This window comes from Peromyscus eremicus, chromosome 5 (assembly GCF_949786415.1).
Source record: "Peromyscus eremicus chromosome 5, PerEre_H2_v1, whole genome shotgun sequence".
Taxonomy (NCBI): domain Eukaryota; kingdom Metazoa; phylum Chordata; class Mammalia; order Rodentia; family Cricetidae; genus Peromyscus; species Peromyscus eremicus.
The window spans coordinates 63347661-63612132 of record NC_081420.1 but is presented as its reverse complement, the minus strand read 5'-3'; the positions used below and the strand labels follow the sequence as shown (position 1 = coordinate 63612132).

Sequence of the window (264472 nt, the reverse complement as noted above, 5' to 3'; positions counted from 1 at the left end):
TGGATGAGGACACAGAGGCTTCCAGTTTGAAGAAATAAGATCAGCTGAGAAGTTGGCAAGGTGAGGTTAGCTGTGGCTTGTTCTGTCTTTCTGATCTTTCAGCGTTCACCCCAATATCTGGCTCCCAAGTTTGTTTTTTATTAAGAAGACCTTTTAAGATTCTTGTTACACACATATGCCCACACACATGCTAATGAGCATATACACACATGCACAACACACACACATGAAAATGAAAAAAAAAATAAACATGGTAGTTGACAATGGCAGACCATTCGTTGTTAGTGAAAGGTATCTACCTAAGACATGTGCTCTAAATGTGGACTTTTTAAATTGTCTGCTATGTACTAGAGGCACCTAGAGATAATTTAATAATCCGCAGGCTGTACCCTGGAGCAGTTCCTTTCAGTCTTTGGATGAAGAGAGAATCTTAAGTGTCAAGAGTTGGTAAAGCCTCCCAGGTGTTTTCATGTGAAGCTAAGCTGGGGGGGAATCGTTGTCCTTAGCACTTTGCCTAGAACTGTGGCAGCTGCTTCGGAGGGAGGAGACCTGGTGTGTGAAGCCCCTCTGGATGGCTTTCAAGGTTTGATGGTTGACCTTGAAAGCTGACAAATATGGGGTGCATTTTCTGTGGACAATCACCCGCTCATTGAGAGACTTGGTTTAGTTGTCTATACTGAGAGCATCAGCTTCTCATCTCATAGCTGTGCCAAGATACCTGGCAAAGACAACTTAAGGAAGATTCATTTGGCTGCGGCTGAGGGTGCAGTCCATCGTGAAGGGGAAGGCATGGCGGAAGGAACAGGGGGCGACTGGTCACATTGCATCCGCTGTCTGGGAGCAGAGAGAGATGGAAGGTGGTGCTCAGCTTGCTTGTTCCTTCTTCTTCTTCTTCCATCTGAGACCCTAGCCCACAGGATGGTTCTACTCAAGTTCAAGGTGGGTCTCTGTTCTATAAGCCTTTCTGGAAAGTCCCTCATAGACACACCTAGAGGTGTCTTTCCATGGTGGTACCAAGTCAAGGCGACAATGAAAGATTAATGATTGCTCTGGATAATAGAAATATAAACCCCCACTGAGACCCAGGATGAGAAAGCACACATAGTCAACACACAGTCCCACAGCCCATTACCAAACTCTGCAGAAACATGTTCTAGGAACTCAAAAATATTTTTTTTTAAGTTTAGAAAGGATATGTTTCACATAAGTAGTGATAATATTTTTCCACTCCTAGAGATGGAATTCAGAGGCTAGGTAAACACTGCAGCCCTGGCACATGTACTAATTGATAATTTCCCCACCCTTAGGGGCCTTAAGCAGCACTCTGTGACACCTTCCTTAAATCTAGGCCAGATAGCGTCACTAGAAGAATTCAGATCAGCTCAGGCTCACTGTCAAATGACAGCCACAAAGAACCTTACCATTATCAGAACTGTTTGGACTAGGGGACTTGGATGAAAGATTGTGGGTGACAGAGAGCATTTTTATGGTCACTCTGACCTGGGTGGGTCTCAATCATTAAGTATCATACCGGGCACTCGTCTCTAAAACCTCCAATTCTCATTTCCCATAGGCTTCTAGGAGTTGAAAAGTACTTGGGACCATCAGAAAACCAGGGATTAGGGTGCCTGGCCTGTTCTTTTGGCTACTGATTTTCATGGCACTCTGAGAAGTTTAAGCATCGATAGTTACGGAGGAAACACACTCACTGAGTCACTTTCCCTTCCCCAACCTCTATATCAGCTATGGCTTTTTGTGTAGGTCACGAGACCCAAGAAGCCTGAGGGAGCAGCCACTTCCCCTTCTTGCTGACCCCACCCTTAGAATATCACTGTCATGTAAGTAGGTGTCTCTGGTCTGTCTGTTATTCTTTCGGGCTGCACTGTGTACAACCAGCTACAGAAGACCTTGTTCATCAGGCTCCTGCTCTTTTTCCTTTTGAATTTTTAAAAACCCATTTTGGAAAGAACAGATCAAATGTTGGCTTCTTAGTCACGGGGCAGCTATAAATACATTGCAAAGGATTGTGGCTGTGAAATTTCTTCTAGGCAATAAGCTTGCCCTGCTGCTGGATATTATCTCAGAATTGTGTGTACATCTGGGGAATTCAAGTGTTCCCTCACTTCTAGAAGTCTTTCCTGATAGTAAAATTTTTATTTACATCTATTCAGTCCTTGTGTGTGTGTTTAAAGTGTATGAAATATGTGCATGTGTGTGCTTGGATGTGTCATCTCAGATGACCTGCTCTATCACTCTCCACCTCATTCCCTTGAGACAGAGTCTCTCACTGAACCTAGAGCTAGGCTGGCAGCCAGCAAGCTCAAGATACCCTCCTATTTCCTCCTCCACAGTGCTGCAGTTACAGGCACACACAGCCATGTTTGGCTTTTATGTGGTTGCTGGGGATTTGAATTCAGGTCCTCATGCTTACTCAGCAAATTCTCTTACCCAGGAACCATCTCCCCAGCCTGGAGCCATCTCCCCAGCCCTAGAGTCATCTCCCCCAGCCCTAGAGCCATCTCCCCAGCCTGGAGCCATCTCCCCAGCCTGGAGCCATCTCCCCAGCCTGGAGCCATCCACCCAGTCCTGGAGCCATCCCCCCAGTCCTGGAGCCATTCCCCCCTGTCCTGGAGCCACCTCCCCAGTCCTGAAGCCATTCCCCCAGCCCTGGAGCCATCTCTCCAATCATGAAGACATATCCCCAGCCCCTCCAGTCTTCTTTGATCTTGAGTTAACACAAGGTTCTTTACTTCTTTTAGAAAGAAACCCAGGGTTTTCTCCTTCATAGGTTATATCTGCCTCCCCAGAAAGTTCACGGTGCTGTTGCACCTTGACCTTGGGCAGAAGGCACTCCATGACGGGCTCAGACTCAAACAGTCGGTTTTCTGATTGTTAGTGATTTCTAGACTTTTCGTTCTGTGGGGAAACCTTCCAATGATCACAGCCTCCTGAACATACAAAGATGTAAATGAAAACAAGAAGTTGAAAAGAAAGGTGAATTAGAATTTAAATTCTAGGTTTGCCTATGTTTGGTTGTACCAGCTGAGGAGAAAAGTTAATAAACTTTGCTGGTCCTTGGTGTTGTATCTTAAGAATGCATCTAGTAATTATGTGCAATATGGGGTTATCATGAAGATTAAATGAAAGATATAAGCAAAATACGTAAGCGTGTACATAGCATCAAGCAGATCTTTCAGTAGATATTATTTGAATCTGAGTGGTACCCTCTTTTCTCCCTCCCTTCCTCCTTTCCATCTTTTCTCCCTTCTTTTCTTCCTTGTGGTTTTATTATGTAGTTCAGGCTGGGCTCTAACTCCTGACCCTCCCGTCCCAGCCTCCCAAGTGCTGAGATTATAAGTGTGCACCACCACACCTGAGTCTGCATGTATTTTTCTTTTGCTTATCCTTAGAGAATTTTATCTGAAAGCATGGTGAGTACTGGCCATTTATTTTATAGATGAGGACGATGGACAGAGACATTCAGAGATGTGCTAATAGACATCCAGCAATGAATTCAGTTCAGCTAATGTCTGAACTGGACCTAATCTTTAGACTGAGAAATTCAAGGTTGGTAGTTTGATGGCTTTGAAATTAACTTTTAAAAGGTGTCCTTGGGAAGCAAGTACGCTCATCTCTTGTGCCTTTGGATTTTTAACCATACTACAATACTACAATAGTCAAGTAGTCAAATAAATATGACCTAACAAGGCTGGAATTCAAAAAATAGCCAGTACAATGTGTTCTGGATGGCAGCTATGAACTGTTATGAATCTCTCTCTCTCTCTCTCTCTCTCTCTCTCTCTCTCTCTCTCTGAAGGGATAACTCAATGTTTCTGGAACATTCTTTAGTTCTACTCTACACCCCTCTGTGACGCTATTGCATCAGGTAAGCTGGGATAATTTAGGTCAACTGTTGGCTCAACAACACAGAGAATGATGAAATATATTTATGGATCGCTTTATTGCAGCCACACAGACCAGTTCTCTAGCAACACCTGAGAAATGGGCTCATTGGCACATGTCTTTAGTACTCTTGAAATTCAATCATCTAAAAATGAGGTTCTTTGTGGACTTTATTGGAACTAGTTCTTTCAGTAGTTTTTCTATCTTTTTTCTTTCTTTACATATTTATATTCATTTAAAATTATGCATGTATGTGAGTGGTTATGAGCGTATGAGTGCACTTCCATTGGAGGCTAGAAAAGGGCATTAGGTCCTCTGGAGCTGGAGCTGCAGGTGGTTGTGGGCAATGCATTATGCTGGGAACTGAACTCGGGTCTTCTCCCAGAGCAGCAAATGCTCTTAAACACTGAGCTACTTCTCCATTCCTCTCTCTTCATTTTTTATATGAGGCAGCAAATATAATAAGTAATAAGGCAGGTGTGGTAGCACATGCCTATAATTCCAGCATGTAGGAAACTGAGGCAGGAGGAACATGTGTTGAAGGTCAGTCTGAGCTGCAAAGCATGGCTCCATTAAAAAAAAGTCAGTTGTTTCAACTTTAAGAGTTTTCCCCCCTACTTATTTACATTGCTGGAAAATGTAGGGGCTGCTTTCTTTCTTTCTTTTTTCTTTTCTTTTCTTTTTTTTCTTTTTTTTTTTTTTTTTAGTAGTACCAACTATTTCTATCTAACATATACTTACTGGTGCCCACCTGAAATTTTGTCTCTTCTACAGGGAAGAAAAATGCTCAATGCTCAATATAATGTTTGGATCAAACAGCAAGTACCTGTGGTATGATTTGGTCAAATGGCCTTTCGATATCTTGGTTTAAAGTCTAAGCCTTGTGAGTGACTTTAAGCTTTGCCTGGTCAGGGCAGTTAACTCACACAGAATACTTTCCCCCAGCTGTAAGAATGAGGATGGCTGGATAATTTCACTTTTAAATAATATTTTATCAATTCTTTGAGAATTTTATGCAAGACAATTTGATCATATTCACTCCCAACTCCTCCCATATCTGCCCTCTCCACCCTCATCTTCCTATACACCCAACTTTGAATTTTCTTCTTTTTCTCACAGTCCAGTTTGTGTTGTCCAACTACTCTGGGAAGTAAGGAATAACTTCATATTTTCAATATGATTATCTTGTATGGCTTTAGTGGAACCAGGGTTGTGGCTGTGACAATTATAGACATCTAACTCCAATGCTCTTGACTCTTTGATGATGGCGTCACTCTCTTGGAAATGGAGTGTTCAGGAATGACCCTAGGGCACCTCTTCATGTGGAGGACTCATAAAAACACGCAACCTTATTTTCTGTTTGCGTCTGTAAATTGTACCTTGTATTTCTGGAGAGTCTCAGATGAGGTCAGTTTTGCAATGAGGCGTCCAAGCTCTTTGTGGGCGCTTACTTCCACATTTACTCCTGCTGTGGTCCAGGGATGTGAAGACCTGTGAGCAGGGTGACAGAGCCCCTTCCAACCCTGTCTCAGTCCCACCTTGTTTGGAATGTTTAAATTCTTTGATGGATGACCTCTTCCGGTCCCAGAAGAATTGGGGAATAATGTGGAACATTGCTGTGCCTGCAGAAACTTTGCTGTTCCCAATAAGTCAACCACGCTGGATTACATACTTAAATATCCTGTCCTGTGGAGGTGCCAAAGGACAACTGCTCTTTAGCAACAAGCACAACAAATTTGTTTCTCTGGATTTTAGTTCTGCTGATTATGAATATGGTTGAATAATTTTGCACATGTTTGTCTTCTGTAAAAGATGCCCAAACAGCCCCAGGTTTGTAAAGGGGACAGGTGCCAATGCCCATTCCTTGGTAGCTAACAAAAACTTCTCACTCTAAGTCAGATAGAGTCTTGATGGGGCTGGAGAGATGGCTAAACAGTTGAGAACACATACTGACAGCTCTTATGTGCACCCAAGGTCAGTTCCCAGTACCCACACCAGGCAGCTCACAAGCCCCTAGAATCCCAGCTCCAGGGGGATCCTGTGCCTCTGGACTCGGCAGGTAATTGAACTTGTATGCAAATATCCACCCAGGCCCATAATTCAAAAGCAAACACAAAACTTTGAAAAAAATAGACTCTTGAACTTGAGTAGATTTCTAGAAAGAAATAAGGCGAAATTTGAAACACGTTGAAATTTTTTAGTTTCAGAGCTAGAGAGAGGGTGCGTGGGGGTTGTAGGCTCTGCTGAAAGGTCCTGATGACCTAGTCCCCTGGCACACGCTGGCCTTAGGTTTCTCATTACTTTTGAATACTTTAGTAATTCAAGTGTGAAAATCTTTTCCTTCTCTGGCATGTGGTAGTTTTCATTCTGATTTTGAGTTCATTTTATGTTATAACAGCACAAATTTTAAGAGATAACAAGTGTTCTAGAGGATATTGAATAGCAGGGAGGGGCATGAGGACCTGAGATGGGCTGCCTAAAACCCACGTAAAAGCCAGGCACAGGATCACGTTTGTAACTTCAGCTCTGGGCATGGGTTGGAATCGGGAAGTGGAGACTGGGGGAGTTCCTGGAGTTCATTGCCCAACCAAATTGATGAGCTTCAGGTTCAGAGGGAGAGAGAGAGAGAGAGAGAGAGAGAGAGAGAGAGAGAGAGAGAGAAAGCTTATCTCAAAAATGAGATGGAGAACAACTGAGGAAGACACTTGACTCCAGCCCCTGTCCTACTCATACACACACAGACACACACACAAGAACATATACATACACACTGCAACACACACACACAAGAACATATGCATATACACTGCACACACACAAGAATATATACATACACACTGTACACACACACAAGAACATATATATACACACTGAACACACACACAAGAACATATGCATACACACTGTACACATACACACACACACAAGAACATATATATACACACTGCACACACACAAGGACATATACATACACACTGCACATACACACACAAGGATATATATATATATATATATATATATATATATATACACACTGTACACACACAGAAGAATATGAAATAGTAACTTAAATATCTTCTGGTAGGTAATTGGCTTAAAAGTGATAGAATATCAGTTGATGGCTATTTTATACAACAATTAAAAATGGTGTAGATTTATCAATACCAATGTGGAAAAAGATCTCTATGATATATTTATAAGTTAAAAAGAAAGCCACATTGACTGAGTGTGGTAGTGCATGTCTTAAATCCCACCACCGGGTGAGCAGAAGCAGGAGAAAAGGTGCATCTCTGTGAGTTTGAGGCCAGCCTGGTTTATATAGTGAGTTCCATGCCAGCCAGGGCTACTTAGTGAGACTCATCTTTAAAACAAAACAAACAAAAATAAAAGCAAACAAAGAGAAAAACCAGAAAGAAAAAGCAAGATACACAGAATAGTTTGATTTAATTTTCATTTTTATTTAAGTTTTTGTGTGTGTATTTGTGTGTGTCTGTGTATATGTCATGTATATGCAGGTGCCCACAGAGGCCAGAAGGGGGTATTGGAAACCCTGGGGTTGGAGTTTTAGGTGTTTGTGAATCATCTAACATGAGTGATGGGAACCAACCTTGGATTCCCCGCAAGAGCAGCAAGTGCTCTTAACCAGCCCCTGATCCATTTTCGTTTTTAAAGAAAAGCAACAAAGCCCTTGTATTTCTATATAACCTTAGAAAAGTGTCTCAATAATGCTCTTTTCTGTTCGTTGTTTTTCATAATATACATTATTTACTTTGCTAGAAGTTGGTGTTGCTTTTAATATATTCTTCTGAATAATTTATCTTAAAATAACTAGGCTGGTTTTCAATTGTGTAATTTTCGTTTCAATAATGTAATTTTAAATTTCACATTTGCAATTTCATGACACAGAAGTCTTGTACACCCTTCTCCAGATTTACTGATCACTGGCTGTTCAGCATCTATCCCTTGGCTCTCTCTCTACCTTTACAGTTTTTCTCTAACCGCTTGAGAAGCTGCTAAAGGCACAACGCTTCATTTCCTTTACGCAAGGAACCATCCTGCACCACTCTTGGCTAGCCACAAAATCAGGACATTAACGCCGATATCACACTACCTTTTTAGCCACATTGTCTCCACTCGGATTTCTCTCATGATCTCAATAATGATGCTGTGGTCTGGAGCCCCCAAACGGTTCCTGTGTTAAGAGATTGGTCCTGATGGTGGAGGTACTATTTGGAAGTGGTGAAACCTTTAGAGAGAGGGGCTTAGAGGAGAGGCCCTTAGGTCATTAAGGGTGTGTCACTGGGGGGTATCTGGGGATTGTAGACAACGCACTCACTTCCTGGCTGTGACGAGAGCAGTTTGCTTCACTGTGTCACTCCCACTCACCCCAACACACTCCATTGTCATCCTTTACCCACACCAGAGGCCTAAAGCATCTAATCCAACTGATGGTAAAACTGAAGCTCCTAAACTAGACCATGGACCAAAATAAAGCTTTGCTCGATGTGAGTTAATTATTTCAACTGTCTTGTTATAGGAGTGCAAAGCTGACTAATGCCATTGGTCTTTATAGGATCAAGGTCCAATTTCGAACCACACATTGCACTTAGTTAGAAAATCTCTTTAGTCATCTTCAATTTGGAACAGGAATTTTGTCTTTATTATCTTTCATGGTTTTGGTGTTCTTGAAGTTCAGCCTACTTAGCTGGAAGGTTATATCTCAATTCAAGGCTGTCTGATGTTTTGTCATGAGTTCATATGTGTTTCATGTATGTTATAGGAATATCACAGAAATGATGATGTGTTTGTCTCTGTACACAGTATTAAAGGCATATGATGTTGATTTAACCCATTTCTGGTCATATAAACTTTTTTCATGTGGTTAAAATGGTGGCTGTCCAGTTTTTCCACAGAGAGGCTCATTAAATACTCTGTGAAGGCATTTTAATAAGCATTTAATAAGCACTGGTTGGTAACTATCCACTGGGATGTTATTAGTGTTTTGTGGGGAAGACTGGGAGACTGTATAGACATCTATTGTCCCAGGGAACCATCACCCATTAATTCTGCATCTTCCTAAGCCAATTATTAATATTATTGATGAAAAATTATATAATGCAATCTACTCCTTCTAAAATTATCACTTAGCAGTCTTACTCTAAGGTACAGTTTTTATTTATCTAAGCCAGTGTTGATGGATGGGTTCTTATTTTGTTGGATGGACTATTGTCGGTTTTGAACATTATTTCCTTTACTTCTCAAATTGGCTCAGATTTGGCCAGCAAGAGCCCCTTGAAGGACCCCATCAGAAAAAGAAACCAGGAAAAAGTCCTAGTTTCCTGTTACTAGAAATTCTAGACTTACCTTGTTATGTTTCCTGCCTTGGCTGCTAGAATCTGTTATTTCTCCACAAGGTTATAGTAATTTTTTTCTTTTAGAGAGAGTTTCATGCAGGCCAGGCTGACCTCAAATTCACTATATAGCCAAGACTAGTCCTGAAGTCCTTAATTCTCCAGCCCCCATCTCCCAAGTGCTGGGACAACAGAACTATGACATCATGCCTGGTTTTATGTGGTACTGGAGGTTGAACTCAGGGCTTCTTGTATGACAGGCAACTGGGTTGCATCTTCAGCTATGTTTAGTAATTTTTAGTTGAAAATCATATTGAGGAACTGAGGTTCAGGCAGGGTCAACAGTGCTCTGTCCAGGGTGTCATTGATCCCAGCCTCTCTCAGGAGGGAGCGCTACACACCCACATATACAGGCCACATTTACACTTCATCAGTTTCTGTATCCAAATCTTTTAATGTCACTACATCCATGGTAATGCCCCTAATTACATAAATCATTAAAGAATATTGTGCTTTTCCTCATCAACAGAGAAAGCTGGCCCCCATTGTCAATGCTTTTGATTAGTTCTTTTATACACAGTCAATCTTACATTCATTGAAGCTTCTTCTCAATGCCAGTGTTTCTAATGCACATTAGCCAGTATAGACCAAAGAGGTTCACCCCAGATCTGTGGTCTCAGAGCTGAGAGCTCCACATCCATACCATCTCCAGTGAATCCTGACTATTTCACTGAGGTGGCTTTTATTCATGGTTAAGTGTGAGGATTCTACAATCACAAGGTCTGGCTTATAACAGCCCTGTCACTTGCTGGCTGTGTAGTTTTAAGCAAATCATTTAATGTCTTCCAGTATCTAAAATATCTCTGTTCAAAGAAAGGCCATAACAGGGACAGTGCGGGTTATCTGACATTTTTTCCTGATTTGAGTATGGCTCTTGGTCTCAGAAGAAAGGATTCTGCCTTCTCCAATCAAAAAGCCGTTGGCTGGATCCTGAGTGATAGCTTTCAGCTGGAGGTGGTGAAAGAACTTCAGGGCAGACATCTCCTCCAAGTGGGAGAGAAGCATCCAGCATGAGAATACGACCCACCATAGAGTCATGGAAATCTGGGGCCCCACTCTCTCTACTTTCAACCTGATGGTGACGTGGGCTTGCCAGTTACAGAGAACTAAGTGAGTACCAAGTGAGCTAATGTTCCCCAGTACATGAAGCAAGAGATAATTTAATGAACACCCTGCACTCCGCTTTCACACGCCTCTTCAAATGCAGTACTTATTCACTGAAGAAAGTGTATAAAACCCAGTTAAGCAAAGCTAACACCCATTACTGGCAGCCCCATTAGGCAAGAATAAATTCTGTTTACATTTTGAAATAGCTCTTTCCAGACTGATTTCTTTGCACATCAAGTATAAACATTGTGTGATGGAGTTTCTACTCCCTTCTCTCTGTGCAAAGAAAGAACCAGATTCCCTGTGGGGCTTCTTCCCTGTCTCTCCTGGGCCTTTGGCTGGCTAGCCTCACTACTACAATATCACCTGAAAACATCTGGTGACAGCAGAGCTTGTGTGGGCATTGTGTGCTGTGTACACATGCACCCTCCTGGTGGGTTTGTCTGTCTGTGGCACCTTCTTCCCATGGGACCTGTCATCTGGGTGGAGAAGGAGAATGCCAGGGAGCTTGCTTTCTCACTCAGTGGAGTTTCCTGTGGAAGCTGGCTGGAGTCCAGATCCCAGAGGAAATGGCAGCACAAGCCTTTCTATTCAAGGGCACCATTCATTGAAGTTTCTTTGTCAAACATGGCTCTTAAATAGACGGAGAGGGTGTGTGTACATGTGCATGCATCTCTCTGTGTGTTTCTCTGTCTCTCTGTCTCTGTCTGTCTGTCTGTCTCTGTGTACTCTAGGCAGGAGACTACTGTACTAGGAGCTGTAGTGTGTATGTATGTATGAGTGTGTGTGTGTATGTGTGTGTGTATGTATGTGTGTGTGTGTGTGTGTGTGTGTGTGTATGTGTACTCTAGGCAGGAGACCACTGTACTAGGAGCTGTAGATACACCAATTCATGAGCTTCCCAAGTCTCTTGACTTTTCTTTGCTTCCTTTGACACTGGACCACAGGTCAGCTGGTGATTTGGGAGAATAAAGTAGCTGCCTTGTCTTAGAATTTTCACTATACCATCTATGAAAAGATACTAATCCAAGGTCAAGTTTACCTAGAATCTCCTAGAAGACTTACTCTAAAGATCTGTGTCTGTTACTATCATGTATATCTATCAAAACTCATTGAATCAGCCAGACAGACATGATGACATGTGATTATAACGGTAGCACTTGGGAGCAGGAGGCAGGAGATTCATGAATTTGAGATCAGCTTGGCCTTATAGTAAGATACAATCTCAAAAAGGGATATAAAAAATTACTTCATCAGGAGTAGAATTCTGTTCTGGCACTGTCTAAATTTTCATCCATTCAGAAATCATATTAGTGAGTGGTAAATATGCTGTCCAATTTTTGGTATTTGCTTTTTGCTAGCGATTCAAAATTTCACCTTGAAATATTTGAGACCCCTATCCAGAAAGTTTAGTCCACCAAGAAACTCAGAAAACATTGTGGAGAAAGGGTCAGAAAGAATACAAGAAGTGGAGCGAGAGGGGGTGTGGTGTGGAATGCCAGCAGCAAGGACTAATGTGGCCACTGCACTCTTCAAAAAAGTGTCCAGTAAAAACAGAACCCTTGGGAATTTTCTGTGACTATGTTGCTGTGTATCAGTTGATACCAGCTCAGTGTTAATACTTGGATGGCAGCAAGGACAAGAGGAGAACACAAGGGAGACTGTGGAAGTGACCCAGGAAGTGACACCAAGCATTATCTCAGCAACTTTGTGAAGCATGTGATCTCATCATTTAGCTAGCATTTGAGGTGGGTAACTAGTACTTTATAACCCACCAACCCATCCATTCCATAGCCTCACTTCCATTCTCACTATTGTTAGCAATATTAAAGTCTTTGCACGTTCCCCGCCCCCCCTCCCCCAGGCTTTGGTCTAATATTCTCCTACCAAATTATTGTAGAATCTACCTTTGTTCTATTTTTCTCTGGCATCTGAGCAGTTGACATGGCTGGAGAAAAGCTCACAACCATGAAAACTGTCCCACACAAACTTGGTGGCTGTCAACTCAGGGAGCCTTCAGTGAGTCTGGTAGTCCTTCCATGGTTTCTGAGTTAATTAACTCTTCTGCACTCAGAGAAGACCATGCCCTGTCTTCTGCTCTTTCCTGGAAGTTCAATAGCTTCTAATTGGTCCTTCTTATTGATGGGGGTTAGCTGATGACCTTGACTCCAATTAAAAACAACAACAACAACAACAACAGAAATCATCACAAGAGGACGCTGTTGGCTCCCCACATCCCAACTCTGCCAATGTCGGACAAGTGTGTGCTCTTTCCCTTCTGTTACCAGAGACAATAAGGCTGCGACCATTGCTTTTTGTTTTCTCTAAAACCTGACTCAATCCTTCCCTCTCCTACAACCTGGGTATCCTTCGTTCTTTTGAATTCTTCTCATAAACATTTGAATATGCTGTATTTCTCCTTACCTATAAGTAAAAAGAAAACCAAAATCTAAGACAGACTCCCCAGTTCACCATGGCCCCATGTTTCTACTTCACAGCAAAATATCCTGAGTTCTTTCTATACTTCCAGCTTCCCACACTTTGAGGTAATGCTGCCTTATCTAAATATATGTGCCTACACATGATATATAATATATATGCTAACTAGGCATCTTAAAGTCTTAATAAGAATCCATCTAACATATATATTTGGAAGCTTCAGATTGATTCCCACTTATGGCCTGACAATTCCTCAACACAGATGGAAGTTTTTTAAGAATAACTGTCATGCTAATTATAGAAATTTTGGAGTGTTTTTCTTGTTGAAGTTAGAGATTTGGTGAATCCTACATAAATGACCGGAGAGCACTGGGAGAACCTAGCACCTCAGAGAGAAGCACTCATATTTACCCAACTCTAAGCTGCTACGTCCATGGGAACCGTGGTGAATCCTGTATAAATGACTGGAGTACATCTGGAGAACCCAGCACCCCAGAGAGAAGCACTCGGGGATTTACCCAGTTCTAAGCTACAGTGTCCATGGGACTGGCCACTCTCTATTCACACGATGTTGGGCTTGGCCTTCACAACATCTTCTAGTCTTTATTCCTCCAGTTCTTCCCAAGAGCCTTCAGGATGAAGCTCACCTGTTTTAGCATAGCAGAGAAGGACCACTTTCACCCTCCCTGTGGCTTACATCCTCCTGCCTCTCTACCTTTTAGCCATATGAAGGACTGGTCTCTCTCAAGTGGACTTTGCTTTCTTTGGCTTCTAGATCTCATTGTGTACTTCCACTTCTAGCCAGAACGTTCCTTCCCCCATCCCCTCGTGTCCCTCTGTTTCTGTATAATTCATCCCTACTTACATTTTAGGACTCAGTATAAATGTCACCTACTTTAGGAAGCTAAATGCTTAAGGGGCTGTAGAAGAAGTTTATTCTGTGTGTTCAGTGACACTGTTCATGCTCCTAAATATCCAGACATCTGAGCCCCCATGCATTACTTAGCTAAAAGCCATTGCTGCATTCCCTAAGTAATCTAACAGATTCCTTCTTTGGCCAGAACTGTTTTATCTTGCACTGACTCCTTTGCTACCATAGCCTACATAAATGCTGTTATTAAGTTCGCACAATAACCTTCCCAATGCACAGAAGGGAACACCTACTTTTAGGAAGATGGTGAAGAAGGGGTTTGGAAGACAGTGAAGGGGAACCAAGAGAAATCTGATAGGTACAGACAGCATCCTCTTGCGGCCTGTTAGCTTCTGGCTACTTGAGTCCTGAAGATCCCAGAGTATGCTCTGGTTATAACTAATTCAGATAAAAGAATGGAAACACACACACACACACACACACACACACACACACACACACACACAGAGAGAGAGAGAGAGAGAGAGAGAGAGAGAGAGAGAGAGAGAGAGAGAAAGAGACAGGCAGAAAAAGAGACAGACAGAGAGAGAAAGAGACAGACAAAGAGACAGAGACAGATAGACGAGAGATAGAGAGATAGAAAGACAGAGAGACGAGACAGACAGACAGACACATGCACGCACACATACACACACACAAATGGAGGTCTCTGTCGCTGTTCTTAGCTCAGCTGTTGAAGGTGATAAGAATGTGGTACCAGTGAGACTGATTGATTGGTTGTAATGTGTTCAAGGGGGAATTGGAAATCCCCCAAGGTCTTCACAGAGGAGAAGCTCATGGAATCACTAAGAACTGTCCCTTATGAGTCATCCTTCAATGATCTGGCACACAGAGCATGAACTGTTGACGGTACTGAATCATTTGTTAAACAACTGATAATTGATATATACATTGGCATTCCACAACTTACACCCCCCTCCCCATGTACCAACAATTGAGAGATGTGTGATTGAAATGAATTCATTTCATTAAGAGTTAATAAAATAGTATAACTCGCTGACACCAGAAAAGCTTTTAGACTTGTCCAATAGTAGATATAGCTTTAGACTTCTGCTTTCCTTTAGGAGAAATAGAAGCCAAGAGAGCAACGTGGTTTGCTCAAGGACATTTTGCCATTTGGTGACAGAGCTGACACTAGAACCCAGAACCTCTGACTCTGAGCCCACTGCATGTTTGAACACATCGCCACCGCACCAAACACAAGGAACAGCGCCCATGTGCACAGCCAGCCAGCAGATGGCAATCTGTGGAGCAGTCTGTCTGCTCTCCCAGGCTTACAGTTTCTTACTCTGAGTAGCAGGTAAAGTCTCCAGTTGCGGTTGGTGTTTCTGCAAGTTGTCCTATCTCGTCAAATAAAGGGTAAGGAGAGCTGATATAACAAAGAAATATTTAAAAATTTTCATTTTCTAATTCACTGTGAATAAACATAGAAAATTGTTCTAGTTTAGTTACTGAAACATTTTTTGCTTTTTTTTTTTTTTTCACTGCCACCACTGGGAACTAAACTGAGGACCTCATGCTTTCTGGTCAAGCACTCTATCACTGTGCCACATCCCCAGGTGTTGATGCTGAATCTCTTTAATATGTTACCAGGCAGTTTCTTGCATCAGCAAATGAAAAACATGGAGTCTAACTTGCTCTTAGAAGCAAAGGTTTCGGTAAGGGTCACATCAATATCCGTTCTCTCTGTGCATATGGCACATGCAGAACCTTAAGAGAGTATATAGTTTCAGCTTCTTTCTTTTTTTTTTTTTTTTTGAGACAGCGTTTCTCTGTGTAGCCCTGGCTGTCCTGGATCTTGCTCTGTAGCCCAGGCTGGCCTTGAACTCACAGAGATCCGCCTGGCTCTGCCTCCCGAGTGCTGGGATTAAAGGCGTGCGCCACCTCTGCCCGTAGTTTCAACTTCTTAAGATTGTATAGCTTTAAAATGCTGCTGTCTAAAGTGAAATATAAAGACCATGAGGCAGTTATTAGTTTCATTAGTACATGTTTTTTTCTATGTCACAGAAATTTAAACTTGCCATTTTGCCGTAATTCTGGTAGTCACACCCGCTGTTTGCCCCTCTGGAGCAGTTCTCCAGGCTTCTTGTCCTCCTGTGCATCCCAGGGAGCTGACCTTTGTGGGCTGTACCTACTGGACTTTCTCCATCTGGCTTCTTGTTTGGGCTTGAGCGGTGAGGGGCAGCAGCAGTTCTGTCAGCAGCCTGCTTCCAGAATCCTAGCTTTGTCTGTCTGTCTGTCTTTCTGTCTGTCTCTCTGTGTGTGTATTTGTGCACGTGTGCATAGGTGTGTGCCGTGGCATGTGCCCGGAGGTCAGAAGACGACTTCCAGTGTCAACTTCTTCTTCTTGTTTGAGACAGGGTGTCTTCTTCAGCGCTGGCACACCAGGTTAGGTGGCCTGAGAGCTTCGGGGGCTTCTCCTGTTTCCACCTCCCATCTTGCTGTAGGAACTTTAGGCTTACAGATGCACACCCCTGCATCTAGATTTCCTGGGTTCTGGAGGTCTAAGCTCAGGTCCTCACACTTGTGTAGCAAACATTTCACACGCTGAGCCACCTTCCTCGCCCCGAGTTCCAGCTTTGTTTGCTCACACTACCCTCCTGAGCTCTTTCAGACCCAGGGATAGGAATGCTTTGCCTGCTGGTTTTGATTCCCTTAGTCTGCCTATGTTTCTGCATACACTACTTCACTATGCTTTCTGTAGTTCATTTTAAATTATATACATGTGTATGTGGCCTGTATATGGGTATATGTGTGTGAGTACATGTGCCCACAGAGGCCAGAAGAGGGTATTGGATCCCCTGAAGCTGGAGTTACAGCTAGGCATGAGATATGGGGGCTGGGATCTGAACTTAGGTTGGATGCAAAAGCAAAATTACTCTTAACCACCAAGTCATCTCTCCAACCCCATTATGATCTTTAATATAAACTTGTAGTGTATCATCCATTGCCCGATGCCAAAATACATGGTCTTGGAAAAATATCAGTATTATAGCGGATGATCTGTCCCTCAGGAGAATTAAAACCCATTATTTTGAAGTAATTCTCAGATCATATGGTCATCTAATATTGTTAATTTCCATATCAATCTCCATTTTTCTGTAAAAATATTTGTTTCCCTTCCCCATGTATTTATTTACATTACATATGTTCTATTATTATTGTTTGGATTGCAATTCAATTTTATTGTTATTATTCTATTTTCTTATTTTGTTCTGAAATGGCCATGGTAGACTCTTTCACATTGGCTCTTAGCAAGCCACGACTCCCCTGTGTTCACATTCTCCTGTGCATCATTTTCTGTCATGGTAAAATGATTCTGAGTTCATCTTGGAACTTTCCCCCTTTTTTGCCCTTTTGAAATTGCTTTCATCTCATTGGAGGAAAGTGTTTAGAAGCAAGATATGAAAGCTAGGTGTGCTTATTGTTGCCAGATGTTACTGCTTCTAGGTTTTCTCAGTGGTGTAAATAAGAAGTATACGGATGGAACTGAAGAGATGGCTCAGTGGTTAAGAGCACTGGCTGTTCTTCCAGAGGACCTGGGTTCAATTCTCAATACCCACATGGCAGCTCACAACTGTCTGTAATTTAGCTCAAAGTGGTTTGACACCCTCATACAGACATAAAAAGCAGACAAAACACCAATGCACATAAAATAAATACATGACTAAAATAAGTATATGGACACATGCATACATTCACACATATACACATCTGTTTATGTATATGTGTATCTATATACATGTAAATTACATAAATGTGTGTTTGCGCATGTTTGAAGGTAGCCAAAGCCCTCATACTTTTGGAAACAATGTTAATATCTATTAAAACATTAAAGATAAAAGTATCTTAAGGAACAAATAAAATGGTTATATAGAGATAAATGGAGCAAATACAGAAAGAAAACGTAAGTATCCAGAACATATATGCTGTGCCTAACAACATACACTCAAGGTATACAAAGCAGTAGAAAGTATAAGTAGATAAGTATATGTCAAAAGTATAATTGGAGGGTTAAATATGATTATTTTAGAAATAGATTCACAGATTAAAAGTAAGCAAAAGTATAGACCAGAGTTGTGCAATTAGAAAACTCAAGCTTTTAGATGCTGTAGTAATTTTTTTCTTGTTGCTATAACAAATTACTACAAATCTGGTGATTGAAATCAACATAGATTTATTTTCTCACAGTTCTAGAAAACAAAAATCCAAATGAATTTTGTGAAGGTATAGCCAGGCATTGAGAAAATTATTTATTTTAAAAAATTTAGGAGTGTTTTTCTACTTGGCTATATATGTTCACCATGTCCATGGCTGATGGCTCCAGAGGCCAGAAGAGGGTATCAGATCCCTTGAAGCTGGAGTTAGAGATGGCTGCAAGCTGGGAACTGAACCCGGGTTCTCTCAAGAGCGACACGTATTCTTGACTGCTGAGGCATCTTCCCAGCCCCTGTGGCCAAGCTCTTGAATTTGTTCCTTTTGGAGATGTGAAGGGAGGACTGTTTTCTTCACCAGTGAGAGCTTAGGGATGCTCCCTAGCTTGCTGCGTCCCTACTCAACCTTCATGCTGGCGTCAGCCTTTTTGAGCTCACATCTTGCTTACCTCCCTCTAAGAAGGATGCTTGTGTTTCATCTGAGGTTCATCCAGGATGACCCCTCCCCTTTAAGATTCTTGATCATGTCTACTAAGAGCTTTTCATTGTATAAAGCACTCATAGATTACAGGAATTAGAGCACGGACATCTGTGGGGAGGACCGCTTGAGCTATTGAGATACTAATTTTAATTTTATTAACAACACACGATTTTCTCAAACACACACAAAACATAGACAAAAACAGAACACAAACTAGGCTAGATGAGAAACTCCAACAGATTCCAAATGTTCTGATTTGGTCATTGTGAAAAATGATTGTAAATTAGCAACAAAAGGATATGTGAAGTAAACATACCCCACGTATTAGGTGTTTGTCTCACGATAGTGAGAAAATGCTTGATAAAAGAAATCGAAAGGACAAAGGACTTACTTTGGCTTATAGTTCCAAGAGATACAGTCTCTCATGTCAGGGAAGGGATGATGGCTAATCACATTGTTTCCACTCACAGTAATGAATATAGGAGCTAAGATCACTTCCTCTTTTTAATTCCTGTCAGGACCCCAGATGAGCCCATGGATGTTGCTCCCACAGTTAAGGTGGATCTTCCCACCTCAAGTGGGAAATCCGGAAACTCTCTAATAGACACATCCATAGGTTACTCTAAATTCTAAATCCCATCGAGTTGACAATCAAGATTAACCATTATAACTCCAACCCTTGTCAACTTGACACTTAAATATATCATTTTTGGTTTTTTTTTTTTTTTTTTTTTGAGACAGGGTTTCTCTGTGTAACAGCCAGGCTAGCCTGGAACTCGCTTTGTAGATCAGGCTGGCCTCAAACTCAGAGATCCACCTACCTCCACTGCCCATTTTTTGGGGGATAGGGTACCAAATATATCACTTTTAAACCATAACCTTACACCTCTTGCCCCATAGGTTCATGGGCATCTTACAATGCAGAATGCATTCATTTCATTTTTTTTTTTAAATCCCCAAAGTGCAAATCTTTTATCTTAAAGGAACAAAAATCAAAATCAATTAACTAAAGAACAAAAATGATAAAGAAGATGAATCCAATCAAAGGTGAGTTATTGGACTAGAGTGATGAAATGGAAAAAAGATGGATCAAACCAAGAGTAAAACAGGATATGGGACACGGGAGATGGTTTCGTGCTTAAAGCCCTGGCTGCACAAGCTTAAAAAAATCGCAGTATTCCCAGAATGCAGGCAAAAGCTGGGGTGTGTGTGTGTGGTGGCCAGCCTGTAATTCCAGCTTTGGAATGTGGAACAAATCCACAGAGAAAGCATGTGAATGAGACTGACTGTATCAGTGAATTCTGGGTTTGATTGAGAGATCCTGATCCAATGAAAAAGGTAGAATAGAAATTAAAGATGATTTGTTACTCCACATGCATGCATGTACACAAATGCATACTCACCCCCACCCCATGCATGTACCCACACATGTACAAACATGCACACAGATATGCACTAATCATAGATGTGAAAATAGGGAAAAAAGGATGAAAATAAGCAACATACAGAACTATGGTGATAAAGGGCCATGAGGCCAGGGGAGGCTGGATGCTTGTTAATGGTATGAACTAATGGGTTGTTCCTCAGGATGGCCATGGTAGAGTCTCCATGGGGGGACTGATGACATTTTAATGTTATTTCTAACAGCACAATCTGAAAATCCGATTTTCTGGCTTTCTTACAGACTCCATGAGTTTCTAATACTTTTTAGTTTAAGCCAGATTTATGAAAGTATAACTTATATACATAAAATGCACCATATATATGTATATATATTTTTTCTGTGAGTTTTTGCAAATGAATATATAACATTTGCATCAGCCTTTAAAATTTCCTTGTGTTTTTCTGTAAGTTGAGTCTTCTACATCCCTTCCTCAGTTCTGGGCAACAATTGATATTAAATTTGGTTCTTTAGGACCCAGGACTAAAAATTTTACAACATTTTTTGGGGGTGTTTTGAGACAGGGTTTCTTGGTGTAGCTTTGGTGCCTGTCCTGGATCTCGCTCTGTAGACCAGGCTGGCCTCAAACTCACAGAGATCCACCTGGCTCTGCCTCCTGAGTGCTAGGATTAAAGGCGTGCGCCACCACTGCCCGGCAAATTTTACAATTTTTAACAAACTCACTTTGTTTCTTATAGTATAGTCAATGCTATGTGTCCCAGCCCATTTTATTTTCTTGGGTGCACAGGCAGACATTTTCCCAGACTCCTCTGTAGTAGTTTTGGGGGATGTGTATTTACGTTCTACACAATCCTGAGTAGAAGTGATGTAAGGCACACGGAAACTTAGTCTTTGATGACTAAGTTAGTCTTTGATGACCCTCCAGCCCTGTGTTCTGCTTTGGGCACTATGTTAGGCCAGTATTAGACAGTACTCTTAAAAGATGTTGCAAACCTGTGTCATTGCATCCTTCCTGGGAACAGATGTATTTGGAACAATCACAGTGAACTGGGGCATAAAAAACAAGCAAGGCTTTGAGAGAGAAAGAGAGAGAGAGAGAGAGAGAGAGAGAGAGAGAGAGAGAGAGAGAGAGAGAGAGAGAATGTCGTATGTATGTTTGCATGTATACATACATGTGCATGGGCACATTTACCTGTGTATGTGCATGTACAAGAGACAGAGACCAACTCCAAATATCTTCCTCTATCTTATTTTTGGGGACAGAGGCTCTCATTGAACCTGGAGCTTAATGTTATGGCTGGCTTGGCTGATTATTAAGCTCCCTGAGATTTGCCTGTGTCCATCCCCTCTGTGCTGAGGTGACAGGTACACACTACTACATTCTGCTTTTATGAGGTGCTTGGGGATCCAAACTCAGGTCCTCATGCCTATGCATCCAGCACATTACTCAATAAGCACTGAGCCCTCTCTCCAGCCCCAAGAAACCTTTTGAGTGAAGCTATTGAGCTTTATCGGTGTGTGTGTGTGTGTGTGTGTGTGTGTGTGTGTGTGTGTGTGAGAGAGAGAGAGAGAGAGAGAGAGAGACAGAGACAGAGACAGAGACAGACAGACAGACAGACAGACAGACAGACAGACAGACACAGAGATCTTGATATAGAAACTTGGGGTATACAAACACTGACTATCATAGGGGCTAACTGCTCTTTTAGCAAAATGGCAAATAATTCTCCACCTTCCTGACCCCCAGACTGCTTGGCGACCTTGATTTTTAAACCTTCTGGAGGGCTTTGGGAGGAGTCTTTGGGATTCAAGGACAGGCCTCTCATCTTGTTTTTGTCTTGTTGTTGTTTTGTTTGTTTTCTATCTGCAGTGAACTATCAACCAGCTAAATTAGTTTCCTTTTAGGTTGATTCTTTCATTGTCTTTTCTTCTAATCTTTTTATCCTTAAGGAGTTAAATGCTGTAAAATATTCTCCTGTAATTTCAGTGAAAGTCTTTAACTGTTATCAGTTCCTTTACTCATTTAGAACTTGTTCCAGAAATCACCTTCTATTTTTCTTTAAAACTTGTTTTTTAAATTATTTAACAATGAGATCATAAGTAAGGCTTTATTATAATTGCTTTTAAAAATTAAAATACTCTTGAGGGATTTTCATGTGGGTTAGACTTGACTAAGATTCTTCATTCCCTTATCCACACCCACCCAGCGTGGTTGGCATACCTGCCCATGGGAGGGTGAAGACTACAGGCACTGTGGGTCCTAAATAAAGGAAGATGGAAGTGTGGGGCAAACCATTGCCCCAGTGCAGCTGGAGAGAAATATCCAAGACCCATGTCTCAGGGCAGTACCTTTTGAGTCTGAGACTATCAGAGCAAAATTTCATCCATAGGTAGCTGGATGCTATCAACAGACCAGCCAGCAAAATGACTGCACAGAGACGGCTCGGCAACCATCATAAGGACAGAATTCAACCGTCCTTTGTTAACTGACTGACACTACCAGGACTTCCATGATGTTCTTGTGACCACCTCAGGGGACTGATGACACCCTTGAATGGTGGCTTGTGGGCCAGGAAGCATGGTGAAAGGGTCTGGAGAAGGGACACATGTGGGGATCTCAGAATCTACCCAAGGTCAAAGATTTATTAAAGGAAGTTTAATTAGGAACATCAAACGGAAAAGGTCTGGATTTTCCTGGGCAACCCAGTTTATTAGCTTTGAGTAGAAAGCTGAAAAGCTTTTTTATTCCCACCCCTCTAGAGGGAAGATAACATTGGGATCATCTGGGATTCTTATATGAGAAAAGGAAAGAGAGGTAACTAGAATTATGGTGTATGTTTGTGTGTACATGCCTGCACATATGTTTGTGTTAAGGCCAGAGATCAATGTTGACTTCTTCCTCAATTGCTCTCTACCTTATGTTTTGAGACAGGATCTCTCACTGCTTGGAGCTTGTTCACTGACTGGACTGAATGGCCATTAAGCCCTAGGGAACCTCTCGTCTCTGCCTTCCTGTGCTCTGTGTGGGATTACAGGCATATTCCACTGCATCCAGCTTTTTACATGGGTACTGGGGATCCATATTCAAATCCTCATGCTTGCAAGGCAAGCACCTTACAGAGTAAGCTACATCCTAGCCCTGGTTAAGAGAATTCTAGCATGTAAAGGTAGGGCAGTTTTATTTGAGAAAAAAATTGTGTGCTTTTCAAATACAATTTTAGAACAAATTAAAATGTTTTCAAATCTTCTCACAAACGTTTGAGAAATTGTTGCGGAAGCATTTTTAATAAAAAAGTATAATCCTATTTTTAATTCACTTTGATTTATAAATACATACAAGGAGAGGGAGGAGATAAAACCAAATGGTGACAGAGCTTTACTTACAACTATATGTTTGTGGTTCTGATTCTTGAGTCTCCTGTTCCTTGAGCCTGTCCTCCTGTCCCGGGTGACCTTACTTCTTCCACACTTAGAAGGAAATGTCCTTTCCTGCAACTATCAGTGGTTTATGTTGGGCTCCTAAATATAATTATGCATGTTGTCTTATGGGACAAGGTCTAAGACCTGGTGGCGAGGAGGTGTCTTCCTCGGGGGAGAGGATATCCCAGCATTCATCACCCTGGAGCAGGAAATGACTAGAAAGGAGAAGGAGGGAGAGTTAAGAGTCTTGTCTCTGGACTCTCTGTGATCAGCAGTCCAAATGGGCCTCAGAAGGCAGATAGTCAGTTCTTGGCAATGGCACAGGAAGTAGACAGGGAGGAGGAGGAAGTAGCATTCCCCTTTCTAGTCAATGATGTCTGCTCAAACATCGTAGGTAATTTATGACCAGCTAAAGTGTGGAGAAGGACCAGATATACATGTATTTGGGCTGGACTGATGAAGTATAGGGTAGGCAGCTGAAGGCTGCTGTGACAAGACAGTGATGGGTACCCAAGGAGAGAGTGGGCCCAGGTATGCCAGATGTGAGGTCCGCCAGCTTTCACTTCCGGGATTCACCTGGTTTCCCTCACAGCGCACTCCTTCCTAAGTCTGGCTGAGGCACTGAGGTGGGAGCCTGCTTGACCCATCGTGGCTTCTCAATAAGCTGTTTGCAGAAATGAGGCGAATGTCAGTGCTTCATTTCTGAGTGCTCTGTGGAAGATGACCAATTTGAAGACATTCTGATGATGGCTTGAAGTGATGTCACTCATCTTAGGTTGCTATGGCCGTCCCTAGCCCACCTTAGTGGGCTTGTGTTGATCGGGATTCTTAGTAGGAAGTCTCGAAAACCTCTGCTCAAAGCACATGGAGAAGTAAAGAAAAAGGACTTGCTCTCCTGGTGAATAGGGAAGGGCGGCAGTGGATGCAGTTTCAGCACAGTGGTGGGTGCAGTTGTACGTAATGCTTGATCTGGAAGCACGTCAGGGCCCTTCTCTTTACAACTCTTTATGTTCTGCTATGTGTTAGTTCAACTGGGTGAGCTCTCCCCTCAAGGAGGCAAGATGCAGCTATTCCACCTCTTTTAGATTTCAGCCTTGGATTTTCAATGTGCTGGTTTAAAAGCAGCAAATGCAGTTTGGGGATTCATTCTGACTGGAGGTGTATGTTGTTTTCAGGTAGACAAATCCAAGCAACTTTGACTTTCCTACCAGAACTTCCGTCAATTTTGTTCTTAGACCTACTCTTCAGTTCTGCTGCTTAGGTCCAAATCAACGGCTCCCATGGTGTCCTGAAAGACTTCTTTTTCAATCATTAGTAAGGTTACATATGGTTTTGTTTTGTGGGATGTTGTTGAGTTTTCTGGTATATTAATGATCATGTTCTCATGCTTTTTAGTGTTGTGCATTTAAAGCCATGAGAGAATTCCATTACCGTTGTTGTATTGACTTCTTACAGAGCCTCTATATACACATGCTTAATTAGTATACTACATTATACTTGAAATTTCCTCATCCTTCTCTTTTTTTTGGGGGGGAGGGTGTTTCGAGGCAGGGTTTCTCTTTGTAGCTTTGCACCTTTCCTAGAACTTGCTGGCCTCGAACTCACAGAGATCCTCCTCGCTCTGCCTCCCGAGTGCTGGGATTAAAGGCGTGCACCACCACTGCCTGGCCTTCATCCTTCTTTTTGATAGCTGTGTAATGGTTTTTGTACAGATGGCTTCTTATATATTAGCTTGTCTTCTGCTGATTAACATCGGATTCCATGATTTTTAAATTCAGTTGTTAGGAATACTTCCCTTTGCACACATATATCTGTGAAATAAAGTCTTAGAGGTAGGATTGAAGAACATTGGAAAGTTCCCCTTTGACGTGTGTGTGTGTGGTGTGTGTGTGTGTGTGTGTGTGTGTGTGTGTGTGTAGCATTAAAAGTGTGAACTCTGGGACCAGGCTACCTGGGCTTATGATTTGGCTTTCTTCCTTATCAGTTTAGTGGCCTTGGGTAAGTTACTTAAATTTCTATCTTGTTTTGCTAATGGGTAAGATGGGAATAATATCATCTTTCTGCTAGGGTTGTAAGGATTAAATGAACTAATTTGCTGAGATTCTTGATACTCAATACTCATTATCTGTTAACAGTGTTCTAGTTCAGACTCCGTAGCTACCCTAGTGAAATGTTCATATTCTGCGTGGGCCGTGATTGGGATGCTGGTTTATTTGGATATGTTCCTGCTGGGATGTCGCGTCAGCCTCGACCAGCAAGGAAGACGTGACACCAGGCTCTTCTCTAAGCAGTTTATTCAGGAACCTTGAACAATCTTCTGACCCTGGGGAAAGTCATTTTCTTCTTCTCTCTCACTCATACTCACTCTCCCATTCTCTCTCTCATTCTCACTCACAGTCACTCTCACAATCACTTTCACAATCACCCTCACGGGAAAGCCAGCCCACGCCCTTTATAGCCACTGGGCAATCAACCCCGTGGTGCCACGTGGACAATGCCGCTAGGGTCAGACATATGCAAGCAAGCCAGATTAGGTCCAGGTGTGCAGAAGCAAGCCAGATCCTAGCCTTAGCCAAATAAGGAGCATCTGCCATCGGGAAGGCAGAAACCAGACGCCGCGCCATCTTTGAGGCATGGCCGTGCACGGCTCTCTACACTGGGACACTCAGCACTCTGGAGGTGGAAGCAGGATGGTCAAGAGTTTGAGATCAGACTGGTGTATCTGAGAGACTCCTTCTCAAAATGAAAGAGAGAAGATGCCATTGTTAACCCTGGATCTGCTCCTTTAGACAGTGTTTTCACTTGTACTTGAATGAACAGATGAATAAGACTAGATTTAAGAATTGCCTTTCATTTCTTTCTGTTATTTCCAAGCCTCAAAAGCCTTGTTAAGTATCACAGCCGCCCTTACCTGCAAGTACTTTTGAAGGCAGCATGTAGTGATTGCTCTCAAACTGACTGTAGCAGAGGGGCGGGTAAGAGATGAAGCAGTTTGCAGGCCCCCCAGGAATGAGGAGGCCAGCTGAAAGCATGGACTTCCTGCTCCCTCCTGGGAGGAAGGGTTGGACTGTGCACTTCTGTTTTAAAAGAAGAATGAGATTTACACCCTGGGAAGTCTGATGCAGGACTTGTCATGTGATGACCTTTCAGTAAGTGGCATCTTTCCATGTTCCATGTCAAACTTTTTATTGGGGGAGATGTCTTTTGGAGACAGGGTTTCTCTGTGTAGCCCTGTAGACCAGGCTGGCCTTGAACTCAGAGATCCACCTGCCTCTGTCTCCCAAGTACTGGGATTAAGGTTGTGCGCCACCCTGCATACTGTCCAACTTTTGGCAAACACTAACATAAAGTCTGTATTTGATGCTGTGTCCAGTAGGTACTTTGAACTTCCATCCAGACGCTCCTGGTGGCATCATTTTCCTTTTGTCAGTTGAGGTTTCAAAGACTCAGTTTCTGAGTCTGCAAATTAGGCATTATTATTATTATAACTTCCTGTCTCAGGTGGGGAATATAGCTTGACATTAAATAATAAAAGAACAAACAAATGAATTAGATAGGTAATATGTCCTGAAACCTTGATCATAGCAAAATTATTATAATATTACAGTTCTAGAACATTCCTAGCAGAAGTTTGGCTAGGGGAAAATCCTGCTTTTTGAATTGTTTTAGAATGTGTTTAGAATTTACTATTATTATTACTATTTACTTATTTTTGAGATAAATTGTCATTGTGTATCTTTAGTTGGCCTAGATTTGCTATGTAGCACAATTTGAACTTGAACTTGGGGTGATCCTCCTGCCTCTGTCTCCTGAGTTCTGGGCTTAGAGGCATGTGCCACCACACTCAGCTCCATTCACATATAAATTGTTTGAAAAATGAAAGGGTCTACATGAACTGAAATTTATTTATTTATTTTTTAATTAGGCAACACATATACCCAATGGAATAGCACTTCAGACATGCGTAGTACCATCAGGAGCAAAGCATACTACATAATTTTAATTGTTAGTGTGCTCTTTTTTTTAGTGTTTAAAAAATAATCATAACAAAAAAATCAGGAACTTGATGGTAATAAAACAGAGTAATAAACACTCACTTATAGTTACTAGATCCAGCATGGGCCCTGAAGCTAGGACACTGTTATTATAGGAAGATTCAGGAAAGATCCAGAAAAGTCTTCATGACATTAAGTACGAACATGGATCTCTCTGGATGAAAGATCCAGTGTACCGTCTGTTTTAATAATGAAGCAGGTGCCAGGGTTGTGGCCTCTCACAGGGGTCTTCATTTGCCACAGGTAACTGGGTGGTTTCTGTTTTGTTTGGGTGAATAAATATTTGAAGGGGGAAACTGTAGAAGGTTTTGTGGCTGTTATGATGATATTGATACACGGGCTGACGCTGTTATGGCGGATGCTAACAGGCTACATTATCTTTATGCCTCCAAGGTAACCTGAAGCAGCTGTCCATTGCCTTGGCACTGGCTTACCCCTGAAGCGTCTGCCCTGCTGGGGACTGTAACCCGAGCCAACTGCCTGCCTCACAGACGCTGCTTTAGCTACAGACAGCAAGAAAGGAAGGAAGAGCATGAAATCCCTCAGATGAATACTTCCAAGAGGGACTAGATGCCGAGAGCCTCTCTCGGAGAGGATGGGCCGGCCATCTCCACTTCTACGTAGGGGCAACAGTCACTGGTGCGTCCTCTTCAGGCACGGGAACGGTTACTCGAAGGCAGCCCCCGGAAGACTTCCTTTTCTCCTTTGAGCTCTGCCATGCATCGCCGCAGGCCATGTCCACGTGGAAGGCGAGGCTCACCAAAAGCCTGACATTCCCATCTCGAAGGATGCACTCCTTTCCCTGCTCAGCTCTGCTGGCTTGTTTTGGTAACACCAGGGAGAATGCCGCCTTTGATCAGTCCAGCTCAGCTGATCCTCACTCCACCATCTATGTCCAGCCCACGGCCAAAGCAGGCAGGCATCCAAGTCGCCCCAAGGCAGAAGACGAAAGAGTTCCGGAGAGAAGGCGAGGTTCTGATATGCGCTCAGAGAGAAATGGCAGCGCCAATGGCGATAACAGCAAACACACCGTTGTCCAGCCTGCAGAGACCCCTGAGAATGTGCCCAGGTCCCTAAATGACGAACCAGACTGTGAAGCGGTAACTTTCCAGACATCCATCCCCAGACCGTCAATCATCGACATGCCGAAGGTGAGTGAGTTTTCCCAATGCTGTCACAGATGGGGAGGCGTGGGGGGGGGGAGCACTCTGCCGTGATTCTCAACCTTCCTACTGTTTCAACCTTTTAATACAGTTTCCTCATGTTGTGATAACCCCCAACTCTAAAATTATTTTTGTTGCTACTTCATAACTGTAAATTTCCTACTGTTATGAATTGTAATGTAAATGTCTGTGTTTTCTGATGGTCTTAGGTGACCCTTGTGAAAGGGTCATTGGACCCCACAAATGGGTCACAACCCACAGGTTAGAACCATTGGTCTACAGCATTATATTAAGTGAGTGAACAGAGATCTGGGGGTGTAGCTCAGTGGTAGAGAGCTTGCTTAGCATGCACCAGGCCATGGGCTCCATTTCCAGAACTGCCATAGAACAAAACATAAACAATTAAGTTTAACTCCATCGTTTGAACTCTTCTATTCTGAAATTGGGCAGATTTCACCAAACCCTGTCTTACAGCAATAATTTTTTTTTGCTAGCACCATTAAATCAATCCCCTAAAAAACTCAACAAAACCCAACATACTTGTTGAGTTTTCTGTGCATACCCATGTATAGATTAAGATATTTGTAGTAGATCTGAGTACACATCATGACCAAGTTCACATTAGCTACATGTTGAAGGGATGAAAGTTGCACTGCCTTGCTGAACTGGAAGCATGCATTCTGTTGAGTTAGTGTCAAGGACAAGGGTTGGTCTGATTTTCTGTTTGAGTGGTTTCTGTGCCACAGGGGATTGACAAACATTTCACAAGAGCCAACGAAACACAGTGGGAGTCAGTTCTCTACTTTTTCATGGGGGTCCAGGGATCAAACTCAGGTCATCAGGGTTGGTGGCAAGTGCCTTTTCTCACTGAGCCATGTTGCCTGTAAATTTCATGCTCCCTTAGAAATTTCAAAGGCAGCAGTAAGGGAAGCACATTGTGATAAAGGAGTCATGTGACCAAGATTATCCACTTATAGGAATTGAAAGCAACATAGGAGTAAGGTATATCAGAGTGATTCAAAATGAGGCTACAAGTTGGAGAAATGCCTGGAAAAGCCCACAAGGCCCAAAGAGAGGTCACTGGGATGCTACAGTCAGAGAAGTGAGGAGCAGTGGAAGCTTTGGGAATTTTGTGAAGAGCTGTGTCATGTACAGGATTTCATCCTGGGGTGGACTAGAGTTGAGAAGGCTAAAGTTAAGAAACCATTACAATAACGCAGTCCTGGGAATAGTCATAAAGAATCAGTAGGGGACACTATAGGCAGAAGAGGATGCAGAGGTTGATCATGGGATGGGAAAGTGATGAAAGGAAAACACCATGAAATTGAGGGCCAGAGTATGTGATAAGAGGGCATTCCATGGACAAGGCAATTGGGCATCTGTTGTGGAATATTATTTTAAGATGTGTGTTATATTCACATTTATGCTGAATTATGGAATATTTGTTTAATGATGCAAAGATATATTGCATTCTTTTATGTTGCATTTGTTTAACTCTGTAAAACTGTATTACTTTGCCGTCTAAAACACCTTATTGGTCTAATAAATAGCTGAACAGCTAATAGCTAGGCAGGAGAGAGAAATAGGTGGGACTGGTGGGTAGAGAGAATAAATAGGAGGAAAAAAGGAGGAGGGCTAGGAGTGAGAACAGGGGAAGGAGAGGAGGACCCAGGGGCCAACCACCCAGCTACACAACCAGCAATGGAGTCAGAAGGGAAGAAAGACATCTAGAATAAAGAAATGTAGAAAGCCCAGAGGCAAAACATAGAAGAGAAACAGGTTAAGTTAAGATAGAAAAGCTGGCTAGAAATAAGCCAAGCTATGGCCGGGTGTTTATAAGTAAGAATAAGTCGCTATGTATTTATTTGGGAGCTGGATGGCAGGCCCCCAAAGAGTAAACAAAACAAAACAAAACCCAACTCTATATGTGGTTCCAATGCTGAGAGCTTCCTGGTACAGACTTCTATAGTCTGCCGGTCTCTGCCGGTCTTTCTTCTCAACACATTACACAGAGGCTCTCATCTAACCCTTCGTGAGGTGTCACAGTCTCATGGGGCTCATTTTTCAGAGGAAGACATTGGCACTTGGCCAAGGCCACAGAGGGAGGAAGTGGCAGGCTCAGGAGTAGAGTCTCCTTCTCTCTGACTCCAAAGTCCACCCTTGAAATAGCATGTGCTTCCATTACTAATTATGCAGTGCTTGAGGACTTAGATCCAAATAGTCCTATATGAGCCCACTTCCTTTCCAGTTAAATTTGAAGTCCACCTGCGTGTAGATGGTGTGTATTTATGGAAATATACAGTTATATAAATGTATCAGCTGGGCTATGGCCTTCGGTTCAATCCCTAGCACTGTAATATGTACTTATAAATGCATACATGTGTCTGATTATAATGATTAGATTTAAAAATTTATTTGCGTAACATTTTCTGCCATGGTGTCAGGTGTGTAACACTGTGGAAAGGGACATTTTTCGTTTTCTGTCAGTGACAAAGCTTTGCTGATGGCTGTGGGGAACTTCTGATTGGAAGTGCCAGCGGCCTCTTTGTCACCTGGCGAATCTTCAGTGACTCGATTCCCCGAGGTGGATGATGAATGGGCTAGCTTTATTACAGTCGTGCCTGGTGGCAGACATATTTCCCCTTCAGGTGAACCGATTCTCCTCATCGTGGACGCTGCTTTGATAGCTTCGCATATAACAATATGAAATGGGGACAAACACCCCCCCCCCCTGCAGGCAGTGTGTGACCAGAGGGGAAGGAGGGTCATTTAAATCTGGATCGGCATCTAGTGTGAGAGGAAACGCTGGGAATCGTGAAATAAGAAACTAAGTAGAAATGAAGGGTTTTGTTTGGGGTAAAGACAGGCGTATGTGTCTATCCTGAGAAGTGACGTCAGGCCGGAAAGGTGGCTGGGCAGTAAAGGCCCTGGTTGCGCAGGGCTAACAACCTGCATTCATCCCCTGCATCACACACACACATGAGCACACAGACAGAAATCTTTGCTTTTAATTTAAAAAGTTATCTTTACCTTCTTTTCTTCTTTCTCACCTCTGTTGTTGGTGGTGTTTGATGGAGTCTCGCTATGTAGCCGCAGCTGGCCTAGAACTCGATAGGTAGGCCAGAATGGCTTCGAACTCTCTGCCTCTCAAGTGCTGGAATTAAAGGCATGCAGCCCCAAGCTTGATTTCAACATTGTGTGTGTGTGTGTGTGTGTGTGTGTGTGTGTGTGTGCGTGTGTGTGCTCCTTTTTTTCCTGTTTTATGCTTTGAATCAAGGGAAAAGCTTAGACTTGGAATATGTCTTATAGTTTGGGGTACCTTTGAATCACAATTTTTCTCCTGGTAGTGGTCTGTCTTACAGGAGAAGTATCTCCTAACTGATAGACTCACGCAGATCACAGAGTACAGAAATGCTTCTGTTTATTGCTTTAGCTGGAAGTTGCTGTGGTGGTCCTGTGTGAAGACAGCACTGGCCCCGGGGGCCATGGTGAATGCATAGCCCCTTAAGTTGTTTGCATTTCAGTGGGAGAGACAGGATGCAGAAGCGGGCAGTATCAGCAGACTGTGAGAACGCTCAAGCTCTGATGCCTTCCAGCTCAGGGGGCAGGATGGAAGGACAGGCCTTGAGAAGGTGGGGGTGTGTGCAGCTGGTAGGAGATTGAGAGAAGGCTTTCTCTCTACGCTGCACCCTTCCTAGGTGGTGCTTTATTCGGCTGCATCTCAGTACTATAGATAGAGTAAGAGAAGTAAGGGCTGGGTGTGGACTAAGGGCTTTAGAATACTTTCCAGGTTGGGGAAAGTCTTTTTATAGCCATCTTTTTATCTAGTTCTTGCTCTACGTGGGGGTACCAGCCTGACACAGGAAGAGAGAGTAATTGTGGTGAGGGAAATCATGCCTGGGTGTATTGTAACTAGAAAAAGTCAATTATGAGAAAATGAAGGGCAACAGGGTCCACCTTAGAATGACAATTGCATTTTGGAACAAGCTGGTTTGCAGTCAGACGCAACACAGCAACCAAGCCATCCTGCAACCTCACTGTTTTTCAGAGTATAGACCTTGGCTTTGCTGTCTTTGAGACAGCTATCTTCCTTTATCATCTTTATCAAAAACAGTCTTGGTACAGGTTTTTAAGAGCCAAGTATATAAATTAGAATGTCATAGACTTTGAGAATTAACTGTTATAGTTGGAGAGACCAAGCCATATGTCCTCTCTATTATGAAATTACAAGTAGGGACTGAGGAGATCCCTTGGTAAAGTGTTGGCTGCGTAAGTATGAGGAGCTGAGTTTAATCCCCAGGACCCACATAAAGAAGCCAGGCATGGTGGTGCACACCTAGAATCCCAGTGATGGGGAGGGAGAGACAGGTGGGTCCCTGGGGCTTATTGGTCAGCCAGCTAGTATAATAATCAAGTTCTAAGTTAGTTAGAGACCCTCTCTCAAAAAGAAGAGTAGATGCCTTGGCGTTATACCTCTGTCTTCCACATATGTTCTCACATACACATATACATCTGCATGCACACATGCATCCACATGTGCAGCAACATACAAACTTACAAGCAAAGATCAGATTGGCATGTGGGCATGTCTGTAGGGTATTTTCTTTTTGCTAATTGAAGTAGGAGGGCTCAGCCCACTTTGGGCAGTGCAGTCCCTGAGCAGGTGGGCCTGGGCTGTGTAAGAAAGGCAGCTGGATGTGAGCCAGGAAGAAAGCCAGGAAGTAGGGTTTTTCCATGGTATCTACTTCAGTTCCTGCCTTGAGTTCTTGCCCTGACTTCTCTCCGGGATGGACTGTTACATGGAAGTGTAAGTTGAAACACACACTTTCTCCCTCAGTTGCTTTTAGTTAGAGTCTTTTATCCCAGTAACACAACCTAACAAAGGCAGCATCATTGGGAGAAACTCTGTAAGGCTACATACTCATTTTTTTTTGATACAGATTAATTTCCTCTGATCCTTTTTAGAATGAGAGCGCCATCCTTTTCTAATGGGCCTGAAGTTCGAATACAACAGAACTTCAAGCTAGCTGTAAAAACAAATGCCCTATCGGAGACATTTCCCGCTGAACAGAAGATTTGACATGACCTTTAAGAAGCTTTGAGTTTGCATACTGAGTCACAGGCTTTGTGTGGCATTCTGGGTACACATAGATGTCATGATGCTTTCTTCTTATTCACACTTCTCGCCAAGCTCTCTTCTGTTACTGTTCCTGGTCCCTTTCTTCTCCCGAATCATGGCTTCTTCTGCTCTCCTGTTACATGTATTTCACTGCTCTATTTTTGTTTCTTCCCTCCCCCTTCCTTCTTCTTTTACTTAAATATTTTATTAATTCTTTTAGAATTTCATATAATATACTTTGATTATATTCATACTCAAATCTTCCCCCGACTCCAACCATTTCCTCCCAACTTCATGTACTCTTTTTTTTTTTTTTAGTTTATGTTGTTCATGTACTTCTAGGTGAGGGGATGGGGCATGGTGGGCCTCCCAGGAGCCACACTGTTAGAAACCTGACTCACCTTTCTTCACAAACTATGACTTGTCCATAGCTCCTCAGTTAGGGGTGAGGCTTACAAACTCCTTCCTACTCCGTACTAGAATGGTGCCTGGCTTGATCTTGTGTGAGTCTTGGGCAGGCAACCACAGGTGCTGTGAGTTCATGAGTGCAGTGGTCCTTCCTTCTTCTTTTCTTCTCTCCTCCTTCCTCTAAGATCTCATCCTCTCCTCTCACACTCCCCTTTCCACTTTCATATCACACCCATGCACACCCACACCCACACCCACACCCACACGTACACACAAACTTAAATCTAAAGTCTGCACATGAAAGAAAACATACGATACTTGTCTTTGTGGACTTACTTACTTTGCTTAATACAATGACCTCCAGTTCCGTCCACTCTGCCATACGTGTCATGACTTTGTTCTTCTTCACGACTGATAAAATTCCATTGTGTTCATGTACACCATGCTTTCCTATCCACTCCCTCGTTGATGGACACTTCAGCTGGTTCCTTTTATTAGCTATTGTATATATGCTGTGCAGCAATAAACATGGGTATGCAGATGTCTGTGTGCTGTGTTGACTTAGTGTTGTTCAGACTTTATATGCAGGGGTAGTATAGCTGGATTGTACGGTAGTCTTGTTTATAGTTTTCTGAGGAACCTGCACAGTGATTTAATAGTGCATAAGCTAACATTCCCACCAACAGCATAGAAGGCTTCCTCTTTCTTCCACATCCTGGCCAGCATTGTCACTTGTTTTCCTGGTGACAGCCATTCTGACTGGGGTGAGAGGGGAGCTCACAGTGATTTTAATGTGCCTTTCTGTGGTGGTTAAGGATGTTGAACACTTTTCCAAGCACGTATTTTTCACTTATATTTCTTCTTTTGAAAACTGTCTCTTCAGCTCACTAGCCAATTTAATGATTGGATGATTTAGATTTGAGGGCTTAATTTTTATGATTATTTATATATTCTAGGTATTAATCCTCTTGACATAATTTTTTTTAAATCAAAAGCAAATTACAGACTCACGCAATCATTGTAAGTGGTCTAGTTCCATTTTATGCTCCTGAGCAAAACAGCCATCTTTACTTCCTCAAACAAAGAGGATGCTTGAATGATGTAGAACAAATCTCATCCCATTTCATTTAAGCACTTGGTAATTTTTTATGCCAGGTTTCTACTTTCAAAAGATGTCAGGCATAGCGCAGGATTGTGTATGACATGCCTGTACACTCAGTCAGGAGTTTTCCTAGTCAGATATTCAGTTACATTCCAACTGGAAAACAAGAGAAACAGCTTCTTGGCTCCTCTGAGGCTGAAGTAAAATGAACGGTCCTCATAAAACCATGAAATTTACGTTGTACAGCTTTGGTTCTTGGAAAGCTTCCAGAAAAGACTCCAGAGGACAGCAAATATGTAGAACTCTCAGACATGTTAGAGCAGAAGGGAGGAGAGATTCCAAACTAAGAAATAACAGACAAGTGTGTAATTTAGTAAAAATTGAAAGTGCTGCTTTCAAGTGGGGCTACCACTGCTTTGAAATTCAGTTAAAAATGACACCCATTTACGCACAGATTGGCATGTCAGAGGAGAGGGGTACAGAGGAAGAGGTCAGCCCATGTTTGAGCAGTACCTATTTCCAGTTATACAGGGAGAATCTAATGATCCTTTTGTGACTAATTTGTACTCTTCCTTAATTTTTTTCCTCATGCTGGTCCTGAACTCATTACATAGCCAAGAATGACCTTGAACTCCTGATTCTCCTGCCTCTACCTGTAGAGAACTGAGATTCCAGATCTGTGCTGCCATACCAGTTTTATGAGGCACAGGGATTGAACACAGGCCTCCATGTATGCTGGGCAAGCACACTACCAACTGAGACACAACCTTGACATCCCCAACTCCAAATTTACAGAATGAATAAAAGGCAGCACTGTACTTTTTTTTTTTTTAAATAGGCAACACTCTTGACCATCTCACCAAAGAGCTACCAAGAAGATTCTAATTGACAAGACCCATCTCCCCAAGATTATCTGCATGTGTTTAGTTGGAATTTCTGTCTTCTAGAGTCTATAACCCGGAGTTATGCTTTAGCTGAAACTTTTCATTCCACCATTCCACTTGCTGAATCTGCTGGAAACTTGAACATGTCTTATGTTCCAGGAACCCCAGGGGCTAGCCGAATGAATGTGCTGTATCAATTATGGGAAACTGGAGAGGATTTTTTCCAGCTAAGGACTCCGTTAACCTGATCTGAACTCTCGTTCATTTTCCACTGTGTTCTTCCTTTCCAAAGAAAATACAACTCATTGACTTAACACTTTTTCCAACGTGCGCCTGACACACTTGGTTTTGTAATTCCGCACTGGGGGAAGTGAAAGGTTGGAAAATGGAGGCAATCAGAGGAAGGTGAAGCCTCCGCTGGAGCCATTGAGCTTGAGAGAGGAGGTGGGGATAGTCTCATTCTGGAAAGGCAGTGTGTGTCTACCGTGCTTAGTTAAATGGAAAATGACAGCTCAGAAGGAACCTAAGGCACAGGTGTGATGTGATGGTCTGTTATAAGGAGAAATTCCTCCTCAAGATGCTGCCTGCCTGGGAAAAATCAGACCATGTAACTTAAAATGTCAAATCTTGGGCTAAGGACATAGGCCATTTGGTAAAGCGATCACCTTCCAAGCTTGAGGACCTGAGTTCAATCCCTAGGACCCACTTAAAAATGCAGAGTGTGGTCATGCACTTGAAATCATGCAATTGAAATCAGGCTTGGGAGGTGGAGACAGGAGAATTCCTATGGCTTGCTGGCCAGCCAGTCTAGACTACTTGGTGAGCTCCAGGTTCAGTGAGAGATCCTGACTCAAAAGAGGTAGGCTGTGTTCCTAAGGATGAACACATACATATACTTGTATACATACACAAATACATGGATACATGGGAAACACATAAAATCCTCTAAAAATGTTAAGAATCTGGGTCTCCTTTAGTTTTTGTTACTTGAGATTAATGCACTCTTAGTTACTTCTCTGTTTCTGTGAAGAGACACTATAACCACGGCAGTTTATGAAGGAAAGCATTTAATTGGGAGCTTGCTTACAGTTTCAGAGAGTGAGTCCCTGACCATTGTGGGGAGCAAGGCGTCAAGCAGGAACGGTGATGGAGCAGTAGCTGAGAGCTTACATCTGATCCACAACCACAAGGCAGAGAGAGGGAGAGAAGGAGGGAGGGAGAGAGAGAGAGAGAGAGAGAGAGAGAGAGAGAGAGAGAGAGAGAGCGAGAGAGCGAGAGCGCACGAGAGAGCGAGCTAACTAGAAATGATGTGGGCTTTTGAAACCTCAAAGCCAAACCCCAGTGACACACCTCCTCCAACAAGGCCACACCTTCTAATCCTTCTCAAGCAGTTCCACCAACTGTGGACCAAGCATTCAAATACATGAACCTATGGGGACAATTCTCATTTCAACTAGCACAAACTTGTTTGCAAATAACAAACAAGAAGATTCTATTTTTGACATAAAACAATGCATATCTTTATGAATATTCTTTACTTATGTTTCATGTGTATACACATGTGATATGCATATATATATATGTGCACTCATATGTGTCATCACATATGTATGCATAAGCATTTGGTTGACATCAGTAATCTTTCTTGATTGTTTCTCACTTTATGCCTTGAGACAGGGTCTCTTAGTTAAACCCCAAGCTCACCTGTACAGGCTAGTCCAACTAGACAATTTGTTTTGTGGGTCTCCAGACTCTATTTCATGAGTGTTATAACTGAGCTGTCATGCTCACCCAACATTTTCATGGGTTCTGGGTATGTGAACTCCAATCTTATGGTTCTGGGGATCAAACTCATGCCTTAAACATGCTAGACAAATACTCTATCTACCACTGAGTGACACCTCCAATACCCTTAATAATATATATTTTTCAAATTTATCTTTATTTTATATGTGTGAGTATGAATCTTTTACCTGCATGTATGTCTATACACCATGCATATACATTTCCCTCAGAGGCAGAAGAGGGAGTTTGATTCCCCTGGAACTGGAGTTACAGACAGTTGTTAGCTGCCATGTTGGTGCTGTGAATCAATTAACTTTGAAAGAATAGTTAATGCTCTTAACTACTGAGCCATCTCTCTAGCCCTTTAATAATCTTTTTGAATATATGAAAAGACCAATCAGCCAATAAACCCAAAATCAAAGGACAGGCTTATGATAGAACGTCGTATATTCTTACCATTTAGCCTTTGTTTAGTATTGCCAGTATCTTTGTGAGCTACCCGTTTTTCTAGGAATTCATGAAAATAATTTAAGACAATATAGAAGGGGTAGAACTTAAGATCATTTTTCTTTGGAAGAATAAATCGTGTATCAACCAGACTTAAGACAAAAGATGAAGAAAATTTCATTTTCAAATGAACTCAGCCAGAGGAAATTGTGCCTTTCAACTCCCTAGTTAACTTCCTGTCTGCTTCATTGAAATTTGTTGCCTGAAACAAACTAAACTCTCTATGCTTTCGTTTTTCTATGAGTATAGTAGCTTTTATGATCCTAATACTGTGTCCAAAAGAGCAACTATTTGCACAGGATTTCAAGCATTCTAGGAGAAATACACAACATTAATAATACCGAGTGATATTTGCAACAGAAACAGAGGACAACAAGGGCTGTGTTCTCCTCATGATTTTAACAGCAAGTCAAGAAGCACACACCAATGCTGATCACACTAGCCAGGCACCGAGCTGTTTGAAGGACATGAGGACAATGGCAGGAGTGCTTTTACCATTTTCTCTCATAATTCTGGACTTTTGACATTTTGATTTTTTTTTTGATTTGCAGAGAACTTAATGTCCATAAAATACTTTATAGCCAATATTATTGAAGTATGAAATATATAATCTTGTACTTACATGGGCTACCTTCTAAAGTTGAAGGCCTAGTCAAGGACTTCTGTATCATGGCTAAGATAGGGTGTACTGGAAGGAGATATTCAGAACTCACAAGTTCTGAACTATTATTCAGCCCACCAAGGATCATTAAGTGTGTAGTGAGGGCCAGAATATTTGCATCTGCCCTGAAAACGTATAAAGGTTTGTTCTTGTCAGTATCCCCTAAAGAGTAAAATATTATATATATATAAAAAAAAATATATATATATGTGTGTGTGTGTGTGTGTGTGTGTGTGTATCAACCAGACTTTATATATACATATATATATGTATATATATATGTTTATTTCCCTTTCCTTTTCTTTCCATTATTTTTCTCTTGCTTTCTTTCTTTTTCTTTATCTCTTTGCTTATTTTTTCTCTTTCCCTGCTTTCTTTCCCTGTTTTCATTCTCCTCTTCTGCTATTTTTATCTCCTCTCCCCCAATTTCATCTCTCTTTTTTTTGAGACAGAGTCTGGCTATGTAATCCAGGCTGGCTTCAAACTTGTTATCCTCCTGTCTTAACCTCCAAAGTGCTGAGATTACAGGTATATGCCTCCACAATGGACTTACATAACAGTTACAGTGTGTTCAATAATAAGTAACCAAAGATGATTTGAAATCATCTTTATGGGCCAATTGGGTAGATTTTTGTGCAAATATTATGTACATTATATAAAGCACGTAAGCATGTTTGGATTATGGTGTCTATAGGTCATAGAATTCATTCTCTGTGGATATCAAAGGATGCCTGTAATAAGGAAAAAGTAGTTTGATTAAGCAAAAAACAAATAATTTCAAATAAAACAATCAACATGCTATTTCTTCCGTGCTTTCAGTAATCGGTGTCAAGTCTAACTTTGAAGTTTTAAAAGCCTGTGTTTGTTCCCAGGTCCGCAGACTGAGGGGGGCAGCACTTTCTGGTTGGCACTAGCAGGCTATGAAGAACAAAGCACTGCCTTTGCCTTTAGTTGCTGTTGTTAAGACAGCAGCCAGACAAACAACAGCCTCAATAACACTGTAATCAAGTGGCATTGAGTACTTGTCTCTACAGCTTGGGGTAAAAGGCGTTTATATGGTTATAGGCACTTGTTTTTTCTTCCCACCCAGTAAACTTTCCATGAACTTAAGTTTGATTATATGCCAGTGTCTTATCACAACCTCATATTTATTATTCTTGTCTCTTTCTTTTTCCTACTTCTTATTTTGGTTAGTATCAAAATCCATGTTTTCTTGAAATATTCAGAAGCCAGTTGCTACAACTAATTCTCCACTCTAAAAAGACTTTCTGCCTTAATCTACATTCAGTCACCACACATGACCGTGTACGCTGAGTAATTTATTTTCAAGTACATCTGTTTCTTACAGTTCTGGAGACTGGAAAGTCAATGGTCAGAGGAATGCATAGGTGACACCATGTTTGCTGGTGGGGACTTTTGCTTCTGAGGTGCTGTTGTGCATCACATGGTGAGCAGAGCACACATGTGTGCCCAATTGGCTTTTATAACAGCCCCTCTCTGAAAATAACCCATGAATATACTCACCCACAGATGACTTAATCACTTCAAAAAGATCTTACCTGGTTCTATTTCTCTTTCTGTTGTGCATGTGTGGTATGAATGCATGTGTGTATGTATGTTCACTTGTGTGTGATATCAGGTATCCTTGTCAATCACTTTCCACCTTATATGTTGATGCAGGGTTTCTCACATGAATCCAGATCACTGATTCAGCTAGTCTAGAGCTAGCCACTTTGCTCCAAGGATCCCCATTGCTCCTGGGTGCTGGAGATGCAAACTCTAGTCCTCATGCTTACGAAGCCAGAACTTTGTCTATTGAGCCATTTCCCTGGGTCCTGACCTTGTCTCTTAATACTTCAATTTAATATGGATTTTGGTGGCAACAGTCAAATCCTAGCAAGTCCTTTTGTTCTTCACTGTTGCATGTCTGGATTGACCTGCTTATACATGTACCTCCATAGGTCCCAGGTAAATCCCCTTTGGCAAGTTCTAAAGACTCTCTGTGGAATGACCCACTAAGGGAGCTTTGAACTCCCAGCTTATTCTCAGGAACACATGACTGACAAGTCTCTGGGCATTTCTCACCAGCGTTTTATTAGCACTGACACTGATATGCTCCTAGGAGCCATCTCTATCCAACTAATTGCTGAGTTTCCCCAACTAATTACTTGGGTAGGACTCAAACAGAAAACAATTTTCACCCAATCATTATTTTATCCAACAAATACTTACAAGAATACACTGCAAGTTCTCTTGAATGATCACATAGTCTCATTGGCTTCTTTAATAGTTTATCATTTGTTTTGTTTTTTTCCAGACAGAGTTTCTCTGTGTAGCTTTTGGAGCCTGTCCTGGAACTCACTCTGTAGACCAGGCTGGCCTCGAACTCACAGAGATTCACCTGCCTCTGCCTCCTGAGTGCTGGGATTAAAGGTGTGCACCACCAACACCTGGTCTAGTTTATCATTTGTAACTCAGGAGTCTCCCAAGAAACAGAACCAGTAGAATATATGCGGGGTAGGTGTGTGTGTGTGTGTGTGTGTGTGTGTGTGTGTGTGTGTGTGTGTGTATCACAAGAGAAGGAGGTAGAGGTGTTTTAAAAGCTTGACTCATATATTCATTTGGATTGACAAAGTCAAAAATCTACAGTGGGGTTCTGTTCCCTAGAAACTGCCCAGCCCCTGCTGTCTGGATACAGAGTGCTTTCTTCTTTTTTCAGACCTGCACTGATTGCTCTGAAGACCTTTAATTGATTGGATGACATCCACTGACTTTATTGATTGCAATCTTTCTTCCAGTCAACTGATGGTAGATGTTACCCTCCCCTACAAATTACCTTCCTAACAATCCTAGGTTACTGTTTGATCAAATACCTTGGTAGTATAGCCTGGCTAAGTTGACACCCAAGACTACTACTATAAAGCACTTGATAAAGGGAAAAGACTCTTGGATTTTGGATCCAGAAAACCTGAACTCCAGTCTCAAATTGCTAAATGGTTCTTAAGACCATTTCTTAAACATTCAGAGCCTAGTATTACTCTTTTGAAAATTCTTGGTAGAAGGGGCAATAGACAGGAAGTTTCCAAGGTAGTAATGTCCCATTTGGTTCTACAATTCTGAATCTTTTAAAATCATTCAGTATCCTCAATGTTTTTTCTTCCCATCTTAAAAAATGTGTGCCTCCTGTTGTAGACAAGGTGCTGGGCAATTGCAACCGTGTGAACAAGTGTCCACTGGGGAGGAGCAGATGAAAAATGAGCTTATAGGGTAACTGCTAGAGGCAGCAATCTTGAGGGAATTGATGTGGAAGGCTGAAGCTGAGGATGGCGCTGTAGCATTGTCGTCATAGAGCATCTGCTTGGAGGATCTGCCAGTCACTCCTGATTCTGTTACTGATAGCTCTTCTCTCTGACCCCAACCCTGAGCTGTCGCCACCGTGATGAGTGAATTTCTTCTCAAGGATTTCTCTAGTACCACCGAATCGTGTTAAGCTTAGCTTAGAGGTAAGCTGGTGTTAAGTACAACTTAGAGAAGGTCAAGGCACAAAGCCTATACATTTGCTGACTTGGTTCAGATGGCTGATTTCCTCTGAAGTATGCGGTTTCCTTCCCTTGGCAGTGAGAATATTGTCAGATATATTAAACTGTCACCACACTGGCTCTGAATCCATGCCTGGCCTCTGAGAGCAGAATCTATCTGAAATCTGTAGCTAGGAACCAAATCCAAGCCTTTGTGTTAAGAAACGTTTTTCATGCTCCCCAGGCCTGTGTATTATCTTTGATTGAGTAATTTTAAAGGAGGGGAAGCTGGTGAATTTTTCAGGCTATGATGGATTGCTGTAAGAAAAACAAATTACCCATCTGGTTACAGACACACAACAGTTGTGACGTCAGGCAAAACTCGCTTGTGTCTCAGATGCTCCAACTCAGATGAAGTATGATTGTTATTTAATTATAAAAAAATTAAATTATACAACAATTACTTGGTTGTTAAAAAGCCCAGTGTTAGAGTGGGGTTTACAGTGGTTTCTCACAGTGGCCCCAAGATGGCATCCAAGGTTCTTTCTGTTTTGTGACAGGTTCAACTGCTTTTTGAGGCTGGCTCCCTTCAACATGTGTGTGCATGGAGAGCTCAGCCTGTGCATATATGTGCATGTGTGTGCTCATGTATTTGTGTATGCACATGTTGATGTGTCTCTATGTAAATAGATTGGCATCTGTCATTACTTTTTTTTAACCATCTTTATGATGTCACACCTAGCTATTGAATTAGATAATTTACAGTATTATTAGCTTTATGCTTCTGGGGTACTTATGCTCTTAAAATTATAAAAGTTTCCCACCCATAACATTTTTTGGTATATAATATTCTGTTTGCATGGCTACGTTTTCTCTCATATGTGAAATACATATGTGTGTGTGTGTGTGTGTGTGTGTGTGTGTGTGTGTGTATAGAACACTGAAGTAGAAAGGGGGCTCTGAGAAAGGATAAAGAGATCTAAAGAGAAAAAATGAGGAGAAAAAAAGAGTAATGGAATATATATGTCCTGAAAACAGAAAGGGGGGCTACGTGGAGAAAAAGGACCAGCAAGGGGTGTGTGTGTGGAGTGCATGAGGGAGGGCAAATAAGAGGAAATACATATAACATATGTATGGAACTGTCACAATTAAATCCATTTGTTTGTGTGCTAATCAAAATAATGAACGTAATGCCAGAGTGAGACCGGAAGGACAGTTCAGTGGATGAAGTGCTTGTTGCAACAACCATGAGGACCTGAGTTCAACTCCCTAGAATCCACATGAAAGCTGGGCATGGCAATGTGTGTCTGTAGTCCCAGCTCTGGGGGAAGGGGCTGGAGATAGGTGGATTCCTGGAGCTTGATGGCCAGCCATTCTAGCAGGTAAGCTCCATATTCAGTGAGAGACCTTGTCTGAGAAGGTAAGATAGAGAGCAATTGAGGAAGATGCCCAACATCAACCTCTGATCTTCATTTACATGCCCACATGTGTGAGCACACCTGTGTACACATATACACATATGCATATACTACATACCCCTGTGTACATAAACATACATGCCAGATATTGCTAAACACATTGGTCAGATCATACATGGTAACGTAGATCACAGCATAAATTTCCTTCTATTGGTACTGGTTATTCGTATCTTATACCAAAACCCTTCTTATTCACAGGCGATAGTTACTAAAAAATGGTATGGTTCCATTGGTTCAAAGTCTTTGAGAAGCATTAACACTTTAGTCTGCATTTGTTTTTGGTTATTTTGCTTTATTTTTATTTAGACAGGGTCTTGTTCTATCCCCATGCTGGCATGAAACTCACAATCCTCCTGCCTCAGCCTCCTACGTGGTAGAATTATAGGTATGTATCAGCATTCTGGGCTCTGGTTTATACTTTCTGGTGGATAAGATCACCATAGCAACTTTTGAACATAAAGGATACAAATCTGGATCCTCCCAGGGACCCCTTTCCTTCTTCTCCCAGCTGAGTGAATTTGAGGGCCGCCTTTAAACAGCTGAGTAAGCACAGCGGATAAGGCTCTGAAGCCAGGTGGATGAGACAGGAAGAAGGTCATAACTCTTTGTTGGGTTTTTTCTTAGGTTGCCACAAAAACAGGAAAGATGGATGTCCAGCTGTTCAGAGCTGAGCTATGGTCAGTTTCTCTGCAAAAGTCCCATGCCCATGTAATGGGATGGCGGGAAAGCTGCAGGATGGGAGTCATATCAATCTGCCCTCACCTAGCAAGGCTTACAGAAGGAACAAGTTTCAAAAACATTGGGAATCCAGAGTGAGAGACTCTGTGGCCAACCTTCTGCCTGATGGCCTTCATCTTTCTGCAAGCCCCTTGCATCCCAGCAACTGGGGAACTCCCCAGCTCTGGGAACCACCTTTGACTTTGACCGTCTTTGGAAGCAGATGTGGGGTTCAGGGCAGGCTTAGAATTCAGTCTGGGTGACTTACAGCCTTCTCTCAAGAACTTCTCATCTTTGTTCTCTTGTCCTTCCAGCTCTAACAGCCGTAGGCCAGGGCATAAGATACCCAGGACCAAGTCTGTAGGCAGCTGGTCATGGTCTAGAGGACTGGGGATACATTAGGATTTCTTACACTTTCCCAAAGAACCTCATATACAAGTTCACTTCCTTACCCTGCTCTCTGGAGCTCTGTCCAATGCTGGGCATTTCTCATCGATTGCACTTCCCAGCCTTGGCTGCTCAGCTCCCAAAGGGGTGGAAAGGACCAGCTACGATGTCAGAGTGTGCTCAGTCAACTCCTCAATGTAGCCCTGTGTGGAAGAAATTATACAAACACTGAAGGGTTTCCTAAGAACATCCCCTAGTTTTCAGAGCTGAAGGAATTGCTTTAGAAAATCACATCTCAGGGCTTGTTTTGGAGCATCCTATTTTGGGGAAGGCTGGAGTGAGGTCTCTGTGTTTGGATTCCATCTCTCTCCAAGAACATTAGTACAGAAGGGAGGGAGCAGATATGCAAGGCCCTTGCGGACAGCTGGTGCCAGTGTCCTCTTCCTCCCTCTCATTATCTAGTGGATGCCAGCAGCACATGGGGCCAGGCCCTTCACAGATGTGCTGACATAGGGATCATGCTGGAGGCAAGCCTACAATGAATATTTGCAGAACTCGGGTAGGAATGATGACAAAGCTGAGTGTCAGCCACTTTCCCGTGCCATCCCTGGTTGCACATCACCCTGTGGGGTCTCTAATACACACTCAGCTACTCTTCCACTGCAGGTCCTACCTCCAGCGATCACATGCCTCTCCAGGGAGCCATTCTTTGGGTGCCCTTCCTGACAAGTGTACATACCGCTGTGTGTGGTCTACCAGGAGCACAGTGCTGAGGAAGAATGCACAACTCTGGTGGTTTGGCCACAGAACTTCTGGGTCCCAAGTACTAGGATTGTGATCTGGCAGGGGTAGGGGATGTTGAGTGGGTACTGCCATGAGGACGCCCGAAGTGGGGTTCTCTCCAGCAAAGTGTTGCAGAGACCTTGATGGTCTGGGTCCTAGGGCTGGATTCCAGATCTTGCAATTGCACAATCTCTGTGGGGCCACATGAGTGAGAGCGGCGTGCTGCTCTTTTGTAGGCTTGCATTTTGCACAGACCCAGATGTTCTTATGTTTGGTATGTTTGTGCTCCTCTAAAGTAGTCAAGGGAATTCTATTTTCATGTCTTTCCATTCTGATGAAGTTTCTACCGATTTCCCAAGTCTTGAGAATTGGCTTTGTCTACAGTGAGTACTTGTCTGGAAAGGAAGTATTCAGAAGGCTTCTGTGAAGGAGAGAAGTTCCACTTTGACAAGAAAGGCCTTAGGGAGACTACCAGTGGCTTTTCCTTCTGGTGTTGCCCCTCCGTAGCTTTTCTCTCCATTTTCTCTTTATCAGGGCAGTTCACAGCTATGTTTTGGAGTGGTCTATGTCCCTTGCCTTGACTATTCAAGGAGGTAAGGTGTGAGTCTTGTCCATGACTATTTGATCCCGTCCCCGACACATTTACAGTGTCACAAAGGCAGCTTTGGAATCATGTCCTGTCTCAAAAAGAGTGACTAGGTCTGGAGAGTTAGCTCAGTCTGGAAAGCGCTTGCTTTGGGAGCATGAGGATTTGAGTTCGATTCCTCAGAACCCACATTAGAAAGCTGGGCATGGTGCCATGTGCTTGTGATCCTAGCACTGGAAAGGCAGAAACAAGCAGATCCTGGGGCTTGCTGGGCTGCCAGCCAAGCCTGCCAGGAGCATTCTAGGCCAGCGGGAGACCCGTATCTCCTATTCCACAGACTTGACCATCCCTGGAGCATATTACGGAGTAGGAAGTGGACTTTGATTGTGTCTTAGTTTTCATAAAGCCATTCTGTCACTCACTTGACCAGGGAAATAACTGCATGCTGAAGTATGTGGCTTTACTAAATAGATGATTTCACAGTCTCACTGTCATCTGCAGAGTAGAGTCGAAGCAGGTCGAGGGATGAGGTACCAGGCGCTCAGATGCCAGGTAGTTTGAGAAGAGCATGGGGGTGACAGCGAAATGCTGGGGCTGTCAGAGGAAACAGTGCATTTGGTCACGTGGGCAGGAAATGACCTTCACATCAGCCACTACCCCTCAGTGTCACTCAAGTTCAGCCTCTTCTGATAAGCTAGCTTTTAAGAGACTGGCAGACAACAAGGTCTGGGTTTTTGTTTCTTCCTAGTGGCATTGTTCCATGGCTTACAAACCCAGCCATTTCACCTCAGTGATTCCTCCTTTCCAGAAGGCTGGCTGGACCCAAGCTCCCTCTGTTTGTCTCATCTGGTGCTAAACTCAGAGTGTACCAGATAACACGTGGGTCTTGACTATGGCACACACTTGGGATCCTTTTCTTATTTTAAGCAAGTCACACTTGATCCCCAAGGCATAGTCGGATCTATTCTTATGTCCTGCTTTGAAAAAGGACAGGGGTAAAATCCAGGCCAGATGGCACTTGAGCAAGCAGGCCACATGATCCCACTTGGGACTATTCAGGTTTTGAGGGCCCTGGAAATTTACCTAGTTTGCTTTGTGCTATATCTTGGTTAAAAGCTGTTCTTTGGCATTCTGAGTATCAGGGACAGAATGATCAGGATGCTGAGGAAATGGGCTAATATCTGGGAGCACCACCTCAAACCATGCTGCAGAACCAGCCCGGGAAGACAGCTGCATTGACACTGCAAGTGTATACACTGCAGCTGAATCCTTGGACTCTGGGGCCTTTTAGACAAGTATCTCTGTGGTTGCTAGCATGAGAATACAAACATGCTTAGTGGGCCGTTCCCAGTTCTATCTACCTTAAACTGCAAGCTTCTCATTCAGTCTTGGGGATGGGCCACGCATCTTAGCTATGAGGTCCAAGGATGTAGAGATGGGAAAGAATGGGATGTTGAGCTATTTCTTCAGCATCCTTGACCTCAGTAGGCTCTGTTGCCTCCTGAAACTTTAAAGAGAAATCCTCTAGACATAAGAGGAAGGAACAAATAATGGTTGTTCAAAAGAATGACCGATACCCATCATTCTCCAATAGATCTATCCTTGACCTCCATGTACTGATTCCCAGCTTAAGGACTTCTACTCATTCAATGTATACCTATAAGCACCTTAGAGTCAGTCACTATGATTTTTTCTGAGAATCACCACTTTCTCATGAATCCAGTAATCTAGTTGGGAAGTTGTGCAAAATAAAATGGGACAGTGAGTTTATGGCAGGACTATACCCTGAGATATGTCATCAGAGGATGTGACATGTAAATGGAGTCTAGATGGGTAAGTGGGAATTAATTGTCATGGTATTGGAGTGGGTAGGGGCTCAAGAGGAAGAACTGTGGCTAAATATGGTTGTAAAATGAGACCTTGGAATGGAGGGACAAGGCAGAGACACACCATAAGAGCTTTCCATGCCCTACTGAGGAGTTTGGATTTTATGTCTAAGATTATGGAAAAATCACTGCTAAAAATTTAAGACAAATCATGTTATAGATAATGCTTTGTCATGGGAAATAAACTGCATAGGACCCACCACACTACAGGTGAGCAGATAAGTCAGCAGGTAATTGCAGAGATTTGGGAAAGAAAGATTCAAGAATGATATGATTTCACATGGTAACTGGCTAATTGTGGGATGTAAATGAGGGAAAGTCACATGTAAGATGAATTGCTAAATGGTCTTATTAATAAAAAACTCAGAGCCAGATATTGGGGTTAAAACTGAGAGATCAGAGGAATAGGACAAGCCACAGCCAACCTCACCTCACCAACTCCTCAGCCTCCAGAGAGACCTACTTCCTGTATACCCACATCTATATGCCTTTCTGTCCCTGCCCTCTTACTTCTTCACTCTGCCCAGCTATATCACTTTTCTCTTTCCATCCAGCTCTATCACTTCCTGTCTGTCTGTACAGACCTCCAGACCTCTATGGTTAACTCTTTAATCCCAGACCTGTACTACTGGGATTAAAGGTGTGTGCCACTGTGCCTGGCTCTGTTCCCAGTCACAGATGACAGCTAACTCATTGCTTGGGCACCTATGTGGAGAGTGACATTAAACTTAGGGAAGAGAAGATATATTTAATTTTGGAAGTATTGGTTTTGAGATGCCTATGAGGATAAATTGGAGTAGGGATAAATTACAGGCAGAGGGAGCTATGGACCAGAACTTCAAGGGAGTAGACTAAGTTGGGGTTGGAGGCTGGAGTTTGTGGGGTTAACCTTAAAGATTAACTTGAGCGGATTGAGAGAATGGGTAAAGCACACCTCTGGGTGTGTCTGTGAGGGCATTTCCAGAAATGATTGGCATGGAAACTTACAAGGAAAGACCCACTCTGAAGTGGGTAGCATTGTCCAATAGACTTGAAGGCCTGGGCGGAACAGAAAAAGGAAGAAGGAAGAGAAACAACTTATCTAACATTTAACAAATATTTAGTGAGCAGCCTCCATATTCTAGGTACTGTTTTTGGGTCCATCAGTGAGTGAACTAGACAATGATGACTAATCTCATGAAACCCAGAATCTCTGGGTGAGCATAATAGCTAGACAGATAGACAGATAAAATATTTATAAAATTCCCAGGGAAAAAAAAGTCAAGATAAAAGAAATCTCTATTGCATGGGAATCCCTATTACATGACATGTGATTGACATGTTAAATGGAGTGTGTGTGTGTGTGTGTGTGTGTGTGTGTGTGTGTGTGTGTGTGTAGGGAGGCTTCAAACTAACTCTCTAAATGTTACCACCAGCTTATTAAATTAAAGTCATTAATGAGAAAGAAAGGCATGTTATGTTGCTTAGAGAGAGTTTTAACAACAAACAGGATCCATAACACACACTGTTAAGCTGTCTGATGTCAGAACAATTACAGTGTCTTGTGCTGATTTTCAGCTTCTGTTCACTGCCTCTGCATCACTATAGCAACAGTTACAATATGGCTTCTGGATGGTTCTGCAGCACTTAATTCCTGGGCAATATTTATTTAGAAAGGTGAGGAATTATGTGGGGAAGACAAAAAAAGGTAAATACTGTCTTGTTAAATGCAACCTCCAAACTAAACAAAATATGGGGTGAAGGCCAGTAATTCCAGCTACTCAGGAGGCTGAGGCAAATTGCAGACTTCTTGATCAACTTAGTGAGATCCTATCTCCCCACACAAAAAAATTCTGGGGCTGTATCTCAGTGGTGGAGTGCTAGTCTCACATACAGGACGCTTTAGGTGTAATTCTCAGTATCAAAAATTGATAAAAGTCAGTTCTGGGACCAGGGGTTGATAGGTTCATAGGGATTATATTTAAATTGGTTTTTCTGGGATCCCAGACCTGGAATTTGTATTTTAAGTGGAAAAAGTTTCCCTTGGTCCCTCCTGGAGATATTGAGACCTGTGCTATCTCTACTTGGTGTTTCTTTTCCTCAGACTTCCTTGAGGGCTATTCTGATAGATGCTATCCAGCCTAAAGCATGGGCTTCTGCCTGCCTCATTTCTTACTTCCTGGTATGGCAGACAATCTCTCTCTCTCTCTCTCTCTCTCTCTCTCTCTCTCTCTCTCTCTCTCTCTCTCTCTCTCTCTCCTTCTCTCTCTCTGTCTCTCTCTCTCTGTCTCTCTCTCTCTCTCCTCTTTGAGATGATAGCTTTCAGTTATTGTTAGTTCATGACACCAGGACATATCCATTTCTTGGTATCTTGCATTTGCCTTGTTCCCTGAACCAGGCTACTCCAGCAATGTGCTCAGGGCCTCGGCTGCTGCCCTGGTCTTCTCTTCCCTCTTTTCCTATCTCACTGTTATCATCTCAAGCCCTCAGCGAACACCTCATTTTAACCACCACATTGCCCACTACATTTCAGACTGCCGCTGCCATGGAGATCTCCTTGCTTGTGCTGTTTGCTCGTTGGGAATCCCTAATATCTCTTGCTTGATTATTCTCAGGACTTAATCGATGCTCTTAAGAGTTTCATCTATCGTTTCTCAGGCACTATCGTGGTTTGAATGAAAATGGCCCTCATAGGCTCAGAGGGAGTGGTACTATTAGGTGTGGCATTGGTGGAGTAGGTGTGTCACTAGGGGCAAGCTTTAAGGTTTTAGATGATCAAGCCAGGACTGTAGCAGGAATCTTAGAGGGTCTTGTTAATAAAACAAACCTGAGCCAGGTATTGGGGTGAACTGGAAGATCAGAGAACCAGAACAAGCCACAGCTAACCTCACCTCGCCGGATCCTCAGCTGGTCTTGTTTCCTCAGACTGGAAGCCTCTGTGTCCTCATATCTGAATGGCTCTCAGCTGAACTGTGTTGCTAGAAGCATGAAAGCTTAACCAGCCAAATGCTTCTAGTTTCTGGTCCTCACGCCTTATATATCTTTCTGCCTTCTACCATCACTCCCTGAGGCCTGGGATTAAAGGCTCACTTCTTGGGATTAAAGGTGTGTGTCACCATGCCTGGCTGTTTCCAATGTGGCCTTGAACTCAGAGATCCAGAGGGATTTCTACCTCTGGAACGCTAGGATTAAAGGTGTGAGTGCCACCATTTTCTAGCCTTTGTATCTAGTGGCTGCCTGTTCTCTGACCCCAGATAAATTTATTAGGGTGCACAATATTTTGGGGAACACAATACCACCACACAGGACCAGTGTCATTTTCTTCCTGCTGCACTTGGATCCAGATTTAGAACTCTCAGCTACTTCTCCAGCACCATGTCTGCCTGTGTCCCACCATGCTTCCTTCCGCGATGATATGGATTAAACCTCTGAACTGTAAGCCAGCCCCCAATTAAATGTTTTCTTTTATAAGAGTTGCTGTGGTCATGGTGTCTCTTCACAGCAATAGAACCCCTAACTAAGACAGCCACCACACTGAATTTTCTCTTAATACCTATTAAAAGTTTTTCCTCTCTTTCTAAAAAAAATGAACTTAAGATTGCTTAAGCTAAAAGGTTAAACGTTATGAAATTGTCCTGACTTATTAACAAATCATCCTGGAGACAGACTAACTCTGGCATGTGAGAAATACTATCATCAGGGTCCCATTAATCATTTTTAAATAGATGTTATCATTTATAGTAGTGTTAAGTTTATAGAAGATTGGTTGAAAACTATAGCAAGTTTTCATTTTTTCATCATATCAGTTCTCTCCCTTCCTTCAGTTTCCCCTATTATTAGTATTGGCATGGTACATTTATTATGATTAAACTGATCATATGATTACTGACTGAAGTCGATAATCATGTCAGGGTTAAGGCTCCATGTTGTGTGATTCTGAGGGTTTGGGCAAATGTGTAAATGTCATGTATCTCCTGTGACAGTACTGTGTACAACACTCACACTGCCCTAAGTCTGCCAAGTTCCTCACATCCTTCCCTGACCTCCGTTTTCTTTGTGTAGCTCAGTGTTTTCCAGAATGTCGTATAGTGGTAACTGTGCCGTGTGAATCTTTTACTTAGCCTTCTTCTTTTACTTTGCTTGTCTACTTTCTTTCTCCCCGTCTCCTCCTCCTCTTCCTCTCCCTCCCACCTTCCCTCCTGCTCTTCTTCCTAGGGCCTTGTACCTAATAGGCAAGCACTCTAGCATTGGGCTACATTCCAGTCCTTTTTGTTTCTTCATTGTATAACAAGGCCTGCCTTGAACTCGCTGTGATGATTCTCTTCAGCCTCCTAAGTGCTAGGATCTCAGGTGCTCACCACCACACAAGGCAGCCATTTTTTTTAATACCTGAATAATAGTCCATGGATCCACTCAGCTGTTGGAGGATAGCTTGATTGCTTCCAAATTCTGAACAAAGCTGCCACCAGGATCCGAAGGCAGGGTTTTGTGTGGGTCTCAGTTTATGGTTCATTTGGGTAAACATCAAGAGACGCTGTTGCTGGCTTGAATGGAAAGCCTGTGCTAGCTCTGTAAGAGACTCCTAAGCTGTGCTGAAAATGATTCTGCCACTTTCCACTCCTGACAGTAATGAACGAGATGTCACTTGCTCCACATCCCCACCAGCATTTGGTGTCATCCGTGTTCCACATCTCGGCCTTTTGGCTGAGTCGGTCCTGGACCAGACAAACTTTGGGCCAGTTGGACATCTAGTGATGTTACCAGGACCCTCTCTTACTCAGTTGTCCTTTTCTTCCTGCCTTAGCTGCAGGATTGTGTTACGGATATTTACCTCAGTGTATCTCTAAGTGGCTCTAGGAGTCTTTCCAAATTCCTGATCCACGAGACTGTGAATGAAATAGTTGCTTTGAGCCACAGTTTGGGGCTGCTTGTTAGGATGCAACTAGTGTAATGATACCACCCATGGGAACTTAGCACACGGGCCCAATGGGCGTAATGCATCCACTCACTTGGCCATGCAGACTCCTTGACACTGGTCCTGCAGGTGGTCCTAGAGGTGCTGTTGACCTGGTTTTGCATTTCCTCATCTAATCTCACTCCTCAGGTGATGCGTGATGTGCTTCGTGCTTCGGCCATGCAGAAACAGGCTTCTGCTGAGACTCCCCAGGGAATCTTTGGGAACCGAAAAGGCCCTGTGTAGCTGGAGTTTTCCTGCCTGGCCCACAGTCAGGACAAATCTCTTTCACCTGCCAGTCCCACAGCCGTGTGCTCAGACCCGACCAAGTAAACACAGAGACTTATATTGCTTACAAACTGTATGGCCGTGGCAGGCTTCTTGCTAACTGTTCTTACAGCTTAAATTAATCCATTTCTATTAATCTATACCTTGCCACATGGCTCGTGGCTTACCGGCATCTTCACATGCTGTTTGTCATCATGGCGGCAGCTGGCAGTGTCTCTCTAACTCAGCCTTCCACTTCCCAGCTTTATTCTCCTCCTTGTCCCATCTATACTTCCTGCCTGGCCACTGGCCAATCAGTGATTTATTTATTGACCAATCAGTAACACACTTGACATACAGACTATCCCACAGCATCCCTGAGACACCATCTCATTGTATAGCTAAGATTTAAAAAAGACCTAAGGAGGTCAGGGGACTTGGCTGTGCTCAGGAGGAAAAGCCCAGCTGGAACCCAAGATGGCTATCGCTTTCCAGCCAACAGTGACTTCTTGGTATAAATGGGGGTGGACACACTGGTGGCGTGGATAAATTCACGTGTTTTGTTTTCTGAGCTATACTTTATCTCTCATTTTAGTTCCCGTCTACAACTGATTTACCATTCCTTTTTATCTCATCTAATTTAGGGCAATCTGAAGACAGCCTTGCTCTGTGGTTCAATGTGTTTTCAGGTATAAGTTCAGGCACTTAACTACTTCCGTGACTTTGAGCAAGTTACTCAAATTTGCTGAGTTTATGTTTTCTTAGCTGTAGACTTAGGGAGCCCTTCTCCCTGGTTGCTACACATCTGAATGTATAAATACTGTTAAATTCAAGGAGCTCATGCGTGTGAACCATTCTTACAGAGTTGGCACACATTGAGTGTTCCACAGGGGTGGCATTTCTGATGTCAGACATTGGAATGCGTAAGGAGAGATCTTTGTCCAGGAGAAAGGTTTGTTCCAAGATGTTCAGCATGTTTTATAATATTGCCACTAGCCAGGGGGTAAATTTATATGTTTCAAGCAGAGGAAGGAAAAAATAAAATGAGTCACCAAACTGGCGAGATTAGCCTATAAAGGTAGAATTTTATTTAACTGTAAAGAAAATTGAAATCAGGAAATGTGAAGGAAAATGGATGGATTTGGAAAGTATAATATTAAGCATACACACACACACACATACACACACACACACACACACACATACACACACACATACATACACACTGTGTAAGTGTGGGTAAAACCTGGTAAAGTAGAAAGGAAACCAAGAGAGGGTAATAATAGGTGATGAGAAAAGATGAAGAGTGGGGCAAAGGCATATGGGACATGGAAAAGGGAAAGAGACTTGGGGGAGGGGAACTGCCACCAGTAGTTAGCAGCCAGGGAGATGTTGGGGCGGGGGACTCACAAAAACACTGTTCGACACTGTCTTAGGTATCTAACATCTTCTACACTAATTTTAAAACTGGGGGGCTGGAGAGATGGCTCAGTGATTAAGAGCACTCGTTGTTCTTCCAGAGGACCAGAGTGTGGTTCCCAGCACCCAGGTCCAGCTGCTTACAAATGCTTATAACCAGGGGATCTGATGGTACCTACACTCATATGTGCACATGCATACAGAGACATACAGAGACAGATAAATATAAATATTTTTAATGGAGAAAGAGAGACAGAGACAGGGAAGAGAGAGAGAGACCTTACGGAATTTACCTGTGGGAAGAAAGTACTTTTTTTGTTGGCAGGAAAGGACATCTCCCTTCCTCCCTCCCTCCCTCCCTTCCTCTCCCTTCTCTCTTTCTCTTTTCTCTTCTCATTATCCCTCTATAATTCCATGATATACCAATAACAGAAACCATATGAGTGAGACAAAAGGGCCCACTGTGAGGCGGTATGAATGGAGGCTCTTCGGTTTTTCCTGCAGCCCTCACAGGATCTCCAGCTCCATTCAGCTCTAGGAATTTCTCTTGGCTCACTTACATTCATGCCTCCTTCATTTCTCCTTCCTCTTCCCTCTGTGGTTTCACAAACAAACTCTCCCCTTTCCTCAGGCAGTGAGGTCTGGTGTGTGATCATGAGTAGGCCATCTGGTCTTGACTTCCGATTGGAGCGTCGTGCACGGCATTATCAAGGCTCTTGTCTGTTCCTTTGCCATTCTCAGCCACAACCTTGGGCTCTATTGGTAATATTTAACATTGCACCATCTAGAATCTATTTTTAAATGACCTTTTCAAAATTCTAACATTGGCAATTCAGAAATAATATTGCAGGCTTGTAAGTGAAAATAAATCCTAGTAATACTTACCCCTGTCCAGAGTTAAGATAAACTTTTGGAAATGACCAATTAATGATTCATGATGTTTGTACTTAGTAAAGGATTTTAGTGTATCTTGGACTTAGAAAACAGCATTGATTGATAGAGACAGGGGAGGCGAATTGAGTTATAATATACATTATAGCTGAAGCTGAAGAGAATAGGAATGATGAACAGCTGGAGGGATAGTCATGAGTCTACAGGAAGGCTAGCCCAAGGGGTGACTTTTTCCTTAGCTTGGGGCAAGCTTTCAAAACAATCCAAACTCCACCTGTGGTTTTCTTCAGCTTGACCTCAAACTCTCCCCCCCCCCCGCGCCCCCCGCCCCCCCGCCCCCCCCCGCGGCCCCCCCCGCCCCCCCCCCCCCCCCCCGCTGTCTTCACGCTCTCTATATTGCTGAGGATGACCTTGAATTTCTGATTCTCCTGACTACCACATCCTGTTTGGATTGAACTCAGGGCCTCATGCATGCGTGTTAGGCAAGCACTCTGCTAACAGCGGCATCCTCCAGCCCTCAGCCTCTCTTTTGGTGTGTGAGAACGTGATCTCCTCATGTCCAATCAGTGGGCTGGATTTCTTCACCCAGGTACTAGTGACTGAGTTTGGTTGATCTCTGCAGACCTCATTGAGCAAGCCCATTTTAAGGCTGCTGGTCACAGAGTGTTCTAGAAGCACATACTACTGTAGAGGCTTGGCCACATAGAGAAACTTTCTTTGAGGACAATTGTCTGAACTACCTGCTCCCAACTTGTCCCTTAGCTCTCCCTTCCCCAGGCACCCTAAACAAACCTCTTGAATAATTCAATGCCCAGAGCCTAAAGTCATGTTCCACCTTCTTCATGGGTTTCTTGTAATGCTGAAATAGGATTTGTGATATCTAGAATATGTGTAAATTAAGTAATGTATACTGTGATGGACTAGCATTTCTAGGACATTTTAGAACAATACTCAAATATTAGGGTTTCACATGGCTACATTTCTTAGGGAGGAATTCTCCATCTACTTGGTAAGGCAAGAACAAGCTCCCAACTATGGAAGTGGATTTAGAAGGCCCTTGAATCCTTGCTCCACAAGCCCTGCACTTGAAGTGCTTTGGAAGGGAGTGGGTCCTGAGTCTCCAGTGAACACCCCAGTGCCTTGTCCTCTAGCTGGGGAACTTTCCCGAGGACGGATCTAAAGCCTTCTATCTTGTTGCCCTAAACTGTCCTGCTGATGATTTAACAGTGTGTCACAACAAAATAGTTCTGGATTTAGGCCCCTTCTATCCTGGGAAGACAGACGTTCTGGATGCCTAACAGCCACCCCGCTTTCAGCCAAGACTACCCTGAAATGCCTCCAACTGATGAGTATCTGACCTATTACAAAGGACCACCACCCCTTGGGTGCTGAGTCTGCTTATTTTTCCTGCTGGGATACAGAGGACTTAGAGTGATGGAACACTGAAATACAATCCAATTTTGCAATAGAAGCCCACTTCAAGAGAGCAGGTGGGTGACATCTTGCTGGACACCAGCAGGTGTAGGGGCTGACAAGGGCTGGCTTGAGACTCTGCTAACTTGGCAGATTAATCTGGAACAGATGGGCTTCTGTGTGCTGCCGGAGGAGATTACGTGCCTTAATTTGTTTTCTTCGACAGATTTATAAAACCATACTCTCCTCATTTTACTGCCAAGGTCCTTGACAAAAGAACTGTTCAAAAGTGCAGAGCTATAAGGAAATGCCAGCAATGTTGAGTTTATAGACCTGAATTGTCACGTACCTTGAGCTATGGGGACATGACCTAAGGTTTGGAGCACAAATCCTGCTAATTCTTAATAGTCACACTTACAGCTGTCCTATAGGTCTGGACGGGCCAGTATAAAGGCAGCATTACAGGGGCACAGCTTCCATGGAAAGATGTTAGTATTGGTGAGCAGGCCATTCATTCATTCCCACAGAGACTTCAGCCTGCCCTTTGACTCAGCCTGACCCCTGATCTCGGATTCTCGTGTGGAAGGGCATTTATTCTCCTTGCTAACCCAGCGTTTTCATCTTATTTCAAGTCATTAGTGTTGTTTCAACAAAGAGTCCGCCACCGAAGGACACCCAAGTGTTTACACAAATCTCCTACGTTCACATGGTCCTGGTCAGCAGTCCGTTTCTTCATTTCAGGGGCTTGGCTATGAAACATTGGTCTGGCACTAGCTGCTCTCACAGAGTCTTCTCTCAACACAGGTGACCAGACAGACACTCTGGTCACACAGTGAACATCAAGAGTATTCATTGAAATTATACCCGAAGGATCTATACTGTTAACAACACCAAGCTGGAAGTCTGTTGAAGCATGAGCAGAGCTCCTGTGAACTCACAGGACTGAGGCCACATGCACAGAGCCTGCACGAGTCTGCACCAGGTCCTCTGCATAAATATAATGACCTCCAGTTTTTATAGGACTCCTGAGTGTGCTAACAAACGGTCCTTTTATTGTTGTGCCTTCTCTTGGGCTCTTTTCCTTCTGTTGGTTTGTCCTGTCTGACTGTCATGTGATAGTGTTTGTTTTATCTTATTATATTTTATTTTGTTATATTTTAATATTATCTCTTAGAAGCTTTTTTTTTTTTTTTCTAATGAGAGGCAGAAAGGGAGTGGATGTGGATAGGAGGGGAGATGGAAAGGAACTTGGAGGATTAGAAGGAAAAGAAACTAATCAGGGTATATTATGTGAGAAAAGAATTTGTTTTGTTTTGTTTTGTTTTGTTTTTCGAGACAGGGTTTCTCTGTGTAGCTTTGCGCCTTTCCTGGAACTCGCTCTGTAGACCAGGCTGGCCTCGAACTCACAGAGATCCACCTGCCTCTCTTTCCTGCATGCTAGGATTAAAGGCATGCACCACCACCGCCCCGGCAATAAAAGAATCTATTTTCAGCCAGGCAGTGGTGATGGCACATGCCTTTAATTCCAGCACTCGGGAGGCAGAGCCAGGCTGATCTCTGTGAGTTCAAGGCCAGCCTGGTCTACAGAGTGAGATCTAGGACAGCCACCAAAACTATACAGAGAAACCCTGTCTCGAAAACAAAAAGAAAAAAAAAACAGACAAAAAGAGAATCTATTTTCAATAAAAGGAAAAATAATAAATTAATAATAGTAAAGGAAATCTGTGAAGAAAATGTTGACAAGCAGAATAACTGTCTTCAAAAAAGAACAGGAGTTCTGGAGGGAGACAGACTTGAAGTTAAACCTGAGTCTCAGCTGCCAGCTTTTTGTTCTTGGGAAAGTTGTATAGGTTCTTTGAGATACTGATGGTGTGTGTGCATGTGCATGTGTGTTCATGCATGAGCAGGTGTACACACATGTGGAAGCCCAAGGCTCATGCTGGGTGTCTTCTTCATTGGCTCTCCACTTTCTATATTGAGGCAGGGTCTCTTGTTGAACCCTGAGCTAGCCATTTTAGCTAGTCTGGTGAGCTAGCTTGCGCTGTGGATTCCTTGTTTCCGCCTCCTGAGCGGAGATCCCAGGCAGGCCATCGGACCCACCTTCCCTTTACATGGTTCTCGAGACCCGAGCTCTGGTTGTCGTGCTTGTGCTTGTACTTTATCCACTGAACCGTCTCCCCAGCTCCAGATTTCGCATTGCTAAGTGGAAATCATGAAACCTGACCCACTGGCTTGTGTTGTAGACAGGCTAGGTGATAGAAGCCTATCATTATTACTGATAACTAATCTTATTACTATTCTGGATATTTCTCTAGTGGTCTGTATATCTAGTCTAAGATTTCCAGAGCCTGCTGATAACTATACTATTTCCTAGTATAATTTCCTAGGTATGAGACACACCATTGTCTCTCTACTCTGCTTTTAGAGACTAGTTTGTGGTCATGGGTAAAATAATACTACTGTTCTAAATATTATTTCTTCTTTAAGTAACTTTAATCAGGCTTATATGAAACACAAGGAGATTTTGTTACCAAAATACAGGGTGCTCTTTTCATCCATTGCTGATAAACTTGAAATAAAACACAGTGTCTGTTGATTAAACTGAGTTAGATACTTTACATTGCCTCTGGGGCTGTCTGCTGTTGAAAAGGTGGGAGGGGTTGGCTGATGGACCACAGCTCGTAGTCTTTTCTATGAGCGCAGTCAAGAGTGATGGCAGAGACTAGTTCAAATGCTGTGGATGATTTGAATAACCTATTTATTTCTTAATATTATAATGTTTTTACATGTAATGATCCATTATATATTATTCCATACAACATTTATAAAATAGTCTCCAATGTCATATTTAACATCACCAACTAATGCTGATAAAACAATACTATATATGACTTCTAAACTCTTGTGCTTTGAGGTTCATGTGTGTACATGTTTGTGTGTGAGGATGTGTGTCTGTATGTGTGCACATACACACTGAGGCCAGAGATTGACAGTGAATATTAAATTGCACTAATCATCTAGATTGGCTGTTCAGCGAGTCCCAGGGATCCTTCTGTTTCTGCCTCCCCAGCACTGGGACCACAGGTACATGCTGTCACACTGGACTTTTCATAAGGGCAATGGGGATCTGAACTCAGGGCCTCATGCTTGCACGGCAAGCACTTTGCTGACTGAGTCATATCCTTGGCCTTCAATTTTTGTACTTTACAAGAAAATGATATATTTCCATCAACGAGAGTCACATTTTGCACTTACCAGGTCAATTCTATATAAATTCTCAAGTGTATTAAATTTTAACATGAGTATTCTATTTATTATTATTGATGCATTGATGCTGTGGTACACACAGGCCACAACATGCATGGAGAAGTCAGAGGAGAGCTTGGGGCTGGTTCTCCCATTCCACTGGGGCTGAAATTCAGGTGGCCAGGCTTGAATAGCAAGCACTTTTACCCACTGAGCCGTCCCACTAGTCTGCATATAGGTTTTTATTTTTTTTTTCTGTTTTTTGTTTTTTCGAGACAGAGTTTCTCTGAGTTTTCTCTTGGCGCCTGTCCTGGATCTTGCTCTGTATACCAGGCTGGACTTGAACTCACAGAGATCCACCTGGCTCTGCCTCCTGAGTGCTGGGATTAAAGGCGCGCACCACCGCCACCAGGCCAGGTTTTTATTTTTATGTGTAGAATTCCCCTTCAATATTCAGTACTGAAAGAAAAAGAATTTATCACATGTAGATGAACAATCTTATTAAATAAGAAACACAGAGCCAATGCAGAGATGAAAGCCCAAGAGGTCAGAGTAATAGCTAAGTGCTAAAAACCTTACCCTTCACTGCCGCTGCTGTCCTCCTCAGCAAGTGCTGAGTGTATCTGTCTTTATATAGACTTTCTGTTCTGCCTTCTCATTGGTTGTAAACCCAACCACATGACCTCCTTGTCACTGCCCATCTATACAGACCTCCAGATCTTCTATGGTTGGTATTGAGATTAAAGGCGTGTGTCTCCGTGCTGGTGGTATCCTTGAACACACAGAGATCTGCCTGTCATGTGACTGGGATTAAAGGCGTGTGCTACCACTGTCAGACTTCTGCTATGGCTATTAGCTCTGGCCCCCAGGCAACTTTATTTATTAACATACGAATAAAATCACATTTCAGTACAAATAAAATATCATCATAATCATATTTGTATCCCACTTTATAATTTGAAAATACATTCATACATTTGCCTTTCAAAGTATTCTAAATTAGTCCAGGCAGATATTATTATTCCCATCTAGCAACTAAAGCCACTTATTGAGGCCCAATTAAGTGAAATGATGTCTACTCACTGGCAAGACCACATTGGCATGGCTTTGTATCCTGCCAATGAGTCTCTTTCCACCGCACAGAACCAGCTCCCTGGCAGGTTGATTCATTGTCAGTCTCTGGGTGAGAATGGTTGGCAGACTGGAGAGAGAGAGATTTGCTTCACTCACTGCCTCAGTCTTGCCTGTGGGCTATTCAGAGCGTAGTCAATACTTGCTGAACAATGGTGTCTGTGAGGAGAGAGAGGTGTTCTAAGAAAACGAACACAGGAAATCAATAGCGCACTTGAGCTGGTAGAGAGAGGCCAGTGATTGTTAGGTCCTTTCACATTTTACCATAGAAACGGGGACTCCCCAGAGGGAGAAGGGTTGTTACTTAAAATTACATTGAGGCAGTAAGTGTGAATCAGTACCATCCCAGGGAAAGCAGGTGTTTGGTCATCCTACATACAGTGGTATTAGGACAGGAAAAAAAAAAGAAAGAAAGAAAACCCCCCAGCAAGAACAAAGATGAATGTCTACCGTGGGAAATTAAAAATAAAACATGGTAGAATCATTGACTTCTTCCCTCTCCCACTGGACTTCATGCTCACTGAGGCAAACACCCTTTGTGCCTCATTTTTTCACTTTCTGGTGCCTGGCAGGTGCTCAGTAAGTGAATCAATGCACTCATTGATATTTAGGTAGCATGAGTCAGTTATATTGTTGATTACAAAGTGAGCGGATTTAAAACAAAGGCTAAAATACCACCTGGACCGACTAAACCTCCTCCCTCACCCAGTGTCCCCACCATGGTGAGAAACCATCCCTCAGTGGCCATGCTAAGAACTGGGGAGTCAGCATTACTGCTGGGGCTGCCACTGCTTTTCACATCCTCCCCCTTCTCCTCTTTCCTCTCCTTTCTCCTTACTCTCTTTCTTCAAGCCAAATCAACTTTACACATCTCTAAACTCTATCTGTGAAACCTTGACTCATTTCTGCTGCTACTGCCATGGTCTTCATGGGATCATTAACTGTCTTGGTTTGCCTGAGATTGAAGAGTTAACCAGAATTTTCCATGCAAAAGTCAGAGCATTTCCAGGCAAACTATAGAAGTTGCTTACCTTAGGTCAATGCCATGTAATTTCTTGCCTGGTCCATGGCAATAGTGTCTTCACCTTTTATTTTGTTCCCTGAAATTCATTCCAATGCTGCAGCCAGAGCACACTTCGTGCGAAAACCAGATCCTGTCTCGGAGAAAATCCTTCACCACACTGATCTGGCTCTCACCCATCAGCCTTATTCTTGCCTGCTCTCCCTGTTTCTTCATGTCCCCCAAACACAGTGTATTTTCTACTCTCTGGGCCGTCTGTCATACATATAAGGTTATTGCTTATGAATTGTGTTGAGTTCTTTTGTAGCTATTATGGTGGTGGGGATCAAACTCAGGGCCTCAGGCATGTTATGCAAACATTCTACCCTTTAGCTAGATCCTCACTCTATTACTTTACCCTTCAAGATCCTGCCCAAGACTATTATGTGTGATACAAGTCAGAGTCTAGGTGACTTTACTATAGATCAGTGGCTCTTGACATTCATTTTGTGTTAGAATCATCTGGGGAAACTTTAAAGATCCTTATGCCCATGCCATGTCAGTTCATTTCCTGTCTGCCTGTGGAACTAAGCATTATAGTTTATGTGAGTATGTGTGTGATATATGTGTGTGTGGTATGTGCATGTGTATCTAGATATATTTGTATGTAATCCAGAGAAGGATGTCAGATGTCCTGCTGTAGCACTTTTTGTCTTCGTACTTTGAGGCAAGGTCTCTCACTGAGCCTAGAGCAGTCAGTAAGCCCCAGCAATCCTCCTGTCTCAGTCCTCCTCCACCCCCAGTTCTGGGGTTATAGATGCTCATATGGTCGTGCCCAGTCTCTTAAATGTGGGTGCAGGGATTTGAACTCAGGTTCAACATGCAACAAGCATGTTTATCCATCACTAAAGTCTCAAGGCATTGTAGTTATTAAAGATGATAACGTTAGATGATTACCATGCAGCCAAGATTAAGAAGCACTGGTGTAGAGTGAAAGTCCTGATCCTGTGACTGTTCATATTCCCTGTGCCCCTGTTTTGATGCCCCCACCACAGGCTTCATCTGTTAGATAGATGAAGTGAAAAACTAGCATATCATGTGCCTGGCTTGCACTTCTCTTGTTAATTTGGTGACAGATGAACAAGAGAGGACATTCCTGACATTTCTCCATTGTGTTAGTTTTCTCTTCACTACTATAATGGAATGCCTGAAGCAGGTTCCTTTACAAAGACAGGAAGTTTGCTTTGGTTCATAGTTCTGGAAGCACCAAGTCAAACAATATTATGTGGGCTCTTGCAAAGTGCCTGTGAGCTGTATCATGGTGGGAGCATGTGCACATTCTATTTTCCCCTCCTAAAGCCACCAGGATGTGGGGGGCTCCAGCCAATGCCTTTAATCACTTTTCAAAGTGCACTTTACACACAACAAATTGAGTTTAATCTTAACACGATTAAATTTTAGTCTTACTTTTTTTGATTTTGTGTGAGTGAGGAGGGGACATTGCTGCCACCGTATGTGGAGTCAGAGGAAAATAAACTCAGGGTGTGAAGTTTGGTGGAAGGGCCCTTACTCCCTGAGCCATTTTGTACAACCTTAACCTAATACTATTGACATAAGATTTTAGGGTTTAAATTCCTGCATGCATTTGGGGAATCAAGCCATATCCAAATATTCATTGTGCCCAAATGTTTCCTCTTATCAAAAATAAGAGGGGCCGGGTGGTGGTGGCACACGCCTTTAATCCCAGCACTCAGGAGGCAGAGGCAGGTGGATCTCTGTGAGTTCGAGGCCAGCCTGGGCTACAGAGTGAGTTCCAGGACAGGCAACAAAAATACACAGAGAAACCTTGTCTTCAAAAACAAACAAACAAAAAAAAAAAAAAATGAGGGAAACTTTTTTCTCACTCTTCCCCCTCCTTCTGTGTCCTCCAATTAATTACCCCTTTCAAGAATTCATGACCTCTTCTCTATTTTTGAGACTCTCTCTCTCTATCTCTCTCTATATGCATATATACACACACATATATATTAATTAAACTATATATATACACATACATACATGTGCACACACACATACATACACACATAGTTTAATTAGTGTTGCCCTTATTTAAATGTGTTTAGGGATGAGTAGGGTCTCATTCTTGAAACAAAATGAAAAATTTTGTTCTCAAGAGGAAGAATTTCCTAGAACTCATTTGCTCTTCTAACATGTGGGCAGACTAGACGAAAGCTCGCGGCTTGCCAGTGCTCAGGGGTAGGTGAGTTCCACAGTGTTTGTTAGTGGCTGGGCTCGGAGCACAGTGCTCGTCCCAGATGGCTTTGCAAGCCTAGCTGTGACTAAGAGTTTTGCAAATAAATCAACAGGCGGTACATACAACCTCCTGACCTCTCACTCTGGTCTGTAAGGAAATATGGGCCAGGGAAACAAGGGACAAAGAGAGGAAGGAATGGGGCCCTGACTGGTGCACAACTCACATAAATTACTCCTGCTGGTTCAGGAATCCATACCCACCCAAGCCCCACCCGGGCAGTTCTTATTAGCTTTCCCTTTAGTTTGGGGTGTTCTGTCTTTTGGCTTCTTTACTAAAAATTATGACTTTTATCACAACATACAACACATACACACACACACACACACACCATACTGCCAGAGAAATAAATAATAGAAATGGGAAAAGGATAACTTTTTACTGTTTTTTTTTTCCCTAGAAACTTTTTTTTACTGTTTTTTCTAGGAAGTTGATGTCTTAAAGCAAGTTTTGATCGATGGAAAATTTTAGTTAAAGAAAATGACTCAAAGGCAATAGATCTTAAAAATGTAAATATGACCTGAGCCATGGCTTTAAGCCCAGACCTCAGACCACCCACTAGTTCACATTGTGCTGGCTGGACATTCCATTTTACATTTTGACTTGCTCAGTAGGCTTCTCCCATAGATATATGAGAGACAGAGACAGAGACAGAGATAGAGACAGAGGCAGAGGGGTGGGCTGGGGCAGCAGTCTCTGAAGATGACCATAGCTATTGCACTTAGTCCGATCCACGTTCTTTTGTTTAGGATTTAAGAACTTGCTGCTAGGGTGTATTTCATCCTTTTTTTGGATGTGTTTAGAACTTTTAAAATTTACCCCAAACTTCCTAAAAGGGGGCTTTTATGTCTTCTTAACCAAAATTATTAGGAAGAGAGGTGGGCTGTTCAATTAAATGAAAAGTTAGCTTAACATTTGAGTATTGTTTTTAAATGTAGTTACTTATTTGGGGGGAGGGGGCAGTATGTATGTGAAAGTCAGAAGGCGACTTGTGTGAGTGGGTTCTGTCCTTCCACCACGTGGGGCCAGGGATCAAGCTCAGGCTGAGCTCTTAGGCATTACCTGCTGGACCATCTTACTGACCCTGGGTATCTGTTTCATTGTCTAAAAGGCTCAGTAGGAGAAGGGCAGTGACCCACGGGTGGAAGCCTGGATTGACTCATTTCTCACAGTGGGTGTGGTGTTAGTCAATCTCCATTGACAACTTGAGTCTGGGGAGGCATACCTCAGGGGGGTGGCATCATCCTGCAGGCTGGGCCCCCAGATAGAACGGATGAGAATAAAGGAAGCATCCCCTTTTTCTCTCCGTCAGCATGAACTGCTCAGCTCCACCTCACCTTCCTTACTATGATGGTCCGACACCTCCAAAACTATATCCAAAGTAACTCACTTCTCCCTTTCAGTTGTTCTCAGATATTTTGGTCACAGGACTGTGCAAGTAACTGGTACAGTGGCTAACTGGTGTACTACACCATGGGGGAAAATCTGGGAAGTACCCAGCTAGGGAGAGGGATGGGCTTGTGTATATCAGATCCTAAGAGTCATGGTGTGGGGGCTACTGGCTGTGAGGTGGTAATAGTCTGACTCATCTAGCCTGCTGAGTGCCAGGCAGACATCTTTCTCGACTTAGAAACCCAATGATAAATGGATCCACTGACGGCTGCAAGGCCGTACTGGAATACTTCCTAACAGTCAAGATACTAGAGTCACTGCTTGGGCAGTGTTAAAGAGGTATGCGTAGCACCACCACACTGTTTCTAGAACTACACATACCTGTTAGAACATCAGAGAAAGTTAGACTATAAAGGACTCCTTTATAGAGGAAAACGTAAGACCGAAACTGAAATTTGGGAGGAGCGAAAGGATTCTTCATTGGCCCTGGTCCTCTGGGGGCAGTATTTCTCTTATCAGTCATCCTACTTATAGAAAATTGGAAGTGCAGATCTCTAGCTGCCATATGGCTAGGCATGACTTCTAGGAGGAAGTGTGACGCTCTCACCCTTAATCTTAGAATGTTACCCATCCACTGTCATCTCCAAAGGACCCTGACTGTATTTTGTGGTCTTGTGGTACAGCTTCAACCCTTTGCCTCCCCAGGTCTAGCGTGGCTGCAATCCTTGTGCATTGGCCTTGCTCACAAACTAAACCATTGTACCGTACATAACAGAAGCTTCCTCTTAGCACCATTGGGCATTCCTCACATATGAATGTTTATGTTCCCCCTAAACCCACATGTAATATGATGGTAGTAGGCATTAGGGCCTTTTGGAGGTGATTAGGGTCACCTGAGGTCATGGTGGTAGACTCCTCCTGAAGAGATGTGTCCTCATAAGTGACACTAGAAAGCCTGCTCCCTCTCTGTCTTTGCTCTGTGAGGTCCAGTGAGGAGAAATCCATATACAAAGCAGGAAGAGGATTCCTCAACCTCAAGCACTCTAAGAAATACTGGTGTTTAAGCTACTTACTCTCAGCCCAATGTGTATTTGATATAGCACTCCAAACTGACTAAGATGGAAGCTTCAGTTGAACATGTTCAGAGTTCATAACCCTTACCTTGGAGGAGAAAACCCAACTTCGTATTGCATCTCCTCTCCCCTTCCCCCTTCCCCTCCCTCCCTCCCTCTTCCCTCATTTTTACTCCTCCTTTTCTCTCCTCTCTTTTCCACCCCTTCCCTTCCCCCTCATATCCTCTCATTCCCTTCTCCCTCTCTTCTTGCCTCCTTTCTCCTGCCTCTCCCCTGCTTTTCCCCCTTCCCCCTTTCCTTCCCATTCTCTTTCCCTCCCCATCCTCTTCCATCCCCCTCCCATATGCATTCTCTCTCTCCCCTCCCCTCTCTCTGACTCCTAAGTGTCTCTAATTGCAAGTAGAGTCTAGTGTCTACAAAACCCAGCCAAGCTTCCCACAGCGAGTCAACCTGGCTCTGTTGGGAGATAGACTGAGAGAGGGAGAGAGCATCAGCAGTTCCTGTAGGCTCGCGGGTTTATAAACATATCACCCCCACCCAACGGCATCTGGCCCTCAGGTGCCGCTTCTCTTTCCCCCCATAGAGTTGTGTTTATTTTCCAGAAATCTGAATCATGTGTGTCTGTTTCTTTTCCACAGAATTCAAAGGAGGGGCTGTTCCCTTGCAGTCTTTTGAAGTTAAGGGAGCTTTATGGATGACTCTGCAAATGTTTATTTTCTTGCTTCATCCCAAATGAGATTTAGAGAGGCCCCTGTTCTGTCTTCTCACAACCAGTGACGATGGAATGGAAGTCAGCGGAGTCTCTAGGACCCATGTGTTTGTGGCCTGGGCACATCACTTTTCATGTGGGAGTGTGTTCCTACGCCCCCGCCCCCAGCCTTCTTCCTGCTCCATGTTCCTGGGTTCCTGAGGACTTCTATAATGTTTGTTTGGGGCTGGCTTTTAACCTTTTTGAAAGATTCTGATTAAAAGTTCTCATGCTGGGGCTGGAGAGATGGCTCAGAGGTTAAGAGTACTGACTGCTCTTCCAGAGGTCCTGAGTTCAATTCCCAGCAACCACATGGTGGCTCACAACCATCTGTAATGAGATCTGGTGCCCTCTTCTGGCATGTAGGCATACATGCAGACAGAACACTGTATACATAATAAATAAATAAAAATTAAAAAAAAAAGAAAGTTCTCATGCTAAGATGTTCTACACAGTTGATGGCGTCTGGTGGGGGGGGGTTGGGAGGGGGAGGGTGAGGGTGGGGGTGACCATGTGACAACTCAATTTTCTTTAAGAGTCTGGCCGTGGGAGTTTGATCATGCTCCAGTGAGTGTATGAGCGACACAAATTAGACTTGTTGTTGTTGTTGTTGTTTGATGGGTGGCGAAGTAAGAATGGGAGTGTGATCAGGGTGCATTGTATGAAATTCCAAAATAATTAATAAATATATATATTAAAAAAAGTTCTCATGCTAGAAAATACTCTCATCTTAAAAGCAAAACTTTGGGCACATGCTTTAGACAGCTCATTAGGAGTCGCAGTAGAGATTTTTTTTTTTTTATGTCACACTAGTAAATAAACCATTTGAACATATGGGAAGTCTGTGTAACCAGACCACTAGTTCTTTGTTTCCTCCACAGGGCTAAGGACTGTTTTGTCTTTACATTGTGCTGTGCCCGGTGTGTGGCATGTGAGCAGTGTATAATTAAAGACTAGATGAGTGACTATTCTGTAGGCGAGGGAGATTCATATATACAAACGGCAGGAGTGGTAACTTCTTACATTAACATGAAACTCATAAGCAAGGTTATAAAGCATTTTTGTGGGCTGTCAATTTGTTTTTCATTACTTAAAAAAGACTCTGGGATGTTTAATGTAGAGCAGTTCTAATTATTCAAGTATTTAAAGTTTGTCAAAGTTAGAGAAGTGGAGCGAGGGAAATGATAGATGCTAAGACAAATAGATGCTGAACTCTCAGGAGTCTGACACAATTTTATTTCTTACAGAGCTGTAGCCACAGGTGAGAAGATCAGTAGGGGTCTCCTACACACAGTGTTCATGGACCCAGCAGTAATTATAGCACCCATTTTATAAAACCCAGGTAGACTGTAAATAAGAGATGCATTCTTTGCTTCTTGCAGTAGGGTATCATGATGTGCTTATCAGACCAACCTCAAATTCTTCCTTCTGGAGGCCCGCCTCCCAGATGTGGGATTGCAGGTGAGCCACCATACCCAAGGAGATGCATGTTTTATATGGCACCTGCTTCTCCCTGGATGCTGGTACTGCTCATGAAGTCTCAAATGGGGATGGAGGATGCCACTTCTTAGCACTCACTAACTCAGGCTGTCTTTGACTCTGCCGTGAAGCTGGACATTCTAATGTATTTGTTCTCCTGGGTTTAGGCAAAGGCTTCCAAAAAAAACTAGAAATCAAAACAGCCTTTTCTCAGCTCTCCATTTCCTCTAAGCCATAAAATTTGCGTTCCAGATTTCTCTGGACTGTAAGCAAACACTAATTCGTCATTCGAACAAGACAGAGCTTTGTGTTCCAATTCCTTCTCTGTCTGCTCCTGTGACTGTTAAGGGGATCTTGCTGAGTTCTGGTTTAAACCTTAGACAGAGCTGCAGGATAAAGCACATACTCTACCAAAAGCCTTTTTTGATATTAATGACAACTGTGACTTACTGGCGTCTCCATGAACAGTCACTTTAAATGATTTGCTTTCGAAAGCGTTGTGCTCAGTGACAGGCACACCACACTCTCCAGAGAGGGAAACCAAGGAAGGGAGGAGCCAAGACTCAATCCTCAGCCCCTTGATTGACCCCAGCCCTTATCTTCTTCCTACCTCACCACTGTGGGCTATCTCCCTCCAGTGAACTCTTTCTAGGCCCTTCTCCTTGGGCCAGACCTGATGCCTTACATGTAACAGACTATGGCAGAAGGCACAGTGATTTTCTCTTTGCCTCTGCTCAGATTGCTTTCTCTGAGAGAGGCCAGCTGCCACCCACAGGCAGTTCTTGCAGAGACCTACACACTGGAGGGCAGAGATCTCCTTCTGTCAGTTAGCCAGGAACTGCCTGGGGAGGGAAGCTTCATTATCATTCTAAACAGTCTCCAGTGGAGTCATCTAGTAAAGGGTGAGATGACCTGCAAACCTACAGAGGATCATTAGCATTATCGTTATTTTAAGCCAGTCTATTAATTAGCTAAGGTGTATGTGTTTTTCTTGCCTCTTTCTCCTCTCTTCCCCTCTTCCCCATCTCCTCTCTCTCTCTCTCTCTCTCTCTCTCTCTCTCTCTCTCTCTCTCTCTCTCTCTCATTTCTTAGGAGATTTTCCCCCCTATTTAACCTGCCTGCTTATTTAACTTCAATCATCATATTTTAAATCTCTGTAGGTGCTCCTGAGTTGGTTGTTTACTGGAGGGTCACCTGTCCTTGTTTTGAGACTTCTCTCTGAAGACATTACTGAGTCGTTGATATTTCCCCACACTAGAATCCTTGGATCATTTGGTTCTTTCGAGTCCCACACTTCTCTTTTCTCTTGTGTCCAAAGTCCTCCTCAGGTGTCTGCTGGTCCTGTCTTATCCTTTCATTCCTAAGAGGGGAAACAAAGTGGCTGGAAAGTCTAGGGTGCGTCTATTTATGATGTCACAATGGATGATGGGACACTGAGGACTTCTTACTGTAACCACCCATCAGCAATGGTTGCTGGTCTTTCCTCTGATTTGGATCTGTGAAAGGGTCCTCTATTCACTCTTGAGGATAAACTGTGAGCATTACAGTTCGGATGGAAAGGTATCCTGGCAGTTGGAAGTGATGGAATTCCACAGAGTCACACCACACAACAAACTTGACGTCAACAGGAGTTTACTGGGAGAGAGAAAAGCAGGAGAATGGGATACAGCAGAGAACTGAACAGGACACAGGGGTTATAGAGAGTTTCTTGGGAAGGGGGAGCTTTCTCAGGGCGGGGCTTTCCATGGTGGAGATTGGTGGGATTTCATGTCCAGAGATTGGGCTTTATACTCTGTAGGGTGGGGGGCTGGGCCCGGCAGTTAGGGCAGGTAGAGTGTTCTGTGGGTGGAGCCTGGCAGTAGGAGGTCCTGGGGGAGGGGCCTGGCCACTCACGTGGCTTGAGGGGCTTACACGAACCTGGCCATATGTGTGCAGTTTGCTCACTATGGAAATGTAACACAGCACCACTCAGCTGAAAAAGAAATGGAGAGGATTTTGTGGCTATTTCCTCCAAATTGAAGCATTCCTTCGTGGAGGGAGGGTGAGGGCTCATAAGACTCAGGAAGCTAAAGAGACCCCTTTCAGGAAGCTTTATGAAGTTTATGAGGCTCAGGAACTTTAGGAAAGTACCAGGGTTCACAAGGGCCTTCCCCCAAGTTTATAAAAGTAGTACCCGGTTGTTCAAGAGAGGAAGCTAATCTCGAGAGGAGCTCCCTCAGGACAGAGAGAGCTCCAGGAAGGTGGCTTTTGTGAGTCTGCTAGGTAGGCCTTGAGGTGCTACAGTTGCCTTTGAGTCATCCTTGTTTTTGTAAGTAACCTTTTCCTCATTTTCCTAGAAATCACTCCAACAAACTCACTGCTTCACTGTGCTGGACTTGGGGAGAATCAGTTCTTTGTTCTGTTGTGAACAGGTCAATGTTCACACCCAACAAGGAAAAGTCATGCAACCGAGTTTATTTTCACGGACTGGTATCATTTTGTTCTTCTGACCTTTAAAACTATTTTGAGAAGGAAAGGAAAAATTTCCCAGGTTTTTGCAGTCAAGGAAGTCTTTTTAAGTCAGTTTCTTTGGATAAATGTTCAGGTTTTCAAGTTTGCCTTACCTCTCCCAGGCTGAGATTCAAGTCTGATGTCATCATGGGGTTTGGGGGCTGGTTCAAGGCTTTGGGTTCCCTGGGACATCATCTGAGCTTTCATTGCTTTCCAACAAAGACAGGCAGGCTGGATGGCCCAGGCCACTGTCTGCTGGGTGTGACAATAGGGATTTTAGAGCCATCCTACTCTGGATTTTATGGGTCTAGCCATTTGTATCTTGCTGTATTTTACACACACACACACACACACACACACACACACACACACACTTGTTATATAAACAAAGACAGCCTTGAACATCTGATCCTGCTTGCTTGCTCCTCTGGGGTGAATGCTGGGATTCTGGGCATGTACCGCCATATTCAGTTTATGTGGTGCTGGACATTGAAACCAGGACTTTAAGACTGTGAGGAGAGCAGTCCACCAACGGAACTGTACTCCCCAGCCCCTCTTTCCTTTGCTTAACTCTTAACATCCTGTGTTCTAAAAGTTTGATGTGGAACAGGGGAAGCAGTGTTAGGCTCTGACTGTCCCTGCTCCCACACCCCTTCTCACTGCAGAAACAGTGAGGGACCAGCACTAGTCTTTTTGTGTGCCAAGAATGCCCTGCCCACTGTATTTCAGTGGTTACCCCTCACCAGTCACCTTGGAGCCACAATGGTGGATAAGTCCTATTTTTAACATGTTTTCTGTGTAACACTGTCCATATCACAAAGCAAACGTGCTTATAGATGAAGCTTGCCGACTTCTGTGGAACCGTGGGGGCTGTGGACAGGAACAATGTGCAGAGAGATGTTTGATGCCTCTTGTCCATTGCTGAGAAGGGTAACACAATAATCCACTGTCTTCCATTACAGTAATGTGGTTTGGTTAATCCAATTAGCCAGCAGAGAACGTGGATTGGAATGAAACTCTAAACCTGTACAGTGGGGCAAATCACGGCAGGGGATTGATGTGGGGGGATGGGACATGGAGAAAGAAGACCATCCTGAAACTCCACATCCAAGGACTGGGCTGTAGCAGAAATCCAGAATACAGGAAGGAAAGTCCAAGAAAGAGATAAGAAGCCCTAAGGCAGTGGTTCTCAACCTTCCTGCCTCTGTGACCCTTTAATACAGTTCCTCATGCTGTGGTGACCCCCTACCATAAAATTATTTTGTTACTACTTCATAACTGTAATTTTGCTACTTTTAGGAATCATAGTAAATACCTGTGTTTTCTGAAGGGCCCAGGGGTCACGACCCACAGATTGAGAAACACCTCCCTAAGCTGAAACCTGAGCATACTTTTTAGTCTTCATGACTCTTAAGGAAATTGCTTAAAACAAGATCTTCAAACAAATCCTCACTTTGGGCTCATGTTCTAAAAAAAAGTTCTTCATGATCACTCTCAATAAAAGGAACTTCAAGGAACACACAAACACACACACACACACACACACACACACACACACACACAGGCACGCCTCAGAATCTCTGATAGTTTTGAACCTTAAGCCCTTTCCAGCAATGTGGCAACAGTTTAGGTAACTCATTAAGCCTTGATTCTGTGCCAATGGTCTTCGCTTCTGTTCATCTGTGCTTCTGTGACGGCATATTCATGTCTATGGGAGTTTTTGCACAAGTATGTATGTATGTGCCTATGTGTGTTCTTATGCGAGTGTACACTCACTTGCAGAGGTCAGAGGTTGTAGTTGGGTGTCTTCTGAGGTAACACTTGGAACCTCCTTGACAAAGGCTCGCTTTTGCTGAACCCAGAGCTCACTGACCTTGTTAGTCAGCTAGGCAGTTTGCCTCAGGGGTCCTCTGACTTATCTTCCAAATGCTGATCTTACAGGTGGACCATCGTGCCTGACTGGCATTTAAATGAGTGCTGGGGATTCAAACTCCAGGCCTGGAACTTGCATGGTCAGTGCTGTAGCCACTGAGCCATCTCCTCAGCCCAACTCTTTCTGCTCAAGTGATGCTGACCAGCTAGGGTTCAAAGTCCTGTTTCTTAACTTGGTAAACATAGAGGTGGGGTGTGGGTGGGGATTTCATACTCTTTAGCAATAATTTAGGTATTTAAACATTAGACTTTCCACAGGAGAGCCCAGGTATGCCACTGGGAACTAATCAACTCTGAGGTAGGGCTCGGCATCACTACTTTTAAGTATCCCCCCTATCTGTTTTTTTAAATGTATAGACTTTTAGTGAAAAATTGGATGAAAAGTGGATCAATTTCCCGTAGTGATTGGTGAGTAACACAGGTCACATCAGGACTAGCTAAAGTCCAGAGTTTTCTACAATTCACTTGGAGGATATTCTCTGTGTGTAGTCTTCAAAAAGATTTTTTAATCTCTTTTCATTGCTTGAGAATTCCATACATATATTTAAAGTGTTTTGATCAAATCTATCCCTATTATCTCCTTTCTGACTCCTTCCCTATTTATCCCCTGCATCACTTTCACCTACCGATTTCATGAACTCTTAAATAAGACACAACAAACCAAAGCACAGGCCACTGAGTCCACTCAGTGCTGCCTGTGAGCACTTGTAGTTACAGGACCACCTACTAGAGCATGAGCAGTCTCTCAGAGCCCACATCCCTGAAGAAGACTGGCTCTACCTCCCCTAGTAACCATCAACTGTCAATAGCTCCTCAGGGTGGGATTTTTAATTGTCTGTGTGTCTGTGTGTCTGTGTGTGGGTTTGTGCACAGAGTATAGTGCCCTCAGAAGACAGAAGAGGGAGCCGGATCCTCTAGAGCTGGAATTACAGGCAGTTGGGTTTTAGGAGCTAAACTCAGGTCCTCTACAAGAGCAGTATGTATTCTTAACAGCTGGGCCATTTCTCATGCCCTCTTCTATGTGATTTTTGATAGCCATGTGATGTAAATTCATTGATACGGTATTATATGGGATAATTTAGCTGCTCTGAACATCTCCTGTTCTCATCTATCTGATTCTTCACACCTACCTCCAGACCTCTTGTAGCTCTTATTTTTTTTCCTTTCCATAGTTTTTCCTTTCCCAAATTTTTATATGGTCATGTGAAGCATAGTATTTCAGTCAATAAGGAAGTAAATTGAAGAAGGAAGCTGAAGAACTCATACTACCCAGTGACACCGTAGCTGTTAGGATGTCTTTGGGAGATCCATTACTCACATGCTGGTGAACACAGCTATCATCATGTGAGGATAGTAAGAAAGGCACAGCATACACAGATATGTAGAATGCAGGATGCTTGATCATGATACGAACTATGTGTCTGGCCATGCATTTGCTGTGCTATCTGTTTGCACGCTCACTCTTGGGTGCACTTCCATTTAACAAATGTTTAGTACAGAACACTATGCTGTACTATTCTGGCAACATCTTCATGTGTCTCGTGTTGACTGAGTATCATGATTGCTTCATTTTTCTCTTGGGGTTGGTTTAACCGAATGCTGTTTTGTTCATCATGACCTGTAAGTATAAAATCTCTACTGTTAATGTTGCCACGAAGAGCTGGTGTTGATTCACCCAGAAATGAAGTTTAATGGATTCAAAATGAAATTAAAAATTCCCACCACGAAAGTGGAAGAGCCGCTGTGGCTGCTGTCCAGTGCAGGGTGTCCCATTCCACCTGGGATAAGAACAAAGGGATGGAAGCTATTAAAGGATCTGCTTCCCTGAAAGTCATGAGATTGGTGGAGAGTCAAGCAACTTCTAGTGACTTGCACTTAGGACTAAACAACTCCTTCTCAACGTGGCGGTGAGCACAGCCAAAGCAAATGCTGTTTGCAATGTTTAAGGAAGCGGCTGACCCAGCTGTGATGCTGAATTTCCTACTAACTCTGGATGGTTCAAGTGATCCAGGGATGGTCTTCAGTGTGTAAAGTGAGAGTGATGCAGTGAGGGTGAGTGTTGAGTGTGCAAGTGCTGATGTGAAGGCAGCTGAAGGGAACCTGGAGACTCTAGAGGAGCTGATGGTGGAGATGACGGCTTGCCAGCAACAATCTTCATCGGAGTGAAGCCTCCCTCAACTAGGAGGAGATGCCTGAGGGGACTGTCATCCACAAGGCGGGACAGCCAATGGTGTTTCAAAGACTTTAAAGACTAAGTCTTGCTGTATGAGTCAGTGTTTTCACTGCTGTGACGAATACTGGAAGGAAGATCCCAGAAGGAAGATCCCAGAAGGAAAGGTGGCCTTTGGCTCATGGTTTGAGTTGTTTCGGTCCCCAGTGACAAATGCTGCATCCCACCACTGTGGGACCATGATGAAACTAAAGCTCACAGAGTAAGAGGAAGTGGCTGAGCAACGCTGCTCCCCTCGCCAAGTCCAGGAAGCAGGAAGAGTGGCTGGAAGCAGAGACAAGCTGTGTCTCTCTAGGGCATGTGCCCAGTGACACACTTCCTCTAACTGGTCCCCCCTTCTACACTTCTACCAATTCCCCAAGTCTACTCAGTTCTTGAATCTACTTTATGGGCTAACAATTTAAGGAAAAGAGGTCATGATTTCAAGAGGGAGTATGAGGAAAGGTAACTGGGAGAGTTGGAGGGAGGAAAAGAAAGGGGGAACAGTGATGTAATTGTATTATAATTAAAAAGGAAAAGGAAAGAACTGTAAGAAAAATAAGATGGTAGACTGAAAACAAAATACAGATGTATAATGTGTGTGTGTCTGAAGTGGTTACTACAAAAGGGTAAAAATGAGAAATTGAAAGTACGTAAATGGAGGAGTTAGAGATGGGGGGGAAGAGTAGAAACACAGTACTATGTATTCTCAAAAAACTAAACATTTGAAATGTAAAAGTATTCAACATAAAAATTATAATTAGTTCAGGTTCATTTATTACTGAAGAAAGAATAATTTTTATGAATTTAGTATTTCAAGTATATATATATAGTGCCTACAAAGTCTACAGAACATACAGTAGTGATGCAGGGTTTCCCCACTCCCTATTTACTCATCAATTCACCACAAAAACTATTTTCGTGTATGTGTCTGTCTGTGTGAGTATATATAGTGAATGTGCAGGGACATATTCACTCACCAATTTAAGCACTAGTTGTGGTAAGGATCTTATATAAGTTTACCATTTAAAAAATCTTTCATGCTGTATTTTTTAAATTATTTTATTAAAAATGTTATTTAAATAAAATTTAAAAAACTATGTTATTTATGAGTGTTTTGTCTGCATGTATGTCTGTGTACCACATGTGTGCCTAATGTAGGCAGAGTCCATACAAGGGCATCAGATCTTCCTGGGACTGGAGTTATACATAGTGTGAGCCACCACATAGGTGCTGTAAATCAAACCTGGGTTCTCTGACAAAGTATCCAACACTCTTAACCACTGAGTTTTCCAGCCCTTATCCTATATTCTTACTATATCTTTCCTATGCTTAGATACAAAACACCATTGTACTTCAATAGCCATACACTGCCATTATAGCCTAGGAGCAAAAGGCTGTCCCTATAGCCTACATGTATAATAGGTGGCACCACCTAGCTTTGTGTAAGTATACACTATGACAGTCCTCCAATGACAAAATCACCTAATGAAAATTTTCTCAACATACATCCTATCATTAAGAGATTCATGACTGTGGTTAGGATATACAACATGTAGCTTTTTACATACTGATCTTCAGCTGGGGTTTCTCCACTGTCTTTTCATGACTTTAAATTCTCAAGTGATAATTCATTGTGTGACTAAACCACAAGTTATCCACTCATCCTCTGAAGGGCATCTTGGTAGCTTCAGTGTTTAGCAGTTATGAGTAAAGCTTCCTCCCTAGGCATATTTTTGTGCGGTCATGGTACCACTTGTTTTTGGTACATACTGAAGAGAGTTGATGGGTCACATGAAAAGTGTGTAGATTTGTAACAAATGGCCAAACTGTCTTCTGAAGTGGTTGTTCCTTTTTGCATTCCCCATGGTGCTCAGAGTTCTCATTGTTCATATCCTTGCTAATATTTGGTGTTATCAGTGTGTGGGATTATAGCCTTTCTAACAGTTTTAAAGTGGTATGTTAAAAAAAAATTATTTTTGTGTAGATGTCTGTCTGTGTGAGTGTATGCCATGAGTGTTCAGTGCCCACAGAGGCCAGAGAGGGCATCAGATTCCCTGAAGCTACAGGCTGTTGTGAGCTGCCTAATATGGGTGCAGGGAACTGAACTTGGGTCCTCTGGAGGATGAGCAGGGCTCTTCATTGATGAGCTATCCCTTAGCCCCAGTAGTATCTTATTGTTGTTTTAATTTGCAGTTCCCCAGTGATCTTTCATATGTTGTCACCTGGATATTCTATTTGACGTAGTGTCTGTTCAGGTCTTTTACTCATTTTCCCTGTACAGGAAGATCCTCTGTTTATTTGATTAAACAAACAAACAAAGCTACATAGGAACAAGTTTAAAGTCCAAACTGACACTAGCTTTGTTTTAAGGCTGCAGTAACTGATATGTCTCCTGGCTACTTCTCCAGCCTCCTCTGTGGAGCACAGAGATACATTCAGAAGCCTGTTAGCTCACAAAAGGTTTGCAAGGCTTCTCCACTGGCTCCTCACCTGCTCATTGCCTGTCAGGCCTGTGGCTGACAATAACAACATTTAAGGTTTTAAAAGTAAAAGTCAAAAAAAGCAGGGAAAGGGATTTGCTCAAGAAAAATAAAAAAAAAATAAAAAATACTCTTTCGCTTTGAGGTTGGGGGGAAATTCTCCTAACCACCCACTGCCTTGATGATCTCTGAAATGCCACAGCAAAGTTCCAAAAGTGGCAGAGGCCCTAGAATCCCAGGAGGGCTGGCAGTGGGGGATCTGCTGCCAGAGGAGGCATGCTGGCAGTGTGTTCCTGCAATCAGCTTGTCGTGAGAATAACAAGAGACTTCACTTAGTCACTCTAATATCAGGTAACACGCCTCTGTCAATTCCACCCAGATCTGTATTCACTTCTTGAAGGAAAAAAAAAAATGGAAAACAAAAAAAAAGAGACCCAATTGAGTAAATTAAAGTTTCTTTCTTCTTCTTTTTTTTTTTTTGGCTGACTAGGCATGAGAGCTAATGGATAGTATTAAACAAGATCCATTAAAACAAAAACCGAACAACCCTCCCACCCACAACTACATGTAACATACTAGTTTAATATCGCTAAACTGCCTACCCTCACTAGCACTGATGTTAAGGGAAAAGACATTTTAGCACCCTAAAAACAAGCAAGCCCTATACATATGAACAGTCTCCATCTGAAGGAGGACAGTACACAGACTGCTAGAAACACAAGAACTATTGCAAAGCTGGTTACAAAGAAAGTAAACATGCCAACATTCAGCCAGTGTGCTCTGAGATAGCCTTAAGATACGGCCTGAGCCCATAACTTAAAACAATCATTAAAAGTAGGTCTAAGACCAGGCGGATATACAAAAACATTCAAAACCATTGCTGGTTAAATGATGATGGAAAACAGCCCACCAGGCTGGATCTGTTAACCTCTAAGGCCAGTTTTAAAAACAGACATTATTGAGGTATTTCTTCATGGTGACATTTATTCATAAACCCCAACCCCAGTTGCTCCGGTGGGCTTCAGGATACCCTCATCCAGGTAGAGCAGAAGGTTACCAGGATTTACAGTAGTAGAAGATTAACAGTACAGCATTTCCTGATAATGTGTGTAGCATGAATTCTAATTGGTCTTAAAAGATTAGAGTCAGATATCAGGGTAAATGCTGAAAGATCAGAGAGACAAAGGAGCAAACCACAGTCACTTCTTATCTCGCCAACTCCTCAGCCTGAAAGGGGGTGAGCTCCTGTTTCCGCCTGCCTTATATTCCTCTCTCTGCCCAGCCATATCACTTCCTGTTTCCTCCTCCCTGGTGCTGGGATTAAAGGTGTGTGCCACCACTGCCTGCCTCTGTGGTTAACTAGTAGCTAGCTCTGTACTCTGATCTCTAGGCAAGCTTTATTTGTTTAGAGCACAAACAAAATATCACCACAAATACGCGCCTCAAATTTATCAAGTATTTAACATACAAGAAAAAAGGGGGTGAGGGGCACAACAAATGTCGAAGTGTTGCCTTTGGCGGGAAGAACAAATCAAAACAAAGAGTAATGTACCCGTCACCAGTCACCGTAGAGGGCTGCGGCACGGCGACAGACATCCTGCTGGGTGCAGACAGCTACAGATAAAATCATGAAGTCAGAGATTCTCACTCCCTTCAATACCTGATGCTCCCCACTAGACCTTTAGGGTTCCCACTAAAAGCGGCATGTGTGCAGACACTCCTAACGGACAAAACAGCTCTCTCTTGAGGAGAAGAGAGATCTAAAGGCCTTTATTCTAATAAAGTTCTCCACTAGGTCAGAAGCAGTCCCTAATACTGTACTCAGACTTGGGTTTGTGGGAGGGGAAAGCAAGATTGGTTGAGAACTACTTGGATGAGTGACTTCACCACCTAACATCTCTTGTTCAAGGTCAACTCTTCCTCTATCGGAAGTCAATTCTGGATTCCTAAATGGTATCTTCGAGGCAGCCTCCCATACCTGCCCACCCTGAATTAATACTATCTCAAGACCCATCAGGTGCTGACATGAGGTAGATGACTTTGCCAAAAGTGAGGTAGAAAATCTAATAAAGCAAGCAGTGTGGTGAGGGGCACTGTGTCCGGTGACCCTGGCCCACAGGAAGCCAGAGAGCCCTTGAGTGTCAGGAGGCCCCAACCCTACCTAATGTGCACAGGTGATGATGTCCACCTTCATTACAGCCCCGGACGGTCAGAACCTCAGTGGGAGAGATGTTCGAAATAAATACGCGTTGGCACCACTGTGTGTGTGTACACGTATTTCTTAAACAACAGGAAAAACAAGCCTAAAAACTTTGGCGTATCTAAAATCTTCCAAACCCAGAAGACAACACACAGACGAACAGTATTGTGCTGCTTCAAGCCTAAAAGACTTCCCAACTCAAACAACTAAGCTTTGGTTTAACTACAGTGAAACAGACTGAGCCATTCACCTCAAAGTGCCTTCATTCTGGTGACTTCTTTGGCCCAACACTAAGTCCAATTCTGTTTAGGGTACCCTTGTATGTCTCCCCAGCTAAGTCAGACTTAGAAAGGGTATTGATTGAGGAGTTTAGTGCACTTGAGGGACGGGCCAGACAACTGGGCTGCAAGCCAACTTTAGGAGTCACCTGCCAATCAGGGTAGAGCACAGGTTTGGAGACAGACAGGGTAGCTTCATGAACAAATGTAGAGATTAGCGATTACTTTCAGATTATACTGTTGGAATGTTAAGCAGGTGGCAGCCTGGTTTAATACTCAAACTCAGACATATTCACTTCCAATAGGGACCTCCCGATGTCCACCCTCTGCAGCTCCTGCCTCCTGACCAGGGTAGATCTACATGGGGACCACTGCCTGTCTGTCTGTCATTGCTGACCAAGTTTCCTTTCACTCACACCACTCAGGAGCTGGTCTCTTTCCTGCCCTACCCGTGCATCGCCTCAGAATGGGTAGCAGGTGTGCATGTGAATGCATGTGGGGACCTCATAGTAGGGTGCACCAAACATGGCTTGTATCGTGATATGGAGCAGTCCACATTGTCGTCACACACTCCAAAGCACTTAGCACCAATTCCCTCACAGGCCAGGAGTCAATCTCAGGTGGCCACAAATGGCCACTTGTTTTAAAAACAAAAGTTCTCCAAGTGTGACCATATTCCTTAGATGCTAGCCATACACCATTCTGGATACGCAGAAGTAAAGAGCCACATACCTCTAAGGACACACCCCCTTTGCTCTAAGCCTGCACTGGCCTATCCATTTATTCTTTTAGAACTGACCATTTCAACCACGAGGTGGAAACCTGTCTATTGCCCATTTTTGAATACTGTTTTTTTAATTAATTTTAAATTTTAAGAATTCTTTGTGTATATTGAATACCAGGCCTATTTGTTCATTCATTTATTTATTTGTTTGTTTGTTTATTTATTGAGACACAGCTTCTTTGTGTAGCCTTGGCTATCCTAGAATTAGCTCTGTAGACCAGGATAGCCTGGAATTCACAGAGATCCACCTCCCTTTGCCTCTCAAGTGCTGAATACCAGAATTTTTTTTTTTTTTCGAGACAGGGTTTCTCTGTAGTTTTGGTGCCTGTCCTGGATCTTGCTCTGTAGACCAGGCTGGCCTCGAACTCACAGAGATCCGCCTGCCTCTGCCTCCCGAGTGCTGGGATTAAAGGCATGAGCCACCACTGCCCAGCTTGAATACCAGAATTTTATCTGCTATGTGTTTTGCAAATTCTCTCCCAATCTGTGGCTTGTAATCTTCTTAACTATGTCTTTTGCAGATTAGAAATTTTTAATTTTAGGGCATGGGAGGTGCCTCAGGTGGCAAAGAGTTTACCGTGCAAGCAAGAGGAACTGAGTTCTATTCCTAGCACCTGCATAAAACCTCCAGGTGAGCCAGCATTTGCCTGGAATCCCAGTACTGGGAAAGTAGAGACAGGAAGATCTCCTGGGCTCACTGGCCAGACAGTCCTACTGAATCATCTCGTTCCAGTTTCAGTGAGAAATCCTGTCTCAGAAAATGGGGTGGAAGAGTGATTGAGGAAGACACCTGATACAGATCTCTGGCGTAGACATACATGAATACATACACATATGTAGACAGACAATAAGAAAAATTTACTAGAATCCAGTTTATCTATTTTTCATCAAATATACTATTACAGCTAATAGCCAATGTTTAAACGGGGCTGTACATTTCCTTTCCCATTGGTCTCAAAAGCTGTTTCCCAGGGCATGTTGGCTTCACAGATTATAAATGGGAAACACCTTGTGATGTCCTCATGGCAGTGTGTGTCTGAAATGCACAAGGAGTCATGAGAAAGGGAAATGGTCAAGTTGATCTGGGGCTCACACTTCCTAAAGGGAAGAGACTGGGCAGACAGTCAAAGCAACTGCAAGCCTGAAGTGAAGAAAGAGTGTAGGGACAGTGCATGGGAGGTGCTGGTTTGTCAGCAACTGAGAGTGAAAGGCTGTGCCCCTTGTCACCATTAACATGGGCTGTGCCTTCCACAGCCGGGTCTGAATTTGCATGGTTTTGTTCATGAGCTTGAGTTTGCCCCTAGAAGCTGGGACCCATTTGGGAGAGTCATTACTTCTTTTTAAAAAGTACTTGAAGATAAAATTTCACAATGTCTGCATATTTCACCAATGTGACCGTGTGAGAGGAGGGAGCTGTGCTTATGGCCAAAACACCAATGAGATTTTTAACAGATGAAGAATGAGAAAGAGATGGAGAATACGTACTGGGGCTGCCGGTTAAGGTGCTAATGTGGCCCATTAATCTCTCCCAGCTGCCACAGCCCTCTGATGGGATTGGAGTGTTTGCCCCATGAGACCAGCATCTTTGAATGGAAATAGATGCCTGGAGCTCAGCCCACAGCTGTGGGAGCAGTCTCGTTCTCTGCAGGAAGGGCTTCCCCTCTCCAGTCTCCTGACATCCTGCAAGAGGGGGATAATTATTCCTTTGATCCTGGTGACACAGGATCTGGAGCTCCTTGGCAGGTATTTGGAGACTCATAGGCTCTGAGTGCTGCTGCTGAGGAGTGGAGGTAGTCCTTCTCTGTCTGTGTCCTGATGGAACAGTTGGTGGGAAGTAGGTCAAAGGTAGATACTGCAGCCTATGACATCACTGGAGAGGGGGACTGTGAGTAAATATGAGCCAGACCCTTTGTGTGCACAGAAGCACACAAGCCATGTGTGTAAACATACACAATATAAAATATTTCATGCTTGCTATTTTTAATGATGTAGGTCAGTAACCCCGATCATAGCTACCATCCATCTCAGAACTTCTCATCGTTCAAACTGAAGTTATTCCTGTTAAACACTAACTCCCCACTCTAGCCCTGGCTTAACATCTCTCTACTTTCTGTCTATCTGCATGACTAAAATTGTACAGTATTTTTCTTCGTTGTGATTGATTTCCCTTAGTATAATATCTTTAGGGTTCATTCACATTATGGCCTTCCTTTGTGTATTTTTTTTGTGTGTGTGTGTGTGTGTGTGCTCCTCCACATGAATGTGCACACGCACCTACATAACCATGTATGTACACCACACACACATACAAATACATACACACAAAACTTACAATAGTTTTTGTACATAAGTAAATCCTGTGTTTCTCTTTGTTTTTTTAGGAGGACTTCATGAAATGTGTTTGTGAGATGATTTTAATGATTATAATTCCTGCATATTCTTGTCAATGTACTTGACCTTCTACATCTGAGAATCAGAAATAAAACAAACAGAAGGGTTTTTATTTATACTATTTTTTTTCTTTTTTTAGTGGGTAGCTATTGCCACCAGCTGGGGTCCCAAACTCTTGAGAGTTTGTTTTTAAACACTGCTGACATGCTGATCCAAGACTAAGTCTGAGCAGGCCCAGCTACTTCTTCATCTCTGCAGCTCCCCTTTAGATGTTAGGGCCTCCCGTGTTCAGCGAAAATTCCCACAGAGATTCAGGTCTTACAAGGGTCTAGTATCTCCAGAAGTTGCCAGTATGATAGCGCACACTTCCTCTTCATCATTCACCCTTTCTGTGGGAAAACAAAACCAGGAAACCTTTGTGCCGGCCACCACGCTATCTTTCCAGTCTGTGTCCTGTGTGTGACCTGTGATGGTCCATGTAAGGGGTCTCTGCTTTCTTTGGTGTTCTCACTGATTCTGTGATTCAGTAAATATTATTGTGTGATTTACAGCAAATGGGATGATTTGTCGGACACTAAGATTTTCAAAAGTTAATTTGTTGCAAGGACTTGGATGCTAGATGCTGTAGCTGGAGAATTTCTCTCCAGCTCCCGCCAAGTCCCACCAGTCCCAGCAGTCCCAGAGCCCACTTATAAAATAAACACACAGACTCTTACATTATTTAAACTGCTTGGCCATTAGCTCAGGCCTATCATTGTCTAGCTCTTACTCTTATATTTAGCCCATTTCTATTAATCTGTACTTTGCCACGTGGCTCGTGGCTTATCGGTACCTTACATCTTCCTTGTCCTGGCAGCGGCTCCAGGCAATCTCTCCCTTCCCTTCCTGTTTCCTCAAATCTCCTCTCTGTTAGTCCTGCCTATACTTCCTGTCTGGCTATTGGCCAATCAGTGTTTATTTATACAGAGCGATATCCACAGCAAGATGCTGTCAGGGAGCTTCAGGTAAGATTAGAACGTCAAGGAACTTCCAGGGCTGGTGAGACAGTTCAGCTGGTAAAGTGCTTGGCACAGGGGCTTGGCGATCTGAGATCAATCCCCCAAGCCCATTAAAAGACCCAGAAGCAGTGGTGTTCACCTGCGATCCCAGCTCGGGGGAAGTGGAAACATGATGAGGGGTTTGCTGCCAGACAGTCTAGTCAGATCAGTGAACTCTGGGTTCAACAGAGACCTGTCACCCCAAATCAAGTGGAGGGTGGTTAAAGAAGACATTAATGACAGACTCTGGCCTTCATATGCACGCTCACTCACAAACATGTATGTGTACCCACCCTCCCACACATAAACATGCACACACACACACACACACACACACACATACACACACACAAACATACACACACACAGTGGGAGGGGGAAGGAGAGAGAGAACATTTATTCCAAGAGACTTGAAACTGGATAAAGTCAGTGCTTTCATTAAAAGACAGCAGTACAGAGAATATTTTTCAAGGAAAAACATGACTGCATCTCCCTCTGGTCCTGGTGTCAGGATGACGCTCTTGCTGATGCACTGTGCCCCAGGAGCCAGCTCCTGGCTGATGGGAGATGCATGTGCACCCCACATGTTGGCTGTTGTCCTGTGCCTTCCAGGAAGCCGGATTAAGTTTGTATTTACCATGTCATCATTTTCTCTCTGCAGTCAGCCTCCAAATGGCCAGCTGGACCCATAGTGCACCCCAGGCCTGTGCCATTCATGTGACTTTGGCTGCTGGAGTTGCCAGTGGAAAGTGGTTATTCAGTCTGTTTCAGCATCTGGGAAGGAGTATGTCCTTGTTGCTCACGGTAGAAGATTGATGCTCTGGGCACTACTGTAGTATATCTACACATGATGCTTCAGCGTGGGATACACACAGACACAGGCTGCTTTTTCATTCCCACCCACCGGCATGCCACTTCTGCCATTTCTGTGTCAGTGCCTCTGTTGTTCTTTCATTTTTTCCATTTTCGTGTGTGTGTGTGTATGTGTGTGTGTGTGTGTGTGTGTGTGTGTGTGTGTGTGTGTGTTGAATATATGTGGCCCAGATGTGGGGGTACTTGTGTACATGTATGCCTATGGAGGCCTGAGGTTGATGTCAGAATCATCCTCTATTATTCTTCTACCTTATTTATTGAGGCAGGGTCTCTCAGTCAAACCCAGAACTCTCCCATGTGCCTAGTCTTGCTAGCCAGGTTGCTCTGGGAATCCCATCTCCCCCTTCCCAGGCTAGACTGACAGGCAGGCTCTTAAGCCCAGCTGGCTTTTATATGGGTCCTGGGCATCTGAACATTGGTCCTCATGCTTTGACCCATGAGACATTGCCTCAGCCCACATTCAGTTGAATACCCTGATGTTATCACTGGTTGCTATGTGTACAATTTGACGTGGACATCCAGCTGCCCTCAAGGTTTCTATCTGGAAATGAGTCTCCATTCCTTTTTTTTTTTTTTTTTTTTGAGTTCTGAAAGTTAGAGGAAGAGAGCTAGGTGATCTTTCAACCCCCAAAGTGCCCTAGACAATGCCAAGTATAATGCATATTCATTGCAACAACATAATTCTCTTCTTTTTTTTTTTTTTTTTTTTTTTTCTTTTCGAGACAGGGTTTCTCTGTGTAGCTTTGCGCCTTTTCCTGGAACTCACTTGGTAGCCCAGGCTGGCCTCGAACTCACAGAGATCCGCCTGGCTCTGCCTCCTGAGTGCTGGGATTAAAGGCGTGCGCCACCACCGCCCGGCAACAACATAATTCTCAAGTTCCACAAATTGCCCCCAAATATAATAATACTATTACATTAATGGTTTAGTTTCAAAGACTGGTCTTTCTACTGCGATTATTCCTCAATTGCGGAGTTTTCTCCTTGGTGTGTTGGACCTCAGTCAGCTTCTCCCCTTGCACCACAGTTATCTTTACTCATATTTATTATTGTTATTTTTAAATTAGTAGGCAGCATGGCAAGGTGATACAAGCCTTTCCTCCCAGCGCATGGGAGGCAGCAGTAGGACAGCCAGGACTACATCTTAAAGAAGACCTTGTCTTAAAGAACAACAAAACAGCATGCAAAATAATGGGTTTAATTATAATTATATAATTATAATTATTTTCATAATACAGCTTTCCTTTGTGTGTGCACATGTATGTAGAGATGTGTACATGTATGTGTACATGCACGTGGTAGCCAGAGGTTGGTATTGGGTCTTCCTCCATCACTGTCCACCTTATTTTTTGAGGCAGGGTCTCTTGCTGAGTTTAGAGCTCACAGCCTGGGCTAGACTGGGTGGCCAGGCAGCCAGAGGGCTTCTCTTGTCTCCGCTCCCCAGTGCTGCGGCACAGGTGTGCAGCAGCGCCTTCCCTTTGCACGTGTCTCCTGGGGATCGAACTCGAGTCCTCAGGCTTGAGTGGTCAGCACTTCAGTGACTGAGCCGCCATCTCTCCAGCCCCAGACTCTGTCTTTGTTGATTCGTACCCACACTGGTCTCCTTCTCCTCAGAACCCCCATTCTGCTTCATACATCACCCCTGTACCCTCTCCTTCACCCCCTCCACTCCCTTAAGACCTCTTTTTCTTCTCTCATAGTTCACTTTATAGTTTCATGACCTATTCCCACCTCTAAACACACACACACACACACACACACACACACACACACACACACACACACACACAGAGTCTCGGGTCCTCATAGGAAAGAAAACATGTGGTTTTTGTTTTCCTGGCTTTGAATTACTTGATAGAATGGTTTTCATTCTGAGGACTGCTTTTTGTAAGGTGTTTCCATGGTCCCTCCTACTCACAGGCACAAGTACCTAATCCAGACCACATACTGTTGCCAGACTAATCTTCAGGATGGGGAGTTTTGGTTCCTCTGGGGGCTTACCGCAGCTTGGAAAGTTAAGTGGTTGGCAGCTTGGCTATCAGATACTGTACAATGTACACGAGGGTTAATTTTATGTGTCTCCTTGTCAGGACTAAGGAATGCCAGGGTTGATGGTAAAACTATGTCTCTGGGTGAGCCCCAAGGGTGTTTCTACCGTCTGTCAATCCATCACAGTAAAGCTCTGTCTCCATCTAATCTACGAATATATTAACTGGTTTGTTTCTCTGGACAACACAAAAGCAGTATGGGTCAGTCTGTTTCTCCATCCCTCCTCTATTACCAGAGCCTGTCTGTCACTCAGCGTTTGCCTTGTGCACCACACATTCCTGGCTTTTTCTCGTACTACCTTTTAGTTTTCAGTGTACCTGCGCCTCCTGTTTCTGCCTGCTCACGGTGGACCCGGTTTCCATGGTTTAACTAAAGCTTATTTCTGCCATTAAGATTTTTCTCGTCTCCCAGGCAGCTAGCTATATCCTTCCCTGACCTTCCACAGCCTGTGAAATGAGCTAATGCTCCTTTATGGTGACCACACACATGCTCCGTAGCTCACATTGTATGTGGCTCTGTCTTGGCCTCAAAGAAACCAGGGCAGCACTGGAAAAAAAATCGAATTTCCTGAGAGCTGACACTCTGCATGAGGTAGGCACAGCGAGCCATTATGGATGCAGCAGAGTGAGCCCCAAGCTGAAGGCCTGGGGTTGGTATTAGCATCCAGTCTTGGTCAATCATGCTTCTTCGAGGCCTCTATAGTTAGGATTTAGAATATCACCCACAGGCCTGTGTGTTCAAGGCTTGGTTTTACCTCCAGCTTGGTACTAGTGGAATGTGTTAGAAATGTTGAGAGGTAGGGCCTGGTAGGAGGCCTTCAGCTATTGGAGACATGCCCTTGGAGGAGAGAGTGGGACCACAGCCCCTTCAGTTCTCTTTCAGTTTTGCTTCCGGTCACGAGGTAAATAGAACTATGGGCCTCTACCACGATGAGGTAGAAATGAGGTGAATCAGAGACTGAAATCTCCCAAACTGTGGACCAAATGAAACCTTTCCTCTTTGCAAGCGGATTATCCCAGGCGTTTGTTATAGTCACAGAACACTGACTAACAGAGGTTCCCTAACACATGCAACTATAAAATGAACATGACAGCATTTTCCTCAAAGTGCTGCTCCACGGCTCAGTTTAGCTCATCTGAAACAGCAAAACACAGCACATGTACGCATGTAAACATATGGCATGATTCTCATAAAACAAAACAAACAAGAAAAATATATCTATCTTGAAAAAGACACAGTGATCTACTCTCAGTGGATTTCTACCCACCTCTAATAAATCTACCATGGTTTTAACACCCACAAAATCAAATTACTTATGTAAAGCAACTTACATCATGGTAGATTTATTAGAGGCGGGTAGAAATCTACTGAGAGTAGATCATTGTGTCTTTTTCAAGATAGATATATTTTTCTTGTTTGTTTTGTTTTATGAGAATCATGCCATGATGTAAGTTGCTTTACATAAGTAATTTGATTTTGTGGGTGTTAAAGTTACTGTGAACTCAAATTATTTTTGATATTGATGTTTGTGTTTTAAGAGCAAATGTTGAATTGGATCGAGTCAATGTTTGGCAAGAAATCTATCCTCAATGATAGTACATCACAGAATTATCTAGGTTGAAGCAACTATATAAACAAGCCAGGAGACATATGCTACTGCGTGTGCGCACACACACATACACACACACACACACACACACACACACACATGCCTCTTCCCCAAAAAAATCTCTACATGATACTAGCATAAATAAAGCAGAGATGTAGCAGAAAAGAACAAAATAGAAATCTAAAATCTATGGTCAACCACTTCTTGGCAGGGATATCCAAGAATGCACCATGCAGGAACATGATTTAGCCAGAAAGAGATGCAGGAACGCTATATTTTCACATGTAAAAGAATGAAATCTGACCCCAAATTAATAAAAGGCCAGAGCATAAGATATGAAACCATAAACTCTTTGGAAGAAAACATTTTTTTGGCAAATTTCTTTGACATTGTCCTTGGCTTTTGTATATCACACACAAAACTCCATGAAAGGAAGACTAAATGATCTGAAATTGTGAGCTAAATCAAGCCCTGTCTCCCCTAAGTGCCCCCCCCCATCCCAGCTGAATCAATGGGAATGAAACTAGGCCAATGCTCAACTCTACTAATCATTAGAGACAGGCAAGTCAAAGTCACTGTGAGATATCACATCACACCTTTTAGGATAGCTGTTATCAAAATATCAATATATAACAAATGCTGACAAGGATGTCCAGAAAGGGGAAACCTTATACACTGTCTGAGGGCTGTAGATTAGTGTAGTCATTACTGAAATAAGTGTGGAGGCTCCTGAGCAATTGCATGGTGGTAAGACACAGCACTCTCTATTCTGGGCATATACCCAAAGGAAGTGCAATCATGACCTTGTGTAGATATGTGTGCTTCCATATTCATTGCAGCATTATGCACAATAGCCAAAGTATGGAAGCAATCTGTTGTGTCTGCTGATGGAAGAATGAATGTATCATGAAATATAATTCAGCTTTAGAAATGGATCCTGCCATTTGCTCCTACAAGGATGAACCAGGAGGACACAGAGCTAAATGAAATTAAACCAGAATGAGAAACAGTGCACAATCTCACATGTAAAATCCATCAAACATAGAGATCAAGTGTAGCAGGCTTTCTTTTGGGCCACCAACCAGCTCCCACATCATGACACAGGGACTTATTATTAATTATGAATGCCCAGCCTTATCTTACGCTTATTCCACTAGCTCTTATAACTTAACTTGTTTCTCTTCATCTACGTTTTGCTGCAGGGCTTTTTAGCCTTTCTTTCTTTCCTTCTGTATATCTTACATTTGCTACTTCTCATGTCTGTCTGTGTGGCAGCTGCCTGGCTTCTGGCCCCTGGCACGTCCCTCTCTTTCTCCCTCCTTCTCTCGAGCCTAGATTCCTCCTCCTCCTTATTCTCTCTGCCTGCCAGCCCCGCCTATCCCTCTTCTGCCTAGCTATGGACCGTTCAGCTTTTTATTAGACCAATCAGGTGCCTTAGGCAGGCAAGGTGAAACAGCAACACATCTTTAAATAATTAAACAAATGCTCATAAACAAATGTAACACATCTTTGCCTAGTTAAAGTAATATTCCGCAGCATAAGCAAAGGTAACACCTCTTTACATAGTTAAAGTAATATTCTACAACAATCAAGAGCAAAAACAGCAGCCACTGGAATGGGTGGGAAGTGCAGGTCAGCAGGGACAAAGCAGCTATGCAGGATGGACAAGGACAGAGCTCACACACACACACACACACACACACACACACACACACACACACACACACACACTGCTGTGACTACCGTAGTCCACAAAATTGGACTGTTGTAGAGATTCCTAGGAAGTGAGTCATTTTTAAAAAAATGCTCTTACCATTTAAAAAAAAATTCAGTCACCTATGAAATGGTGGGTATGCTGATTTTCTTCCCTGCCATAACCATTACCATCTATCTGTATGTCATAGCACCAAACTGTATGACTTAAATATATACAAGAGCATTTATTTATTTAAATTTTATTATTTTAGTTAAATGTGTGTGTGTGCGCACACACATGTACACTCGCGCATGCGCACATTTGGGGTAGGGGCTACACAAAGAAGCATGTGGAGGCCAGAGGTCAATCTTGGCTGTTATTAGCACCAGCCATAGGTTTTTTTTTTTATTTTGTTTGATTTCTTTTTTTTTTTTTTTTAGATAAATTTTCTCACTGGTCTGGGATGGAACTCACTAAGCAGCTTTAGTTGGCTGGACACTGTACCCCAGAGACCCTCCTGTTTCAGTTTCCCTAGCACTGGGATTATAAGGGTACACTTCACCCAACTTTTTTCCAAACTCAGTTCCTCATGCTTACAAGGCAAGCCCATTGAGGTCTCCAGTCCTAAAATTTAAACAAAATGTAAGGTTTGCTTAAATGTATGCAACAAAATGTATACGTGACACAGACTGGTAGTTAGAATTCCACTTGCTAAGAGGCTTAGTCATCAAGACACAACTGGATCTCTGTGCTGTAGTTTACCAGGGGTATAGATTTCTCTAGAACTGCAGAGGGCCATGGTGACAACTGACTGCATCACTCTGGTTTTCGTGTTGCTCTCTGGAGCCCTGTGCATTGAATGATCTCTTGAGGTCATTTCTAGCTCTAAAGTCTTTAGCTCTGTGAACGACCTCTATTTGCTATCACTCATAAAAGTCACTGGCTACACATTCTTCTCTCCTTTGGCATATAAAGTATCTGAGAGGTTAATGCAGCAAGATAGTCATTCTGAAACCAGAGGTGGGCTGCCAGATGCCCAGGGTCTCACCTTCCAGTGTGACAGCTGCACACAGTCTACACAGGTAGACTGATTACTTCTCTCCCAAATTGATACCTCTGGGGCCTTGGAAGGGAACAGGAGGCATAAACCAAAACAGGGGAGTGCTTTAGGCATAAGGGAAACAAGGTAGTAATTTTTAAATAGTTTATTATTTTTTAAAGTCAATAGCTCTTAAATTTGAATTTTATAGATTTATGGGGTACTTTGAATTGACTAGCACCTGTATTGTTTGTCACCCACGAAACCCCTCCTGTGTGGGTGGTAGGCTACCCATGTATTCAAAAGAATCATGTGATGAAGTTGCCCCTCTCCCAGCCTTTGTGTGACTAATCACAAGTAGAATAGCCATGGTTTTTTTTTGTTTTTTGTTTTGTTTTTCAAGACAGGATTTCTCTGTGTAGTCCTGTCTATCCTGGAACTAGCTCTGTAGACCAGGCTGGCCTCAAAGTCACAGAGATCCGCCTGCCTCTGCCTCCCAAGTGCTAGGATTAAAGGCATGTGCTACCACTAATTTATGGCCCAGCTATTAGCCATAAATTTACAATCTGAATGTGAGGACCCTTCTTGCCAGTCATCAATCTCCAATACCACCTCAAACCAACAATTAACAGTCAGCTCAAAGGGAGCAGAGCCCTTGCAAAAGCAAATATCTGGTGCGTCCCTAGGGTGCTCCTTGCTTGGCCTGTCATCATTCTTCATTTCTAATTCCAAGGCCGAGTGTTAGCTGGTGTCTGATCTACCTTGTAGAATGGGGATTCCCAAAAGTTGCTTCCTTACGCTACTGTGTGCACATAATGGTAGAAATCTAACCCAAATGGCAGAATAGCCCTTACCACCAAACCTGTAATTGAGTCTCGTTCAACAACTAGTTTTTGGTCTTGGCCATGCATTGTCTATACCTGCTGCTCGCTGGTTGAAGCTGAAGGCCTCCATTGCTTCATCTGCATAGTGAAGAAGACAATATCTACTTCTTGGAGAGTGTCAATAAAGAATGAGTGTGGTACTTTGTAGAAAGAGTCCAGCTCACCGCCAGTCTTCTGAGCCTTTGACCCCGAAACAACAGATCCAACAAGTTTCACCCACACTGCACCTGCAGAATGCACAGCCTTGCTTGCTCATGCCTTGGGCTTTACCTGCTCTGTTCCTTTACATACATGGGACTTTGGAGCACAAGGCTGGAGGATGTTCTCTGTGAGTAGAGCATTTGCCTTGTTCATTTTCCCATTACTAAGAGCTATTTTGTAAAAAATCTCTTTTGATTTATCTTTTGAGAATTTTGTACATGCATAATACATTTCATTCACATTCACCCTACTCCCCCCTCTAACTCCTCCTGGGTCCCTCCCCACATCCCTCTTCCAACATCGTGTCCTTTCTTTTCTTTCTTTTTTCTTTAAAAATAACACACCGAGTCAAGTTAGTGTTACCCCTCCTGGGGCACTCACCGGGACACGTTCAAACAAGGGCCACACCCCCCGAAGAAAACTGACTCTCCCTCCCTTAGCAGCCGTCCGCCAACAATGGCTCCACAGCTAAGGCTTGTGCAATCCTCCTTCATTCGTGATGGAATGTTGTCTGGCTTGATACTGTACAGGTCTTGCGCAGCAACCACATCTGCTATGAATTCGTGGATGAAACAATCTTGTCGTGTCCCAGAGCACTGTTTGACTCAACTCCTCTCACATTTTTGTTTTGTTTGTTTTTGTTTTTCGAGACAGGGTTTCTCTGTGTAGCTTTGCGCCTTTCCTGGGACTCACTTTGTAGCCCAGGCTGTCCTCGAACTCACAGAGATACGCCTACCTCTGCCTCCCGAGTGCTGGGATTAAAGGCGTGTGCCACCACTGCCCTGCTCCTCCCCACATTCTAAAATCCAGAAACTCTGCTTTCCTTACCCATTGTGGTTTATTTCTTTCTTTCTTTTTTTATAGTTGGCCATTGATAAACGCCTGTAGGTTGATTGAGCAGACTTATCAGTTATCATTGGTTCCATCACTAGCATCCATGTATAGTTTTGAATCCTGCTCACCATTGACATGTTTGCTATTTGCTGTACCCGTAGTGGTACCAGTGTGGGTCTCAATAGAAAATGGCTCTCACCAAGAATGCTAGTAATGATGCTAGGACTATGACCACCCTTAAGCCCCCAGAGAAGAAGAGAGGAAGCAGAAATAGGAACCTGGAGAAAAAGTTTTTCCTAGGGAAGATTGCCTTGACACAGCCTTGATCTTCAGGAACCCACAGGTGAGCATGGAGAAATAAGAACCTGGCCTCACTCTCCTCCCTTTCATAGCTAGTGGTTCTCATTGGTTGACCCCAGTAGGAAGCCAGAGGCCAAGGGAATCCATTGATGTAGCGTATCGACACAAGGAGAAAGATACTGAGGATATGTTCTTCCTCTGAGATAGAAGGACTTAAATGTGAAAATATTGTCTAAGACTATGTTCCCTAAGCACTACCCTACTTCCACCTCCCTGGCATGTACCATCACCATGAGAAGACTTTCTTGTAATTAGCTCTCATGACCTTCAGATGAAGAGGTGTCCCTCAATATCCCTAAGTGCCTTGCTCTTAACTCGTAACTCTGCACTAGCTCTTCTTATGGTGTAATGATTGTTTTCCTTCTGAAGGACCTCTTGGAAGACAAGGACCATGTACTGTGTCCCCATAGTCATGCTCATACTAGCCCAGTGGCATGCGTAATGTTGGTGTTACATCGTTTGTTGAACGAGTGATATTTTCCAGGAAATGAAAGGAAGGTTGACATTAGACTATAATAAAATCTTCTCTTGATTAAAGTTCAGAATTGGTTCAAGGTCACTGATAGGTTTGAACATCTGGACCATATTAGCAGTGGCTGTGGGAAGCATCAAACCAGCAGGAAGCTGTGGGTGGAGAGGGTGATCAGACGAGGGGAGATGTCTTCAGACAGGAAGCTCCATTTGTAGATTCATTGTAAAGGAACCTTGGACACTCACTCAAGTTCTCTGTAAATAACCTTTCCCTTCCTGGAAGTTCTGAAAGAAGAACTAAAGGGTTGTGTCCTGTTAGGAGATCAGAAGCATTGCAGAATGGGCTGAACTATCAAAATCTCCTTCCCAGGCTTATTGCCGTGTGTGTGTGTGTGTGTGTGTGTGTGTGTGTGTGTGTGTGTGTGTGAGAGAGAGAGAGAGAGAGAGAGAGAGAGAGAGAGAGAGAGAGAATCTTAAACTTCATGGTCTGGAAATGGCTCTGTCAGGAATAAGAATTGGGCACAGGAACTGTGGTGGCCCACAGAGGCTCTCTAGTGAGACCTGATTCAGGGTCAGAGAATCTGAGCTTGCTTTACTCAGGAGGGCTTTGTAATGGGATTATTTGGCCACAAACATGTTTACCAGGCATTTGGAAGGGGCTACACTTGACTGTATGGTGTGCTTTAATTTTGCAAGGGGGAGGTCTTTTGCCTCTCCCTTCAGCATATTATAAAAAGTCCTTTTAAATAAAGCTCTTGGTGGTGGCTGGGTATTGACCCAGGCCCTCCCGAAGCTATCCTGTGTCTCTGTCTTTCTCCTCATTGTCTAGGTCTATCTTTCTACCTAATATTTCTTCATTCCTCTCTCTTTTACCAAAGAACCCTTTGTAAGGTGGGAGCAGGTTGGAGCTGGACTCCCACAGACTCCCACAGGAATGGTTACAGATGGGAAGAGAGTGGAAACAGAAGACAAGGACTCTTGGGCACACTTTTCACTCGCGCTTTCTCCTCCCCTCTCCTCTCATAACACCACCACCTGTTTTGTGCTGAGCTTCTCTGGGTCCTCCATGCTCTTGGTATTGTCTGAATGATTTTTTTTTTTTTTTTTGTATTTGCTGAATGATCGTTGTATGTGAAGCCACAGAAATTCTATTTGTTGTGTTGACTTTGTTTTTGCCCAGGAGTGACTGAGTTCTCCTGAAGCTATCAGATAGATACTGACCTTTATGATCTTTCCAATATGAAGGAGGTTGAAGCCTCTGTTCTAAAGATCTCAGCATGTGTTTCATGCTTCTTTCATTTAATTGATCTGGAGATATCCCATGAGGTTTCAGAGCCATGGTTACCTTCGTTTTCATTACTGAGAAATGAAGCTGAAGAAAGAACAGATTTGGTCAGGTTCACCCAGTCATTTCAGAGGGCAATGTGGGCTTTCTGTCTCTCATTTTTCCACTGTATGATATTGCCTTTCTGTAATGAGGTTATCAAGCTTGTACTCTCAGCACTTAGGAGGCTGAGGCAGGAGGATTGTGAGTTTCAGGTCAACCTGAGTTATGTAGAGGTTCCATCGCAAAAGCTCAATAAAATATGATACAACGAAACCAAATGTTAATAAAGGCTATCGAGAAGTACATTGTTTATTTTGTTGATGCTAATCTCAAAGATGGAGCTGTGTGCTGACTCTGGGAAACCCTTAAAACTATGACGCTTTGCCAGGTATTCTGAGCACAAAGCTTCTCTCAATTCCTGAAATTATTGAGTTATATGACATGGCTGTTATTTGATTAAAAGAACCATCACAGCCGGGCAGTGGTAGTGCAGGCCTTTAATCCCAGCACTCGGGAGGCAGAGGCAGGCGGATCTCTGTGAGTTTGAGGCCAGCCTGGTCTCTAAAGCGAGTTCCAGGAAAGGCGCAAAGCTACACAGAGAAACCCTGTCTCGAAAAAACCAAAAAAAAAAAAAAAAAAAAGAACCATCACAATTACGTTAAAGATACTATTGTTGGGGCTAGAAAGAGGGCTCAGCAGTAGAGAGCACTTGTTGCTTTTTCAGAGGACTTGGGTTAGATTCCCAGCACTCAATGGTGCCTCATGACCGTCTATAATTCTGGTCTCAGGGGATCTGATGTCCTCTTCTGACCTCTGTAGGCACCAGGCATGCACCTGGTACATGAACATACATGTAGGCAAAAACACACATAAAATAAGTCTTTATAAGAAAAAGATTTTAAATTAAAAAAAAAAACATTGTCTTTAGATATATGCTTAACAAGGACCCTGTGTGTTAGGGTGCCCAGGAGACAATAGTCTCTGGCCCCTTGCCCAGTCTTTCTAATTATTTAGTTGGCACCGGAGAGCCTTAATTAAGCATTTCTTCCCCGTATGAATCCACATCATACTTTAAATTCATGTAGACAATTTATAAATTGTCCTTTCTGTCAACTGAAAGTTCAGGACAGGGTTTTGGGTGCCAGACTCTAGTCTACACTTCACCACAACTTCAGTGAGAGCAGGAACAAGTCAGGTTTAAAGAAAACTATCACCACCAAGTTCCCATCCATTCTGGAAGAGTTTGCAGGAAACCAAGGGGGCTGTTGGGTGTCACTGCTCACGGCTGTGACTCCTGCTCACAGATATAATTCCGGCTTCTGTAAATGACAGGGTTTAGAGTGAGTGCCGGGTGGGAGTCTGGGCAGGGTGTGGAACGCAGAGCTCTGTGATCATCTTCAAGAATCTTAGGAAAGCTTCGAGGGAATGCTCACCCTGGGGGAGTTTGAGGCAGCTGGCCATACCTCCTCTTTCTCTCAAGTCTCTGTGTTAACTCTGAGGAAGCAGTGGGAGCCATTAGCTCCCTTCAATGTCAGTCCCTTCATTGCTGTGTCAAATGCTGAGAGAAGAGGTTTATAGGACTGGCTGAGGGTTTGCCTTGGCTGCTGGTGTGCTAGCTCTGTGGCTGCTGGGCTCTGCTAAGACCGAACATCATGCTGGCCAGAGGATGTAATGGGAGAGTTCACCTCATGGTGGCCAGGAAGAGGGGCATGGGCAGGATACACCTCAGTGTTCTTTACCCTCTGATCTAAGTTTCCACACTTCCCGATAATGCCACCTAATTATGAACCCACCAGTGAGTGGATCAGCACCCACACAATCCCATCACCTCTTAATGACTAGATCTACCAGACAGGGATCGAATCTCAATACATGATCCTTTCAGGGAGCACTTTATACCCAAACCACAGCAGAAACAATCTCACCATGCTCCTTTTTTCCTGTTAAAATTTTATTACATTCATTTATTTAGGTGTGTGGCCACGGGTTCAGACATGTCACCCCACACTTGTGAAGATCAAGAAGTAGTTTGTGGGAATCACTTTTTTCTTTCTACCGTACGGATTCACTCCAGTTATCAAGCCTGGTGGTGAGCCCCTCTACCTGCTGAGTCTTCTCACTGGCCCCTTGCCAAACTCCTTCAATGGAGAGTGAGGAGAGGGCTTGGCCTGGCCTTTCTTTGGGGTTATGTGGCTGTGGGGTTCACATCTCTGATGATCAAACGGGGGGGGGAGGGAATCACCACTCTACCTACATATACAGTTATTAAAGGAATCAAATAAAATATTGATTATATAAATTGTATACATGGAGAAGTGTCAGATAAATATGTGGTATTAGTAATTTCTTGAGTCAGTATGGAGATAGAATAAAAATGGTGTCCCAATTTCTTCATTCTTTTATTCACAATATATTTATGAAATATTTGACATAATTCTTTGTCTGAATAATTTTGCTTTCCAAAATACATATGTTAAAATGATAATCCACAGGGTGAATGTATTTAAGGAAGGCTAGAATTTAGATGGTGGTTAAGTTAGAGGGTGGGGCATTCGTAAATGGGATTAGTGCCTTCATGAAAGTGGCCTGAAGGAACTCATTCATCAAATCTCTCACGTGAAGATGGAGCTGAGCAGAAGCCATCTACCAACTAGAAGTGGGTCTTTGCCAGACAAAAAATTCACCATTACCTTCGTCTTGAGATGTCCAGGATCTTGAACTATGAGGATACATTTCTGTTGTTTAAGAACTACCCAATCCATAGCATTTTGTTATAGCAACTTGAGTGGACTGAGCCATGCTTCACCTCTTACACTGTGTGTTGTCTTCCAGGACAAGTATCTCTGTGTCTAACTCCTGACTCCAGTCAGTGTGCCCACATAGCTTCCTGGCTTTTCACTTTTAGGCAAGAAGATTTCTGGCAGGGAGAGGTTTTTTTTTTTTTTTTCTTTTTCCTTGAAACAAGATTCATTCACATTTTTATTTATTCAAGTGTTTATAGATGGACAGTGGATAGATTATAGGCCATGATAAGTAGCTGAAAAGCTGTGATTCTCTCTTGTCCCTCACTCATAATCCAGAGTGCAAGGTACATATAGAGGCCGTAGATTCATCCATACAGGTGACCAGTCAGCAATAGAAGTAGTTAGTCTTACCTCCTCCATTCCCAAGTAGTTTGACAAAAGTTTAGTTTAATTCAAACATGTTTTGCCATCATTATTTGACTTTGAACTTAGGACTAAGGGCTGTAAGGATGTCTCAAACTTTCCTATGCAATTGGGCCTGAATGTCCTACCATGTGATAAAGTCTGTTCATTTCTGTCATGTTCTTGGCCCGGGCTCTGTAAAACTCAAGATAACACAGTTATCTTTCTTTGCAGAAGCCTTCAAAACTGAGGAACAATAGCTCATTTTACTGCAGAGCTATCTCTTCCATAGTCCTTTGCTTCATATCTCCTTAGTCAGGTATTTTTTTTTAACTAAGCATAACCTTTCAGTACAGTGCATGTGCAGGTATGCATGCACTGTGGCATATGACTGGAAGTCAGAGGACAAAGAAGGAGGTTAGAGGTCAACCACTGACAACTGATTGATTAGGCCATACTCACTGCAGTCAATGTGCATTCAAAGAGAAACTTAAAAATATGGAGTACCACAGTGAATACGGCATAATCCTAGATCTCCATCATATTGTCCTATCATGTCCTGCCTTCCACAGACCTAGAAATCATGGAGCCAGTGACCATTAAAAGCTCTGAAACTGTGAACAAAACTAATCATTCCCCCTTAGGCTGTTCCTCTTAGGTACTCCTTACTGTGGCAGCAAGCTAAGTAACGCATTGCATGTGGATAGAGAGTAGCAGGTGCAGATTGGTAAGACTGCCCTCGGAGTGAATGCTTGTGGAAGGGAAGGAAGTGGAATTTTTATGACCAGTTGCTAGACAGAAACAACTTAATAGAATTCATTCTGACCCGCAGTTTCAGAGGACTCAGTCTGTGGCTGCTTGAACAATGATCTTGGGGACAATATCACGGTGGTGGGAACGTGTAGTGGAAGAGCTTCCTCACCTCATAGTGGACCGGAAGCCCTGGCAAAGACGAGGACTGGGGCCAGGGACATCTTTCATAGTCACACCCCAAAGAACCCCAAAGGTAGGAGAAAGGGCCCTTTCTCCTGTCTGTTCCACAACCTCCGAAAAGAACAAGACAGGGCGAGGAGACAAGTGCTCAAAACACCAGATTACAGAGGGCGTTTTCCATTCAAGCTGCGACACTGACTTAGCCCTGCTTCAGATATGGTGGAACTGGGGGTTCAGCAGATGCCAGCAGGTGTCCCCTCTCTTGGCTCAGTCTCAGCTACATGGCTTTTTGGGGGAGGGGGTCGGTTTTCTTTAAGAATGTGGTCCCTGGTAAATGGTTCATGCTCCAGCAGATTGTCCAATGCCCACACACAGATGGGCAACACTATTTGGACTCAATGCATTATTAACAAAGGATGTGAAATTGGGAAGGTGAGCTCTGTGGTAGGGATCTAGAAGGAACTGGACGGTGGATAGATGGTGGATAGGAGGTGGATAGAATCAAAGTACATTGTATACATGTAGCTGAAAGTTTTCCTATGTCTCTCCCACTCGCATGCCCCAAGTAAACACACAGAGGCTTATATTACTATAACTGCATGGCCATGGCTCAAGCCTTTTGCTAGCTACCTCTTATATCTTAAATTAGCTCGTAACTATTAATCTATGTATTGCCACATGTTCTGTGGCTTTTCCTGAGTCCCATTACATGGTGCTCCTTCGGTGGCTCACTGGTGTCTCCCCCCTGCCTTCTTCCTGTCTCTCTCTTTGAATTTCCTGTCTGCCTCTAAGCTGCTTTGCCATAGGCCAAATGGTTTTATTTATCAACCATTCAGAGCAACTCATATTCACAGTGTACAGAAAGACATTCCCCCATCATATACACATATGAAATTCTCAAAGAATAAATGTTTTTTTTTTTTTTTAAGATAGTAACTACAAATAACAGCTCCAACCTGGACAGTAGCCTTAGGTTTCAGGGCCAGTGGGTAAGTCTGACACATTGTCCCAGAAGTTAAGAGAAAAGTTTGGCTCTTTTAACATTAAAAAAAATTATTTATTTGTGTGCATTTATCATGTGTTCATGTGTGTAGTCAAATATGTATCACAGTGTATGTGTGGAGGTTGAAGGACAAACTTGGGTGTTGGTCCTTGTCCTCCACATTGTTTGAGGCAGGGTCTCCTATTTTTCACCCCAGCATTCATCAGCCTTGCTGGTTGGTACTGGGGATCCTTCTGTGTCAACCTCCCATCTCAGTGTAGGAGCACTGGAGACACACACACACACACACACACACACACACACACACACACACACAACTTTGCTTTTACACGGGTTCTGGGGATTCAAACTCAGGCCCTTGCACAGTAGACACTTTGCCCTTGAAGCGATCTCTCCTGCCCTTGTTACTTTTCATTAGCCCTGACTGGATCACATGACTACTCTACCAATGATAGCAAAGTGCAATAGATTGATGGACATTGTCCCGAGTCATACAGGCAGCCACAGGAGCCAGAGGCTCTTCAGAGCGGGACAGGATGTCTTAAGGAGGAAATTGGGACACTGAACTCCAGGCAACAAAATTAGCAGATGTTTCTCTGGTTGGGTTGTTGTCATTTTCTGGTATCATTGCTGGGAAAACCAGCTAAGAACATATTCAGTAACTCTCATACTCAAGAGAAGAGACACATGAATTTTCAGCCTTCTTTCTCTAAATAGAACATGGTTTATACTACCAAACACATGCTTATTTAGTCTGCACTGACTACTCTCTGGCCAAAAGGATTGCAGATGCCCCGCCCTCCCTGTGATTCTTGTGGACTTAGCAATTTTCATTAAAGGGAAAGCTGAGGTGGCGGCATTTAAGATGGAGTAATGAGCATGTTTGGAAGGAAACATGTTTCTTCCTTTTCCCTGAAAATCAAAGAGATAAAAAGTGAGCAATCTAGCCAGGTGGTGGTGGCACGAACCTTTAATCCCAGCACATGGGAAGCAGAGGCAGGTGGATCTCTGAGTTCAAGGCCAGCCTGGTTCCAGAGTGAGTTCCAGGACAGCCAGGGATACACAGAGAAACCCTGTCCTGAAAAACAAAACAAAAGAAAAGAAGTAAGCAGTCTCGTTGGCACTAAGGGAGAATTGTTTCATTTATAAAACGACTTTGTTTGGGTAACTTCGGCATCTCAAGAGATTTTTTTTTTCTCTGTGACTATATTATAAGATAACTCTGTTTTTATTATGTATAAATTCTGTTGAGCTTTGGGAAACAAGAATTCATGTGCTGTGTTGAGTTGCTGTGCACTGGTGGGATTATTTTGTGTAATTTGCATATCATTGCTGTATTGTGAATTCACACCCTTTATAGAAAGGGAAAAGCAAGTTGTTTCATTCAAATTTCTTGTAACACATAAATCTGAGATAATTGGATAGGGGTCTTGTATACTCAAATTACCCATTCAATGCTATTCTATGGGCTTTTAAAGTAGGGTGAACTAGGGGATCTGGTCTCCAGTGAGGAACTTTGGAGATGGTGTTGGATCCTTGGGGAAACACTTGTCCTTGACACAGGTGACATCATTCCCATTTTGAGGCAATACTGATGGTAATTTGATGACACTAGTTTTGTGAACTAGAAGGCACATTTGTCTTACTAACTGAGCCTGAGAGTCTGGTGGGGTGCTGATCCAAGTGAGATACTACTGAGGGACTAGCCAACTCAGAAGATGTTTTGGGAGTGTTTTTTTATAATGGGTGGAAACAGATTTTGAGTTCCGTGGCTCCACTGCAGTTGTAGAGTAGACCTGATTATCATATATAGAACTTCATATTCACATGCTTCATCTATTGGGCTAAATCCTCAGAAAGAGCAATGAATGAACGGGAAGAATGCCAAGCAAGGAAGGAAGCTGGGGAGGCAGCTTACTCTCCAAGAGGGATGCAGATAGAGGAGTGACTCATCACAAATTCATCTTGCTGACAAATCTAGAGTGTACTAGGCTTTTTCTTTTGGGCCATCAACCAGCTCCCAAGTTATGACACAGAGACTTCTTATTAGTTATGAATGCTTAGCCTTAGCTTAGGCTCATTTCTTACTAACTCTTATAACTTAACCTGTTTCTCTTCATCTATGTTTTGCCTCGAGGCTTTTTACCTTTCTTTCTTTCTATATATCTTACTTTCACTGTTTCTCATGTCTGGCTGGCTGGCAGCTGCCTGGCTTCTGGCCTTAGGAGTGTTCTTTTCTTTCTCCCTCTTTTCTTCTCCTTCTTTTCTCTTGAGTTTAGATCTCTCCTCCTCCTTATTCTCTCTGCATGCCAGCCCCACCCACCCCTCTCTTGCCTAGCTATTGGCCATTCAGCTTTTTTTTGGACCAATCAGGTGCCTTAGGCAGACAAGGTGAAACACATGTTTACATAATTAAGTAATTATATTTATTTAAAGATAATAATTATATATTATTTTTACATAAATGCAGCATAAACAAATGTAACACATTTTTGCCTGGTTAAAATAATATTCCACAACAATAGAGGAACACTATCGATGTTCCTGATTCATCTTCCTTATTTGTAGCAGGTTCTGGTGTTAGTGATGTAATAGGAGTAGCTATTGTCATTAAAAAAAACTTTAGTTCTTGGGCCAGGAAGATGGCTCAATGGAGAAAGCATGAAGGCCAGAGTACAGATCTGCAGCAGACAGATAAAAAGAGCTAAGCCCAACAATACATGCCTGTCATCTCCACACTGGGAAGGCAGAGGCAGGAGGATTTCTGGGACTTGTTGATTGGTTAGTCTCTCTGAAGTCGTGAGCTCCAGGTTCAGTGAGAAACTCTGCTTCCAAAAATGAAGTAGAGAGTGATAAAAGAAGACATCCCTTGTCAACCTCTGCCTCCACATGTGCTCACACACGTGCATCCTCCACACACAAACACACACATACCACACAGCACATGCATATAATGTCTTAAAAATCAGGTATCAGGATACTTCTGCAGTGAGATACCATCTCACCTCGGTGTGGCTGCTACATATTTTCAAAACGTGGGGAAAGAGAACCTCCCCCACCAGCGGTGGAGGTGCAAGCTAGTTCAGCTGCTAGGGAGAACAGTATGGACGCTCCTCAGAAAAAGACACTAAAAAACAGAATTGTCATCGTGATTCATGATTCAACTGCTGGTTCCATGGCCCAAAGAAGTGAAATTAGCATGTGAAAAACATAACATGCACAGCTGTGCTCATGTGGCACTATCCTCAGTAGCTATAGAACCAGCCTAGGGGCCTATCCATGGGTGAACGGTAAGGAACATGTGGTATTCATAAACAACAAAATGCCATTCATCCCTACGTATAATGTCCTGCCATCTGCTACGAGATAGATAGAAAATGGACGATAATATGCCACACATTCCTTCTCAGATCTGGAAGCTAAAATGTTGACTTCATGTAGAACATTGAATATGAGAAGTATGGAATGATTAGGAAGTGTGGATAAAGAGAGACTAGATTTGATAAGAACACATTGATCAGCATTGAAACACATTAATCAAAATAAAGCATAATCAGTAAAGAACATTATACCAGTATTCAGAGAGGGATTTGTACACCCATTTCCCAGATGAAAGGTAATTGTTAGAACTTGCAAAAGTATGTAGGATCAGCTCCAAGCCTTAGGAAGGATAGAGTCTATTTTTCTTTGTCTCACTGTACTACCAGAATTGTTATCCATGGAGAAACCTATAACTCTTTCATTTAGGTGTTTGGTACCTTCAATGTGCTAGTCAGAGGGACCCATGACTTATACTGCTCTAAGGATGCTATTCAAAGGCACCCAGAGCTGTATAACCTAGCACCCTCAAATTTATCCTACTTATCATCTGTAGTTCATCTGAAACCTCAGTTCCCAGAACTGGGGAGATGGCTCAATTGTTACACGGCTTGCTGCAAGCATGAAAAACTAAGTTTGAGCCACAGAACCTACATAAAACAGCCAGTGTGGTAGTGTGTGCTTGTCATGTGATGGAGAGGTAGAGATATGCAGACCCCTGGGGCTTGTTGGCCAGCAGCCTAGCGCAATCAGCAAGCTCCAGGTCAGTGAGAGATTCTTTTTCAAAGAAACAAGTTTAGCTCCCAAAGAATAACATCCAAGGTTGACCTCTGACCTCCACGCATACTCACTCATACAAGCACATATATATCTGGATGCTGAGGACAATTTTAAGAGCCATGCCATATTGCCTGCCTGAGTTAAGTTTCTGTTGTCCGGTATTGAGTCACTAACCAGAAACTTTTGACATACCTGGACAAGTCCTGAGTTATTAGAAAATAACTTAACATTTCCTTATCTTTCTGCTACACTGACCATTAGTAACAATGTTTTGTGGTTGGGTTGCTTGGTTGGGTTGCTTGGCAACTCAACAGTCCCCTGATCTTTTCCCAAAGAAAGTTTCCTGGTCTGCTTACTATAGCACCTACCTGAGAAAAATAAAATTTTGTAGCTTGATCAGAATACTGTCTTGCTGTCAATTCTTTGTGTCTCTTGTCCCTTTCATTCGCCATTCCCCCTTCTAGGGTCTCTGCTGAAGATCCCATTGGCCAGGACACATCTGCATTCACATGTATAAATACACATATGTGCACAGAGGTACACAGACACACAGGAACATACACATCTCAAACTTCAGTTCTCCCCTCCACCCCTTTTGGTTTTTCAAGACAAAGTCTCTCTATGTAGCCTTGGCTGCCCTAGAACTCACTATGTAGAGCAGGTTGGCCTTGAACTCACAGATCCACCTGCATCTTCCTGCTCAGTGCTGGAATTAAAGGCATGTGCCACCATGCCTGGCCCAAACCTCTATAATTTAGGGCTTGGTTTAAATGTCTCTGCTTTTAATCTCATATATGAATTCAGATTTACAAACATATGTGACTGTAAGTTAATGCTTATTTTCACATTCTCTCTGCTTTTCTTGTTTCTGGGGCTGGAATTTAGGAAGAAGAATTCCAACCAGAGCGCCAGTGTCCTGAGCTGGAACAGACGGAGCTGTCAGGTAGAGGATGCCAGCGTGGCTCTTGTTTTTCTGGTTGCTGTTACTCACAGCTGGGCGTAGCTCTGTCGTAAGATTTGCAGAGACGTGGCACTGGCCGTGGTGTCCAGACAGCACACCTGGACAGTCCCTTTGTGCTGCAAAAATGGTGTGTTCCCTTCCTTGTCCTCTCTCGTGCCCTGATGACAATTACGGATGAGGTAACACTTGCACAGGAGATGGTGGTGCTGATGCTGACAGTGTTGGTGACGATGAAGCATTTCAGATTCAGTAATAAAGAGAAGGAATGTTGGCAAGAGCCAGAGGGGATGGAGGCCACCAGGAGAACAGGCCCTCTAAATCAATGTGAGCAACTCATGAACTCGCAGAGACTGAAGCCGCAAGCACAGGGCCTGCACGGGTCTGCACCAGGTCCTCTGCGTGTACATTGTAACTTTCGGTTCAGTGTTTTTATGGGATTCCTGAGTGTGCCAGCAAGTGGGCCTCTGACTCTTGGGCTCTTTTCCTTCTCTTTGTTTGTCTTGTCCAACTTCAATGTGATAGTTTTTGTCTTATCTTATTATATTTTATTTCATTATATCTTATTATTGTTCCTTAGAATCTTGGTTTTTTTTTTGTTTTTTTGTTTTTTCTAATGAGAGACAGAAAGGGAGTGGATCCGGATGGGAGGCACAGAGGGAGGGAAAAACAATCAGGATAAATTATGTGATTTAAAAAAAAAAATCTATTTTCAATAAAAAGAAAAGACACGAAGTATAGTTGTTTACTGAAATACTTATAATTACCTTGGGAGATGTCATTTAGATATGTTTGCTGTTCTTTTAAATGTTAGTGTGGAGTCAAGTGTACAGTTTTGCTGAAGTTATTTACTTCATAACAGAACGGGCTTGTGTGGAGAGAAACAGGCGGCGGGGAAGCTTAGAACTTCAGACTGTAATCAACGTCGATTGTGAGAAGCAACGGTCAGAAAAATAAACATCAGTGGGGAGGACTTCCACATAGCACGAGCCGAAACTTGAGAGTCCCCGCCTTTGTTTCCTAACAACTGTTGTGTTTTGCATGACTCAGAACTAAAAGATGGCTCCAGATGTGATGGTTGCTAGAAGCGGCTTATCACTTAGTAGAAATCAGGCATTATGGTTACAGAGTTGAAAGCGATAATGGAAAGATGACGCAAAGTGAGAACAAAGTGGTCCGGCTCTGGCGTGATGGCGGAGGGGACTAGCTGCTAACTGGTCATGGCATCGTCTTCTAGTACATGCATCTGTTTATGGGCGTGTGTGCTCGTGTCATTGGGCATGTGGGGTGGTCAGAGGACAACTTGCAGGACTTGGTTCTCAGTGTCCACCATGCAGGTCTCAGGGGTAGAGCTCAGGCTTGGTAGGTAGCGAGTGCCTTTACCCCTGGGGCTATCTCGCCAGCACACCCTTTCCCTCACTTCTGTACCCATACCGCATCAAATACGACCATTGCTTTGGTTTAGTGCCTCTTCCTAGGACACTCTCCCTTGCAGATTGCTGTATTCCTGGCTCACTGGTTGGTGTTTGCTCTAAAGTTCTGTCCTACAGAAAACTTACCTGACCGCTTCCCATTCCTCTGAGTCACTTCACTCCCAGCCTTGCTTGTTGAGCACCGGGAACAGCTCTGTGTATAGTAGTTGTTGGTAGGTCTTCCTCTGCCTCTGCTCTTTTCAGACAGGCTCTGATGTAACCCTGAACTTGCTAGGCAGCTGAGGGTGATCTTGATCCTCCTGCCTCTACCTCCATTGCTGGGTTACAGATGTATACCACTATCCTCACTTTATGTAATGCTGGCAATCACATCCAGGACCTAATACGTGGACAAGCACTCTCCCAACTAAGCTAGAACCCCAGCCCTTAGGAGTTTCTTGTTAGTGAGTCCGTTGTGTCCATTTGTATAAGCATTGTTTTTCTTCTGTGAGATGAAGGTGGTTTGGTGAGGGCCAACTCTATGCCTGGTTTGGGTTTCTGAATTAAATGAAAAGGATCAGACATGGTATTTGTACTCAAGACAACAGATTGTGTCTAAGAGACAGATGTGTTTATAACACAAGAAATACTGTGAAATGTCTGTGTTATCAAATGCAGCTGGGAACTGTGAAGAGGAGGCAATCAAGTTTGCACTGGCAGACTGTGGCCAGGAAGACTGTGACAACCTTGGAGGTGAGGACACTTGTAATGATGTTAGGAAGTGGAAAGGAGGGGCATGAGGCAGAGTTGGACTCACATCTCTTGCCCCGGAAAATGGTTCTGAGTGTCACTGCACTTTTGCCCTAGATTTTCAATTTTTCATAATAATCTTTGCTGGGTCTGTGCAAAGTCAGTCAACAAAGAGACCAGGACTTTAGAAGTGATATCTGCTCTGTTGGCCAAGCGTCCACCATAGCTTGAGGATGTTTATTCATACACGTGGGAGAGTATTACCACTCTCCGAAGATTTTCTGTTGTGTGTGTGTACACGTGTAGGTGGGAGGGTACATGTGTGTGCACAGGTACATGTGGACAGCAGAGGTCAACTTCAAGTATCAGTCTTCAGGATTTGTACCTTGTGGGGTTTTGTTTTTGTTTTTTTGAGACAGGGTCTCTCACTGGCCTGGAACATGCCCGTTTGGCTAGGCTGACCAGTTAGGGAATAAGAACCTGCCTAATTCTCTAACTATATAGCTGGCTTTGTAAATGGTTCTGAGGACTGAACTTAGGACCTCAGGCCTGCATGGCAAGCACTTTACCCCCAAGGCTGTGCCTCTACAAGAATTTTCTAAGATACAATTGACTCCACTGAATCCTATCATGCCTTAGGGAAAGAAGACATTTTGTTTCCACTCTGCTGAGATCCTGGTCTTTAGAACCTCCAAGGCTGTCACTAGAAATCGAGCATCAGAGTAAGATTTTCCTCCGCAGACACATTCGGAGTCAGAGCACAGCTAGGAAAACTAGTTCTGCAGAAAAGGAGAAACAATGCTTAGCTTGAAATCTAGAACCCCAAGACAGGTAAGGTGACACACATCTGTCATCCCAGTTCTCAGAAGCGAGGAGGATTGTGAATGTGAAGCCAGCCTAGGCTACGTAGTAGGTAAGACATTATCTGAAGGAAAAAGAGAAGAAAAGAAAAAGAAAGAAGCCGGGCGGGTGGCACCTCCCAACTTTAATCCCAGCACTCAGGAGGCAGAGGCAGGCAGATCTCTCTGAGTTTGAGGCCAACCTGGTCTACAAACCGAGTTCCAGGACAGCCAGGGCTACACAGTGAAATCCTGTCTCAAAAAACCAAATAAATAAATAAATAAATAAATAAATAAATAAATAAATAAATCTAGAATCACCTTTATCACATTTTCTTTGTGATTATTGTCCATTTAGACTTAAGACATATGAATACATGGCTTATGTTTTATTATCTTAAATTCCACCTAATAGCCGGGTGGTGGTGGCGCACACCTTTAAGCCCAGCACTAGAGAGGCAGAGGCAGGCAGATCTCTGGGAGTTTGAGGCCAGCCTGGTCTACAGAGTGAGTTCCAGGACAGCCAAAGCTACACAGAGAAACCCTGTCTTGAAGAACCAAACCAAACCAAACCAAAATTCTACCTGATAATTCTATTCTATAAGTGGGAATTTCAAGTAAAGAATACTATGTCTCACTACTTCTTTATAGATTTAGTTAAGTTTTTATTTATGTGTGTACCTGTGTGAGTTTATGTGTACAACATGTGATCAGATGGCCACAGAGGCCAGAGAGAGCATCAGATCTCCTGTAACTGGGTTTACAAGTGGTTGTTAGCTGCCCAGTATGCGTTCTGGGAACCAAACCCAGGTCCTCTGGATGGTACTCTTGACCCCTGAGCCATCTCTCCAGCTGCAGCTTCTCAGTATTTCTAAAATTCTCTGGAATTACTCGATTCATGCTTGTTATCGAGTCCTTTACTCAGGTTTTATTGCTAGAGGGCTGTCTCCAGTTTAGACCATTTGACTGAGACCTCCTATATTTGTGAATCATTCTTTGTAATCCTGCTAGGTATAAAGCAGATAGGTTGTGTTTGCTAAATTATTTCAAAAGTATGGAAGTGTAATATACACATTCAGAAACATTTGTTGGATATCTACTACATGCCAGATATTGCATGAAGACTATGCCATAGTTAGCGGCTAAGTACAAAAATACATCGCTGTGCCTCCTGGAGTTTATAGACAACAAGAAGTGAAGCCATTAAACAAATGAAAAGGAAATGTATATTATCCAAATGATAACCTTTAAAGAAGTAAAATGTAAATTACAGAGAAATCAGAGTGCTGAGGAAGTCTTGTCTTTGTGGGCCTTATAATTAAACACGGCCTGTAATTTATAGACACAGCGATCCAAGGACACAGGCAGGATGTAGCACGTGTCCAAACAGAAATGAGAGCAGAGGGCCAGGGAGACAGCTCAGTCAACTGTGTGTTTGCCTTGCAAGCACAGGGACCCGAGTTCAATCCCCAGCATCCATATTTAGAAAAACCAAAACAGCGTGTTGTGGCGGGGTGTGCTTGGACTCCGGTGCTGCAGAGGTGGAGGCGGGCAGTGGGCTTCCTGGCCAGCAGCCTCAGCTTTTTGTCAAGCTCCAGGTCAGTGAGACTCTGTCCTGAAAACAGAGTGGGGAGCTGCAGAGATGACTCTGTGGTTAAAGCACCTGCTGGGCAAACAAGAAGACCAGAATCCATGGGAATGCTGAGTGGGCATGGCAGCCTGCTGGCAACTCCAGCCTTGAGAGCGGAGGTCGGGAATTCTGCCAGCGCAGCTTGGTGAGGCAGATTAATCCTATTGATGGAGTCTATGCTTGACCCTGCCTCAAAAGATAAGGTAGAAGAGCAATGAAGGAAGATCCCTTGAACCTCCATACATGTGCCCATACACATGAGAACATGCATATATACACATACACAGTCATATGAACAGAAGAAAAGTCAAAACAACAACAAAATCAAAGTGGACAGTGTCTGAGGACTAACACTGAGGTTATCTTCTGATTGACACGTGCTTGGACATATAGGTACACCTGTGCACACACAAAAACATGCACATGCTTACACACATATGCACCCACATGAGCACATGCACACATACACAAGAGCAGAGGGCATTGCAGTACTCAGGACGACATAACCAATTTGGGGTGCTCAGAAATTTTTCTCAGAGAACATGACATATGAAGCAGACGACGAAGGTGGATATAGAATTCATTTGTCAAGAGAGATTCATTAGCCAGGGCATTAATAAAGTGAAACTCAATTACTTCAATTGATTTCAAAGTGATACCTACTTGAAGATCAGCCCCTTTCTTGGGCTGATGACTTAATCCTTAGGTATCTGTCCTGAGTCTATAGTTTATATGTGTAGGGGTCACCCAGGAGACAATGACAGTTCCTTGGGGGTGTCTTTAATCTTTATCACAGTCATTGCCTGTTCTCTGTTCCTAATAATCCAGTGCTTATGCTCATTTGAAGGGTTTCTCAGAAAGAGACTTGGCTGCAGTAGACAGAACCCCAATGCCTACCTAGAACCACAGCATTTCCTGACGTCTCCATGGAAGTCCAGACGAGAACAAAGAGGGTTCCCCTTTATATAAAGTCTGTTTTTCAGAGATGCAATGTTATCGCTACCCTCTGCTGCTACACTTCAGCAAGAGAACCATGGAGTGGGTTTTGCAGGCAGGCAATCTGTTTACTTTTGTCCCCAGCCAGCTCTGCTTATACCCTGCTCCTCTCTGCCAGCCTTCCTCCTGGCACACTCAGCCATGACGTGGCCATCGACATCTTGAAATCAGAGCAGCTGAGAGTACACTAAAGCAGTGTGCTCTTCTCTCAAGATCCCCTTTGTGGGAATATATATATGTATATATGCTCCTTTATATATCTATATATATATCTATATATATATATGCTCCTCAGACTAGAAAGGAGAACGAGAGAGGAGGAAGAAAGGGAAAGAGAAGGTAACTAAAGCAGGGAGTGTCTGTAGGAAGAAAGAAACAGGCCAGAGAGGGACAGCAGCAGTGGAGGACAGGGACAAATGAGAACTAAGCATAGTTGTTATGAATTTGCACAAGCGGAGAACCCCCAGCTGGCCGGGCCAGGGTACCCCATGCGTGCAGGGAAACATGGTGGGCAGATGCAGCAGGGGCGGTGGCGGTGGCGGGGGGGGGGGGAAAGGCGCTGCATCCACATGGAGAGTTTCTTAGGATAGAGAGATGAAGAGAAAGATAGGAAAGAGGGAGACAAGGAAGAAAGAGAAGGGAGAGAAAGTGGAGGTATACACTGCTCATGAGAATGGAGAGGGAGAGAGAGAGAGAGAGAGAGAGAGAGAGAGAGAGAGAGAGAGAGAGAGAGAGAGAGGAAGGAGAGGGGTTTTTCTTTTATGTCAAGATGCAGGGCCAATCCAGGACGGGGGCGGGGAGGGAGGTTCAAGGGGTGGGTCAGAATACTAAAAATAAAGTCACATATGTATGGAAATGCCATAATAAAACACATTATTATATACATTCCCTTGTGGAAGAAGAGAGGGCACATGATGCCCCTCTACAGCATTTAGCAAGATGGGTTTAGTATCATTGCCCATATATTATCCGTGTTTCTGTAAATCGCCCCTCACCCGCGCTTCTGTGAGTAATCCCAATTAAACTCACGGGTTTGCCGAGCTGGCCTTGAATGGAGTCTGTCACTGGAGCCTTATCACATTTCCTCGGGAACAGCCACGTATCACCTCCTTCTCGTTCTGTTCGGCTCCTAGTTTTCTGAACAGCAGAGGGCATGCTGCCAGGCACACAACTTACTACACAGGGATTTTAAGTCTCAGACTTACCCAGAAAATGAAAAACCATGGTGGCTGTTGGAAATGTTTTCAGTATCAGCCAACATGCAGAGAAGGATGAGTGGAGCAGAGTGAGTGGGGGAGACACTGTCAGAGGTAATCGTATCGTGTAGCCATCCCTTTCTTTACCTGAGCAGAGGAATACCAAGAATCTCGGGCACACACGCACAGGGCTCCATTAGGCTGTGTGCCTCCCAAGAGCAATGGACCACATCTGTTTAAAAATGAAGCCAGGGCCAAGGGAGATGGCTCAGTGAATAAAGTGTGTGCTGTGCAAGCTTGAGGACCGGAGTTTGAATCCCCAAACCGACCCCAGAGACTGGCATGGCAGCAAGTATCTGTTGGAGGCAGAGCCAAGCAAATCTCGTGAGATGGGTGGCCATCCAGCCTAGCCGAAATAGCCAGCTCTAAGTTCTTTCTGTGCAAGACTATTTCAAAAGATGAAGCGGACAAGCGATGAAGGCATCCTGATGTCAACTTCGATCCTGCACCTATACCCACAGAGACCAGCACGCGCGCGCGTGCAACACAAATACACCACACACGTGTGCACACGCACTCACTTTTTAAAAAGAAGGGAAAAAAATGAATTCAGACCCAAAATGATGAAATTTTGAAGGTGCATCACATCTGTTGGATATAACACTCCATGTGAAACTAGAGGGAAGGATACAAAACCATACTTGGGCTATAATTATAAATGCACAGGGAAGAGAAAGATTGAGGTTATGGTTTTGTGGAAAATGATGGTAGGTGGGTGGAGGCTTTGTGAGTGGAAACTTTCCATACTTAAGCTTTCCTTTGCTGTAATCGGGAGGTTGTTGTTTGGATAATAGAGAGGGAAACAGAGACATTTCACTAATAGCGACAAGAAGGAGGCCTGAATGCCAAACAGAACCATTTGTCAGCGCAAAGGTGTTACCATGAAGCTCGGCAGCCTGGTAAGCCCGTAACTGGAGTAGCTGAGGACAGGGACGTAAACCTGCCGATGTCTTCTCTCCTGAGAGCACGCCCCACTTCTCAGTAGCTACAATGCCCGAGCCCTTCTCTGTCTATGATAACTGGGGTTCTCCAGAGAAACGGACCCACTAGGTTATAGATAAGGTAAGAGATGTTTGATGAGGGACTAGCTAATATATCCTGTGATCTGCCACCGTGAGCTACAGACCCAGGAAAGCTGGTGGCTTAGCTCTAGTCTGAGTCCAAAGGTCTGAGACTGAGAGGAGCCACAGCTGTGGACTCCTAATCCAAGGTCAGCGGCAGACTGTCCATGGTGCTTCACTACACCTCATCTAAAACCCGCAAAGGCAGAAGTGTCGATTTTGGCTGGGTTTCAGGGGGTCTGGTCTGTGACTGGCTGGGCCCACACACTGGAGCAGGACCTCATACTGGTAGACTTCTGTGGCCCACACACTTGAGCAGGACCACAGACTTCTGTGGCCCACACACTGGAGCAGGACCTCATACTGGTAGACTTCTGTGGCCCACACACTTGAGCAGGACCACAGACTTCTGTGGCAGAGGAGCTTCTTCCTGAATGTCAGGCTAAGAAGGAGAAAGAGAGAGACAGAGAGAAGCATAGGCCGAGATGAAACCTTCTCCCCAGAACCTGCCTCATTTCCTCCAACCGGGCCCTACCTTCTAAGTTTTCATAACTTCCCCTAAATGATGCCACCAGCTGGGGACTGAGTACTCAAGACATGCACCCATCTAAGCTATTCATATCCAAATCCTAACACCCAATCCCAGCAACCAAGCGTCCTCCTCCACCTTTTTATTCTGGCTCTCCACAGAGTAGACAATTCTTCCCACTCCACAGGCTGTCTTCTTTACTGAAGACCCCCTTCTAATACTTTCCTTCCGGAAACGCCCTGACATAAACACCTAGGACCACCTAGAAGACACTTTGGGCCCAGTCAGGCTTACCTATAGGATTAATCATGACACTTTCCCCTGGGTAGCCTCCTTTCCTACTGGCCTGTCCATGGAATGTGCTCCTTTCTCTGAATCTTCTATGGTCATCTTTGTTAATATTCTGATCCCGCCCCTTGGGGACGCCCTGCATCCTGACATAGAAACCTCTTCTTAAGGAAAAACTCTGCCCTTTCCTCTCTCTCTTTCTCCTGCTTTTCCTCTCACAGGGTGTACACCCCTCTCTCTCTCTCTCTCTCTCTCTCTCTCTCTCTCTCTCTCTCTCTCTCTCTCTCTCCTTTCCTCCTTTCCTCCCTCCCTCCCCTTTCTCTTTGTCTCCTTCTTTTTGTCTCTCTGCCTCTTTATCTCTCTATTATAATAAACTTTCCATATGGATGCAGCGTCAGGGTTGTGTATTACTGGCTACTGTGGCCGCCGCCATGCCCAGATGGCTTGCATCTGCCCAGCCCGCTGCTGCATCTGCATCTGCCCAGCATGTTTCCCAGCATGCTCAGGATATCCCCCGGGGCAGAATAAATCATAACAATCTTGCATTTTATTTTAGAAAGCAACTCTTTAAGTTTATGTATTTATTTTATGCGTATGACTGTGTGCCTGCGTATATACATGTGACCTGCATGTGTACAGGAGCCTGGGGAAGTCAGAAGAAGGTGTTGGATCCCCTTGAATTGCAGTTACAGGTATTGGTGAGTGGCCATGTGGGTGCTGGGAACTGATCTCAGGCCCATGAGCTCATAAGTGTTCTGAACCACTGAGCGATCTCTCATGCCTTTAACCCCTGCACTCAGGAGGCAGAGGTGGGTCGAGGTCTGTGAGTTCGAGGCCTGTTTTGAACAAACAAAAGCAAAACCCTAAGTGAAAAGAAGCAGCTGGTCAGATTTGGTCTGGGGATAACAGTGTACCTGTCATCCTAAAATTTCGGAGATCGATACAAGAAGATCCCGAGTTCCAGGTCAGCCAAGGCCATATAACAAGAGACCCCTGCCATCTCAGTAACAATCACACACACACACACACACACACACACACACACACACACACACACACACAGAGAGAGAGAGAGAGACAGAGACAGAGACAGAGACAGAGACAGAGACAGAGACAGAGACAGAGAGGGAGAAAGAATTTTTACGTTACCTGAGCACCTACCCAACCTGCCTGTGCTGTCAGGACCTCAGCAACGGCAATTTCTAGTCAGTGTTGCAAAGATACTCAGACTTAGGGTCAGCGCTGTAAGTTAGAGCTCCTGAGCGAGTCAAGGTTTGCCAGTGTACCTCTTTTTGCTAAGGCTCACCTGGAGCTGACTGGAGCCTATTTTCAGAATTGGCGGGGTGACACGGTTTAGACAAGTTTCGTTTCCTGTGGTTTGGAGGTTACTTAAGTGTGTACTAACAAACCCCAAACAGTTAAAATTCTTCAACTGAAAACGGTCACAGTGAGCACAATGAGACAAACCACTATGCATTTTTGTAACTCCTGTGAGGAAGTGAGACCAGGGTTAGGCTGAGCAGAAACCTGTTTTTCCGTATGTTAAGTCAGCCACGGGGAAGGTCCATCCAGATGGGGGTTAGAGTTAGGCCTTCTTGCTGGGCAAAGTCAGCAAAACACATCTGTTCACACAAATAATAATAAAATAATGTCAGGTTCTCTCTCTGTCTCTCTGTCTCTGTCTCTCTCTCTCTCTGTCTCTCTGTGTGTGTGTGTGTATGTGTCTATCTGTCTCTGTCTCTTTGTCTCTCTCTGTCTCTGTGTGTCTTTCTCTGTCTCTTTGTCTTTCTCTGTCTCTCTGTGTGTGTCTGTCTCTGTCTCTCTGTCTCTGTGTGTGTGTATGTGTCTGTCTCTCTCTGTCTGTCTCTGTCTCTGTGTGTGTGTCAGTCTGTCTCTCTGTCTCTGTGTGTGTGTGTCTGTCTCTGTCTGTGTGTGTGTGTGTGTCTGTCTGTCTGTCTCTGTCTCTGTCTCTGTGTGTGTGTCTGTTTGTCTCTGTCTCTGTGTGTGTGTGTATCTGTCTCTGTCTCTGTCTCGTCTCTCTCTCTCTGTGTTTGTGAATGTGTATGTGCTGTATGTATGTGTGTGGTATATATGGAGGCTAGAGATTGACAGTGGACGCCTTCCTCAATCACTCTCCTACTTACATACTGAGGCAGTTTTTCACTTGAACCCACCAGAGCTTGACTAGACAGCTTGCTCCCAGGTTCCCTTGTCTGTGCTTCTCTAGTGCTTAGGGTTATAGGCAGGCCACCATGCCAGGCCTTATATTTCCATGTGTGCTCGGGATCTGAACTCTGGTCCTGAGTCTTTCCCTATCCCCCGTGGAGCCCCCTACCCAGCCCAGCTTTTCCAGGTTCGTGGGAGAAGATTCTAAAGTGAGCCCTCCACTAAAGTAAGCCATCTTAATCACACATCCCCTTTGAATGCACAAATAAGTTACTTAGCATCCACCCAGAGTTTTCCAAGGCTCTGGCTATAAAACAGATAACTACTGAGATCCCAAAGTGAGGGGGAAGAAGAAAGGTAAGTGGAGTGATGGCGTCATCTGTGACTCCAGCTGTTTGGGAGGCTGAGGAAATAGGAACTCAAGTTCAAAACCTACATAGGCTACAGAGTGAGTTCAAGGGCACCTGGGCAATTTAGGGAGACCCTGTCTTTAATAAAGAGGTAAAAGGGGGTGGCTTAGGTAACAGCTGAATGGCAAACCTGCTGCTTAGCATGTTCTCTGGTGTGTGCAAGGCCCCAGCTTTAATCCCCAGGTCAAAGAGGGAGGCTTGGGCAAATCTTTTACAAGAGGTTTTACTAGGATTAATGATGGCTTTCAGGGGAGAGCTGGTCCCCACACGCCTTCATCTCTTTATGGGACTTTTAGGTCTGCATGGATCGTGTCCTCACTGCACCCCAGCACTTGGTTCTCCATTGGCTGTTCTCAGCCACCTTCAGGAAAACCACCACCTCCCCTTCATTTCCTACGTGGACCAAAACCAGTTACTGCTATCCAACATGGTCCCGTTCACTTGCTTTATGTCTGTCCACCCCTCCAGAAGGCAAATTCCGTGGAGGCAGGGATGTCCAGCCTCTCGTTACATGCTGCTGCTGTGTGCACACCAAACATCCTGAATAGAACCTGGGTCATAGCAGGTGCTTAGGAGGTATTTGTTGAAGGAGGCAGGGATGCTTGTCTAGTCTCTTAAACTATTAGATCAGTTCGGTGACTCAGAAACCAAATACTTAACCTTCTGTTTGTCATTTTCTTTCAGCTTCCCACACAATGCCTGGAATGCATAAGAACTCCAGGAGTTTGTGAATGATGGTCTGAGTCATTGACAGCAAAGCTTTGTGATGTAAAAACTGCTGCTCCTTTGGGTATTTAGTAAACAAGAAGTGACTCAGGGTCCTCCATGGGATGTCAGAGCTGCGTCAGACGTGGATCCTGCCTCCAGGAAGCCAAATATGTTTCCTTTATTTTGAGTTTACTTTCTTCCCATTCCCTTAACCCTAGGATAGTTTGAGAGTTTATGGGAGGCCTTTTACTAGGAAAAAAAAAAAATACTATCGCAGGTTGCAGATGACTTCTAACAAAGACCGCTTCCGGTCTTAACAAGGGCTTGGGGTGTAGCTCAGTGGTGGAGCACTTGCTTAGTATGTGTGAGGCTCTGAGTTCTGCATTAAGTTCTCAGCACCTCAACCAATGAGTGAAGGAAGAAAAAACCCTTCATGATCTAACTAACCTTCTAGCCTACACATCAAGCCATTTTGCCTTTGTTTCAAATCCTAGAGATTGGATTTCACTGCCCCGTACTGTCTTCCTGAAGAGGAGGGGAGAGGGGACAGACTTAAGGAAGTGAAATGTGGCAGGAGGCCATGAACTCTGACCTAATTCTTGAGTTTACTATTGATCCTGCATTGTCAACTCTAGACAGGAAGTAAGAGAGAAATGTTGTCATTATTGCTTAGTGTCTTCTCCACTGGTTGCAATCATCTCTGACTGTAAGGAACCATTTCTCTAGTGACCAGAAGTGGGAGGAACATGTCCCAGGGAGGAAAAGGCAACAATGTGTCCTTCAGGGTCCAGGATGGAAAGAGATTTCTTTGCTTGCTTTAAATGATACGCCATCTGCTTCCAGCCTACTGCCATTTCCATTCAGAAGGGGTCAGCTCATGGCACAGGGTTTCAAAGTTCTTAGCACCCTCTTCTGCTAAGCTAAACTTATTAAGGCCACCCACAGTTCCGGAAACACAGCACCTGTCCTCCTCACAGTGGGTCACCAAGATGGCAACTTCTGTGCATGCACTAGATTTTCTTTTTTTTTTTTTGGTTTTTCGAGACAGGGTTTCTCTGTGTAGCTTTGCGTCTTTCCTGGAACTCACTTGGTAGCCCAGGCTGGCCTCGAACTCACAGAGATCCGCCTGACTCTGCCTCCCAAGTGCTGGGATTAAAGGCGTGCGCCACCACCGCCCGGCTAGATTTTCTTAAGACAGAAAATTCTACCGGTCATATATTGCTCATGGAGAGGGAAATGTCAAAGAGAAATAAAAATGAGGTTTTCATTTAGATTTCTGCATCCAGCTGCTTTCACCTCCGATCTGCTAGTGGTTGACCAGGCATTTGTACCCTCAACAGGGGCTGAGAGGCTCCACTTTGGTCTCAGCTGAGTTTGACATTGTGTCCACATCCCCAAGAAGATGCTTTGGCAGCTTTATTTCTTATGATTCTAAGTCCTTCCCTGTGTTTCTTCACACAGGGAAAGTAGAAGCATAGAACTTTCCAGAAGTTTACTTACAAGATATGTTGGTTGTCTAGAATAAAACATTCAGTATGGTAATATGTAAAGGAGAATTACCTGAAATTTTTAATGTCACAAAATCTGTATCTACAATATTTTAGATTTTTAAATTTCTACTTATTATTGTGTTTGTGTGCAAGATATATGTGTCTAGTCATGTGTGTGAGATACATGTGTGGAGGTCAGAGGACAACTTAGTGGAGTTGTTTCTCTCCTTCTGACGTCACATGGGTCTCAGGGATCAAGCTTGGGTTGCCAGGTTTCCATAGTAAGTTCTGTTACCCACTGAGCCATCTCCAGGCCTCTATTTTACCTTTTAAAATGTCTTCTTATTTGTTTGCTTCAAACTGAATGTGGTCTCTTTGCAAAGATCTCTTGGAGGAGGAACTGTTGTGGAGGTGACATTTGCATGTATAATCAGAAGTAAAGCTTTTAATGCTTCCCTCTTGGAAGAACCCCATAAACCCTACCCACTTCCCACTTCTCACTTCCCCTTGTGTGGGTTTGAATGTCTAACCAGCTTTCTCTTTGGAGTGTGCCTTTCTTCCCATTCTCAGGATGCAGAGAGTAGGAATCGTCTAGAAATTTGAGCTGATGGTGACATGAATCTCTAAGATAGAAATCTCAGAGATTATTGTTGAGGCCATTGTTTTTGCTGTTACCCATGTCTCTCTGTGTAAATTAAAAAAAAATAATAATAATGAAAATTCTGTCTCTAGAGATCCTTTGTAAAGTTCACATGTTGTTACCCCTCTCTTTCTTTTGGTGAGACAAGACCTTGGAAAAGACTGAACTCTATGTGGCTGAGGGTGGCCCTGAACTCCTGACCCTCCTGCTTCTACCTGCTAAGTGCTGGATTACAGGTACATGCCACCATGCCATCCAAGTCCGCTCACTTATTCCTATCCATATTCTGGTTGCACCAGGCTTTGCAGATACACTAACTTACCAGATCTTTGGTGTCTCTTGGTAGCCCAGCAGCCCCCTCTCCTAAATGTCTACACAGGGAATCAGACACTCCTCACTGTTTCTCCATAGCTCTTTATACAGACCTGGAAAACGTGGAAGTTTGGGTGGACAGCCAACCACCACACCTACCAGTGTTCCCTCCCCCTTCTTATCAATGTACTGCCCCTGCTTCTAGCACCTATATGCCTTTGTGTAAAGTGTCTTCTTACTTACTCTGAGAACAGCCCTCCACCAATCACCAGTGGGACCTAGTGGAGGAATGAATATGCCGTTGCTCCCCTTTAGCAGAGGTTGGTAGAGCATGTTCACCACTGGCTTCCAGTTTTCCCAGCAGAGTGCAGCCATGTCACCCTCAGGAGTAGCTGGGCGGATACAACTCCCTGGCAATTCTTTCTCTTGCTTGTTTTATCCCTACACCTGGCCACTCTTACCTCAACTGCTTTGGTCTATCTCGGTCTGATAGTTGGCTCCGGAGGACCTGAAATAAGACAGGGTCCTTTGGGCTCACCCACTGATTCAAGACAACTGCAACATATCTGAAAGCACCAACGGCCTGACTTCGATCACATATACAATATAAATAAATGTAAAAATGATTTAAATAGGCTGGAGAAATGACTCAGTAAATAAAGTGCTGGCCAAGTAAGCATGAGGGCCCAAGTTCAGATCCCTAACATCTGCTTAAAAGCTAGAGTGGTGAGGCTGGACAGATGGCCCGTGGTTAAGAGCACTGGTCCAGTTTGATTCCCAGCAACCCCAGGGGTGCTCACAACTGTCTGTAACTCTAGTTCCTGGGCCTCCGGCACCCTCTTCTGGAGGCACCAGGCACACAAGTGGCAGACAAGATAATGTGGTTGCCTGTACCTGTGACATCAGCACCGAGGTAAGAGCGAGATAACTGGATCCCTAGGTGTTTTCTAGCTAGCCAACTTAGACACAACAATGAGCACTAGAATCAGTGAGAGACCCCATCCTGAAAAATAGAGAGTGATAGTGGAAGATTCTGGAAGATTCCTGATGTTGATTCTGGCCTCTACATACAAATTATGCATGAGCTTTTGCACACACTCATGCACAAACACAGAAAACACACACACACACACACACACACATGCATGCACACTTGTGCGTGCGTATGCCAAACACAAATACATTAAAAACTAGCATATATAAAAATGACAATAAGAACCATTAATTTGTATAATTAAAAATACATGACTACTGAATAAAAAAATGAAGTGAAAAGAGAAGGACATATCTACTTCTTAAGTATGGAGAAGATTTTTATTGTAGGGAGAAAGCAGACAGAGGGAAGAGTCCAGGCTAAACATGGCCGGCAAACTAAACCAGACCATGACAGAAGGGGAAGAGCAAGAGAGGAGCCACTGACTGAGAGAGGTTGCCTGAGCCAGGAGATTGGTGTAACCAAAATGGGTGAGTTATATAAGGATGAGACTGGGGGAAGGGAAGAAGCCCAGTCCCTGGGAGGGAGAGGTTGAAGTAGGGGTGGGGTGAGAAGTGCTGGGAGGGGCCACAGGCACTGTGGGAGACTTCTCCTGGTTTGAGATCTATCATTCAGCCTTTTGTTGGTGATAAGGGGCAATGTAATCTCTTCTGTAACTATTTCCTGCTGAAATTGGGGGTGTCATTGTTGGGGCCCAGAAGGGGTGGAATGATGGTCGAAACACAGGAAGAGAGAGGCTTGTGGACTGTTTTGCTTGCAGTTTAGGTTCTGTGGGACTATCTGGGGCTAGGGAAGTGCAGGCTCCTTTGGAATAGTCTGGAATGTCTGACTACCTTGGGGTAATGTGTTGTAGGCAGCCTTGGAGCAGTCTATAGCTGACTTGAAACCTACTGGGACAGATGACTAGGGAGAGAAGGTAAAGTTAAGGAGTTTAGGGAAAAATTTTTATCTTCAGTATACACTTGAAACTTCCAGGCCTGTGGTCCTGGTATTTGGAGGAGGGTAGTCCCAAAACCAGGGGTGAGATAGAGAGATGACATCTTCAGGAATAGGCAGGTGGGGAAATGTAGGCTGTTGATAGTACTCCAGTACTTATCTGGAGTCCCTTCGACCTGTGAGAGGTGAATCCAAGCTGACTCTCTGAAGCTTACTTAAAATTTTGAAGTTTATAAAAAGAGATAAAAGTTTTAGATATGTTAGCATTCCCACGGTTTGTAATCTCTACAGAAATCCACATTGTAGAAAAGGCGGTAGAGTGATGTCTTTGAGTGATAGTAAAAGCTTGAGGACCCAAAAACGATTTTAGGTAAATAGCATTAACATTTTTCCTGTATATCCAGAGCATTGGATATATAGAGTGGGCAGAGATGTTTTTAGCACAGTGAGAAGCACTTTTAAGTCTTTTCTTAGGCCGGGCAGTGGTGGCGCACACCTTTAATCCCAGCACTCAGGAGGCAGAGGCAGGTGGATCTCTGTGAGTTTGAGGCCAGCCTGGGCTATCAAGTGAGTTCCAGGAAAGCCGCAAAGCTACACAGAGAAACCCTGTCTCGAAAAACCAAAAAAAAAAAAAGTCTATTTGTAGAAGACAACCAAAGGAAATTTAAAATCTTGACCTTGTGACTGGTAATAGTATGCAATGCTTTACCAGCTTACCAGAACATCATTGATTGATGTTGAAAGTATAACAATAGCGTAGTGAGGAGGACAGAAATGTGAAACACTTTTTATTTTTCATATACCATTTACCATGATACACAGGTGGTTGATTACTGAGCGCAGTCATTGCAGGACAAGCTCTTTTAAAGTTTAAAGTTTAAATAAAAGAGTAGCAAAAAGTTCCTTGAAACTGTTTGGCTGAGTTATATAGACATTAGGCTGGGGGGAGGGAAGGGAAGCCCCGTCCCTGGGAGGGAGAGGTTTTGGGTAGGGGGTGGAGTGAGAAGCACTGGGAGGAGCCACAGATACTGATTGAGACTTGTCCTGGGTTTCTTTGAGACCTAATAACTACTTATAATAATAAAACATTTAAAAGTATAATATGTGTAAATATAAGTTAAAGTATATTCTTTAGAGTACTCATACCTGATTGGTCAACATCGTAGCACACCTCAAATTTTCATTCTTGATGGCTTTTTCTGCTTGTAGTGTTCTAACTGATTGATCCCTTAGGTGTTTAATGATAGGTAAGAAGAAATGATGTTTATCCTCTTTAATTTCACTGTCTTGAAGCATGTCTATTGCCATATTTTGACTCAATTTGAATGTGCTTGGTTTGAGTTTGGATAAATTAGAATCATGGTATTTTGATTCTAACTAAACATGTACACTAGTACTCATCTCAATTGCTGATTGGCTTTGTGTAAACTTGTGGAGAAATAAAAATCAGCTTGGGTAAGAACACCTCTGGCTTCTTATCCCTCAGTACAAATGTTGAAAGAGAACATGGAACACAACAGAGTAATAAAGCCCTTTCTGAAATAATGTTTTCCTGTTAGCAAATTAACAGGTTCTGGCCGTAATTGGTAGCTAGGGGAAATGCAATGTTTATGTTCCTCATAGCCAAGCAGGAAACAGTAAATAATTCTGAAATCCCAAAAGGAGATCCTAACTAAGCTGATTGACACTTGAAACACAGCACATTCATTTAATAGAAGATTTTTGTTTTGTTTGTAGTCTTAAAAAAAAAAAAATAGTTCCCAACATTTAAACACTTGTAAATTTCATGGAAAAAAAAAAAAAAAAAGGTTCAGTCTCCAGGCTTTGGTTTCCACAGAAATTGTAAGAAGTCTCCAAAACAGGCCTGTGTTCCTAATAATGAAAACATCAGCTTGGCTGTTTCCCTGGTGGCCCCTCCCTATCCTGCTAGGCCCTTGAGGGCATTTGAAGCCTAAACTCCAGGCTTAGGGATTTAAGAAGTGAAAGGAAATAAAAAGAGTAGGGAGAGAGACACAAATGAGAAACCTTGTCATTTTCAGGCAAGAGGAAACTCTTCCCACACATCTCATGGGCCATGTTGTGTGTTTCAGACCCTGTTGTGGAAGTTTCTGCTTGGTCTGGTATCTGAGGTTCTGAGAAGATAGTGTGGGGATGTTGCTATGGAAACGGGACAGGAAATGCTAGCACCAAGCTTGTGAGTGCTTACCCAAGGCTGAGCTTCCTGCAGTTACTTGCCACAAGCGGCTAATGCTGTCCTATGCGAAGTTTCCGTGATTTCAGTAATGGGAGATTATGAAAGATTTCACAACTCTGAAGATACCACTAAGAATTGCAGTCACGTTCTGGGCAGTGTGGCTGGACAGTTGGGATTAACTGGTTCTCTCATGATGCCACGGTAGCTGACATCAGGGTTAGCTTGGAACCTGGGCTTCTCTAGGGAAGTGAGAGGCTCGTGTGCACTCCTTAAGAGGACTGCAGTCATAGTTGCTTGCTTCTGTTCTTGCTTGGAATAGTCGACGAGGTAAAGGAGGTAAAATCACCTCAGGAGAAGTTTCCCATCTGGCTGTGTGCCTGGCACCTTGTAGATGGATACACAGTGTACACAAGACAGCTGACGCTCAAGCCAGCCTCCATACAACCATAGCTAAGCATTCCTTAAATGCTTAGAAGGTGGGAGGCACCTTGCTGAGAATTTTGGTAAAGTGCTGTCTAACCCTCATTAACCCTATGCAGTCAGGGTATTTTTTTTTTTTTCTCCTTTGCAGAAAACTCAGTCTTTAACAATCTTTCTCTTCAAGGTCACATAGCAGGAAGAGGCTGAAACTAGGACTCAACCCAGGCCTAGTGAAGTCCAAAGCCTTTGTTTTATTTTGTCTTTTGAGATAGAGTTTCTCTGTGTAACATCCCTAGCTGTTCTGGAACTTGCTTTGTAGACCGGGCTGGTCTCAAACTCACAGAGATCTGCCTGCCTCTGCCTCCCCAGTGCTGGGATTAAAGGTGTGCGCCACCACCATCACCACCACCATCGCCGCCGCCGCCGCCGCCGCCGCCGGGCTGCCATTTTACATCTTATCCTTTCTAAGAACTTTTCCAGATCAGTATGTATTCTAGACAGATTTGATAGTTTCTTGTCAGTGCTGTATCAAGAAGGTTAGTTTTACATTCCTCTGATTTAGCAACATCATCAGCAGAGCTGTTAGGTCTGGTGCTACTTAGAAAGTCTAACTCCCCAGCTTCTCCATGAAAAGGAAACGATGAGGTCCAGGGAGTTCTTGGAATTTTCCCTGTACATACGAAGTCACACTTTGCTGAAGATAAAGTGTGGAGGTGAGTCATTGCTGTTCCACTTAGCTTTGGTGAACTTGAGAAGGTGTTGAACTCTGACTTTATCAGGACATAGTATTTACCTCTGGTAGGAGCAAAGTCAGCTGATAGACATCCCTTTTTCTCTCTGACTATAAAACTTCTGTTCATGGTGCTAGCATGGATCCTGGCTTCAAACTCCAAGGTCATGTTGAAGTCTTTCTTTACACTTAACCTCCGTTCCAGCCATAGTGAGTGACTTTGTAGTATTTCTCATATGGATTCCCAATTTTCCAGAGTTCATTTTTAAATAGTGGAGCTAGGGATCAAACATGCTAGGCAAGCACCGTCTCTGGCCATTGAGCTGTGTCCTCGGTCCCAGCTGTCCAGTCCTGCTGTCATGCTAGGTATTGTTCTTCCACACTCAAGTCATCTTAAGTCTGCTTGCTGACCTTTGTGGGTCCAGGCTTGATTCATTCTTATAAAACACATTGCTTAAGACATGAGGGTCCAAGTTGGAGTCTTTGGTGTCATTGAGATAATGGAGTATTAACCAAGAAGTAATCCTATAATACCTTTCTTATGGCCCAGAAGTATATGAATATGGATATGTTCCATCTCCTATGTCAGAGATGGGCCAGTTATTCATATTTTCTTCATTAACAGTAGAATCCTGATACTGTTGTATGCAGTGACATTATATCTCAGCTATAAAACTACATTCCTCCTCACCGTCATCGAAGAGGGCAGGCTAATGATGCATAAGCTCAAGATGTCAAGATGTGTCTTCATCTGCTTCTCTGTAAGGAGATCCTGAGACAGGGATTCCAATATGGCTTCTTTAGTTTGGAGGTGATATCAGCAAGTGCAAGAAATAGATATAGAGAGCACGGGGGTGCAGCCAGTAGAGAGCACAGGGATGCAGCCAGTAGAGAGCACAGGGATGCAGTCAGTAGAGAGCACAGGGATGCAGTCAGTAGAGAGCACAGGGATGCAGCCAGTAGAGAGCACAGGGGATGCAGCCAGTAGAGAGCACAGGGATGCAGCCAGTAGAGAGCACAGGGATGCAGTCAGTAGAGAGCACAGGGATGCAGCCAGTAGAGAGCACAGGGATGCAGCCAGTAGAGAGCACAGGGGATGCAGCCAGTAGAGAGCACAGGGATGCAGTCAGTAGAGAGCACAGGGATGCAGCCAGTAGAGAGCACAGGGATGCAGTCAGTAGAGAGCACAGGGATGCAGCCAATATATGCTGGCTATTAAGAGAAGAGTCGCCTTGGTACCTGGATTCTCACATACTGGAAAGCTCTGCAATGCATCGTGAATGCCAGACATTTTCTTTAATGTCCCAACCCCCTAACAGCCAACCTTTTCTGAATTTTGAATGATGCACAATGAGCAAGGGAATGTGGCTTATTTGTTTTTTAATACTATTTTCATTTTTCCTTTGAGCATATATAATTCTTAAATATATAGTGATATAACAAAATGAAAAAAAAACACACTTCACATTAAGTGAAAAAGGGGCTGTAACATTAACTATAGAACACACACAATAAAAGAGGCCCAGCTTTGCACTGTGGAGGAAATAAGTATGCTCCCAGCACATGCTCACCTTCACAACTTTAGCTCCCGGCATGGTCAGCTTTGAATACAGTATCGACTACAGTGAAGGTTCTGGAACGTTCCCTCCAGGGGACATATGTTTGTTTTCTTTTCTGTTAGCCAGGTAGGACCACATGGGGGACCTCAAAGATGAACCCATGTATTGAAAATGGTAGAGAAAAAGTGAAGAAGTCTGCCTTTCTTGTAACCAGAAAGCAGTAACACCATCAGGTGCTGTCTGTCTGCAGGATTATCTTATATGTAGGAGCCCCAAGCTGAAATTGATCATCTCATTCACACCCCCACTACTTGTTATTAATATTTGTAGCAAAACCTATCCTGACTGTGCATCTTCTGCAAGACCTTGTTGTGTGTACTCCTCCTGGGGAGATGGGAACAAATGTTTACTCAACCCAGACGGGGCACCGATGACAGACTGGAGTAATGATTCTACCCGCCAAAGTCCTGCTTAGCGAACCAATGAACTAGGTGGGCTTACTTGCATGTGTAAGGGGTTATTTATAGGAGAATGGGTAACCCCAAAGCAGCTGCATCACCACAAGGTCTCATCCCTGCATGGATGATGATTTCCCCATAGTTGTATAGAGGGACTCTCCCACACACTCAGGCTATCATGTACAGTTGGATGGGGGGTGCAGGAAGGAGGGCAGAATCTCAGGTGAGGGTCTAATACTCCCAAACCCCCTTCCTCTGTGAAGGACTTTCAGAGAGACAGCCTTGAGGAAACAGCCTTGAGGGCTTCTCTTGTACGGTCACAGCTGCTCTGAAGGAGGGAATGACTTCAGATGCTCTGAGGACAGCTTTTCACAATAGACCTGAAGACATCTTGAAGGAAAGGTTTTATCTTTGTATTTTTATCTCTGTGTCGGCACCCCACTCAGACCTGAGCAAGTCCTACCACATCTTCATGGGATGGAGAAGTGGAAATCAAGGAACTTGGGCAGCTATTTATAAGAACTGTGTTGGAGTTGTGGGGATCTGAAGATGAAGAAAACACCGTCGTCTCAAGGAGTTGTTAATAAATTGTGTAAGGATGTGTCACAGTCTGCAGCTGGCACACTCAGATAGGTAAAGGCAGAGCCTGGCCCGTCCCCTGACTTCATAAAAAGAAGACACCCATTTCTTTCTTGTTGCCTCCCAGTATTCTTAGCTCTTTGGCATCTGCTGGAAAAGCCAAGCTTGGCTTGGTGCAACCATGATGTGTGAGCTTTAAGAGGGGCTTCTTTCCCCCTCCCACCCTTGGTGAAGCCCAGGAAAGATTGTTCTAGGGGCTTCTGAATAGCCCGAGTTAGCTGCATGTGCACTAAGAGGAAGTGGTTCCCTAGCAACAGGAGCCTCTGAAAGCCTCTTAGCGCCCAGTACTTCTCTGCTTTTTGTTCCCTCTCCTGCATGTGGCCTGTCAGCGGAGACCAGAGTGCCTGCACCTGCTCTGACGGAGGGCCAGTCAGTTCGACTCTGCTGCTTCGGTTTTACCAAGCCAACGGCGTTCTTCCTCTTTGAGTCAAGCTTCCTTGTGAGATCTGGGGCCCGTTTTTGCTCTTGGTTAGACTGTAATTACCTCAGACCTTCCTTCCTTCCTCCTGTCTTTCTTTAGGTTTTGACCCAAAATGGAAAAGACTGAGGTGACAAGAAAATGTGAACCGAGCTTTCCTACACTATAATATCTTTGCTAAATTTACTAAGAAAAAGGTTTAGTATATTTTTTTGTTCTCCCCAAAAGATCAGTGCCTCGTCCTATTTTTACATTCTATTTTTCTATCAATACCAAAAAATATTTTTTCGATCTTTAATTATATCAGCACCCTAATATATATTTAAATATGCAAGATGGTGGGACAACATGAAATGTCTTCCTAGACTGTGTTTACAGTTTTGATTTGGGCTCTAGAGACAGTTCTGATAGGGACATTGGTTGTGTCCCTTCTGAGACCCCGGCATTCTACATTAGCATTCTATTATAGCACACGACTCTAACCTGTGCCGCACACTACTGAGAAAATTCCTTGCTTTATTTTCAAACAGCAACTACATGAGAGCAGCATTCTCATAGGAGATGGCTGTGCATCTGCCTACCAGTTGAGAACAGAATAAGAATTGAACATCCAGCCGCAATTATGGTGTTGAATGGCAATTAATTGAGACAGATGACCTCCTGAATCCCTGTCAGCAAATACCTTTAAATACATTCCTGTCCATCCGCTCACTCAACTAACAAGTATTAGTAGCTGAGCATCTCCTAAGTGGGAGACACTGTGCTGTCTGGTGGAAAAACAGGAAATGTCACAATTTGTTATTAGATCCCAAAGAACCAAAGACTAACTGTGGTGTCTATTAGCATACGAAAAGCACATGCTTCGCCTCTAGGCTCTCTCAGTACCCATGGCTCATCTCAGCAATTCTCACTCCCTCCACTACCCTACATCACAGCTTCTCCTTCTCTGTCTCTGTCTGTCTCTGTCTGTGTCTCTGTCTCTCTCTGTCTCTCTCTCTCTGTGTCTCTGTCTCTGTCTCTGTCTCTGTCTCTCTCTCTCTCTCTCTGTATGTGTTTTGTTTTTTTGAGACAGAGTTTCTCTGTGTAACAGTCCTGGCTGTCCTGGAGTTCACTCTGTAGACTAGGCTGGCCTTGAACTCACAGAGATCCGCCTGTGTCTGTCTCAGCTTCTCATTTCTGTACAAAGCTGCCATTTTGGCCATGCGCCCTCCTGGCTCGCTCTTGGGTCTTTTGGTCTCCTCTCTTGTCCCTCTCTCTTCTCTTTCTCCCTCACTGTCCGCCCCCCTTCTCTCATGGCTTGGTTCAGTCTGCTAGCTGTGTTCTGTCTGCTGTTTTCTCTCCCTGCTCTGGACTCTTCCAGATGCCTCTGGCTGTTCTCTCCCTCACACCTACAATAAAAACCTTCTCTTCACCCACACCTAGAAGTGGTCATGTCCTTGTTTTCATTCCTTTGTGACCTGGGAGAGATCTCGGGTTAAGAGAATAAGCTAGGCATCTGCAAGTTATGCAAGTCACGTGTCTCTTCCATCACGTCTTTCCATGCCAAAGGTGGCCATGGAGAGTTAGAATAAAAGCACCTTTCTTTGAGAGTAGTCCAACATACTGTGAAGTAGCAGGAGAGATGGGAGGCTTAGGTCTGTATTGTAGGTAGAAGACTTCATTTCCAATAATGCGAGTCCAGCTCTTGTTATTAACTTCTTATTTATCAAGATAAAACAGTTAAATCCCCCCCCTCACCTCATGATGCCCCATTTTCACCCTCATGGGCTGTTATTAATCAGTGTGACATATGTCAGCTTAAGTGACAGAAGACAGAAATCAAGATGAGAGATTTATCTGGGACCTGCAAAAAGTCGAAAGTAAATCCTAGCTTGGGGGTGGAATTTGAATTGCTAGAGTTTACGCTCTCCCCTCCCCAGGCATAATTTTCCACTAGCAGATGAAGAAGAAAGAATAAATATATCCTAGCAGCCGAAACCTCAGGGAACAGGCGCTTTCCTCTTCAGCTATATGTCTCAGGGGGCTGAGGAATCTTTCCAGGGTGGTGTGTTCAGTCACAGTCATAGCCATGGCCACGGTGAGCCAGGAAAAAACAAACAAAAAAGAATTATCAGTGAATCAAAATATGTAGGAATAAAAGACCACATTAGACAGCTCCAATGTGTCCGTTCTCAGGTCTGCTTAGGCTAAAGGGAAGCAGAAATGAAAAGGCCAATGTTAATGCATCCAGTGACAAGCCTTGCGCACTTGGCCTCTCTGCCTTGGGTCCACTTGATACCTCTTGAAGATTTAGGGTGTGGAAAGGATGAGGCAGCCAATAAAGGAGCTTTTGTAGCCAAATAAATGCCCTGTGCCCCAGGGCAGAAAGGGCAGTGAGGCCTCACCTCCCAAAAGATTTCGCATCTTCTAGATCCTGAGGCTGGAACTTTGGTATAGCTAAGCAATTTTCTTTCTGTCTGTCTGACCATCCATCAGTCTATCTGTCCCTTCCTCCCTCCATTTCACCCTTCTTTGTGTACTTATATGTATGGTATATGTGCATTTATGTATTGTGTGTGTAGTATGTTTGTGTATATGTTATCTGCATGCATATACATGGTGTATATCTATGGTGTACTTGTGTATGCACGGGTATGTGCTATATCTGTTAGTGCAGGGCATGCACATGCGTATGTGGAGGCCAAAGGATGTTTGAGAGTTCCGTCTTCACCTTGCTGCCTCATTTTTAAGGCAGTCTTTCTTGTTTTTGTGGCTGTGTACACGAGGCTAGCTGGCCTGCTAGCTTATGAATGACTCTCCTGTCTTGGCCTCCTATTGTTCATTGGAGTGCTGGGTTACTGACGTACAGCTCTGCTTCCGGGCTTTTATGTGGGTTCTGGTGATGAAACTCAGGTCTTCAGGCACCTTTCCCATGGAACCATCTCCCCAGTCCCCTAACTAAGGATTCTAAGACACAGTTCCCTGTTCCCACCCTATGTTTTATTTTTTATTTTGAATCTAATTCCATACGCAAAAAGGCCATAGCTGATTATTATTATTTTTTAAAGATTTATTTATTTATTATGTATACAGAAGAAGGTGCCAGATCTCATTATAGATGGTTGTGAGCCACCATGTGGTTGTTGGAAATTGAACTCATAACCTCTGGAAGGGCAGCCAGTGCTGAGCTATCTCTCCAGCCCCTGCTAATTATTATTTTTAAGGTACTATAAATGGATTCCCCATGACACTTGACCAATAGAGACCAGACTTGGCTTCCCATGCTTTGTCATACAAAGTAAGGGTATTAATGTTTCCTGAGCATCTACTAGAGCAGACATCCTTCATATATATATATATATATATATATATATATATATATATATATATATGTGTGTGTGTGTGTGTGTGTGTGTGTGTGTGTGTGTGTGTGTGTGTGTATGTGTGTACCTTCTATAATTAACAAGTTTGTCTCTGCTTTGAACAGGTGGGCATGAAGATGATGAGCTAGAGGGAACACAAAGGAAAAGTCCTGTCTGTCACACAGAAAAGAGGGCAGTTTCTGTTTTATAAAAAGCACAAGCGTCCCTGAGCCTGCACCTGCGTCTTGTAAATGTCTTCATAATCCTTTTACTTGAATCTGTCATTAAAACCTCTCAACATAGGGTGGGACAGATAGAATGTTTACTTTACAGGGTAAGAAACTGAGTCACAGTGAAGTGAAGTGATGTAGTTAAGGTCATAAGGCAAGTAGAAGCAAGACCAAAATGAACCCTCCCATTTCCTAATCTCTAATATAGAAGAAAACACCATCTGCTGAAGTATTTACTTTTGCTTATGTACACGGTGCTGATGAATATCAGAGAGAAGAGCAACATACGTGAGAAAGGATGTGTTTTTCCAAAACAGACATTCCTTGATGCACAGCCCAGTTCAAGTCTTGTTTCACTGGGAAATTTCCAGTTCTATAAAATAAGACAATAGGACAGACTTGACCAGCTGGTGGTGAGGGTAACATAAAAGACTATATGTCAGATATTGAAAAAGATTAAATAGACAACTAGAAACAAGAGGTGTGTCTGGAACTCAGTTGGTATCTGGTAAGTGTTACTATTGCTATATCACTAATAGTCTCAAGGTTTGACTCCCCTCACAAAGCTCTACTACATTACTGCAAGACCAAAATGAAGAAACCATAGGCAAGAGGCTAAGAATATAAACAGAGAGAAGAAATAACCTCCATTCTTGTACTTAATCTCTGCCCCTCATTACTACTCCTGTTAGTTTCCAAATGAATAACGTGAATCAGCTTTAGTAATCTTAAGTTGAATAGCTATTTTTCTTATGTCTTTGCTCAAGCTGAAGATGATTAAATTGTTCTCTAAAATTATTTCTGGATGCCTGCAGACACTGCTAAGTATAGAGGTCATGTCCTGAGAGTCAATATTTATTAACTTTACTGGGCCAGGGGTATTCCAGACACTTGGTGAAATATTATTCTGGGGCTGTAGGTGTAGCTGAGCGATAGCTAGCCCGACATACACAGAGCTCTGGATTGGTGGGTTTGATACGTACATATGGTGTGTGTGTGTTTGTGTGTGTGTGTGTGTGTGTGTGTGTGTGTGTGTGTGTGTGTATGTGTGTGTTGGTGAAGAGGTTTCTGGGTGAGATTAATGTATGAATCAGTAGACTGAATAAAATGTATTGAACCAATCAACTGAAGAATTAAAAAAAAACAACTAAAAGAATGCCTCCTGAGTAATTAGGTTGAGTCATGACACTGATTTTTCCACCTTCAGACTTTGACTGAAATACTGGCTCTTAATAAGTTTGAAGCCTGTCAACTTTCAGATTTGAGCCATAATGTTGGACCTAGTGTAATGACCGTAGATCTTGACAGTTCTTATTGCTTATAATCTCATAAGTGGATTCCTTACAATAAATCTATCTATCTATCTATCTATCTATCTATCTATCTATCTATCTATGTTTATCTACATATCACCTCTCTATCTTTTCATCCACCTATCCATCCATTCATCCATCCATCCACCCATATATCTCCCCAGTTGATTGCATTTCTCAGGAAAAACCTGACCAACAAAATCTTTGGTATTAAGCTGAAGGGGTTCTTTAACAAATACCTTTAAAATGTGGCACTAGTTCATTAGTAACCATGGAGAATTATGAGGCACCTACTATATGTACAGATACAAGGGGATATTCTGATAAGATCTCAAGCAAAAATGACGATCATGTTATTTTTGGAAACCAGAGGAAGATGATCCTCATGAAAAAGTGACCCAGAAGCTGGCTGAACTGTATTCTAGTATTTTGTAGATGCTACAAGCTGTGAATGATGAAGTCAAATGTAGAGATTTTTAAGCAGGGTGTTGGGAAAGGGGCTTGCTTCTTCCCAATTTATTATAGTAAAATGTAAAAGGATGGAGATTAAAGTGTTAAGAAAGAAGGAAGCAGATCTTGAAGACATGGATGATCCAGTCTACCCTTCCTAAAAACGATGGGTTCTGAAGAGAACACTAACTGTTTAACTTATAGAATTCTATGAGTAGCCAGTTTACACTAAGAAGTGTGGAGACAGGACAAAAGGAAGGGTAACTTCTGATTTTTAAGTTTGATAAGATGGGACATTAGAACTATTTGGCTATAAGCATTCACTATTTATCAAGAACAGGGAAAAATTATGCTTATGGCTACTGCCTTGATTTCCCCAGACTCTATAGTCTCTACCAAGCTCCTTGGAAGTGGGTCAGCCAGGGAGCATTGAGGTAGCAAGAGCTTCTGACAGGACCATGTCATAGAAGAGCCAGAGGCTAGAGTCATGGAGGTTGTTGAAACTGCACCAAACCTGGATGGTGGGGCATTGAGTGAAAGAGAGTATTCCAATCCTTAGTTGGTGTTATGCATGCTTGGGAAATGTAATCCCATGTGTCCTTCTGGATTCTCTTCTTAAGAACATGAGTGCTGAAGCTGGAGAGATGGCTCAGGGGTTGATGATGCTTGATGCTCTGGCAAAGAACCTGCATCTGGTTCCCAGCACCCACATTAGGCTGGTCACAATCACCTGTACCTCTGGCTCCATGGCATTTGAGCCACCCAGATGGCATTTCATGTGGAAGCCTGAGCTAAGACAGCCAGTTTTTCAAAATTAGCCCAACTTTGTTTCACACTGGTTTCTCTAACCCACACACAATGCTCAATGTACCAACTGGTATTTTCCCAAACTAATATATTAAACAGAAATCTCACAGTCTGGGAGGCTCCAAATTCCTAAAATGTGTTTTTATGTCTTTATCTAGAAAAGTTGGTATTTCTCACACAGCTTGACAATTGGATGTATTAAAAATGGAGAGTACCAATGTGGCTATTTTACTTAATCTAAGAAGAAACTAGAGTCTGGTAGGGCTTGGTTGATGCTTAGTTACATTATATTTTAGCACTTTGGCTGAAGTACATTTTCCCCTTCTGGTAAAGCTGCTGGTTAGGAATGCCAAGTAGTCCTTTCTTTGTGAGACAGAAGAACATTCATTCATCTAGTGAAAAGCCAGAGAACCACCACAGATCCTTGGACTCTATGCCAACTTGGAAGTAGAAGCCATAGGTAATCATGCTAGGTCAAGGATAAGTAACTCCTGCTTAAAACTCCTTCAGAGCAAGCTATTTATTTTTATTTTTTAAAGAATGGGGGGAAATGTCAGAAATGAAATTTTCCCCTGGAGAAAAATGAATAGCGATAGTTTTTTGAATATTTTTTCCTCATTTGTATTCTGGTCTGAGAATTACTAATTAGCTGTATGACTAGCAGACCAATTTAGTATGTCACTGCTCTGGGTCTCAACTTCCTTGTCATTAAACTAAGGAGTTGAAATATGTAACCTAAAAAGTCCATCTAACGCTGAAATATGTGATCTAAAAAAGTCCATCCAACCTTGATGCCAGCTAGGATTTCTGCAAGGTATATTGTAATAACTCCAGCAAGCAAAAATAAAATTCTGGTTTATTTGGGTTGGAGGAAAGAACTTCTTTGTTCAGTGTTTGATCCTCAGCTAGGTCATTGGGAACTCATGGTACTGCTTTAGTCTGAAGTTGGTCACTCTTCTGCTTTTTACCTCAGGGAATTAAAGCATATGAAAATCCTCTCTGAGAGTGTAGATGGAAAAGTGCACTCTGTGAACAATGATGTCACCTGGAAAAGAGTGGCTGATGACTTCCTATCCCTTTGGAGAACCTCTTTGTAAGTTGTTTAACCAGCTTTTACTGGGAGGCAGTAAATTACAGAGCTTCTTAAAACGTTTCTACTCAAGACCCCTTTCACCTAAGATATTTTCATGTGTCTCTGCATACAAAGGCATGTAAAATAAACATTCAAGTAAAACATTTATGGGTATTAAATCACAAAGAAATTATTATTATTATTTTTTTTTTCGAGACAGGGTTTCTCTGTGTAGTTTTGGTGCCTGTCCTGGAGTTCACTTTGTAGACCAGGCTGGCCTCGAACTCACAGAGATCCATTTGGCTCTACCTCCCAAGTGCTAGGATTAAAGGCATGGGCCACTACTGCCCAGAGAAATTCATTTTTAATACAATTCATATGTATATAATTTTACCCATCAATAAGGACAAATGCAAACTTGCATACTAATTAGGTGAGTATTCTTGTTTGGTGAACACAATTTAGTCCAAAGATAGAGTGAGGATAGGAAAATATTACCAGTTTTTGTTTTCTGTATTTAAATCATGTTTCTGTAAGAATGGAAAACTTGGTTTGTATAGTAAAAACCCTGCAGTTCGTAATAGGCTACAGTCTCAAATCTCAGCCGAGGCATTTTGGTAGTGTTGGTTGTTGCTATATTGTGTGGCAGCATGCACAGTGTAAAATGCACAGGTTCTGTGGTCAGAGCCAAGGGTGCAGTGAAATCATGTAAGGCAACATAGGTAAGTGCTGCCGGTGACATCATGGGTTCATTATACATTTGATTTTGAACTGATTTGGTTTCATTGTACATTCACAAAATTTTACTGCTGCCAGACTTTTCACAACTCCCACATTCAGTTGCATGAACCCACATGGGTGTGTGTGTCTGTCACAGTTCAAGAAGTTAAGCATCTAGGCTGTGGAGTCAAACACTGTGATTTCAAATTCTGCTTCCATCACTTACTTGCTTTATGGTCTTAAACTAACTACCCCATTTCTTAGTTTCCTCATTTCAAAGGCTTACTGTAAGAGTTAGTGACTTAATACAGGTAAGATTTTTACCACACTGCTTGGCACATAGAAAGTTAATAATGGCATTTGTTACCATGGCCATACTCTGTATTAAATATAAATGGGAACTGAGTGACATCACTTTGTGCAGGATCACAAATGATGTTATTATTGAGGAAGGGGACTGTCAGTCAGAGAAAATTTCAAAGATATCATCCCAGTCAGTCTTAAAGCTGAGAGCAGTCTAGGGATGCAGCTCCCTGCCATGTACAAGCCTCTGGGGTCTCTCTTCAACACTGCAAAAAGTTGAAAATGTTGAGACAAGACTTTGTTGGACAAGGAAAAGGCCATTGCAGACAGTTCGCTTAAGAAGGAAGGGGGAAAATTCTTCTGATTAGGTTACTGTTTTAGGAGATGGCTGGGGTGGGAGGAGGGGAAAATGCCATGGAATGAGTGAATGCATCATCAAGGGCTTGGGGGAACACTCCATGTTAGGAAAAAGTTTAAAGGTATCACCAAGCATAATCCAGATGTCCCCAGGTTTGGAGCAAAGCTGGATCTGAAGTGAAGGTAGTCAAGGCCTGAGGTTAGACTTGCATCCACCATCTAGTAGATCCTGGAGTTTAGTCTTACAGGGATAAGAAACCCTGATAATTTTTGCATATTTCAGTGACGCCTCCTTGGGACTGATCCCCTGGGTCCAATCTTACATTTCCTAAATGGAAGAGCAGGCAGCTTTCAATCCCAGTTACAAACTTCTGTCATGTTCTAATATTGAGCATTTACTACACAGGAAGCCCCACATGAGGCAAAGACACAGAGTAAAGAGAAGGACAGAGCCTTACTTGCAGACAGAGCAGAGGGTCACTGTGCTGTTTAGGCTCAGAAGGTAATGAGATGTCTTCAGCATGATTAAGTCAAAGATGCCTGGAGGAAGCTGTGTTTGATCTAAATGTTTAAATTCCCAAAGGCAAAAAACCAATCTAGAAGGAAGTAGTATGGAGAGCAAATGAGAATGTAAGAAAGAGCACCAAAGATAAAATAATGTGGTGTCTGGACATGAGATCTGGACAACTGAGACCAGGACGTCAGCAACAGCAGCAGTGAGGAAGAGGCTGGTATGAAAATTGGAAAACAGCTCAGTAGTTAAGAGCACTTGCTGCTCTTCCAGAGGACACAAGTTCAGTTTCTAACACTCATCAGGCAGTTCACAGCCACCTATAAATGCCAGCTCCAGGGGACCTGTCACCCTATTCTGACCTCTGTGGGTACCAGCATACATGTGGCAGACATTTACAAGGACATGAAAAATACTCTTAGATGTACGCTCTTCCACTGGAGCATGGCTGACTCACCGGGAGTTACATCATTAAAGAAAACTGACTCTCCCTCTCAGCAGCTCACAATGACCAATAGCTCTATGGCTAGGGGTGGGGTTTTGTGCCCAAACTCCCGTCTCCATGCTGAGATTTGGTCTGACTTAGACTTGCACAGGATTTGTGCATAATCTTACAACCACTGTTCGTATGTGCAGCCGCCCAACTGTGTTCAGAAGACATTGTTCTTTGTAGTAGTCCACTGCTTCTGGCTCTTACAGTCTTTCCGCCCTATCTTCCGAAATAATCCTTGAGCCTTGGGTAGAAGGGATGGTGAGTCTTTAGGGGTTGGTTTAATACTATATCCTGAGTTGGTTTAATACTATATCGTTAACTATATATATTTAGCAAACTAATAGTAGTAGGCCTATGACTTGTCTAGCCATAATTTTTTTGTCCTAATAATGGTGCCAGGTCTGGGGTTCATTTTGTCAAGTATCCTATCAGAAAGTGTTTGGTCAGTTGTTTGTGCCACTATTGCACTAGTGGGCATGTCTTGTCAGACCATTTATTACTGTATCTCACAGAGTTCAGGGGAGATTTAATGTACTGATACAGAGAGTTAGGGAATAATGGAATATGAAGGGTTAAATTGGGGTGAGGAAAGGGGAGGGCAGGGTGGAGGGGAGGGAGAGAGAGGGAGAGATGGAGAGAGGGAGGGAGGGAGGGAGGGAGGGGGAGAGAGAGAGAGAGAGAGAGAGAGAGAGAGAGAGAGAGAGAGAGAGAATGAGTTAAAATGGATTTACCTAATACCAGGCCGCAGTACCCCTACTAGGGTCCAGAAGCTAACAAATAAAAAGCCCAGTGCCAGGAATGGGTTAGTTCTTTTGGAGTTGTTGGCCAGTGAGGGTCCGTCGATCTCCAAACATTATAGGTTATTGCAATTGCTCTTGGTTACCTCAGAAATTAATGGTAAGAACCTGTTGTAAAGATACCACTTACTTGAGACATAAAACATGGAACAAGCAAGCTGAGACAAACCTAGAAGCTTCATCTCTATTGCCTAGCTTCCATAGTGCTGGGAAGTGCTAATGTACACTATGAGAGGAGAAAAATAATCATCAATGGGTAAGTTTTCTTAGGGACAGAATATATGAAATAAGGAACATAATGCTTTCACTCCGACTTGCAATCTTTCATGACTTCTTCTATTTCTAGCAATATGAAGGACTTTGACATGGAAGCCACCAGGTGGTAGAGGCTCTCAGCAATACTCCTGCCTCAGCCTTCCAAAAGCTGGGACAACCGACAGGAACTACCATGTAGATGAATTTCTAAACAGTCTTATAAAATAAGAAACACAGAGCCAAATATAGGGGTGAAAGCCGTAGAGATCAGGGAAATAGTGAGAGTCACCAGCTAACCTTAGCTCACCACGCTGCTGTAGCTTTCCAAGAGAGCTACTTCCTGTCTACCCAGGCTTTTATTGCCTTGCAGTTCTGCCCTCTCATTGGCTCTTAGCCCAGCTACCTCACTTCCTTGTTACTGTCTATCTGTGCAGACCTCCAGGTCTCTATGGTTGGTACTGGGATTAAAGGTGTGTGTCACCATGCTTGGCTGTTCCCTAGTGTGTCCTTAAACACACAGAGACCCTGCCTCCCATGTGATCTGATTAAGGGCGTGTGCTACCACTGCCTGACTTTGGTTTATGGCTGGCTATGTCCTCTGATCTCCAGGCAAACTTTATTAACATACAAATAAAATATCAAATTTCAGCACAAATAAAATATCACCACACTACCATGCCCCAATTTTTATAAATACACTGCTAATTACTAAAGAAAACAATGAAAATTCTCAGAGGACACAAACAAAGAAGCAGTTCAGAATCAGAGTGGTCACTCTGAAGACTGAGGCTATCACTGCCATAGGCACATTTTTTTTTGTTTTTGTTTTTGTTTTTGTTTTTTGAGACAGGGTTTCTCTGTGCAGCTTTGTGCCTTTTCCTGGATCTCGCTCTGTAGACCAGGCTGGCCTCGAACTCACAAAGATCCACCTGCTTCTGCCTCCCAAGTGCTGGGATTAAAGGCGTGCGCCACCACCGCCCGGCCACATTTTTTTTTTTTTTTTTTTAACTAGTCTCTGGTCTTGGGATTGATGCTGATCTGAGTGAGAAATTCAATTAGTTATCTTCAGCGGTGGAACAAATTGCTAAGAATGCTGTGACTCAAAAGTAGATGCGTATGCTATCTCACATGTTTACTGAGTCAAGAAGTGGGTGCTCACCTGGGTCTTCTCCTGTTTCTCCCTGCTTTGTTGTTTTAATTTAAAGTTTACAGCTCTATTCCATGGGAGAACTGGCTGGATGCAAGTACCTATTTATCCCCTGTCTTCATCCCTCTCATCCTCTTGGACAGCTGCTGTTTCCACGTGTGTGAACCCAGGTCTGTCTGCCTGTTTTCCTAAATCAGGATGTGGAGCTGAACTGGTTTCTTTTCCGGTTGCCATAGGGCACCTGCCCAAAAATAACTTAAGGAGGAAGTGTCTATTCGGGCTCACAGTCTGAGGGCATCGTCCATCGTGATGGTAAAGGCATGGTGGCAGGAACGTGAGGCAGCTGGTCACACTGTGTCATAGTCAGGAAGTAGAGAGAGATAAATGCTAGCATTTAGCTCATATTCTTTTTATTCAGTCCAAGACCCTAGGAATGATGTGGAATGATGCTGCCTGTATTTAGGATGGGTCTTCCCACCTCAATAACCTAATCCATAAACTCCCACACAAGCATGTCCAGAAATTTGTTTTTGTGGTGATTCTAAATCTCATGGAATGGACAGTCAACATTAACCATCACAAAAGTAAATGCATGTGTGGAGATCAGAGCACAATGTGTGGGGCCAGGTCTCTCCTTCCAGCATGTGGGTTCTGAGTATCAATCTCAGGCTGTCAGTTTTGGGGACAAGTACCTTTACTCTCTGGTCCATCTTGCCATTTAGATTTTTGAAATCTTAAAAGCTATTTTACATCACTTAAAAAAATCAATAATGGGGGCTGGAGAGATGGCTCAGAGGTTAAGAGCACTGGCTGTTCTTCCAGAGGACCTGGGTTCAATTCCCAGCAACCACATGTTGGCTCACAGCCATCTATAATGTGTTCTGGTGCCCTCTTCTGGCCTGCAGTGCAGGCATATGTGCAGGCAGAACACTGCATACATAATAAATAAATAAATATTTTCAAAAAAACAGTAATAATTGGAGCTGGAGTGACTCATATAGTGATTTCTTTTATCGTTTATTATAAAGTAAAACTTGGGGATAAATGTTAAAGATAAAAATCTGAGATAACCGCAAGCGACCATGACACACCACCACTGTCCACTTCTCAGCTCAAAAGGGCCATGCAGCCCCTTAGCATTGCCTCATCCTCTTCTCAGGGCTTTTCTTTCCCTTGTCCTGAGTCCACCAGAGAACTCTATGATCCATTCCAGCCCCTGAATGTGAACCCTGCCTCTCGAACCAACACTCTACTCCATTGGACATTGGACAACAACACAGACAAAATTCCCATAACAGACTCAGTATTGAGAGCGTTGGTTGCCTTTGTAGAAGACCCAGATTCAGTGTCTAGTACCCACAATCCCAATGGTGGCCCACAGCCATTTATAACTCTAGTTGCAGGGCATCTGACACCTTCTTCTGAACTCCTTGATCACCAGGCAAGCACATGGTGCACATACATACATGCAGTCAAAATACTCTCACATGGCTGGTGTGTGTTACATGTAGTGTCATCTCCTTCTTAAATTGAACTTATGCTCCACAAAATGCAGTGACTGATGAGTAGAAATGTTCTAAATCTCTTGATAATGTTGGAGAAATAGGAGCTTAATCCCACAAACCTATTGAATTAGTATTTTCTCTGCATACCTTATGGGAAAAGCCATTAAGTTTAAGGTTGGAAAACTGTAGCTCCTTGGGTCTGTCTTCTGTTGATTCAACCTTGCAATCCTTCTGTCACGCTCTATGCCTCGCCATCCTCAAGTATGAGGGTTAGTAAAGAATCTGCTTGCATTTTTCCCATTTGTGCATTTGCTCAATAAATATTTGTTGGATCACCTATGACAGATTATTAAATTTAGTTTGCTTAATGGAACACTAATTTAGTATTCTGTACATTTGGATTAACTGGGATGTTCATATACTCATTCATCAATAAATTCATTTAGTTCACAAACTGAGTTAATTTATGGATAGCTCAATGAGATAATTTAATTGATCATTAAATTTCTCATCATTATTTCAGGGCACTTCATGATCCTGGGATGTATCTTATAGCTTTAACTTAATTAAATTTTGCTCTGGGGAGTTTTTCCATCAAGATATATTTTTGCATTATTTGAAAACCAGAAGTCCATGTGTAGTGTATGTATTTATTCTCCTAAAGAATTTGGTAAATTTCTTTTTGTTGGTTAGTTTCACAATTAAAGACTTGTATGTGAATTACACATGAACTGAAAAAAAGAACTCTTCACCCAATTATGCATTTTATGTGTATGTGTACACATATGTGCACACGCATGTCAAAGCTAGAAGTCAATCAATTGTTGAGTTTATTCTTCTGTGGTGATATTGTGTCCCCCAATTATATTGTGCACCCTAATAAACTTATCTGGGGGTCAGAGAACAGAACAGCCACTAGATAGACATAGAGGCCAGAAAATGGTGGCACGCATACCTTTAATCCTAGCATTCTGGAGGCAGAGATCCATCCGGATCTCTGTGATTTCAAGGCCACACTGGAAACTGAGCCAGGCATGGTGACACACGCCTTTAATGCCAGGAAGTGATGGCAGGAAGCAGAAAGGTATATAAGGCGTGAGGACCAGGAACTAGAGTCCTTTAAGCTTTTAGGCTTTTAGCAGCAGTTCAGCTGAGATCCATTCGGGTGAGGACTTGGAGGCTTCCAGTTTGAGGAAAAAGGATCGGCTGAGAAGTTTGTGAGGTGAGGTTAGCTGTGGCTTCTTCTGTCTCTCTGATCTTTCAGCATTTACCCCAATACCTGGCTCCTGGGTTTGTTTTTATTAATAAGACCTTTTAAGATTCGTGGTACATTCTTCCATCACTTTCTACCTTTTTTTTTTTGGAGACAGGGTCTCTCACTGAACCTAGAACTCACCAATTTGGTTAGACCAGCTGGGCAGCAGTTTGCAGGTATCCTCCTGTCTCTGCCTCCCAATACTGGGACTATTGGGACTCACTGGATTTTTAAATGTGGATTCGGGGGGATTAAATTCATACCCTCATACCTGCATGGCAAGCAATTTAGTGATTGAGCCATCTCCCTAAGCCCTCAATAAGATGCTTTTGACCAAGTATATAATTTAAAATCAATTGCTTATTCCTGAGCATGGACCCTCAGCCTCATTTCTGGAACCCTCCCCTATCTGACACTTCTTCCCCTACATCCCCTTGGCTTTGTTGTCTGTCTTTGCTATTCTGGCTTGCAGTCCTTTGTGCTATGTCTTGCTCTTTTCCTTCCCTTATCCCCACCTCACACCTTAGCTTCTTTTCCTCTCAGCCTTACTTGACATCCACCTTGTCCCTGAGAAAAGTTGTTTTCTCAATTTCTACATGAAATAATTCTCACACAGAGTTCTGCATCCTGTCACAGGAGTCCAGCGGTTCTTCTGGCTCAGGAATCTGCTTTCCTTCATCAGTTACGATTGGTACAGTAGCATGGATTTGTTCTTTGAAAGAGCCTGCATTCGGCTTCTGCAGGTGCCTTGTTGGAATGGCTAGACATTTGACACTGGTCTCCATAACCTATGTAGCCAGCCCTGTAGTAAGAAGGACTGCTCACAGAAACGTGCAGTTTACTACAGAGGGGAAGAGAAGAATTGGTGATAATGATACAGTCACTGGGAAGGAAGCTTAGAAGCGGAGGGGTCAGCTTTCAGTAGCCCACTCCCTTCCCTTGAGAACCTCTTTAGAGGAACAGATCTGGGCTCATGGTGGCAGTCTTCTTTGGTAATTCAATTAGGAAAATGTTAAATGATCACAATCTAGTCTAATCTCCTCTTGAGGATTCCCTGCTGAATTCCAGGAAAGGAATCTGTCTCTAAAAACAGATGGATTATAACAGTTGTTCCATAGAAATTACACATTGGGCTGTCTCTTCCATTTAAACAGGATACCAGATAAAGATAGACATCTTTATCTGAGGAAGGCCATTTGTAAGCATGTCCCAGGATGGCAAGAAGTCCTTGTCATGGGCATGGGCCATAAAGAGGGATTATGGTGGTGGTTTGAGAAAGGAGTTCTGGTAAACCTGGAAAAGGACTGTCGTGCAGACCTGCTAAAGAGGTGCTGGAGTGGCGTCGAGGCAGGGCGTGAGGAAATCACTGAGATTCATGCATACAAGGAAGCATAAAGGACTTAAGAGACAATTACACTGTCCTTGAAAATCATGTCTGTTAATCCAGAAAGGACAATACAATAGAAAGAGGGGCAAGGTGGAGATGACTATTGTAAGCTTTTCTGTTGGCTTTAAGTTCATGATTTTGTTGGCTCCAAATAAATGTAAAACAGTAACAAAATCTCAGTAGTATGAGCATCCCAAACAGACCAGATCCTGTTACAGTTCACAGAAGTCAAACAACAGCATCTGAAGCTTCTTTCCCGGTGCCCCCTTCTCAGTATGCATGTACGTATTCCACCGCTCTCAAAGAGAATTACTTTCAAATCATGGTTTTGAAAATGTGAGCTCAGTAAATCTTCTTCAGTGTACTCTTTTAATTCTTGATTGTTGGGATCTTTGTGAACAGTGGGTATTCATGGGCAATTCCAATCTTGCTAATGATTACTGTGGTAATTATTACAATGCAGCTATTTCCCCCCCATACTTCTGTTTCCTCTATTTACTTTCCGAATAGGAAGAAGGGAAGGCATAGTAAATTCAACAGACAAATTTCAGCATTACATATGGGACAGAAAAGACTTACTTTGGAGCATAGGGTTAAAGTATATTTTCTTAAAAGCCTTGATTATTGCCTCAGTCTTCAACATTCAGAATAGAACATTCTTCAGGCAAGGAGACTCTATTCCTGCCCAGTACTTGTGGAAGGAGGTTAAACTCCATTGAAGTATTTATCATGATGAAAACAGTTCATTTTAGAATGTAATCTCAAAAAAGACATAGACAGTTCATGTCTCCCTTGCAAACAAAGATTGTATCCTGGTGACTTATGTGTTTTCTAATATTAGTACTGATATTAAAGAGTAAATTTAAAAATCATGACTTTTTAAAAAATGTCATACTGTGTTACATATCATGCTAACACATTTTAAATGACTTTTATGTCCTTCATTGATATCTGATCTCAGTTATAGATTTAAACTCCTTTAAATATTATAGATTATAATTCTAATCATAAAAATTTATAGTTTTCTTAGTCTTTGTGGTGATTTGAAAGAAAATGGTCCCCAAAGGGAGTGACACTATTAGGAGGTGTGGCCTTGTTGGAGGAAGCATGTCACTGTGGGGGCAGGCTTTGAGGTCTCTTTTGCTCAAGCTTCCCTCAATGTGACTGTCAGTTGATTTCCTGTTGTCTGCAAGATGTAGGACTCTCAGCTATTCCTCCTGCACCATATCTGCTTGCACGCCGCCATGCTCCCTGCCATGGTGATAATAGACTGAACCTCTGAAACTGTAAGCGAGCCCCCTCAATTTAATGTTTTCCTTATAAGAGTTGCCTTGGTCATAATATCTCTTCACAGCAACAAACAATGATAATAATAATAATAATAATAATAATAATAATAATAATAAACCAATAAAAACCCAAACTATGACAGTGCTTTTTTTTTTTTTTTTTTTTAGACAGAGTTTCTCTGTGTAGCCCTGGCTGTCCAGGAACTCACTCTGTAGACCAGGCTGTCCTCCAACTCAGAGATTGCCTACCTCTGCTTCCCAAATGCTGAGACTAAGGGCATGTGCCACCACCAGCACATGAAGTCCTTAATTTTTTAAGAGAGCAAAACCTTCCTAAGACTTGTAATATAAAGCTACCATTGATAATGTATTCATACATACTTAAGTACAAAATCTTAGATTCTCCTGAGCTTTTCATTACTGTTTGGAAATTGGCTTAACTATGTCAGTTTAAAAACATGAGTACAAATCCATTAATCATGGCAAATTGCTTTAGTATGATATAAATATTAAAAATATAACATGAAAGTATTCCATATGTTAACATGTAAAATATTAGTAGTATGATTTTTATTTACTGAATCATAATTATACCTAATTCTATTTATACTTAATTCTATATTTTCTTGATATTTATATATATATATTATGACATATATGACCTGGTGGTTTGAAAGAAAATGATCCCCCAAAGGAATGGCATTATTAGGAAGTGTGATCTTGCTGGAGGAAGTGTGTCACTGTGGAGGCGGGCTTTGAGGTCTCATAGATGCTCAAGATATCACCCAGTGTCTCAGACCACTTCTTGTGGCCTGTATATCATGTAGCCAGCACCATGTCTGCCCGCACTCCACCACACTCCCAGCTATCATGCTCCCCGCCATGATGATAACAGATTAAAGCTCTGAAACTGCAAGCCACCACCTCAGTTAAGTGTTTTCCATTATAAGAGCTGCCATGGTCATGGTGTCTCTTCACAGCAATAGAAACCCTAAATAAGACACTTGGAGAAGTGAATTTTGTTTTTGAAAGGAATTAAAAATAAGAGTAAAAATGTTAGCTACTTTGACTAGACTCGTGGATTTATTCACAGTTCTGTGTAGTGTTTACCTCATCTATTTGGTAGCTTGATGCACAAACACAGTAGATCTTTATGACGTCTTTATGAACTTACTCCATCATTAAGAAGTGATGTTTTAGGGGGCTGGAGAGATGGCTCAGCAGTTAGGAGCACGGCTGTTCTTCCAGAGGTCCTTAGTTCAATTCCCAGCAACCATACAACCTTCTGTAATGAGATCTGGTACCCTCTTTGGCATACATGCAGACAGAACTCTGTATACATAATAAATAAATCTTAAAAAAAAAGAAATGGCTTTTTAAATGGAATAATGAATGTGCTCAAAATATATTATATGCATTGTAAAAATATAATAAATCCATTGTTTTGTGTAATTAATATATACTAATAAAAACAGAAAGATACACATATACACTAAAGAAGCAATTATAGAATCCCATGTCCATTCATTTATCTTCCAAGAAATTTTGGGGTACTTTTTCAGGAAATATGAGATTCCATCCCAAGTACTTTAAGATAACCTTTCCAGGGGCCAGGTTACATATAAACTGAAGAGGCAGATTAGGCTGAGAAGTGAAGAGCTATGGGACCAGCATCATCTTACCAGTAGACTGCTCTCAAGTCCTTTCAGTAGCAATGACTTACATCGAGTTGCTCCAGATTCCAAATTGATGTCCCAGGTCTTCTGAATGCATTCTCTCTTTTTGTTTTGTGTTTTTAAAAAAACACATTTTTGTTTTTATTTTATGTGTATGAGTGTTTGCCTGCATGTATATATGTGTTCTGTGTGCATCCTGTGGAAGTCAGAAGAGGTCATGAGATCCCCTGAACTGAAATTAAAGATGGTTGTGAGCTGCTTTGTGGGTGCTGAGAACCAAACTCAGGTCCTCTGCAAGAGCAACAAAAGCTCTTAACCACTGAGACATTTCTCTAGTTCGTCTAGTCTTGTTCTTTGTGGTGGCTGTTAGTCGTGTCCTCTGATGATTAGGGCAAATGATATCACGTGATCTCTCCCCCCCCAAACCATCTCCCTCTTTGCCTCTAAATGAATGTAGTCTTCTTGATCTTTGCTTCAATTCTGAATTCTTTCCACCTTCTTTCTAGAGGGGCATGAGCTACTATTTTAAGTGATATTTGCATGACATGTTATCCTCTGCATGCCTTCTCTTGACTGTTTCTCTGTAGGTCAAGTGTCTAAAATCATTCTGTCGATCATAGTCTAATGTTAAGCAGACTGGGATATGGAAATAAACAGGACTGTGATTGAGCGATGCTTTGGTAGAATTGGATAGCAATGCTTTAAGAATTAATAACATTCATTTAGGAAAGTTTCCTTTTTAATCACTTCACCATAATTTGCACTCTGCAGTTCAAGTCATGACAATTTACCTAAATTGCCTGTGTGGCAATTGGTACCTGGAAGGAACCAGGCCCCCCAGGTGTCTGCCTTGTAAATGTCTTGTCTGGAGCTCACTTTCAGGCTATCCTTGGATCTAATTAGGAGTATCCTGTCAGGGGAGAGAGGTCGATGAAAACAGGGACCATGGCCAACTGGTTCAGAAGAAAACCAGGATTTAAAAACGAGAGTTTATGGGGATGAGAAGACGGCTTAGTGGGAAGAAGTGCTAGGCACACGCACCTGATGACTTGAGTCTCTGGACCCTATCCGAAAGGCCAGCTGCAGTGTCATACATCTGTATCCCCGGCGTTGCTATGGTGAGATAAGAGGTAGAAACGTTACCAGAAAGGGGGCTATAGAGAGAGAGGGGCGGCGGCCAAAACAGCAAAAGCAGCCCTGCCTCAACAAGTGGAGGCCAGAACTGAGTCTACAGCTGCTCTCCGCTCTCTGTGTGAGTCCTGTGGCGCACGAGCGCCCACACTCATCAACTCACATGCACCCCACAAAAGTTTTGTCATGAGGGTTTGTGGCAGATGACTCAGAAGGGGAATGTGGTATAAACAGATCATGTAGGCTCAGATCGGAAACAGGTCTGAGGCTACCTGCCCCATGGTCTCTTCAATGCAAGGCCTGAAGACCTTTGCTGAAATGCCCAGCATCTTAGGACACTCAAAACTATAACATAACTCATCTCTAGTGCCACGATCAAAATCAGCTTTTGAAATAACTGAGATTGCAAATTGAAAAGCCAAATAACGAAAGCATTGGAAAATGCGGCCTTTGGCACCTACATGTCAAAATTTCCAGCTCCCAACCTAGACAATTGCACAGTCCGATGGAAAGCTCCCACTGCTGTTCAAATACAAATCAGCATTGTTTCTCTAATGAATTGTATATTGAAAACAGGAGGGGAAGAGTCTCCGCTCCATTCACACTCTATGAAGAAGAGTCCTGTGTAAATCCAAGGCCACCCAGGGGCTGGCAGTGGACAGCAGTGACCAGCAGTGACCAGCCCTCCACAATATCAACATGGCAGGTGGTTTTTCTCGTCTCCTCAGCCTTACCAGCTTCCAAACAATCACTGCCTTAAGAGAGTCCCAGTTGTACCTTGAAGAGCCCCGGTGTCTTGAACCTCCCTCAGCTCTAATGAGGGAGGAAGCCACTCTGGCTTTGATGTACAGCTGTATGTTTTCTAACGATGGAGGCAAGGGATCAGATCCCATTCAGATTTTGCCTTTTAAGTCTTCATTATTCAGCAGCCCTGTTGAAATTAGCTGTTCATTTCTCCAGGAGCAGCTGCATGCAGGACTGCATGGTTGGGCTGGCTGTGTTAAAACTGAGTGAGTCTGGAAGGAAGCACTCTTGAATATTTATTTAATTCAATTATCCCTTGGTGGCACACCCCCTCCCTTCTAAGCCACAGCCCTGGATTCTGTAAGCACTAGACTTTCCCCATGAAAGAGATCAAGAAATCTGACCCGACTTGTAGAACGCAGCTTCAGCTCTAATATGAGACAAATCCTCTCTGTCCCTTCTGCCTGTTTCTCTCACACGCGACATTAATGCCTATTTTGGCCCATCATGTCACAGCTGCAAAGCAGGGCTGTTCCCTCCTGTTCTGTTCTTATGAGCTCTGTGCAGAGGCTGCCAGAAGAGTCATGTTCCTGACTGGCAGGCCCTGGTGGCTGGAACAGCTCTGAAGTAAGTCATTACAGAGCTGGGCCAAGCAAGGCTTTTCTGGCTGCCCTGGGGAGGTGTCTGGGACTAGATGACGCTTCATCTAAGGGTCAGAGAAAAAAAAACAAAAGCTGGCCCAGGGACAAGGCATTGATTTAGTGTCAGGTTGGAAAATTGGCAGGGCTCAGAGGGGGACATATGGGCTCATGTACTACGGTGCCTGTGTGGAAGTCAAGTGACAATGTGCAGGCCCTAGTTCTCTCCTTTCACCACGTAGGTTGTGGGGCTGGAATTCAGGTTATCAGGCTTGGCAGCAAGTACAGAAGGTGCTCTTATCTACCGAACCATCTAACTGGCCTTCACCTTATTTGTGTGACAGGGTCTCTCCCTGGACCGGGAGGAGTTCACTGACTCGGCTGGATTGGCTAGCCAGCAAACTCCAGGGATCCTCTTACCTCTATCTCCCCAGCTCTGTGATTACTGGCATGCACCCCCAACCTGGCATTTTATATGGGTGTGGTCCTTGTGCTTGCTCCACAGGCACTTTGCCAACTGAGCCATCTTCCCAGCTTGTACTTTTTTATTCTTAAATACTGGTCAGTGTAAATAAGCTTTGTTATATGTATGCTTTGTGTGTATTCAATCTCTATATTATTTAGTCAATAGTTCCACCTACCTCTTTCTTTTTATTCCCATGCTTGGTGGCTGCTCACACAATTTTACCACATTTGTTTTAAGCATAGCTTACTCTACTAAAATATAGAATCCTATTTTGGTGCGTTCATCCTCTCTGGGAGTTACTTTATTGTTGGTTGCTTTTGCTCTTTTCGGGGGGCCCATCACCCAGCTCCGAAATAAATACACATGCAAGCTTATTCTTACTTATAAATGCCTGGCCTTAGCTTGGCTTGTTTCTTGCCAGTTTTTCTTAAATTATCCCACCTACCTTTTGCCTCTGGGTTTTTTCCTTTTTTTACTTCTGTATATCTTACTTTCACTCTTACTCTGTGGCTGGCTGGGTGGTTGGGTGGCTGGCCACTTGCAACCTCCTCTCCTTGTTCTCTTGTTCCCTTTTTTCCTCCCAGATTTCTCCTTCTATTTATTCTCTCTGTCTGCCAGCCCCGCCTATCCTTTCTCCTGCCTGGCTATGGGCCGTTCAGCTCTTTATTAGACCATCAGGTATTTTAGACAGGCAAAGTAACAACAGCTTCACAGAGTTAAACAAATGCAGTATAAAAGAATGCAACACATATTTGCATCATTAAACAAATGTTCCACATCATAAACAAATGTAACACATCTTAAAATAATGTTCTACAACAGACTGCCAAGATCTTCTGACCTTGAGATAGAGCAGGGCAGCCTCAACAATAGCCTGATGAGAACTGGCTCTCCCATTATTGTCAGCCATGTTTTCAGCCAGCCTTGGAGCAGCTTCTACACTTCTACTATCTGGTAGGTTTCCTGGACTGGTATTATTGTGACCACTCCATTGTTCTCATTATTAGTAGGTTGCTTTCAATGCTCTAGTGGCTTTTGAATGGTCCTCCACGTGCTTTCTGAATGGGTCTCCTGCTTCCCACACCTGCCACTATTTTGTTTGTTATGTGCTCATTAGGAACTGTTTGAGATAAGCACTGAAGCTGTTGACATATGCAACTGATATTTTATAATGCTCCATTATTTGGAAGAAGGCTTTGTCACTGAGGTTGGCAAGATCATTAAAAACAGCAGTGTCTTCAGTGATATCTAGTGCTTGTACTGAGAAAGATGTTCTTGACATTTCATTGAGGATTAGGAAAATAGACTGTCATATATATATACCTTTGAGAGGTAGAGCCTGATTTGAGCTATTTGGCTTGAAGCATGAGCTCCCTACTTTTATCCTCTACGCATTTGCTTTCCTTTGTGACTGTTTCCACGTCAGCAATGCTTAGTCTCCTTCCGATGTCTGTGGCTTTTCGAATGATTCTTTAAATTGAAAATTTATATTTCTTCATACAATATATCCTGATTATGGTTTCCTCTTCCCCTCCTCCTCCCAGTTCCTCCCCATCTCCTGTCCCACCTGGATCCACCCCCTTTCTGTCTTTCCTTAGAAAACAAACAGGCATCTAAGAGATAATAATAAAATAAGATAAATTGTAATAATATAAAACAAAAACACACAAATTGGAGTAGAACAGAACCAATAAACAGAAGGAAAAGAGCCCAAGAAAAGGCACAAGAAATAGATAGAGGTGCAGTGGCACACTTGCTTGCACACTCAGGAATCCCATAAAAACACAAAACTTAAAAAGATACAATTTAAAAAGTAAAGGAAGAAAAAGTCCTGAACCTCTAGTGATACCATTGAGTTCATTTTCTCTTGGCCATCTACTGCTGGCCATGCAGCCTACCCTTTAGAGTAGGTTGTTTCCCCAGCGAGACTCACTTGGTGAAAAGGAAATTTTCATTTGCAAGTGGTTACACTTGAGACAGCTTCTGGATTAGGGATGTGGGCAAGTGTCCACTTCTTTCAGCTCTAGGAGCCCATCTGGTGCAGACCCGTGCAGGTCCTGTGCATGCTGCCTCTGTGAGTCTCTGTGAGTTCATATGTGTGTGGATCCTGTTGACTTAGAGAACCTTGTTTCCTTGGTGTCCTCCATCTCCTCTGGCTCTTACATTCTTTCTGCCTCCTTTCTTGCAGGGTTCCTGAGCTCTGTGGGGAAGCTCCCCATCTTTCTTTTTCTCTCTCTGTGGGTGGTGATGGTAGGACGTGTGTACGCCATGGCATGAGCGTGGAGGTCAGAGAGCAAGCGTTGGTGTTAGTTCTCAATCACCCACTTTGTTTTTGTTTGAGACAGGGTCTCTGTATGCCAAGCTAGCTGGTTCTTGAGCTTTTGGTAATTCTCCCATCTTCTATTACAACATAAGAGTGTTGTGATTAAGCTCCTATCCTTGTATTAAGGCTGGGCAAGGCAGCCCAGTATGAGGCATAGGTTCCAGCCAAAGCCAGGAGGCCCACAGGTAGACCAAGCCACACAACTGTCACTCATATGCAGAGGGCCTAGGCTGGCCCCATGCAGACTCCTTAGGCATTGGTCCATAGTCCGTGAGCTCCCATGAGCAGGCCAGTTGCTTCTGTGGGTTCCCTTGTGATGGCCTTGACCCCTCCCTACCTCCATCCCACCCCGCTGCGCTCATACAATCCTTCCTCTCTCTCCTCAGTAGGGTTCCTTGGTCTCAGCCTAGTGCTCAGCTGTGGATCTCTGCACCTGTTTACTGGATGAAGGCTTTCCAATGACAATTGGGGTAGTCACCAACCTGATTACAGGAAATGGCCAGTTTAGGCTGCCTATCCACTATTGCTAGGAGTTATAGCTGGGGTCCTCCTTGTAGATTGGTGGGAGTTTCCCTTGCATCAGGTTTCTACTTGACTTCTAAATGCAGCACCCCCACCCCGCCCCCAATCAAATCATCCCTTTCATTACTCCTCCCACCCCTTCTGCAAATATAAGGAGAGGAGCTCAGTCCTACCTCAACTTGATATGCCATGCTTTGTTGGCACCCATGGGAGGCCTGCCCCTTTCTGAACAGAGGTGGAGGAGAGTTGGTTTGGTAGGGGTCAGAGGGGGGGTGGGGGAAGGGGGTGGGAGGAGGGGAAGCTGCTGTCGGGATGTAAAGTAGGTGGAAATAAATAATAATAATAAATAGAGTGTTGTGATTACAGATGCACACACCACTCTATCAGACACCTGAGTGGGTTCTGGGGATCTGAACTCATGGCCTCAGGTAGACATGACAAGCGCTTCTCCCATTGGGCCATCTCCCCAGCCCCTCTATCCACACTCTTGTTCTCTTTTTATAGAAACATGGCATCAATTATGTAGTTGATGAATGTGGGGTGATATTTCGGCAAGAAAGAAAACGAAGAACTCGTCAAGAAGGCTTATGCTTAGCAGAAACCCTTGAGACAGCAGTCAAATAAACTGGGAAATAGATACCCACTGTAAGTTACATTGTTTAAAGCATTTACTATGCTAATAAAGTTTTCATCTCTGAAACTGACCAGCCACCTGCGCTCAGATCGTCAGTATAAGGGTTTTTTAGTGTTCTAGAATGTACTTCTTTGTTTGGTGTGTTTCTTGCATAGAATCTTCATTGCAAAGCTTTCCTTGACTGCTCACTCCAATCTGTGTTATGAATCCCCTGCTGTTTATCCCTCATGGCATTTCATGACATCATAACTGCTCGCTCCATTGTCTGTCTCTTCCAGAAGGCTCTGGGCCAGGGGAGGACAGTGACCCATTTTAAATGCCCCTATTCTTAAGTCGAGAAATCCTGCTTGGTCCCAATGTGAACACACACATTTATTGATTCAGTGATGAAGGACGGACCTCACTAAGTGTGTTGGTAGGAAAGCCACACTAAAAGACCAGGTGTCTTATTTTACAGGGAAACGAGAGGAAGGCTTTTCTGTCAAGAGCTACAGTCTGTGATTAGCTGAGGAGTCAAGACCTTGGAACCATAGTCCGTTTTGATTGATTCAGTCAAGTATTCACTGTGGTAGCATACCTCTGACTACAAGATGGTTGTGTAGGTCTTTCTCACCCTGAAGACCTTCCCTCCTTTGTTTATCTGAGTGTTACCTCTGTTTCCATGAGCTAACAGATCCTTATGGAACAGGGCTGGTCCCTCCCCTGGTGGGCTGGAGAAGTCTCAAATAATCAGTCTGTCGGTTTATGCTCCTTTCTTTCCCAACCTCAAATCAACAGATGCTTCCAGTTTGGAAACCTCTGGGAGTTCTTAAGGCCAAGTATCCCATTTCCTTTAATAGACCTAAAGCCCAACTAAGGTAAGCATTACCTCCCCTTTCTGTCTTTTATATTCTTCAAGTTTCTGGTCTTAACGCTTTAATCAAGTGCTTTGCCCTCTTCCCTCTGGCATTTGGTTTTGTCTAGCCCACAGAATGCTCCATTTTACGTAAGTTTAAAACAGCAGACCACAGGAGGAAGTATTTCATTCAGTAAGAACATAAGAGTCAGAACATTCCAGATCTGAGACCAAATAGTGTGCTTTAGGAGTCAGTCACAAATAGTAAAAGTGCAGTTCAGCGGAATCATAAATGGAGTCCATGAAGTATGTGCAGTAACTTAATGTGTGCTCACAACGAATCTAAATAGAGTGAATGTCATCTTTCTTACTGGCTGCAGGCATGGTCTTTCCTCTTGAGTCCCTTGAAAAGAATACCAAGCAAACCCCACAGATAATGAAGGGACAGTTACCGTTGTTACAGCTGGCATGCATGTCTACACAGACACTTCCCAAAGGGCAAAGTAAAGTCTGTTGGAACTAGTAGTGTGAATTTGTCAAGTTTCTAAGATCTAGGAGCACTCTATGGAAAGAAATACAGCTCTGTTGAAAATAGGGTCTTGCTATGCAACCCAGGCTGGATTTGAACTTTCTCAGTAGCTCAGGCTGGCCTGGAACTCAATCCTCTTGCCTCAGTATCCTCAATGCTGGAATTATAGGAATGTACTACTACTCTAGCTTTGTATTTTTATATACCAGCATGGAAAAAAAAGGAAATTGAAAATCTAAAAATGTATTGTTTATAATGGCATCAAACCCAGGAAATACCGGGAACACGGCTAACCCCAAGTGTGTGTAAGGTTTGTATGCCTGAAGTTAGAAAATACTGAGGAAAGAAAAAGACCTGATTAAATGGAAAGACCCAGGAGCTCAGGGCGGAGCTCAGCGGGGGTGGAGCTCAGCGGGGGTGGAGCTCAGTGGGGGGTGGAGCTCAGCGGGGGTGGAGCTCAGCAGGGGTGGAGCTCAACAGGGGGTGGAGCTCAGCAGGGGGTGGAGCTCAGCAAGGGTGGAGCTCAGCGGGGGTGGAGCTAAGCGGGGGTGGAGCTCAGCGGGGGTGGAGCTCAGCGGGGGTGGAGCTTAGTGGGTAGCATGCATCTTTTCCATTGTATGAAGCCTGAGTCTGATCCCCAGCACTGCATAAACTGGGCAGAGTGGTTCATGCCTGACATATCAGCACTTGGGAGGTCAAGAAAGGAAGTCAGAATTCAAGATCATCTTTGATTACGTAGTGAATTTAAGGCCAGCCTAGGATTCAGCCTTGTCTCAGAGAGAAAAAAAAAAATTAAACCAAAAAGAAAAAAGAAAAAGAAAAGATATACCATGTTTCCATATGAGAAAATATTGTTATAATGCTAGTTTGATACCAGTTTCCCCATATTGATCTAGTTAAAACCTATATTGATTGATTAGTTCCCCATATTGATTAGTTAAAACCTGTCAACAAAAATCTAGCAAACAGGCATTGTGGTATATGCCTTTAATCTTCACACCACGCCAGCATAGTTGACATAGTGAGCTTCAGGGTAGTCAGAGCTACACAGTAAGAATTTGTCTCAAACAAACAAACAATCTAGCAAATACTAGGAAAAAATAAACATGCAATTCTAAAATGTGTATGGGCAACAAAGGAATTTGAGCAACAGAAATAACTTCTGAACAACAGAGGTAGATAATCCACATGGCCTGATTTTAAGGCATTCAATAAAGCAAGGCAAAGAACACTGTGGTGTCAATGGAGGACAGCTATGTAGGCACAAGGAACTGAACAGAAAGGTCTAGAAGCTGACTTAAGCAGACCCAGATTTGCACAATCAATTTATGTGTGTCAAAGCTACTAAGATAATCAATGTGCAGGGTACTTTTAATAAAAGGAGGCAATGAATGACGATATGACAAACGAAAGGGACAACAAAAAGGGACCCTGTGTCTGGCACTGTATGAAAATGCTAAAATATTCAAACTGAAATGGGTTACAGACCAAACTGAAAAGCAACTGCTATAAAACTTCTAGGAGAAAAGACAAGAGAAAGTATTTGGAACATTGATTTGGGCCTAGATGTTTTCAGAGAGGACACAAAACCAATAACCTCAAAAAGAAAAAGAAAAAAAAGGTTCACATCACTTCATCAAACTTAAAGGGTTTAATTTCCTTCAAAAGGAATTAAGGAAATAATTTTTAAAACATCACACATAAGCAAAAAACACTTTTCAAACATACACGGAGTGGATTCTGGTGCTCACACCTGTAATCTTAGTACTTGGGAGGCTGAGGCAGGAGGATTGCCATGAATCTAAGACCAGCATGGGATTTGGGTAAGACGCCTCAAACAAACAAGCAACAAATAAACAAACGAATGATTAACCAAGCAAGTAAAAACAAATTGTGAAAGCACAAACAGAGATCCTTTAACCATCTTAACAAACAAGGTGTAGCTGCATGTGCATACACACATGCACACACACATACACATGGCATATATGAGATGTTTATAGCACCTGAGCCTAGAAACAACGGAAGCATCGACCATGAATGGATAAATTGTGGTATGTCCATTCACTGGATACCACTTGGTAACCAGAGGAATGAACTACAGATACACCAAAGAACGTGAATGAATCTCAAGAGCTTTATGTTAAATGGAAAGAAAAGCCCACTGCAAAATACCATCAGTCTGATGTTTTGGAAAAGGCAGAAACTATTGACCAAGACTCAGAGGAGTAGTTGCTGAGACTGTTGGGGTGGAGGGAAGAGTAAGGAGAAGAGGACTGACCGACCACAAAGAGGCACAAGTCGGCCTTCTGAGGTAATGAAATATTGTCTACCATGTTGTGCTGTTGTTACACAACTGCCTGCATTTGCCAACATTCATAGAACAGTTCATTAAACAAATAAATGTTACTGTGTAAAATCATATTTTTAAGGTGTGTTATATTTTATGAAAACACTAGTTATTGGCAGTTAATGGTGGCTGGGGGAAAAGGGAGTCATTTTTCTTCAATGAGTAGCCACTGGTGAATTGTCCATGCTGCGGGAAGCAACCCTACACACATGCTCATGCAGGCAACACTAAGTAAACTAAGTGGATTATAAGCAAAGACATGAAAAGTAGATATTGTTATAGGTCAGTTCTGCACCTACTGAGATGATTGTGTGGTTTCTGCCCTTTAGTCCATGTATGTGGTAGATTCCATTTATTTACTTACTTACTTATGTGTGTTGAACCATCCCTGCATCTCTGAGATGAAGCCAGCCTGATCATGGTGGATAATCTGTTTTGAATTCAACCCTCAAGTATTTTATTGAGAATTTTTGCATCTATGTTCACAAGGGATGTTGCTCTATAATTTTCTGTTTTTGTTTGGTCTTTGTCTGGTTTTGATATCAGAGTAATACTGGCTTTGTAAAAAAGAATTTGGAAGTATTCCTTCAGTTTCTATTTTACGGAATAATTTGAGGAGTGTTGGTGATCTTCTCTGAAGGACTGGTAGAATTCTGCACCGAATCCATCTGGTCCTAGGTTCATTTTGTTTGGGAGGCTTTTAATTACCGCTTCTATCTCATTAGATGTTATGAGTCTTTTAAAAATCATTATTCTTGATTTAATGTTGACAGTTCTATATATCTAGAAATGGATCCATTTCTTTTAGATTTTGCAGTTTGGTGGAATCCAGATGTTTAGAGTATAACTTTATGATTCTCTGAATGAAAAGTAGAAGGGGAGCTTGTTGAGAATAAAAGGGGGTGGAGAGGACGTGGGAGGAGGGAGAGAGAGGGTGATAAGAATGAATATGATCGCAATATATTTTATACATGTGCAAAATTATCAAAAATAAATAAACTGCAAATTGAACTTTATAGGACCCAAGATGCTTCACAGTACAAAAGATGAATGGGTCCCCAAATTTATTGTTAGAAACTTTTTGAATTTGGAGACTTAAAGTTTACATGGAGATTATTGGGTGTATTAGGGCACCTAGTAAAAGCCACAGCGAAATGAAGGAAAACTCCAAGAAGCCTGGACTTTTGCTTCTACTGGTAGGACTGTGATCTTTCTAAGGCATAGCCCATGAGACAATCTGGGGCTTGCAGAACCTCCCAAATCCAAGCAGCAATGAGGCTCCCAGCGCCCGTCTCATCTTGTCTGTCCTGGCTGTCACCATGCTATATACCTGATCCTTCCCCGTCTGTTTCTTTCCTTCTGGAAGTTCTTTCCTGGGCAGGCTGTGTTCTGCCTTCCCTCAGAGGACAGCTTGTGCTTGGCTTTCTTCAGTTTCCCTTTTATATTCAAATATACCACATTACGTCCATGCGTCCTCAATTCTAGGAAGTCATCAGTTGTGGAAATTTGATACATGAAGCTTTCAAATAAGAAAAATGTACAATTTTATATTGTCATATTCAGTTGATATCTGTTCTAAGTTAGCTTTAACTGTCAGCTGGGATTATCTAGGATGAGAATTTCAGTTGAGGAATTGACTACATCTGATTGGCCTGTGGGTACATCTGTAGGGGATTTTCTTGATTGCTAAGTGATGTAAGAGGGTCCAGCCCACTGAGGGCTTGGTGGCACCATTCCCTGGGCTGATGGTTCTGAACTGCATAAGAAAGCTAGATGAGCACAAGCTTTCCTGCTAGGCAGCAAGACACATCCTCCATGGTTCCTGCTGTACTGCTTTGGCTGTGAAGCGAGTTCCTTGGTTGGAGGTAACATGTATGTGGCATAGCAAACAGGCATGCCTGCACATACCTGCCTTAAACTTCCTCAGTGATCGGCTATGACTTGGAATCATAAGCCGGATAGTTCCTTTCTCCCCCAAAGTTGCTTCTGGTTAGGGTGTTTGTCACAGCAACAGAAATGAATACAGAACAATGCAATTATCTAATTTATTATTTCACTCTTTTTTTCTTTTGTATTGTGCATGATACAAGGTTGCATGACATTTCGTACGATTATAGACCATATTCCACCTTAAACCTTGTTGCCCTCCACTTTCCTCCCCACCCCCATTAGTCTCCTCTGTTTCCCTGGACAGCTTTTGCTTCTACTTTCATGTCATCTGAACAGGTATGATTTTATGCATCTGTGTGACATCTCAGAATACCATTGAGTTTTGACTTTTGTCTGCTTCCACAGGGTCTCCCACATGGCTTAGTTTCTCAGGCAAAAGGACAGGGCTCTCCCATACTTGCAGTTTCAGGTTCGTTCCCCAAGTATCTAAACCAATAAAAGCCCCAGCTTCACGGGCACAGCGACTGCCCTCTTTGCAAACACTGTTATCTTAGCAAATACGAAACAATGGGCAGCAGGGACAGAGCAAGAACCCCTCAGCGGAAGGTTTGCTTCCTTAGTCTTTAATTCAGTTTAGCGAGGCGGTGACCTCCACACACACAAAGCCTTAAAATACCCTGTCTTTCTTCCTGTCCATTTCCTTTTCCTTCCCTGCCTCTTTATTTCCTTCTCCTCCCTCCGACTACAAACACGCCTGTGGTTAACACTTCCTGCCTGTTTTTCTTCTCTTTCAGTTTTCTCTTACTGTCCCCTCCTACCCTGTTTCCTCCCCTCCCCCTTACCTCCCCATCTGCTACCTTTTTTTTTTTTTAACTTTTATGCACCCACTCTTTCTACTGATTTTTAAAAAGGACCCAATTGTATCTTTCATTACATCTTCTCTTGTTCAATGAAAGTTTGTGTTCTCTAGTAAGCCAAGAAGAAAATTTGCCTGGAACTTGTCAGCCGTGTGCCAACTGGGTCTCTACCTTGTAATGCCAGTCCAACCTAGGCAGTGGGACAATACCTTTTATCAGCTTCTTGGTGGGACTCCAACTCATGCATATTAATTTGCTGCCTCATTAATAGTCCCCTGGGCTTACTGTCTGTCACGGGGAAAGCACTGAAAATAGTAGAGAATTCTGTTAAAACAACAACCTTTGTCTTCTCCTTTGCTGTTAGTGTTTTTGACATAGACGTTTCCAGCAGCTCCATGGAGTGGATCAGGTTTGTTTCTTACTCATTAAACGGATCCTGAGAACAGCAGGCTGGTAAATGTGTGATGAACTCCAAGTTCAGTTTTATCAGCTTCCCAGTGAAATGCTCGGTTCTACCATTCACAGCAGATCATACCCATAGTTTAAAAATTGTGTGGGCTGACAAGATGGCTCAGCAGGTGGAGGCGATGCTGCTAGATCTGATCACCTGAGACCACCCCTATTCCCCACATCATGAAATAAGGAAACTGATTCCCACAGGGTGTCCTTTGGCCTTTATATATGTGTCATGGCACATGTGCTTGCCCCTGCAAGTAAATAAATAAGTGTAATTTTGAAAGCCCTAGAATCTGTGAAAGCCAGAAAGTAAAAAGTAATTAAATTTCAGAGGCAAAATAAAATAAACTATGATTTTCTGTAACTTTATTTATGCAGCAGGAAAATATCTAATCTAGTTTAGAAAGTATTAAATGTTAGAAAAAGTTTGAAAGAATAAACTATTGAGCTAAGTTTTATTAGTTTATATAATTGAGAGATAAAGATATCATTTTTTTTCTTGGTCTAAACTGGCTATGAACTTGGTATGAGTGCAAGGATGACCTTGAACTCTTGATCTTCATCCCTTTACCTCCCAAGTGCTGTAATTATAGGTATGAGCCACTCTGCCCAACTTATAATAATATATTTTTAAAATATTTATTTTTATTTTAAAATTATGTGTATTTTTGTGTGTCTCTGTGTGAATACATTCATGTGAATACAAGTTCCCACAGAGGCCAGAAGTATCACATGCCCCTGGAGCTGGCCTTATAGATGGTTGTGAGCCACCTCACATGGGTGCTGAGAACCAAACTAGGTTCTTATGCAAGATCAGTGTGTGCTCTTTACCACCGAGCCATCTCGCCAGTCCCCAGTGATATCTTAATTCTTTCATCTTATTGACTTTTTCTTTGATTTTTGGTGCTGAGGACTGAACCCAGGGCCTCCCATATCCTAAACACACACTCCAGCACCTTGATCACTCCATTCTCAATCTCTACCAATGGATTGTTAATACTATTCAATAAATATCTATCGTCTCATAAGGACTTCTTGTACCAGCCACTGAGGACGTTTAAACAGTGAGTCTCATCCACTTTCAAAATTTGCAATCGAATTAAGGCAAAACTCATGAGTATAAAAATTAGAATATAGAGCCGGGCGGTGGTGGCGCACGCCTTTAATCCCAGCACTCGGAAGGCAGAGCTAGGCGGGTCTTTGTGAGTTCGAGGCCAGCCTGGGCTACCAAGTGAGTTCCAGGAAAGGTGCAAAGCTGCACAGAGAAACCCTGTCTTGAAAAACCAAAAAAAAAAAAAAAAAAAAAAAAAAATTAGAATATAGGATATATACTAAATTAATTAGCTTCATGAGTGCAGACACTGAATTTTTTATTATTTTTGTGATTATTGAGTACATATCTCTAAGCTCGATTTGTGTGGGAGGGAATACATGCCAAAGGACATGTGTGGTGATCAGAGGACAACTTTATAGACTCAGTTCTCTCTTTCCACCCCTTTGTGGGTTCTGTAGAGGGAACTCAGGTGACCAGATTGTGTGACAAGTGCCTTTACTCGCTTCCTTCCCAGCCTTGTTACTATACTTTTTAAATTGAGTTTGACTTATTCTCTTCCCAAATCCAGTTTACTCTTTCCACACAGAGAAATTTAAAAATCCGGAAAGGAACCACTAACATTGCCTCCTTAGGACACAGCGACACAGTTAATGGAGAAAACAGCTCCATCCTTTTTTTTTTTTTTTTTTTGGCATTGCTGGGCATCAGCCCTGGGGACTCATGCATATAAGTAAAGCACTCTAGCAATGAGTCCTTATCTCCAGCAGAAGAGTCCTTTGGAAATCATTAAACATTAATTGTTGATGAGTGTGTCCCTGGGCATAAGGTCAGAGGACAAGATTTTTGGAGTCAGTTTTCTCTGTCCTTGTTTTGAGGCTGGGTCTCTGCTGCTGTGCAGACATTGCAGTTTACTGACCACGAGCACCCAGCCAAGCCTCCTGTCACGTCCGCTTCTCACTGCACGAGTGCCGGGGTTACAGATGTGCACTACTGTAGCTGGAGAATTTCTCTCCAGCTCCCGCCACCAAGTCCCGCCAGTCCCAGAGCCCACTTATAAAATAAACACACAGACTCTTACATTATTTAAACTGCTTGGCCATTAGCTCAGGCCTGTTATTGTCTAGCTCTTACTCTTATATTTAGCCCATTTCTATTAATCTTTACTTTGCCACATGGCTCATGGCTTACTGGTACCTTACATCTTCCTTGTCCTGATGGCGGCTGGCAGTGTCTCCCTCTCAGCCTTCCACTTCCCAGAATTCTTTTCCTTGTCCCGCCTATACTTCCTGCCTAGCCAATGGCCAATCAGTGATTTATTTACTGACCAATCAGCAACACACTTGACATACAGACCATCCCACAGCACACTACTCTATCCGACTTACAACGTGGACTCTGGGGATGGAACTCAGGTCGCCAGGCGAGAATGATAAGGGCCTTTACAAACTGAGCCATCTTCCTGATATGGTACTTGGTTTTTAATGACAGGAAAGCTGGTAGTCTGGCTCAGAGGAACCTGGTGTACGTGGGGTGTGTGTGTGTGTGTGGGGGGGAAGCATTTGCTTTCCTTGACTAGGCTAGCTTCATGTGGCCCCTTTGCAAAGATTTTCCTTTGAGGAATTGAGCATACTATACTGTACATATTCCAGAAGCAACCAGGTAGAATGGATATTCACTCCATGAGGGATGCACCTGTCATCCAGGCAAAGTTTCATAGAGAGGAAGAAGAAATTACGAGATGTGTGTAGAGGAAACAGTAGCTTGGTGTGGTTGCTTAGGAGCATGCTGGGCACTTAATAGGGAAGTTTTGTCTTGAAGTTTGTGTGGCAAAGAGACCATCTGGGGGTATACTTGATAAGTGGGCTCTCGGGCAAGAAGAGAAGTTACGAGAGAAAAGAGACGTTCTGCTTTTACTTAGTCACACTGATAAGCCATCTCTCAGAGGACCTTTCAGCAAGTTGGGAATAAACAGATCTTAAAATTGGTTTTCACGAGGCTGGATTCTTCTAGTTTTCTGAGTAAAGGGTTTATTGAACGTTTATAGAAGTCTCCAGATTTCCTGCTTCACCCTGGACATGCACAGACAAGTTCTATTTTTCTAATTCATGTCAGTTTCAGACCAAATGATTCATAGTGTTTCTGTATTCTCTCCCCCCTTGAGTATCCGTAGCTGTTTTCTTCATTTTCGTTCCTTTTTAAAAAACTCATTCTCTTTCTGCAGATTTTTGTCTTTGCCTCTGTCTCTCATTATTTTGGACAGAGATTTATCAATGTTCTTGGTCTCTCACAGATCGAGACTGTATCTACGATAGATTAGCATTTCTTTCTTTCCTTACAAGAACTTGTGTATGAATGATGTTGATGATAACAAATGGCTTAAGCAGTTGTTGCAAAGAAAAATGAGCTGAGGAGAGCAGGTGTGTGTCAGTGTGCCCTGCAATGTCTTTCAGCTGTTTACTTAGAAGAGGGAGGGCATGGGACAGGCTGTGGTGAGCTGAGGACAGGGCAGCATGTCCTGAGGATCGATGGAAGGCTAACCTGGGTGAGATTCTGTCTTTCATTATTCCTTCTTGTCTCTAATTTATGCTCCTCTCAACATGATCCAGTGAATGCGAACGTTAGTTAGAGCTTTGGTTCATGTTATAGTTGGTTGGAACAGGTAGAAGAAATGTTACTAGTGGGAAAGGACTTTGAAAATCTAGTAATCATTAGCAGTTCAAATGGGAGACATGTGTCTCTAAGTAGAGTTAATAAGAAAACCTTCCCTGGCAAGATTTCACATTAGCTGTAGTTTGGACTTTACTAGTAAACATCAAGCAGGTCAAACAGCTTTGCTCTCCAACCAAGTCTGTCAGCAATACTACGATTGTGGAGTTTTTTTGTACACAGGAGGAATCATTTACCAGGTCCAGAGGAAAACGAAGGACATAATGAGTTAAATCCTTGTTCAAAGGCACCTGGCAGCAGAGCTCAAACCAGAAACAAAACAAAACAAACAAACAAAGAGATCTCTTTAAGTGTGTTTACTTATTTGTTTATATTTATGTGTATGTGTGTGTGCCTGCTTGTCTGTATGTACATCATGTGTGTCCAGGTGCTGTTGGAGACTAGAAGAGGGTGTCAGATGCCCTGGAGCTGGAGTGACAGGCAGTCCTGAACCACCCAGTGTGAGTGCTGGGAACTGAGCAAGCACTCCTCCTCCTCCTCTTCTTCATTATTGAAAATAGATTCTTTTCTCATTCAATATATCCCGATTATGGTTTCCCCTCCCTCTACGCCTCCCAATTCCTCCCTACCTCCCTTCCCCACCTCCCCTCTGGATCCACTCCTGTCTCTCATTAGAAAAGAACAGGCTTCTAAGAGATAATGAAATATGACAAAAGATAATATAATAAGACGAAGCAAAAATTTTCGTACCGAAGTTGGACATGGAAACCCAACAGGAGGAAAAGAGTCCCAAGAGCAGGCAAAAGAGTTGGAGACCCACTTGTTCTCATAGTCAGGAGTCCCATAAAAATACTAAGTCAGGCCCTGTGCTCTGAGTAAGTACTCTTAACTGCTGAGCCCAGAGTTTCAGCTTGAACACATCTCTAAAGAATAAAGTCCTAGCTGGGCAGTGGTGGCACACGCCTTTAATCCCAGCACTCAGGAGGCAGAATAAGGCTCTTGAACTGTGTGAGCTCAAGGCCAGCCTGGTCTACAGAGCGAGTTCCAGGACAGTTAGGACTACACACAGAGAAACCCTGTTTTGAAAAACAAACAAAAGAATAAACTCCTGGTCCTGGTCTAGCCTCCATTTCATCACTCCATGGACTTGCTTTATTATGCCAAATCCAAGGTAGGTGAATAAAGAAAGGTGACAATCAGCTAGTTATTACCAATTCAAACACTGTGGGGAATATTCCTGCTGATGGGAATGTATTTACAATGAATGTCAAGAGGAAGAAAAAAAAATAAGTTGGAATGAGCCGGGTGGTGGTGGTGCATGCCTTTAATCCCAGCACTTGGGAGGCAGAACCAGGCGGATCTCTGTGAGTTTGAGGCCAGCCTGTTCTACAGAGCAAGATCCAGGACAGGCACCAAAACTACACAGACAAACTCTGTCTCCAAAAAAGCAAAAAACAAACAAACAAACAAACAAGTTGGAATGGATCATAGAAACTTCTAAGTGGACTGTGCTATGTATGTACTCTACACTAGTCACTTGCAGTAAGAATTACAGAGATGTGAACTTCACTGTTCAGAAGCAGATATGGTTCATTTGTCTCTTAACCTCAACTATTAGCTATCTTAATGTGTTCAACAGGATGAGCAGTTGTGCACCACCCCCATCTTTTTTTTTAAATAGATTTTTCATTTTAAACACACAGGAAGACCTCAGGAAATCCTTCTTTTCTGGTTTTAGACTCATGTAAAGAAAAAGATGTGAAGCTCAGATCTTTGCACCATTCAGCAATTATTTAGTGACTAAAAGCTGTTCCTCTTGATTCTTTGTGATATCTACAAATCAGAACCAGGATTTTACAAAGCCCCTTTGATTTTAAAACTCCAAACAATAAAGAATAAGTGTCTCCTCAAAAGGAAATTAAATGTTTTAAGAAATACATATAGTAAATCTTTTGAAATTATTCAGCTCTCTAGAAATAATGAAGTGTTCACTCATCTTATGAGATGTAGCTCAGGCAGGAAGCTTGTTAAATGCTCTGTAATGAGTGAGTCCTACTGGGACAATATTTATTTTTGTTATTATGCTATTAGCATATTTTGTTAATGTACTATTAATATATTTAATGAAATGATTCTATTCCTTTGCGCACAAAAGAGATTGTTTAATGTAACAGGTTATCCTATCTGGCTTATAGGCTATAAGCCAATTCATGTATGCCATTTTTATCCCTTCTGAATTAGCTATTTGTCTTCTTGTTGTGACAACCTACCCAACAAAAGCGACTAAGTAAGGAAAGGTTTATTTTGGCTCACCGTTCAAGTGTACCATCCGTCATCATGGGGAAGGTGTGCGGCAGGAGCTTGGGGCAGCTCTTGCATTCACAATCAGGATTCGGAGAGGCAGCTCTTGCATTCACAGTCAGGAATCGGAGAGCAATGAATATCACTGCTCAACTTGTTTTCTTCTTTTTAGTCAGTCCAGGGCCTCACGCCATAAAATGGTAACACCCAACTTTAGGGTGGATCCTCCTACCTCCATTAGGCTAGCCTAGAAAATCCCTCACAAACATGCCTAGAGATTTGTTTCCATAGTGATTCTACGTTTCATCAAGTTGACAGTCAAGACTAACCATTAACGACTTCTAAGCACTGTTTATTTTAGAAGGCATGTGTGCACTGTCTTTGTGTGACAAACCACAGAACTTTTTACAATATATCCCACAAGTGAGTTCTATGAATAAACGAAGTCCCAGGGTGATAGCATATTGGGTTACAGTTATATAATAACTATGCCAAACACCCAATCAAAGTAAGTGGAACATAGTGTATTCACATCACTATGCTATTTAAGCTATAAAATTAGGGTGACATATTCTTAACTTTGTTTTTCAGTATTCAGGTCAGCAGGGCTCAGTGAACACTACCGCGTGTTGAACTCTGGAATCTGGGTGAATGGATAGAAATATATTCAACTAGTTATCATTAGCACCAGCATTCTCCGACCTGCGTTTTCTGGTTTACATGAGTCACTGCTGAAGTCTGTGCAGGATACTTCCCCAAGGCTCCCTTCTAAAACATTTTATGTTATTTCATGTGCATGCATGCCAGGGTGTACATGTGGAAGTCAGAGGACAACTTTCAGGGGTCGGTTCTTTCTTTCCACCATGTAGGCTCTTCTAAAGGGCTATTTATAGGAGTGCCAAGGGGTGGAGCAAAAGACTTCCCCCCAACACAGCCAAGTGCAGACCCTTTCCAGTCCCCTGGTAACCATGCACATGGTCAAGCAATCCTCTAATGCAGCTCTGTTGGGTAAAACAAGCTCAGGTCTCACTAGGAAACCTTTGTGGGCCTCCACAATGGTCTGACTTTCACTAGAGGCTGAGATGGAAATCACGGATTAGAAGCACTGAAGAATTTGGCCAGTCCCTGCTGGCGTGGGCCATGAACTGAAGCAAATGGGCAGGGGTTATGAATGGCTCCTTATGACAGCCAGCAAAACCCAAGAACTTCAGTGCTCCAACCACAGCATATGAGATCAAATGGGCTTAGAAGAGGACTGTAAGCTGCACGACCAGGTGGATTTAGGAGGGTGAGCCACAAACCCTGTCAACATCTTGAATTATCTTTATGAGTTCTTTAGCAGAGAACGTAGCTGGGCTGGTATCCTCAACCAGTTAGTCTCCAGTAGTTTGTTTTGCAATTTTGGAATCTAATATGCCATAGATTGAATTTTAGATATTCACTGGCTTAGAACCAGATCAACCTTAGCTTATATCCTGTCTAAAGCTGTTCTTTAGCCCCCTTCTCGTTCTTGCTAAATAAGAAACAGACATATGGAAATCTAACATTTATGTCGGTCTGTCAGTTTAGGACATAAGACCAATAATAAACTGTTGAATCTATCGTATGAGTGTAATGTACAATGGCAAATGGCTTTGGGCTTTTCATAACTTGGAGATACATCTAGAGACTGCCTGCCCTCCACTGTTGTGCTGGTTAGTCTTTGTCAACTTGACACAAACTAGAGTCTCCTGGGAAGAGGGGTCCTCAGCTGAGGAATTGCTTCCTTCACATTGCATGGACTTGTTTGCTACACGAAGATGTCTATGACTAGAGACTAGCTTGGACTTACTATGTATATTTCAAAGTAGTATGAGAAGAGAGAATCTGCCACCAGTGATGAGTTAAAACACCATGCTGAGGGCCATATGAACGAGGTCTGAAGTGTCCAAGCTGACAGGGTTAGTCAGCTTTGGACTTGGAGGGTACTCAGGACAAGCCAGTCCCTGGCTGACCTCCAACTGACAGAGCCAAATGGAAGCTACATGGGACAGAACCGAGATGTCTCAGCTAAGCCTTGTCTATGCTACCACAGCACCATGAGAAAATTACTCATTTATTTTAAGACACTAAGTTTTGACACAATCATTCTAATGTATTAGGTGATGGGTGTAGACATTAGAACTTGATATGGATAAAAGTCACGGCTTCAACATACGATTTCAAAATGAAAACTTTGTTTTTTTTTGAATGAATTATTGACTCACATGTATGAGACACAGTGAAGATTTAAGGCACAAAAGAACACATATGTCAGAATTCCTTCAGGGAACGTTTATGCTTGCCTTGTGCCTTCAGATGATGGTTAGGATGGTTTGCAAGATGACCTATAAGGAAACTGCCAAAGGACAAAAATAGCATGTCTTAATCCAAATGGACTGTTTTCTCTATGCTCCAAATGCTCACTTTGTTTTCCAGTTTTCTTTAGAAATCACTTTTAAAGTTCCCCCTTCCCATCACAGCAAACGCATGAGGCTAATGCCAGGTTCACAAGTTCCCTTGTGAAGTTGGAAAATGACTACATATGTTTTCCAGTAATGTGAGACTATAGAATCTGTCACCATGGTGGGCTGAGTGACTCAGAATGCATGTTAGAGGAGCTTTCCTCTGGTGTTCTCTTTGGTGATAGCCAGTCTGCCAAGGCCTACCATGACTTGACAAAGAACCGAGTCAGCCAGAAACTAAAGCCATCGTGCAGCTCAGTGTGCTCGTAGGTCCTTGGTTTCCCTGACATTCCCAGAGTCCTGTCCATGTTTGGACCCATCAAGGGGTGTGGAATCACCTGAGGGTACTGGGACTTCTAGTTGTTCTCAGAAGTACCAGGTTTAGCCGCTCAACAACTACCAGTCACACACCAGCTGTGGTACAGGCGCTGTGATGGATGTTATAAAGGTATGACCATAAATGCTACTAATTTTAAAGCTCTTATTTCCAGAGTCTGTCCACAATGGCTCCAGGGAAAACCAAATTAAATTGGCTTAGTTGAGCTTACCTGGATCAGAATCCTCTGGTTCCCCAGGGTTGTGAGACATTTAGCTTCCAAAAGTGGATTTCATACTATCTGCTGTCAACTGAAAAAAAAAAAATTAAAGTAAATATTTGCTCTCTCTATTTGTTTTTCTGTTAAAAGAAATGTGGGACCCGATATCACAGGGTAGGCTCTGAAGGCATTTATCTCAGACAGTAAAACAAACTGTATGTTTCCATTTCTCTGGGAGGGCAGGGAAGGGAAAAGCTTTAAAATGGTCACTTAACACATTCAGACACTCTACCTAGTGTTTGGCACTATGGAAGTTTGTCCAGTCTGCTTTGGAGGGTCAAGTCAGGCACACTGGTAGGGTAGGGTTTTCCCAAAGTGAGACTCAAAGTCATGCTTTTTATATCACCTGGTCAGGCTGCCATAAAAGAACACTAAAGATTGCAAGGTATAAGTAAGACCCTTTAATTTATTCTGATGCCATTTTGGAGGCTGGAATGTAAGGGTCAAGATGCCAGGAAGGTTGTTTTCTGGTAAGGTTTCTTGTTCTGGTTTCTGGATGTTGCTTTCTGTCTGTGTCCTCGTGTGTGTGTGTGTGTGTGTGTGTGTGTGTGTGTGTGTGTGTGTGTGTCCTTGTGTGTGTTGGGGGTGGGGCTGTCACTTTCCTTCCTATAAGGTCATTGTGCTGGTTAATATTGATTGCCAGCTTGGCGGGGTCTAGAATTACCAGACACAAGCCTCTGGGTATATCTGTGAGGATATTATAAAGACAAGGTTAACTGAAGTGGGACCCCACCCACAGGCTGTGGTCTGGGACTCCATGAGAAGGAGGAAGAGGTTGAGCACCAGTACTTACCTCTGCTGGTTGGAACAGTGTGAGCCACCTGACACTCCTGTCACGTGCCTTTCCTGTAACGATCTCCTTGAACTATAAGTCAAAATAAATCTGTTCTTCCTAAAGTTGCTTCTTTCAGGTCTTTTGTTTTGTCAACAGGACAAGTAACTAATATATAGTCACCTTATGATCTAATTTAACTTGATTACCGCTATACAGGGCTTATCACCAAACATAGCTCTACTAGGGTGAGAGTGGTTAGGATTTCAATTTGTATGTTATGGGGAGTATAATAGAATCTAGACCCTAGCACTTCTTATAGGACATATGCTAAAGTACACCTGAGGATGTATAATAAATATATATATGTCAAGCACAAAATGCGCTCAGGAAATGCATATTAGCAATTCAGTGTGGTAATTACAATGCTGTGCTCAGTACAGATGGGAAGAATGAACCCATTCAGTTAGTGCAGGTCAGGAAGGCTTTTCAGAAGAGCCTTAGACTCAGGGAGGCTTTTGGATCTGGGAGCAGGTAGAGGTGTACCAGGCAGAGGCAGAAGTGTGTGGAAGCCAGGCGGATCTCTGTGAGTTCGAGGCCAGCCTGGACTACCAAGTGAGTCCCAGGAAAGGCACAAAGCTACGCAGAGAAACCCTGTCTCGAAAAACCAAAAAAAAAAAAAAAAAAAAAAAAAAAAAAAAAGAAGTGTGTGGAAGAAAGTTTGAGGTGACCTACTCACCATGGCGTCTGGTATCAACAGTCACAGAGCAGGGCCATGTAGCAACTGTGGCACGGGGCTGAAAAAAGTCCTAAGTGCTTAGGGGATGTAGGGAGAGCATGCAGGCATGGTCCAGATTTCAGGGGAGGATGCTGTCCTCTGGAACACTGCTTTAAGTGGCTTGAACTTCACTTTGTAGCAGCAATTGGGAACCTGTTACACATTGGACATTGAGTCTATCATGTCCCTTCCAGGTTCATGCTTGCTGTGTGGCCCACAGCCAGTGGTGGTATTTTGAGGGCTATGGAATCTTCGGGGTGTGCTTGTCAGCGTTCTCTCTAGTGGTGGGCTTTAAAAATGATAACTGGCACATGGCTCTACTCTCACTCTTTTCTGCCTCTGGTCATGATGTAAGGAGTTATCATCAGACACACCAGCCCCCAGGAAGGACTCAGACTTGTGAGCCGAAGTAATCCCTCCTTCCCTTGTTGCTAGCAGGTGTTTTGTTGAAGTGGCAAGAAAAGTAGCTAAAGCAATAGAGATTTTAGCAGCAGCAGCAACTGAGCAGTGTGTACTGAAAAGTTCACCCAGAAAGCAGCTGGGACACTGTGACGATGGTGGCCAGGACTGGTTAGGACACCCCTATCATACTGTGGCAACAGAGCCCAGAGGCAAGTGTGGTGTTACAGGTGATGGGGGAAGGGGGTAGCTAGCCATTTTAGTCAGAACTTAAGAGTTGACATCAGTGTGGGGAGGAGTAGGAATCTAGGCTGGACCCCAAGTTCTGGTGGTGACTAGGGAGCCACTATGGAGAGACGAAAGACCATGCAAGGCAGGGGTGAGGGGAAATGACAGCAGAAGATGAGTGAAGGGCAAGCAGAACGCTGCTCAGACTGGGAAGGCTCTAATATATATTATATTATATTATATTATATTATATTATATTATATTATATATTCTAAAACAAGTTGTTGGCTTAACTCTACGTGGAAGTAGCAAATAAAGATTGCAAAGTTATCACTATTACATGTCATATTTCAGACTAATATGAAGAATGTAAATCCTGGGGTAAGTGAATCTATTGCTTAGCAGACTTGCGGGTAGGGAGGATGGCTAGGAGCTGGCCGAGGGCACTGTATAGGACAGATACCTTTGGAATGAGTAATTTGCTCACTGAAATCCACTGAGAGCATTTTATTTTTCTATGTGAATATGACCTAAGCTCTTTGTGTCAGAAAAGTTTCCTAATAAATAAATCCTTAGTCATTGTTGCAAAGGAAATTAAAAGGCTTTTGGTATAGAACCATCAACCTGCTGGCCTTATTTTCCCCCTGAGATAGGTCCTGCTTTTGTATCTGCTGTGACTCAGGTACATGGCAATCTTAGAACCTTTGGATTGGCCAGAGAAACATCTCGATGCAAGAGAGCCAGAGAATGAAAATTAGAGAGGATTTTAAAAAGATCAGAATCAGTTCTTCATTGAATTAAGTCTCCAACTGCCCTTTCATGAGGGTGGGGAGGAAAACCTGGGTCATGGGTTCTGAGCCTTCAGTTGGCTGTGAGTTTGTGTAATTAAAACAAACTCCTTTTGAGTTTTCTTCAAAAAATATTGGTCAGGAATTCAACTGTCTGGAGAGAGAGAGAGAGAGACAGAGACTGAGACTGAGAGACACAGAGAGAGACACAGAGAGAGATAGAGAGAATAGAGAGAGAACACAGAAAGGAGGGAACACAGAGAGACAAAGACAGAGATACACAGAAACACGGAGAGACACAAAGACACACAGAGACACACAGAGACAAAGAGAAAAGACGCAGAGACAGCCAGAGCAAGAGACAGAGGAGACACAGAGAAAGACAGACAAAAAAGACACACATATACAGAGACAGAAAGATGAGAGAGCGCACACACAAGCAGGTGCGCAATGAATTTTAAAATGTGGACCCAGTAAACTTGCATCTGTCACCTTCCGTTAGGCAGGTGACAATTTTTCCTTCTACCTTCCTGATCTTCTTTTCTGGGTCCCCAAGCGAACCAAAGTAAAGCGACTCAACAGAGGCCCCTGCCACCTAGCCCAGGACCCAGAGCACTCATCTCTGCCCACTAGGGCCAACCGGAGCCGAAAGCGCGGGGGGGCGTGGCCTGGAATGTGGGGCGTGGCCTGGAGATGACTCAGCGGCCCCGCCCCACCCCTGCCCCGCCCCGCCACTTAATTCTGACGCGCGGGGCCGGGGATTGTGAGAGCCGCCCGGAGCCGGACGGGCTTCAGAGTCGGGCGTTGCAACCGCCGTCGGAACCGCCCTCTCGCCACCTCGGCGGCCAAGGTACCGGCTACCACCGCAAGCGGCGGAGCGCGCCGGGGAGCCGCGCGCCTTTGTGCGAGGTAGGCTGGCCCCACACTTACTTCGCACACAAAGACGAGGGGCTTGCGAGGCGGCCGCCCGCGGGGACACAGCGACGCCTGCCTGACCCCGGCCCGGGGGACCCTGACGCTGGCCAGCAGCGCGGGGTGGGATCGCGGTCCCTCGGGCGCAAGCGGGCGGCCCGGAGCCGGATGGCCCGCGCCGCCTGGGAAGGTCGAGGGTGCAGGGCCCGGGCGGCGGCCCCGATCGAGGGGCGCTGGGGCGGAGGGGCCCCTGGAGAGGCGGGGAATCCGGGCTGCTGCTCGGCTCATTGTTGTCTCGTCGGCCCTGCAGACCCAGACCCCGAGACCCTGGCTGCAGCGGCTGCGCTGCCCGCGGCCAGATGCCAGCCTCGCCTGCCCCGGCGGCTGGATGGGGTCAGCGGCCCGACGCCAGCCCCTGCCCGGCAGACAAAGGCGGGGTCGTGCTACTGAGAAAGGTGGTGGTGACAACCGTTTCCTTTCTGCAAGTAACTTTTCTCTGTCGGACTCTGCTGTGCCTCTTTGAGTCCGGTAACCCCAGGAGGTTGGGTGATGTCTACGCACTAAAAGTCCCTATATTTTGTTTGGGTTCTGTGATTGCCTCCTCCAATAGTTCTGGATGACTGGGAGGTAATCTGATGCTTTAGAGCCAAGTTTTGACATGTGTGCGGGAAGTGAAGCGTCCCAGCTCTCTTTGAAATTTAGAGGGCTCCAGTTGAGAGGATGAAGTGCAGACACCAACCATACCAGTCCCTTCTCGGAGAAATTTTTGTCCAGGACGGCTAAACGAAGTTAATGTTGAGAATGGGTGTGACGTTGAAGGGGCTAACAGAAGAACAGGATGGGGCATGTTAGGCTTGACCTTCTGAATTTGAGCCTCTATGCTAACAGGTAGGCCGCTGAGTTTTTCTAGGCATGGCCACCCCTCTGTCATTTGGACATGTTAGCTGTTAAAGTTGCTTTAAATCCTGTCAGAGATGCCAGTTACCCGTCTAGCGAAGATTTCTTAGTGTTTGTAGTTTCAGGCTTTACACTTCCAACTATATAACGTATATATTTGTGAAAATTTCAACACACACACACACACACACACACACACACACACACACACACAGAGAGAAAAAAGGTCATTTGTGTGGCCATCACCCAAACGTACCCTGAGGATGAAGGCATGCTTGCTTCATTCATGGTAGGGAAGTGGTGTATGTGTGTGTGGAGAGAGAGAGAGAGAGAGAGAGAGAGAGAGAGAGAGAGAGAGAGAGAGAGAGAGACAGAGACAGACAGAGAGAGAGAGAAACAGAGACACAGAGAGAGACACAGAGAGAGAGACAGAGAGAGAGACTAAATGAATACATTACTAATTCCTAACCTTGGCATTTGTCTAAAGTATGACATTTAATAATGATAACTTTGCAATATTCCTTTGCCACTTTCCCAGAGGATTAGACCAACAACTTGTTTTGGAATATATTTTCTCAGAGCCTTGCCAGTAACTACTTATACATAAGGGAGAGGGACGATGAAGGAAAAGTAATTTGTTCTGCACTTTACTGGAGAGAGAGCATCAAAAGGATTCATGGAATATACATATATATATAGTATATATATATGTATATATATATACATATATATACATGCACGCACATATATGCATGTACATAGGTATGTGTATATACTTTGAATTTCAGGAGCAGCATGGACTGACTCGGTTTAAAAAGCAAATAAATCTTCTTACTTTAAAAATATTCTGAGATTCATGAGAAATGCATGATGGAAAGAGCTCCTTTGTAGAAAGAGTAGCCGTGGCTTTCCAGATGCATCCACACATGCTTCAGACAGAGTTTGAGTCAAGAAAGTAAAGTAAGTTTCCACTGTGCAGTGAGGGGTTTTGAGTGTCTAAAAAGTCACTCAGTTACATATTTGGCCAAATACATGGATGTGTTTGTCATTACTTTTATTTTCCCCTTGTAAAAATTTTGATCTTTGAATTCTTCAATATGCAAAGTAGAAAGAAGCCTTTGAGATAGCCCTTTAGAAGCAGGGTGCTGAGGAGATGATGCAATAGTTTTTGAAGCCTGGAGACATCATAAGGAGGAAGTTGTGGCTGTGTGCTATCAGGTACATGGTTTTGTTGCTTTTCCTCCCGTTTGGAGTCTGCATCTGTACTTTGGGGTTCCTTAACCTGCATGCACACTTGGAGCAGTTGCAGGTGTAGTGACCCCTGGATGGAGGGCAGAATGTTATGTCTCTGTAGTGATCTGTGGTGCCAACTAATTATGGCACTTCACTACATAACAGAATCCAAAGAAAGTCCAGGAGGAAATCGCAGCATGCGCAGCTTTTTATTTTCCATCCCTGCACGGAGCTGTGGACAGTGTGAGACCAACAACCAACTTGGACCTCAGGTCAGAGTTTGGAAGTTCTGTTCTGTTACCATGCAGGACGAGAGCCAGGTGTTGGAGTGCCCAGTATCAGGGCTGGAGAGGCCATTCCGGAAGTGGTTAAAAGACTTGTTTTGTACTTGAGGGACATGCTCAGAGAAATCGTGTTCCTGACCTGTAGGAAGCCAGAATCTGTCGCTCATTCACTCATTGCTTTGACTTTTGTTTAAAACGCGCAAGTAAAGGTAGGAAGTGTCTTTACTGATTTTTCTCTGTGCTGATTGAGGGGTAGAAGACAGCTCTTCTCACCAAAGACGGGGCACAGGTGAGGACTGTGGCTTAGTTATGGTTGTTAGTGTCTAAATGCCCCATCCTTCTAGAATTCAGTGTGTAAGAGTGTTTTCAGAAACTAGACTTGGGAGTTTGGTTCAGTGAGATCTGGATTTTCAGACATCTGTGGAAATCCATATTTCTAGAAATATGTGCTGAGTCTAGAAAACGTGCTGGGGGGAAATTAACCAGCTTTGGGGCTCACTGGCTCCACTTTGAGAGGGAATGAAGGTCTATGTATGCATCCACAGCTATATCTAACTTTGGCATGGTCCCATGAGAACGTCCCATTTCCTTGGGTCTAATCTTTGCCTGGTCTTGCTTTTCCTGCTCAAAGCCGTCTATTATTATTTTCTCTTTTCCTTCCTGTGGACAAGTGCTGGGTCTTTTCCATCTGAACTTTTCCTCACCCCGAGTACTTGTGGGAATGCACTTAAAGGAATGGATGCTTGCTTTTATCCACCTAGCTTCACGGGTTCTGTGCTTCAGCCGTGAGAGAAATACAGTTATTTGGGAAGCTGGCTTGGGTTACCATTTAGACATGGTATAATCGATGAGGACTGTTTCTGAGGTTGCTGGGGAAGCTTTGCATAGGTGCTGGGGGCCCAGGCACTGAGTTTATTGTCATTAACAAGACCAACGCGGCCTTTGTAGCGGGGTAGGCAAGGGGGATGTTTTAAGAATTGTACCAAGTGACCCCCACATTGTTTAATGGCTGTTACTTACAGAGTTGTAAATAGAAATTAGCACTTTTTGATTTAAGCTGCTTTAGAAAGAATAATTAAAAACCACAGGGCAGGATGGGGGTTAAGTTTCTAACCGTGTAAAGTCTGATGTGGCAGGCAGACACATGGAGCTGAGAGAGTGTGAGCTGCCCAGGGCCTGCTGACAGGGGCTAGCTGAACTGACAGGAGGGGTGCTGTGTTTTGCCTCGAATTTGACTGGGATGTTAGGACAGTTTCTAGTGTAGAACTGAGGAATGACTGAGAGATGCCACAGCATGTTTTCATCATCCTCACTGAAGGTAAACCTCAGGGCCAGCAGCCCTGGAAGCAAGTTGTAGTGACACGGTGTCCTGACCTGCAGAGATTCTGAGAAATGAATACTGGTGTTACCCAGAGATCAGCCAACTACAGCTGTGTTTCCTCTCCCTTTTCTGGAAATTCAATTACAGATGAAGAGGTAGCTAGAGGAGCTTATGGGAAAATAGTGAGAGACTGGCGTCAGAGTATTCCCAAACTCGTGTGGGATGCAGGAAGGAAGAGGGGATAGTTTCAGGAGGGCTGTGTTTACATCAGAGCAACACAGGGTAGCTCTACCAAAGATGTCACTCAAAGTGGAATATGTACAGGTGTTAAGCTGGGCCTGTAGTTGATCTGCCCTCTGTAGTGATGTGTGTGTGTGTGTGTGTGTGTGTGTGTGTGTGTGTGTGTGACACACTTGTGTGAGGTCATGAGAGAGATGGGAGTTGGTGTTGATGACAGTAATGTTCACTGCACACTCTCAGGCATGGAGGGCTGGTAGAACGTGCTGTGGGGATTAAGGAGGAACTCCTCAATCCTCACGCCTTGGGCTGCTGCTGATTAAGCCCTTGCCAGTCATGAGACACACAGAAAGCTTTAGTTGGGGAATTTGCTGAGCCTCTGTAAGCTTCCCAAGAGGTAGCTAGAGTGAATTGTTAAGTCTTCTCTATAACAAGGTAGAATACAGGTTACAGTTTGATGGCCTTTTAAAAATACCCTTAACATTTTCATTATAGAGCACTAAGAGAGGGCTCAGTTCATCAAGTGCTTCCTGCACCAGCATGAGAACCTGAGTTCAGATCCCCAGCACCCACGTAAAAATCCAGGGCCAGTGTCCAGGGAGGCAGACAGGAGGATACCTGGGTCATGTATGTCAGTGCTGACCACAGGCTGGGCCCTGAACAGCTGCAGTCTAGAGCTGATTGCTTGACTGAAACTTTATGGCTGTTGACTGGAAAGTCCCCATGTCCCTCCTCCTCGGCTCTTTCAACCATCATTCTTCCCTTTGAGTCTGTGAACTTGACTCTTAGAGACGTCACAGAAATGCCACCATGCAGCATTGGCCCCTCTGCAACTGACTGTCTTCACTCAGCATGACACCTTCAGGGTTCATTAAGGTTGTAGTATACTGTAGATTTCCACCCTTGTAAAGCCAAATAGCGTTCTATTGTAAGTATATACCACATTTGTCCAAAACCGTTGGTAGAGATTTTAGGTGTTTCCACAAAGCTTCTAGAAGAAAACAGGAAACTCTCATAACATTGGCCGTAGAGATGATTGCATGGATGTGACACACAGAATATAGCAAAGAACTCAAAAGTAAATGGAAATCCCATCGAAGCAAAAGCCTCAGCACAGCAAAGGAAGCTGTGAGCAGAGTGGGAGGGCAGCCTACAGAATTAGTAATGATTTGCCAGCCATTAGCTAAAGAGGGCTCAGCTCCTAATCTGTCAAGACTTCCAGCACTCAGTAGTGAAACAGCCCAATTAAAATGGGCTAGGGATTGGAACCCGCATTTCAGCCACAGCCTTGTGACTGAGCGTTTTAGTAAGGCAGTGTGTCACATGCTGGCCTAGGTATGCTTGGAGAGGGCGAGGACTCTGTCCCTTTCTTCGTCTGGCGTCTCCTCTCATCATACTCCCTGGAGAGTTTTAAAGATAACCTGGTTGTGATATTAGAAATTCCATGTTGTATTCTATTCTTGGACTCAGGTTTCGGCATTCTTCCTGAAGTGTCATAATGAGGTGTGTAAGAGAGGGCTGTGGAACCCTGACATCGATATTCATAAGTGTATCCCCTCTGAGAGTGGAAGTGAAACGTCAGGTTTTTAAGGTGTCTGAGCCTGATGGATGCTACTGAGTTTATAAGACTTGCATACTCATAGCATAAAACCCCATAGTGAGCACAGGTTGTTTATGAGTGTCCAAGATAGAGACAGGACAAAGTTAAGAATGTCACTGTGGAGATCTCTATGTAGATGTATAATGTTCTTCCCCCGAAAAGTTGATGTCATTTGAAATAGGAGCAGCTGTGACAACTGTCTCCGTTTCCCTCCCTCTCTCCTTCTTTCTTCCTTTCTTTTTCCTCTGGTTGCACAGAGTAATACAGTGTGCTGGAAAGAGAGAAGCCTAGACTGCAGCCCAGCCCACCATAACTTAGTGCATGTCTGAGACAAGCTGTTCAGCTTCCTCCTCCGTAAGTGGAGATCATTCCACTAACCCACCTCTCACTGTTACCTTCATCACTTTATACCTGTTGATGCACCTTGTGACTATCAACTGCTGCTATAGAGCACGCCCCAGGGGTCTCGGAACATGAGTCATTCCTTAGGAGATGGTGTAAGGAGGCAGGACTGGAATGGTGAGGAAAATGCTCTGCACTTCCCATAGGTCCTGCTGTGAGAGGCCCAGTTCAGTTATTCTTTGCTCACGGAACTGGAAACATCATAGACTAAAGTCTGATGTGGGCTGTTAAGGATCCTATATTCTTATATGTAAAATACAATAATAGCACCAAATGCAAATACTGACGATATAATTACTACCAACTAACAGTCTTTGGTAGTGTCCTGTGTAGTAGACCTAATACTAAATGCTTTATGAAATTTGTTCATTCAGTATTAATGAATGCTGGTGTGTGCTAGTCCATATTGCAGACTCTAGGGTCTGGGGCTAGAACAGATTGAAATCCCACTTGTTTGGAGTTAGTGTGCTAATGGCCGATAGACAATGAATAAATACACAGATGAGCTATACAGCTGTGCTGCCAAGGGAACAAGTCTAGTTAGGGGCTGCAACCTGCTGGAGAGGAAGTGATGCTTTTAATAGGGCGAGGGTCCTATTTTGAGTTTTGAACAAAGGGAACAAGTCTGTAACACACTCCAGTTTGTCTGGGTAGAGTAAAGGGCTTGGAGTCCATGGGAGCTTGATGTAGAAGGAACCACAAGAAGGCTAATGTGGATGGAGCCAGGTGGGCAGGCAAGAGGAAAGGTTTGAGATGAGATCCCATGATGAGGAAGGGTTTGAGATGAGGTCCCATGATGAGGAAACTGGCTGATAAAGAAGCCATGGGTGCATCCTGAGCAGAGGTGGAAGAGATGGCCTGTTTTCTGCCTGTCTCTCTGGCTGTAGGGAGTAGTGATGGCTTCTGAGGATCCAACATAGATGCAGGAAGGTCAATGGAAGTAGATGCTCAACTGTATCCCTGAGGGGCTCTAGTGACTGTATGGAGTTGGTGAGAAGTAGCTGGATGGTATATTTTGAAGACGGGCCACAGTGACCTGCTAATGATTTGGACTGATATTGGCCAGTGAAAGAATCATGAGCGACATTTAATTATGAGACCCAAGCCACCAGGTGAATGATGATGCCATTTACTGGAAGAGAATGACTAGGTGAGAATTATCTTTATAATGCACTGTGGTCTCTGAAATTGCTTTATTCTTGTATCACAGATGAGAAAGCCAAGGATTAGAGAAGCTGAGATGTTGCCTGGGAAGAGGCTAGGGGTTGGGATAGAATCCAACTGAACTACTGCTTCTCATCTCATTTTGCTCCATTCTGTCTATAGCTGAATGATGATGGCAGATGGGTGTCAAGTTTCATGGGAACACTTTGGAGATGTGTCTTTTTTTACAGTATACCTTTGGTATGTTCTTTGTTTTTACAGTATACTTTATTGAAGTATTTTACATTTCATCGAATTCACCTATTATCAACATACTGTTCATAGTTTTTCATAATTTGTAGGCTTGGCAGCCATCATCCCAGTTCTGTTTGAGATTCCGCAGTCAGTTCCCATTCCCATCTCAGCCTTAGGCGACCACAGCTCAGAGTCTCCAGAGTTTCGTTTTTCTTTTTGTTTTTCAGGAATTTTGGACAAATGGAGTCATACAGTATAGCCTGTGGGGTTGACTTTGTTCAGCTACATAAAGCTTTTGAGATTCATTCATTGTTTTGTAGTTCATATACCATTTTGTTTGGTTGGTTTTTGTCTTTTTTAAGATAGGGTTTCTGTAGCTCTGGCTGTCCTGAAACTCCCTGTGTAGACCAGGCTGGCCTTGAACTCAGAGATTGGCCTACCTACTGCTGCCTCCAGAGTGCTGGGGTTAAAGGAGTGCACCACCACTACGTGGCTTCATAATTCATATGCTTTTAAGGGGCATTCTTGGCCTTTCTTAGAGCGATGTACTCTGTGCTGATGGGAAAAGCATCATTGGGATGTACCTTAAGACGGCATTAGTAAAAATCATAGTTGTGTTCACCAGTGTAGGACTCTGTTAACGTTGCTGTCTTTTGTGATCTTCTAGGAGATTCCATGAGGGTGGTTGTGTGCTTAGTGCTTGACCAAGGAGGAGTCGAGAGTGCGGAGACACTAAAAAGCTTGCCCAGGGTGATAAAGCTAAGATCGAGTTTCGGCTTTGACCTTCTAGAACTGCCTCTTCACTGTGCCGATGAGCTCCTCTGACCCCATGTTTAAAGTTTGCACATTTTAACTTCAGGGAGGGCTGAGATTTCCAGTAGGGAAACAGGCTTGCAGATAAATCTGAAGTTGTAGCTTTAAGAACAATGTTTGTCCTGAATTTTCAGTTTGGCTTTACCATATGGAGATTATGGAATCTTAAAGTGGTCCTTTCTTGGGGTAATTTTCTTAGGCGTAGCATCAGAGTGGCACCAGATTAAAAGCACATAATTATGCCATTAGGCAGAGCTTGCATGCTTGAGCTATGTTTTCAATGTGGTGTTTACCAGAAATACGTTTTTGTATGAAGTATCCTGAGGCTACTTATGACTTAACAATTACTGGATGGAATTTAATTAGACATCATACATTTTTAAAGATGATTATGTAATTGCATTAGATATTAATGTATTTTCTCCTCTTTGTGCCAATTGCATATTTGAACAGATTTTTTCCATCTATATAACATTCCTATTAGAAGATTTCATATCCTGTGTTGCAGGAGGATTCCTTATATATCACAAATATTCTAAATTGTGGAAGATATTTTCAACAACTCAGTCACCCCAGTAGCTTGGTAAGGGCTGGTCACATGTGTTTATCTGGGGTAAGCACCCATGAGCCGTGACTGATGTACAGCAGGGAGCTGTTTGGAATAAGGACACACTTTACACCTGGATTTCACTCTTGGCTTCCGGTAAGACACTCTTTGCTAGTTCCACCTCTTTCTAAGTTCCTAAGGATGAAAGTGTAGCATTGTTACACTAGCTTTTCAAAGGTAGTATGCCTTCCATCTTTTAGGATTTTACCATATAATCTAGTTTACTAGTTCAAAGTCACAACTAAAACCCTACATTTCTTTTTAGAATGCCCTGTTTTAAGAAGAAAAAAATAACAGATTTAATTAAAAAAATTTTTTCCTTTGTCTTATCTTGTTTGAATTGCAGAAAGTCTGCCAGTTTTTTTGATTGTTTTGCTTTGTTTTGTTTTGTTTTTTCTTAAAAGAGATTGGGGGTGTGGTGCTACACAATGACGTTGGTGAAAAAATACAAAAACCAAATCCTACCCCAACTCCAGAAGTAGAGATGGTAGAGTGGAGTCTTGTTTAAGATGCAAAAGTCTAAGTAGCATTTTGGCCTCCCTTCTCTCCTGTTCTCTCAACGTCCAGCACCCTGTTCACTTCAGATCTGACTCCTCTGCTCCGAGAACTGACTTTTCGCTTTCTATCAGAACAAGTTTCAGATAAAACCCTGGGCTGCTACAAACTTATTTGCAAAAGTTTCTGAGTGGGAAGATCTGCAAGTTTCCTCCTGGGGCATCCCCAGGACTGGCCCATGTTCTTCTGACCTCAGAGGCTTCCCCTTCTGAGCTGGGCAGAGCATACCATCCTTGCTTATTTCTGTTGCTAGGCCCCGCCCTTTGCCTGAGGGGTGGCTGAAGGTGCTGTTAACCGAAAACTCAGGCAACGTGTGGGCAAGGCCAGAAATCTGTTGAATTTGTCCACGTTTTAACATCGGCCTCATTTCTAAATAGTGTGACAGTAGCTTTATTATACCTGGGTTCTTTGAAACCTAATCTTTAAAATGTACACAGGCTGCATGCATGTGTTAGTCCCTCCTCCTCTTAAGGCTTTTAAATCCAGCACTGCTGTTCTTCCTCTGCACCTTCTTCCGTGTGCTGATGGTTTGTTGAGGAAACCAGGTGACTGGTCTATAGAATGGCCGACTTCCTGCATTGGACTGCAGTTCGCTTTGAAAACTTGTCCCACTTGTTCTCTTGTCAACTGGAATTTAGCACCACTGCTCCACTGGGTTGCTGGTCAGCTCTTTGTTGTTGTTGTTATTGTTGTTTTTTGAGACAGAGTTTCTCTGTGTAGCTTTGGAGCCTTTCTTGGAACTCACTCTGTAGCTCAGGCTGGCCTTGAACTCAAAGAGATCTGCCTGCCCCTGCCTCCCGAATGCTGGGATTAAAGGCGTGCGCCACCACTGCCTGGCGCTGGTCAGCTCTTTGGGCAAGGATAATTTGTTGGTAGTGACATCTGCTTCATTTTGCATCATCCCAAGACAGTGCCTGGCTGTCACTCATGGTGATGTGAGCATTGATCATTGGGTTGCTGTGTTGGCAGCTTGATCCTTCATTGTGAATTTCCCCCATCGACCTTTCTCCTAATGTCGTTAGCATCTATTGATGATGGTTGCTTGAATGAAGTATTTCATTAGAGATTGTTTGATGAGCAACTTAGTGAGTGTGAGATGAGATGCACAGTGACCAAAGTGTCTGGCAAAACTCCATGTTGAAGCAGCTGAAGGACGTTAGGGACTTAACAGAGAAAACCAGAGGGTGGCTGAGCCGCTCCAGTTATTCATGTAGTGTGCTTCCTACCATTAAAGTTAATTGCCATCTGTACTGTCTTTATACATGCTATTGTGTCAGGTTAGTTTTATTGTAAGTTGGGTTTTATAGTAATATTAAATTCTGTATGTGTATGCTGTTAGGAGCTTAGAGCATAGGATTATAAAGTACAGTTCCACGTTGTGGCACAGACCATCATCCGTTATCTTCTTCAGTAACCATTTGTAAATTTCTGATGTGTTAAGGACATGTATGACCAGGCTTTTCTTAGAAAAGGTAAGTCATTAATGAATTAAAAAAAACATGGAGCTGGAGAGGTGGCTCAGTGGCTAACGGTGCTTACTGCCCTTCAGAGGATTCAAGTTTAGTTCCCAGAACCTATGTTGGGTGGCTCATGGCCATCTTAATTCCAGCTCCAGATGACTTCTTCTGGCCTCCATGGGCACCAGTACACATGTGTTACACACATACATATGTACAAACAGACAGACAGACACATACACACACAGACACAACACACAGACACACACATGGATAAACACACACAAGACATACATGTTATATGTAAATGAGCTATAGCTCAGTTGGTAAAGTTCTTCTTGTGCAAGCACGATGACCTGAATGTGATACCTAGAACCTACACACAAGCCAGGTGCACCAGTATGTGTCTGTGACCCCGGTGCGGGGGAGTCAGAGAAAGGAGCGTCATAGAAGCTCACTGGCCAGCCAGTCTAGCTGGATTGATGAGCTCCATGCTCAGTGAGAGACTGTCTCTAAATAAAATAAGGTAGGTAGTGATTATGAAAGACACCTGATATCAACGTCTGCCCTTCACATATGTCTATGTGCACACAGGAACATGTATGCACTCTTAAGCACTCACACATACACACACATTCACACACACACAGACACACACACACATACAGGGGAGAATGATAAAGCTGAGATAGTTTTGTTTAGTTCTGCTGAAACACAGGAGACAACGCAGACAGTTTTCAACTTCAGTGGTAAGAGTGGTTGGGAAAGATGGATTACTGTGTTTCCAGTAGGAAGTATAGAGAGTGCTCCTTTTAAGGGACCATGCCATAGCAAATGAAATTAGTCTACTTCACCAGCAAGCTGCACTTGGACACTACAGTCTGACCTGGAGTACCCTCCGCATTGAAGGGCATGGAAATATATTGGTTCCTCCTGTATGGATGACCGTCTCTTGGTACTGTTGGATGCTTCTGGAAACCACATTGTGACAAGGATCATCATTATGATGGTACTAAGAGTCTTAATTAAAGATCATGATTTGGACTAGACAATTGTATCAAGTAAATCTTGGCTCTGACCATAGGCATAAAAAAGATGAAATCTGGAGTATTCAAAGAACTTGACGTTGTAAAATGATGCTTACAAAAGCCACAGAAATCAGGAAGTCATCTGACTTAGTCTCCATTTTTGAGGGGATGGGGGCAATGGCGAATGAACCAGTACTTAGATGTTGAACAGCCTTCCTGAGACCACACAGCTAATGATGGAGATATACAGCCTAAACTCACACTAGAAAAATTCTCCCTAATACTTGGGTGTTTATGTGCATGCTAAATGCTTTCTATGCATCAATTTTTAGACTCCTTACAACCTTGTGATATAGGACTATAATTGATTCTGCTTTACTAATCACCAGCGTCACACAGACCTGCATTATACTAACTACAGAAAGTGTGTTGGTACCCATCCTGTGGCCCTGTCTGCCTGCCTGCCATCCTCCCTCTTACTATTTTTTTTTAAAGATTTATTTATTATGTATACAGTGTTCTGCCTGCATGTATACCTGCATGCCAGAAGAGGGCACCAGATCTCATTACAGGTGGTTGTGAGCCACGATGTGGTTGCTGGGAATTGAACTGAGGGCATCTGGAAGAGCAGCCAATGCTCTTAACCTCTAAGCCATCTCTCCAGCCCCCTATTTTTAATGTGGGCTTGTGTGTGTGTGTGTGTGTGTGTGTGTGCGCGCGCGCGCGCGCGCGCGCAGAGTCAAAGGAATGCCACATTCTCATTGCCCATAAGCATCGTCTTTCCAGAGCCTTCCATGTACTCTGAAGATCTGAATGATTTTTTTTTTTTTTTTAAAGATACCAGCTTTAAGTTTGGTCAGTGGAAATTGATGTGTTAGCTAGAGTAAGTATTATTTAAATGGTAATTTCTCTCAGCTTTTAAAAAGGCTTTAAAAGAGCTTTGGGGTACTAGATGCTTTAAGATTCTTAGAAGATATCTAGGTAATTTGAACTGATAGTATCTTTTGATAAGTGCCTTGGGCCAACTCAAAAAAATCCTCTGATCACTTTTATACAATTACCATTTTCCCTTTAAATATTTGAAGACATCACCAGGGAATTGACTTGGAAGCCCTCTGAGAACTGCTTGTCTCCTTTTCTTTCCTATTCCAGTCAGTTCTGGACCTGAGGCTTCCTGAGGGTACCCCTGGGGAAGAGTGTGGGTGGTAGATTGGGGGGGGGGGTGCGGTTCACCCTCTGGTGAGAAATGGAGGGAGAAGGTGTCTGGTGTTGCTTTCCTGAGGTTAGCCTTGCTCCCTCAGGCTTCAGAGACCCCTTCCCTCTGCAGCACGGGAAGCACAGTGGGTGTTGTCCCAGAGCTTCCTTAGACTAGTCACCTATGTTACCCAAGCCCTCGAGGAGGAGACTGGAGAGGAGTGCCCACTGGGGTGTGGTTTGTTCTCCGATCCACGAGCAGCTTTAGTTTGTGATACATAAAAACCACGCTTGGCTTTGCACCTTCCCTTAGATGTGCCCAGAGAACACTTGTTTGCGTTCAGTGCCCCTAAATTACAATTCATTGTGCACTTCCTGTTTCACACTTAATGGCTGAGAGCTGTGACTTGAACAAGACTGTTGTTTTTCCCCCTCTAAGTCCATTTCTGCTGGAAACTAAGCAGTTTGTGTGCACTGTCTGGAACATGTTGCATGCCTGCGCTTTGGGGAAAACAGAGCGCATAGCTGACTAATTTCAAAAACGGCCTATTTATAGCCCTCTCAGAGTCATTGTCAGACGCTTGGTCTGTGTGCTCTTGCTAACGTCACATGGATCCACATGGCTTTTTAAATGGAGATAAATTGTTTTTTATGTGTGGGTGATTCATTTGATAGTCCTCTACAAATTCATACCCAAGGGTTTTTCTGAAGCATATTACTGCAGTAATAGCCCAGGGAGGAGTTTTCAACAATTAGCATTGGATTGAATGTGGGATGGTGCTTTAGAGAACGCACAACTCTGTGTGTGTGTGTGTGTGTGTGTGTGTGTGTGTGTGTGTGTGTGTGTAAGGAGGGGGAGGGACGAAGGGCGAGGGAGAGAGACAGAGACAGACAGAGCTGCGGTTGGGAGACAGAGAGAGAGAGAGAGAGAGAGAGAGAGAGAGAGAGAGAGAGAGAGAGGGGAGAGAGAGGAGAGGGAATATATGGGTATGGAGGCCAGAGGAGGATAGCAGAACTCCTGCTCTGTCACTCCCCAATGTGCTCCCTTGGAATAGAGTCTCTTCCTGAGCCTGGAGCTGCCTGGTAGCCAGTAAGACCCCCAACACCCTTGCTTCGCCTTCACCACAACCCACGCCGCTCGGGATGCAGGTAGATGTATGGCCGTATCTGGCTTTTTACTGTGTCGGGAATTTGAACTCAGGTCCTCGTTCTTACTCAGTAAGTGGTTTTACGTGCTGCGAGCTCTCCCCAGCCCTCTTGTTTTGTAACACATGCTGAAGCTGCTGGGTCAGACAGGATCTAAAGCTCTTTAGTATGTATCTGCAACTAGGACTATCTTCCCGTGATCTCTAGGCTAATGCAGTGTTGTGGGCCGGTGCGGTCTTGCCTTATAATACCTACCCTATGTGTTTGCCACCGCAAAGAATACAATCAGGAAACAAAAGTCACTGGTCACTGAGATGGTGACGGTTTTATTGCAGAGAAAGAATGGTAGGCTTTGAAATTCTGTATGTAAGAGATAAGTCCTGTTTATACGAATAGTCTAAAACACTAAGTGTTAAAAATAGTTTCTCATATTATAGACAAAAGCCTTGGCATTTGTTGACACAGATGAGAACTCTCTTTGCTGCCTCTTCGTTTTGACTTCTAGGGCCGAACAACTTCCTGTGGTTGAACATATTTATAAGGGCATTCTAAATAAATGGAAGAGAATGTGTCTTTGTGGATAAACACATAGGAATAAAATGCGAGTTCTTCTCATGGTGGTTGAATGAAGCATCTCAAACACTACCAGGGCCTTAGTCTTTTGCAGGCATGTGACATCGTTCATTGATTCTAACGGCGTGCAAGAGAAAATAAGAACTTGATGTTGGCTAGAACTATGTGATGTGTGAGATGTTCTTGCCCCGTGAACTCAAATGTTCTCATCTTTACGTTCTGACCCTAAAGTGAGCCAGCAGGTGAAGTGTAGGCACTGTGTCTATGTGCAGGTATCAGTAATGCTCCCCGTGGGTGCCTCCCCAGGATGCTATCTTCATGTGACTTCATACATGACTGACGACATGGCTATCCAGTGACATGAGACTTTCAGTCTCATTAGGACTCAGAGAATTTGTCCCAGGGTTGAGCTAGCCTGTTCCTCATGAGACTTCCATCTGCTCTTCAAGTGTTGGGCTAGCCTAAGCAGTGGTAGAATATAAAGAAAAGATAAGAGTTGGCAGAGGGCTCAACCTGGAGCTTTGGGAATTGTCTTTGGGTTACTATTGCTGTGATGAAACACCAGGACCAAAAGCAAGTCTAAAAGGAAAGAGTTTATTTGGCTTACACTTACACATCACTGTTCATCATCAAAGGAAGTCAGGACAGAAACTCAAACAAGGCAGGAACCTGGAGGCAGGAGTGTGGGAGCCCGTTCTCGGGTTCCTCGTGGCTTTACCCAGCAGGTCCACATAGAGGATGATTAGACCACGGGCCTGAGTGCAGGTGTCTGAGATGGTCTGCACTTGGCTGTGCTGGGGGAGGAGGTCTTTTGCTCCACCCCTTGGCGTCTCTATAAAAACCCTGGGGCAGAGGCAGTCGGGGCCCGTTGGAATAGGTTCCAGGCCCTCTCGAGGCTATCCTTTATTTTCTATCTGTTTATCTCCGCGATACTCTCCGCAATAAATCCTTCTATCTAATATTTCCTGCTGCTCGCACTCAAGAAAACTCTGGGGAACTGTGGGGGTGGTTGGGTAAACGCCCCACAGAATGGCGCCATGAACAGGGACTAAAGAAAAAAGAAAAAAGGGACTAAAGAAAAAAAAAGGGACTAAAGAAAAAAAGGGACTAAAGACAAATGAACAGGGACTAAAGACAAAGTAATAGGGACTAAAGATAAAGGAAAAAAATAGTTTTATTACAGAGTTTTTGGCGAAAGTGCTGAGTTCAGCCCTGCCAGTGGATGAGGCATGCCGGTGTTATGGAAAATATATATTTTATATATTTTTGAGAGGCAGGGGTTTTATCCTCGAGAGAAAAGGAAAGCGGACTGGAAGGATGTCCGATGCTGCAGCGAAATTCTCTTCTGTCAAAATTTTCTATCTTCTATCCCTTTCTCAATTTCTATCTGTGAAAAATAAGTATAAGGCATAGGGTAGTAATATAGTTTAGGAAAAACTTAGAAGTGTAAGATTGTGTAGAAAAAAATAGGCAACTAGACAGAAAAACTCTTCAATTTTCTAACTTTGGGGGCTATAAACGCAAACTGGGAAAAAAATCTTTGGGCTTTTTGGGTAGTAAAAAAGCTCTTCTTTGAGCTTATGGGGAAGAAAAAGTTTCCTATGGAAGCTTTTGACCTGGGGACAGCTGAAATGCTAAGTCCAAGCGGCAGGAGAAAGTGATTTCTCCCTGAGGCAAAAATGGGGGTGTAAAAAGCCAAAAAGTTTAAAGTTGGGAAGTTTTGGGAAAAGTTGGTCTTTCTCTTGGGGAAAAAAAAATCTTAAACTATAAAGCTTTTCTTGGAAAATTTGGGGGGAAAAAATCTCTCTAAAAAGCCTTAATCTTAAACTTAAAAACTAAAGCCTTTAACTTTCTCTCAAAAGGGCAAAAATTAGAATCACCTGAAGATATTAGTATGGGGACCACCTGTGATTAGCTCTAAGGGAAAACAACAAACCTCTGAAGACAGCAAAACCTAAGTTCTTTCAAGCTTTAAAAATCCTCACTGCAATGCAGGAGGCAGGGACAAGTTCCTAAAAACCTCTTCTAAGCTCTGTCTCTTCAAGCTAGTAAAAGACAGTGGGTCAGAGTGTGGGTAAAGAGCTACGGAGAGCCCAAAAGGGCAGGAAACTTTACCTGAGAAAAGCAAAAAAGCCAAGCTTTTCAGTTACAGCCGAACTGAGGCATCAAGGGTTTTGTTTGAGTGAGCGTCTTTGAAAAGGTGCTCCTAATTGTCCTAATGCAAAGATCCCCTGAAGCATGCAAACTGTTAGCATTGTATCCTCGCTTCTGACCAAAAACCCAGAGGCGACTGGCCAGCGTCTCTGAGTTGGAATGCATTTTGGGGATACTAGGGTTCCTGCAGTGGTAAACTTCCTGGGGCACAGAGCTGAGGCAGGAAGGTGCAGGACCCAGGGGAAGATTGCCAATGAACAAAACTAAAGCCAGTGGGAATGGCCCAGTTGTCCACTTTCCTACAAGTCCTGGGTTGATAGGTCCACAGCTGCAAAAAGAAATCTGAGTAAAAGCTTTCCTATCAGAGTAAGGACCTTTCTGGGAAAACAGTAAAGCTGAACTGTGTCTGAAGCAGTCGTGCTGCTGAGTCAGAACGCTGTCTGGGGAAAGAGCCCAGCCAGGGCAGAACAGAACTATCCTGGAGTAAAGCTTTCTTTTCTGTCAGAGAAAACATCTCTTTGAGAAAAGCTTCGTTTCAACTAACTCCTGGCGAGATGAGGGAGTGTAGCCCTGAGGGACGATTGATTGCCTCTGGTATAAGCTCTGTCCTTGAGCAGCACCCAGATAAGCAAATGCAACCCACTGGGGGACTGGGCCAGGTGAAGGCCTAATGAGGCAAAAAACCTGTCCTAATGGGAGTTTAGAAATGGCAAAAACCTCCCTTGTTAGATTTTTCAGTCTGTACGCAAACCACACAGACCCAGAAAACAAATGGACAAAAAGCCCTACCTTCAGTAGCAGGGAAAGCCGCCACTGTAGTGTCGGAAACTGTTTCTGGGGTAGAGGGGATAAACTGAGACCAAACTGGGAACTGTCTGGGAGAAAGACTCTAAAGAAACAGAAGGGACCGATTCCTCCCCAGAAAAATATGACCTGAAAAAGCTGCTAGAATTTGAGGCAGATTCGGGAGGAGAGAAAAAAGCCCCTACTTCCAAGGGCAGCTAGCAGAGGTACAGAGCCGCAGATACTTGAAGCTCTGCATCTGGGGAAGGAAGGAACAAGCAAAATGAGATAGATCAGTGGGAGAAAATCTGAAAGAGCTATGAAAAAACTGTTAATGTTTTTCACTGACTGGCTAAGACAAACACAAGCCCCGAGGAAAGTTGCTATCAGAAATTGCCCACCTCAATGCGCGCTAATGAGGCAGGTGCAGTTCTGATTTGGGGGCCAGTGTCAATTAAAGGAGAGACACCTGTTAAAGCCAGCTGAGGAGAGACCAGAAACCTCCCAATGTCCCATAATTGAAAATGTAAAATGCCTGTTCAAATCTCCCGTTGCAAAAGCAAAAAACTTTGTTCAGGCCTCCCAGGCAAGAATTTGTAAGCAAGTCTGGTAAAAGAGAACCAGTTGACTCTCGGACCCGAAAAGAACTATGGGAAATGACTGATGGGAAATGATATAAGGGAATGATATAAAAGACTGATATAAGAGACTGATATTATTATGGACTGATATAAGGGAAATGCATTCTGGGAAAGGTAGTTTTTCCGCTAAAGATGGTGACATTGCCCTGAAATAGTTTTGTCAGCTCGAAAATACGTTCATGGTAAACTTAAAATACAGCTTTTAAAAGAATAAGGAGGAAAATCATCTAAGAGTTTAAGTGTCAGTTCCAATGAAAAATTGAAAGGATACGGAACTAGGTGCTTCGCGGTTTGGGGCTCCTTGGTAAAATGCCTTATTTACCCTAATAGCTGTGCTAAGTTTTTACGGTAGTTGGATGACAAAAGGCTACCTTTAAGAGCAAACAAGCCACTTTAAAAATCCTTAAGACAGCAAGAGAGAGCAGTTTATACACTGAACGTTGTCTTAGATATGAAGAAACTTATGTGAAATTAAAAGTTATTTACCTTTTGAACAAACTGCCTGCAATGAGTAATTCCTTTGCAAATCTAATTAAGGGGATAAGAAACAGGCATTCAAAAAAATGACTGCTTTATAGATGGGAAACAAACTTCAGAAAAGCTGTCTTACAAAAGAGTTGCTTCACCTGAAAGTTCCTTATAAGAAATCAATGCTAAATATTACAGCTGCTAATAACATCAGGAGTTAAAGCTAATGAAGTGAAAATACTTAATACAGTTCGGAGCTGTGCCACTTGTGGCTTTACTAGCTCCTTTAGAAAAATACTTTATATCACCTAATAGCTGTGCAGTATTTGGCAAAGACCTTACAGCAGCTAAATATGGTAATTTCACCCTCAGTGTAAAGTGAAGTTTTTCCGTAGAACAAACCAAAAGCACTGCTGTAATAGAAACGTTTGTCTGAATTGAAGCACTTAGGGGAACTACTATGAATTTGGGTGAAGGGACAGCCTCTAGTTAAAAACTGTCTACCGCTGACAGTGCATCTCTGCCGGTCTGGAATGGCTGAGAGAACTGGCAACTTTGGAGTGTGGCATCATCCTGGGAAGGTTACAGTCCCCTAGCAACAACTATCACAATTCTATAACAACACTCACTAAATCCCAGTGCTTTATAGCAAAGCTGACTATAAACTCTAAACTTTAGAAATGATGTATGTACTTCTTGTCTAGTTAAGAAAATCTTTCTAATAGAGATAGTGATAATAATTAAGAGTAAGAAATAGAAAAAGATGAAAATAAGATATGTAAGTTTATAAAAATTCTCTTGTTAGATCTGTGTTAAGAAATCTTTAGATGTTTGCTAAGTTAAATATATGCTAATGGTAGCCCTATATAAGTTTGTAAAATAGATCTATAGATCCTTTAAGAATATAAGCTTGCAAGAAGTATCTAAGGTAGTCTTAAGACATGTAGTGATAAACTTGTAAGAAGTAAAGATGTTAGCTGTAAATGTAAGTTTAAATAAGAATAAGATGGAATGAATATAAGAAATATATAAGTAATAAGAAATATATTTGCTAAAGTAGTTCTATAGTTTCCTTAAGGAGTATAAATAAGTAGATGTTAATACGTTATATGTGAGTTTGTAAAATGTAGATGTTGAATGTGAGTCTAAATGCTTTGCAAGGCAAAAGGTTATATGTGAGTTTGTAAAGTGTAAATGTTAAGTGTGAGTCTATTCTTAATGTATATGGTGAAAGAACCTGAGACATACAGAAGTTAGTGTCCTAGCAGACTGCAAAGCAGGCAGTCTGAGCGGTTTTTCAAAAGCTCCAGAAGCTGCTAAGAAGCTAAGAATGGCGGACGCCAGAACCAGCACAAGGCATCCGCAGCTGAGATTCATGGAAAATCAACGCAACACAGAAAAACCTGAGCTAACATCAAAAACGGTGCGGTTTAGAATACTACTGTACCTAAAAAGGTCTCTGTCTGTGAGAACAAAAGTTGCAGAGACGCTTGTTTGAAGTAAAATTGTTAACGGCAAAAAGTTTTGGTTGAAAACCATCTCTTCATATTTGGAAGTGAAAGCCTGATACTAGAATTTATTTCTTGTTTGAACTTTTTGAACTTAAAATGAGATAAAACTACAAAGATTTTGGTTATGGATTTCTTCATATTTGGAAGGCTCGTACCAGAATTTATCATGTGAATTTTGGGACTTAAGAAATGAAATGAACAGTAGAGATTTCATTGCAATGGGACAGTTTTGAGTTTATTCATAGTAATGACCTAGAACTGTTTGCTGGAATTGGGTTAAAATGGAACTGTTTAAATGAAGAAATTTATTTCTACCTAGAGTCAAGATGCAGTTTTGTGTATGCATATATGCTTTATTAATTGGTGATTCATGAATTGTTTTTTGGAACTGTTTATGTAAAATGGAATTACTTATGGAACTGGTTTGTGTTACAAACGGAACTGTTTAAACAGAAGTTTGGGTTTTCTAACTAGGCTTGAGATTTTGCTTAAATTATAAAGAAAAGGGGGAGAGTTAATATTCCTTAGTCTAATTTCAAAAGTTGTTTGAGGGATTAATGTCATGTTTTTGTTAGTAAGAAATGCAAATGGGGTATATTAAGAGACTACTTTTAAAGTGTAAAGAGTTTTATTAAGAAACTGCTTTTGGATGTTTTGCTAAGTTTTCAAAGTGTTAATGGTTAGATTGAGAAGATTGCTTTTCAATATGGGTTTGTAGGAATTGTATGAGTTTGGGTTCTTCTAACTAGGTTTTAGATTTTGTTTAAAAAATTATAAAGAAAAGGAGGAGTTATGAGGTTGAATTATGTTTGCAGAAATTATATTTACCCTATTGATATTAATGCACCCTGGTTTTGTGGAGTTAAGGAAATATTAAGTTTGATGTGAATACATCGAAGTTTTTCCTATGTTCTGTTAGCAAGAAAATTCAAATGATTGAGTTAAAGTTATAAGACGGAGAAAATTGTTAACTATATTTAGCACCATATATGCTAATTCAAATGGTTCTGTTAAGAGTTTGCTTTGAGTTGTAAGATTGAGAGAATTGTGACTATGTATAACAATATTTATGTTAACTTGTTAATGGTAATGATGAAGCTAAGGGATTCTTTAAGTTTGTAGTCGCCTTAAGAGTTTTTGGCTTAGAAAGGGTTTGAGGCAGCTAAGACTGCTGTAGTCACCTTGGACCTAATTCAAAAGAGAAATGCCATCTTTATCATCCTCTACTCCCATATTAGGAGGTGTAACAACTATGGAGATTGCTGTAAGCCATTAATAGTTATTTTTTATATATTAAGAAAGGGGGACCTGTGGGAGCCCGTTCTCGGGTTCCTCGTGGCTTTACCCAGCAGGTCCACATAGAGGATGATTAGACCACGGGCCTGAGTGCAGGTGTCTGAGATGGTCTGCACTTGGCTGTGCTGGGGGAGGAGGTCTTTTGCTCCACCCCTTGGCGTCTCTATAAAAACCCTGGGGCAGAGGCAGTCGGGGCCCGTTGGAATAGGTTCCAGGCCCTCTCGAGGCTATCCTTTATTTTCTATCTGTTTATCTCCGCGATACTCTCCGCAATAAATCCTTCTATCTAATATTTCCTGCTGCTCGCACTCAAGAAAACTCTGGGGAACTGTGGGGGTGGTTGGGTAAACGCCCCACACAGGAGCTGATGCAGAGGCCATGAAGGGGTGCTGCTTACTGGCTTGCTCCCCATGGCCTGCCCGCCCCACTCCCCCACAGAACACAGGGCTACCCACAATGGTTTGGGCCTTCCCCATCAACCTATAACCTCGATCCCATGGAGATATCTTCTTAATTGAGGTTCCCTCCTCTTAGATGACTTTAGCTTGTGTCAAATTGATATAAAACTATCCAGCACCAAATCTAATTGGCGAATGGAGGGGACACCTCTGGGCAGAAACATGTGGATGGCTGTTAGTTTGGGCTGCTAGATATTGAGTGGCTTAAGTGACCGACATTCACGTCTTAGTTTGGAGACTGAGAAGGCCAAGATGAAGGTGCTGGCAGGTTCAGTGTTAGGAAGGGCCTGCATTCAGGTTTATAGATGACCTTCTTGCTGTATCCTGACATGGCAGAGAGGAAAAGTAAAATAAAATGGCTTTCCTCTGCCCCTCCTCTAAGGGTATGCATTTCATCAGAAGGGCTCTACTCTGAGTATGTATTACCTCCCCAGTGTTCCACATCCAAATATCATTGCATTTTGGGTAGGGTTCAAAAGGGTGAATTTTAGGTGAGACAACATTTGATCAGTGGTTTAGACTCTCTGGGAAGGTGGCAAGGTTGATTCTTAGGATTAAGAAAGTGTTCTGCAGAGAAGGTCGGTCTTCAGGGGTCCACGATGGATGTGGAGGTGAAGGATTGGGAATGGTAGAAGTAACAGTGCTGGTGTAGGCAGGAATCTGGCACACGAGAAAGCCACTAGATCAGGTTACCCAAACCCAGGGTGGGCAGTGATGCTGAACAGCAACTCTTACCCAGAGTGTTTGTTGTTTCATGGGGGCCTGGTAGCTAAGAATTGTTTGCCGGTTGAGAGTAACACTACACTCAAGCAAGCAGGACCCAGCGTCACCTGTTAGTGGCAGGTGGAGAACAGGGAAGGAACCTTCGGAAAAGGTCAGTATTTCTTCTGTCTTGACTGGTTAGTCTAGGTATAGTTACTAACAGACCTTCATCCACTCGAAAAGTGCTGTGGCTATGGCAGATAGTACAGCCCCCTGGCTTATATGCATGTGGCTGCAGAGAGATGCTTACTGCGTGAAGATTTGTCCCATAGGGCTTCTATGTTGGGCCAACAGTTTGCTTGTCATTGGAGAGCCCTGGCTGTTCCCTCTGCATATTGACTGTTTGAATTCTAAAAGACACTGTGCGTGGTCGTTCTCTGAGCTCTCCTCTCTGGGTTTGTTTTAGATGACCAACTGTTTGCTCAGCTAATATTGGAAACTTCAGGACATCACACGTCACGGTATTTGTTATTGTACCTCTTCTGGAGTCTCTTAGGGGACTGTGGTCTCTTTTCCTGGGAGCTCCTAGGAGCACAGAGGCCCCTTGAGGTGTTGCTGGTTAGGACTGTTGAGAAAAGGAGACGGGGAGAGAGGAAGGAGGGTGAGCCTTCTTTACTTTCCAGCCTGATGAGAATTAGTTTCTGAAGCCTTGTTTTTATTGACTGTTGAAAAGTGGGAATGACGAGTAACATCAATGGGAGGGATCTGGGGTCCTCAGAGTTGCTGATCTTCATGCAGAGAGAGCCTCCATGCTTGTGTTCCTTGTCTCTCTTTGGGAATCAAGAGTGAGTTTTGAGTTGAACCATTTTATTTGGAGGCCACCACATGTAGACCGTTGTTGTGCCTGAGATGACTTTGTTCATGGTGAAGTGGGATGAAAGACCCGGAGCCTGAGTGCTGTGGGATGAGAAAACAGTTCCATGGGGGCCATGCGAGCTTTCCCACCTTGGCTTGTGCCTGTGTTCACTTGATTATGCACCGAAGTCCTCCAGGTCTGGAAACAGGACAGGGACCTTGTTGTGCGAATTTGGAATCCCCTGCAGGGCTGTCCTGCTTCCTGCAGCTGGGCACCTAACACTAAGCTTCTGCCTGTACTCAGGTGTGACATTCACTGTTTATCACCACCGCCGTGGGGCTGAGTGAACCTTGTTTGCTCTCCTCCGCTAGTCTTTGTGTTTGTCAGAAGCTCTGGTCAGCAGGAAGCTGGGGATTCCCTTATAAGGTGACATTTACTCTTATGTTTCTATCGTTTTTTGTTCCACATGTCCTGAACTTAGAACCCTTTTCCCTAAGGACAGTCACAGCAATGGGCCTCTTAGGGAGAAAGCACTATCCTGCACCGAGTGCTATTTCCAGCCCTGGCTCCTAAGAAGTGACTTTGTGATGGCAGGGAGTGTCCCAGCAAGGTTGAAATGCAGAAGATCTTTCTAGCAATCAGATGGACTTGGATTTCTTCTTTCCCTCTGTAGCTTGCTTCTAGCACAAACTTTTCTTTTTCCTCCCTGGCTGCTGATATCTGCAAGTGAGTCTTCGGTCTCCACCCACCCTATCTTTATGATTTGGGTGGAGTGATGGGTCTGACCACAAGTTCCTTGACCACTTTCTAAAAAAATAACCCCAAACAAAAGACAGCTGGAGAGTCATGCAACAAGCTTGTGATAACACAGATCAAAACACTAAAATCTAGAAGAGCAGCTGGGGAGTGGGTGGTGTATGCTCAGGAAGGTGCACCCATATCCTGTTTGCAGAGTTCTGTGGTCTGTCCTGGGGTTCTGCATTTCGCATCACTTGTCACTTATTATCAACAGGTAGATGTCCTGCAGTATATTCAGTTCTGGGTTGCGTACATCTGCCTCTGGATCTTCAGTGAGACCCTTCCTCTCTTACTGGTCCAGGGAAAAGATCTATCTTTGCTTCTTTTCCTGGGGGAACTTCTGCCTTGTGAACAGGTTTTTTTTTTTCTTTCCAGTTCTTTCAATTTAAAATACAGTGGGAGGATGGGCCCTAGAATTCCACCGCTTGGGTCCTCCTCTGGGTCTGCAGTTCAGTAGGCAAGTGAAGTGCCTGCCTGAGTCTGTGACCTTACCACTAAGCTGGAGAAGAGGAATGGCGTCCCTTTCAGTGAGCTTTGCAGTAATGTAGTTGCTGGCCCGCAGCCTGCCTGTGTAGAGTGAGCACTCAGTAGAACAGCTGACAACTTTGGGTGTGTTTGTTATTGAGGACATGTACTGCAAAGCCCTGTTCTCTAGGCTAGGCTCTCCTGGGGACGTGGTCTGCTTTCTGTTCATGTCAGAGCAAGTCTTTTGGGAACTTGACTTACATTTATGGGGACAGCAAGTCACAGGTATTTTGAAGCTGAGCACTATGTCCTACCCTCCTACCCCTCCAAACCCAGATCTCTGTAATATACACAAGAAAATGACAGTGTTCTTGATTGTGAGGACAGGTTTATTCTACTGTCCCACAACCAGAAGAGTCACCAGGGATCTGTCAGCAGTAAGCTAGAATTGAAATGGTTGACCTGGACAGACATCTTCCACAGTTGTAAACAGTATGAGACCTTACACAGTATGTCTTTTACCAAATGGATATCAATTTTAACACTTACTGGGGTGGTCACCTGCAGTGACATCAGAGGTAGATGTCCCCAGGAACATCTAGGTCTATGTATAAAGATGCATCACAAGAAACGGGTTTAGGGTTAAGGTTAGTTCTTCACATGTAAGAATGAGTCCGAGTCTGGAGGCTCCCCTGTCCCTCCCTGATCTCATTTCCATTAATGTCCTTTCTTGTACTTGCCTAGGCCTTTCTGGTCCCCTAGATCCCTCTCTGGAGAGCCCTGCAGAGGCCTCAGTCCCTCTTCAACTGCTTTATTTTCTGTCCTCAAACCTTATCAAGTGCATCATAGATAATGTGTGTTCTGTTCTTGTTATTCTAGGCCCTCCCTATCTTCTAGTCTTCTAGCCTACAAGCTCGCCCTGCCCAGGCACAGGAACCTGGTGTGTTCCTTAGCTGGAGTCTGGGGTGTCCTTCAGCCTGGGAGACCTCCTCTCACACTAGTCAGCGCAGCAGGACTTCCCTAGGTCTTCATCTCTGAGGATAGCTGCATACTCCTCTGTCTTAATAAGTGTGCAGAAGGAAATGATTTGAGACGATTCTGCAGAATACAGTATTTCGAGATCCATTTTGGTGTGAAGTTAGGATTCTGGAAGCAGTGGATTGAGGACCAGGCATAATCCGAACCTTTGGCCTTTAACAGCTTTTTAAAGATAGGAACTAGCCATGTGCTCATTGCACTTGTATGTGTGTGGATGAATGAGGGTATTGTCTGTACTGTTCCTCTTCCTTCCTCATCTAAGCCATGTGGGAAGCATCTTCTAGACAAGCATGCAGTGATGTTTGTTCCTTTCCCTTGTGAAAGTTGGATGCTATTTTTTTTCCTTGAGAATGAAAAATATGTAAGTTTTTGGTCCTAGACACCAGGAAGCAGTTAATGCAGTCAGCACTCAGACCTAGAAATTACATTAGTTCTGATGAGTGGCACTTTACTTGTTCCATGCATTGGGTGCTTTGACTTTCTGATTCTTATTTATGTCCTTGTATATCTGACTTAATTTAGATGCATAACTCAACATTTATAGTGCTGTTAGTCTTCTTGGAAAAGAATTTAGGGAATGACAAAGTGTTTAAAATAATTTTATGTCCTAATATGGGACACTGAGTAATTTGTGTGTGTGTGTGTGTGTGTGTGTGTGTGTGTGTGTGTGTGTAGCTGCTGTATATAATATGTGTATGTCTATGTGTATATGTGTGTGCATACATGTGTTTATGTGGGCAAATGTGCACCATAGTGCCCATGTGGAGGTCAGGGGACAACCTTGGGTGTCAGTCCTCACCTTCCACCTTGCTCGAGACAGGCTCTCTTTTTCTCTGCGGTGTTCTTCAGGCCAGCTGGCTTCAGGTTTCAAAGGATTCTTTTGTGTCTACCTCTCATCTTGCTGGTGGGTCACTGGGATCGGACACACATAAGAGCAATAGGACCAAACTACAGGTGGGCATAACCATGAGGGCCCATTCCTAATGACCTACTAACCTCGCTTTTACGTGGATGCTGGGGATTTGAACTCAGCTGAGCCATCTCAAGCCCTGCAGACAAACTTCTTCCATGCAGTGTGACCACCACACCCAGGGCCTTGCCTATGCTCAGCAAACACTCCATTACTGAGTTATATCCCTACTCCTCAATGTTTTGATACAAGGTCTTGATATATAGTGCATGCTGGCCTCAAACGTGTAATCCTGCCTCAGTCCCCCAAGTTCTGGGCTTTAAAAAATAAGCCTAGCCCAACTTGAATTTGAAATTGTCTTGCTCTTGTGTTTTTCACTTCAGAGACTAGGACTGAAATACAGGAATGCCTGTGTTTGCATGGGTACACTTCGTGTTGCTTGGCTATGCTCTGGGTAGCAGTTTTGGGGTTGTCACAGGCTGAGTGTGGAGGTTGATGCTGGTAAATCATCAAAGTGCCATTCAGCTCTCACAGATTTTACCTGACTTATTCCAATTGTGAAATTTTTAGTTACTTTACCGTTCAAAGGTAAATGTTCTTTCTATATTCCAGGGCAGTCAGAAACCTGGCTTCTGAATAGTAACACATGGTTCACAGTTTTTGTTGTTTCCAGAGGGATTTTCTGCTTGATGACATAGTACCTTCTCCTGTCCCTGGAATCCCATCAGTTGTTGTGGCCATTTACAAGTGATACTTAAATGCCCAAACCACTTAGGAGGGAGTTATACTTTAATGAATTAGGTTTTAAAGTTGATGTGTCAAATGATAACTATTTTAGCTGAAAATTAAGGAAACAATTTACAAAAATCAGTTTATTTGCTCCTTACTACACTGTAGACATTTTCCAGATGCTTGTGTTGGAGGTGCCATGGAAATTAATAGGGAAATAACCTAATTTTTTTCCATTATAATTCTGATACTGTCTTGGAATGAGTTACTTTTCTTGTTGCTGGGGTAGAATCCCTGACAGAAGACATTTAAGGGACATAAGGTGTGTTCTGGCTCACAGTTTCAGAGGGATTGCAGCCTGTATATGATGGGGAAGGCATGGTATGATGAGTGGCTTTGCCCTGGGAGGTGAAAGTGTGAGGCTGCATTTGCTCTGGGAGTCAGAACCACAAGGTCCACATTTAGTGACCTGCTTCCCACAGTTGAACCTCACACTGTGAAGGCTCCACAACTTCTCCAGACAGTGCCACCATCTGGGGACCAAATGTTCAAGCATATGAGCCTGTGGGGGACATTTCAGACTCAAACCATAACAACCTTAAAAGAAAACATGTGATCAGAGTTCTTATTTTTGCCTGAATTTAAATGAAAACGTTCTGTCCTTTCTGGGGAGTCTGGTTGAGAGATGATTGCTTGCTGTGACGATGAACTGCAGATGAGTTCAGTGAACACACTCTGGGTAGAGTTTGGATCCTGTTACCTTCAGCCCTTAGCAGTGCTTTATCAGGCGAGATGAGAAGGTTTCCCATCTGCCCAGTCCCTTCATTTTAATCTCTCCTATAATAGTCGTAATTTTCTTTATTGAAAGGTGTGTGTGTGTGTGTGTGTGTGTGTGTGTGTGTGTGTGTGTGTGTGATCAAATGAGTGCAGGTGCCTGCAGAAGCCAGAAGAGGGTATCATATCCCCTGGAGCTGGATTTATAGGCAGTTATGAGCCTTCCCCCACATGTGGGTGCTGGGAACTGAACTCTGGGCCTCTGGAAGAGCAGCAAGCACTCTTAACTGATGAGCCATCTCTCTAACCCCAGTGGTTACAATTTCTTTTTGTAACAGAAATTGCCAAATGATTCTTTTCTTGTATATGAAAGTATAGTTCCTAGTTTTCTTGCCTTCTGAATGGTTTCCTGACTGGGAAATAAGTACCTAGGGCTGCTGGGATTTACTTTATAAACAGGACTAGAAAGTGAACAGTTTGGCAAGCTCCCATCTCTTCAGCAACTCTGAGATGATGGACTCCCCCCCTCAGTGAAGACTTGTCATATTTATAAACCATTATTATTTCAGAATCATCAAAGGAAACATGCAAACACAAAAGGGAAGGAGTTTGTTTATTCTAGAATTTTCTTCACTGTATTTTTAACATTGAGGAAATTACTGGAAAAGCTTTGGCAAAGTGAAGACGGATGAGTAAAATCAGACTGAGTTGGTGGAATGTATTAAACTCCTAAATGAGGGCAGGCATCCTCTGCATGATACCAGACCAGACATTTGCCCTCAGGTCGGGGAGCTTGAGGTCAGTGTCTTGAAGGAAGCTGGGTGATACTTCAAGTTAACAAAATCTTTAAACCTTAGAAATGAAGATGTTCCATTTTGCTTTTTGAACTGTTCCTCATTAGTATGGACATTTTATTAAATGTTAGCGTAGGTGTCGGCTTTAGGACTATCCAGATGGGAAGAGTTTTGACTAGGAGCCATTTGTAAATGAGTGTTACCCCCACCAAAAAAAAAAAAAATGATTTTAAATAAATGTAACTCCTGACTTGCTGCAGTCACAGAAGTATTAACTGTCCAGAGATGTTTAGGAGAAAAAGTGGCTCATTTACTTCTGGAGCATTGTGTGAATGGAAAGCTATTGATGACTAGTAAAGACTTCTGGCTTTTTGTTCCTTCTTGCCCAGCATGGCCAGCATGGATATGTGTTGTGATAAGCACAGGTTATAATCTGAGCTTAAAGGGCTCTGCAGCTGGGATCCAGCAGAAATCCTGGTGGAAGCTGCCACACTGTGTGAGCTGAAGAGCAAACGTGGGTATCAAAGCAGCGTACCTTTAGAGAGAAAATACTTTTAAAAAAATATTTATTTTTAAACATTTTGTTTTGTTTTGTTTTTCGAGACAGGATTTCTCCATGTAGTTTTGGTACCTGTCCTGGATCTCACTCTGTAGACGAGGCTGGCCTCGAACTCACAGAGATCCTTTTGGCTCTGCCTTCCGAGTGCTGGATTAAAGGTGTGCACCACCGCCATCCAGCATTTTATCTTTTATTCATGTGCATGTGCGTATGTCTGTGTGAGCGTATGTCACATATGTGCTGGTGCCTGTGGAAGCCAGGAGAGGATATCATATCCCCAGAGTTACAGATAGTTCTGAGCATCCCTCCACCCCTAATATGGGAGCTAGGAACAGAACTTGGGTCCTCTGCAGCAGCAGCAGCAGCAGCAAGTGCTCTTAACCACTGAGCTGTCTTGCCAGCCCCTCATGGCTCCGGCGTGAAGGTCAGAGGTCAACTTTCCATCTTATCTTCACTGGGTTCTGGGGATTGAGCTCATGTCTTCAGGCTTGCTCTGCCAATGCTCCTACCACCCAGCCATCTCATGTGTCACAGCCTCAGGTGTGCAGTTTGGTGGCATCAAGTACTTCAGTCCTGTGCACCCAGCACCGCCACAGTTCATCACCTGAAACCAGAACTCTGTATCCAGTAAACAATCGAATTGGCCTGTTCTCCTCCACCCCTGGCTGCCAGTGCTCTGCTCTGGAAGTGTGACGACACGGAGGGCCTCGCATGAGTGGAGTGGTACAATGTGTGCCTTTCTGTGACTAACCTATTCCACTGAGCCTATTGTTCTCGAGTTTCATCCAGGTCATAGCATGGGTCAGACCTTTCCTTTTTCTGGTTGAATAATATTCCATTGTATGCAGACAGCACATATTGCTTGTTCCTTTACCTGTTGCTGAATCTCATTATTTTTCCAAGGTGGGCTACAAATGCACTTTAAAACATAAAATTCGGTAGAAAATGTGTGTCTGTGTGATGCAATTTCTATTGTATTATGAAGCATAGATGTGGGTCATCTATGCCAGGGTTTATATTTTTTGGAGGGGAGTTGAGGAAGGCTCTTGCTATGCAGCCCCAGCTGAGCTATGGCACCCAGCCTGGGTACCCTGCTCTTGCCTCGAAGGCAGTGAGTGGATTACTGGTGTGTGCCACCACACATGGCTGGAGTTGTTGTAAAATGCTTTCCTACCATCAGGGAATGACTGTGAAAGTGTGCGCCTGTGTGACCCTCCTTGTGGCTGTTTGCTTGGTATCTAGGCTGCCACACAGCACATTTTCTTTGCTGAGTTTTCTTGGCTCTCCACTGGGAAGTTTTCTAGCAGGTGAGGCCTAGTACAGGGTGGTATAAATGCCTGACACAGAAACGTTGGAAGTGTTGGCTCCTACTTTGTCCCATGCAAGAAGTTGTGCCTTTTACCACTCTCTCTTGATTCCTGTGGATAATTTACTCTGAGTAGCGACTTATGACAAAGGCCAACCAAGTCTGTTTCCATGAAAGGCCACCATGAAGCTGCAGTGAGGGTATAGAATGTCATATTTCCTCTCCTGCTGAGCACAGATGGGGCACAGAGGGCTGGCTGTAGACTGTTCTGATCTCTGGGATAAAAATGGACCTAGACTCATACTTCCTGCTACTGGCTAGTTGTAACCAATTCTGCACGAATTAGAATGGAATTTCTTAACTTCATGAAGAATTTAAAGGACCATAGGTGACTTGTTTTAAGGGAGAGATACACTGGGAAATGTATAATGTAATATTATTAAAGTTTCGCATAATCTCATTTTCCTTGTTTCCTGTAAACTTATGGGTACAGTTACCTCCTGCTTTTCCTGTGGGTGTACTAAGTGATTTATTAGCGGCCTTTATATTAAGTTTTTCCTTCTGTGTCTTGTGTTGGTCAATTTTCAGTCACTGAATAATAGCCTGCTAGTTTGATTTACTGCAAAGAGCAAAGTCTTTGTGGTCATCCCCAACTACTGTCCTGAAGTCTGGATGACGATGGTGACCTTTGAGTTGTAGAAACTCAGAACAGAACTCAGCAAGTGCATGTATAGAGTGTCCTAAATGCCATTGTCCCCAGCCACATAGCTACCAGTCTGTGGATCACTTAGAAGTGAGCAGATAAAAACAAGAGCAGCAAAAACCATGGCTTGCCTTTGAGATACTGAGTAAGTTCTATCTACCATGTGTTTGTAACAAATGATTCATTCTTACAGATTCAACCAGGGGTATTTACATTAAGATGCCTAAGGTAGTTTTACCCAGTTAACCATTTGTTACAGGCTAGGTAAAAGATTTTTGGAGAAGGGTTGTATATTCACTTGTGTGTCTCTGTGTGTGTATATTTGTATGTTGTGTACCTTACTAGATATGTTCTCAGTGAATTGGGTTTTTAAATTTCATTTTCATTGTTTTTCTACTTTATTATTATTATTTTAAAATACTTTTAAAAGATTTATTTATTTTATGTATGTGCTCTATCTGCATGTACACTGCATTATTATTTTTACTGAGCACACTAGCACTGAATTACTTTACCCGTGTCTAGCAGGTCTTGGGAGACCTTCCACACTGTAGCTATGCAGTGTTTCCTGTGTGGGAGAGGGCTTAAAGGATGAGAGGAGAGGCAGGAAGAACAGATGAACTCATGGGCGTAGTTGGTTTTGAAAATCCCACACGTCCACAGTGACACACTCAGGAGGAATCTGACAGAATCAGATAATGAGCCAGGCAGCATTGTGTTCAGGGTCTCTTATGGAGCCTCTCAACTCCACAGTGCATTGGGAGAGCCATTAGTAATCTTGGGCATGCCTGGTGACTGTAACCTACTATTGGGTTGGTAGGAGATAAAGCACCCTTGTCTTTCACTAAAATCAACTCCTGTGTAGGACTCTGCAGTTATAATTTTATATTCTTTGCTTTGATGTAAATTTAATGTTTTCTAATATTCTAATAGTTTATCAATAATAGTCTATCCTGTTTCAGAGAAGAGAACCCTTTAGCCCAGGGTACACATAATAATTAGAACTGGGCCTACAGCTCAAGAATAGTTTTCCCCTTGCTGTGATTGGATTCCATAGGAAAGTCCACAATTTAAGTGAGCTGTGACATCATGAGCACACCCTGAGGTGTACATTTCTGATAGGCCCTGGAATCTGTGTGCTCCAGGTATGGGGGGACATTGCAAGGCAGGTTAGAACAGCCTTCTGCAGTTGGGGGTAGTGTTTATAAGTAGAAATATAGACTCAGCATGTGTCAGATGGTGAAGCGGTGTGAACGCTGAGCTGAGGGTGGCATCCATACAGGGTTCCGAGGAGGTCTGACCCCTCAGCTATAAGGTGTATTGTCACAGAGCGAGGGAGCTACTTCACCAGGGACAAATGTTTGCTTCTGTAAATAGATTTCAGTGAACTGGCACAGAGCGTATTTGCTTTCTAGCAGAGTGAGGTCTTCCTGCACAACTGAATCTTACTTGCTGTGTGAGTGATGGTGCGTGCACGTTATGGGGCTGGGATGGTCGTAGCTGGTCCTGCTTTGGCGACAGTTTGTTTTGCATCGTTTGTTCTGGCCTTATGTCATCTGAAGTCACTAAGTTGCAGAGTTTTGCCTTCTGAGTACTCCACTTGTCCCTTTGTGGTCAGATGGTTGATTTCCAGTAGCAGAGTGTTCCTGCAAGGTGGCCAGTCCTTGTTTTGAGTGCCTTTCTATGTCACTCTCTTGGCTTGTCCTGCGTGTCTTCTCCTGTCCCGTGTTCACACTTTCTCTCTTGCTCTGTGTTCACTCGTTTTCTGCCCCTATCCTGTGGTCCATCTGAGGTTCTGAGACCTTATGGGCTGGCTGGCTGGGCCTGTGTGTGCTTCACTTAGGACGGGTTATTCCAGGGACTGTCGGACTCTCCTACCACCCTTTCCTCCTGTTCTCTCCAGGGGTTGGCCCTGCTCTTCCGCATGTTTCTGTTCCATCTGTGCCCTGTTAACACCGTGGCATCTCTCCCATCCTCATCCCTGCCCACCTGTGCCTCTCCCTAGATGGCTGAGCCCTGCCAGAGAAAGTTGCTTGGTAACTGTGAGATCCTGTTCCCGCCTCTGAGGGCCTCAGTGCAGCCTAGAAGTGAGACCTCTCCCTCCTTGGTGCACACTCTGCACAAAGCCTTTCAACTTTGTCTGTCTGTCATAATTCTGGAGTTTCACTCTCTCCTCTCTTCCCCGTCTCATTCCCTCTAGTCAGATAATCTTCCCACCGACAGGTGAGACATGTAAAGGCCAATATTGTCAGTTCCTCCTGCTGACCTTTAACTCTTGTGCCTGGTCCTGGGCCCCACCCTCCATTTGCATATTTTCTGTTCATGATGGAAGAAGAGTCCCTCTCACTTCCTATAAATCAGCCCCACAAGCCTGTTTTCATATGGGCTTAGTAACAAGCTGATGTCTGTCTCACATGTTTCTCTCTTCCAGTTTTATATGATTATCATTTCTCTTTTAAAGTTAAATGTCTTTGGTCGTGTGTGTGTGTGTGTGTGTGTGTGTGTGTGTGTGTGTGTGTGTGTGTGTTTTGAGGAATGCACATGCCCAGTAAGCCTGTATTCCTTCTTCAGTAGGTTGTGTTATAAGGAAAACTCTCTATTCCCAATTGGAGCTGAAATACACTGTATTCCTTCAAATTTTTACCGAACAGATCGATGTGGCCTTTCTATGGCTATCCTGAGATTCAAGCTTTCCCTTTTTATTTTAGTAGCAGGTGGAGAGACTTTCAGATGGAAGAATTGGTCTGAGTAGAGCTTTTGCATGCAGGGCCAGGATTTGCCTTTTCCTCATCTCTGTTCTGGCCCAGGTGGAATGTTTTCCTCTCCCAAGAGCATAGAAGAGGATGTCTGTCCTGTGGTGATGATGCCATTCCTTCATGACTAGGAAGTGACCGACAAGAGCTGGCAGCCACTCTGTGGGTTAGTGTCTGGGTCATTTGCTGGTGGCGTGAGTGTCGCTTCACGGTTGTATGGATGGACGTTGAAGTGGTTTCAGAAATGCAAGGACACACTCTGCTTACTCCTGGGTTTAGAGAGGACATCTGGCAGCGGTTGTGTGGCTGAGGCAGCATTAAAAGGATTGCTGCTCCCGGGCTTTTGTCCTGGGTGGGCAGGAATCCAGATCTGATGGCGGTTGCTCTCCTGAAAATGGAGCAGCTTATCATGTTTTCATTTCTTTGATTTACATCCTTTGTGCTGTAATTAGTGATTACAAGGTGCTTGAAGACTCCACACAGTCTCCTCAGAGCAAGAACACAGCAGCTTTGCACCTGACACACCTCATGTTATGGCCAAGATCGTCGTCATGTGCACAGCTCCACGCTTGTGTTCTGTCTGCTGTGGCTTTGCTAGTGGGAGTGACTCCCAAGACATGCCAGTGGTTCTGTGGCCATTGTGGAAGGCACGGCTCAGTTTGTGATGGAAAATTACACAACATAATCGTATGTTCTAATAATGTTTTCTATGAAAAGACCACTTGAACCTCTATTTAAAACAGTCGTAAATGCGGTACTTAACAATATCCTTGATTGTCACTACACTAGGAAATAGGCTAATTTACCGTCCATCCAGTTTTAGCACAGGTTGAGTATTTTGGAGACTAGAAAATGTACTTCAAGAATGCCCAGTGGTTTGTCTTAAGAAGCTGAAGCCACTGTTTACTTTTGGTTCCTTCTTGGGTTTATAGCTGTCTTTATGAATTAGACCTGGCTTGAAAGGATTTCAGACTTTGAGGAGGTTTTTATTGTATTAGCAGTACCACAAACAGGAGGGACCTTTACCCTTGCCTGCCAGTGATACTGAGAGCGTGGAAGCCCCTCCCCTAATATAGTTCCTGGTCACTTTCCCTACATGTCTTAGACCAAATCAGAGAAGTTGAAGGTAGCTATTTTATCCACATGCCTGTAACAGTTCCCGTTGTGCTTTGTCCTTCGATAGGATCCTCCCACCACAGGTGTCCTTTACCGACCACATCATAGGTGGGCCCTATAGGATTCTGGGACCTGTGTCAATTGCTCCTCTATTTGCTCAGACATATTTCCTGTCACGTGACTAAATGTGCCCTCGTCAGTCATACTAGTTTTGCCTCTTTGTGTTCCTGGGTCCTCTGTAAACTCTCCTGCCAGGACTGGCCACAGCCTGTTCATGGCCTGTCTTAAGGAGAACTTTCACTCTAAGGTTTTCCCCATTGTCTTACGCAGTTTGGATCTTAATTAGTGTTGTATTCTTGGCTACTGAGATTTTACTTCAGTTTTTACAAAAGAGCAAGTGCTCTTAATGTGGACTCGTGCTCATCTTCTATATCCCCTAAGCCTTTGAAGGGCTTTTGTTATGAGTTCTGAATGGAGAAGTGTGTGTGTGTGTGTGTGTGTGTGTGTGTGTGTGTGTGTGTGTGTGAGAGAGAGAGAGAGAGAGAGAGAGAGAGAGAGAGAGAGAGAGAGGAGAGAAATGAAAATGCCGATAGGGCAAACATTAGGAATTGAGCTGTCTGGTCCCCCAGACAGAGGGTGTAGGGTATTTGGCGGCACTGAGAAAATCCTACAGATTGAATGAAGCTGTGTTGTGTACTGGCCAGCCTGCCTGCTGAAATGAGCTTGGGCAGACACAACTATGGACTCAGTAATCTGGAGATTGTGTAAAACACTAAATCCATAGCTGTACCTGTCTAAGCTCAACCCAGGACCGAACCTAGGATGGATGGAACATTTGAGGCAGGCCCTCTACCACTGAACTTCATTCCACCTTAACCCCTCCCCCTTTATTTTTCCCTTTGAGATGAAAGTCTCATTAAATTACTCAGGCTATGCTCAACTCACTAGATAGCCCAGGCAAGCTGTGATCTTGTGATCGTCTTGGCTGGGCTCCTGAGTAGCTGGGATTAGAGGCCTGCACCCAGGCCTGGGGAGCAGTGGCTATTGCACTTTTCATGAGCTTGCCTTGCTTGCATGGTGAGGGTGTGGTGCAGACCCTGCTGTAGTTGTGGCCATGGTGATTGATTCTCTTTTAATGTTCTTACTCCAAGTGGTTCACATGGAAATAAGCAAAATCAGCATGGTCTTTGAGAAGTGTATAGTTTTCTTACTCTTCAGTTGAATCTTTACTACTGAGATGTTGGCTTTTTACAATGGCTTTTTTTTAATTTTTTTTTTTTTTTTTTAATGAATTTGGCCTCTCCTTTCTGCTTAGCTCTTGAGAACAAGTAAGAATGTGAATTCTTCAGACACTTTTTGATTATATCCAGCAGGATGTATTAGTAGGGCGCTGATGCATTTTTAAAGTTCAGCAGCCCAGCCCCAATGGTCTGCTCCACTGTGTAGATTTAGAGGTGCCCCTGCTCAGCTCCCCACCAGGCCTGACCTCCATCTTTGCCCTGTTCCCTGCCTTCACCAGAAGCACAGTCAGGATCCACTTTCACACTCTCAGAAACAGGAAGGAACTCAGGAAAATCAGGACCAGGAGCTTGTTGGCTAGCTGGGCTCTTTAATGATTTCCCCGGTTACTTCTGGAAATTCCCATCCAACTTTCTTCATTTTCTGGCTTTTTAGTAATGCAGATTATGCGTTATAAGCAAGCAGTCTTTTGTTAGTTCTAGGTTCTGCATCTGTAGGAAAGTTAGGACATTGTTTCCCTTCCATATCTCAGGGTGGAACATTTAAGTTGGGTGACCTTCTCACTTCTCAGAGCTAGAGAGAGGTGTTGGCATCTTGGAAGGGTTCCTATGTCTTTGTTCAGCTAGGGGAGGTGAGTAATTATGGGCTTTACTGTGAATTCCACAGCACAGAGATGCATAGCTCAGGGCTTTCGGGGATGAGAGAGGACGCTGCAGACCAAGGAGGAAAAGCTTGGCAACTGGGAGAGGAATTCCTGGGACTCAAGTGGAGGGGGCTAAAACATGAACTTTGCCCTTCAGAATTCCAGGCTGCATGACTTTAGGTAAGTTGCTAATCCCCTACTCCTCCATCAGTAAGAACACAAATGCTTCATGCACAGAACTATCAGGGAGCTTAAAGGAGATGAAATCCGAGTGTTTCAAACAGTTCCTGGAATGCTGTAGGCATTCAGAAGTTCCCTGGTAATAGAGTAGTATTTCAGTGGGTCACTTGAGGACCAAGCAGTCATTGCTAATGCAATTACTGTTACAAGTTCCAAACAGCTGATAACAAACCTATTGTAAGCAAGGCTTTGCAGTAGTGAACAGATCCAGCCGCGGTGGGTATTTAGTAGGAATAAATACACTAGAAATGGATGTTTCCCAAGGCCTGTGAGAACTGTTTTGTACTGCTGCCGGCCCATACAGAACTAATAAAAATGCCCACAGAATGAACTTTTTTCCATAGCAGATTTATTGAGAGACTTCATCACTTTAACAAGTGACGATTGAGGGCCAGGGAGATGGCTCATTAGGTAAAGCACTAGCTACACAAACACGAGGACCAGAGTTTGAATCCCCAGAACCCATGTGAAAGCTGGACACTATAGCATACATGGATATAATCTCAGGGCTCCCACAAGGAGCGGGGAGACAGAAATTCTCAGTCTAGCTAGTGAGACCCTGCCTTAAATAAGATAAAAGCAGGCTAGGACCAACACATGAGGTTACCCTCTAACCCAAACACACACGCGCGCACACACACACACACACACAGCAAAAACAAGTGATAATCAAACATTTATTCTCTGCTTTGGAGATACATCAGTGTATAAGTTAGAGGTGGCCTGAGTTCTCACATCCCTGTGAGGTAACAGGTGTGCAGATGTTAGTTAAAACAGTCACAGATCGGGAGGTTGGGAAAGAAGGTTGGGACAGAGACTGACAGTGGAGGGATCCATGTTAGATTGGCGAGTGGGGAGGGTGAGGATGAGCCATGATGGGAGGGACTTGGAATGGGGAGGGTCTGGGAGGTCACATTCCAGGTCAGCAGCATTGGGTGTACAAGTAGGGTTTGGCAGAGTTCTCAAGTTGGCCGAAGGGCAAAGGACAGGTGAAGCCATGAAGTGTGAGGAGCAGGCTGGCTGGGTTGAATAGGCAGTGGTGGTTCCTGCTTGGGCTTTGGAGGACCTATGGGGGTGAGCTCTGACAAACTGGGAAGAAAGTAGATTCTCGGTACAGGGAAGCGTAGATGAATGCTTCCTTTTGTTGGTGGTGGTTTGCACAGAACTGTCAGTACTAGGGCCGCTAGAGAAGCGCAGTGCAGAGGTGGACGTGTTCTTCTTACCCTGCAGTCCCACGGAAGACTGTACTGTGAAGCCAGGCATGGGTCTCCTGTGGAGCAGCAATAGCAGGGAGTGTGGCATAGGTTTTCATCAGGTGTGGAGGCGCCATGCCACTTCGTGCTGTCCAGAGCGGGACTCTCACTGGATCAGGGCTCTGGCAGAGGAGCATAGTGAGACCTGGGCTGATTCTGGCAGCCTGGGTGCTGACTAATATATTTCCATTTTCAACCCCAGAGTCCTGGCCAAGCCAGGAACAATCCAGGAAGTCAGTAATCAGCATTTCTAGGTCTTTTGTTCTTTGGCAAGGAGTCACTTGGGCAACCTTATCAGTTGTAAATTTCTGTTATCAAATCAGTTCCCATCAAAGTGGTTGGTTCAAACAATAGGAAGGACCCTTTGGGTATACACTTAAGTTAAGCATTATTAATAAAATTAAGTGTGTGTGTGTGTGTGTGTGTGTGTGTGTGTGTGTGGTCTATATAACAGAGTCTTGAGAAAGGAATGGAATATTCTGTCACATAGAAATATTCTATGCTTTCTGTATGTGCCTTGTCCCTTCCAAGTTCTGAGAGCCCCAGTACTGGTGTAGGGCTGCATGGCAGGCATAAGCTTTTCTGTGGATTTCTGTGGATCATAGGCATCTTTGTGTCATAGATGGTAAAAGCCAGACTTCTCTTGTTTTCCTTTTCTGGAGAAGGAAAGCCTGTGGCTCAGAAAGATGTCACACATGGCCCAGTTGGATTGCCTGGTGTAGCAATGCAAATATGCACCTGCATACATATGTGTACACTGCTTGTGTTCCTGTGTGTGTGTGTGTGTGTGTGTGTGTGTGTGTGTGTGTGTGCGCGCGCGTGCATGAGTGCATGTGCATACCTGTGTTCATGTAAGGCTAGGTCACTTCTAAGGGCACAGGGTCCGAGTGTGACAGCTGCTCTGGGCCTGGTGTTTCTGACACTGGGACTGATACTCTTTGGTGAGGTTGTGAAGCTCAGTTAAATGGAAGGAAAATGGTTTGGAGCAGATGTAATGAGGAAATAAGGTGTCCGACTTTTCCAACTCAGTGAGTTGATCTTTTTATCTTTGCAGTGGACATTTTAAGAGTAAAACAAAATTCATTTCTTCCTAATGGAATGGAAATACAATTTATATTAAAAATAAGAATAAGGTGAAATAAAGCCAGATTAAAGATGGAAATAGATATTAGTCTCTCAAAAAGAAAGATTATGATGCTTAAGTTTTATATTAAAAATGCTAGCCTCAGTCTGTTATTTTATAATTTATAATTAAACTCTGTCTGTGGGAATATGACTCCAAGTTCACAGTGTCCTCAGTACTTAAAGTAACAGACACATCAGTAAATTTACTTTTAGAAGGTTTTGTTGCTTAATCTGGTCTTATTTCATAATATTTCTTTTAAGATAAAATCAAGCGTTTCTTCAAATCACTAAGTAGATTTATAATAACAATGTCCTGTTTTCTGAATGTTTAGAAATTCAGTCTGTCTCATTTAGGCTGTGGGTGCATTTTCCAAGTGAAGATTACTACTCTGGCAAATAGAGGTTTTTTTTTTTTTGTTTTTTTTGTTTTTTGAGACAGGGTTTCTCTGTGTAGCTTTGCTCCTTTCCTGGGACTCACTTGGTAGCCCAGGCTGGCCTCGAACTCACAGAGATCCGCCTGGCTCTGCCTCCCGAGTGCTGGGATTAAAGGCGTGCGCCACCACCGCCCGGCGAGAAAATAGAGATTTCTTAATTCTTGGGGTGGGGTTTAAAAAAATAGTTAATGGTTTATCCAAAAATATAAAGCAAGGAGCTTTATGGTTTGCTGATATGCAGGTATGTGTACTGTTGTTATGACAACATTTAAGATTTTTTATTTTTTATTTAAATTTTTTTTTCATGAATGACTACCCACTATAGTAAGTATCTCTGACCAAGGTTGAGAGCAGCACTCATCTGTGAATCTAAACACAAATACCTACAAGGCAGTCTGACAATATAACCGTCTAGCAAAACAAGATCAATAGATTCTCCCCTGGGCCAGGGACTTCCCGAGCTATGGGTTTTGACCATATTTACTGTAACCAGGCATGAATTTTCTCCTGTGGTACAGGCCTCAGATCCAGTCGAGAGTGGTTCATGTTCCCATGGAGTCTTGCCACAGTTGGCCGGTGGGCACTACTTGCTTGCAGGGCTGATATTGTAGCATGTAGGGTCCAGCACTGGGTAAGACCATTGAGGCCTTCTGCTCCAGCAGCTAGCACATCAGGACTAGCATTGTGAGAGCTAGCCCACAGGGAGAGTTTCCTAGTCAGCTCAAGATTGACTTTTCAGTGTCCTTTTTTTTTTTTTTTTTTTTTTTTTTTTTTTGAGACAGGGTTTCTCTGTGTAGTTTTAGTGCCTGTCCTGGATCTCGCTCTGTAGCCCAGGCTGGCCTTGAACTCACAGAGATCTGCCTGGCTCTGCCTCCTGAATGCTGGGATTAAAGGTGCGCGCCACTGCCGCCTGGTCAATGATGACATTTTTAGTCTAATGCTTTGAGTTGTTCTCCATAGGAAGGCACCTCGCTTCCATTTAGTCAAATCTAATGTGTGCACTTAGCCTGCTTCCATCTAGCAGTTGGTCACGTGTCCCTCTTCACCCACTTCCTTGGTAAAGGATTGGAGACTATTCGCTAATGGTGTAGACAGGAAAGAGAAAATGTAACCCTGTTTGGAAAAGCCCCAATCAGAACTTATTAGCTACTCTCCTGGTTTTTCCTCTTTCCAAAACCCAAATTCATGCAGTCCTACACCACACTGAGATTGTTTACTGCCCTGGGCAGAATTCCTGGCATATTTGAGGCCTTGCCCCTATTAATTTCTGCCAGATTCCCCAAGCCACAACTGGCCCAGTCCATTCACACCAGTAAAATTTGCCTTCATCTCCTCCCTGCCTTCCTGCTGACTGTGCCAAAGGCATTGTTGTGTAAGTATGTTTAAGGCCAGTGGTTGTTCCAGGGCACTCCTGGACCTGGTCGGTGTCCCAGACTTTATGGCTTTCTGCTGTCATTGTTTTGGCTTTGAATTCAGCCTGACAACTCTGCCTGCTTGACAAATGGTAGATAACCCACCTCCCTTCCTTTAGTAAATACACCAATGGCGAGGGTTATATTACTTGCACCTGATGAAATAGGCCGTCTTTCCCAAGGCCAGTGGAAGGAATCCATGGGGGAGGTCTGCTTGAGGGGTGGGGCAGTGGGAGGGTGGAAGGTGAAAAGATAGAGAAGAGGCCAACTGCTGATTCCAAACAGGCAGAGCCGGCTTCCCTGGGTAGAGGCGACAAACCTGTGTGTGCATGGTGACAAAGCCCAGAGGACAGACAGGTCAGAGATGGCAGTCCGCGCACCGAGGCCGGGGGATGAAGGTAAGTAAAGCTCTGAGGGCAGCGGGACACCACAAGGGTTTGGAGATGAGTCAGTCTGGGCTGGATTGCTGGCTCTCCCTCTGTTTGCAGCAGGGACCTGGGCTGGAGGGTTCTGTTTCTCCGAGCCCAGCTCAGTACTGCCAAAGCCCGGTCCACACGCGCTCTGCAGGGCAGGATTCACTCACTGTGTAGCTGTAAGGTTAGCTGATCCGTGCTACAGCTGGCTTGACTTTTTCAGATCTTGAAACTCCTTAAGCTGGCTTTGGTATGTGGTGTTAGGAATCAAACCCAAGGCCTTGTGCGTGGTGAACAAGAGCTGTACCCCTGGGTAACATCCTGGCCACTTATTAAACTCTTGTGCTGTTTCCTCAGACCAACATTGACCTTCCCCCATACCATCTGTTTCTACGCACTGTCCACGTGGCAGGGATCTGTGGCCTGATGTTTGGTTCTGATACCCGATCCTGGGGAACTTCTTTGCTCCTTGCTGTCTGGGTCTTAGTGGAATTTAGTTTGTTTTTTTGAGGTTATATAAATGGTCTGGAAATGTTGCTCAGGTAGAGCTTTTTGCCTAGCATGCTCAACACCTTGGGTTCCAACCCCAGCACAACGCGCGCGCGCGCGCACACACACACACACACACACACACACACACACACACACACACACACGACTTATACATATTGAATTATTGTTTTGGCATTAAGCAGATATTAGTACTGGGCACAGTGGCCCTCACCTGTCATCCCAGGATTGGGGAAGCTGGAACAAGATTACCTGGAATTCCAGGGCAGCCTGGACTACAGAGTGAGTTGGAGGGGCCTGTCTAGGCTCCTTGAGATCCTGTCTTATAAAAACAAAACAAGAGCAATGCTGCGCAGGATCGTTTGGCTGCTCTTTGTCCAGTTGAAGGCATGTGGACACTTCAGTGGAACCCTGTTGGCTGTGTGTCATCCCCTCTGAACAGCAAATGATTGGCAGTAGTGTTTCTGATCCAGCTGCCATCGCTCCACCTTTGAACTATCCCCTTTCTAACAGAGTAACCCCAGATCCTTTATCTGTGTGTACATAAGGGAGGGGGTAAGAAAGATTATCTCAAAAATTATGTTTGTTCATAGTGATATAGGCCTCCTCCTGCCATGATGGAAGGTGGAGATTAGACTGATTAGTTGAGAAAGTTTTGTTTTGGTTCTGTTTATTAAAGTTTTCAAAAGTAGTGTCAGAAGTTTATTTACAAACAAAAGAACAGACACAATAAATCAAATGTCCAAATTTATAAAATGGTGACTCAACTAATAATACAAATTTGTTTTTTAAAGAATGTTTGTGCACGTGTGTGTGTGTGTGTGTGTGTGTGTGTGTGTGTGTGTGTGTGTGAGATGTGCCTGTGTGTTGAAATCCCATCTTAAACTCTGGATCCTCCTGCTTCTACTTCCCAAGTACTGAGACTGCAGGTGTTTACCACAGAGCCTGGCTCTGCCCTCCATGTTTAGCTAAATGAAGTGGGACAGGGTCTTCCAAGCTTCAGGTGGGTCTTTCTTAGCTTTTTTCTGTTGCTGACTGAGTGAGCTCCGAGTGACTGTTTTCTTTTAGAATCTGGGAATTTTGGTGGTTACAATGACATTGTTTCACGGTGTCCCCCTTCCTTCTCCATTTCCCACTAAGATCTTTCAAGGCATTGTGAGCCGCATTCAGCTGAGCCCATTGTCACATTCAGCGTGACACATGGGGGTATGACCACTCAAACTACTTTTCAATTAAACTGTATTTTCTTTTCTCTAAATATAATGCTTCCAGATTCTCATGACAGAACCAAGCTGTGTGTCCCAAAGGCAGGTGTCTCAGAAGGCGTGTGTGTGTGTGTGTGTGTGTGTGTGTGTGTGTGTGTGTGTGTGCATGTGTGCATGCACACACGCATGTTGGGGGACACTCTAATTCTGCAGGGTCAAATAAGAGAAACTAGTGAACTAGTGTCCCATCTGCCGAGAAGGCTGTGGAGCACGGGGTCTTGGGGAGACTGTGATAGAGCAATGGAGAGGTGAGGGCTGCTATTGGAACCGACGGGTCGGAGGGCTAGGCTGGGAAATGAAATATTTGTGACAATATATCCTTATCAAGCACAACAGTTTTAGAAATGGCAATAGGTCCCTCCTCCCCCACAACTAATAATATATTTTGTAAATAATAATAGGTTATTACTTCAATACTGAACATTCATAGATGAAATTAGGAAAATGAAGTTCTCTCTTTCTCTCTTTCCCTCCCTCCCTCCCTTCCTTTCTTTTTCCTTTTCTTTTGAGTCTTGCTATATAGCTCAGGCTGACCTTCAGTTTATAATCCTCCTGCCTCAGCCACCAGAGTGCTGGGATACTAGGTATGCACCACCAAGCCTAGTTCCCTCCTCCCCTCCCCTCTTCATTTGGGGTGCTGAGGCTGGAACCTCTGGCCTTATGCAGCTAGGCAAGTGATCCACTACTGAGTTACATTCCCTTCCCTGGTGGATTGTCTTAACATGTCACATGCACTCTTGTGTTTATGTATTTTCTAACTATAAACTGAATTTTAACATTGTTTTCTCAAACACTTGGACTCTTATTCAGCATGATATTCATAAGATTGTACACCAGAGTGGAGAATTTCTTTCTGGGATTTGTTCTTTGACCTGCCTTGAAAAATCTTTTAAAAGAAATCTCTTGGTTTTTTTTTTCCCCTGACCTTTTTGCCACATTTTACTTTCAGCACTTGATCCTTTAAGAAGGTAGCTCATATTGTTAAGCTTTTCAGATTAGCCACCCCCCCCCCCCCACTTCCCCACAAGGGAAGTGGCTAGCTGTCATGATGCATGCGCCCTTTATTAGACAATTATTCTCTAATTGTTCGTCCGGAAGCAATTAATGAGTTTCTTTATAGCTGGCTGTAGTAAAGGACACGTTTGTGTTGTGACTGTGCTGACACGTCCTTTGTCTGTGTCCTTTCTATTAAAGTCATCATCAGTCCCTGGGTGTGGATTTAAAAACAGGTTCCGTTGAAAGAACGTTCTGCCTCTTGCGACAAGAAGTGCGAGAGAAGTCAGAGCTGAGGGGAAGTTTCTGGATGCTGGGTTATTGGGTAATGAATCCTGTGGCAACAAAAGAAATGGAAACATGTGCAACTTGGGTGGCTGCCGGAAGGGCAGTGGATTTTCCATTTCACAAGGAAGAGCATGAGGCGCAGCAGCAGAGGAATGCTAGACTTGCCTCCACTCTGTACTCGATTGTTGTAGCTGTTGAACGGATTTGTTTAAGGACGACACACTTGGATTTAGTGAAGCTGCTGTTTGGCTACAGTATTCTTAGTCACAGATGGACTGCTGTGCCATGAGTTGCTGGTGTCAGTAGGCAGATGGGAATGTGTTGGTTCCTGGGGCAGAACCCTAAAACCCCATGATCCATATGGGCCACAGTCTTGGTGGTGGCACAATGGTGTTCTCACGTGCTTATGTGTGAGGGTGGAGGAGGGGAAGTGTCTTAGTCACTGTTCTAAAGAGACAAGGCAACTCTTATAAAAGAAAGCATTTAATTGTGGGTTTGCTTACAGTTTCAGAAGTTAGTCAGTTATCATGTGAAGAGCATGCCAGCGAACAGGCAGACATGGTGTTGGAGAACAGCTGAGAGTTCTGTATTCTGATCGAGAGAGAGAGAGAGAGAGAGAGAGAGAGAGAGAGAGGAGAGGGAGAGAGAGGACCTGACCTGGCTTGGGCTTTTGAAATCCCAAAACCCTCCCCCAGTGACATACTTCCTCCAACAAAACCACACATCCTTATCCTTCCAGTTCTTTCAAATAGTGCAACTCCTGGTCACTAAGCATTCAAATATATGAGTTTGTTGGGGCCATTCTTATGAACTACCCCCAGGAAGCTACTGAGAAACACAGGGCTGTGGCAGTAGGAGGTAAGTGTACATGAGCCTTTAGAGCACCCAACTGCTGTAAGATCTGGATCACTGTCCGGTGGCCTGTCATATAAACTACGTGCTGTGTGTGTGTGTGTGTGTGTGTGTGTGTGTGTGTGTGTGTGTGTGAGAGAGAGAGAGAGAGAGAGAGAGAGAGAGAGAGAGAGAGAGTTGGGGGGTTATATGTTTGTGGGTGTGGACATGCCATGGTATTTGTATAGACGTCAGAGGACAACCTTGGGTGTTGGCCCTCACTTTTATGCTTGGTGAGCTTCTAGAAATTTTCCTCTCTCTGCCTTCCATCCCATCTTCTCACAGAAGCACACAGGGATTGCAGATAGTTGTATCTGGCTTTTATGTGGGACCTGGGGGTTTGAACCAGGTCGTCAGACTCACATGGAAGCACTTTACCCACTGAACCGTCTCCCAATCTGAATTTGGAAATTTTGATTTTTTGTTGTTGTTGTTGGTGTTTGTTTTTCAGTTTTGGGAATGGAACTCAGGTCCTTAAGTATTCTAGGCAAGATTCTCACACGGAGCCAGAACTCGCAGCTCTGGAGGGTTATCTAGAACAGTGAGCATCCTTCTGAATCCCCTAAGGGTAAAGGCCATTATGCCTTGCAGACATCATGGCACCTGAGGTCTGGCCATTTAAATGTGGCCAGCATGTTTCTAGGCTCTCACTCTTCTACGCTCCTTGTTTGCCAGGAAGGCGGCTGCCATTTTCCTCATTCTGATTCGGAAAGTTTCCTCACACCTGCCTCCAGAGGGAGTTGAATTAGTGTGCAGAGAGAATGCTAGAGTTGGAGGAGTGTACACCTGTGCTGTGTTCCTGTGCCCACACTGACTACTAATGTGTTTACATGCGTGCCTGCCTAACCTTCCTCAGGCCAGAGGCCGAGGCTCAGGAGGATTCCATGAGAACCTTCTTATCATTGTTACCTACTGCAGCTTTTGCCGTGGATGCTGTGGCCTCTAAATACTTAGAAGATGTAAATTGCTCTGGTTTCCCTTCAGCTTTGGAGCTGAGGCCCTGAGCTAAGTGGAGGAAAGAGAGGTGGTAGTGAAGCCCAGGAGGCTGCCACGCCCACTAAGACAGGTGAATTTACTGTCCAGCCACCAGCATGAACTATCACAGACCCGGTGGCCTGTGCAACAGGTGTTTCTCGTCTTCAGTTCTGGGAGGCTGAGATTAAGACTCAAGCTGTGTGGGCTCCTGGAGAGGGCTCTCGCTGTGGCCAACAGTCGTTTTTCTGTGTCCTTTCTTGTTGGGGTGTGATGTGAGGGGACAGGGACCAAGAACAAGTTCTGATCTCTCTTTTTAAAAGAACCGTTTGTTTTTAACGTGTTGGTGTATCTGCATGAGAGCGCAAGTGTCCCCAGAGGCTGGTGGATTCTGATCCCCTTTGGGCTGGTGTTCCTGGTGGTTGTGAGTTACCTGCCTGGGTGGTGGGAACTGAACCCAGGTTCTCTGTGAGAACAGTACGTGTGTGCTCCTCACCCCTGAGCCATCCGTATAACTCCTCATTCCTTATAAGGACACTAATCCTGTCATAAGACCCCCTGGCTTCCTTTAAAGCAGTAGCTCTCAACTTTCCTAATGCTGCGACCTTTAATGAAGTTCCTCAAGTTGTGGTGACCCCCTCAACCATAAAATCAATTTCATTGCTACTTCATAACTGTAATTTTGCTGGTTATGAATCATAATGTAAATATTGTTTTGGGAATAGAGGTCTGCCAGAGGGGTTGCGGACCCAGGGGTTGAGAACCACTGCTTTAAATGTTTACCTTCCAAAGAATTCAGCTTCAGAGTCTATCATTTTGAGGGCAGATTTTAGATAACTATTTTGAATTTGGAGGGAACACCATCTATAACTTTGTGTGCGGGTGAGGGTAGGCTAATTCTCTACCTGACAGCCATTGCTGTCCCCTTTTTACAGCCGGTGTGTGGTTTACATTTCCCCTGGCTTCCTTTGTAGCTAGGTTGGTCACATAACACTGTTTGGACATTGAGATGAAAAACAAATCCCCCAGTGGTTTCTGGGATTGCCCTCCCTGCAGGTGAAGAGCCAGTGTGGGGCTTTCCCTGTCTTCCCTTCCCTTCCTCCTGTGTCTACAGGGAGCAGTGGAGGCAAGGTTGGACACTGAGGAGAACCTACAACACCTATGAACCCTGTAGCAGCCTTGACTTAAGGTCAGCATTTTAGTGTGGGCTAAAAGGAAGTTCATTCGGCTTCATCTCCTTGTAGGCGTGTTATTGGCACCCCAGAGCATCTCCTGAGTCTACAAGGGAAATCTTCCTCCTCCTGGAGCTGACAGGAGTCATCGTCTTAAAATCTTGTCTCCAAGCCTCCCTATATTTCCTACCCCTAGAGCACACACTATGGTCTCACATCAGATTTCTTCTGTGTGTTTGTCTGAGCTGCTGGACATTGGGGGGCCATGTCTCGTTCACCTCCAGGTCTTTAAGGCCTACCTCTCTGCCCATGCTTAGGAGAAAAACATGGTGATGATTAAGTACTTGGGTGAACTATCTAGTCCTTGCCTCACGGCTGGCTCTGCCTTACTCTTCCTGTCTTGCTTTTGGTGTCCTCCACTAACAAAGTGGCAATTTGTTGTTCACAGCAAAGCCCATGAGGTAGCCTGAAGAGAGGTAAGTGGGAAAACACTTTAATTAGATGTATCTGAGCTGTGTAAATAGCTGTTCCCAAGGGGTTAGTTAGAGACAGGCATCCTCCAAAGATGCAGACAAAGATAGGGCCCAGTCTCCACGTTAATTTCTCATTGTGGAAGCAGATATCAGGTATATTCACTGTGCATTCTCCTAACTATGAAACATTTTAACACATCCAGAAAAACAAATAATTGTAACTGTTGTTTCTGGCGTGCAAGTTTCTTCTTGATAATTCTGAAAAATGAACCTTTGAGTGTTGAGTGGTTTGAAGGTAGAATGCATTCCCTCTGTAGGATCCACACTGGTTGAAATGCACTGTTGGAGATGAAAAGTTGGACTGTAGTAGAGTAAATGGCTGTCGTTTTACCAGGAAGGGCACAGATGGCAGAGGTGACAAGCTTGGGATTAGGTTCCAGACCTTTCCTTTAAGACCCTTTCTGCTCTATCTTTTTACTGTAACTTACTGAGCAGAAAGCCGAAAGGAACACCAAAGCCCCAGGTACACATGCAGACTTCTGGGGGAGTGGCTCCACTGAGCTCTCATGAGCAGGGCCAGCCTGCATGGAAGAACCTGGGCTGTCTTGGAAGGGCAGGGCTGGCCTCCCGCTGTGCTGAGTGATCTGAAGGAGCCACTGGACCTGGGCTCTGCCTGGGCCAGGTATGATGGACAGGAGCATCTTCATGATGTTTGTGTAGGAAACAGGAACTAAAGTTACTCAGCAGCCATACTTGTCAGTGAGGAGTGGAAGTGTGGCTTGTGTCCTGTCTTGCACCTTCCTTGTGTTCTGATGATGTACTGGGGTCAGGTGTCACTGAGGATGCTGCTTTCTCCTCTGGGCGTCAAAGGAGCTGATTTTCATCTTTTCCTTTTTTTCAAAAGTGTATTATGTACATTTTGTCCTGAATGCTGATGCTTTTGAAAAGCCAGGTTTCAGTAGGATCAGCCACCAAGCAGACGTGGAGTTCTCAAGTGATGGGGCCTGAGAGATCACTGTTTTTGAACACTGTGGTTACTTAACCTCAAGGGAAAAGGTGGAGGATCACCCTACTGACTCTGTACAGTCTTTGGCAAGCTTCTAGAAGCGTGTAAAATTGTGATACTGTTATTAAAGTATACCTCTAATTTAAATAGATTTTCAAACATTACATCAGTTATTATTGATCATGATAATGGCGGTATTAGTTATGGTGCAAAATAACTCCACATCAGGAGAAAATAGATTTGGCAAACTTGAGAGAGCAACTGGAGGTGAGTGAGGCAGCATAATAAAGGGAAGTGGGAACCCAAGGCTAGCCCTGACCCTTGTCTCAGTGTATTGGCTGCTTCAGCTCTCTGGGCCTCAGTTTCCTCTTCTGTAACAACAGGGAAGCAGAACAGGTCACTTCTGCAGAGGTTCAGCCATTAGGGCTTTTGAAGATCGAGCTTCTTGTTTGAATTCCTTTGGTCGGCCCAGTCACGAAGTCTCTGCATTATTATTCATCTCTTGAAAGTGAGTCCCGCAAAAGTTTCTTCTGGTCTGTCTGTGTAGCTTCCTTCCTCTCAGGAACGACCAGGCCCCAAGCTGCCCTCTTGCCAGTCCATTCCCTTTGTAGTTTCCTGAAAGGAATGACTGAGCTATACAGCAAGTGCCAGAGAGAGCCTCTTAATCAGGAGTTTGAAGCATGAGGATGATTTGTGGTTCCCTTCCTCTCCCAGCTTGACTTTTGTGAACACAGACTGGCAGGGTATAAATATTTAAGCATTGCATTAATGTTCAGATTAAAGAATAATGCAGAAACCAGAATAATCGAAATAAATTGGTTAAAATTTGCATAACTTTAAGTGTTGCAGCCCCTGAGGCTTGTGGACAGTGGTTATGGGCTGGCCACATGGCCACTGCACCCAACAGGTAGCATTTGGTAGTTTAGTTGCTGATGATATGAGCTGGGATTTAATAACGTGCACTTACATCTAAACATCTCTGTGTGGTCCTCAAAGGTGCTGATCAGGGTACTCATCAGGGCGAGCGTCAATGGGGATGCCAGCATTAGTGGCCATTAATAACTTCATAGCTAAGTGCTAACCACTAGGAAGAAAGAGTTGAAGTAATACCTGAGATGCCTCATATTCTGTATATAGGGCAAAGAGCACAGAGCAGGATTCCAAATGCTAGTTACAGAGAGTCACTATTAGTGCAGTGTCTGTATGACTCACTAGCTTGGTAGGCTTATTTCCGAGCTGCATTGAGCTTCAGTTTCTCCATCTGTACAAGGATTGCTTTACTATCCTTCAAAGGTTGTGAGACACACAGCACACATGATAGAAATGTGATTGTTTGGCACATCTCCAGAGATTCTGATTCTGATTGTGTTGGACAGTATCCTGTGGTCTTGATGCTGGGGTTTGAGACACTGCAGATCTCTATGCTGAGCTTCCATGCACACAAATGCACTCAAAACAAAGGCCATGTTAGTTTGGTGTTTTTCTCCCACTTAATGTATCATGAATATTTTCCCTTTCATTAGTCTAATGATAACTAATTTTATGCTGTGTTATATTCCATTGTTAGATATTTAAATATCATTTATACTTTTTTCACTATGATAGATCATGCTGGCAATAATATTCTTGTTTATTTTTAAGGTTTTATTTGTGTGTGTGTGTGTGTGTGTGTGTGTGTGTGTGTATACACATGTGAGTGCAGGTACCCATGGAGGCCATAAAAGGGCATCAGATCCCGTGGAGCTGGAGTTAAAGGCAGTTGTGAGTCATAATGTGGGTGTTTTCATTTCCTCCTCCTTAATGGTTTAACACTGGCTTATGACATGGGTGCTGGGAAATGAACTCAGGTCCTCTGCAAGAGCGGTATGTGCTTTTAACTCCTAGGCCATCTCTCCAACCTCCTGATATTTTTATCAACATATCTCTTTTCTCTAGATAAATTTCTGGAACTGGGCTTGCCTAGTTTAAGAGTGTTACACTCTTAAACTTTTGCTACATGTTGTGAACAATTCTTCAGAAAGGAAGTTAAAATACATCTTTTCAAAAATGCTTATGAGAGTAAACATTTTCTAAATGCAGGGGAATGAGGAGAAAAAAAAGTCTTTTTTTTTTTTATTTGTCTAGGATTAGGTGAAGAATACCATAAATTTTGGAGAAGGTAAATACAAGTCAAGAAAAGCCAAGGGAGCAGTAAGAAAGCTAACCTGTGCTTTGTTTCCAGAGCAGCTTTTAGGATTCAGGCTTGAATGAAAGTCATGATGCTGTAATTTATACATTTAGATGACTTTGTGCAAAAAACAATAAACATTGGTCAGCTTTTCTTAGCACACATGGTAATGCACCACTGCTACATAGTTCATTTTAATGGAAAGCTGCAGAACGAGATGATGTGTTCATAGGAACATGTCATTTTTGATGATTTGATTATTTATTTATGTGTAGGAGTGTATTGTATGCATGTATGTGTATATGAGTACAGTGCCCACAGAGGCCAGAAGAGGGCATCAGATGCCCATGGAGCTTGAGTTACAGGTGGTTGTGAGCCATTCAGTGTGGATGTTGGGAATGGAACTTGGGTCCTCAGGAAGAGTAGTACCTGTTGGAAACTGCTGAGCTATCTCTCTAGTCCCAAGTATCCCTGCTTTTAAAACTGTTTCTAATGCCGGGCGGTGGTGGCACACGCCTTTAATCTCAGCACTCGGGAGGCAGAGCCAGGCGGATCTCTGTGAGTTCGAGGCCAGCCTGGTCTCCAAAGCGAGTTCCAGGAAAGGCGCAAAGCTACACAGAGAAACCCTGTCTCGAAAAACCAAAACCAAACCAAAACAAAACAAAACAAAACAAAAAACTGTTTCTAGTCTCATATTTAGGAGGCCCTGGATTTGGAGTTTGGTTTAATAAAGTGTGGTCCGCTCTTTGTTTCCTGTGTTCCTCTCTAGCCCCGGAACAGAGCGCTTGACTCTTCTAGATGACATGGGGGGAGGGCAGATAGGTGAGGGAAGCCGGAGCGGGTCAGAAGGCCTGCTCAGTGTGGGTCTGTAGGAGAGGGTTCTAGGGAGCAAGCTGAGCAGAGTGGAGGCCCACCTGGGGCCTCCGTGGAATCTGAGGGGACCCCCTGTTTTTGGTGTCATGTACTGCAGCCCTTGGTCATCCTAAGCCAGGCTGATGGAGGTCCACGGGTGAGCTCAGCTCCTCTTTTATTAAGATGTTTAACTCTCAAAGGACCTCAGGGTCCTCTGGCTCAGCCTCCTTTGTACAGTTAAATTTTGCTTATTCATTTGTTTGGTTTCCAGTGATGGAGATCAAACCCAAGGCCTCATGCATGTCAGACAAGGGCCTTACCACTGAGTTACAGCCCAGCACACTGATTGTTATGGTTGGGCCTCACCAGGTAAACAGGTGAGGGGGATGTTACTCCTTCTAGAAAACGTATTTTTTATTACGTGTGGGGCACGCGGGGTCTGGGTCTGTGTGTTTGCACATGGCGCGGAACTCTTGTGGAGGTCAGATGGCTACGGCGGTCAGGTGACGGCTTCCAGGAGTCGGTTCTCCTTCCCCGTGGGCTCTGGGGATTGAACTCGGCTGCGCAGGAGTCGGTTCTCCTTCCCCGTGGGCTCTGGGGATTGAACTCGGCTTCCAGGAGTCGGTTCTCCTTCCCCGTGGGCTCTGGGGATTGAACTCGGCTGCGCAGGAGTCGGTTCTCCTTCCCCGTGGGCTCTGGGGATTGAACTCGGCTTCCAGGAGTCGGTTCTCCTTCCCCGTGGGCTCTGGGGATTGAACTCGGCTGCGCGGTCAGGCTTACTTACTTCTTCCTGTAGAGCCATCTCATAGGTCCTGTTCCTTCCTCCTCCTCCTCCTCCTCTTCTTAATTTGTAGAATCAAAGAGTCTACCTCGGAATGGAGTTGGATGTTACAAATTTTTTTTTGGGGGGGGTAAGTCCTGAGCTCTTAAGCTGAGGTGGCAGAACTGTAGTGGAGCACAGCTGGACAGACAGCACAGCCGGACAGACAGCATGGCTGTGGTCACTTCCTTCGGCCTGTGGTTATGGGCTAGTCTCAGCCCGCCTGCAGCGCTCCTGTTCACAGGGCCCCAGAGGTGGTCCTTCCTCCAGTGTGGTTCACTAAGGCCTCTGAATAACCTTGGACAAAGAATGGCTCTCTTCTAATTATGCTTTAGAATTTACTTGCCAGTTTCCTTATTGCAATTCAAGACAAGTTATTTTCTTTTCCTTGTAGTAATGGGGTAGGCGCCAGTGCTTTCCTTTGAAGAGTGCCAGCTGCTCTAAGAACAACCTGTGCCTTTTACCGCTGGGTGACGCTCTTAGACCAGAGACGCTTTACCAGGGGAACCGGGGGCCCTTGAACTTCAGACTTCAAACTATTTTATGCAAGAAAAGGGAACTCTTAAATCTAAAGTGTGCCCTGGTCATTGCTCGGCCGTTACGTGATAGGTATGATTTATCAGTCTGAAGCAATTTTAAGGGCAGTGAGTATAGGGTAATCAATTATTAACAGGATCATTAATTAGCATTTCAGTTGCTTGGAGGCTTGTTTAGATTAATGTGCTGCATATTCATGAACTACTAATTATTTCAGGGGAACATTTATACGAACTAATGCTGGTACAAATATTTATTTCGCACCTGACACAAATCTGAGTTATCTTTTGGTGGCCCAAACCTTGTTGGTGTCTTGCACATTTTGGTGCATACCTCTGGTGGTCAGAAGACAGCATGAAGAAGTTGGTTCTGTCCTTCCCTCGTGTGAATCCTGGGTATTGGACTGAGGTCCTCAAGCTTGGCAGCAAGGGCTTTTTCTGCTGATCCAGCTCACCAGCCCAGTGCTGTGTATGGACTATTAGTCGGGATTTTACTGAGCTGTCTTAAGAGGAAGCTTAAGCTAAGCTGTCTTAAGATGTTGCTTGGGAAAATGGACATTGGTTTCCCTGTTCAGATCTGTAGCAAACAGAACTTGTCTAGAACTTGTGCCAAGCTCCTGAGATCAAATTAGAGAAGGAACTTGCTCAAAGCTATATCAATCTGCCCTCCATGGTTCTCAGCTTCTTGGCAAATCCAAGGCCCACCTTCTAGGCTTGGCATGACCAGTACCTGGTCGCATTCAGTTGAACAACGTGTGACTTATTTCTGAGGACAAGGAATGTGGAAGAGTCAGGCCTCTCCTTTTCTAGCTTACTAGGAGGGATAAGAAAGTTGAAAATTAATTTTAGGATCCTAAGAGAAGTATTTACAATGTCCCATGGGGACATAAAGAAGTGAGACTGAAGAATCGCCAGAAATGGAACTGAGTGAGGTTGGTGACTCCATTGCATATTCTGGTCCCTCAGTGTGTGCCTCATTCAATTAGCACATTGTTAAGACGGCCCTTGGTGTGACATGCTGTGTGGGGCTGTGGAAAGCAATGTGGAGTAAGACCAGAGGCGCAGCAGGTCTCCTGGGACTCAACCAAGGGCACAAGTAGTTGGCAGCCCCAGATTTCTAATAGATGGTCTGGTGTCACAGTGTGACTGCTTCTGCTTTGTGTGGCATAGGCCAGCGGCGTTGTGCTTGAAGTGGGAGGGGGTGATGATGGAAGTGAATCAGAGGTCTCTTTCTGCTGCGGTGTTAGAATCTGTCCTGCAGGGACACACCAGAGATGGTATGAAGAATTAGCTTCCAGGGCAGAGGAATTTAGTCTAAGTGTTAAGTCCGTGGGAGCAAGGGTATCTTACACACCATGAGAGGGAGCTAGCCCATTAGGAACACTGTGTGGTTCATGGAGAGGGAAGCTTTGGGCTGGGTCTTTGCAGATGTATGGAGTTTTCATTATACTGGAGGGTGGAGTCATATGTATGTGTGTGGGGGAAACGAGAGGAAGTGTGTGTGTGTGTGTGTGTGTGTGTGTATTTGTGTGCACTGTTGATATGGGAGAGCAGGACCCAGAAATTCAGAAGGATGACTGAGGACCTGACTATGGGAAACCCAGAAGGGAGGTCAGACAGCTGCACACTCTCTCCTAAGGTGACAGCGATGCTTCCCTTGTGGACTTCTGATCTGATTAAGTTGGCATACTGGATTTGTCTAAGGGCTGGAAGGATGGTCAGGAGTGATGGAACCCAGAGAGGAGCTGATTGCAAGACTTGGGGTCAGAGGGGAAGAGGGAAGGAGGATTCTGGTAATGGTAAGAGGATGGTTTCCAAATACATTTGTGGAAAAGAATCCAGGGTACCTTGGTCCTCCATGGAAGCTTTGAGAGGACCTTGTCTGAGACAGGTGTGAAGTAAGGAAGTTAGGCGAACACAGCATGGCTTCTGCTAAGGGGAGGCTGGTGTGGGTGGCGCACAGTAGAGAGCAGCTTTCGCCTGTGTTTGCCTGGATGATGGCTGCTGCAGCGATAACTAGGCGGGGCGAGGTCTGGCTGGCCTTTCGTTCTTGCACCTGGGTAGTGTCTAGTATGCTGTAGATAAAGAATGAAATGAAGTTTGGCTGCCCAGTTGGTCTTGAGGTGGGTACTGATGTCCACAGTTGGAATCCGAGTCAAGCTAGGAAAGATGGGGCTGGCGCTCAGGCTTACCTTAGAAATGGCTCACATTGTAGCTGAAGGGAGAGTTTGCAGTGTCTTCAGATGCAAGTGTGGGGGTGGGGTCTAAGGCTCTATTCGTGTTCTTGGGCACCATTGTCACTGAAGGCCATGAAGCAAGAAAAAAGCTTTGGTGCAGACCCCCAAAGACTGGCTTTCAAGTGCAGCAGATGGACAACAGCTTCATATTGGAAGACACGCTGAGGAGAAAGCTACCATAGGGAAGCCACAGGCTTGATAATGGCAAGGATGGGAGCGGGGACTCGGACTTGTACAAAGGTACTGAGTGGAGGAAGAACAGCATTTGTTGTCTGTAGTGATCCATTTCCTGTCTTTGGCTGCCTTGTGGATCACATTCCACAGTACATTTCATCTGAAAGAACATCTGATTGGCCAAGGGGCACAACCGGCCCTCAGAGGACAGTTGGGAAGGTGGATGCTTACTGGGTGATATTTCTCTGGAGTCCTCAGACTCAGCCATTTGCTGGCCTAATCCCTAACGGATTCCTGGGGTTGATAACCCAGTCTGTGCTTTGGAGCCTCAGTTTGTACTAAGTGGCTGTGGGTATTTGGCTCTGGCATGCTATTAATGCGAGAAATCCACGTGGGTCTGCTTAAGGAATATTAGGGAAATTTATTAGGATAAATTGAGGAAATACATTCATGAATACAGAACAGAGTAGACAGATGAAGTCGTCCTCTCATCGGACCGGGAGCAAATCCACCTGGCAGTTCGATCACACCAGGAAGCAGGAAGCAGGAAGCAGGAAGCAGGGACCTGGTGACCCCTCTCCCTTTTCTTTTAAGAGATCACATACTATGGCAAGCACATCTCCTTTGGGCCATATAGCCCAAGGTCACGGGCGGAGCAAATACCACTACATGCTGTCTTCATCCTACTGTGCTGTGTGTTTCCACCTCTGCACGCCAACTGGCTGTCTGGTCACCTCACACACACTTGCATAGGTGTGCTACTGTCCCCTCAGGCCAAAGAACATTTTTTCCCACTGTCATGCCCACTCAAAGAATCAGAGTAATATTATAGTCTCGGAGGGCATGCTAAACTCTGCCATCTCATAGCCTGGCGTGTGCGTAGATTTTATGTATTTATTCTTGTGTGGTTCTGCCTGTGGTCCCAAAAGCTTCTTTAGGCAAGCTCCCTGTCTCTGAGCCACACCCCAACCCAACACTGCTATCTTTTTCTTTTCATCGTCTCTTTGCATTTTGTCTTCAGACTTTTCTAAAGTTGTTGGAATATCCAACTTCTTATCAAAACTGGCTTGGTCAGGAATTGCCATCTTTTACTTTGGCTTTGCTCACGTAATTGGTCAACTTTAGACAGGGCCTGTTTTGGGCAGTGTTGCATGTTGAGTGCCTAGAAGGCAGAAGGCATACAGTTATTTTCCCTGCTAGTGTTCACGGGAAGCAACCCACACTTTTGCTTACTGATTGGCAGCATCGGTATCTTCTGATGAATCCCACAGTGGGTCTGGGTACCACACTGACCCACTATCTCTCTGAGCCTCTGCTTCCACCCTGTAGCCACTGTATATACTTGAATAACTTGTGGTTAAATGGTAGTGTAAATCCACAGTGACCCCAGAACTCCATATTAAACACACAGGCCTAGTAAGCTTTGTCTGATGTCAGTGATGTGGAATGTAGATGTGTAAACTATTACAGTAGCTGACAGCTCATTGCTTATCTGCTTGTGTCCTTTGCAGAGGGTTTCCTTGAATATTATACAAACAATGCCTCTGTGAGGCTCTCCCTTGTTTCTGTTTTGGTTTTTTTGGAGTTCCACTAACTGGTGGTTAATTCATGTTCCGTAAGATTTGTGGGAGATTAGATAAATTGCAAACCTGTCCTGAGTGCACTTGTTTTCCTGTAAGACCTTTCATATTTATGTCATTGGCCTGTGCTCAGGATGTTTACTTATGTGCAGCAGATTAATAAAAATCCTAAGGAGAGGGAAGACTACTCAGTGTTAGAGATCAGACTGAATCAAGGAGATTGGGGGAATTCTCGGGGTTTCCCAGGCCATGGCAGGCATGGGATCCATCCAGTGCCTGGCCTATCAGGGATTTTCTTTTTCTCTCCACTTTCTCCCTTTCTGTCCCGTCTTTCACCCTTCTGGGTCAAGATTGGAAAAAAAAAAAAAAAATGAACAGAGGCCAAGATTGGGTTCATCAGTATTAACTTTCTGTTTCTACATCAGACTTGCAGGATACTCTCATCATCTATTTTTCTAGCGCTTCCATTAATGGGGAGTTTGATTGTTGAACTAGTGTGTTGGCGTATGGATGAGCACTGTTGGGTGGTAGATGAGTTCCACATCCCTATTTCTCATGCTTAGAGTAGTCCACAGCTGTTGGGATGTTAGCTCTGATTTTCAGTTAAGGAAGCCGAGATGCAGGGTTAGCCATTTAAACAAAATCACGTAACTGCTGAATGACCTAAGCAAGGGCCTATGCAGGACTGCTGTTCTCAAGCCAGCTCTTTACCACTGTCTGCATACATTGATGGACTTCTTATGCCTGTGTTGTGTAATAGTCAATGGAACCTTATGCAAAATGGGTAAAGCAGACAGCTATTGGGCTAGAGGCAGAATAAAAGTGTCCCAAAATGCATTGTGGTATTAACATGTCTCTATTTTATGCTGTTAAGGTTAGACATAGGATTACTATACCTAAATGTCTAATGAGATGCAAGGTCAAATTCTTTTTTTTTTTTCATAATTTTTTTATTGATTCTTCCTGAATTTCACATCACGCACCCCAATCCTATTCATTTCCCGGTCATTTTGTGTCCATCCTTCACCCTTGTAGCCTCCCCCCATAAAATAAAATAACCCAAAAAACCGTTTGGCTCCTCCATCTTTCCCACCTCTCCATCACATACTCGTTTGCCTTAGTGGCCTTGGGAGCTGTGTTGTGTCACGCAGTGCACCCGTTTGCCCAAACTGCCTTACTTGCAAGTGTTCATTGTAATGAATTGTTGGTCTGGTTCAAGGCCTCTGGCTTCTGCTACACCATCAATACTGCACCCTCACCAAAACTTCTCTCAGATACTCTGCTGTTGGCAAGGCCAAGTGCTTATAGCATTGAAACAACAAGGTGATTTTTAGTTGATAGTCTTAACAGCTATTGTTGAGATGTGTTTATTGTGCCTACAGAGAAGGGCATGCACCAGAAAGTGCCATCCGATGAATCTTCAGAGTGAACATCATGTGTAACCAAAGTTGGTATTAGCACATGAAACATCATACCCCAGCATCCCCCTCCCTGCCTGATGTCTCCCCTCCACCAGCCACTCCTAAGATAATATCGTCTTGATACCAAATAACAAGGAGTTGTTTGACTCTTATGAACATATAGTTGTACCCCAGGGGTTTTTTGTACCATCACCACCTGGTATCATATATCACGGCTCTGACTTCTGGGTGTCTCTTGCCTTTCTTCATTGCTCCTTCCGCTTTTCCCATAGTCTAAATATAAAGTATGTGCTTCTTTAAAAATACATTGGGGGGAGGGGGTGAAAAAAACTGATGAGAAAATGAGTTTGGACATTTTCCCAAGAACGTCATTGTGTGGTGTTCGGACAGCAGCATATTGGGAGCAAATTGGTTAAGATTTCATCATTGTTTTAAATGAGCCACTTGGGAATGCTAGGGTCTCCTCTAACAGTAGTAGAGCTTGGCAGAATATGAAAAAGTAACACTATTGTGTTTACGAAGATAATCCCAGAGGGGTGTCTTTCCCCAAGTATTCTCATAGCAAGTTTGTGTCCAAAGGTCCTCCAAGCATTTGTCAAATGCCTTTGGGTATCAGATGATGGCTCCTGGTCCCACACTGAGTTTTTAGGTTCACCTTAAGGCCAGGCTGTTCAAGACATTGGCAGATGAGGCCAGTGCCACTAACTCATTTTCCTGTCTGTCTGGGAATCTGGGGGCAGAGGGAGGAGACTGCTGTGGATCCAAGAAGCACCTTCTGGTTTTCAGGCTGATCCAAGCCTAAGTTTGCCAGTCTACAGGCTTAAGCATCTTGGATTTCTCAGAGTTGCTAGCGTTTGCCAGAATCTTCTAGGGCCAGTTTGGGGAATAGATTCTCGGAAAGAATGCCTCTGGATCCTTTTAGCATTCCGGGAGTAGCTGTTGCAGTTCAAAAGTTCACTTGCTTGGTGATGATTGGCTCTGGTGTGCCCTGCTGTATGTGAGCATGCATCTGGTATATGCATTGCCACAAAACAGGTAACTCTTTAACCAAGATTCGAGTCTTAAGGCTTCCAGATAGAATCAATTTTTTTTATATTTAGGCAAAAGAAAATTGCCGTAATCTGTAAATTCTAATTTTCAATCACGCATTTTATGTTTTGTGTACAGATGTGCAAAGATGGAACCAGAATGACCTGATAGTGACAGCCACAATAAGTGTTTGTTCTCTTAGCTCCATGAGGAAGGTTTTTAGTGGGAATCATTATTTAACTCGGAAAGACACTGTCTGGAGTCATCAGGCCGCAGTGTAGTACCCCAGTAGTGTGATAGGCAGACCTTTTAACACTTGCCAGAGGGTTTTGTGCTTGTAGCGTGGTGGTCTTAGAGCTACTGAATGTCAGGCTGGGGAAAGCACTTGATAGTTAAAAATGCTTATTGTCAAGCACGAGAACCTGAGTGTGATCCCAAGCACACTTATAAAATGTCGGGTGTAGTGGTGTGCATAAGTAACCTCGGCAGTGGGGAGGCAGACAGGGCAAACCCTGGTATCATTATTACCAGGCTTAGCCAGCCTAGCCTGATTGGTGAGTCCCAGGTGAGAGACCCTGTATCCAGACAAGGTGAAGAGCTCCCGAGGAATGACCTCTGAGATTGTCCTCTGTCCTCTACACACAAATGTCATGCACGTACACTCAAAGGTATATATATCCACACATACTCACTGAATGTTATCAGTGAGGAAAACTGCATTATTAATTTGAATTCATGGTTTGGAAGAAAATATGACCAAAAGAAATGAGTTACACCTCTGGATAAAATAGATAATGGTGTTGGCTATAGCTTGGCTAGTAATAGCTCCTATTTATTCATGGCAGAGATTAAAGAGGGTGTTTAGGTAATAACAGGTTACTTTCACATTATTTCGTTCATTTTCGAAGACAGGCAATTGAAGTCAAGGAAATTAAGCCTCGTCTAAGAGCTCAAGCCATGGTATTTCTCCTTAGTTGAGCCAGCACTGATTTTTCTTTCCTTGACTTGATATTTGATAGATAGAGCAGTAACAACAACATAAAAAAACAGACGCCATGGTCCAGTTACTACTGGCAGCTGGCATCAGTATGATGAGACTATCTTGTGTTAATTTCTAGAAGAGATACTTCATATAAAGTACCCCCTTTACTTCTAGACTTTTCTATCGGATCTTTACTCTCAGCCTTCTTGGTTGCTGGATGCCCAGTGAAAACCCCCACCTGGCCTCCCACCCTACTTTGAGCACAGTTCCAAGAGGCCAAGGAAGTCAAACAGCTCATGGGCTCCCTCTACTGGTAGCTTACCCTGACTTGGTCACTTCTTTTAAATCCTATCCATAGAACAAATTCAAGGTGGCTGAAGAGTGTGAAGAGCTATAGTCTTTGCAATATGGGATAAAAAGTTACATGTAGACATTTCTGAAACACACAATTGGTGCATACTAGAAAGAGGGAGGAAAAATAATTCCATAGTTGTTGGAGGCCAGAGTTTAATTACAGTCAGGAAATTAGGAAAAGCTTCCTGGAAGACTTGACATGTATCTGCATCTGAGAGGATGAGTAAGATTTGGCTTGGTATGAGGCCCGGTGGATGGAATAGAAAAGGACCATCGTGCCTGCTAGAGGGAGCAGAAATGGCCAAGGCCTCCTGGTACAGGAAGAGTACCAGGAGGAGACCAAGGAGAGTGACACAGTCTATAGTGTTTATACCGGTTCAGTCAGAGCACGGGCCTGTGAGACAGACACATTGCCTGCCATAGGGTCAGAATTCTGTTGTCGGGCGTGGGGAACTGTGAACAGGATGGCTGACAGAGGAAAGAGGCAGGTAGGAAAGTCATAGAGATGGCTGCGCCTTGGCCCTTGTTGTGGATCCAGGCGGAAAGCCAAGGGACCCTATCTAGTCCCCAGCTTCTGCACCAGCCACCCTGTGGGACAGCCATGAGGGTACTGGGAGAAGCTGCATCAGGCCAGTTCACCCCCTTTTCGAAGTCCCTTTACAGCAGTTTGCAGGAGGAGGAGCATTGCACATGCCTACTGCCTGGGCCACAGAAGGCTCAGAGTCTACACATGGTACTTGGGGCGTAGGGCTCCTATGCCCACTCCGCTGCTCCAAGTCAGAGAAAATTAAAGACAATATTTGCTCCGGTTTGAGAAGAACTCATGGAGCTCCACCGCCCCAGGGTCTTGTCTGTCTAGTAGGAGACCCCACTTAACATCTCACCCACTGTTACTGTCAGGGAGGAGGCCTTCCAAGAAGCTGAAGTCTAAAAGAGAAGTCATAGACACTTGCGCTGGCCACCTACTTGTGCTACAGCATCCTGGCCTGAGTCTCCTCTCACCTGGAGTTGAGGGCCACCCTATTCTTTCCTTATCTGCTTTCAATATGCTCCCAACCCTCCCTCCCTCTGTAACTTTGACCTGTGGAGTCACTCCTGTGTTGAATGTGTTGAATGGATGTCATGGCTTGGAGTAGAGAAGCAGGTCCTTTTATGGAAGCAGGTGGCCTGCTTTGTCTACTGATTAACTAGAATGAATCTTCTCTGGGCTCTTTTAGACGCTCAGGAATGTAGAACTGTGCCTTGTGCATTTGAGATTTCAAGCAAAGGGTCACGTTTTGCCCGGGAGCAGCAGTGTTGAAGTCAGCCTGGTTATGATGGGCTCCCTTACTCCCTACATACAAGGTTTGAATTTCTCTTCTTGGTTATGATTGCAGGGCTTCTCAGTTGAAATATCGATATTGCCAGCGTCTAGGGGATGTGTGGGTTCTATTTTATGTTTTCCTCATTTGGTAGCTTTGAGCCTTAATATTACATGCAGTGTTACCTCCAATATTTAAAATGATGCAGCTACAGTTGAAATTTTTGGTTGACTTATTCTTTGGGTGTCTAGTATGTTTATTTTCATGTTAATTTTGAATCTTTTTACAGCAGTTGCTGTAGACAAACGTGTTGCAGTTTGGCAAACCTAGGTTTTGAGAGCAGTGGACTTGCAGTTTGCTTTTAGCCTTACGCCACCAGCCTGATAGTAAGTTCTGTTTCTCTGATTGTTGAAAATCTGAGTCTTTCATTTCTAGGGTTGATGCTGGAACAGATGTGGCCCTGCACCTGCACATGCTATTCCTAAGGTGCTGGTAGTTGCTGGTTGTCACTTTGCCTCGTTTTGGCTTCTATGCTAGGTATCCAGCACCATTTGGTGACAGTTCAGGGAGTCATCACTGATAACTCTGAATCTCAGACTCCTGCTTTGATTGTTGCTGCACACATGTTTGCTCTTCCCCAGTGTCTACGCTGGAGTTTACGGCAGAGGCCCTGCTCTCTGTCCTCCTCCATCTCCGCTTAGCCCCACTCCTCCCTTCACCATCTGTGGTGCGTGGCTTCCATGGGCAGAAGCAGAGGGAGAAGCTGGCACTGGCCTAAGAGCTTGTTCATGGAGGAACTCTTCTCACTCTTCTCTGTGCAGATCTCATATATTCAATGTTCATTCAACATCTTCCACATATCTGGAGGGGCCGGGATTAGAACTGGAGGAGAGGTGGTCCTTGCCCTTGCAGAGAATGGACAGAAACCTACATTACCCTGTGTCCAGATGTGTGTTGTGGTGTTTGTATCAGGAAGGTGGCAGTGCTGGATATGAACCATTTAGGTGTGGCTCTTCCTCCCACACATTCCCCTGTTCTCTGACCCATCTAGTAAGTGAGGAAGTAAACAGAGTTCGTAGTCATAACTGTGGACTTTCCAGAGAAGGGAAGGTTGGAATACTCCTTTGTAGTCAGGCCCTTAACTGATTTTGAGGTTGAAACTCAAAGTCACTGAACTGGGACAGGCAAGTTCAAACCTCCTGTTAATTATTAAGAAGTATTCCTCTGGTTTGTTCTGAGGGCAGGGAGCAGGGATGGGGTCAGCACCAAGGAATGCATCTTGGCATGCATGGCAGTCATTCACTAGCACCAGCCCATGCCTGGCTTCTGCCATGCAGTCAATCCTGGTGCTCTTGCTCCAGCCCCCAGTGGGATTTTTCCTCTGTCATGAAATAGTAGTCACATTCATAGGCGTCTACTACGTGTTGCACACAGCCTAGTTAGTTACAGGTCCTAAGAAAGGAGACAGATGGCTGGCTCTCTGGGGGAGTCTCTCCATGAAGGGGTGCAGACATGGGAGTCATAGAGTAGACAGTTCCAGAAAGACCTGGAGAGAGCCAGGGAGGAAGTCCCAGGCCAAGTATGTCAGCATGCTGTTCTGCTATATTCCGGAGACATTCTCTAGATGTCCCCAAAGGGATCTTGCTGCAAGGTCACCTACCTTTCCTTCCTTCGCTCTCTCTCAGTTCTAGCCCTGAGAATAGATGAGTGGATGGAAGGGGACAGGCTGCCTGTTATCCTTGTGAGTGCTGGAAGTTTTGTCTCCATGCAGTCTCGGGTAGTGCGGATTCATTTGCTGAGGTTGAGGAAAGAGATGGTACCCAAGTGTTTCTTGTGAGCTTGCCTTTGAGATGTGGTGGCAGGAAGTGTCCTATGTGACTGGAACTCGGGTTGATTGGCATGGACAGGAGTGAGACCGGGGGCACTTGTTTTGCCCTGTTACTTTCTAATCCTTAGAGGATTAATTGATGATGTCCTTGAAGTAGACACCGGAGGACAGCATGCCCTAGTGTGACAGTCCAGGCACAGCTCTTAGGGCCTCAGCATCAGTAAAGGAAGTGTTGACAGAAAAGCCTGCAAATAAATGTACCTTCTCTTTGTGTTTCAGATAGCCCACTTGAGGATACTGATTCCAAAGACTCCTGTCTCATTCCTAAAAACATCATGGCCGAGCCAGACTACATAGAAGATGACAATCCTGAACTAATTAAGCCCCAGAAGCTAATCAACCCTGTCAAAACATCCCGAAACCATCAAGACCTCCACAGAGAGCTCCTTATGAATCAAAAAAGGTATGGCAGTTTCTTGAGTGCTGTTTTCCTTCAGGAATTTTTAAGGTAACCAGGTTTTGTTTTAATTGTCTTTACAAAGGCTTCAAGGGAATTTTTGCTTGTCCGCCATATTGACTGTATCCTTTTAATGAGCATCCCAGAGCCAGGCTGTCTCTCCATGAAGCTCCTGCAGGTGTGGCTGCCACTGGCAGGGTTTTACACTGTCTCTTTCCAAATGTATGCATAATTTTTTTCTTTTGGTTTTTTTGAGACAGGGTTTCTCTGTGTAGCTTTGTAGCCTGTCCTGGAATTCACTCTGTAGCCCAGGCTGGCCTCAAACTCACAGAGATCTGCCTGCCTCTGCCTCCTGAGTGCTGGGACTAAAGGCACCCACAGGTGTGCCACCACTGCCCAGCTATGTATGCATATTTCAAGGAACACTCCTATTTATTTCTGGGCTTAGGGCCCTGCAATCTGTTAACTTATTATTGCATGTTATGTATATTGTGCGGGAAGGCATGTGTCGAGGTGAGGTTGACATTGGGGCTGTCACACCTTTTTTCGTTTTAAACAGGGTGTCTCACTCAATTCGGAGCTTCCTGGTTGACCAGACTGGCTGGCCAGCAAGCTCTCGGGACCCTCTGTCTCCACACCCTAGTCCTGGGATTACAGGCACTTGCTACTGTGGCTAGGATTTTCTTTTCTTTTCTTTTCTTTTTTTTTTTTTTTTTTAAATTGTGAGTTCTGGGGAATTCAAACTCAAGTACTTATGCCTACACAGCAATCATTCTACTCACTGAGTCATCTTTCCTGCTGCAGTCCTCTGCTTTTTAAGTGATGTTAGAACAGCCCAGTGCATAGAGACAGTTAACGATGCAGGATCACTTTATTGAAGAATGAGTAGGCTTTACATAGAATTGTTTTCAGATTTGTGAGATTGTAGGTTACTCATCCCCTAACACTCTTTGCCAAGCCTCCATGAAAAGATCTACAACTGACTCCAAAGAAAGGTGCTCAAAGCAAGTTAAACATGGGCTAATTTAGGGGATTAAAATGTGTAGCTATGCAAAGGTCAAGTCTCTCATGTTTGATTTGTATTAATTTCCTGATTCCTCTCATTTGCTCACTTTTTTTTTCTAATTTATAGTATTGTCTTAATTTCTATAAACAGCTGTGAATCTATGCCCTGAGACCATGTTGGTGTCCTAGGGTCTTGCTGTGGCTGGGGCCACACTGATCTGGTTGGCTTGTGCTGCCACCGGGGTCGTGGTTATGTCCAGGCCTGAGCTGCTGCCAAGGGCCTTGTCTTGAGTCTGTGTTCCTGGGGCAGCTGGGGTCTGTGATGATGTCCATGGCCTGTGTTATTACAATCATAGGAACCATGGATGTTGAAATCCGAGGGCCGTGCTTAGCCACCCTGCCCATCACTGGCCCTAGGACAGCTGATCTTGCCCCTCTTAGACACTGCAGCGGAAGAACTGGCCCTGTCCTCCATTGGAGAGCTGCCCCTGCCACTCGGGGGAGATGACCCCTTACCATGGGCATGAGAGAGTTGGCCCTGATAGCCTGGGCCTAGGAGAGCTGGCTCTGCCCCTCACCTGGGGAGGTGGTTCCAATGGCCCAGACTGACCAGCTCAGCTACACCCAGACCCACATCCTGGGCCTTGGGTTGGTCTACCCTGACATCTACCTCATCTAGGACCTGCTGGAGCACATGAAGGGACTGGTCCTGCGGAATGATAGGTGCAGGATATCTGAGAGGAGTTTCGGTGAAGGTCCAGTGATGATGTTGTGCCGGGGACTTGAACCAGACCAATGAGTCATTGCAATGAACATTTTGTGGGTGGGGCTGAGTGGACAAAAGGGTATACTGTGTGACACAATGCAGCTCCCAGTGCCACTAGGATGAGTGAAGAGGTGTTGGAAAAACAGAGGAGGGAGATGGTTTGTTTGCTTGTTTGTTTTTAATTATTTTGGGAGGAGCATGCTGCAAGGATGAGGGGTGATATGGAGGGACTGGGAGGTGAGCTTGATTGGGGTACATGGTGTAAAATCCCCAAAGAATCAATAAAGAATAATGTTTAAGAGGGGAGAGAGGTTTCTGGTTGTTCTAAGTCCTGTGTTTGGCATCAATATGACCCAGGCTGCTAACAATATTTCGGCAGAGTAGTTTGTAGCCTGTAATCTAGAAAATTGAATATACATTAAAATTAAAAATTAGGATTGACTTTTGCTATATTCTTCTTTTTCACAAATTTCATTAACTTTTCAGCTAAAATGCTTCTTAGAGTTTAACAGGGTAGCTCCTCCCCAACCAGTTTTTGGAATGGATGGAGGCCCAAGAGCAGAACAGTGGGAAGAACAGGGGCCTACAGAAAGCAGCCCCTCAGTTTGGAGTCCACTCAGCAGACCATTTCCCCAGCAAAGTGCAGGCATCCTTTTCCAGGCAGGGTTGCTTCAGATCCTGTGATCTGTTTTAGATATCGCTGGACCTGGTTTTCTCTGGCCATGTGAAGACCAAAGACCCAATCCATGATTTCTCTTTTGTGTTGTGTATCAAGGCAGGCAGGAGCTAAGCATTTAGGAAAAATGTCCAGACTTGTGTTCAGGACCATTACCACCCGACTGGCAGCACCATCACTTGGGCTGGTGCCAAAACCAACGAAGTCACTATCCCATGACCTAGAAGGAGAGAGATGCTTACAAAGAACTCCCGGGGCAGGTGTCAGCAGCTCTGGTAGGGAGGCTGTCCTTGGGGTGGAGTAGTGCCTTAAAAATGCCTCACAGGGTCAGTGAGCTGGCTTGAAGTAAAGGTGCTTGCTGCCAAGCCTGATGACCCACGTTTAGTCCTTGATACACACACATAGTAGGAGAAAGGTGAGTCCAGCAAGTTGTTCTTTGACCTCCACATGCATACTGTGGTATGTGTGTGAACACACACACACACACACACACACACACACACACACACACACACATGGGCATATGCGCACATACTCAAAAAAACAAGTATATGTAATAAAAAGTTTTTAAAGCCTCTCAATCCCCCTTTTTAGATTAAAATTAAAGTAATTTATATGTATTAGTTTGTTGCCTTGGTAATAAAGTATCATAAGCTTGATGGCTTAAACTGTTACAATTATATTATGTACTTACAGAGGACATCACTGTCATTTAATCTCCCTTCTCAGTATCCATTGATGCAAAAGCTTGCTCAATATCTTCATAATCAGCATTTGAAATTTTCTAATCTCAACATCACATAGTAGGAATGAAATAAGCATAGGATTTAACCCAATCCTCCGAGTGGGTTGGGGATTTCAGATTCAAGCTACAATGCTTACCACAAGTATACAATGTAAATGATGCCTCTGCAGTTTGCTTAAAGGGGAGAGAGTTTGGGATATGCATTCAACTTTTAATTCTATGAGAATTGATATATATTGCATGACCTTTTGGTATAAAATACTAATCTGAATTTTACAAATTGCCTGTTCTTGGGGCTGGAGATGTGGCAGTCGGGAGCCCTTGCTGCTCTTCCAGAGGACCTATGTTTGGATCTCTGCTCTCCTGTCAGGCGGTGCACAACTGTTTGTAATTCCAGCTCCAGGAGATCTTGTACCTCAGTTCTCCTTGGGCACTTGACCTCACATGCGCTTATCCACATGCACGTGAGCTTGAGAACACACATACACACACCTGCATATAATTGAACAATTAGCTCTGTTCACTGTAATAGTCATAGGTTGCCCTGTGGGAATTGCTTGGTCTTAGGCAGACTTGATCACTGGTCAGTCGTGACTGGGTTGGACATACTTGTTTTTTTGTTTTAAAGATTTATTTATTTACTATGTATACAGCATATATGACTGCATGCCAGAAGAGGGCACCAGATCTCATTTCAGATGGTGGTGAGCCACCATGTGGTTGCTGGGAATTGAACTCAGGACCTCTGGAAGAGCAGTCAGTGCTCTTAACCTCTGAGCCATCTCTCCAGCCCTGGACGTACTTGTTAATGGAGATCTTAGAGTTTATGAGGAGAACCCACCATTTCCTTTCAAGGGATGAAGGGTTTATTTTCAAACTTTGGAAAGGCTCATTCCTGTCTTGGGACATCAAGTCTGCAGTCTGTTCTGGAGATTTAACAAGCCTACAGACAGTTCTTCATTTTCTCATCAACGCAGAAAGTTAAATGATGCACTGGAGTAGAATTTAAGTATGTATGACTTCTTGACTATTATCACAGAAGGACCATTTTTCCAATATTTTCTATTGCTGAATATTTTATCTTACCATCTCCATTCTGTAAAATCTTTGAGCAGAAAATGAATACTTAACATAGTTAAAGTAATTCTTGTGTTGCAATGGATATCAGCTTAATGAGTCAGACATCAGAGTTTGCTCAGCAATTCTAAATAATTGAAGTTAATTTTTCCAGTGAAATATAGGGAGATGTCTGAAATTTAAATTATTCATATAACTAAATGTTTAATCCTAAAATTTAATTTCGTCTACAGTTTCATATTGAGACCTTATATATTCACAAAACTGAGGAAGTCTTAAATCATTATTCCTTAAAGATACTTTTGGATTTTTTTGAGACAGCATTTTACTCTGTAACCCAGGCTAGTCTCCTGCCCTAACCTTCTGAGTGCTGAGATTATGGTGAGCTATCACGCCCACCTGGTCAGTGATACTTGGAACTCAGACGGACTTTAATTATCTGATTAAAGATTTAATTCCCTTGGCACTTTGTGTGCAGTTTTGTTCCTGTTCATTCTTGGCAATTGTGAAATAAACCATAAAACCATAAAAGTAATCTCCCTCCTTTCATTAGAACCTACAGCAATTTTCTTCTACCAACCACCTGCTAGTGAAAATAGAAGAGGTACGTGTGTCATTTTCACAGTGCGTCCTTCATTACCAGAGGTGGAATTTGCTAAATCCTCATTCTCTAAACAACTTTGAAATTTTTATTGTGATTAAAAAAAAAAAATCTAGGTAGGAGAGATGCCAGAATCGTGTGTGTGTGTGTGTGTGTGTGTGTGTGTGTGTGTGTATCGTGTGTGTGTGTGTGTGTGTGTGTGTATCGTGTGTGTGTGTGTGTGTGTATCGTGTGTGTGTGTGTGTGTGTGTATCGTGTGCATGTGTGTGTGTGTGTATCGTGTGTGTGTGTGTGTGTGTGTATCGTGTGTGTGTGTGTGTGTGTGTGTGTGTGTGTGTAATTTTCTAGGAAGTGTGAAATATAGAGTGGTTTATCGTGTCTTGTGTGGCTGTGTTTAGAGAATGAGGATTTAGCAAATTCCACCTCTGGTAATGAAGGACGCACTGTGAAAATGACACACGTACCTCTTCTATTTTCACTAGCAGGTGGTTGGTAGAAGAAAATTGCTGTAGGTTCTAATGAAAGGAGGGAGATTACTTTTATGGTTTTATGGTTTATTTCACAATTGCCAAGAATGAACAGGAACAAAACTGCACACAAAGTGTCAAGGAAATGGAACATTTACTCAGAAAATTAAAGTCATATGAGTTTCATATGTTGTTGATTTTTTTTTTATAACTAGAGCAACATTTTGGAAGTCATTCTTTAAAAGGTGTTCAGCAAAATACCAGTTGATTAATCAGTATAAGTTGACAGAATCTGTAGAGACCATGGTCCCCACAGGGCGACCAGCAGTCAGCAGCCAGGCCAGGTAGGCAGCAGCGGGAGGGTGTAGGCCCCCTGTGTACCTTGGGTTAAGTGTGCTGTGTGGAAAAGTTGATCACTATGCAGTCATGTGTGTGTGAGCAGAGCATGAGTGTGTACACGCGCTAGCACACATCTGCTCTGCCTCTGATGCAGAGTGCTTTTCCTGCTCTGGTGTTGCACTTTTATTTGAAATGTACATAATACATTTTAATATCAAGTAGAGATTATTTATGGGTCAGTGGAGTAAATAAGGAAGACATAAGGAAGAGGTAGGCAGGTTCATCTAGAATCTTAGAGAGCTGGGGCTGGTGAGTAAATCCTAAAGGAAAGAGAAGGTGGATCAGCTGGCATGCACTTGAGAACATGTTGATGGGGTCTTACTGTTAGCTTGCCCCAAGCATTTCATCAGGGGATGATCTGTTTGCGCTTTGGTTTTCCCCATTTGAAGAAATGGCCACTTAGTTTCTTTCTCAGGAGTGTAGTTTCCCTGAAGTCTGACCTCTTGTATATATCATAAAGCACATAACAACGATACTCCATGATAGCTGGCTGGTAGATAGGAGGGGGTGAGCTCCACTGCCTCTGTCCTTGAGGAATAGTCTAGCCTTGGAGGGACCTTTTAAAGGTACAAGAGCCCCTCTCAGATCTGGAAAATGAAAAGTAGGAGATTTTCTCAGCCATTTTTCGAGAATGGCCTGTGCCTAAGCTGTGTTCAGCACGAGACTAAAGGCTGCGACTTAGGACTTCAGGTGGACTCAGCTCATGTCCTGGGCATCTTTTCCTCTCTTGTGAGGATCTACCCCCTGCATGAGCATGCTGCTGCCTGCCTTCCCCACTCACCCTGGCCTTTTTTTGCAAGCCAAGTGTCTTGCACATAGTAGGTGCTTAATGTGTTTTTATCGAGTTCATGGACTTTATGAACTCTTTGGAAGAGGCTTTTGGCTTCTCTTCCATGCTGGCAAGTGTCTGAATACTGCTGAAGAACCATTTGGCTTAGTAGTAGATACTCCAATCTGGCTAATTCCTTGTCCATCAGCTGATACCTTCGGTTACATTTCTTCTCCTGAAAGATACTTCCATTAAGCTAACATTTTTTTTTTATTTTATTTTCTTGCAGGGGTTTGGCCCCTCAGAATAAACCAGAGTTGCAGAAGGTGATGGAGAAGAGGAAACGAGACCAGGTAATAAAGCAGAAGAAAGAGGAAGCGCAGAAGAAGAAATCCGACCTGGAAATAGAACTACTAAAGCGGCAGCAGAAGTTGGAGCAGGTAGGGCTGGGATGAGAAGCAATCTAGCTCTGAGATGCGAGGTTGCTGGACGCCGGGCAAGCCAAATTCCAGCAGGCCAGATGTACATGCATGTACCCTGAGGGAAAAGCAAGAAGCAAATCCAGTAGAAGGCATACACCCTTTCCAAGGCAGACTCTCAGGTTCTGTTCAGGACCTAAAAGAGGTGCTAGAGGCCAGAGCCAGTCCCCAGTCAGAGAGGTTGGGAAGAATGTTCGAGGGCTAAAGCATTGGCTAGCACCGGGACCTGAATTCAGATCCCCAGAATCTATGTAAATGTGGGGTGGATGTGTTGTGGCAGCCAGCCTGTCATTCCAAGACTTGGAAGTAGACAAGGGGTCCTAGACCAAGTCAGCTAGGTAGACTAGTCATGTTGACCAGCTCTGGGTTCAACTGAGAGATCCTGCCTCAAAAGAATATGGTGGCTAGTGACTGAAGAAGACTATCCAGGTCAACCTCAGCCTTTCACAGACCTGCACACACATGCTCTTGTGAACATACATGCACACAGGCATGCGCGCCACACCACACACACACACACACAAATGCACGTACATGCACCAGAAAAGTTGAAGAAGTCTCTCTGGACTCAAAGTGTTGGTCCAATTTAATGCGATTTCTCTGAGAAAGACTCCAGAGCAACTGGATGCTGAGCCTAGGATGTTCTTTTTATTCTTGTCACTTCTTGGTGTGGTTTGTGGCAGCAAGCATTGGGTTCATGCTTCTGCACAGATGAACATTCCTAAAGTTACACATATACCTTTTTCTCAAAGTTGGGATTCTTTTAAAAAGCCTCCCAGTACATAAATAATTTTCTTGTTTTTGAAATCCGTTTAGCTTGAACTTGAGAAGCAGAAATTACAAGAAGAGCAAGAAAACGCCCCGGAATTCGTGAAGGTGAAGGGCAATCTCAGGAGAACAGGCCAGGAGGTGGCTCAGGCCCAGGAGTCCTAGGCCCAAGCTGCCTATGACCTGGTGTGTCCCCACCGTCGCTGTAGGAGCATGGCTGGGACCTCGGCAGCTCTCATCTTGGGCCAATGTCCCGAGGAAGAGAATCCAGATCGCCGAGAATTCTGACTATTAAAAAGGATTGGGTTTGATTTACCATCATATCATGCTAGATGACTCGTCTTTGACGGTTGCAATCCCCATTCGCCAAATGAAAGACATTGACCAGCACACAAGTTATTATGGACCTGTGTTTAGAGACTTTAGACAAAGCAAAACACAAAACAAGCCAAGAGAACCAGGGAGTGGACACTGGAATGTCGGGGGAGGGTTGCGTTACTCAGCTTTTCTTCCCTTTCAAGTTTAGTGGGACACGGAGCCCTGTTCCTTTAAAAACTAAAGAAATTGTGTGGAATCCTTTGGTTAGCTGTTAGATCATTTTGATTGTATCAAAATGTATTTCATCTGTTACATCCAGTATTTGTATTTTCGTTTTGAGAACCCGGAATGTTCTTCTTTAATGTATATTTCCCCTCACATTACAAATTAAGAATGGAAGATGTTAGTGTGTCACATTTATGTTTAACCATGCCTATTACCTTGGTTGACACTGAAATTCAGAAAGGATAAGAAGTTTTACCATGTCAACGCCCACTGAACTTACTCTAATTTCTCCAGGTTCTCAGAATAACATGCCACATGCTGCCTTTCCACTTCCGAGAAGGTACATCATGTCTACTCCTCTTGTTTTGATGACCAGAGGCTTCCTGTTCAGTTTTAATTGTCATTTCTTGCTCAACTATCTTTTTAGATGAAGCAATTCCTTAGTTCTTTGGAGGACTAACTAGAGTGCGTAACTCAGCTTCTGTGTCCCACAGAGAGGCCAGATCTTTTGAGTTGCCTGAGAGCAGTGTAGAGGGGCCTCCATGAGGACTGAGCCATGAGGCCATTAGATACCGTATGTGATGCAAATAGAGATTCATTTCTAGGAGGCTTTAGTGGGAGACTATACTTTTTACATTTTGAGTATCTGCGATTCTTAGCTTTAAACATTTCTTGTGAATGATCACGTGTTTCTTCCCCTTTTGTTTCTTCTGAAGAACAGCTCTTTTGGCGTGCTCTCAGCATGACGCTGTTGGTAAGGATGGTCTTGACTACTGTGTTGGCATCTCTCAGGAAAAGCTGAGGTGCTGGGCAGAGCTGCTCAGTTTCCTCATGCTAGCTAGCATGCTGTTCAAAGAGACACCTAAGTTACAAATAATATGAAAGTTCTCATGCAAAATATATTTTATACTGCAGGCATGGGAGGAAGTTTTTTTTTTTTTGTATTTAGTACTTCTCCATAGAGATGATTTAACCAGTAATTTCTACACTGAAGACTTCTATTTCCTTTCATGATGCATAGAATGCTGGATATAGTGCTTTGGAATCCTTGATTAGCATACTAGATAGTAGCTTTCACTGGGAACACTTCAGTTTGGTAGTTAACAGGCCCATGTTCCATCCAAGTTTGATTAAGAAGCAAATGGATGATAATTCACTGCTAGATAGAGAAATGTGAGAGTTGATTACAGCGGAAATGGATTCTAGGTCTTATCAGCAAGTGTGATCTATATAAAATAAGAGATGCTGAAGATAAAATTGTTTGCCTTTCAAGACTGGAATGGTGACTACTTTGTCATCTCCCTTCTTCTTGAGAAAAGAAAGTTCATTCCTGATTGTTGGAAATAAACGTCTCCAATGCACATTGATTCTTCTTTCTCTGTGTGTATGGAGTAATGATGTCAGGTGTTAGAGTGAAGATCTGGGACTGGCTCATACCTTTTTATCTAACTGGAAGTTAGCTCTTGAGATGTGTATCCTGGAAACAGTTCCACTGCTTGACAGGGTTTTTGAGGGCCGTCACCAGCTCCTTAGGAACAGGGCTGATTCCATTCCTAAGACTCATACACCACTGGGGAAAAGTTACCTACAAACGTATTTCCTTCCTGGTTGCACTCAGACCCGTGATCTTCCTTGGTGGTTAGTGCTACAGGGTCTGGCCAAAAGAGGACTTGTAAATAGCATGAAGTGATGGCTTCTGCTGGGTCCCAGAGCATATAGGTAGTGAGGCTTTTAGGAGCCTGCATTTTAAGATGCCATCATTCTTTCTTTGCTCCTAACACTGTATGGTCCAAACCCCGAGGACTTGTCAACATCTGGGCAGTGTTGTGCTTTGAGCCACTTTTAGGGGAAGCAAAAGGCTCCATTTTTCCACTCTGTAGTTTTCTTAAACTAGATCTGTGTTTTGTAGTCTCCTGCTAGTAAAGTAGTTTTGCTTTCTAAGCTATAACAGTTGACTTTATTCTTCTACTCTGAGAATCTCGACCTGTTTGAGTGTACATAATATATATAAAGGGAGCCTTAATGGATTTGTTTTCATAATTTAATATTTTTTGTATTTGCTCTTGTATAATTGTTTTTTTAATGGAAAGTATTACAGAATTGAGGGTGGAATTCTTAGAACCAAAGTTATTCTTAATAAAAACCACCAATGCTTGGACCACACAGCGTGTTTGTCTCATTGTTTAAGGTGGATATGTAGACCTGGGGGTGAGGGGAGTATTGTTCAGTGGGTGACTTCTCTCTGACATCAGATATGTCTTTGAGTCTGAAACTTACATGGGAGATAATTTCATCTGAGGATATCAGTTGCTCTAAATGTTGCTTTTGCATAAAGTAGACAACATTATTGCACCTGTGTCCTTCAGGTCACAATAGTCAGAATTGAAGGAGCTCAGTAAGACAGTGGAAGATGTATTTTTGGAAGGGCCAGATTTTCAGTGCTTGTGAATAGTAAAATTTTTAGTAATTGTGTTTTCTTGTCTTTTTTTTTTCTTACTCAATTGCATGAACACTACCCTCAAAGAAGTGAATTGGGGACACTCTATCCACATGATTGGATTATACTATTGGTTAGAATAGTTGGGAGGTTCAAATCTCCCTCCTTGACAGTTATGCCTTACTGTGTGACTTCCCTGGGGAGATGGAAATGAATGCCTGCTCCTCACAGATGGGGCAGAGGACACACTGAAGAAACAATTCTCCCCACGTCTGGCTCAGTCAACCCGGGGATTTGTCGGGGTTTCTTACAGGAGTCTGGGTGATTCAGCAGAAAGCATTGAAGAGCTGGCCACACGTAAGGACTCATCAAAGCTGCATCCACTACAGAGAGAGTCTCCTCTCTCCAGCAATTGTTAATAACAACTCCAGAGAAGAAACTTGGGTGTCCTTTACTTCTGAAGTCTTACACGGTGTGTGTGGGTCTTTAAGCAGCAGTGTGAGGAAGACAGCAGAATGCCTGAGATGTGAAAAGGGAAGGGGTGATTACGGGGGGGGGGGGGGGACACAGAGGGATAGAGAGGGAAAGAGGAGGCAGGGAGGAGAAATTACCTATGAACTGAACATGTGTGTTCTTATTTTATCAATAATAATACTGCTGTTTTATTAATTTACATAAAATTTACTTTGTATTAGGTTTTATAAATATTTTAAAAGCCTGCAAGAGCTCGTGCAGAGATAGAACACCTGTGTAGCTTGCCCTGAATTCAGTGCACACAAATAGAATAAATGAAAGTTTTTTTTTTTTTAAAAAATATAAGCATGCCTTCAGGAGGGGAAGGCGTTGGGGAGAAAAGAGCTACACAACCCTTCTACTTTCTAACTATAAGTTTTGACCACTTACCCAACTTTGGACTCTTAAAGTCTACTTAGAACTCTCTTTGATGGCTCAGTTGGTGGAGTGGAGCACTGTGAAGTCTCTCAGAGTAACTATTGCTCTTTCTAAGGTTTATCCTATGGACTCTGAAACCAGCGCAGAAGGTGGAGTTCACAAAGGATCGGCGTGATAGCTCCTTCCTCGGAATAACCAGCTTCCCAAGGGGGCAGTTTTGAAGCTGTCAGGCCACTTAAGTGGGTCACTGTTTTACAACAACAATGGACTTGAAAGAAGACAGGGCCATTGAAGTGTCTGGGAAGTTTTAAGACCTTAGAAATACTTTCGTATATCTAAAAGAGGTTTTAAAATTGTATTACTGGCCCTGCATTTATGGGTATAATGAGAGTATTTTATTTCCAGGTTTTAAGAAGTCCTATGAGTTAAAAGTCTCCCAGCCACAATTTCTCCTGATTTTTTTTGTTTCTTGAGAAACATGTCTGATTATCAACTAGGGATGTTTTCAGTATCTCCCTATCTTTCCAGCAATGTATTAATTCCCAATCAGAATTTGGGATAAAGGTTGCCTAGTTATTTATTGAAAATGACTTCATTGTTATGGGGTTATAACTGTACTCAGGTTTCATCATGGGGTGTGTGTGTGTGTGTGTGTGTGTGTGTGTGTGTGTGTGTTAATAGTTAATTAATTGTCCCAAACAACCCAAACTACAACCACAGGCTTAGTATGGCTGATGTTAGGGAACTTTGAAATTAATATATAATACATATTTGAATACAATGACTAATACATTTTAGAAATAACTGACTTAAACTCAGTTTAAAAGTCAAACCTTTGGCTAATGAGATGGCTCAGGGAATAAAGTTAGTTCAGATTTCAGCACCCACTTAAATGCCACTTGGGCACGGCAGCCCACTTGTAATCCTAGCACTCGGGAGGTAGAGATACGATCCTAGAGCAAGCTGGCTAGCTAGACTAGCTAAATTGGCAAGTTCTGCATTCAATTCCAAAACCCTGCTTCAAAATATAAGGTGACCAATCAAGCAAGACATCTGACATCAACCTCTAACCTCCACATGTGAATGTGACCCTCACATACATGTGTGCACACACGAAGATGTACACTCACATCATATACATGTGAGTGTAAAGTACAAAGGAAAAAATTAGACATTTCTATTGATTTTATATTTAAAATTTACTTTCCTATTACTATGACCATATTTATTTTCATATCCTCCTTGAGTCTCAGTATAATTTATCCAATCAAGGCTTAGATGAACTGAAGGCACAAGATCTGCATTTTGGACTGATTTTGGCTTGCACAGAGGCTGGTTGGCTGGTTCGTCTAAATTCAATCATGAGTCACAGGCCTTGGAGCAAAGCCTTTGTTATGATGAGTTCTTTTTGCTTTGCCGTGGGCTTTTCAATACCTTCTACTTATTGAACTCGAGCTCACTGTCCTCAGAGACAGCGTGTGCTTTCCTTTAGCGTGGCCAGCACCATCCCGCTTGAGGACACATTGATCTTCTCCATTACTGTTATTGAAATGTAAGCCTTTCTAGATTGCAAACCTAGCAGGATCACTTTGCGATTATTTATTTGAGAAGAAGAGTCATCAAATCTGTGTGGTGAATTTTTGGGATTATTTGGCTGTGTATTCTCTTGGACATACTGATGGGCCCTCTTTAATTTGCTGTCAGATAAGAGCCACAGTATTCTCTCTACAGTTTTCTAATTTCTTTATTGTATTGTTGCCTGCATGCCAAGCTAAAGACAAACACATCGATATACTTTAAAAAAAAATGTATATTCTGCACTCGGGGGGGGGGGGGGGCAGAGCCAGGTGGATCTCTGTGAGTTCGAGGCCAGCCTGGTCTACAGAGCGAGATCCAGGACAGGCACCAAAACAACACAGAGAAACCCTGTCTCAAAAAAAAAAAAAAAAAAAAAAAAAAAAAAAAAAAAAAAGAAAGAAAAATAAAATGTATATTCATCATAGAACAAGATGCCCTTGTATGTGAATACTCCCTCAATTCATTGGTTATTACTTTGTGTTACAGCTGTTTTGTTTCCTGAGACAGAGTCTTGTGGTATAGCCCTGACTCACTTAAATCTTGCTACACAGGTTAGACTGACTTTGATCCTGTAATGAGCTTTCTCCTCATCTCTCCATCACCATCCAGAGCTGGGATTACAGGTGTAAGCCACTGAACCTGGCCTTAGTTTTTAAAATGTTACATAGTAAGAAAATGTTGACTCACTAGGGTTTAAAAGGACACAGAAATGAAGGGAAAGTTTAGAAGCATTTTAGCTCAACATTCCTTATCATTCAAACATTATGCATCTTGAAATTACTGGCACATACAGTGCATGTGTGATAGGTTACACCACAATGGTTTCAGTGAGCCAATATCATAGACACAGTTGATAAAGTCAAAGTAGGGGTACTGAATGGATAAAAAGAAGCCAAGTGTGGTGGTGCCGTGTGTATAATCTCAGCACACAGGAGGTGGACATGAGTTCAACACTCATGTCTGGGCTACATAAGACCTTGGAGCAGCAAAGTGAAGTGAGACAGATCAGAGGGAAGGACTTTCCTAACCTTTCTTGCCCCCTGTAGTGGTTAGTCTTGGTGCTCAGCTTGCCTGGACTGAGCGATGCCTTGAGAATTGGAAACGTGTTTTTAGGTATGTCTGTGGGATATCTCAGTGGGACATAGGTCAGTGTTCTGAATATGATCGTTACTGAGATGGAACAAAGAGCCGGAAGGGCAGAAGCGCACACGTGCGAGCCGATCCCCCCCCCCCCAGCAGGTGTGTCTAAGCTACTGCTGTTGTGCCTCTGCCCCAGCTTCCACATTTCCTCAGTCGCAGACCCTCACCAGCAACTTCTCAGGGAGCTCCAGGCCTCCAGCCTTCACGGGGGCTGCAGTCTTAAGGCTTCCAGCTTCTCAGACTGAGCAGCTGCTGGGTCCCCTGACTTTCCAGCCTACAGACAGTCACTGTAGAGCCACACAGCCTCTGCTGATGTGAGCCAACCGACCACATTCCCGATTAGTAAAATTACATATATCCTGTTGGGTTTTATGCTCTTGAGAACCCGCGCGCGCGCGCGCTTGTGTGTGTGTGTGTGTGTGTGTGTGTGTGTGTGTGTGTGTGTGTGTGTGTTTATGAGCAGGAAAAGACCCAAACTGGAGTCTCCCTTGAAGGATCTCAGAGGCTGTAGATCTCACCATGGAAAGAGTTTTGACCTTTATGTGTTTTCTCTGCTACTGGAATTTAAGGTAAGTTTCCTCTACTCTGGTTCTTCCTGCTATTGTTTATGTTGGCTGGGGTCAAGGTTTCTGTGAATATGGAGGAAATGGAAGTTCTCTAATGAGAGACTGGTACTCTGTTAGGACCTTGGTGGAACCCAGGTCGTTCAGTCAAGGTCTTCCTGGCAAATCTCCTGCTGTGGATGATGGTGAAACTTGTATTTACTTTCTTCTTTGGTTCCAGGTGGAGCCTTTGTCAAGTTACTCAGTACGTTTATCTCTCCTGCTAGCCAATGCTTGAGACTTAAGCTTGGGGAAGAGAGCTAGTCTAGACTGGAGAAATGTTGACTTCTGCCTCGTCCTGAGGCCTCCGAGAGGCTGGTAGTGAGAATTAGCAGCAGAGAAGTGGTGTGCCCCGCCATTTTGACTGCATTGCCAAGGTTCGTACACTGCAGTATCCTCTTTATCGCCTGCCCTTCACTATTTATTCATCCCTATCATTCCAGGAAACAGTTGCATCTGGGTCAGCCAAGTGTCAGCAAGGAGGGAAAGTGGTGTGACACAAAAGTCAACAGTCACCCAGGAGGGCCAGGCCTTACCCCATGAACCAGAATCAGGGATGATAGGTAGCTGGTGTGGAACTGATAAGCAGCCTAGGACCATAGTGTGGAAAACAATCACTATGTAAAACTCCAGTGAGCCAAGGGCATTTTCCAGCTTTAATTTGCCGAGTTAGTGCCATTATGAAAAAGGAACTGTCCCAGCATGAGCTCTCTTCCCATTTCCCTTTTTCTTCCTCAGTGATTTTAGTGTTTGTCAGAGATGAGCAGCCTGTCAATTAACTGCATGTACTTAACAAATACAGTTATGTCTTACTGGGTGCTGGCTTCAGCTTTTGAAGTGTTTATAACCTTGTTCAGACAGAAGACATTGCACAAGACGTAATAAATAGTTAAGTGCCCAATACAATGCCATAGGATCAGCCAGAAGACAGTAACTACAGGAAAAATCCAGCAGGATCGTACACACGAAATCACACGGTTTTATTGCTGGACAGATACTCACTCACATCAGTGTTCTCTGAGGGAGACAGTGGAGATCAACAGTTCAAGTGATTTTAACAAAGCTTTGTTTCTCCATCTTCCTACTTCTTTCTCTAGTTTCAAAAATTAAGACTGGGTAAGGTTAGAGGCTGGGGAGATTTCTCAGCAGGTTTCATTACCATGTAAGTGTGAGGACCTCACTGCACATCTCCAGAGCCCACTTAATCTGTGTGATAGGACACGTCTGTATCCCAGTGCTCTTAAAGAGAGATGCAAGGCAGAGGCAGGAGACAGTGACCGAGAATCCCTGAGAGTTCCAGGGCCAACCTGCTGGTTTACACAGAGGCCGACGAGAGCCCCTGCCTCAAAGTGCAGACTGACACCTGTGTTTGTCCTCTGACCCTCCACATGTGCATCATGGCATGTGTGTGCCTGCACTTACACAGCTGAATGCAAATGACACCCCCAAACACACATGGGGTGGGGGTAAAAAGAAAGGCACATTTTGAAAACCTAGGTTCTCAATAGTAGTAGTAACAGAAGACCTGGATCAGACAGAAGAGCAAATATGAGTACTGTCTCCCCATGTACTGTATCCTGTGTTAAGCTGTGCAACACCTGTCATTTATTTCCAGAGAACTTCCTGAGGGTTTTTTCAATTTGCTTACTAGCAGTGAAATGGTGTGGTTTGCCATGGCAGAGTCAATATCCACCAAATGGTAGGCTATCTATCTCTGCCCACCTGTCTTGGATACATGGTCACAGGAATGAATGAGGTCCCTGGGAAGCAAGCATCGTATGCCCTTTGTTCCTTTTGCAACCATATTTATTATTGAGAATACACTATTGAGCAAAATTAAAGCCAGTCCCTGTCTTTTTGGAACATCAAAGCAAACCCAGAGACAAACATCCAAAGAGTCCCAGAAATGTAATACCATGGCAACCATGGAGGGCAGTACAAAAACAATGGATAGGGCTGTGAGAACAGGTACCCTTGTCCCCTGCTTCTCATATGGCTGATGATGGGAGACATGGCCACCATGATTACACCCTATCTGTGCCAGTTCCTTGGTGCAGAATTTGGTTTTCAGGATCTAATGATCCTGTAGTTCTTACAGTCTTCCCCTGGGTGCTGCTGTCATTGGAGAAGAGAGAAATGTAGCTCAATAAAGTTAAATAATCGAGCCCAATATGTACCTGCCTCAATGGCACTCCTGTCCACTCTCCAGTCTTCATTGATGGTATCACACTCTTTGTCTTAGTTACTTTTCTATTGATGTGATAAAGCACCATGGACAAGGGAACTTAAAAAAGAAAGGGTTTAACTGAGCTTACAGTTTCAGAGGGTTAGAGTCCATGAGGGTAGAGCAAAGGCAAGGTACAGGTGGCAGAGAGCACACTGGGAATAGGGTAAGTCTTTTGAAACCACAAAGCCTGCTTCCAATGACACACCTCCTTCTACAAGGCCACACCTAATCCTGCCCAAACAGTTCCACCAACTGGGCACTAAGTATTCAAACATATGAGCCCATGGAGGCTGCGCTCATTCAAACCACCACGCTCATCTGTATTAGGAGCTGGGAGTTATTTTGGCCCCATCTGTTGTGGAATATTATTTTAACTAGGCAAAGATGTGTTATATTTGTTTATGCTGCAGAACATGACTTTAACTGTGTAAAGGTGTGTTACTTTTGTTTACGCTGCATTTGTTTCATTATGAAAACATGTGTTGCATTTGCTTCCCCTTGCCTGCCTAAGGCACCTGATTGAGCTAATAAAGAGCTGAATGACCAGTAGCTAGACAGGAGAAAGGACAGGTGGGGCTGGAGGGCAGAGAGAACAAATAGGAGAAATCTAGGAAGAGAGAAGGAAGAATGAGAGAGGGAAGAGAGAATGAGGGACATGCCCAGGGCAAGAGGCCAGGCAGATGCCAGCCAGCGAGATATAGAGAAGCAGGGAAAGTAAGGTATACAGAAGTAATAAAGGGAATAAGTCCTGAGGCAAAAGGTAGATTAAGAGAAACAGGTTAGGTTAAAAGAGCTAGCCAGAAACGAGCTAAGCTAGGCCGAGCATTCAAAACTAATAAGTCTCTGTGTCATGATTTGGGAGCTGGCTGGTACCTAAAAGAAAAAGCCTGGTACATGTCTCCCCATATCCAGCCAGCCACCTAGTTCTGTCCTCTTGGCTCCCTAAATATCTCCTGGATTTTTGCATCCCTCTCCACTACCATTTCAGAATGGCAGCTTCTGATATCATGACTTCCTTTTCAGTCTCTCCCTCACTTACTGGCATCCTGTTGATCTGAGGGTAAAAAGACCAAAACCCCGAGTGTGGCCATGTAGAAATGATAAAGTAAGGTCTAATGTTTGTCTGACTCATTTCAGTTTCCACACTTCAAGCCATGGCAATTAGTACACACTCAGCAAGTATCTGTTGAATCAATGCCTGAATTTCCAGAGTTGGCATAGTAAATATTGGATGTGAGCAGCACTTGAACCCTTTTGGACTGATGCCAAAGTGCATGCATAACTGCACTGTTGCAGTTATGCCCTGGGCATGTGTGCCCTGCCCTGATGCTGATTTAAGAGGTAAGAACATAAGCATGCTGCAGGTGCACACAGTCAAGACTCCATGCTTGTCTACAGCATGCTTTGTATCTGTATCTCCATACGAGCCACATGATTCCAGTTCCCCACCTGTTCTTACATATGCTGTTACTAGAAGGGGCTACAAAACCACTTGTGATCAGAATCAAGAGGTCCATGAAAACTAGGGGGAAACAGATTAGAAAGTGGAGGATGGTATTTGGTAATCGCTGGTTGGATTTTCCTTTATTGGGTGTGGGGAGAACAGAAGGTAATATGTAAAGCAGTATCAGCAGATAGTTCAGCCAGAACATGCCATTTGTCAAGTATGACACAGCACTGGAATGAAATAGAAAAGACAGTTGAACTGCAGGTAAGGTTAGGTGAAGAAAGCTTATAGTGTGACTTCAGGACATCGGGGAGTTTTGTGTCTGCTCATGGCCATGTCCTTGGAATATTGACAACCATATGTTAGATGTGTACAAAAGACGTTGAATAAGTGAATGAGAGAATGATTTGAGGTCTATGTACCAGTGACGATGGCCCACACGCTACAGTGGCAAATCAGTCCTGTGGTGTAATAGACCAAAGTTAGATTGTCTACAAAGCCCACTGTGGACCCATGGAACTTTCTAGGAGGCTGCCCTCCACATGCACTCCAAGCTCACAGTAGCACATCATTCTGATACTACCTTGCATGGTAGGAAAGGGGCTGGAAAGTTGAGGACCAGAGGTGACATGTGTCATTGTTCAAAGCAAATTATGTGGCTATGCCTACTGCAAAAGGGCAGGAAGGAAAATTCTCTTCTTTCTCTCTCTCTCAAACACACACAATGAGAGGGAGTAAGGCTGTCATTGGTGAACATCACTAACTCTAAGCACACGTGCAGATTCTGGAGTTTCTTCGCTTACGTGATTCATGTAGGCATCACCTATTCTTTCTTCCTAGTTGCATACATTCAACAATTGCACACACTTGGATTATATGATAAGCATATTCACCTCTGCCCACTGCCCTCCATTATCCATGGTTATTCTTGCTGCTGATTCCCTCCCAACCAGTCTTCTCCCTTCATGTATGTGTGTGTGTGTGTGTGTGTGTGTCTTGTGCAGGAAGTCACCTCTGCTGCGTGTTCATGATTGCAACCGCCTCATATCCAGAAGGCAGTGTTTCATGGAGTTTCTATCCATTCTTTGGCTCTTATGATCTTTTTACCTCCTCTGCTATGAGGCTTTGGAGGAAGTGACGAAACTCTCATTTAGGGATTAACATTCAATAGTGACTTATTCTCAACACTTTGACCAGGTGTACATTTCTTCATTAAACATCACCTGCTTCAAAAAAGAAAGTTCCCTGACTCAGGCTGAGAGCAGCACTAGTCTATAGGTATACATTTTTTTTTTTTTTGAGGCAGAATGACTACATGTCCATTTAACAAAAAACACCAGTAGCACATTTTCCTCCAGGCCCTGTGACTTCCCAGCCATTGGTTTTGACAAGGCTTACAGCACCAGGTATGTGTTCACTGCTGTGGAGCAGGCCTCAAATTCAACCAGAAAGCAGTTAGTTGGTGAACCCTACACTGGGCATGCCACTATGACACCAGTAGGTATGTCTAAGAGTTTTATAATAGTAAGTGACTGAGAAGTTTTTAAGCATGTGGATTTCTCCATATTTCCATCCAAAAGAATGTGAGTCAATGTTGAAGAATTAATTACATACATTTCACCATTATCTGTCAGATACATTAATGATATGGGTTATGTAAACTAAAGAATGGTATCCACAGATACTCCAATATATTAGTCAAGGAGACTGAGGCACATCTATGCAGTTCCCCCCCCCCCCATATCTAAGGCTCTGCTGATTTAACCAATCACAGGTTGTAATATTTGGAGAAAAACTGCATCTGTATTGCACATGGACAGATTTTTAAAAATCTTGTTATCAGCCCCTAAACAATATGGTGGAACAACTATGCACATGGACTTTATGTTGGGTCTTATAAGAAAACTAGAGATGATAGTGGGAAGATGTGCACAGGTTATACATACATACTATGCCATTAAAAAAAAACATATTTCTTTATTGATTCCTTGGGAATTCCCATCATGCACCCCAATCCCATTCACCTCCCAGTCTTTCCACATCGGCCTGTCACCCCTGCAGCATGCCCCCCAAAATTAATTAAAAACAAAACAAAACAAGTGAATGAATGAACAAACAAAAAACTGAAAAAACTCAACTTGCTCCTCTGTCTTTCCAACACCTCTTCATTCATTTTAGCAGCATCGGGAGCTGCGATGTGTCATACAGTATACCCTTTTGTCCACTCAGCCCCACCTACAAAATGTTCATTCAATGAGTCATTGGCCTGGTTCAAGGCCTCTGGCACACACACCATTATCACTGGGCCCTCACTGAAATTCCTCTCAGATATCCTGCTGTTGCCCCAAGTCATGGGGATCCTGCAGTTATTCTTCTGCACAACCAATCCCTTCACACACTCCAGCAAGATGGGATAGATGTTAGGGTGGGCCAACCCAAGGCCCAGGGCTGGATGGTAGCTGAGCTGATCAGTCCAGGCCACTGGGACCACCCCCTCAGGCAAGGAGCAGAGCCAGCTCTCCCATGCCCATGGTGAGGGTTGGGGCCATCTTTTCCAAGTGAGGAGGGGCCAGCTCTCCTGCTGCAGTGTCCAGCAAGGGGTGGGGTCAGTTATCCCAGGGCCAGTGAGGGTCAGGGACTTCAACATGCAAGATTTCTATTACCCCTTGTGGTAACATAGGCCATGGATATCATTACAGAACCCAGCTGCAGCAGGAACACAGACTCAGACATGTTCTCAGCAGCAGCTCAGGCCTGGACGCCACCGTGGCCCTCTTGGCAGCACAGGCCACCCAGATTAGTATGGCCCTGGCGGCAGCAAGGTCCTGGGACATCAACATGGTCTCAGGTGGCTGTCCAGGGGCATCCACTCAGCCCCTGGTGGCCACATTAACCAGGATCAACCCAGACCCTGGCTGCTGCTGGGCCATAGACCCAGACATGGAGCATGGAGAACAGCTTGGGCCTGGACAACACTATGGTCCTGTGTGGCAGTGTAGGCCTCTCAGATCAGCATGACCCTGGTGGCAGCATGGCCCTTGGACACCAAAATGGTTTCAGGTGGCAGACCAGACCCCAGGCCTTCCTATGGCCTTGGTGGCAACATGGGTCATGGATGTCAACACAGAACCCAGCTGCGGGAGGACCACAGACCCAGACGTGGCCCTAGACAGCAGCCCAGGCCCTTAAACCACCTTGGTCTTGGGTAGCAACCAGTCTGCCAGTATCAGCCCATTCCTCACCTCCTCTTCAGCGGTGTCTCTTACCACAGCATACCAACCATTTCGCCTCTCTTTCTCTCCCGTTTCTCTACCATATTCTTGCTCATCATAATGGCGCCCACACGCCAGCCCTGCAAGGCACTGGGTGGGCCTGTGGATGCTTCAGGCAGGCTGGACCATAAGGACTGAGGCTGCCCTATGAGTGTCTTTGGCCTGCCTGGGCCACATCCTATGCCATTTTCTATGAGGGACTTGGGAGCGTGCAGGGGATCTTTGAACCAATCCATTGGGGGATACTGAGGGAGCACTGGCTACCTCCTTTTTCTATCCCAGATCTCAAGGCTTGTCAGTGTCTCTCCTCTATCCCCGTCCCTCCTTTCTTTCCTTCTCATCCTCTTTTATTATTAAAACATTAAAACATAATGAATAACTTATGGAATAAATAGTAAATATTATTTATTTACTTTTCATTTTATGTTTATGAGTGTTTTACCTGTATGATGTGTGTCCTATGTGCATGCCTAGTGCCCACAGAGGTCAGAAGATGGGAGAGGATTCCCTGGTATTAGAGTTATAGATGGCTGTGAGTTACCATGTAGGTGCTGGGAACCAAACCCAGGTCCTCTGCAAGATTTGCTAGGTCTCTTACCCTTTAAGCCATCTTTCTAACCCCTCCTTTATTTTATAAAATCTGAATCCTGGGAGGAATTTGCTTGGCTGGTGTGATTGTGCAGATCCCTGGGTAAGCAGGGGGTCTGGGACTCATGGCTGTGTGTCACAGAGACAATGGTAGTGCTTCCTCCAGAGGGGAGTATATGGGGCACTTGTTTGCTAAGTGCCTTAGAAATGCAGGTCATGGTCAATAAATTTATTTCTCATAAAAATGCTGGAAGATGAAGTTTATTAAGGGATATTTGTTGTGTTTGATGATCTACACCCCACACTGCTTCTCTTTAGAGTGTATGGCTTTGGGAAAAAATCCATTTTTATTGTCTAGGGGAACAAAGGGTATTAATGGGATGGGAGAGAAAGGGAAGGCTGGGGAAAATGGGGCAGGTGGTAGGTAGAACATGTTCAACAAACGGAACACAGTTTTTAACATAAAAAAATCATTGTTACAAGAACAATTTTTGCTTGGAAACATATTTTTCTATTTGAAAAAATGTAACAAAAAAACCAAAGCTTATTTCATCCTGCTCTGACCCCAGCTGGCTCAGTTCATAGCTTCATGAATTGCCCATGATCAACGAATAAAAATGTATTGAGTGCATGGATTTGCATTATTGAGTTGTTGCTGGAAAAATATTCTTTCTTCCTCTTCAAGAGCTATTGTGTTTCCATCAAGGAAAGTGGATGTCAATTCTGGTGTCCCGACTTCCTGTTGAGGAGGGTGTGAGGGGCTTCTTGCCACAGTGGAAGAAATGTCTGGGTTGGAATTGTTTCCATCAGCCCAAAGCAATGTAAATCAGGTGTGACAGATGTGTGAGGGCAAATAGTTCAAATTAGGCAAGACAGATGTTTGTGTGCACATGTAACCTTTCATAGTAAATGTGTAGGCTCTGGAAACACAGTTTTGCATTGCAATTTGATTCCTACTGTATGCTTAGAGGCAATAGCCTAAGATGTGGGAGAGGCTTCTGTGGGTGTGTGGGCTGGACCTTTGGCATGGACATGCACTTGTTTACATTGCCTTAGGGCCGATAAGGCCCCTTCATCCCCTAAAGAAGCTGGACCCTGGGTAGTAGGGGTAAATCCATAAGACAAGCCATGCCAAAGAATCCAGGCAACTAGGAACTACTAAACAGAGAAAGAGCAAGGCCAAGTCTGAGAGGCACAAAACTGAATGTCCGCCACAGCTCTTTCTCTTCCACATTTTATTTTACTTACTTGTTTTTGTGTGAGTGTGTGGTATAGGTGTGCACATGTGCTGTGTGTGTGAGTGTGTGGTATAAGTGTGCACATGTGGGGTGTGTGTGTGTGTGTGTGTGTGTGTGTGTGTGTGTATGGTATATGTGTGCACGCACATGTACCAGAGGAGGA

General features: G+C 43.6%; 1 protein-coding gene and 1 long non-coding RNA gene across 6 annotated transcripts; one reads left to right on the top strand and one right to left on the bottom strand.

Moving 5' to 3' along the window:
* The first annotated feature begins 28037 nt into the window (after positions 1-28037).
* Fam107b (family with sequence similarity 107 member B) lies at positions 28038-248667 on the top strand. 5 transcript variants are annotated; one of them, XM_059263576.1, is made up of 6 exons: positions 174800-174965; positions 198193-198247; positions 217159-217271; positions 240417-240600; positions 247389-247539; positions 248395-248667. In XM_059263576.1, the coding sequence occupies exons 3-6, from the start codon at positions 217238-217240 to the stop codon at positions 248509-248511; spliced, it is 486 nt and encodes a 161-aa protein (XP_059119559.1). In that variant the 5' UTR covers positions 174800-174965; positions 198193-198247; positions 217159-217237; the 3' UTR covers positions 248512-248667. The 5 variants fall into 5 exon arrangements, with proteins under 5 accessions (XP_059119557.1, XP_059119561.1, XP_059119560.1 ...); XM_059263574.1 differs by lacking the exons at positions 174800-174965; positions 198193-198247; positions 217159-217271 and adding exons at positions 28038-28454; positions 106800-106857; XM_059263578.1 differs by lacking the exon at positions 217159-217271 and having other exon boundaries at positions 174799-174965.
* On the bottom strand, positions 161993-174738 carry LOC131911482 (uncharacterized). The gene is made up of 3 exons (XR_009379380.1): positions 174583-174738; positions 171044-171122; positions 161993-162241 (listed from the first exon to the last, which is right to left on the bottom strand). It is a non-coding gene; the product is annotated as an uncharacterized LOC131911482 (long non-coding RNA).
* Positions 248668-264472: the final 15805 nt, after the last annotated feature.

Bases quoted from the DNA above. Each gene is read 5' to 3' on its own strand.
- Fam107b (XM_059263574.1), top strand. From the start codon at position 28,038: ATGTCCACGTGGAAGGCGAGGCTCACCAAAAGCCTGACATTCCCATCT. The intron at 106,858-240,416 runs GTAGAGGATGCC...TTTGTGTTTCAG, and splicing joins GGAACAGACGGAGCTGTCAG to ATAGCCCACTTGAGGATACT. The intron at 247,540-248,394 runs GTAGGGCTGGGA...AAATCCGTTTAG, and splicing joins GGCAGCAGAAGTTGGAGCAG to CTTGAACTTGAGAAGCAGAA.